At 42.7% G+C, this 223,864-nt stretch overlaps 1 protein-coding gene and 1 pseudogene across 2 annotated transcripts; both read right to left on the bottom strand.

Annotated features, from left to right (window-relative positions):
- Positions 1–21,954: 21,954 nt before the first annotated feature.
- LOC143962221 (small nuclear ribonucleoprotein F pseudogene) lies at positions 21,955–23,942 on the bottom strand (annotated as a pseudogene).
- Positions 23,943–50,937: 26,995 nt separating this feature from the next.
- On the bottom strand, positions 50,938–206,135 carry SYNPO (synaptopodin). Of its 2 annotated transcripts, none has more exons than XM_077468306.1 (4): positions 206,086–206,135; positions 151,328–152,222; positions 81,651–83,509; positions 50,938–56,864 (listed from the first exon to the last, which is right to left on the bottom strand). In XM_077468306.1, exons 2-4 carry the CDS (start codon positions 151,734–151,736, stop codon positions 56,331–56,333), a joined length of 2,802 nt encoding a protein of 933 aa, XP_077324432.1. In that variant the 5' UTR covers positions 151,737–152,222; positions 206,086–206,135; the 3' UTR covers positions 50,938–56,330. The 2 variants fall into 2 exon arrangements, with proteins under 2 accessions (XP_077324432.1, XP_077324431.1); XM_077468305.1 differs by lacking the exon at positions 206,086–206,135 and adding an exon at positions 200,852–201,016.
- Between the last annotated feature and the right edge of the window lie 17,729 nt (positions 206,136–223,864).

Genomic DNA, 223,864 nt, shown 5'->3' with positions numbered 1-223,864 from the left:
AGAAATGTTCTTCCAACATATCAGCGGAGGAGGAAGAGGATAGACAATCAACATAACAGGACAGTCACTCAGCATCAGCATAGGCAGTCTTGAAGGGATGTGATATTTAAAAAAAAATTATTTGGTTACATCAGCTTCAGGTGCTTGGTAGCTGTGGGTGATCCAAGACTGATTCATCTTGATGAAGGTCAGTCGATCAACTGATTCGGAGGACAGGCGCACCCTGTGGTCGGTAACAAAGCCACCAGCAGCACTGAAGGTGCGTTCCGAAAGAACGCTGGATGCAGGACAGGCCAGTAGCTCAATTGCATACTGTGCAAGCTCTGGCCAGTGATCCATCCTCAAGACCCAGTAAGCCAGAGGATTTTCGGTGGGAAAGGTGTCCAAGTCTGACCTTGCCCCTAGGTATTCCTGCACCATGTAAATCAGACGCTGGCGATGGTTGCTGGAACCGATCATACCTTGGGGCTGCGGACTAAAAAATTGTCTGAAAGCATCAGTCAGACGGCCACCTTCTCCACCGCTCCTTCTGACCGATGCCTCAGCAACACGTTGTCCAGGACCAGGAGTTTGTAACCTCCCAGTCTCTGGGAACGCGTTGCACAGACCTTTCTGCAAGGCCTCCCGGAGATGTCTCATCCTCTGCTCCCTCTGCGATGGCAAGATAAGGTCGGCAACCTTACCCTTGTACCGTGGATCAAGGAGAGTGACCAGCCAGTAATGGTCCCTCTCCTTGATCCGAAGAATACGAGGATCCTTCCGCAGGCTTTGCAGGATCAGGGAGGCCATGCAGCGTAGGTTAGCTGAGGCATTCGGTCCGGAGTCCTCTGGGTCACTAAGGACAACATGATCCGCAGCTACCTCCTCCCAGCCACGTACAAGTCCACGTGTTTCTTGGGACTGTAAATCATCCCTACAAGACTGCTGCTGCTGCTGCTGATGCTGAGTGCCAGCCTCCACCTCCATGCTGACACAATCATCCTCCTCCTCCTCTTCCTCCTCCTCCTCCTCTTCCTGTGTGATGGGTGGCACAGCAGGAACACTGTCTGGATAAAGGGGGCCTTGAGAGGCAAGGAAGTCCTCCTCTTCCTGCCTCTGTTCTGCCTCAAGTGCCCTGTCCATTATTCCACGCAGCGTATGCTCCAAGAGGTGGACAAGAGGTACAGTGTCACTGATGCATGCACTGTCACTGCTCACCATCTTTGTGGCCTCCTCAAACGGTGACAGGACAGTGCATGCATCCCTGATCATGCCCCACTGGCGTGGTGAGAAAAAACTGAGCTCCCCTGACCCTGTCCTGGTGCCGTAGTCACACAGGTACTCATTGATGGCCCTCTGCTGTGTGTGCAGCCGCTGCAGCATGGCCAACGTTGAGTTCCACCTGGTGGGCATGTCACATATAAGGCGGTTCTTGGGCAGGTTCAACTCCTTTTGGAGCTCAGCCAGCCGAGCACAGGCATTAAATGATCGGCGGAAATGCACACAGACTTTCCTGGCCTGCTTCAGGACATCCTGTAAGCCCGGGTACCTGCCCAAGAACCGCTGCACCACCAGGTTAAGGACGTGAGCTACACAGGGCACATGGGTCAGTTGTCCCTGTCGGAGGGCGGAGAGGAGGTTGGTGCCATTGTTGCAAACCACCATTCCTGGCTTAAGCTGGCGTGGCGTCAACCACCTCTCGGCCTGCCCCTGCAGAGCTGACAAAACATCCGCCCCAGTGTGCCTCCTGTCCCCCAAACAAACCAGCGCAAGCACGGCATGGCATCGTTTTGCCTGCGTACTTGCGTAGCCCCTGGAACGCCTACGGAGCACCGCTGGTTCTGAGGACAGAGCACTGGAAGAGGCCATGGAGGAAGACGAAGAGGAGGTGGTGGAGGAGAGAGGTGTGTCACAACCAATAGTAGCATTTTGGAGGCGTGGTGGCGGAACAACCTCCAACACTACTGCACCTTGTCCTGCATCCTTCCCAGCTGCCAGAAGAGTGACCCAATGGGCCGTGAAAGACAGGTAACGTCCCTGTCCATGCCTGCTGGACCATGAGTCAGCGGTAATATGCACCTTACCGCTGACCACCCTGTCCAGCGAGGCAAGGACATTGCCTTCCACATGCCGGTAGAGAGCCGGAATCGCCTTCCGTGAGAAAAAGTGGCAATTGGGGACCTGCCACTGAGGAACCGCACATTGTATAAACTCACGGAAGGGGGCCGAGTCTACCAACTGAAAAGGCAGCAGTTGAAGTGCTAGAAATTTAGCCAAGCTAGCATTCAACCGCTGGGCATGTGGATGGCTGGGAGTGAACTTCTTTCTCCGGTCCAGCAGCTGGGGCAGGGACATTTGTCCACCTTGACGTGGGTGTACTGCTAGCAGAGTGCCCGGAAGCACTTGGCTGTGACACACCTAATTCTACACCTTCATTCCTCTCAGAGCAGGTTTCAGAGAGTACTGAAGGTCTAGTGGGGTTGGAGATGCCAGCTGATGAGGAGCAAGGAGAGATCCGCTTTGTTCTTTGGTGTGGGTCTTTGAGGTACGCTTGCCAACGAGCTGCATGGCAGGTCAACATATGTCTGGTCAAGCATGTGGTGCCCAAGCGGCTGATGTTTTGGCCACGCGAGATACGCTTGAGACATATGTTGCAAATAGCAGCGGTGCGATCTGATGCACTCGTCTCAAAAAAGGCCCACACCAAAGAACTTTTAGAATAACGCGCAGAGGCAGTGCCCTGCACAGGCGGAGCTCTGCGGTGTGATTCAGTCGGTGTGCTGTCCCTAAGCTGGCCCCCGGAGGGCATCCTGCCTCGTTGGACATGTGCCTCCTCCTCCTCCTCTCTCCTACCAGGCACCCACGTGGAGTCAGTGCCCTCATCATCCCCTCCCTCTTCATCGCTGTAGCAAACCTGGCAATATGCTGCAGCTTGTGGAACATGACTGCCAGATTGCTGTCCTTCTTGAGCATCCCCTCTCTCTGCATTCACGCTACTGCCTTCCTCTAGCTGAGTGTCATCATCAGAGGCTACAAAACACTGGGCATCCTCCTGGAGCATGTACCCAACACTGTGCTCAAAGAGTTCAGGAGACTCCTCAGGAGGACATGGTGGGTCTAGGGAAGGAGTCACTGATGATGACATTGAGACGAGGGAAGACGATGCGTTGGCAGCTGCTTTGCTAGTACCCTGAGACTGTGTGAGAGAGGATGAGGAGGATGAAGAGGGCTTGGTCATCCACTCTACCAAGTCATTGGCATGTTGCGGTTCAACATGTCCAGCTGCCGAAAAGAAGGACAAGCGTGTCCCATGGCCACGTGCTGATGGCAATGCACCGCGTCCACGACCAGCACTGTTGTCTCTAGACACAGAGCCTGCTTGCCCTCTTTTATCGGCTCGCGCCTGTCTGCCTCTCCTTGCTGGCCTTCCAGACATGGTAATGGCCTGAAGGGAGTTGGGTAAAACAGCAGTTGGGTAGTGTATATTGTGCTGGAGGCACACAACACCCACTAACTCCTGCAGATGCCTTTATTATAGAACACCAGAGATAAAGGGGTATACTGTAATGGAGTCACACAACACCCACTAAGCCCTGCAGATGGCTCTATTAGAGAACAACAATAAAGGGTAGATACAGGTGTATATTGTGCTGGAGGCACAAAACACCCACTAACTCCTTCAGATGCCTTTTTTATAGAACACCAGAGATAAAGGGGTATATACAGATGTATACTGTGCTGTGCTGGAGGCACACACAACTTCCAATAACTCCTGCAGATGGCAAGTGGGCTCAAATAGAGAAGAGCTATGTAGGTGGATATAGCGGTGTGTACTGGGTACAGAGCACGCAGACAGCACGCACAAGCTCCTAACACTACTGACTACAAGCTCTATTATAAAAGATAGATCACTAGCTATATAGGTGAGGTGAATATAGCGGTGTATACTGCGGTCAGGGCAAGCAGACAACAACCACTACAGAAGAGCAAGATCGAAAATCGACCGATAACGATCGGTGTGTACTGTGTTGAAGGTACACAGAACACCCACTAACTGCTTCAGACGCCAACACACTACACAAGGCCGTAGTGTGGGGCGTGTACTACACAGCCTGAGCTATGATTGGCCACAGGCATCCTGCCTGTGGCCAATCATGACTCTCCTCGCTGCTGGCGCTGTGATTGGCCAAGCATGCGGGGTCACAGTGCATGCTTGGCCAATCATGAGCCAGCAATGCACTGCGATGACGCAGTGCATTGTGGGGCGTGAGCTCCACACGAATTTGGCCCATAATGTTCGGAATTCGCCGAACGGGCGAACAGCCGATGTTCGAGTCGAACGTATATTTGACTCGAACACGAAGCTCATCCCTAATACTGACACATTTGGAAGACCCAGCTGTGCTAATACTGCATTGCATATGGTCATGTAACTACATGGCTACCAATACATTACTTATCCTCACCTTGGAACAATTCTGTACTCTAAAAATTGACATATGTGTTTTTAGTTGTCTTTTGGTGCCTGGATGGGACAGAGAGTGCAAGGAAAATGTAGATTACAGCATAAACTGGCCAGGAAAAAAGCATTAAAAGTAATTCAAGCCAGCCTCTCCATTCATGACATCACCAAGAACGACCTTAGATTTTATGTTACCTAATAATTGTTCTATACATTTCCTTCTTTTGTAGCGCATAGGCAAGCATCATTTGAAAAATTTGCCTCTAGCTAGCTACATATATAAGCGTTGAACTACTGTATATGATACAGGATTCCATATCAAAACATTGTAGGTTCATCTAAAATTGATATTCCAGCTATAAGTGAACTTGGCTTGAAATCCTTGCTGGTTTATTGTATTTCTTGTGGAGTCCAGCAGTAAAAGATTCCATCTATGATGTTTTGGGCTTCCCACTGCTTTCTCCTTACTGAATACTAAACGAAACACTCCACAGGGTCTTGGAGAAGGCAACAGACAGAGTAGGATATCATCTGCGAATATCGGCACAGAGGTCTTCGCAAAGTCCTTGAGAGATTTAAGAGATCAAGCAGGTAATACAACCCACCAGCATCTGGTTTGACTGACATTTTAGGGGCCCTCTAATATCAGTGACCAATGTCACTTTGTTTCCATGGAGAACTAGGATTTAGCTCCACATTTTTTTAACTGCGAAGAATGTAAATGTAACTCATCCACTTTTAGCTAGTGTCGTTAAAGACCATCTCTCTAAAAGCAACAGAGCACTTCATAGTTTCTTATGGTAGAAACACTTTTGTTAGAGCTTGTGCAACTTTTTGAAGCACCTGAACACCTTGACCAGCACGGTCACACTAATCAAGTGCCCTTTCTCCTCATTCAAGTATTACTTAAGCAACCAAAGAGAGAAGATGCGGTTGCAGTGTGGAAGAATACAGAATAAAATAAAAGATTGCATAGCCTGATAACTGCTTTTAACCCAATGCTAAACAGCAAATATTTCAGGTTTTCACACATATAGTGCCCCAAATTAAAGGTTGATTGGATTTTCACTTTAAATCAGCTAAATACATTCCAGGTACATCAAATGAAAGCAGGACTTAACTGTATCAGAGCACCACAAAATGAACATGCTATTTAATTCATTTTAAATTTTCAAAGCAAACTCAGCCATTCCTGTCACCATATTTGGGGGTGGTAGCTCCAAATTATCCACAATGGCTCAAAAGTGATATGGTCCAGAAATATTTAGACAGAATAAAGGTGGATAAAGCACCTGGCCCTGATGGCATTCACCCATGGATCCTAAAAGAATTGAGCTCTGTCATTTCAGAGCCATTGTATCTAATTTTTAGGGACTCGTTAATGACGGGAATAGTACCACTGGATTGGCGCAGGGCGAACGTGGTGCCTATATTTAAAAAGGGATCAAAGTCTTTACCAAGTAACTATAGACTTTTTTATTTTTTTTAAATAACAAACATGTTATACTTACCTCCACTGTGCAGCTCGTTTTGCACAGAGTGGCCCCGAACCTGCTCTTCTGGGGTCCCTCGGCGGCTGTCTCGGCTCCCTCCCGCAGGTGCTTCTCACGTTCATGCGAGCTCCCTCGCATGGTGAGAAGCATCTGCGGGCGCGCTCCCGTGATACAGCCGGCGGCTATAGCCGATCGCTTTACCACACGGCCCAGCCCCCCGGCGCTCCGCGTCAGTGGATGTGATTGACAGCAGCGCGAGCCAATGGCTACGCTGCTTTCCATCCATCCACTCCAGCCAATCAGCGGCCAGGCTGAACGGTGGAAAGGACGTCGGGGGACGAGCACGGGACTTTCGAGGGGTGAGGTAAGTAAAACGGGGGGGGGCTGGGGGCACAGGCAGTATCAGATGTTTTTTCACCTTAATGCATTCTATTAAGCACCGCTGGTTCTGAGGACAGAGCACTGGAAGAGGCCATGGAGGAAGACGAAGAGGAGGTGGTGGAGGAGAGAGGTGTGTCACAACCAATAGTAGCATTTTGGAGGCGTGGTGGCGGAACAACCTCCAACACTACTGCACCTTGTCCTGCATCCTTCCCAGCTGCCAGAAGAGTGACCCAATGGGCCGTGAAAGACAGGTAACGTCCCTGTCCATGCCTGCTGGACCATGAGTCAGCGGTAATATGCACCTTACCGCTGACCACCCTGTCCAGCGAGGCAAGGACATTGCCTTCCACATGCCGGTAGAGAGCCGGAATCGCCTTCCGTGAGAAAAAGTGGCAATTGGGGACCTGCCACTGAGGAACCGCACATTGTATAAACTCACGGAAGGGGGCCGAGTCTACCAACTGAAAAGGCAGCAGTTGAAGTGCTAGAAATTTAGCCAAGCTAGCATTCAACCGCTGGGCATGTGGATGGCTGGGAGTGAACTTCTTTCTCCGGTCCAGCAGCTGGGGCAGGGACATTTGTCCACCTTGACGTGGGTGTACTGCTAGCAGAGTGCCCGGAAGCACTTGGCTGTGACACACCTAATTCTACACCTTCATTCCTCTCAGAGCAGGTTTCAGAGAGTACTGAAGGTCTAGTGGGGTTGGAGATGCCAGCTGATGAGGAGCAAGGAGAGATCCGCTTTGTTCTTTGGTGTGGGTCTTTGAGGTACGCTTGCCAACGAGCTGCATGGCAGGTCAACATATGTCTGGTCAAGCATGTGGTGCCCAAGCGGCTGATGTTTTGGCCACGCGAGATACGCTTGAGACATATGTTGCAAATAGCAGCGGTGCGATCTGATGCACTCGTCTCAAAAAAGGCCCCCACCAAAGAACTTTTAGAATAACGCGCAGAGGCAGTGCCCTGCACAGGCGGAGCTCTGCGGTGTGATTCAGTCGGTGTGCTGTCCCTAAGCTGGCCCCCGGAGGGCATCCTGCCTCGTTGGACATGTGCCTCCTCCTCCTCCTCTCTCCTACCAGGCACCCACGTGGAGTCAGTGCCCTCATCATCCCCTCCCTCTTCATCGCTGTAGCAAACCTGGCAATATGCTGCAGCTTGTGGAACATGACTGCCAGATTGCTGTCCTTCTTGAGCATCCCCTCTCTCTGCATTCACGCTACTGCCTTCCTCTAGCTGAGTGTCATCATCAGAGGCTACAAAACACTGGGCATCCTCCTGGAGCATGTACCCAACACTGTGCTCAAAGAGTTCAGGAGACTCCTCAGGAGGACATGGTGGGTCTAGGGAAGGAGTCACTGATGATGACATTGAGACGAGGGAAGACGATGCGTTGGCAGATGCTTTGCTAGTACCCTGAGACTGTGTGAGAGAGGATGAGGAGGATGAAGAGGGCTTGGTCATCCACTCTACCAAGTCATTGGCATGTTGCGGTTCAACATGTCCAGCTGCCGAAAAGAAGGACAAGCGTGTCCCATGGCCACGTGCTGATGGCAATGCACCGCGTCCACGACCAGCACTGTTGTCTCTAGACACAGAGCCTGCTTGCCCTCTTTTATCGGCTCGCGCCTGTCTGCCTCTCCTTGCTGGCCTTCCAGACATGGTAATGGCCTGAAGGGAGTTGGGTAAAACAGCAGTTGGGTAGTGTATATTGTGCTGGAGGCACACAACACCCACTAACTCCTGCAGATGCCTTTATTATAGAACACCAGAGATAAAGGGGTATACTGTAATGGAGTCACACAACACCCACTAAGCCCTGCAGATGGCTCTATTAGAGAACAACAATAAAGGGTAGATACAGGTGTATATTGTGCTGGAGGCACAAAACACCCACTAACTCCTTCAGATGCCTTTTTTATAGAACACCAGAGATAAAGGGGTATATACAGATGTATACTGTGCTGTGCTGGAGGCACACACAACTTCCAATAACTCCTGCAGATGGCAAGTGGGCTCAAATAGAGAAGAGCTATGTAGGTGGATATAGCGGTGTGTACTGGGTACAGAGCACGCAGACAGCACGCACAAGCTCCTAACACTACTGACTACAAGCTCTATTATAAAAGATAGATCACTAGCTATATAGGTGAGGTGAATATAGCGGTGTATACTGCGGTCAGGGCAAGCAGACAACAACCACTACAGAAGAGCAAGATCGAAAATCGACCGATAACGATCGGTGTGTACTGTGTTGAAGGTACACAGAACACCCACTAACTGCTTCAGACGCCAACACACTACACAAGGCCGTAGTGTGGGGCGTGTACTACACAGCCTGAGCTATGATTGGCCACAGGCATCCTGCCTGTGGCCAATCATGACTCTCCTCGCTGCTGGCGCTGTGATTGGCCAAGCATGCGGGGTCACAGTGCATGCTTGGCCAATCATGAGCCAGCAATGCACTGCGATGACGCAGTGCATTGTGGGGCGTGAGCTCCACACGAATTTGGCCCATAATGTTCGGAATTCGCCGAACGGGCGAACAGCCGATGTTCGAGTCGAACGTATGTTTGACTCGAACACGAAGCTCATCCCTAATACTGACACATTTGGAAGACCCAGCTGTGCTAATACTGCATTGCATATGGTCATGTAACTACATGGCTACCAATACATTACTTATCCTCACCTTGGAACAATTCTGTACTCTAAAAATTGACATATGTGTTTTTAGTTGTCTTTTGGTGCCTGGATGGGACAGAGAGTGCAAGGAAAATGTAGATTACAGCATAAACTGGCCAGGAAAAAAGCATTAAAAGTAATTCAAGCCAGCCTCTCCATTCATGACATCACCAAGAACGACCTTAGATTTTATGTTACCTAATAATTGTTCTATACATTTCCTTCTTTTGTAGCGCATAGGCAAGCATCATTTGAAAAATTTGCCTCTAGCTAGCTACATATATAAGCGTTGAACTACTGTATATGATACAGGATTCCATATCAAAACATTGTAGGTTCATCTAAAATTGATATTCCAGCTATAAGTGAACTTGGCTTGAAATCCTTGCTGGTTTATTGTATTTCTTGTGGAGTCCAGCAGTAAAAGATTCCATCTATGATGTTTTGGGCTTCCCACTGCTTTCTCCTTACTGAATACTAAACGAAACACTCCACAGGGTCTTGGAGAAGGCAACAGACAGAGTAGGATATCATCTGCGAATATCGGCACAGAGGTCTTCGCAAAGTCCTTGAGAGATTTAAGAGATCAAGCAGGTAATACAACCCACCAGCATCTGGTTTGACTGACATTTTAGGGGCCCTCTAATATCAGTGACCAATGTCACTTTGTTTCCATGGAGAACTAGGATTTAGCTCCACATTTTTTTAACTGCGAAGAATGTAAATGTAACTCATCCACTTTTAGCTAGTGTCGTTAAAGACCATCTCTCTAAAAGCAACAGAGCACTTCATAGTTTCTTATGGTAGAAACACTTTTGTTAGAGCTTGTGCAACTTTTTGAAGCACCTGAACACCTTGACCAGCACGGTCACACTAATCAAGTGCCCTTTCTCCTCATTCAAGTATTACTTAAGCAACCAAAGAGAGAAGATGCGGTTGCAGTGTGGAAGAATACAGAATAAAATAAAAGATTGCATAGCCTGATAACTGCTTTTAACCCAATGCTAAACAGCAAATATTTCAGGTTTTCACACATATAGTGCCCCAAATTAAAGGTTGATTGGATTTTCACTTTAAATCAGCTAAATACATTCCAGGTACATCAAATGAAAGCAGGACTTAACTGTATCAGAGCACCACAAAATGAACATGCTATTTAATTCATTTTAAATTTTCAAAGCAAACTCAGCCATTCCTGTCACCATATTTGGGGGTGGTAGCTCCAAATTATCCACAATGGCTCAAAAGTGATATGGTCCAGAAATATTTAGACAGAATAAAGGTGGATAAAGCACCTGGCCCTGATGGCATTCACCCATGGATCCTAAAAGAATTGAGCTCTGTCATTTCAGAGCCATTGTATCTAATTTTTAGGGACTCGTTAATGACGGGAATAGTACCACTGGATTGGCGCAGGGCGAACGTGGTGCCTATATTTAAAAAGGGATCAAAGTCTTTACCAAGTAACTATAGACTTTTTTATTTTTTTTAAATAACAAACATGTTATACTTACCTCCACTGTGCAGCTCGTTTTGCACAGAGTGGCCCCGAACCTGCTCTTCTGGGGTCCCTCGGCGGCTGTCTCGGCTCCCTCCCGCAGGTGCTTCTCACGTTCATGCGAGCTCCCTCGCATGGTGAGAAGCATCTGCGGGCGCGCTCCCGTGATACAGCCGGCGGCTATAGCCGATCGCTTTACCACACGGCCCAGCCCCCCGGCGCTCCGCGTCAGTGGATGTGATTGACAGCAGCGCGAGCCAATGGCTACGCTGCTTTCCATCCATCCACTCCAGCCAATCAGCGGCCAGGCTGAACGGTGGAAAGGACGTCGGGGGACGAGCACGGGACTTTCGAGGGGTGAGGTAAGTAAAACGGGGGGGGGCTGGGGGCACAGGCAGTATCAGATGTTTTTTCACCTTAATGCATAGAATGCATTAAGGTGAAAAAACATTTACCTTTACAACCCCTTTAATAAAAGACCACAAAGACAAGTTCTTGCTGGAAAAAAACATTTTAAGCAACAGACAGCATGGATTCATGAAAGACAGAAGTTGTCAGACAAACCTGATTTCTTTTTACGAAGAGGTAAGTAAAACCTTTGACAGAGGGGTGGCTGTGGACGTGGTATACTTGGATTTTGCAAAATGGTTATATACAGTTGTAAGGTAAAGTCTACAGGCCTGGAAATATCAGTTTGTAAATGGATAGAAAACTGGCTAAAAGACAGAATTCAGAGAGTAGTGGTTAATGATTCATACTCTGAATGGTCTAAGGTTATCAGTGGTTTACCCTAAGTTTCAGTGCTGGCTGCTGGGACCCTTAATTTTTAATATCTTTATAAATAATATTGGGTCTGAGATCAAAAGTAACATTTCTGTCTTTGCAGATGACACTAAGCTATGCAGTGGAATAACGTCCTTACAGGATGTCTCCAATTTACAAGCCGACCTCAATACACTGTCTAATTGGGCGACTATGTGGCAGATGAGGTTTAATGTTGATAAATGTAAAGTTATGCACTTGGGGCCTAAGAATATGCATGCATCATACTTGCTAGGGGGAGTACAACTGGGGGGATCCATAGTGGAGAAGGATCTGGGGGTTTTGGTAGATCATAAGCTCAATAATAGCATGCAATGCCAAGCTGCTGTTTCCAAAGCGAGCAAAGTCCTTTCTTGTATCAAGAGAGGTATGGACTCCAGAGAAATGGATATCATTTTGCCACTGTTCAAATCATTAGTAAGACCTCACCTGGAATATGCAGTTCAGTTTTTGGCACCAGTTCTCAAATATGATATTGGGGAACTGGAGAAAGTGCAGAGAAGGGCAACCAAACTGATAAGAGGCATGGAGGAGCTCAGCTATGAGGAAAGATTAGAGGAACTGAATTTATTCTCTCTTAAGAAGAGGAGAAAGAGGGGGCATATGATCAACATGTTCAAATATATAAGGGGTCCATATAGTGAACTTTTTGTTGAGTTATTTTCTTTACGGTCAACCCAGAGGACACAGAGGCACTCTTTACATCTAGAGGAAAAGAGATTTCATCTTCAAATACGGAAAGGTTTCTTCACAGTAAGAGCTGTGAAAATGGGGAATAGACTCCCGCCAGAGGTGGTTATGTCCTCCTCAGTAGATTGCTTTAATAAAGGCCTGGATACTATCCTGAATGTACATAATATAACTGGGTACTAACATTTTATAGGTAAAGTTGATAAAGGGAAAATCAGATTGCCTCTTGGGGGCTCAGGAAGGAATTTTTTTACCCTGCTGTAGCAAATTGGAGCATGCTCTGCTGGGGTTTTTTGCCTTCCTCTGGATCAACTGTGGGTATAAAACTGGGTATATTGGATTGTACAATATTTTTTATTTGATTTATTTATTGTTTTTAAGGTTGAACTGGATGGACTTGTGTCTTTTTTCAACCTGACTAACTATGTAACTATGTAACTATATTTTATTCTGATGAGAAATCATTTTGAAAAACACCCTCTAGCATTTCCAGCCATTTTGAGTAAGGGCAGATTATTCATATAGCATTTACTTTCTGAAATCCCTCTGCCCTGAGCTCAGGCTTGCAGGCAGGAGGGTGTGCTTAGTTAAGAAAGCCCCTCCTCCCTTGCTCCAGATGAAAGAAAAATGCCCATGAAGACTTTTGGGATGTATGGCATCATTATGGCCTAGGGCAGAAATCAGGAAGCAACAGAAGAAATTTAAAAAAGTCTAAAACAAATAATTATAATATACCTTCCTATCTATTTACCAAGGCATCAGCATGCAGATTAAAAAAAATCCTTACAGTTACTGTATTTGCTGGCGTATAAGACTACCTTTTACACTTAAAAAAAATGCCCAAAAATCGGGGGTCGTCTTATACGCCGGGTATACAGGTATACAATGCTGCCCGATGGATGTCAGCCCCCAAATGTCTGCTAATACTGTATGTGGCTTCAGCTACAAACTGTATACGCCGTTGAGCCTGGCTTTTAGGAAAAAACTCAAGACCTTCCTCTTTTAGCAGATGATCAAAGCTCGCCACAGCGCCTAGAGGCGATTCAGTTCGCATTGTGCACTATACAAATATTTCATTCATTCATTCATTCATTCAATCCCGGCGAGCAATGTATTCTATTAATGAATACAGAGCCTGCTTGGATTGGAGTAACAACCTCTGCCAATCCGAGCAGGCTACATAGAGTAGCCTGCTCGGATTGGCTTTGAGAGAGAGAGAGGCAAGGGCTGATGATGCTACAGCCTCTGCCAATCCAAGCAGGTGTTGTATTCATTAAAATAATACACTGCTCACCATACTTCCCTGGGTAAATCCATTCACTGATCTCCTACTACTATACATCCTGCTATTTGCCTTTGAGGTCCCAGGCACCCAAGAGGGACAGGTAAATCTGGGACATATGACAGGGGGGTTATTAAATGCATTTTGGTGGACAATTCCCATAGAATGTAACCCAAAAGTGGTATAGGTTTGGTTAGTGAAAAATTCTACTTTCCAGAGTTGTGGCATTCAATAGATCTCTGTTTGTGTTATTATTGTTTGATTTACTTTATGACATAACACAGCATGGCGGATGAGTAGTTGGCATTCTTGCTTTGTTTTTTTTAAATGGTGTTGCCTCAGAAGGGGGGTAGTCTTATACCGTGAGTATTGCCCAAAACCTATGTTTTCACTTTGTATCCAAAAACTGTCAATGACAATCAATACTGCGCTATCCCCAAAAACTATAAACAGAAAAAGCTGCTAACACGATCACAAGGATATAAAACAGTGAACAAAATTCCAAATGTTAAGTTATAGTGTAGCGCTATAAAAAAAAAAAGAAAAGTAACCTATTTATAACTACTTAGTGATATAACAATATTATATAAGTGTCAAAATTAAATGACATTCAATGATGCTTCTCAAACTGCACCACACTTGCATAGATTCGTGAAAAAAATATATAGTGAATGTGAAAAAGTCCAAGAAAATCAATAAATGATATACAGAAAAAGTCTATTATTCGATTTGAATTAAATCCAATCCACACGTGAGAGGGAAAGAACCATCCACCTTCTTCTTATGAAGACCACATGCAGGCACCCTGTGGCATTTCCATCACCAAATAGGATGTAAGCTTACCAAATTGAATGGATCCAAACGAATACACATTCGAAGGATCAATCAGGCTTTTGAACACTCTTGTATAGAGCTATCCAACATAAAAAGACTCTCCAGGGAATTTTCAACCAGGTACTCAAACGATGGAAAAATCTTCCGCTTTAAACTCCAACCCACATTGTAGAACTCATACAAAGAGAAAATGAGGGCCACAATAGTGTAAATCCGTTTAAAAGATTTTTAATAAAATAAGTAATGAACTTACATGTATCCAATGAATTAAGCGCTTATATCATATAAAAATAGAGCTGCAGTAGGAGTCCCGACGCGTTTCGTCCTCAAAAGACGTCATCTGGGGTACTACTCCACTGCAAACCACTTACTTATATACTAGACATACCAATCTGGGCGAAAATTCGATCTGCCTGTGTCACCGCATGTTACTTCCGGTTTGACATGGCGTCCGGCGTGCGTTCCACGCCTCATTGCCGTGTTATTACATAAACAACCCCATAATCATATGTCCCGAAATATTGAGAATAAGACCTTCCATAATCAGTATCACAGCTGACTTTACGAACGTTCTATGACCCAGAAAAATGAGTATTTAAAAACCGTGACGCCATGTACAACACGTCACTTCCGGGTCATGGGCAACAGTGAACTAATCAGCCAATCAGAGGGACGACCCAAAGCCATTCAGACATCACGTCCGGTCTACGCTGGGCTACAGCCAAACAAAAGCTGAGACGCACCACACATATAAAGTTCCCACGTGGGGATGCGTCAGACCCCGGAAGTGATGTCAATAGAAACGCCCCAATGCCAATTATTGATGGAACGCAAATAGACGTGCGCCGGAGCGCACACCTTATAAACTAAAACTTTAATGTGGGGATACATCAGACACCAAAAATGACGTCAAATAGACACGCCCCACTACAGGTTGCCGGTGGAGCGCAAATGGACGTGCGCCGAAGCGCACCCATTCGAACAGGACCTATAACAATTCCGGGTCTCAGAAACCAGTAAAAGGAAAAAGAAAAGAAAAAAAGGAGAGTCGAAACAATAAAATTATTTAAAGATAGATACACTACCCTCATATCAGGAAAGCAAAAACAGATGTGAAAAATAAAAAAATAACAAATATATTACATGCCAGATTTAAATTTGGCAAAAATTTGGCAAAAATATTAAATGCCAGATTATGCTTATCAAAAATGTCAGATTATACAAAGTAAAAAGATTTGTATCACAAACTCAGTATAGTGGAACCTCAATCACAGAAATTACCAGGAATAAATATATACATGGTAATACATATATGTGCACATAAGACACACCATAATTTCCTATATGCCAATAAGCACATAAGAACAAAACCAATGCGTTGACACAAGAGGCAGATAGAATTCTATCCCAAGAACATAAATAGCAGCTACACAAAAAATAAAATATACAGAAAAATCCATGTTCACATAAAGTGAACAACAAAAATTCAAACAGCTGGAAGCTAGAACCATCAGGACATTGCCATTTTTTTAGACCTACCCATCATTAATGAACGCATTAATGTCCCATTCTATATTTAAACCAAACGGGAAATGGGATCGGATCGTGTATATCCAATAGGTCTCTAACTGGGAAACACCACGAATCATGGCTCCACCCCTCCAAGGGGGTGTATATTTATCGATAGCCAAAAACTGTGTGCCCGTAGGGTCGCTATTATGACATTCCCTATAATGTTTCGGGACAGTATGTTTAGAAATCCTACTTTTTATCAGGGATATATGCTCTCCTACTCTAGTTGCAAATGTTCTCGTGGTCCTCCCCACATATTGTTTCCCACATGGGCAGGTTATTAGATATACTACGTATCTGGTGTTACAGGTACAAAATAACTTCATAGTATGTGTTCTATTGGTTGTTGTCGATGTGAACTCAGTTGTTTTATGCCTACCAGCGGTGTTAAATTGGCACACAATACATTTCTTACAAGGATAGTAGCCCGTTAGATTATGAAAGAATGATGGGCGCCTAGGTGGATTGATAACATTAGGGGCAATCAAACTCCGTAAAGAGGGTGCTCCCCTAAAGAGAACCTTAGCCCGTTCTGGCAACTTAGAGCTTAGAACTGGATCACTCCTCAACACATCCCAGTGTCTGTTTATAATGGTCTTAATTTGTCTGTGCTGTATCGAAAAAGATGTCAGCATAGACCATCTATAAGTGTCATCAGACTCCCTATATATTTTTTCCGCAACGAGAGTTTCCCTGTTGGTGTTAATAACTTTCTGTATTTCTCCATCCAGGATCCTAGCATCATACCCCTTAACCTCAAATTTTCGCTTGAGGATTTCTGCCTGAGTCTTGAACGTATCAAGGTCGGTGCAGTTCCTCCGCAGACGTAAAAATTGGCTGCGTGGAACCGAACTCAACCATGATTTATGGTGACAGCTGTCAAGGGAAATGAAGCTATTTCGGTCTGTTGGTTTGAAATGTGTCTTAAACACAAATTTACTATCCACAATCTCTATCTCTAAATCCAAGAAAATAATCTTGGAGGAACTCATTTCAACGGAAAGTGAAATACCCCTGTCATTGCGATTCAAATCATCAAAAAATTCAACCAAAGACTCTGGAGAGCCATTCCATAGGAGGAGGAGGATGACGACATCCTCCTCCTATGGAATGGCTCTCCAGAGTCTTTGGTTGAATTTTTTGGATTTAGAGATAGAGATTGTGGATAGTAAATTTGTGTTTAAGACACATTTCAAACCAACAGACCGAAATAGCTTCATTTCCCTTGACAGCTGTCACCATAAATCATGGTTGAGTTCGGTTCCACGCAGCCAATTTTTACGTCTACGGAGGAACTGCACCGACCTTGATACGTTCAAGACTCAGGCAGAAATCCTCAAGCAAAAATTTGAGGTTAAGGGGTATGATGCTAGGATCCTGGATGGAGAAATACAGAAAGTTATTAACACCAACAGGGAAACTCTCGTTGCGGAAAAAATATATAGGGAGTCTGATGACACTTATAGATGGTCTATGCTGACATCTTTTTCGATACAGCACAGACAAATTAAGACCATTATAAACAGACACTGGGATGTGTTGAGGAGTGATCCAGTTCTAAGCTCTAAGTTGCCAGAACGGGCTAAGGTTCTCTTTAGGGGAGCACCCTCTTTACGGAGTTTGATTGCCCCTAATGTTATCAATCCACCTAGGCGCCCATCATTCTTTCATAATCTAACGGGCTACTATCCTTGTAAGAAATGTATTGTGTGCCAATTTAACACCGCTGGTAGGCATAAAACAACTGAGTTCACATCGACAACAACCAATAGAACACATACTATTAAGTCATTTTGTACCTGTAACACCAGATACGTAGTATATCTAATAACCTGCCCATGTGGGAAACAATATGTGGGGAGGACCACGAGAACATTTGCAACTAGAGTAGGAGAGCATATATCCCTGATAAAAAGTAGGATTTCTAAACATACTGTCCCGAAACATTATAGGGAATGTCATAATAGCGACCCTACGGGCACACAGTTTTTGGCTATCGATAAATATACACCCCCTTGGAGGGGTGGAGCCATGATTCGTGGTGTTTCCCAGTTAGAGACCTATTGGATATACACGATCCGATCCCATTTCCCGTTTGGTTTAAATATAGAATGGGACATTAATGCGTTCATTAATGATGGGTAGGTCTAAAAAAATGGCAATGTCCTGATGGTTCTAGCTTCCAGCTGTTTGAATTTTTGTTGTTCACTTTATGTGAACATGGATTTTTCTGTATATTTTATTTTTTGTGTAGCTGCTATTTATGTTCTTGGGATAGAATTCTATCTGCCTCTTGTGTCAACGCATTGGTTTTGTTCTTATGTGCTTATTGGCATATAGGAAATTATGGTGTGTCTTATGTGCACATATGTGTATTACCATGTATATATTTATTCCTGGTAATTTCTGTGATTGAGGTTCCACTATACTGAGTTTGTGATACAAATCTTTTTACTTTGTATAATCTGACATTTTTGATAAGCATAATCTGGCATTTAATATTTTTGCCAAATTTTTGCCAAATTTAAATCTGGCATGTAATATATTTGTTATTTTTTTATTTTTCACATCTGTTTTTGCTTTCCTGATATGAGGGTAGTGTATCTATCTTTAAATAATTTTATTGTTTCGCCTCTCCTTTTTTTCTTTTCTTTTTCCTTTTACTGGTTTCTGAGACCCGGAATTGTTATAGGTCCTGTTCGAATGGGTGCGCTTCGGCGCACGTCCATTTGCGCTCCACCGGCAACCTGTAGTGGGGCGTGTCTATTTGACGTCATTTTTGGTGTCTGATGTATCCCCACATTAAAGTTTTAGTTTATAAGGTGTGCGCTCCGGCGCACGTCTATTTGCATTCCATCAATAATTGGCATTGGGGCGTTTCTATTGACATCACTTCCGGGGTCTGACGCATCCCCACGTGGGAACTTTATATGTGTGGTGCGTCTCAGCTTTTGTTTGGCTGTAGCCCAGCGTAGACCGGACGTGATGTCTGAATGGCTTTGGGTCGTCCCTCTGATTGGCTGATTAGTTCACTGTTGCCCATGACCCGGAAGTGACGTGTTGTACATGGCGTCACGGTTTTTAAATACTCATTTTTCTGGGTCATAGAACGTTCGTAAAGTCAGCTGTGATACTGATTATGGAAGGTCTTATTCTCAATATTTCGGGACATATGATTATGGGGTTGTTTATGTAATAACACGGCAATGAGGCGTGGAACGCACGCCGGACGCCATGTCAAACCGGAAGTAACATGCGGTGACACAGGCAGATCGAATTTTCGCCCAGATTGGTATGTCTAGTATATAAGTAAGTGGTTTGCAGTGGAGTAGTACCCCAGATGACGTATTTTGAGGACGAAACGCGTCGGGACTCCTACTGCAGCTCTATTTTTATATGATATAAGCGCTTAATTCATTGGATACATGTACAGTGGTGTGAAAAAGTGTTTGCCCCCTTCCTCATTTCCTGTTCCTTTGCATGTTTGTCACACTTAAGTGTTTCGAAACATCAAACCAATTTAAACAATAGTCAAGGACAACACAAGTAAACACAAAATGCAATTTGTAAATGAAGGTGTTTATTATTAAAGGTGAAAAAAAATCCAAACCATCATGGCCCTGTGTGAAAAAGTGATTGCCCCCCTTGTTAAAACATACTATAACTGTGGTTGTCCACACCTGAGTTCAATTTCTCTAGCCACACCCAGGCCTGATTATTGCCACACCTGTTCACAATCAAGGCATCACTTAAATAGGAGCTGCTTGACACAGTAAGGTCCACCAGAAGATCCTTAAAAGCTACACATCATGCCGAGACCCAAAGAAATTCAGGAACAATTGAGAAAGAAAGTAATTGAGATCTATCAGTCTGGAAAGGGTTATAAAGCCATTTCCAAAGCTTTGGGAATCCAGCGAACCACAGTGAGAGCCATTATCCACAAATGGCGAAGACATGGAACAGTGGTGAACCTTCCCAGGAGTGGCAGGCCGCCCAAAATTACCCCAAGAGCGCAGCGACGACTCATCCAAGAGGTCACAAAAGACCCCACAACAACGTCCAAGGAACTGCAGGCCTCACTTGCCTCAGTTAAGGTCAGCGTTCATGCCTCCACCATCAGGAAAAGACTGGGCAAAAATGGCCTGCATGGCAGAGTTCCAAGGAGAAAACCACTGCTGAGCAAAAAGAACATCAAAGCTCGTCTCAATTTCTTCACAACACATCTTGATGATCCCCAAGACTTTTGGGACAACATTCTGTGGACCGATGAGACAAAAGTGGAACTCTTTGGAAGGTGTGTGTCCAAGTATATCTGGCGTAGAAGGAACACTGCATTTCATAAAAAGAACATTATACCAACAGTAAAATATGGTGGTGGTAGTGTGATGGTCTGGGGCTGTTTTGCTGCTTCAGGACCTGGAAGACTTGCCGTGATAAAAGGAACTATGAATTCTGCTGTCTACCAAGAGATCCTGAAGGAGAATGTCCGACCATCTGTTCGTGTACTCAAGCTGAAACGAACTTGGGTTCTGCAGCAGGACAATGATCCTAAACACACCAGCAAGTCCACCACCGAATGGCTGAAGAAAAACAAAATGAAGACTTTGGAGTGGCCTAGCCAAAGTCCTGACCTGAATCCTATTGAGATGTTGTGGTATGACCTTAAAAAGGCCGTTCATGCTCGAAAACCCTCTAATGTAACTGAATTAGGACAATTCTGCAAAGATGAGTGGGCCAAAATTCCTCCAGGACTCTGTAAAAGCCTCATTGCACGTTATCGCAAACGCTTGGTTGCAGTTGTTGCTGCTAAGGGTGGCCCAACCAGTTATTAGGTTTAGGGGGCAATCACTTTTTCACACAGGGCCATGATGGTTTGGATTTTTTTTCACCTTTAATAATAAACACCTTCATTTACAAATTGCATTTTGTGTTTACTTGTGTTGTCCTTGACTATTGTTTAAATTGGTTTGATGTTCCGAAACACTTAAGTGTGACAAACATGCAAAGGAACAGGAAATGAGGAAGGGGGCAAACACTTTTTCACACCACTGTAAGTTCATTACTTATTTTATTAAAAATCTTTTAAACGGATTTACACTATTGTGGCCCTCATTTTCTCTTTGTATGAGTTCTACAATGTGGGTTGGAGTTTAAAGCGGAAGATTTTTCCATCGTTTGAGTACCTGGTTGAAAATTCCCTGGAGAGTCTTTTTATGTTGGATAGCTCTATACAAGAGTGTTCAAAAGCCTGATTGATCCTTCGAATGTGTATTCGTTTGGATCCATTCAATTTGGTAAGCTTACATCCTATTTGGTGATGGAAATGCCACAGGGTGCCTGCATGTGGTCTTCATAAGAAGAAGGTGGATGGTTCTTTCCCTCTCACGTGTGGATTGGATTTAATTCAAAACGAATAATAGACTTTTTCTGTATATCATTTATTGATTTTCTTGGACTTTTTCACATTCACTATATATTTTTTTCACGAATCTATGCAAGTGTGGTGCAGTTTGAGAAGCATCATTGAATGTCATTTAATTTTGACACTTATATAATATTGTTATATCACTAAGTAGTTATAAATAGGTTACTTTTCTTTTTTTTTTATAGCGCTACACTATGTTTTCACTTGAAAAATAGGGGGTCGTCTTATACGCCCAGTCGTCTTATACGCCGGCAAATACGGGTATTTGAGAGAGTTTAGTTATACTTTAAGAAGTGCTAAATATATTACAGTTCATTTTATTTCTAGAGCAGCTACAGCCTAAGTACAAAAGCCCATCCCTGCCGGCAGCTGCAAATTGGGACCCTTGCTTTCTGTGGGATAGAGGTCCAACTCACTTCCTACTGAATCAGACCAATAGCTCTGCAACCAGCAAAGCTAATTTACCCTGCTAGAGTTGGGCCAAACACCCCTTGTGTTCAGTTTGCACCAGAAATCTTGAACATCGCAAAAAAGCGGACCCGAACCCCGATTCCTAGTAAAGCCCATGGGACCTGAACTTAATAAAACAAAAGTGCTTATTTTGACTTTGGCTGGAAATAACTAATTTTTGCACTGCAGTGAGCAGCCTTATGTGAAAAAGCCAAATTATAGTACACTCTGAACAAGATTAACAATTTTGTAACCCTATAGAGGTACTCTTGAAAAAAAATATGTTTATTTTTCTTAACAAAACATAGAAAAACAATGTCCAACAATAACCTCAAAAGCGAAGTTTCAAAATAAATTTACAAAGCTAATTTGGAAATTGCTTTATTCTCTCACCTCGCCATCTTCTTCCTCCTCTTCTACTCTTTGTATATACAATACATTATTACACCTTATAAGAACTGCTCCAAGATGTCCAGACAATGCCCCATCAATATACTCTTCTGTATTGGCGAGCTGCATGCTCATGTAGCCATCCACAGAGACCAGGTATCCCTTGTATTCCATACCCCACTTCAGTTTCACCATTACTGGCTTACCAGTAAGGCCATTAAGGAACGGTTTTGGTTTTAGTGGCAAACTTTCTGCCACTGAAGCCACCGCTAATCTACAGAGCAGTGAAAGGAAGAAAAATGTCTCAGTGGAATGCTCCAAGACCACACCGCCGGAGAGAGCAGGAAATGGCTAGAGGTACTCTTCATAAAAGCAACAATTGGCCTTTCTGTAAAAAAATTTAAAGTATATGCACCTGTCAAACAGGTGCGGAAAAATTGGGCTTTGGGTGTTGATGGTGCCTTCACACCATAACCCTATAAAGGTACTCTTGATGAAAGCAAGAATTGGCCTTGCTATAAAAAATTTAAATGATATGCACCTGTCAAACCTGTGCCCATAAAACCTACACCAAAACATTTCTTCCAGATAAAATCAACACACACAAAGCTAGGCAGCCTAGACAGTCTTGCAGAGATTCCAGATCCCAAAAACATTTAATAAGCTACATTGGCATCAGGGGTTTGATAACTGCTGCTAATCCAGAATGGATTCATTTTGACAAATGTCAGCCAGTCAATGGAATCTGTGGACAGACACGCTCTTTCATCTGTCAAAAAACCTCTGGCAGCACTGAATGCCCGTTCGGAAAGCATGCTGGATACAGTGCATCCCAGAAGCTCAATTGCATACTGGCCAAGTTCTGGCCAGTGGTATTTTCTTATGACACTGTAACCCAGTGGATTGTCTACTGCGGAAGATGACAGCACTTGGCAAGGAGGACTACATTTTTTTTTAAATGCTTAATCACTTAGGGGGCCCCTTCTCTACTGCTCCTCCTTTGACCAACAGAAGCCTCAAAACTACCTTTTCTATGAGACTGTAACCTACTAAAGTCTGGAAAGGTATTGCATAAACTTTTTAAGGTGTCCTCAAGATATTTCATCCCGTGCTCCCTCTGCGAGGGCAGAATGAGTTCCGAGATTGTGGTTGGCAAGTAGGGTTGCCGACCAGTTATGATCCTTCTCCTTGATGGCACAAATTCTCGGGTCCTTTTGTAGGCTTTAAAGAATAAGTGAGCCCATGCACTGCAAGTTTGTGGAGGCATGAGAAGCAGAGTCCTCGGGGGTACTGAGGATTACACTATCTGGTACTGCCTCCCCCCAGCTATGTACTATTCCCAAGGTTTCTGGGGATTAAAAACCATCTCTTAAGGTTTGACATACAGTATGTATTCCTCTGCTTCAATGCCTCCAAAACTGCCAGAATCGTCCTCCTTCTTCTCCTTCTTCTCCTCTTGTGTGTTCTGTGGCATCGCAAGAATTGTGTTTGCATACAGTGGGCAAAGGAAGTCCTCCTCTTCCTCCCACTGATGTCCCTTGAGTGCCCTGTCCATAATGCCACGCAGAGTATGCTACTGCAGGAACACTAGAGGGATAGTGTCACTGATGCATGCATTGTCACGGCTCACCATTCTTGTCGCTTTCTCAAATTTTGACAGTACAGTGCATGCATCCTTTATCAGCAGCCATTGGCATGGGGAAAAAGCCCGGGGCTCCTCTGAGCCTGTCCTTCTGCCGTACTCATGGTTGCCACCAGCTGTATGGAGATGTGGTGGCAAAACAAGCTTCAGTACTGAGCCCTGTCCTGCATCCTTCCTAGATGTAAGCAGAGTTATCCAGTGTGCGGTGACCAAAATATATTGTCCCTGACCATGCTTGCTGGACCATATGTCAGCAGTAAGGTGGACCTTGCTGCTGACTGCCTGGCCCAATGATGCCAAAACATTGCCTTTTAGGTGATGGTACAGAACCTGCCATTGTGGTACCACACATTCTGCAAATTCGCAGAAGGGGGCAGAAGCCACCAGACGGAAGGCCAGGAGTTGTAAAGCCAGCAGTTTTGACAAGTTGGAATTTAGACACTGGGCATGTGGGGGGCAGGGAGTGTTTTTTTTTTTTGATGTAGCAGCTGGGGCAGAGAAATTTGCCTGCTATACTCTACAGCTGGTGGTGTGCTGTGGACCTGGAAGTGTTGCAAGGACCTGTGACACCCTTTGCTATACTATCTTCCCTGTCAGAGGTCATGAGACATAGCCAGGGGTAGATATGAAAGGTGAGAAGTTAGGAGGAGAAGGATTGTGTCCCTATTGTGTGGCTTTCAGGTGCTCTTGCCAATGGGCTGAGTGGTGGAGGTTAAATGCTTTTGCAAGCATGTGGTACCCAAATTGCTGGTGTTTTTGCCACACTTGATCTGCTTGCGGCAGAGATTGCAAATTGCAACAGTGTAATCGGCTGCACATGTGCTAAAAAAGGCTCACACAGCTGAGCTGTGGGAAAGGGTCCAGGAGATAACAGCGCCATAATCTTATGGAATAGGGTGGCTGCTCTCTACTATTCAATGATGGCTGCCTCTGGTGGACATCCTGCCTTGTTGGGGTTGAACCTTCCCCTCACTTTCCTCCTTTGCTCTTTCTGGCACCCAAGTCACATCAGTGACCTCATCATCATCATCCCCACCATCCTCATCATCACTGGAGCCAACTTGGCAATAGGTTGTGGCTCAGGGAACATGACTTCCAATAAAAAAGGGGTCAGGCACAGGGGCGTAACTAGAAATTACAGGGCCCCACAGCAAAATGTTGTATGCCCCCCCCCCCGCAAACAGCCCCCCCACAAAAAAATGAACTAATGCCATTGAACAACAGATTACCACACTCATGTGGCACAGTACCCAGGCAACAGCTTATATTAATTTCGAACAACAAAACAAAAATTTGCCAATAAAATCTACAAGTTACATTCAGTACATTAAAGTGTAAGTAAAGTAAAAAAAGTTTTTTCCAAGTTTTGCACCCCCACAACTAACGCCCCAGTGCAAAACAGGTGCAAAACAGATGACAGTCTGTCTCCCACTCCCTTTCTACCTCCTGTCCAGACTTCAGAGCCTCCTCATGTGCCGAAAATGATGTTCCTTCTCAGGTGTGCTTAAGCATTCTGCCCTGCCCACTCTGCTCCCGACTACTCTGCTATCTGTTCCTGCCTCCTGCTATATGCGGCTGCGTGTGTCGGGACACACCTGGACTCACGGGGCCGGGAGGCTTAACAGTAAACTTACATTCCTCACCTGGCATAGTTGCCAACATTGTAAAAAAACTTTATAGGGACACTTTTTTGTCTGTGGGCGGAGTCTTATTCCGTGCTTCCTTACATCTCAGGTGTCCCCAGGGGAGTGCTTCCTTACATCTCAGATGTCCCCAGCAGAGTGCTTCCTTACATCTCAGGTGTCACTGTCCCCAGCCAGTGGAGTGCTTCCTTACATCTCAGTTGTTATTGTCCCCAGCCAGCGAAGTGCTTCCTTACATCTCAAGTGTCACTGTCCCCAGCCAGCGGAGTGCTTCCTTACATCTCAGGTGTCACTGTCCCCAGCCAGCGGAGTGCTTCCTTACATCTCAGGTGTCAATGTCCCCAGCCAGCAGAATGCTTCCTTACATCTCAGGTGTCACTGTCCCCAGCCAGCGGAGTGCTTCCTTACATCTCAGGTGTCACTGTCCCCAGCCAGCGGAGTGCTTCTTTGCATCTCAAGTGTCCCCCCCCATTGGAGCCCTTCTATATCCCAGTCGGCCGGCTACAATAGAAATTGAGTTGCTGCACCACCCACCCCCCACCCCTTTTCACAGCAGTCCACAGATGACAGACAGACCAGGGGCGGGGGGTGGGCGGTGCTGCAGCCCTATCTCTTTCTAACTTGTCTGGTCTTCTGGAAAATGGCAGCCATCGGAGACATTATCTCCACTGCCCATGGACCTCTAGCGGCAGTGGGCGGTGAAAAATTGTGAAAAAAGGTGATATCTATTGGAAACTATGACTTGGTCCCACTTGGCTGTTGGCCCCATAGCACCCATGTGGATCGCTATGGTGCTAGTTCCGCCACTGGTCAGGCACGGGACAAAAAAATGCAGTAACCAAAAAAAAAAAAAAAAAGAAGGGGGGTTTACAGCACTGTATACAGCATTAATGTTATGTAATGCTGTGCTAAACACTGCACTACACTAACACTACACTGACACTACACTATACTCACACTACACTAACACTGCACTGACACACTACACTGACACTACACTATACTCACACTTTACGCACACTACACTGACACACTACACTCTACTAACACTATACTTAGACTACACTAATATTACACTGACACTCTACACTCAGAATCACAATAACACACTAACTTGCTAATAGCAAACAGAGCCCTGCTCTGGCTGGGAGGAGAATCAGAAAGACAATAGTGAATATTAATTCGCTATTGTCACACAAATGGGTGTACTCAGGGCGCAGAGCCCACCCTTTTCTGAAGCCTATTAGAGCCTCTGGCTCTAATCACATGCTTCTAAAAATAAACAAGAAAAAAAACATTGGCATACATGTGTCCGTTGCCTCGCATGTAGATTAGGGGACCGGACGCATGGATAGGGAGGCGGCACCCCTGCGCCCTGTATTACGGGCCGCCACTGTTTAGCTGGCTGAAACTGAATTTGTGCTGAACAAAAAGAACTTGTAACTAAATTGTACAATGTAATGAAAATGGAAAAACAAGTCAGTAGCATTTAAATCTCTTTTGCTTATAGCTTTCTTCGGAATCTGTGGTAGCTTTCCTTAGAATTTGAATTAAAGAAGGGTAAAAAATTGTCAAAGTGATACCTTTCAGTGGCTAACCCAAAATATAAAAAAAAATGTAAAAAAATTGTATTGAAGTAATGTAACGATAGTTCACAACAACCCAGAGGGACCCGTGCCAAACCGGGTACACTCACAGTTCCAACTATTAAAGACGATAGGTATCAGCCAGGTTGACAGTGTCTGTTAAGAGAGTGGAATGCGGTCTGGCCATCTGGTGCCTAAGTGGGGCGATGTACAAGGAGTTGCAACGCTTTATCTCCTTGTCAGGAACCTTTCCCTAATGTTAGTGCTTTCCTTAACAGGCGGGGTACCTGTCCCAACCCTACCAACTCACAAAAATTGCACCAAGCCTGGGAGCTAGGGCCTTAAGTAGGCTCTACGTGATCCAAGATGGCTTCTGGAGTCACATGGGGTAATAGCATCCAATTTGGGTGTTTGCCCAATGAACCCAGGAAACCATAGAGGAACTGTGTTCCTCTGGACTTCCTCTCCAGCTTCAGGGTCTTGGCACCTTCCAAAGAATATAAGGGGTCACAGTTAAAGTAATAAACAGTTAATTAAATAAATTGTTAACAAAGAAGTTGAGTCAAGACCTGATTCAATTGATGTCATTTTTAGACACAAATTTGTATCTTTATTGAAAGACAACAGCAGCTTTTCTCCAATGTTCTGGTATCTAGTGTGTGCCAGCCTAAGGCCGCGTACACACGCGGGGACTGTTCGCCCAACTTTGTCCGCTGAACAGTGTTTCGGCGAACAGTCCGCTGAACAAGGTTTTTCGGAAATTCCGAAAAACTGTCCGCTGAAACTTTGAACACACGATCAGAATTCTCATCGGAAAAAGCTGCAATGGTTTTCCCGTCGGAATTCCAAAGGAATTCCTCTGAAACTGTCTTGCCTACACATGGTCACACCAAATTCCGACCGCCAAGAACGCGGTGACATACAACACGTAGGATGGGACTAGAAAACGGAAGTTACCTAGTAGCCAATAGCCATCTCGTAGTTGAATCTGAGCATGCGTGAGTTCTTGCGCGTCGGAATTGCATACACATGATCGGAATTTCCGATAGAAAGTTTTTCCATCGGGAAAATTGAGAACATGCTATCAAATTTTTGCTGCCAGGAATTCAGCCAGCTAAATTCCGATGGAGCATACACACGGTCGCATTTTCCGATGAAAAGCTCTTATCGGTCTTTTGCTGGCCGAAATTCCGATCGTGTGTACATGGCATTAGACGGCAGCTTCATTGTGTGTAAAGAATAGGAAGGTTTAGTTCCGCTTTAAGAAAGAGCAGAGAATAAACCAGGGAACACACTAGACTATCTTTTTGCAAACTTATGAACCGATCAGCTTTATAACAATTTAAAAAGCAGCCAATTCAACCAGGCGTAGAAGATAAATGGATAAAATATTGAGCCATTTGGCAGATATGACTGACATGTTCCTTTAAGTGAATCACATTCAGTTAAGTATATATCTAGTATAACAAACAAAACAAAAACAGCTTTAGATTCTGTTTTCCTTTTAGACACTGCCCTGCTATTGTTTTCCCAGTAAACGCTATGCAATCTATGTGTTCGGGCTGAATTTAATAATGATCTTATCAGCTTGCATGGCATGAGAAGAGCTTTGTTGATAATCATTTTAGTTGATTGCACTTTATCCAGATTCTTGCAATTGCTAACATTTTATCGCTAAAAGAATAGTATTATACAATGTTGAGTCTCAGGCGTTTCCTTTTTGTATTTCAAACACAAAGAAGCACACCTGTGCATACTTCATACATTCTTACATGTAATAGTATACAGATCCTGAAATACCATTCACATGGCATCATAGATGTGTACTGAACATATCCGATAACTAAAATACTTTTAGATTGTTAAAGGGATCTGACATATCAATGAATAATTATGTAAAGTGCATGTAAACCCTAAAGCCCCATACACACGATCAGAAATTCTGCCAGCAAAAGTTGGATGTGAGCTTTTGGTCAGAAATTCTGACCGTGTGTATGCTCCATCGGACTTTTGCTGGCAGAATTCCAGCCAGCAAAAGATTGAGAGCTGGTTCTCTATTTTTCGGTCAGAAAAAGTTCCGAACGGAAATTCCGATTGTCTGTACAAATTCCGACGCGCAAAATTCCTACACATGCTCGGAAACAATTTGGCACATGCTCTTAAGCATAGAACTTAATTTTCTCGGGTCGTCGTAGTCTTGTACATCACCGCATTCTTGACAGTCGAAAGTTCAGAGAACTTTTGTGTGACTGTGTGTATGCAAGCCAGGCTTCAGCGGAATTCCATCGGAAAAACCATCTAATGCCGCGTACACACGATCGGAATTCTCGTCGGAAAAATCTCTGATGGTTTTCCAGACGGAATTCTGACGGAATTCGGCTCAAGCTGTCTTGCCTACGCACGGTCACATCAAATTCCGATCATTTGTAACGCAGTGACGTACAACACGTACGACGGGATTAGAAAAAGGAAGTTCAATAGTCAGTAGCCAATAGCTTCTGTCTCGTAGTTAAATCTGAGCATGCGTGATTTTTGGCGTGTCTGAATTGCATACACACGATCAGAATTACCGATAGAAAGTTTTTCCGTTAGGAAAATTGAGAACATGCTATCAATTTTTTGGCTGGCGGAAATTCGGACAGCTAAATTCCGATGGAGCATACACACGGTCACATTTTCCAATGAAAAGCTCTCATCTGTCTTTTTCTGCCTGGAATTCCGATCGTGTGTACGCGGCATAAGTTTTTTCCGATGGAAAATACGCTCGTGTGTACGGGGCATAACAATAAGCTTCTTGAATTTGCCTACTTTTACTTTTACTGTTAAATATACAATTGAAAGCTTGTTGGAAACCAAGGGATTAATTTACTAAAGGCAAATAGACTGTACACACTTTATAAAGTGTAGTTGTACTCTGCAAGTGCAGTTACTCCCGAGCTTAGTAAATGAGGTAAATCTTCACTTTGTAAAGAGTACCCAATCATGTGTAATGCCGCGTACACACGACCGGACTTTTCAACATCAAAAGTCCGACGGAATGATTCCGGCAGACTATTCGATCGTGTGTGGGCTGCAGCGGACTTTTGATTTGCAAAAGTCTGACAGACTTTAGAAATGGAACATGTTTCAAATTTTTCTGACAGAACGCCGCCGGACCCAGTTCCTACCGAGAAATCCGCTCGTGTGTATGCTAGTCCGACGGACAAAAACCGACGCGAGGGCAACTATTGGCTACTGGCTATGAACTTCCTTATTCTAGTCCAGTCGTACGTCATCACGTTCGAATCCGTCGGACTTTGGTGTGATTGTGTGTGGCCAAGTCCGTTCATTCGGAAAGTCCGTCAGAACTCTGTCAGAACTCCGTCAGAACTCCGTCGAAAGTCTGTCGGACCTAGTCCCTCGAAAAGTCCGGTCGTGTGTACGCGGCATAAGGAAAATAAAAAAAGCTTGCACACGATTGGATGATGGAAGTTAACAGAGCTTCTGCTCATTTACTAAGCTTTGGAGCAGCTGCTCTTGTAGACTTATAAGGGGGCAAAAGGGGCTATTGACCCAGTACCCCCTGCCAGAGGGGACCCCAGACTTCCTTTGTAAAAAAAAAAAAAATTGCTATAAAATTGGTTTTAGTATTTTAAAAAATGTGTATGAATATAGAACAAGTTTAATAGTTTTGCGCTATGAGTACCCTTCTTCCTCTCTTAATAACCGGGTTGGATGGCTGAGCAATCGCTGTAGGACGATCGCTTAGCATGGTTCTGAGGAAAGATCCCCTGTGACAGTCACATTCGTATGCATTTGAGCATCTGCTGGTTTTGAAACTACCAACCATTACTTGTGGTGAGTTATTTAGTCGATTCTGGTGGTGGTTTGCACACTTGGAGCATGTGTCCTTCATTGGAGATGGGACCCATTTTCATCATAATGGTGGAAGTCAGAAGATTATTTGTTTGCACGGGACCCTTATATAAAAAAATTGGAGCAATATATGGATTGTTTTTTAAAATAAATAAGCACAGGGCACTTCTTATTTATGAACTGTTTTTGATTTTTACTTTTATGATAAAAAAAAGCACAGGACACTTAAAGCACAGGACATACTATATGGATTTTCGACATACTATATGGATTTTCGATTTTCGAAGAATTGATGACCTCACAATAACATTTTAGCTGATTGTACTGACATCATACAGATAGCTGCTACACCTAGAATATTTTGATACTTAATATTTCCTCTACAGAACAGTTAAACCTGACTTGAAAGAAAGGGATGAGGGCTTCCGGCAGATGTTTTACATTTCAACTTCTCATATTATTTTACAATTCGAGATGTTTGTTTTAAAATGACTGTGTCGCAGAATTTATTGCGTTCTTTACAAGAGACAAGTGGGTGGGACAAGGGAAAAGTTTGAAAATGTTGTAACGTGCCAGGCAACAGCCCCCACCCCATTGTGTGGGAGTTAACCACTTAAGGGCTGCCTGCCATAGATGTACTGTGGCAGGGCGGCTTTATTGCATGAAACGACATACCCTACGCTGTTTCGTGTAATAAATACTGAGCGGGTGCCAATGCGTGGTTCCAGCGCCTGCGATGTCTGCGGGCCACACGCGATTGCTCCACAGAGAGGCAGAATAGGGATCTGCCTATGTAAACCAGGCAGATCCCTGTTCTGACAGTAATCAGGAATAGCGATCTCTGTGTACCCCCTGTCAGTCCATCCCCCACACAGTTAGAAAGCACCACCCTAGGACATACTTAACCCTTTGATCGCCCCGGTGGTAACCCCTTCCCTGCCATTGTGATTTATACAGTGAAAAGTGTATTTTTTTTTTTTTTAGCACTGATCACTGTATTGGTGTCACTGGTCCCTAAAAATTGTCACTTAGGGTCAGATATGTCCACTGAAATTTTGCTGAAAATCGCTGATCGCTGCCATTACCAATAAAAACAATAAAAAAAAATGAAAAGTCCTAAATCTATCCCCTATTTTGTAGACACTATAACTTTTGCCAAACCAATCAATTTATGTTTATTGGGATTTTTTAACCCAAAATATATAGCAGAATACATATTGGCCTAAACTGATGAACAAATTCTTTTTTTTAGTTTATTTTTTGAATATGTATTATAGCAAAAAGTAAAAAATATAGTTTTTTTTCTTCAAAATTGTTGGTCTTTTTTTTTTTTTTTTTTGATCAAATACCACCAAAAGAAAGCTCTATTTGTGGGGAAAAAAAGGATGTCAATTTTATTTGGGTACAGCGCAGCACACCTGTGCAATTGTCGATTAAAGTAACACAGTGCAGTGCTGTATCGCAAAAAATGGCCTGATCATTAAGGTGATAAAACCTTCCATTCCTTAAGTACTTAATGACCAGCATCAATTTAATATTGTATTATATTATCGATTAATATTGTAGTGTGATGTATAACTGTGAGGTATGACTTGCCAAATAAAATTACCTGTGTAATGTGTATTCTTACAGTTAATAACATTAAGGAGAAAAAAATCTGTGTCTTCTTCGGAACCTAAAATGCCATTTATCATTTATTTCAATAACATTTTTTGTTGAGGGACCTCCAAACTTGAAGTGCGCTGGGCCCCCAAAGGGCTAAATCCGGCACTGCCCATAGGGGTGGCTGTTCTGTAGTTATGCCCTAGAGTGACAACACTACTCCTTTATGGTAAGTTTTGTCACTCCGGGAGTGTGATACTGCGGGTAGAAATAAATGGGAACCTTGAAAAAAAAGAAAACTGATGGAGCCACCTGGTAAGCTGCAGTACATTACATTTTTTCTTGGGTTTAGATATTTAACCCTAAATAAACATTTCAAATAAAGCAAGTGTAACCCCAGTACGCAGTACTCCCAAAGGCACGGACTGGGCTGTGACAACTTACACAGCCACCCACAAATCTGCTGCTCTCTTTTTTTCCCCTTTTCTCAGCCGTAAGTGAAGTGTGTGGATTGGCTTCATAGGGAGAGATAGAGAGCTGGCCAGAGGACTCACGCACTTGACAGGGCTGCATTTGTACCCACAGCCATACCTGAAAAAGAGACAGCCCACTGCCCAGGATACAGGTGGGGGGGATTTGCTGTCCTCTACTGCTTGTATTTGTGAATAACCTAGCTATCACAGAATTGTATATCATTATGTATCAGTATTTCCTGTCTCTGGGATGCTGGCATGGAAACCCCAGAATGAGGAAGTGGAGAAAGAAAGTGTAGCTGAGATCCATGTCCCATTGGAAGAACTGTTGCTATTCCAGACCAGAAGCAGGGGTGATTAGGCAAATGTTCCTATGGTAATAGTGTACTATTGTTGCCATAGCTTCTGGGTGTATATATGTATATATTTAACAACTGGTAACCAAAGTATATCTGTTCCCTCGTTGTTATCTCACATGCACTATACCAGATATTTTGGTCTGTAACAGAGTGTTTGTATGTCGTGGTCACCTTGGCTGAAGTTAGTAGGTGAACCTGTTTATTGCAATAGAGTTTATATTCAGCTCTTTTTAGCTTCTTCTGGTCTAAGATTCTATAGCTAGTGTTAACTTAGGGTTCAGTAACCACAATAGGCTAGACGCAGGTTAGGCATCCAAAGGCCACTTCTGGTTGTTGGAATCTGGTTGCATGACAGATTAGACACTACTAGGGACTAAGCGCTTAGTAGATAGGCTGACACCATTGCCACACAACAGTTTCTGCTGATGAAAAGCTGTGACACCAAGACAAACACTGCATTCTGATCAACCTCAGGGGTCACTGCAACTGGATTTTGCTGCAACATTCATCTGGAGTTCTCTATTAATAACTGTAAATACTTGGGTATATTATCACAATTTCATCATGACTCTTGTTGGGCTGATAATACCTGTATGTTCATTGGATGTTTGTACTATTATTAACCTCCCTGGCGGTACGATTATTTCGGATTTTAGGTGCTAAAAGCGGTACCATTATTTTGCATGAAAATTTGGCGTTTTATATTGTAGTCCTGCAATTCTTAGGAATAACTCTCTTAAATCTGTCCAAACCAGAGTCTAGCAGACATCCCGGATATGATAAAGTTTGAAAAATTAAATCATAAATTATAATATAATAAATAATTATAAATAATTGTACCAAATAATAATATAACAATAATAAAAATTATTCAATAATGTAATCAAATCAAAAACACTGAAATTTGCTCAGTTGCAGAATTGTCACTGTCATTACTTTTCAGTATTTGATGACGGATCTCCCCACAAATCGCTATCGCTCAATTCTGCGAGTGATTCTAATTTATTATCGCTGTTTTCTAGCTGGTCTAAAATCATTTTTGATGTACAGTGACAGTTTTGGTTGCTATGGGCAATCTCCAGTTTCCTGGCATAAAGAACAGTTTCTATTATATAAAACTGCATGCAGGACACTGGACAGACCACTAGGGACAACGGGGATGTGAAATATTTACATACAGCAATGTAATCTGTAAGATTACATTATACTGTATGTTTACTGTTTGTTTCACTTTTTGAATTTGGCGCCGATCTCCGTGCCCGTGCGTCGCAACGCTCGCAGGGCACGGAGATCGGCGATGTAATGCATCGAGCGAGACACGGCTCGCTCGTACAGCGGGGAGACAACGCTGGATCCGAGGGAGAAGGTAAGTAAACCTCCTCCTGGATCCAGCGATGCAGTCCCGAGTCTGACTCGGGGATACCGCTCTTGGTATAAAAAATCCACCCCGAGTCAGACTCGGGAATACCGTCAGGGGGGTTAATCTTTTCTCAACCACTTGCCCACCAGGAGATTAACCCTTCTTCATGACCAGGCCATTTTTTTTTCTGTTTAGCAGTGCATTACTTTAACTGACAATTGTGTGGTCATGCAATGCTGTACACAAATTAAATTTATATCAATTTATGTCAACAAATAGAGCATTCATTTGGTTGTATTTTGATCACCACTAAGTTTTTTTATTTTTTGTGCTATAAATGAAAAAAGACCAACATTTATGAAAAGAAAACCCCAATATTTTTTACTTTCTGCTATAAAACATATCTAATAAAAAATGTAATTTCTTCATATATTCTGCTACATATTTTTGGTAAAAAAAATCCAAATAAGCGTATATTGATTCGTTTACGGGAACGTTATAGAGTCTACAAACTATGGTACAAATATTGGATATTTTTTTGTAATTTTTTATACTAGTAATGGGGGTGATCAGAGACTTATAGTGGGACTGCGATAGGAGGGCAGGCAGTCTGACACTAACTGACACTTTGTGGGAACCAGTGACACTAATACAGTGATCAGGGAAACAAAAATCAGCACATCCCCAACAACAGGACAGAGCTCTGTCCTGTCTTCCTCCTCGCTGATCAGTGGGTGCCGGCAGTCATCCATTGGCAGGCACCCGCTGATCGGCTTGTGCTGTGACTAATCACAGTACAGCGGGCACATATGTCTGTCCCCTACCCGGACGTGCTGTAACACATACTAGCTAAGTAGCTAAGTGATCCGGGACAGGAGAGCCACTCTGCCAGCAAACTCATACATGAGGTGGTTGGCAAGTGGTTATATAAAGTTTGTAATATTTCCATGCTGGTGTGCATCTATATACTTATGGTTAATGTTATATGCTGGTTGCAGTAATCCTTCTGCGCCCATTTGCTCTGATTAGATTACTGGTTAATTTCCCAGGAAGGGAATCTCCTCTGTTCACAGAGACACTGCAGATTTTATTATCAAACCCACTCTTCCACTTTGCGAAGGTTCTGGTTCTCTTATTTAACTTCAGGTTTAGCACAATATCCTGTTGGAGAAGGCCATTTCTCATACTATCCACAAAAGATGGCTACACTTTGTATTCCTGCAACCAATCACTTAATGCTTACTGGTTGAGCCACATTTCTGTATGTTAGTGACAAATGCTTAAGCATGGAATGTGACCTGAAACCTAAACAAAAAGACAATAGTTTGGAAAGCATGAAATAATGTTTATTTTGGAGACAACTATACAAAGTAAAACATATTGATAAATTGTGCAGTAAATACAGCAAGCAATACTGTAATTTCACACTTTCAGTTTTCAACTGGACAGATGGTCCATAATGCACTGCAAAAAATTATGTCCAGTGTGTATATATATATATACAGTGCCTTGAAAAAAGTATTCATACCTGTTGATATTTTCCACATTTTGTCATGTTACAAACAAAAACGGAAATGTATTTAATTGAGATTTTATGTGATAAACCAACATAAAGTGGCACATAAATGTGAAGTGGAAGAAAAATGATAAATGGTTTTCAAAATGTTTTACAAATAAATATGTGAAAAGTGTGGCGTGCATTTGTGTTCAGCCCCCCTGAGTCAATACTTTGTAGAACTCTCTTTCGTTGCAATTACAGCTGTAAGCCCCTGTACACACGGTCTGAGATTTTGCCAACCAAATCCGTCGGATTTTGTCCGTCGGATTTAGTCCAATGGATTGTGTCCGAAACTGTTGCATACACATGGTCAGGCCAAGTTGGCGAAAAATCCGATCTTTCAGAACGTGATGATGTAATTTCGTTACGATGGGACTACATTCAGGCTAGTAGCCAATAGCTTTGATGTAGGAATTTGATCTGAGCATGCGTGGCACTTGGTCCGATCAAAATGCTATACACATGATCGGATTAGGTCCGTCCAGCCCAGTTGGTCGGGAAATATTTCCAACATGTTGGAAAATTGGGTTGGATGGAGATTCGGATGGAATCAGTCCGATGCATACCACACACAGTCGGATTATCTGACGACACGGTCCGATAGGACACATTCCGACAGATTCTCCGACCGTGTGTACAGGGCTTTAGTCTTCTTGGGGATGTCTCAATTAGATTTAGGTCTGGACTTTGACTGGGCCATTCTAACACATGAATATGCTTTGATCTAAACCATTCCAATCTAGCTCTGGCTGTATGTTTAGGGCCGTTGCCCTGCTACAAGGTGAACCTCTGTACTAGTATCAAGTCTTGCAGACTCTTATGCTGTATACACACGAGCGGAATGTCTGACAGAAAAAGTCAGACGGGAGCTTTTCATCGTATATTCCGATCGTGTATATGCCCCATGGGACTTTTTACGTAGAAAATTCTGACGGACATAGAAATAGAACGAACATGTGCTAAATATTTCCCAGGGAACCAATGCCTATCGGGAAAACCGCCCATCTGTATGCTGTTCCGACGGACCAAAAACAACGCATGCTCTGAAGCAAGTACGAGACGGAAGCTATTGGCTACTGGCTATTGAACTTCTGTTTTCTAGTCCCGTCATACAATACCGCGTTCTTGATGGTCGGACTTTGGTGGGATCGATTGGTGTGATCCCCTGATGAAGTCACGTGATGTGATGTCACGCGTAGGGACGGGAAGGAAGCTGACTGTGGATGCACTTTCTGCTGATTACTAGAAAAAGGCTTTTTTCTATCTATTAATGTGTGAGTACCCTGTGTATGAAATTTTTTAATAAATGCTATTTGTAAAATACTACACTATGGTATCCCCTTAATCTATTGGGTCCTCTGGAGCAATAAGAATACAATTTAAAGGAGAAGGCGACCGAATTTACCAGGAGAGAAGACATATAAAGAAATCTATATACCTCTTTGCAAATCCCTCCTTGCTATAGGTAAGGGGCCACTGCCCACTAAAGTGTGATCACAGCGGGATTAAGCACTGGGAGATCCACACCTCAGATGAATATACACAAGTTTGCACAAAGCACTTGCACTTAAAGGAGACTGTTGTTTATTTATGGACTTGAATATTTATATCTTTTTCTTTTTTTCTTTTTGATGGATTTCAATATGTATATTTAATCTATAGAGGCCGGATTCATTCTGATATAACGTATGTTACAGCCGACTCTGTAGTGCGTTTACTACTATATATATATTTTTTGTTTAATTCTAAAGTTTATTTCCATGTGATCAGGAGAGGGTACCCTCTTTTTGGTCTAGGTATACTCTTTCTTATTTTCTTGTATATCATTTATATGTTTATTATTAGGGTGGTTCACTTATACCACCTCTGGAGAGTGTTTACTTATTTGCACATTTATAAGGCGCACTTGGCACTTTATGATCAATTCACTGTATTTTGGCTTTGCACTCAATTGAAGCAGTTGTGTTTCCGTGGAGGTTTTCAATTGACTCTGTAGTGCGTTTACTTTTTTTTTTTTTTTTTTGCATTTTCTCTGCACTTTATCAAAATAGTAATTTTTTAAGAGACTGTTTTTAGTTACTTACCTTTGTTCACTTGATTTTCATTTATTTGGATTCTATCACCTCTGTGGTGTGTTTATTTTATTTTATTTAATGTAGCACTTTGCACTTTTTGATATTATTCAGTAGACATTTATATATATATTTTTATATTACACTATTGATTTATGTAACTAGGCATTATACTTATCACCCTCGGAGGGTTATTTAATATAGGGGCAGCGCAATACCAACATATCTTAACTTTTAACCACTTGGGTACCGCGCTATTGCCGAATGACGGCATTAGCGCGGACCTAGATTTCCAGGACTACGTCTATTGACGTCGTCCTGGTTACGAGCGGCCTGCGCGCCCCCTGAGGGGCGCGCGCGGCGCGCTCTGTGATCGGCGAGTCCGTGAGACTCGCCTGATCACCGATCCGTGTAAGGGGTCGATCCCGACCCCTTATCACGTGATCAGCTGTCAGCCAATGACAGCTGATCATGTGACAGAACGGAGCCGGTAATCGGCTATTATTCCTCCTCGCGCTGACAGCGCGAGGAGAAAAAAAAAAAGCCGATCACCGGCGGCCGTGATCGGGACATCAGTCCCGATCACGGCCAGCAATGAAAGGCACCACATGCCACCTGCCAGTGCCCACCTGCCTCCCGCAGTGCCATCCTGAAAAATAACAAAGTAAAAGTAAGTGCCCCCCGTCTGTGCCCATAATGCCCACAGTGCCACCCCACAGTGCCACCCACAGTGCCACCCCACAGTGCCACCCCACAGTGCCACCCACAGTGCCACCCACAGTGCCACCCACAGTGCCACCCAATCTGCCTCAAAGGTGCTGCACCCCAGTGCCGCCCATCAGTGCCCAGCAGTGCCGCCCATCAGTGCCCAGCAGTGCCGCCCATCAGTGCCCAGCAGTGCCACCTATCAGAGCCACCTATCAGTGCCACCTATCAGTGCCCATCAGTCCCATCTATCTGTGGTACCTATCAGTGCCCATCCGTGCCACCCATCCGTGCCACTTATCCGTGCCACCCATCCGTGCCATCTTATCTGTGCCCATCTTTGCCCATCAGTGCCGCCTTATCTGTGCCCATCGGTGCCGCCTTATCTGTGCCTATTAGTGCCGCCTTAACTATGCCTATCAGTGCCCACAAGTGCAGCCTATCAGTGCCCACCAATGCAGCCTATCAGTGCCCACCAATGCAGCCCATCAGTGCCCACCAATGCAGCCTATCAGTGCCGCCTTATCAGCGCACTTCAATGAAGGAGAAAAATGACCCGTTTGCAAAATTTTATAACAAACTATTAAAACATGATTTTTTTTTTTTTTTTTTTGCATCTTTTTTTGTTTGTTTAGCAAAAAATAAAACTCCGAGCTGTAACTAAATACCACCAAAAGAAAGCTCTGTTTGTGGGAAAAAAATGATAGAAATTTCATTTGGGTACAGTGTTGTATGCCCGCGCAATTGTCATTCAAAGTGCATCAGCGCTGAAAGCTGAAAATTGGTCTGGGACTGAGGGGGGTTTAAGTGCCCAGTAAGCAAGTGGTTAAAGATCGATGCAAGACAGCCTGTGCGGAATTCCGTTGGAACGCCGTCAGAAAAACCTTCAGAGTTTATTCCGACAGGAAAACTGGTTGTGTGTACAGTTTTATTCTAAGATTGGCCTGTATTTGGCTCCATCCATCTTCCCATCAACTCTGACCAGCTTCCCTGTCCCTGCTGAAGAAAAGCATCCCCACAACATGATGCTGCCACCACCATGTTTCACGGTGGGAATGGTGTGTTTAGAGTAGTGTTTCTCAACTCCAGTCCTCAAGGCACACCAACAGGTCATGTTTTCAGGATTTCCACTATTTTTCACAGGTGATTTGATCAGTTTTAACTGCCTTAGTAATTACCACAGCCATTTCATCTTAAGGGAAATCCTGAAAACATGACCTGTTGGTGCGCCTTGAGGACTGGAGTTGAGAAACACTGGTTTAGAGTAATGTGCAGTATAAGTTTTCCACCACACATAGCGTTTTGCTTTTAGGCCAAAAATGTCATTCACATGTTTCCTGTGTCCCCCACATAGCTTCTCGCAAACTGCAAATGGGACTTCCTATGGCTTTCTTTCAACAATGGCTTTCTTCTTGCCACTCTTCCATAAAGACCAGATTTGTGGAGTACATGACTAATATTTGACCTGTGGACAGATTCTCCCACCTGAGCTGCGGATCTCTGCAGCTCCTCCAGACTTACCATGGGCCTCTTGGCTGATTCTCTGTTTAATGCTCTCCTTGCCCAGACTGTCAGTTTAGGTGAACGGCCATGTCTTGTTAGGTTTGCAGTTGTGCCATACTCTTTCCATTTTTGGATGATGGATTGAACAGTGCTCCGTGAGATGTTCAAAGCTTGGGATATTTTTTTATAACCTAACGTATAACCTAACCCTGCTTTAATCTTATACACAACTTTATCCTTGACCTGTCTGTTGTGTTCCCTGGCCTTCGTGATGCTGTTTGTTCACTAAAGTCCCCTAACAAACCACTGAGGACTTCACAGAACAGCTGTATTTATACAGAGATTAAATTACACACAGGTGGAATCTGTTTACTAATTAGGTGTCTTCTGAAGGCAATTGATTCCACTAGATTTTAGTTAGAGGTATCAGAGTAAAGGGGGTTGAATACAAATGCACGCTCCACTTTTCAGATATTTATTTGTAAAAAAAATTGAAAACCATTTATCATTTTCCTTCCACTTCTCAATTATGTGCCACTTTGTGTTAGTCAAATAAAACGTGGTTATAACTTGTCAAAATGTGGATAATTGCAAGGGGTATGAATACTTCAACACACTGTGTATATATATATATATATATATATATATATATATATATATAGACATTGTTTACCGTTTACATATAAGTATTATCCTTTTATTAAGGATGGTAACACTTTTGGAAAAAGTAAAAAAATGTTTGACAAAGCTCTGATTTATTATTGACACCATAACATCACACTTGTATTCTTTCCTATGCCTGCATTTGTCCAGCAGGGGGCACTGTATCCTGTTGCTTTTTTTCCCTATAGTGTCCTTGTACATGAAGCATGCCATGGTGAAGTACAGTAACAGCACACCAATGAGGATTAAAATGTGTAAAATCAGTTAGTAATGCATCAACAGCATATAGGTGATTCTAAATACCGGTAATTGAAAAAAGTGCTTAGATATTATTTAATTGGTGTTTAAAGAGACCTTTCAATGACAGGTATAGCTGTCTCTTTCACAGACCCATGTACAAGTACAGGCCTGTGCTGAGACCAGCGACTGACCTGCCTATGATCTCAACAGGAAACTGATTCATATTTATATACTATTGATTTGCAGAACTGGTTTGTTATTAAACTTTGCATTCAGATACCCCAGTGGTTGCAATGGCTTCATAATTTGTAGCATATGTTAAGCCAAAACAGTTTTTCTTATGCTTTAGATTGAATGGAGAAAGACTAGAACCTCTGTTGGTGCTTTCTACTATCCAGAGCTTTAATAGAGAGATTCCCCCAAAATACGGTGCGAGGAACAATGGTATTGGTATACAGGAAGTGAAGGAAAATCTGCAACATGGGCAAACATTAGTGAGATGACTGAAATAATGTATTTTATTTGGGTAGGAAAGGATAGAACCCGTGTCAGCACCCCTGTCACCCCTGAGCAAGAAATCCACCCAGTGATTGGATGGTGGTAGCCCACAGAGCTGAATAGGTCCTAAGTATGTTCCCCTTAAACCTAAACAGGTTCTAAACAATTTTTTTTATTTTTATTATTATATTATAATTATTATAATACACGATTTATATAGTGCCAACAGCGCTTTACAATGTAGAGGGGGGGCAGCACAATTACAGTACAGTTCAATACAGAAGGGACAGGAGGGCCCTGCTTGTAGAGCTTACATTCTAAAGGGAGGTGAGGCAGTACAAAAGGTAATAAATGCGGGGAATGATTTGATGGGGGTGGTTATAACGGTATGTTCTTGCCTCCAATTTGCATAAAGAACCTATTTGTGTATTGAAGTAATATTCATGAAAAATACACCCAGCCATTATATTAGTAACACTGGTCAAGCATGAAAGAACTGATTTTTTCAAATGACTGCTGGTCATTCTAGTGAATGAATAGAGATTAGGCAGGTTAGTGTAGTCTATATAATACAGTGTAGAGTATATATAATACAGTTCAGAGTATATAGTGCAGTCCGTGTAGTATTTTATTTTATTTCAGGTACTTATTTAGCCCCGTCAATTTACGCAACGCTTTACATATACATTGTACATTCACATCAGTCCCTACCCTCAAGGAGCTTACAATCTAAGGTCCCTAACTCATATTCATACTAGGGCCAATATAGACAGGATCTAATTAACCTACCAACATGTCTTTGGATTATGGGAGGAAACCCATGCAGGCACATGCAAACTCCAGGCAGGTAGTGTCATTGTTGGGATTCAAACCAGAGACCCTTTTGCTGCTAAACAATCGTGCTACCCACTACACCACTGTGCCACCCTGGTTGATATAAAACAGTTCAGAGTATATAGTGTAGTCTGTGTAGTATATATAGTGCAGTGCAGAGTATATAGTGCAGTCCTTGTAGTATATATAATACAGTGCAGAGTATATAGTGCAGTCTGTGTAGTATATATAATACAGTTCAGAGTATATAGTGCAGTCTGTGTAGTATATATAATGCAGTGCAGAGTACATAGTGCAGTCCTTGTAGTATATAGAATACAGTGCAGAGTATATAGTGCAGTCTGTGTAGTATATATAATACAGTTCAGAGTATATAGTGAAGTCAGTGTAGTGCATATTATACAGTGCAGAGTATATAGTGTGATCAGTATAGTATAAATAATACATTGCAGAGTATATAGTGCAGTCATTGTAGTATATATAATACAGTGGAGGATATATAGTGCAGTCAGTGTAGTATATAATACATAATATAATATAATACAGTGCAGGGTATATAGTGCAGTGCAGAGTATATAATACAGTGTATTGAAGTGGTTAAGGGAAACCCTATGACAGATTTAAGGAAAAAAAACCTGTGTGTTCCCCCTCAAAACCCATACTAGTCCCTTTGGGTCTGGCACAGATTTTAAGGGGAACTCCACGGCAATTTTTTTTTTTTTTAAATGCCGTGCGGTCCCCCCAAAATTCATTCCAGACCCTTATCTGAGCATGCAGCCTGGCAGGCCAGAAAAGGAATGGGACGAACGATTGCCCCCCCCCCCCCCCCCGAACCATACCAGGCCACTTGCCTTCAGGTTGCTTTGGGGTGCCTCTTCCCGAGAACCCTGACCAGTGTCCCGCGATGTACATCCATCTTCAATCACACCACCTGAGGGGCCCGAAAAATAGAAAGAATTTAGAATGCTCTGCCTCGATGGGAGGCCTCCCAGCGTCTGCTGTCTCTTGGCTTTGACATCTGTTATATAGGCCAGAGCGGAGCCACTCAGTGATGTAACCAAGTGGCCATGCCCCCTTCTAATGCCATGTGATGTCAAAGGGGGCTGGGCCATCCAGTTACGTCAGCGGGTGGCCCTGCCCTTGCCTATATAAGAGTTGTCAAAGAAAAAAGACAGCAGTCTCCGGGAGGCCTCCCACGGAGGCAGAGTTTTTTCAGTTTTTCTATTTTTCGGATCTGTCGAGTGGCATGATTGATGATGGATGTACATCAAGGGACCTTTTTTTTTTTAAATAAAGGAATTGTCAAAAACTGTCTTGTGGGTTTTAATTTTTGACACTTTTTGTTGGTGAATGGGTAGGCGTACGATACCCATTCACATGGGGGGGTGGGATCTGGAGGACCCTTGTTAAAGGGGGCTTCCAGATTCCAATAAGCCCCCCGCCCACAGATCCCAACAACCACCGGCCAGGGATGTCAGGAAGAGGCCCTTATCCCCATCAACATGGGGACAAAGTACTTTGGCTCACCTGTCCCCCCTATCCTGACCTGCCAGGCTGCATGCTCGGATAAGGGTCTAGTATGGATTTTGGGTGGGGACCCCACTCCAATTTTTCTTTAAGTTTTAAAGTGGAGTTTCCCTTAAAACCAGGGGGGGGGCCTCACTCATTTTTCTTCATTAACTTTTCATCTATATTACAGCCGCGAGCCGCAGCATGTTCTATATATATTGCACATATGCGCCACTTTACAGGCAGACTAAGGGGGCCCCCCAGGCATGCTATTTAAAGGAATATTTAATTTTTATTGTTTCACTTTAAACATCATTAAAATCACTGCTCCTGAAAAAGCAATCATTTTAAAAACGTTTTTTTTTTTTTTTTGCATTGATACGTGTTCCCTAGGGCAGTGGAAGAGAGAAAGGTAACAGGGCTCTCTGCAGGGACAACCCAATCCATACACCAGATCCTCTCACAGGTACCTAGGCTCGATGTGTCCTATCATACGACATGTTTTACCAAATGGGAAGTTCTTTTGCTTTCTGTCCTGCTGGCAATGGTCACGAGAACAAATAGAGAGAAATATCCCCTTGGGGGGGCAGGAAAAACCCTTCACACTCCATCCAAAACCCAAAAAAAAGTGTATGGGCTTTATCTCCCCTTTACTGAACTCCAGTCTTCATCTCTTTTCCCAAAAGAGATAACGTTGGCCTTTATACAGTCATAGCAATTATAATGCACCCAATTGCAGCTTGTAAGTAGTTTAGCTATGTGCTGACCTACACAGGACGTGAATTATACAAAGTGGTCTCATTTCCTTTGTTTGACAGTTCAAGTCCCCAACCCCTTCTAGCTGTTTACTCAGACTAACACACGCAGACCAAATATCTGTGACACAAGTGCTTAGGATGCTTGGCCCACCCTTTAAAGGTTACCTCGCTAAAAAAAGAATATAGACATTTCATCACTGCTAAATATCAGCACCTGTAACTGTCCAACAGCTAGGGACCAATCAGAGCACAGCTAGGCCAGTGCGCACATGCTGGGGAAATGGAGTGTCTGGCAGCCGATAGACACAGTGAAACCTTTTCCTGTCTGTTACGTTTACTGTGCACACACTTCCCCTCTGTTTCATCCAATCTATGCTTAGACGACAGATTATAATAACATTATTTAATATTATGACAACCATCACTGTATCATCCGATCTAGCCAACATTACAGAGGATGTAATTTATTGACAGACAATTCTGGGATTGCTGACTATGTACTTTCTATTGACTGCCCCACTTTTAAAGAAACACTGTCAACTGGCCCATGCAGGGCCAACTCCCTGACCACTTCCTCCATTGCATCCAGCTGCACTACCCAAGTGCTTCCTGGTATGGGGAGTATGTACCTGCTCCCCTGTGACAGTGCCCAAGCCCATGCAAGGTCTCCCTTCTGTGATCCACTTCCTTCTCTGGATCCATCTACACTGCCCAGTGCTTCCTGGTAACCTGCTCCCTGTGACAGTGCTCTGACCAATGCAAGGCCACCCCTCTGCGAACCACTTCCTTCTCTGCATCCATCTACACTACCCAGTGCTTCCTGGTATGGGGAGCATGTACCTGCTCCTCTGTGACAGTGCCCCAGGCCAATGAAAGACCAACCCTCTGTGAACCACTTCCTTCTCTGCCTCCATCTACACTGCCCATTGCTTCCTGGTATGGGGAGTATGTACCTGCTCCCCTGTGACAGTGCTCCAGGCCAATGCTCTGCAAACCACTTCCTCCTCTGCATCCATCTACACCAGGGGCCCCCAACCCTGGGGCGGCAAAACCGGTCTGGGTCCTGTTTGCAGCTGCACTGAAAGGGGTGACATCATCTCTCCCCACTTGCCTCGCATCACAGCTGTTCTACCTTCTGACTGTCATAGGACAGCAGTATAGCTACTGCACATGTGCCAGTTTCCCCGCTCTTGAATGCGGAATGCTCCCGATGTTGTACAGCTGGGGAGAGGCTGCAAGAGAATACATGTAGGTGTTTTCACTGCAGTGCACTTACTAATTGCCCATAAAGTGACAAGCTGCATCTAGTGTTTGTGCTGTCAGGCTACAGTAGAAAGCTACATCTAGTGGCAGGATAGTGACAAGGGGCAACCATGGCAAGTGACAAGCTGCATCTGGTTGCAAGCAATGTTGGCAAGTGACATGCTGCATCTGGTGACAAGCATCACGCTGTGTCCGGTGGCAAGCGACGGTGACAAGCTGCTTCTGGTGGCAAGTAATGTGTTGCCTCTGGTGGCTGGCGACAGTAGCAAGTGACAAGCTGCATCTGGTGGCAGGTGATGGTGGCAAATGACAAGCTACATCTTGTGGCAGACAAGGGTGGCAACTGACAAGCTGCATCTGGTGGCCAGCCACGATGGCAAGTGACACACTTCATCTGGTGGCGAGCAACGGTGGCAACTGACATGGTGCATCGCATGGCTAGCAACAGTGGCAAGTGACATGCTGGATCTGATGGCAGGTGATAGTGGCAAGTGACACGCTGCATCTGATGGCAGGTGATAGTGGCAAGTGACACGCTGCATCTGGTGGCAGGTGACGGTGGCAAGTGACACACTGCATCTGGTGGCAGGCGACAGTGGCAAATGACATGCTGTATCTGGTGGCAGACGACGGTGGCAAGTGACACACTGCATCTGGTGGCAAGCAACGAGGGCAAGCGATGGTGGCAAGTGACATTTTACATCTGGTGGCAAGCAACGAGAGCAAGTGACATGCTGCATCTGAAGGCAGGCGATGGAAGCAAGTGACATTTTACATCTAGTGGCAAGCAACGAGGGAAAGTGACATGCTGTATCTGAAGGCAGGTGATGGAAGCAAATGACATTTTACATCTGGTGGTAGACAATGGTGGCAAGTGACACACTGCATCTGGTGGCAAGCAATGGTGGCACCCAATGTCTAAAGGTAGGCATAGATGACAAGTGACAAGTTGCATCTGGTGGCATGTGATGGTGGCAAGTGCCACACTTGGGGCGCCAACTGATTCTGCATTATGGTGAGTCAAACTATTTAATTGTATATTACAAAGTAATTTTAGAAATAATGCACTTCAATCATCCTGACACCCTAACAACCATGGTGCTGTGATGATTGAAGTGCTAACACCAGCCATTGCCCCGACAAATCGAGTGACATCACAGCTGATTTCAGCACCGGCTGCAATGGAAGGAATGGCAATAAACCTGTTAAGGTGAGTATATAGCCGGGGGCCAGGTGGGGAGGTGGGAGAATGGAACCTTTGCAGATACACTGTCACTTTAGCCTACATTGACTAGGTGTCATTGTCAAGTTAAGGCATGTTCCTGACGTGTGCCTTGCTGCTGAGCTCACAAAAATTCTATGCAGGTACTGACCATATCCCAATGGTTAGTATATGTAAGCAAGGTTAGACCCTTTCAAGTTTTTATTGCTGTCCGTGTCCTTGCTGTGGAAATTCTTGCTCTCTTTAGTTTCTGGTTACAGTTGTCACTGAGATTAAAAGTTAGGGGAGTTGTCATAAGAGTAAGAGGTGAGGGAAATAAGGAAATAAGAGGTGAGGTTCTATGCTGATGGGGGGGGGGGGTCTGCACTGGGGGTTGTCTATGCTGATGGAGGAGGGTCTATGCTGATTGGGGGTCTACACTGGGGGGCGTCTATGCCGATGGGGAGTCTGCACTGAGGAGGGTCTATGCTGATGGGGGGTGCACTAAGGGGGTTATATGCTGATGGAGAGAGGGTGTCTGCACTTAGGGGGGTCTATGCTGATGGGGGGTCTGCAATTAGGGGGGTCTATGCTGATGGGGAGGTCTGCACTGAGGGGGTCTATACTGATGGAGGGGGTGTCTATGCTGATGTGGGGTCTATGCTGATGAAGGGAGGGTTCTGCACTGAGGGGAGTCTATGCTAATGGGGGGTCTGCACTGGGGGTTGTCTATGCTGACGGAGGGGGATCTGCACTGAGAGGGGTCTATGCTGATGGGGGGGTCTGCACTGAGGGGGGAGGTCTATACTGATGGAGCGGGGTCTGTATTTAATGGGGGGTTTATACTGAGGAAAGGGGGTCTGTACTGAATGAGAGGGGTCTGTACTTAGTGGTGTGGTCTGTACTTAATGGAGGGGGGTCTGTAGTTAGTGGATGGGGGTCTGTACTGAAGGGGGACTATAGTTGGTAGGGGGGTGACACCAATTTTTTGCGCACTAGGTGACATCAACCTTAGTGACGCCACTGTATGTAACTGTGTAAACACACAGATCCAAGTCCTGCAAATACCACCAAAAGAAAGCTCTATTTGTGGGAAAAAAAATTAAGTCAATTTTGTTTGGGTGCAACGTCGCACGACCGCGCAATTGCCAGTTAAAGCGACGCAGTGCCGAATCGTAAAAATTGCTCTGGTAAGCAAGGGGGTAAAATCTTCCGGGGTGATGTGGTTAATGTACAATGTGGCATATTCAGAAACTGATGTAGAAATTGACTAGGGCAGTGATGCACAGCAATCAGAATCCACATTCTTTAAGCCAGATCAGTAGGAAATGGATTCTCATTTAGTTCTATGTGTTATACACTTTAAATTGAGTGTTTTGCCATTATTGCCCTGCAATTAATGATCCTGATGCTGTTGGTCTATATATGCAGACAACCACACAATCTAAACAGATGAACAGTTGCACCAATAAAACGGTTATTGAGGTGGTAATGCTGCAAAATATGCACCACTGCTATCTTAATAAAACAACTTTTAATAGCAGGTGTGGTCTTAAAGCAGACTTTCAGATATTTTTTCAATTTTCCATCTATTAAATCTTCTGCCCTTGTTGTTTTAACTTTGGATAGCAAAACATTTTTTTTTCTGCCAGTAAATACCTTATACAGCCCACTTCCTGTTTCTTCTTGGGTCATTAGCCTAGGCTTATGACATCATGCACAGCTTTCTCTCTCACTCTCGTGAAAGTTTGCCAGGAAGGGAGGGGGGTGTCATAAGAGGGCCAATGAGAGCTGCAGGGCAGCAGAGCTGGAGGTGTGCCTCTTTGTGTCTGTGTAAATCCAGGAAGTGAACAGGCAGCAGCTTCAGCTGCCTACAGTTAAAATGGTTGCAGCTGGACTCATTGGAGGGAGATTTCTGAAGCATATTTGACAAGTACAGAATCACAGTATTTATAAAATAACATGTAACGTGGTTGGAGGAAAGCTTCAGAATGGCAAAGATGTTTTTATTACAAATTATGTGAGCAGACTGCAATTCCTCTTTAATGAGTTTCAGGGGATCCCTGTCTTTACCTGTTTGCTCACCTTTGCAGAGACACCAAAGGTGCAAAACCCTGACAGACAAACTTCTAAATAAATTACGGGTCGTGTATGCAGGGTTTCTGCATGAAGTTTGCATGTTCTCCCTGTGTTCATGTGGGTTTCCTCCAGATACTTCGGTTTCCTCCTACACTCCAAAGATATATTGGTAGGTTAGTTGGCTCCTGCCTAAATTGACCTTAGTATGTGTGTACAAATTGTCTCTCTCCATGTATTATCACAATTTGCATGTCAGTCCTAAGCCAGGCAATTGAGGAGGGCCGAAGACCTGTCACACCCACCTCATAAAAAATAAATAAAAAAAATCACCAAAAATATCTATGGAAAGGGTTTTCGGGTGTATCAGACATGGTGCCTAAAGACCTGTGCCACTGCATCACCAAAAGTTAGATACAATTGAATGGATATATACATACGCACATGCATAGTTTTAAAATACCTATGCTCAGAGAAATACATAGGTGGCCTCTGCTGACTTATCTTTTTGCAAGTACTAGTTGCATGGTTGTCGTCTTCAATACATTCACTGCCTTGAGATAAGTATGCAGATAAGAATTTTTGTTTTCACTTTGATGTTACTTGTTTATTCCAGGTTCAAAGTATGGAAGCCACTTTATCAGCATGACAGCATGCAGAGTGAGCATGAAGTCAGTATGGGGGAGATTTACTAAGACCGATGCATGGAATCTGGTGCATCTATGCATGGTAACCAATAAGCTTCTAACTTCAGCTTGTTCAATTAAGCTTGGACAATAAAACCTGGAAGCTGATTGGTTTCTATGCACAGCTGCACCAGATTTTGCACACTCCAGTTTTAGTAAATCAACCCCTATATGTCTTTCTGTACCTTTTTCAGCTCTGTTCATTCCTATATTTTGTCATGGATCTGTGCACATTACCCTAAGGCAGTGATGGCGAACCTTGGCACCCCAGTTGTTTTGGAACTACATTGTCCATGATGCTCATGCAATCTGAAGTGTAGTTGAGCATCATGGGAAATGTAGTTCCAAAACATCTGGAGTGCCAAGGTTTTCCATTACTGCCCTAAGGTAATAGTGACTTATACAATACGCCTGCATTATTATAAGAGACCCACCCAGCAAGGCATAGCGATTTAACATGTGTGTTGCAGTGAACTGATGGGCAGGTGCATTGGTTTACATTGTACATGAGCATTGGTGTGCCATGCAGAATTAATGGGAACACAATGCATATGTATTTCCCAAATGCATATACATAGGTGTGATGGGAGCCTTAAATGTTTGTATAGTGTATGTGCAATAGAATAAAGTAACTTGTTTGCAAGAGCAGGACAACCATTGTAGGTAGAGGTAGCAGCTTATGCAAACAAAATAATCTATATATGCTTCTAATAAGCCAAGGTAATAAAAAAAATGCACAGAACAACATTTTTCATATGTTTACTGTATTGTATATTGTATTGATTCTAAAATAAAATAAAAACTAAATATCATTTAAATCTACCTCACTCATTCTGGCTTTGGTCTTGCGGTAAAATGACATTTAATTTCACTTTACTTCAGTCAAAATCAGCTGTAAAACTTTATTAACAAGCACATTCCTTATGATACAGCATGGAGCAGTATATCAAACTGCTTCTCAGTGCATAAACACAATCCTTTTGCGCAATCAAAGTAATCTTTTTACACTTGCCTATCATATCCATTTAACATACAGCATTAGCCTTCAGTCATCAGCCGGTGTAAAATAAAACAAGGTTACAAAGCTACAAACTAAAGTGCATTTTTTCTTATATTTGTATGTTATTGGTAATATTCACAAATATAAAGTCCTGTAAATGGCTGTAAAAATGACATTTAAATTTGCAAGATTTGTGACTAAAAACATTATGTACAGTCTTGTGTATAATAATTAGAGATGATGTGCAGTTAGGTAAAAACAACATGAAAATGGTCTTCCCACAAGAGATTTAGTGTAGAATTCACATACTTAGGTATAAGAGTTGTGTTGTGTTCTTCTATGTTCACTTTAGTGTTGTAGAAGTGAATATTACACGTCTTACCGTTAACATGGAGCCAGTCTATGGATATTCAAGTATATACATATTGTTGACAAGCAGAAAATAACCTTTATTACAAGACCTCAATAACCTTTAACTGTAAACACTGTGGAACAATTCATGCATATAATTCAATGTCTAAGAACTTAAATAATTCAGACAGTTCAGCTCACCCTGCTCCTCCACCCACAGTGCCTGCAGCTATAATGGTTAGTAAGGGCATTGTTAAGCGTATTTACTGCTTGCTAGAATAGATAAATATTGTCTATGGCTTGGCTAAAAGCTCACTTTAAAGAAAACCTGTGCAAAGCACATACATAGGTCATGGACTTTTTCTGAAAAAGATGACAAGCATTTTAAGATGCAGGTTGGCAATGATGGCATATGTCTCTCGCTAAAGGTTTACTTGGCTTATATATATACATATATATAGCCCTCTGTACCTAGGTAGGTGCTAGAAGTGATGATTTTTGTAGTACAGGTAAACTTAGGCAGGCCTAGCTATAAACTAGGCCTGTTTGTTTTGATCTGTTTGGGTTGGGAGTGGCTCAGAGCAGCAGATGTGACAGCATCCCTCCACTGTCATCTCCCTCTTCCTTCAGGAGGATTCTAGAAGAAGAGGTGGGGAAGAGAGTTGGAGCTGTCTGGGGTGTCTCAGGGAGCCCTAACCAGTCCCCAACTCGGATTGGAAGGGGGCAGGCCTCCTTGAAATACCCAGGGTCAGCTCAGATGGGGAGGAGTTGTTGGGTGGAAGAACTATAGATGAGGTACTAGGCTGTCGGGACCTTTGAGGGAGCTCCCCAGTCTGGAGGGGGGGGGGGTGACCTTGAGCCTGGGGCTTGGGTGCAGGATGGAGCCCTTCAAGAAAGCATGAAGGATCTGGACAGGAGGAGTCAGAGAGGACAGCAGGAGCTAGTACTGCTGGGCAAGTCTTCAGGAGGGAACCACCGGTCACAGCCAGGAGGGCTGGGGAGTGACTTGTGCAGTCTGAAGGATTGGAGAGGCGTGTCAGAGAGGACTAAGAGGAAACAGGCAGAGCTGGGTGTGGAGCCAGTAGAGAGCATTGCAATTTCAAGGGCAGTGAAGTCGGGCAGTTGCAGCCGGGGGGGGGGGGGGGCTGGCAGGGCTTGAAGAGGACTAACTGGGAGCAGTAGTAGCAGTAGTAGAAGGACAGCTGGCACTAACATAACCTACATATTTTCTACTACACTATAGAGACCCGCGGTCTATGCCTGCAAATGGCAATTCCCAAGGCCTAGCTGAACCGGTGTCAGGCCTAACTATGTGCTAGCTGCTCCTAGAGAGAGAGAGAGAGCAATAGTCTGCAAGCAAGAGTTGTGCAGGAGGAGTCTGAAGGAGTGTACAATAGTTGTCCCCAGCAATTTTGCTGGTTTTCTACTGGGTATCCCGTTTTTCCCATACCCCATCCAAGTTAAATTCCCTCAATAAAAAAACAAAAAAAAACCCAAAGCAACAGACTGTTCATTGTCTTGGAGTGTCTGAGAAGTGAATGCCGGGTCGGGCAGGGTGACAGGTGGGCCACATCACTTAGCAGCCCCTAGGGGGGTACCACTACATATATATATATATATATATATATATATATATATATATACATGGCAGCCATCAGACATTTTGGGGACCCTTACATAGTTTTATGCCTGGGCATAAAGGACATGGCTATCAACATTCCTCAGGGCCCGTCCACTGGCCGTCCCACCAATCCCTATCCCATGTCCTCCTCCTTCCCCATCCCATGTTGTCCTCTTCCAGTCTGATCTCCTACATCCCATGTCCTCCTCCTCCAGTTCCATCTCCTCCATCCCATGTCCTGCTCCTCCAGTTCCATTTCCTCCATCCCATGTCCTCCTCCTCCAGTCTTATCTTCTCCATCCCATGTCCTCCTGCCCCAATCCCAGCTCCTTCATCCTATGTCCTCCTTCTCCTCCAGTATCATCTCCTCCATCCCATGTCCTCCTTCTCCAATCCCATGTCCTCCTCCTCCAATCTCATCTTCTCCATCCCATGTCTGCCCCCTCCACCCCATGCCCTCCTCTTCCTCCATTCCCATCTCCTACATCCCCATTCCCTCCTCCTTCTCCGGTTCCATCTCCTTCATTCCATGTCCTCCTCCTCCAGTCTCATTTCCTCCATCCTATGTTCTTATCCTCCTCCAGTCCCATCTCCTCCATCCCATGTCCTCCCCTCCAGTCTCATCTCCTCCATTCCATGTCTTCCTTCTCCAGTCACATATCCTCCATCCTGTGTCCTCCTCCAGTCCCATATCCTTCTCCATCCCATGTTGTTTTCCTCCTACAGTCCCATCTCCTCCTTCCTCCCCCTACATCCCATATCTTTGTCCTCCTCCTCTTGTCCCACCCTCCCCATCCCATGTCCTCTTCCTCCTCCAGTCCCATTCACCCATCCCATGTCCTCCTCTTCCAGAAGAATAATTCTGTACAGACATAATGAACAGACACAATCAGCAGTTTATGAACACAGAGTTATATCCCAGGATCACATTATAGACCTTCAGAAAACCATCATTTTAAAGTAAAACTATATCAACATTTTTATCTTAGTTTTGGATGGAGTAGTGAAGGGTTAGAACCCCCCCCCCTCCTCCTTTTGGTCACCAGGACAAAGAGCTCCTTTTCCCAGTGACACCATATGGAAAATCCAAAACTTTGCGTTGTCCCCAGAGCAGGAACAGAGAGGATACCCTCCAACTGGGACACCGGTTCTGGTGACAACTGTCTCCGAGGGCATTTCCCCATCAGTACCTGTTGTGTCTATGAGACCTCACAATGGGACACAGATAGGGCAAAAAAAAGAATGGGGTTTTAACTTTTACATAATTTAGCCAAAATAGAAAAAAAAGTGCTGGCTTTATATATACTTTAGTTTTATACATAACTAGAACATCTAAGAGGGTTATATCATTTCATATTTCCTCTCACTTTCTGTCTTGGTGTCCCCAGGACATTATTGCCTTATAATGTCCGTATTATATTTAATATATATATATATATATATATATATATATATATATATATATATATATAAGGTAGGTAACAATTGACAGAAAGTGAGATCCTGCAATGAACTGTACATACTCTTCTAGCAGTTTCAAATTCTCTACTACTGAGGAAAAACACTCTTTATTCAGAAGCAGCATCTCCTTCTGAACACCTGCAATCCATTGCTCTGCCGCTTATCTGCAGTGGATCACTTTTCAGAAGGACAGTAAACTTGCTGCAGGTGTGAATGAGGCCTAACTGAAACATGTACATTTATCGGTCCCAACCTTCATTTATCTTGACATTTAAACTGGTTTGTGTCTTTCTTACATTCTGCATAAAAGAAAAAATATTTGCGCAACTGAATGTCACATATCAAGCACCCAATTTACTGATATATTTGTGAATATTACAAGATGCATTTCACTACTGCATAAATCAATAAGATGTGTATAGCAGTCATTTAAGCAACCTGTTTCTCTCTGGCTCTTTTTAAATCCTTCACAAGCTAGCCATGTTGCTACTGGCTACAGACAAGTGGGCCCTTTTATTTAAAACACCATTAAATATAAAGTACCTTCCATTTCCTAAAACTGTCTATCTTTCTTTGGCATGTTGCTTCCTTTTCTTAGCTGAAGAAATAGTATTTTATTTCATTCATAGTGTCCCCAGGTCTTGTGTGCACCTTCTCCGCAGTGGACAGTTAAAAGCAATTATAGTGCATTGATAAATGTGCAGTGACAAAAGCCTATGCATAGAATACTGAGAGGTTTTTATCAGTGCAAAGGCAGATGTGGAAATGCCTCCACAGTTAAGCCCATTACATCCACCCTCTGGATTGTCTTGATATCTAATTACGGATAATGCTGACCACGAACAAACAGATTTTTGTCTAAGAAGAAAACTGATTGGTTATCCTAGATGGTCAGCAAGCATCACTGGTCATCACGTATTCCTCCCAGTTAAAATAATGTTTGTATTCATGGATTTCCAGTCATTTTTGTAGTCTTTTCTAATATTTTGTTGTCAATCACCAAAACAGAGGAACCAATTCACCTGAATGCTGTTTATGACAACGATTTAGTTTCCTTGGGCTCTCAAATGTTAAAGCTTTTCCGGCATGTTGAAAGATTACTTTAAGATCTTCATTACTTGGAATGAGCCACACTTAGCCCTTTGCATTTGAAGATTGTTATCAGCAGAGGTTAAATCTTTGCTAGGTAGTCAGAAGCAATTGTCTCGTATAAGCCTAACAAAAGTTCTCCACATTACAAAAGTAAATTCTTGCAAAACCTGTCCATCATATTTTGTAGGTAAGTGAAGCCGTCTGCTGATTAATTTTCCACAAAGCTGTACATATATGACAATAAAGGTCATCAGTCAGTTGGAAAAAAATACCTTCAATATTACAATTGTTCCTTATTTTTCCAGTAATAATTCTTTATTTGAAAACTCATAATGTTGCCTCCAAAATGCGATTAATAATACAGTTGTTCCATTTAGTTTTTTTAATGCGTGTCTTAAAAAATAAAATGCTGGGATTAAAATATTAATAAAAAATGGAGGTTTATTTGACTTTATACAATTTACAGTGTTCATGAGAAACTACTTTGAAATATATTGCTCAGCAGTTACGGGAATTATTCATTGTTTATTTAAGTTTAATGTCAGTGATTACTTAGACTTCCGTTGAGTTTTACCCTGTGAAGTCAGAACTGATCCACTTAAATTTAGATTAGATTAGACTAGATTTACATTTTTAATTCCCAAATGTTTGTAGTTTAAATCTAAAAGCCTGTTTGGCAGTATAGGACATGGAAAGTTGTTTGTGCTCCAGAAGGTTGATTTTGTATCTAATGGTACTGGAGCTGGACAGAATTATTTATGGGGTGTAAGCAAAGGGTGAGCTTGTGGGTAGACTATCTCGCTTTCCCCGCATGCTACCATACCACCCCTTTGGTGAGAATGGAAAGCTCCGAAATCCTGGAGATTTTGCTCCAGAATCCTCTGATTCCATTGAGATATCTGAACCAGTTGGTGACCGTCTGGCTCTAGGTGTAGCAGGCAGCGAAGATCCATTGCCAACTGGTAGACTCCAGGGTGATGTAATATGAAGAGGAGACTGCGGACTAGTAACCCCCCATGGTGAAGCATTCTTGCGCTTTGCTGCATTGATGATATTTCTGGCAATAAGAGCTTTCATCTGATTTCCCGCTCTAAGGTCATTCTCCATTCGTACAGGTGATGGAGATGGTGAACGGTCACTCCAAGCAGGTGACATGGACCGGGGTGGAGGACTCTGTATAACTGAACTCTCATCATAGCTCTGCAAGGAAGATGTACCCCATCCATCCAATGATCCTTGATGCTGAAGAACTCTGTTGCTCGTGGTCCCCGGTACAAATTCTCTAAATTTCTGTGGGAAAAAAATGAATTCATTTAAATGAAACAGTAGAACACGAATAGCATTTTACAAAAAAGTATGTCCATATGATAGCTTATGACTTAAATCCCAGGCCACACTGTAATCCACCCTTACTAGGAACCCCCATTACTCAACATTAATCAAAGTTTGGTTGGGTATTCATATAAAGGCATCAAGTGACAATCCTGCTAAAGTCTGAATGCTCAGAAGTCGCTTTAAATCATATACATGGCAAAGTGAAATGTAATTAAAGTATCATAAAATACTGTATATGGTGGATAATATTGAAAATACCCCATATTTTCCTGGGGGTTATGTGCAATTGTTATTGTGTCTCAACTAATGACAATGTTCTGGGGTCTATATATAGCAGGGTTTTTCAACCAGGGGTCTATGGAACCCTATGGTTCCTCCAAAGGCTGCTAGCGGTTCCTTGACCAATAAGCAAGCAACTTCTGCCTCTCAGATAAGTTCCCTCTAACACCATTGACCATTTTAGCTATCTGTAAGGGGGTAATCCTTCCCAATGCCTGAGACCGGAATGTTTTTCAAGGGTTCCTCTTTGTTGAAAAAAAGGTTGAGAGTGGCTGGTATATAGGGACTTCTTACCTTCCAACTGTTGGGGGGGGGGGGGCTACCATCTAAATAAATGTAAGCATAATTAAAAAAAAATACCTAATAACGGCCAGTTCACACCATGTTGTTGGTTAAAGTACTATTCCAAATGCACATCTTCTGAGTGTATCTGCCCTACAGTGCACCACAGCACTCTATAGCACACATTGGGGGTTATTTACTAAAGGCAAATCTACTTTGCACTGCAAGTGCACTGAAAGAGCAGTTGGGAGTATAGTCACTCTAAATCTAAGGGGTAGATCTGAAATGAGTGGAAACTCTGCTGATTTTATCATCCTATCATGTGCAAGCTAAAATGCTGTTTTTTATTTTCCTTGCATGTCCCCCTCGGATCTACAGCAACTTTAGTTCCAAGTGCACTTTCATTGCAAAGTGGATTTTCCTTTCGTAAATAACCCCCAATGTCTGTTGCGATGGGCTGCTGCAACACAGCCTTCTGCATGGCGTAATACATTATATTTTGGTGAGTACGTTATTGCAGCACATGAATGGGCCCTGTCACTGGTTTACAACAGAATAGTCCAAATTTTCTGAAGCCTTATGAAATATAGTGTCATACTTTCTACAGTAAACTTTATGAAGAAATGTCTTTGAAGAAAGTAAACTGCAATTTATGTAGAAAAAACAAAGTCTCTTATAAAGTACTGTGTGTTTATATATATATATATATTTCCTATTCCAAATGTGCAGTTACTACAAAACATTAAAAGCTTTCCTTTTCCCAACTTACTCCTGCTTTGCATGTGTACCAAATTGAACACTGATAACTTTTCCTAATCTATAATTCCTGTAAAAAAGCTTATACTTTAGGCCTTTATAAAGTGCCATGTCAATTTGTTAATTCTGTACTCCTGTACCTGTGACTGACCCTATGTCTCCAGGCATTATTAGGAATTGCTCCCTACACCCTGTTTTCAATTGTGTTTTTAGTTTGGGGAGTGTTACGTCATGAAACTAGATATTTGTATACTTAAGATGTAATTTACAGCCCTGCCCTTTCACAAGATTGAAGCATAATGTTTTTCTATTTTGATGTCTGCTGGTTTAACACAATATAGCAGTGCATGTAAATCCTCACTCCGCAAACAAAGTACTGATGCGTGATTATAAAACTTGTGACTTAATGATATTGAAAATAGTTAGAAACATGTGTAGCACCCTGATGTTTAGGCAGGGTTGCTAGTAAATTTCGTTTAGTTTAGTTTGCCCTGGTTAATGCTTAGTAGAGCCACTGATTCCTCTCTAGTTCTGGGCTTGCTGCACCTTCACTCTTCTGTCGCTTGGTGGCTTTATGCTGGTAACATTAAATAGACAAGGGCTTAGCAAGGTCAGGTTATGAATGAATGGGGTGTCTCAACCAATTGGCGAAGGTTTCTTTAGCCCCTTGGCCTGCTGGAAGAGACTATTTATTTGGGTGGAGTCAGGGGATCGGGGGTTCTGTGGACGGCTGTCTTTGTGGATGTGTGTTATGCTGCCTCGGGCTGCTAGGCTGAAAGCCTGAGGCCTATTCCAGGGACATCTGGCTGCTAAGCTGTCTGAGGGCCTATCCAAAAGCAGGAGAAGCAGCACCGGGTTGGGACTGCAGGATTGGAGTCTCACTGAGAGTAACAGTTCAGCCGGATAGGGAACCAGTTGTAGTCGGAGGTACAGGGGAAGCAGTTGCTACTAAGGGGCCATCCACCTTGTTACTGGAGACCACTGGGAGTAAGCTGGAGCCAGTACCAGAGCAGTCTTCTCACCAGCCAAGGATGGTGAAGAAGTGGGAAAACTTCAGCAAGTGCCAAGCCAGGGACCCAGCAGGACAGCAGAGGTGATGCTTGTGGAGCATCAGTGAGTGCCAAGCCAGGGACCTAGCGTGTCAGTGGGGGTGACGCTTGTGGAGTATGTGTGACTGCTAAGTCAGGGCCCCAGGAGGGAATTGGGGGTGACGCTTGAGGAAGATAGCAAGTTATGAAAGTGGAGGAGCTCCAGTGGGGATCCAGAGGAGATTGGGTTTGAGAGTCTAGTGAGAGACTGGGAGCTTGGTGAGTGAAAACCTAGAGTGAGAGACTGTAGGGTGCGAGGAGAACTATCTATGTTACCAATAATTAAATACAACTACAGTTAGTGAATATTACAAGATTTGTTGCCATAGGAAACAGTGGTCCTACCTATACATACGTGGTATCTGGCTGGAGGCCTTCCCTTGTAAAGCTGTCTACCTATAGAAGTCTCAGAGTCTGTCAATTAACATTGCATCTACTTAAGGGTTTCCTGGCCCGAAACCCTCTCTCCCACAGTCCTGCCAAGAGACATTAAATCTCTTTTGCATTCAAGAAATGTCTGGCACCCATCACTCCATCTTGCATCACACCCACCATGCCTTGTAGCCCACTCTACAAAGGATGTCAGTTCTCCCTAACTCTGAAGGTCACCATTAGGCCTTTGGAGGTCTAGGACCTTGCTACACATGTATCCATTATTTAAAGATATACTCTATATTGTCTTTCATCCTTTAAGAGGAGACAACAGACTAACTGCTGTATTGTGTATCCTATTTGTCCTGTGGGTCCCCAATTCTGGTCTAATAATTCTGAACCCATCAGCTGTTATACTCCCACATAATACAAAGACATATAGATTTAGAGTTAGCTCAACTAGCACAATATGAGTGGAAAGAGACTGTAGCTTCCGACAGAAATATTTTTTTTCCAGTTGTGTGAAATGTTATTAGATTTTTGGTTTACTGGTAATGCTTTCTGGGTAATATTTTACTTTTTACATGGAGTGGATCTTAAAAGTGAACCTATGCACTGTCCATGTAGGGCAAATCAACATCTTTAATGTCCCCCTTCCCAGCAACACAGCAACACAGTTTGCCTTTTTTCTGCTACCCTGCTACTCTGTTTAGCCACCAGAAAAGGAAACCTTGTGGAAGCTCCAAATCACTCTAGGTAGGCGGTTGGCCGGGACCTGAGCCAAGGCAGAAGAACATGCGAGCGGTGCTGAATGGGCATGCCACTGAAACTGAAGAAATATTCCCTCCGCTCCGACCAGCACATGATCATCAAAAAGGGGCACAGATAATGGAAAAAATACACTTCCCTAAGCTAGTAGGAGCGGCAGAGCAGGGGGGGGGGGGGGTGTAATTCAGATTTTTTTTATTTTTTATTCTGCACTGACTGTCTTTGATAGTGCCCAAGCCCCTGTTCAAATCCAATCCGGGGACAAAACCAGGGACAGACTTGGTCCGGGGACAGTGTCCTCAATCCGGGGACTGTCCCCGGAAACCGGGGATGTCTTGGCACCCTAGTCTAAAGGCATAACTTCAATGTTGTTTCCGACATTTTGATGTATCTACTGCTCATCATGCTGCTACCAAACACAGTTATATTATCACCTCCAATACTATCTTTTAGTCCAGTTTTGTTAAACGCCATCAGAAAGAAGTGAGAAAGTCAAATATGGTCCAAAAGTTGCCAATCTACACACATGACTGCCAGTTTGACATTTCTACTAACCTTCCCGTCTACACAAATGATAATATTATAGTTTTAGGCTTTTTGTGATTGAAATCATGCTGGAGTTTTGAATTTGCTGCTTTTATTTTGTATACCTAAGTAAGCAGAAAGCAAGCATTTTCTTTACACTATTAGTTTATCTTTATTCAGCTGTCATTTTTTCAAAGGGTAACTCCATCTCATTTTTTCAAAAGGTAACTCCATCCAAAGTGTATTTGTCACTTTATGTGGGTATGGGCAAGTGAAATTACATACTGTCTTGTTATATATCTAAGAGACTTCACTGGTAAAATCCCCCACCAGAAATCCCCATTCTGCCTAACTGTCATAAATAAAATAAAGTCAGCAAGTAGATGCATACTCCTTAACTAGCGTCCATCATGTTTGATGTGTCAAAACAATTCCATGTATGAAGGTGAAAATTGTGGACAGTCATTGCACCATAAGCTGGATCATAAACACTGGCACAGTTATGTGTGAAAGCAAATAATACATTCTGTGCAAGCATTGCTTACATTCCAAAGACATGCCTTTGTAATGTATGTATATCCAATCTCTATGTTTTTTTACCTGAATTTAATGCAGAGTTACAAAATTAATTATATAGCCAGCCATTCTGAAAATGCCTTGTACTTTTCAAAAATAAATACAAGGCTTTATCTGAGAACCTTAGTGAACAAACAGCATCATAAAGGCCAAGGAACACACCAGACAGGTCTGGGATAAAGTTGTGGAGAAGTATAAAGCAGGGTTAGGTTATAATAAAATATCCCAAGCTTTGAACATCTCATGGAGCACTGTTCAATTCATCATCCAAAAATGGAAAGAGTATGGCCCAACTGCAAACCTACCAAGACATGGCCGTTCACCTAAACTGACAGGTTGGGCAAGAAGAGCATTAATCAGAGAAGCAGCCAAGAGGCCCATGGTAATTCTGGAGGAGCAGCAGAGATCCACAGCTCAGGTGGGAGAATCTGTCCAGAGGACGACTATTAGTCGTGCACTCCACAAATCTGTCTTTTATGAAAGTGTGGCAAGAAGAAAGCAATAAGAAGTCCCTTTTGCAGTTTGTGAGAAACCATGTGGGGGGCACAGCAAACATGTGGAAGAAGGTGCTCTGGTCACATGAGACCAAAATTGAACTTTTTGGCCTAAAAACAAAACGCTATGTGTGGCGGAAAACTGATACTGCACATCACCCTGAACACACCATCCCCACCGTGAAACATGGTGGTGGCAGCATCATGTTGTGGGGATGCTTTTCTTGAGCAGGGACAGGGAAGCTGGTCAGAGTTGATTGGAAGATGGATGGAACCAAATACAGAATAATCTTAAAAGAAAACCTGTTAGAGTCTGCAAAAAACTTGAGACAGCTGTTATATAGGCAAGGGTGGAGCCACCTGGTGACGTAACCGGATGACCCGCCCCCCTCTGATGTCATCCGGTTACGTCAGTGGGTATCCACGCTTTTTTTTGGGGGGTCCGTCGGGCGGCATGATTGGCGATAAATGTACATCGCAAGACACTTTTTTATCCTGACCTGCTAGGCTGCATGCTCAGATAAGGGTCTGGTATGAATTTTGGGGGGACCCGACGCCGTTTTTTTATTTCACTTTTTTTCATCCATATTGCCGGGATCTGGCAATACATTACAGCCGCAAGCAAGTTTAAATGACATTTTTTCCTTTAGAAATGTCATTATTGCTGCGGCATGTTTTATACATTGCACATATGTGCCACTTTACAGGCAGACTAAGGGAACCCCCAAGGCACTAAATTTAAAGGAATATTTAATTTTTATTGTTTCACTTTTTGCATCATTAAAATCACTGCTCCTGAAAAAACAATAGTTTTAAAAACTTTTTTTTGCATTGATATATGTCCCCTAGGGCAGTACTTGGGTCCTCATATACTTTTTATGGCAATAACTTGCATATAAGTCTTTAAAAGGAGGACTTTTGATTTTTCATGTTCGTGTCCCTTAGATTTTAATAGGGTTCGCTAGAACTTTTTGCCTGTTCGAGGTGTTCTAGTGCGAACCGAACCAGGGGGTGTTCGCCCATCCCTATTTGCCACTTTGTGTTCGTCTATCACATAAAATCCCAATAAAATACATTTACGTTTTTGGTTGTAACATGAGAAAATGTGGAAAATTTCAAGGGGTATGAATAGTTTTTCAATGCACTGCACCTCAAACCAAGTTGAACCAATGTAAGTTTGCAAAAAAGATAACTCCTAGATTTCCTCTTTCATTCTCCTGTACACTTCCTGCTTTTTTCTGAAATACGTACTCCAGAGTACTTTGAAAGTTACCCCAAAGTAGCAACCACATCCTAATTATCCTGACGTGGTCTCAATCATTGCTTTCTTATTAACCTCCCTGGCGGTATGATTCAGTCTGGAATAAGGTGCTGAAAGCGGTACAATTATTTTGCATGGAAATCTGGCTTTTATTTTGTAGTCCTGTAATTCTTAGGAATAACGCTCTGAAATCTCTTCAAACCAGAGTCTAGCGGACATCCCGGGTATGATAAAGTTTATAATATAATAAAGAATAATAACAATTATTCAATAATGTAATCAAATCCCCAAAAAAATGAAAAAGGGACATGTTTTGGTTGCTATGGACAATCTCCAAATTCCAAGCAGTAAAAAACAGTATTTATAATATAAAAGTGCATGCAGGGCATTGCACAAACCACTAGGGACAAAGGGGGTGTGTATTTTTTACTACAGCACTGTAATCTGTAAGATTACAGTGCTGTGTGTGTTTTGTGTCTTTTTACATTTTTGAATTTGCCGCCGTTCTCCGCTCCCGTGCGTCGTAACGTCGCAGGGAACGCAGCTCGGCGGCATTCGGCACTGTGAATCGAGCGCAGGACGGCTCGATCACACAGCGGGGCGGACATCGCTGGATCCAGGGGACAAGGTAAGTAACGTTACCTGTGTCCTCCCCTGCATCGAGCGGTGCAAGCCTGAGTCTGGCTCGGGGTTACCGCTATTGTAATTAAAATTCCAACCCGAGCCAGACTCGGGATTACCGCTAAGGAGGTTAAAGTTGTGGTCTCTGCAGAGGTCTGACATGCCCAATGCTGAGCCAGAACCACAGCTCAGGAAAGAGCTATAGATCTGGCTCAGAAGGAGATGTGTTGCACCCCCTGAAACCCCCTGAAAATCCCACAGAAAGCAAGGGTCTTTATCTGCAGCATGCTGGCAGGAGACAGACTTTTCTACTGTGGCTGTTTAACCGCTTCAGCCCCAGAAGATTTTACCCCCTTCCTGACCAGAGCACTTTTTGTGATTCGGCACTGCATTGCTTTAACTGACAATTGCGCGGTCATGCGACGTTGCACCCAAACAAAATTGATGTCCTTTTTTCGCCACAAATAGAGCTTTCTTTTGGTGGTATTTGATCACCGCTGCGTTTTTTATTTTTTGCACTATAAACAAAAAAAAGCAACAATTTTGAAAAAAAAGCAATATTTTTTACTTTTTGCTTAATGTGATTGTAGCCGTATTAGTGCAATTGTGACAGAGAAAATTGAGTACTGTCCCTGATACTTTTTTTATTTGCACTAACATACAATTTTTCAGAACAAGCTTTCGGGGTATGTCCCCTTCTTCAGGCTAGGTTCACACTATAGCGATGCGGGAACGCCGCGAATCCGCAGCGTTCTCCCGCATCGCATACCTCCCGCCGGCAGTTCACACTGCCCTATGCGGACGGCTGGGAGTGTCAATGATATGTTAATGACACCCCCAGATCCGTCCGCATATCGCAGTGCGATCTGCACACTCGCACAGGAATCGGATCGCATGGTGTGAACACCCATGCGATCCAATTCTGCTGCGGACCAAAAAAAGGGTCCCGTGCGAGTTTGCTGCGGGAGCGATGCAAATTCAGCCATACTATCTGTATGGCTGAACTCGCATCGCTACGGAGATCGGATGTGATTTGCACTGCAGTGCGGTGCGAATCACATCCGGATCTCTCACCCGCAGCAGTGTGAACCCAGCCTAAAGGTCCAATAATATATATCCCCCAAAAATATATAAAAAAACAAATTTTTTTCCTCAGTTTAGGCTGGTATGTATTCTTCTACATATTTTTGTTAAAATTTTTTTTGCAATAAGTGTATATTGATTGGTTTGCACAAAAGTTATAGCGTCTACAAAATAGGGGATCATTTTATCACATTTTTATTATTTTTTTTATTAGTAATTGTGGTGATCTGATTATATCGTGACTGCGACATTATGGCAGACACATTGAACACTTTTGACACTATTTGGGGACCATTGTCATTTATACAGCGATCAGTGCTATAAAAATGCACTGATTACTGTGTAAATGACACTGGCAGGGAAGGGGTTAAACACTAGGGGGCGATCAAGGGGTTAAGTGTGTCTTAGGGAGTGATTCTAACTGTGGGGGGATGGGGCTTCCACTCACATGACAGCGATCACTGCTCCCGATGACAGAGAGCAGTGATCTCTGTCATGACACAAGGCAGGACGGGAAAATGCTTTGTTTACATAGGGACTTCCCCGTTCTGTGGCTTCATGACATTGAGTCTGCTGGTCCTGTGGGCACGGACATGCTGTACACGGTGCGCACGCCCCGCCAATTAAAGGGGACATACAGGTACGCCCATTTGCCCACCACTGCCATTGTGCCGACGTATATCGGCGTTCGGCATTCAGCAAGTGGTTAAGAAAGAAAACAAACTGTAGGGCTTTGAATACCTTTGGTTTTGATGTGCTGGGAGTATTTTTAGCAGATTTAAACTAAGGCTCCATGTACACTAGCATTTTTTAAGCTCCTAAAAAGCTACTATGAGCATTTTTTTTCTGTTCCTGGAGCCTAACAATGCCATCCTATGTGTCCATGCACACGATTTTTTGCTAGAAGCATTTTTCAAGCTTCAGCATTTAGCAGCAGAATTATTTTTTTTTTTTTATAGTTTTGGGAGTGTTTTCCCGGCAGAAAAAAAAATCCAAATTGCTTCTAAACGCTTTTTTCAAGCGTTTTTTCTTCTTCATGTACTGTAAAGACATTAATAAAATGCTAACGGTCCTAAATGCTCCTAAAAACTACTAAAACGTTACTACTAGCACAAAAACACTATTATGACAGCGTCTTTCATCCAGGTTTTTTTTTTGAGCTTAGAAAAAAACGCTAGTGTGCATGGAGCCTAAAAGTTCTCCTAAAGCCCCGTACACGATCAGAAATTCCGCCAGCAAAAGTCCGATAAGAGATTTTCGTCGGAAAATGCGATCGTGTGTATGCTCCATCAGACTTGTGCTGGCGGAAATTTCGGCCAGCAAAAGATTGAGAGCATGGTCTCAATTTTTCAGTCGGAAAAATTTCTGATCGGAAATTCCGATCGTCTGTACAATTTCCGACATGCAAAATTCCTACGCATACTCGGAAACAATTTGACGCCTGCTCGGAAGCATTGAATCTCATTTTCTCGGCTCATCTTAGTGTTGTACATCACCGCGTTCTTGACGGTCGAAAGTTCCGAGAACTTTTGTATGACTGTGTGTATGCAAGACAGATTGAGCGAAATCCCGTCGGAATTCCGTCGGAAAAACCATCAGAGCTTTTTCCGACCTAAAGTCTGATCATGTGTACGCGGCATAACTACCTGTGGTACATAGCGCACACAGAGCCTTCACTGCCCTGAAATCCTAAGCAGTTTTGTCAACCTTACCTTGTCTTCCCACCAGACTACAAAACACGACACCCCTCTGCTCATCTCCATAACATAAGGGGATGTGTTCTATAGTCAAGCTGAGGAGGACTCAGGATGGACTGAAATTACTGCTTGGGATTTCAGTTTGGCATGGCAGCATTTTCAGCTCACTACAGTCATATTGCTGTGACTGTCACACTTTTACTTGCTTATTCTTCAATAATTTTGATTATTGTTTTTCATGGACAGATGTGTGACCTCTAGTGGTGATCTGTATATGAAGAACTATACATGTTGAGAGGACCATGTGCAACCTGACAACTTTCTAAATGTTGTGCCCGCATTCTCTCAACAGCAAACTTCTTAATATAATTCAACACCTAAAAGGCAACCTGTCATTAGAAACACACATAGACTGCCATTGCTGACAGCCACTTTCTGAGTCATTAACCTGAAACAAGCATGCAGAGTAGAAAGCCAGACTGATTTCTGAACTCCTGATATGTATATGTTTCAGGTCAGTGACCCTGAAAGCCTCAAAGCCATTGGATTAACAATAGCTGCTGGCAACTAGCATTTTTAGAGGGATCAGTCAGCAGCGTTATCCTCCAAAGTCTCTCAAAACAGGTCCGATTTAGAGAATACAGATACCTATTGCAGATCTCATTTTGACAATGTCAGCTGCCTGGCTGTTATGCTGACCCACTGTTTTTAATACTGTCAAAACAAGCAGACAAATCAATAGAGTCACGTCAGAGATCCTTATGTGCATACATATTCTCAGTCGCTGACTCAAGTTATGAGAGTCAGAATGACAGCCGCACAACTAGCATTTTCAGAAGTCAGCGTTGGCAGCTTACATATTCTTTCTGTACAAGTTGACTGTGATGACTGTTATGATTAATTCATTTAGATCTTCAATCTGTTAAAGTGTTACTAAACCTAGGACCCTGTATTTACTCTATCTGGTCTCCCACAGTACACAAAACATAGAAACATAGAAATGCATTTGTTTTAGTAAATATCATCTGCTAAATACCTTTTCTCATCAGCAGTTAGAGCAGTCTTGTGACTTCTATCAGTGTCTGGTTAAAGCTTGTAGGAGGAGTTTTCATTGATTGTCCTATGAGGCTGCAGGACCCCTGACCCTCTGTTTGGACAGTGCTGATTGATCCTGTTGATCACATGCACCCTCCCAAGAAAAAAAAAAACTATCTAGCAATACACACCAAACTGAGCATGTGCAGCTTGTCCCCAAGGTTCTGTTCTATCAGCAGATAGATTAGGGACCATGGAAGAATGGTAAGATTAGAGAAGACAGGGTCAAACAGCCTTTTTACACAATGCAGAGGATTAACCCCTTCCAGAGTGAGTATAACAAGCATGCTTTACTGCATATACAGACTGATTTTACTGTTGTGGGTTTTACACTTTAACTACAGTGAGGACAGCCCTGCCTCATAGATAAAAAAAAAAAAGAAAAATCACATTAAAGCAACCCTGTTGCCAAAGTCAAATACATTTAAAAAAAAGTTACCTAGATAACAGACTGTATATACTTTTAGAACCTATCTTGCTACCACCAGATTTGCTGAGGAACATTCTCCTGAAGTCAGCTGCAAAACCATCACTTCCTAGAGTGTCAAACTCATGTGTCTTCTAGATCCTTCTGCCGACCTCTACATTGCTACTGTGATGGAACCAGTGAGCACTGCAGAGGAAACACAGGCAATCAACTCTCCTGGATGTAGGGGTTTCTCTAAACACTTCGGGGTGACAGTTCCTCAGCAACAGAGCCGGTTTCAGCAGTGAGGGCTGCAGAAGAGGTAAGTGTTTATAATCTTCTTTTCAGCTATCAGTTGTTTCAATTTGACATTATCAACGGGTAACTTTAAGCTAATCACATTTACATTTATATAGCTAAAAAAAACAAGCTGTCTATTTCACTGCCACTGACCTATTGCATATAAGGCTGGCAGCATAGACTTATAAACAGATCCCCGGATTGGGTATGCCTATGTTCGAAAAAGATAATTGCGTCACACATACCATGCATATCAGAGTTATAAAAATATTTCTAGGACCATCATTTAGTGGTAAATCTAAATTGATGACCTGTAAGGGCTTTTAAAGCTTCATTTATGAACAATTTTTGTTCTGCAAGATCTCTGCTTTCTGAAAATATATAATGTTTGGGGGGTTTAAGTAATCTTCAATCCTAAAATGTGCATTATAACACTTTATAACATTTTTTCAAAAAAAATAAAAATAAAAAAGAAAGTAAAAGAAAAAGAATTGCAGGACTACAATATAAAATGCCAAATTTTCATGCAAAATAATTGTACCGCTTTCAGCACCTAAAATCTGAAATAATCGTACCGCCAGGGAGGTTAAAACAGTGTTTGCCAACCTTTCGACTATCATCGACTACTAGACTCACAATTTTGAATCCCGCGGACCACTGACATAAATTTTCCATGCCTTATACACACAATACTCCGGCTCTTTGACCCCCCCCCCCCCCCCCACACACACACACACACACACTTTGCATCACACTGCTGCCTTAATTTAAGAACCGAGCCTCTTTCTGAGATTTGTTGCTTACAAGTTAAAAACTGTTTTTTTTTTCTAGAAAATTACTTAGAACCCCAAACATTATATATTTTTTTCTTTCTAACACCCTAGAGAATAAAATGGCGGTCATTGCAATACTTTCTGTCACACCATATTTGCACAGCGGTCTTACAAGCGCACTTTTTTTGGAAAAAATACTGTAATAATGTTACGCTGAGTAAATTGATACCCAGCATGTCATGCTTCAAAATTGCACCCTCTCTTGGAATGGCAACAAATTTTTACCCTTAAAAATCTCCATAGGTGACCATCTTCCTCTCACTTGTCTCCATGCCCAGCAAGGGTGAAGATTCGATTGCCTCTGCCGCTGTCGACGGCTCCGGTAAGCGGCGGAGGGCACCAGAGCGTGGCGGAAAGGGGGGCCCTCTCCCGCCACTGATAAAAGTGATCTTGCAGAGAACGCACCGCAGAGACCACTTTTATCTGAAACTGGACCACTCACTGAAGAAGAGGATACTATTCCTCTTCAAACAGCCGACGTATAACGACGGTGGGCAGTCCAGAAGTGGTTAAACAAACTCATCATTGGATCTCCCCTCTTTATCCAGCAATGTGCTTGAGCTCCATGCTCCTGCTCACAATCTTCCAATGGCGTTGCCATAGGAAGTCCCCTCCTTCTTCACCTTCCGCTCTCTGCACTGCTTCTGGTGCCTCCCTCTGAGTTAACAGGAACCAGATCTACAGACGAGGCATTGGGTATCAATGAACACTGACAGTATTGAAAACAACACTGGGCACTATACATCTTCCACAATGTTGATTTGTGTCAGAACCCCTGGGGACCACCAAAATTGTTTCGGGGACCATCAACGGTCAACGGACCACTGGTTGGTGACCGCTGGTTTAAGAAGTCCATATCGCCTCTGCGTTAAAAATGGGCCCCTGCAAAATGCTATAGATTGTCCTTAATAGGTTACTGATAAATAGTAGTTTGTGGCTATTCCCAAGCATTACTCTGTGTAAAATGTTTAACAAATGCTGGCTCAGTAATAAAAACTTTCTAGAAAATATTTTTAAAATTATTGGCAACTATAGTTCTAGGTAGGTTGGTTAGTTGGCCCCTGATTAGTAGGGAGAGTAACATTGCTGAATTCCAAGACCAACAAATCTCACAGCTTTATCTAAAAATATAACATATAATGATCCTGTTCTTCCTACACACTAAGTCTGTCCAATTTGTGTTTTCTGTTCCTTTACAGGAAAATATATTCTAGTTGCCATTAGGGATTATTTCCATTCCAAGAAATGGCAAAAAGACAGTAACAAATAACAAATGTTACTTCCTGTGAGTCTACTACCTGAAGCCTGCACTTTTTCCATTTCTGTTTTTGTCATTGCAGTGTATATTAGGAAAGGCAGAACATCACATGATTGTGTAAGAAACAAATGAAAAATAAGACCAAGATATTCCTTCAGCACAGGCATTAGTGACAAAATGAAGACAAAATGTAAACAAAATTTATATTCATGGTATTATCAGATAGAACTTGTGACCATTTAATTTCGCTATAAATCTGCACAAACTAGTGAATTTAGTTAGTCAAGCAGCAATGTTCAGATGCAGCAACATAGAGCAACCAATCAGTGTTTAAATTTTGTTACCGAAGAAGGAAGAGCAAAAGATATTCTGAAATCAAGCGCAGACAACTACACAAATCAACTATGAGGGCTCGTTCACACCATACATGCATGAAAACTGATGGGAAAACCAACATCAGTTTCCATCAGTTTTCATGCGCGTCAGTTATGTGCCCTATTTACACCAATGTTGATGTCATGCCCAGTTTTTTTCCCCATGCAGAAAAAATCTGCATGAGATACCAGTGTTGTGATTTGAAAAGGGCACATAGAGAACAATTGTTTTTTTGTGCCCTTGCAGGACACGTGCAGAAAAACTGAGGTCTGGTGCGAATGAGGCCTTAAAGTATATTTAGTAGATTTAGTAGTGGAGAAAGAAAGAGAAGTGCAGTCTTCTCATAGTGTAAAATTTACATTTATTGTACAAAACCTGCGTAGTATGTTAGCACACATAAAAGTTTCAAACGTAGGCATTCACACTGTGTTATAAAAGCAGGGAACCGCTGGGCTTCAGCATGCATTCCACCTGCACTAAGCTTTACGTGACGCGTTTCGTCACTATACAATTATTGTCAATAGCAGCCTGTGCACAAAATATGTGAGAGTTGGTTCTTGGGATGCTGGCTAGGAATCTGTGCTCTAACTCATGAAACTGTAAGGGTAGACTATCAAAATAAAATGAAAAATGAAAATACCCCTATGTAGGTATCTTACCAAATTAATGGCCCTGTTCCCGGCCTCTACGTTTCTACCATAAAATGCTATGTGCAATATATGGACCAAGATACTGGCCCCAAAGATAACATGAAACATAAAAAATGGCTATATACTCCGTTATGGGTTATACTCCTGTGTGCCATATAGTTTGTACAGTCCACTAATAATTTGATATAAAAGTGTTTATATCTATGTCGATATTCAAACCCTGGGGGCTCATAGTGCATAACTCATATATCAAACGTGTTTAATTTTGTGACAATGCTTTGCGCATGTCAGTGCCCCTCCATTGTCTCTGATGTAGCCTAAAGTGGATTTACCATCACATTTCAATCCAATGTTACTCATAACATATAACATAACAATACCCGATTAAAAAACTCATCACCTGTCAGAGTACACATGTCATCTATTTATTTTCCTGTCCGTGTGGCCAACAATATGTTGGCCACACAACATGAAAGTTGGCACTATGATTGGAGGTACATCATAGAAATGTAGAGGCCGGGATCAGAGCCATTCATTTGGTATGATACCTACATAGGGGCCTTTTAATTTTAATTTTATTTTTATAGTTTAACCTCACAGTTTCATGAGTTAGAGCATAGATTTCTAGCCAGCACCCTAAGAAACAACTCCCATATATTTTTGTGCACAGGCTGCTATTGGCAATAATTGTATCGTGGCAACCATTTCATATGTAATACTCTCCACAACCAAAATACGTCCGCCACAAATTGGGCTAGTATTAAGGGGAGGCAAGGGATATGTATATGCGCATCGCATAGTTTTGTGAACCTTGGTATCACTTCCCTATTTGTTGGATAGGAACTCTAGGATTGCCATTTAATATGTACATTAAGTTTTTTGCGCACAGGGGAATTGGTGGGATTCTGGATAGCGGGGACTGGGGCACACAACGTGACCTCCAGCTTCTGAAGACGTCATGTGGTGACAAAACACATCAAGTTGGAATGTATGGTGCATAACCCTTAGTGCAGATGGCATGCACGGTGATGCCCAGTGGTTCCCTGCTTTCATAAGACAGTGTGGATGCCTATGTTTGAATTCTTTGTTGCACTAACCTACTACCAAGTTTTGAACAATAAATATGAAACAATTTTATGCTATGAGAAGACTGTTCTTCTCTTTCTTTCTCCACTACTGAATACTGCTACTTAAATTATTGGGCACAATACCATGAGAAAAAGACACCAGAGAGCGGCTGGGGGATACTCCTTGGTCACGGGTGACCACCTAAGCGATATTTGGCTCCTTTTGTTATACCACTCCATCCAGTGAGTGGAGATCTTTACTTCACATGTAGTGATTTGGTTACACTGAGTGATTGCTATTGTTCCATATACAGCAAGGCACAGTTTTGTATGCCGAGAAGATCTTTCATATTGGATGTCATTACACTTTGTTGGGACTGAGCACTTACATTATTATTTGGACTTTCATTTCTTTCCTTTTGTTCAGCTTAGAATTGTATGTTGTATTACAGTGTATTTTTTTTTCACAGGCATTCGCTGTTTACACACAGACCACACCACTTTGATTACTTCCTGTTATACAATAGTGTGACAACATTCTGTCTCCAACATTTGCTCCCCCATTGTCAACCTATGACAAGCTTATGATGGAGACTACGAGAGGCTATTTCAGCTCACATTGACAAAGTATGGTCAACAATTGTCACCATGATGAGTCCCGCCCTGAGAAATGACATGTAGTCATCACTGGAGAAAGTGGCTGCAGGAGATCGAGGCACTGGGATGCTTAGGATTTATAATATGTAGTATTTTAGCAAACTAAATGTAATTCAGTAAAGGTTTATAGCTACTTTAACGTTCAAGGATAATCCGTTGTAATTAATGGGTGGTTGCTCCCTGATCAAGCATATACATAATTAAAGATGAAGAGAACATCAGAGCACTCCTAAATCCTAACATTCAACTTTTTACATTTGATAGTTCACACCATCTAATTGCAGCTTCATGCATTATTTTTTGATAGCGTGCTGCAACATACTATATGTGCATCAGAAGGTGTGTTGGGCTGCCATTTAGAATAAATGGCAACACGTTTACCACTTTAGCCCCAGAAGGTTTTACCCCCTTCCTGACCAGAGCACTTTTTACAATTTGGCACTGTGTCACTTTAACTGGTAATTGGTCATGCAATGCTGTACTCAAACAAAATTTGTGTCCTTTTTTCCCCCCAAAAATAGAGCTTTCTTTTAGTGCTATTTGATCACCTCTGCGGTTTTTATTTTTTAGCACTTTACACAAAAAAAGCGTAAATTTTGAAAAAAAAAACTATATTTTTTAGTTTTTGCAATAATTAATATCCCCATTTTTTTTTTAAACTAATTTCTGTATCAGTTTAGGCCAATATATATTCTTCTACATATTTTTGGTAAAAAAAAAAAAAATCCAATGAGTGTATATTGTTGCTTTGTGCAAAAGTTATAGCGTCTACATTTATTTATTTATGGCACCTTCATTTTTTTATTTATTTGTTTACTAGTAATGATCTTTGATTTTTTTGCGGTATTGCGACATTGCGGCGGACAGATCAGACACTTTTGACACATGTTTGGGACCATTGACATTTATACAGCGATCAGTGCTTTAAAAATGTACTGATTACTGTGTAAATGACACTGGTAGGAAAAGGGTTAACACTAGGGAATGATCAAGGGGTTAAATGTGTGTTCCCTAGGTGTGTTCTAACTGTAGGAGAGGAGACATTGCGCTGTTCCTACTTACTAGGAAGAAACAACATAACTCTCCTCTGACAGCACAGGGATTTTTGTGTTTACACACACAAATCCCCATGCTGGCCCTCGTGCATGCGACCGCATAACATGAGCTGCTACACATAATGCTGCTACACATTATGGCTACACTCGTTCTAACACAAACTTTACCACTTTACCGCAACAAGGAGCTGTGAAGTGGCCCTTAAAGTATATCTATAAACATGCTTTTGTATGGCATATGAAAGGATTAGGGTTGCTGCCTGCTAAAGGGCACATTTGGCCTTTAAATATACATTTAAACATTTATTTGTGAACCCAGAAGCATGAGGGGGCTAGCAATAGTGTTTAGTTAACATATTTGGATAAAATAAATTTATATATAGTCTTGGAACCACTAATATCATTGTTATGAAAGCAATTTGTTTTATTTTTTTACTTTAGGAATTACATTTTAGATAATTATAAGAGGGCCTTTTGATGGTTTTGTTATGGGACCCTATTACACATTCATATAACAGCAATGGATATAAAAGGCACTACAAAGAGAGCGACTAGGACGTTTTGCTGACTTCATTGCCCTGGTTGTTGCAGATATTTGGGAGGTGTGCCAAGCTCTCGCTGTGGGGTCACAGCTATGAAGACCTTGTGGTAATCAGTGTTCATTTCTGAAGGGATTGGGTTGCTGCAAGTTACTGCACTTCGCACATCATAACTGCTCTTTGTGCTGCCCAGTTCTTCAGAAGTAAGTTACCGTATACCCCTTACAGCTGGCTGTTATTTTGGTATACTATTTTTCTGACCATGTAGCAGCTCAAATAGTAGTTGTTACCTTTTTTTTTTGGTTCTATATTTAGCAAAGATACTGAGTCCAATTTGTAGATGCCAGAATTGTAATATGCTACCCAAGTAGCCCTTAAAGTTTAACTGTCATGCAATACTGAAAGTTTTTCAGCATTGAATAACAGATACACATTAAAGGTCATGTTAAACATAAAAGTTACTGCATATTAAATGTCTACCATACAAAAATTCCCCTGTACAAAGCATTAGTACAACCTAATCTAAAATATGCAGTTCAGTTTTGGGCACTATTTCACATAAAGGATATTGAGGAACTGGAGAAAGTGCAGAGAAGGGGGAACCAAACTGATAAGGGGCATGAAGGAGCTCACCTATAAAGAACGAATAGCTGAGCTTAATTAATTCAGAGGCAAAGGAGTGCAGTTCATTCTGCAGTCCTTTGATCTGTTTTCGGCTTGATGCCACAGAGCTCATCCAGGCTCTGAAAAGATCCTGACCATATAGTCGGTATCTTCCCAGAAGCCTGGTTCGGCACCTGGCTCAGCCTCTCAGTGATCTGCCGAGAGCCTGAGCCAGCCCCTCCCACCCCTCCACAGCCCAGAGTTACAGTGAACACTGGAGGGGAAAGCAGAGAGCCATGACTAAAGGTCATGGCTCGCTGCTGAGGGCGGAGGGTGTTTGATCGCTCACTTCTCACTGCAGAGCCGGCGAGGAAAAGATGCAGCATCTGATCGATGATACATCCACCTAGGTGAGTATAAATAAATATATTTTTTTAAATCGTGGAATTCTATCTTGGGGGGGGGGGGGGGGGGTTGTGATCACCATATATTAATAAATAAGTCATCTTTATAGTGACCAAGGTATAGAGGTATTCACTTTCAAGTCATTACAGAGGACATGGAGCACTCAATACATCTGGAGGAAAACAAATGTAACCTTCACATATGGAGATGCTTCTTCACAGTAAGAGCTGTGGAAATGTCAAATAGAACTAGTTCTGGCCAGCTCAGTGGGTTGTTTTATAAAAATGGTTGGATGCTTTCTGAAATGCACAAAACATAACTGGATATTACTATTTATAGGTAATAACACCAGGGGTTGTTGATCCAGGGAATATCCGATTGACTTACGGGTTTTTTTCTATTTATTTACTATATTTATGTGTTTTTCTATTAGTTGAACTGGATATCGTTTTCAACCTATATAACAATATTGTTTTTGGAAATCTATCAGCAAAATCAGTCTTTGAACATATATGCTTTGGCCTCCTTCCAACTCTGCTTTATAAAATTATTCCAAAAGATGCAAGGAAAGCACTTGCAATCCACACCATACAATCCTAGGCCTTTTTTCAAACCAAAAGAAATTAGTTTCATATTTGTTATGGCTAAACAAATGATAGCCAAAGCCTGGAAGAAGTCCATAGTCCATTTTCAATAAATCATAGACCGCATGACCACGATGCTGGTAATGAGAAATTATCCAGTATTCTAAATAATGCACAATCTAAATTTTGCAAAACATAGGGAACTAAAATATAGGAACCATGCCTTATTTATACCTTTCCTTCTTTTCACTATTTTAGCCCAAGTTACCTATATTCCACTTGTTAGGCTCCTGGACCTGAATCCGAGAGGGATATATTCTTATGTATACTTGCCAGTAATCCAACCACCCCCACCAGTCCTCGAGCATTTCTCCCAATTCTGGCTCCCCAATCTCCTTTCTTAATCTCTCTCATCCCCTGAGGTTTCTTTAGCCATACCAGTTTTTCCTATAACCTTCCCTTTCCCACCACCTCCCTTTCCCCCTGCTTTCTGTTTGGACCTACAGGCCCACACAATGGTTTGGATCAGTGACCTATTATTTTAAGTCCATGAGAGGCCCTTAAATAGCATGTTACCTGTAAGTTTAAAACTGAAAAAGGCTGACAATAAACCAATATTACAAATTATTGGAACAGTCTCTTCGGCTGTCATGTTCATCATTGGTTCAACAATGAGTCACTGACTTAAATATAACTAAAGCCAAAATGTTTTCTTTAGAGTGGAGTGGGATGATAACACCAGCCATTTTTATTACTGTCTGTACCCCATTAGGGAGATTTATCCTCTCCGTTTTCTCATGTTTACTGTTATCACAGAAAGTGAAAGAAAATCCTAAATTTTGGGTTGTCACCAGAACAGTGATATAGGTGAAATATTCAAATGGGGACACTTGTTCTATTAAACCTGGTGACAACCAGGGATTTCTTCACAATGGAGGGCTGTCCCATAGCCAAAACAGGAAGTGAAGATAAATCTCCCCAATGGAAAAAAACCTGTACGGCTCATTTACTCTATCCAAAAAAAAAACACAGTTTTTACCTTTGTTCTAATTTAAATGATGCATGCAGCAATCACAGCTGCTTAATCCAGATGTACTGTATATCTGTTCTGGGTCAGTGACTCTCTAGGTCAGCCGTCATTAAATGACAGCCCGTGGTCTGAACACGGACCGAGCAACGCTCCTGTCTGGACCGTCAGGTGGCAGTGTAAAGTGCTCCTTGCCAACCGCGAGGTATAATGTGATATATTATATATATGCACACCCCGCTCCCTTCGTCAAGACTCCCAGTGCAGTTCCCACCCCCTGCAGCTTGCTACCTCTGCTGGCTCCCACTCCCTGCCTGCTTCAAGGTATGTGGGGTGTGATATTTACAGGGGCATGCTGATGGGTAAACTTTCCTTTAAGGGGCACAATGATGGGCACATTTTATGTTAAGGAGCACTCTGATGGAAACAACAAAATGTGTCCATCAGCGTGCCCTTTAACATAAAATAAGGGGCATTCTGATGGGCACATATTATGTTAAGGGGTACACTGATGGGCATATTTTATGTTAAGCGGCACACTGATGGGCATATTTTATGTTAAGGTTCACTCTGGTGGGTATATTTTATGTTAAGGGGCATGTTGATGGGCACATTTTATGTTAAGGGACACGCTGATGGGCACATTTTGTTGTGCCCATCAGAGTGCTGCTTAACATAAAATGTGCCCATCAGTGTGTCCCTTTAACATAAAATGTGCCCCTCAGCATGCCCCTTATTTTATGTTAAGGTTCACTCTGATTGGGCATATTTTATGTTAAGGGGCATGCTGATGGGCACATTTTGTTGTGCCCATTAGAGTGGCCCTTAACATAAAATTTGCCCACCAGAGTGCCCCTAAGCATTGTACTAGTAATGTACTGTGTGCCTGATTAATTGGGGGCATTTGGGTTAACAGATACTGTAACATAAAATGGGCCCTTCAGCATGCTCCTTAACATAAAATATGCTCTTTACAGTGAACCTTAACATAAAATATGCCCATCAGAGTGAACCTTAACATAAAATGTGACCATCAGTGTGAACCACAACCACTTCCCGCCTTCCATATAGCAGAATGATGGCTGGAAAGTGGTTGCATTATCCTGACTGGCCGTCATATGACCACATCGATCGGTGGTTTGGTGTGTCAGTCTGACACACCACATCTCCAATCCCCATAAAGAGCCTGACGTAGGCTCTTTACCATGTGATAAGCTGTGTCCAATCACAGCTCATCACATGGTAACTAGGAAGTGCCGTTGATCTGGTTTTCCTCTACTCGAGCTGACAAGGCATGAGTAGAGGAGAGCCGATTGGCTGCTCTCCTGACAGGGAGGGTCTGCACTGATAATCAGCACAGACTCATTGAGGGTGCCCACTAGAGCCCACCAGGGATGCCCACTAGAGATCACCAGGGATACCCATTAGAGCCCCCAGGGATGCCAATCAGTGCCCATTGGAATGCCAATCTGTGCCCATCAGTGATAGTCAGTACCTCCTAATCAGTGCTGCCTATCATGCCATCTATCAGTGCCACCCATCAATGCCTCCTATCAGTGCTCATCAGTGCTACCTATAAATGTCCACCAGTGCCACCCATCAGTGCCCACCAGGCACATTTTATGTTAAGGGCTCACGCTGATGGGCACATGATTTGTTAAGGGGGCACAGTGATAGGGACACCTGATGTAAAGGAGCACTCTGATTGGTAAACCTGATGTGATGGGGAGACCTGATGTAAGGGGGCACTCTGATGGGAATAGCTGATGTAAGGTGGCACTCTTATAGGGACACCTGATGTAAGGTGGCACTGTTATGGGGACACCTGATGTAAGGTGGTCCTGTGATGGGGACACCTGATGTAAAGGGACACTCTGATTGGACACCTGATGTAAAGGGGCACTCTGATGGGCACACCTAACATAAAGGAGCACTCTGATGGGCACACCTGATGTGATGGGGACACCTGGTGTAAAGGGACATTCTGATGATGGCACCTTATGTAATTCTGAAGGGGACAAATGCTGTAAGGGGCACAGTGATGGGAGACACCATATGTAAGGGGGCCTTCTGATGAAGAAACCTAATGCAAGTGGGCACTCTGCTGGGAATACCTGAGGTAATGGGGCACTCTGATGGGGACACCTGATATGAAGGGTTAACCTGATGTGGCAACTGATTTATGGGGGTAGTCTGATGGGAGCACCCAATGTAATGAATTACTCTGGTTGGGGCACCTGATGGAAGGGGAAACACTATTGGAGACATTTACAGTTACAGAGTATTACCAGAGTGTGTGAAGGAAACAATAAGAAAATCACCAGAGAGCGTGGCTTGTGCCAAAAAGGGAAAGTAGATGTGTACAATCTTTTATGGCACAGACTTGTGATTTGGACCTCAGCTGGAAGAAAATTTTAGTGACTGTACCGCCTTGAATTTGAATTCACTACCCCTGCTCTAGGTATTGAAGAAAGGTCTATATGACAGCTCTAATTTGCCATTACAAAAACTAACACATTTAAAACGTTTTTATTTCCTAATAAAAATCCTTGTTGCATGACTGTTTGTCTGACTCGCTGGCTGATTGAAATCAGAAGTCCTTATCCCAGTACATAGCTATTCCATATCAACAATTTAAAGTATTAAAGCCAGAGGGTCATCTTGACAGGCCCAGAAGTGGCATTTCAAGTTTGGAATAGCAGTCTCCATGTTTTTCTTGTAACATTTTTCTTTAACAAACTCATAGACATTATCAGGGGCACGCAGATGGAACAAAAGTTGCGTATAGACCCCGCCATATCTCGCACAAAAATGAAAATACACTTTGCTATTCAGATAATGAGGTTACTATGTGCTATGCTGACTTATTCCTTAAAGTATGTATCGTGAGCACACAGCAAATAAATGATTAAAGGGAAGAACAGTCTTAGTTAGGTCCCCTGACATTATAGGTCTGAGAGTGGGGTCTTCTTCCCACCTCCACTATTCGTGCCTAGGATATTTTATAATTGTTAAAACATACATTTTAGCCATTTTGGAAAATGACTTGCATGTCTATGAGGAACAAACATCCACAGAAACGTCTCAAGAGTAAAGATTATTGATTGGGTTGGAAATCTTCACCTTTGCTTATCCTTGCCCCAAAATAGGAGTGGTGTTTGAGGACTTTGCTGTTCAAATAAACTTTCATACTTATAATAGCAAAATAAACATTATTGGGAGACTTTTATCTGTAATTTGCTTTAGAGACAGAAATTGTATAGCGTAGTCTTATTCACTGGACTCTTACTTTGACATTAAACTATATCCTGGGGAAATCAACACGGTCTATCTCTATTAGGGCTTCATCTCTCAAACTACGGTACCTGAAAGATGTGCCTTTACTGACAATCGATTTCTTCTTTTCATTCTGCACTGAGAAAAAAATATGACTGGACTGTTGTAAACAACAGACAGTTCTTCTTTTAGGCACTTTAATAGGGCAACCCAGTGAAAATGACAAGAGTAAAAAAAAAAAATACGTCAGCTTTAAACAAAGTAAAGTAGGTAGACTAATCGGTAATTACTTAGTATTACTTCCTGACATTGAAATCCTAAATGTATCTAAGCCTGCCTAAAAGGAAAATCATGACACAAAGAAGAAGCAGAGACATATGCAGAAGGCACCATCATACATAAAGTTTTTTTTGTATCTATAGCACATTATGTAAAATTCAATCAGGAAAGATCAAGCAAAAGTATCAAAGGCAAAAGAACTTGTCCAGAAAATTGCATAGAGGAAGTGAAAGATGAAGGCTTGAGTTGCAGAACTTCAGAAATCCAAGCAGAGAAAAGAAGGTAGAGAGTCAATAGAAATATTAATTTCAGTGATCTGATCTACTTTTCCTGATCAAAGTTCTAATTGAATGACATATTAATAATTCACAGTTTAAAAGTCTAGCTGGATTTTTAAGAAATTATTTTTGCTAAGGCTATAGTAAAATATGACCTGATCTTAGTTCCTGTATTATTATCTGTCATAACCATAAACTATATATTAGAAATATTGGAAGTTACTATTTGTAATATGGAGAGGGTTTCCACACCTGTGATTCCAATCCTGCGTTTTTAGCAGAAAATGCTGGCCGAGGAGCTTGTACAACAGTTTTGTTTCGTGGAGATGACACTCTGGTGTTTAAAAAAGGAACTGGTGAAAACGGGGAGGCCGAGTTGGTTGGAGTAATTCTTCCAAAGTTGGTGGAAGTGTCAGCAACAGGAGGTGGTGACATTGCAGAAGAAGGTGATCGGACTGACTGGACGTATGGTGGAGAATAGACTGTGGGAGAAGGAACCAAAGAAGAGGATGGGCAGGAAGACTGTCTGGTTATCCGATGAGATTCAAACACCATGGGTTTGGGAGGAGGTGCTCCTTTGGGAAGTGAGCTCACAGGATCTTTTGTTGGTGAGAGGATGAACAGAGAAGGCTGAAGTTGGTATGGCTGACGTTTAGATATTTCAAGTTCCTTTTGAGACTGCATACTCTCTGAGGCAGAATTGGGGGTTTGTGTAGTGGAGAGAGGCATAGGTGATCTTTGGTTGTTTTTAGGCAGATGACTGAGTGGAGAAGGTGGAGTCCTGGCATTCATAGCATACTTCCAAGAAGGTGGCAGTGACATAGTAGGAGAAGGTGATCGGACAGTATCAGGAGACTCAATCACAAAACGTTCCATTCTGGATTGCCTCCGGGCAAACAATTCTGCACCTTTCCCTTTATCTTCAGTTAGAGCTTGCTGTATTGTTACAGATGGTGGCTTTGTTCTGACGCCAGGAGACTTAAGACTAGATGCCCAGTCTACAACTGTGTCAGAGCTTTCTGTATTGTGTGTTGTATTAGGTGACTTAATATTTTGGAAATTGGAAGCTTCAGCTCCAAGAGCAAATGACTCATCCTCAGTAGTTACACTTCCATGCTCCCTGTGCTTTCGACGTTCATCTGAATTCTGCACCATAGACATAAGTTCAGGATTAGGGGCCACCTTTGGCTTTTCAATGAAGGTGAACATGGACTTTCTAGGCCCCCGACGTGCTGAAATGGATTCTAAAACGCCAATTTTTGGTTGAGGTGTCAATCTTATCTCTCCATGGTTTATTACTTGTTGGACAGGGATTACATGCTGAGGTTCAGAGGGATATAGTGCTGAATAAGAAGGAGGAGAACGAACACGGGTGACTGGAGGGGGGCTTGATAGGGTTTCTGCATATGTAGGTGGGGGAGGGAGCTCAATTGTAGGACTTTTTTCTGATGAGGATACATTTCTTTTAACAGGTGACTGACCTCCAAAGGGCTTAGCTGTTCTATTAGCCACAGATACTGGTTTGGACAGAGTAAGATGTACTTCACAGTATTGTGTGTTTGGAGTGCTGTTTTGCTCTTTGCTCTTTGCTGTTTCTGTCTCTTGGCTGTTGTCAGTATTCAGACCATTTATGCTAGAATTGGTTACCACCAAAGTTTCCTTCAGGCATACACTTAAAGGTTCTTGATGGTCTTCCACTGAAGCACTAGGAGAAGGAGCTCGTTTATCTATAGGTAGATAATCAGCTTCTTTAACCTCATCTACCCAAACATCATCTGTTTCCCCAGTGCTCCCATGGTCAGCAGAGGTCTCCTCCATATTGCTGAAGGGTTTTGGTTTTCCAAAGCCAGAAAGAGATTCCTCTCTCATAGATTGTGAAAGTCTTGCACCATACTGAACTCGTTTAAGCTGTGGGTCGTTGGTGGCCTGTAACTGAGCTTGTCTGGCAAGCTTCTGTTCCTCAAAAGCTTTAATTTTTTGACGTCGGCGGTGAAAAAGTTGAGCTCCCCTAGAACAACTTCCTGTTGGATTCAACTGGGAGGAATTGTTATCACTAAGAGATTGTGCTTCCCTCAGCTCTTTCTCTGTAAGGCTGATGCTTCTTGGGATATCTATGGAAAACAAAAATAATGCTATTTACTCATTTAAAACAATTTTCTTGCAACATATGAAATAATAAAAAAATCTAGGATTACCAATATTGTGTTTTTCCCTCAATAGATAACTATGTTGCCCAGTCTTCACAAACAGGTCAAAATAATAAGGTTATATTGTGGTATGTTTTGCTACAATAACTAATCAGATTTTCTACATAATATCATTGCTCATGGTAATACCTATAAAATAAGCTGTATTTTTTTGACTATGTTCAAATTGCAGCAAATTAAATAGTGAATCCTATATCTGACTATAGTAAACTGAGGTGGAATTGGAAGCTATTGGCTTCCTATTCCATTTTGCATCATTGAACTGTAGACTATTTTATAAAAAAAGCAATTTAGTTTACCAAAAGTATAAACAGATATTGCACAATCCTTTCAGCTTTTTCCAATATTACTTACTTGATAAAAGGACAGGTGTATAATAATCAATTCTGTATTTTGCTGATCAAAAAAACACTACTTTCCCTACTGAACAAGTGGTGCTCTGTGGGCCAGCTTGACAAACTGCAAAGAACAGGGTTCCCCCTTATGGGATTTGTATGGCCCCTGTGGTGATATAACAAGCACAGCCAAAATATGTATTATATATAAAAATAGAAAGGTATTATACTATAAATGATTACAAAAAATACATGACATACGGATACTTGCTGCAAAAAGAAGTGGCTAATATAATTACATGACAAAATGATGTAATGACTGGATGTTATGAGGGTCCTGAGACAGTGCAATATAGAATGCAGGCTTCATACTCAACGTGTTTCAGAAATTACTTCCTACTTCCTTCCTGCATTTTTAACTCTTATGCCTTGTACACACAGTCGGAAATTCCGACGGAAAAGGTCCGATCAGATTATATTGTCGGAAAATCTGTGTGTGGGCTCTATCGGACTTTTTCCGTTGGAAATTCAGACAGAAAAAATTTGAGAGCAGGATCTCAAATTTTCCGACAAAAAAATCTGATCGGACTTTTTCCGATCGTTTGTAGAGAATTCTAATCGGACAAAGTGCCACGCATGCTCAGATCAAATTACGAGACCAAAGCTATTGGCTACTAGCCTCAACATAGATCAGTCGTAACAAACGAACTTCATCACATTCCGAACAATTGGATTTTCCGACAACTTTGTCCAACTGTGTGTGCAACACCAGTTTAGGACAAAATCCGTCTGAAAAAATTCAACGGATTTTCTGGTCGGAATGTCCGACCATGTGTACAAGGCATTATATTTAAGCTTGCTTAAAGCAGCAGCATCTCAATCTCATTCTTTTTAACTTGAATTTGCAGGCTTAAAGACATGAACTGAACAGTGGAAGTATAAGCCACAACAAATTTAAAGGCTATAGGAAAGGTTGCACTGAAAAAATAAATAAAGCTAAAGCGAACAACTTTGTACAAATTGGCAATTGGCACAATAGTTTAATAGTATAGTTTGTGAGCTTCTTTTTTCACACAACAACGCTGCCTTGCCTTAAAGGTTTAATAAAATGTAAAAATAGAAGGTGCAAAAACACTTCAAAACCACAATCCCACATTCCACACACCCTATTCCATTTACTCTCAAATGCAAAAAAAAAAAATTGTGTATTATCTGAGAGACAAGAGCCACAAATATTCTTCAGTGGCTGGACAGAATGTAAGCAGCTTGGTTGGGCTGCAAAATAAGAGGGAGAAAAGAGACAGCTTTTATCTTGAAAAATACGTTTATTTGAGAGATAATAGCCACAATTATTGCACAGTAGCTAGATAGCTCCTAATGGCAGCTAATGCCTACTGCAAGAAAAGCTCAATCTGAACCCCACTGTCCAAATTGTGTGCACTGTAACCCCTCCCCTATATAATCCAGTGTTGATTTCCTGGCCTGGGGTGCCTTTAGAGTGGCAAAATCATATCCACTATTTCTTTCTTTCTTTTTTTAACATCTGAAATTCCTCTACTCCGCCAGCATTAACTTTCTCCTTCCAGGCACTCAGCAGCCAGCTAGAGTTTTCATTAATATTTATTTTATTACTGGAGACATAGCTATAGAAGAAAAACCTATGGCGATAGGCTGCCTGCTTCTTCCCCCCTCCTCCATCTCCTCTGCTTCTTTCACTTATTTCTCCTACTGCCCCCCTCCTCCATCTAATACTCCTCCCCTTCCTTCTTCACCTATTCTTCCAATAAGATTATGGCACAAGAAGAGGCTCTAAGGAGCTGGGGTTTTGTTTTACCCCACTATTGGCTCATTGCATATAAATTAATGAAGTGGCTACAGAGCCTCTTCTTACTGCTCCCAGGTACAAATCAGTCAGTTGTGTTGAAGTGATCCATTGGAGTGAATTTCATGTGATCTTATCACTGGAATTAAGTGTGATCGTGAGGAGGGAGCGTGAGGACCGGTTGGCTGTTTTTCCTTTTCCCGGTCACAGAGACCATTAATCTTGATTTGACTCCTCTTGCTAAAAGGCAAAGAGGGTCAACAACATCCGGTGAGTAGGAATTTCTCCATTACCCATTTTGGTGTCCCATTGGAATACATCGCGAATGCTGTCTACGCCAATAGTAGTTGCTGTTGGCTATATGTACTAGGGCGACCTTACACACCTGAAAGAACTTCTTTTGTTGGATTTTCCATTTTCTGATCATGGAAATCATGCTTGTATTGCCTGGATTTTTCGTGGACTATTTTTTGTCTTGCTGCCTTTTTTTGTCACATGAAATGTACATGTTAATTTATGCACTTGCCACTTTACTATTTATTTACTGTTAATCAATCAGTTCATCTTGATAATACACTAGCAAGCGCTGTTTTTTCACACAGAGTTCGCTCCAGTGGATAACTTCAACACATTTTTAACTTATTTGGTTTGCAACAGCAACTGCATCACATTTTATAAAATATTTTTTAACATATTTTTATTTTGTTGGTGCGAGTGTATACACACATAGTATAATTAGTATTCACACAAATCAGCCAGTTGCCTCTGCTAATCTCACTTTAGCACCAAAAACTGCTATCTCCAGGGTTAGTCCACAGAGTTCAGCAGTGTGGGTTTTTTGTAATGTATCTTGTTGGAGCAGAAATAAAAATGTTCCCAAATCACCCCTTGCCTAGTGTCTTATTACCAGCTTGGCAAAATAGCTGACTTTGCAGCTGCTCCCATTCCAGCTGGTGGAATCACCCCTTTACACAGGTTTTTGGCCTGTGGTACACCACATTGGCAGGTAACCATTATTTTGCCAAAAAGGCCACTCCTGCCCTCCGCCCTTATGGCATGAAAAGAAAAAAGTGGTGCAGTGATATAGATGATCAATACATGCAAAAAATATCATACATTACCGAAAACATTTTAGTAAATATATTTAAATAAAGTGACTTTAGTGCTCAATATATGAGCCCACATATTATGCAGTCCCTTAACAGTATATTCTTAAAAAAAAAATTCAGTGCATCAAAGGACACATGCTCCACCAACAAAATTGCAAAATTCACAAAATGTGAAAAGTCACAAAAATGCATGTACTGTTTTTCAGTAATGTATGATATATTATTGTATTATTGCAGGTATTGATAGTCCATGGCGCTGCATAATAATTTTATTTTATTTATTATATATTTTATTTATTTTATTTATTATATATTATATATTTACACAGTATATATACACTATATTGTCAAATGTATTGGGACACCTGCCTTTACATGCACATGAACTTTAAAGCGGGAGTCCGCCGGGACTCCGCATTTTTTTTTTTTTTTAAAGTCAGCAGCTACAAATACTGCAGCTGCTGACTTTTAAAATAGTGACACTTACCTGTCCAGCGCGCCCGCGATGTCGGCACCCGAAGCCGATCTCTAGATCGACACTCGAGTGCTGCCGCCGCCATCTTGGGTATGGGAATCAGGAAATGGAGCCTTTCGGCTTCATTTCCTGGTTCCCTACTGCGCATGCGCGAGCCGCGCTGCGCAATGAGGATGATCCCGCTGCCTCTGGGATCTGTGTGTTTCCCAGCAGGCAGCGGGGCACTTGCGGAAGGGGGCGGGCACTTGCGGAAAGGGGCGTAATGTACGCCCCTTTCCGCAGAGAGCTAGCCCGGAAGTGGGTGCAGTTACCTGGATTATCCAGGTAACTGCACCCCCTCCCCCCTGAAAGGTGCCAATTATGGCGCCGGAGGGGGAGAGGAATCCGATGAGCGGAAGGTCCATTTTAGGGTGGACCTCCGCTTTAATGACATCCTAGTCTTAGTCCGTAAGGTTTAATATTGAGTTGGCCAACCGTTTGCAGCTATAACAGTTTCAACTCTTCTGGGAAGGTTTAGGAGTGTGTCTATAAGGATGTTTGACCATTCTTCCAGAAGCGCATTTGCAAGGTCAGTCACTGATGTTGGACAAGAAGATCTGGCTCGCAGTTTCTGCTCTAATTGATCCCAAAGGTGTTCTATCGGGTTGAGGTCAGGCAAGTTCCTCCACCCCAAACTCGCTCATCCATGTCTTTATGGACCAGACAGTGCATTATGTTTACTATGGTGAATTTTGGCATTAGTTTTCCCAGTCCACAAATTGTGAGCACAAGTTTGCCTTGAACCCATAGTAGCACCAATCTCGATCCTCATCACCAAAAATAATCCAATCAATCAGATTGCTATAAAATCGAACTGCCTTTGCACCTAAAAATATAAGGGATAACAGGGATACATACTTCCAAAACACTATATATAAAGACAAGGGTCAAAACTGAGAATCGCACATTATGTCAGACAATACTGTATTTATAGATGAAGAATGGCAGGAATGACAGGTCAGACATAACACGCATTATCTTACATAATATTTTTGTTTTTCTTTATCTGTTGTGAGTCTTGAAAAGACCAAAGAGCTCTTATCTGACAGCCATGGGCTTGTTTACCTGGGCTGTCTATTAAGTTGTTTCTGGCCAGTTTCTATTACGTTGCATTCCCTAAATGCAGGGAATCCCTTCATGACAGGAATGTATGACATACCAGACAGTTAAAAGACAAAAAAAGTAAAACATTGTAACAAAGATGCTTTAAAGAAAAAAATACCTTTAATGGAAAAAATAAAGTTATTTACTACCACAGAGCTCTATGTGCCTGATGCGGTAAGACTGCATTCCTACGCAGCGGCAAAGCTGTTGGGATCTTCTACACTCAATTGCCTGACACTGAGGGAACTCTTGGCATTTTCCAGGTGAATGTGAAACCTTTTAAACCATCTACAAAGACCCCAAACTGGCCAATGATATCAATTTGGACACAGTGATACATAGTTTTTTTGGACACAGTGATACATAGTTACATAGTAGGTGAGGTTGAAAAACGACACAAGTCCATCAAGTCCAACCTATGTATGTGATGATATACAGTATAATGATAAAAGCAAAACTTAAAAGTTTTGTGCAGTGGCATGAAAAATTTAAGTCTCAAAGTTCTGCAACTGCAAGGTTAAAAGAGCATGGCACCCCATGGTATCACTATAGTCCATAGCCAAGCAGCTAAAGTTTACATCTATGCAGATCTGTTTAAACTGGTCAAAGGCTGGGAAAAGGCTATAGGTAAAGTTGTTCTAAAGTCAAAACATTGTTTAACCTAATGCATTCCCTAAAGGCATGAGTTTTTTTTTTACCTTACTTCTATGCATTAACCACTTCAATACCAGGCACTTTCCACCCCTTCCTGCCCAGGCTAATTTTCATTCTACATCTACAGCTTTCTACAGCGTTTTTATAACGTCCAGTGTGAATGAGGCCTAATACGATTAAAGTGGCATTTTAGTCAAAAGATTATGACTAAAACGAAATTTGACATCAAAATTAACACTGATGTGAATGGGTGACAAGGTGACAACCCAGGAGCGCACGTCATGCCAGGAATAGGAGCGCAAGTTGTCATGCCATAACAGGAATTGCCTTAACAAGTTACCTTTATGCAGAATCACTAGGTATTATTTTAATGATTTTGCTCCACTTTGGTTAAGGCCCCTTTCACACTGGGGCGGGAGCGGCAGTATTCGGTCTCTAGTGGGGCGGTTTTAACCCCCGCCAGCGGCCGAAAAAGGGTTAAAACTGTCCGCAAAGCGCCGCCGCAGCGGCGCTTTGCCGGCAGTATAGCCGCGCTGCCCCATTGATTTCAATGGGTAGGAGTGGTTTAGGAGCGGTGAATACACCGCTCCTTCGCCGCTCCAAAGATGCGGCTAGCAGGACTTTTTTCACTGTCCTGCTAGCGCACCGCTCCAGTGTGAAAGCCCTCTGGCTTTCACACGGGAGTGAAAGGGGCTGGATTTTTTCAGGCGCTGAGAAACGCCCCAGTGTGAAAGGGGCCTAACTGACCATGTTGAACTGGCAGAGAAGGAATACAATGCCTCAAGAATGAAACCCGTATACAGATAAAGGTGTGTGTGTGTGTGTGTGTGTGTGTGTGTGTGTGTGCGTGGGGGGGGGGGTTGGGGGCCTCTTTCATCAATCCAAGTTGTAAACTATGGGTATAGCAGGTTGTGGGTCCTTTCCTATGATGTACAATACTATCATAATCGAAGAGAAGCTAGGAAGGCGGTGGTAATGGCACTCATGCAACTTGTTTAAGGATGGGCCGTATCTTTTTTGCTTGTGTTTCTTGCGTCATACTGCATCTGCTCATCTATTGCTAACTTAGTTGTCAAATAAACTGAATCCAGCAGCTACCCTTTTTCAAATATTCTATCTTTTAATGTTGTTAGTATTTCAATAACACCGCCATACCATAAAGTTTAATCATGTGGGAAGCACATGGAGTATTTTCAAGCCAAAAAGCGTGTAACAGCATTTCTATATCAAATGTGATTTTTTTATGCATCTTTTTCCTGTACGCTGTTTATCTGTAAGCGTTTAAAGATATCATGACTGATTACCCAGAATTGAAGTTATTATATCCTTTAATGGACAAAATGTGAAATGTGACCTTTAGTCTGAATGAAAGAATGCATGTTCATAAAAACATTAAATGCAATAAAACAGCAGTTTCGCTGAAGTTTATGGTACAGTTAGGATAATTTTCATTGCTGACAGAGTATTGTTGCTCATTTAGCTTGGTATATTGTCCTCATATCTCAGCTTATCTTTATAAGAGGTTGTGCTTCCTTCATATAGTAAAGACTTTGTGCTTTGAAACAATTTCATATTGTAGCTCTAAAAATAACTTATCAGCAGATTTAAATATTACTACTTTCACTTTAAAGTGCTGCGCAAATTGCTGGCGCTATATAAATCTTGTATAATAATAATAATTTAATTTTGATGATTTTATGTAGAATATATACCCCATTTATCAGCATATAACACACGCAGGTGTATAACACGCACCTTCATTTTAGGAGGGAAGTTTCAGAAAAAAAACATACATTTTAAATAAAGAACTTTGAAGCAAAATAAGGGTCAGTGCTCATCAATGCAGCCTCACCATTGCCCGTCTGCAGCCTCACCATTGCCTATCTGCTGCCTGATCAATGCCAATATGCAGCCTCACAATTGCCCATCAATGCAGCTTGATCAATGTAAATCTGCAGCTTCACAATTGCCCATCAATGCAGCTTGATCAATGCCCATCTGCAGCCTCACAATTGCCCATCAATGCAGCTTGAACAATGCCCATCTGCAGCCTCACAATTGCCCATCAATGCAGCTTGATCAATGTCCATCTGCAGTATCTCAATTGCCCATCAATAAAACCTGATCAATGCCCAACTACAGCCTCACAATTGCCCATCAATGAAGCCTGATCAATGCCCATCTGCAGCCTCACCATTGCCTATCTGCAGCCTGATCAATGCCAATATGCAGCCTTGCAATTGCCCATCAATGCAGCTTGATCAATATCCATCTGCAGCCTCACAATTGCCCATCAATGCAGCTTGATCAATGCCCATCTGCAGCCTCACAATTGCCCATCAATGCAGCTTGATTAATGCCCATCTGCAGCCTCACAATTGCCCATCAATGCAGCTTGATCAATGCCCATCTGCAGCCTCACAATTATCCGTCAATGCAGCTTGATCAATGCACATCTGCAGCCTCTCAATTGCCCATCAATAAAACCTGATCAATGTCCAACTACAGCCTCACAATTGCCCATCAAAGAAGCCTGAACAACGCCCATCTACAGCCACACAATTGCCCATCAATGCAGCTTGATCAGTGCCCATCTGCAGCCTCACCATTGCCATCAATGCAGCCTGATCAATGCCCATATGCAGCCTCACCTTTGCCATGAGTGCAGCCTGATCAGTGCCCATCTGCAGCCTGACCTCAGGTTACTGATGCCTCGGAGGGGACAGATTTCATACAGCGAGAATCTCCTGTTCACTCGGCGGCCTCTTTAATACAAAGTTCCGCCTCCTGGACCGGCCACTATGATAGACAGAGTACTGGTCCAATGCTACCCCAGGAGATGGAACTTCCTATTACAGAGGCCACTGAGTAAACAGGAGATTCTCGCTGTATGTAATCTGACGGCTCTCGTCCCGCCCCACTCTCCATACCCTCCTAGGCAACCCAAAGTGCAGTATTGAAGTATATAGTATATAGTTATATGCCAATAAATACAGTATTTTATATAAATGTGTTCTACACAGAGTGATATATTTCAAGCAATTCTTTCTTTTGATTTTGATGATTAAGGCTTACAGCTGGTGAAGGCCCAAAATTCAGTATCTCAGAAAATTTGAATATTACAAAAGACCAATAAAAAAAATAATTTTTAATACAAAAAATTTGGCTTACTGAAAAGTATGTCCACGTACTGTATAGTAAGAACTCAGTACTTGGTCTGGGCTCCTTTTGCATGAATTATGACATCAGTGATGCATGGCATGGAGGCGATTAGCCTGTGGCACTGCTGAGTTGTTATGAAAGCTCAGGTTGCTTTGATAGCAGCCTTCAGCTCGTCTGCATTGTTGGGTCTGGTGTTTCTCATCTTCCACTTGACAATACCTCACAGATTCTCTATGGAGCTTAGGTCAGGTGAGTTTGCTGGCCAATTAACCACCTGCCACCCTCCATATAGCAAAATGACAGCGGCAAAGTAGTTTCAATATCCTGACCGGGCGTCATATGATGTCTAGCAGGATAACATGCGCTGCGCACCCATGGGGGCTCGCATAGCAGCGATTGGAGGTGTAGTGTGTCAGTCTGGAACACTGCTACACCAATCTCGGAAAAGAGTCTCTGACAGAGACTCTTTACCACGTGATCAGCTGTGTCCAATCACGGCTGATCACAGTGTAACCAGGAAGAGTCATTGATTGGCTGTTCCTCACTCGCGTCTGTCAGACGTGAGTAGAGGATAGCTGATCGGTTGATCCTCTCACAGGGGGGGTCTGTGCTGATTGATTATCAGTGCTGCCCCCCCCCCGGATGCCCACACTGGACCACCAGGGACGTCACTAGGACCACCATGGACGCCACTAGAACACCAGGTATGCCACCCTAGACCACTAGGGTTGCAATCAGTGCCCACAATGGATGCCAATCAGTGCCCACAATGAATGCCAACCAGTGCCCACAATGGGCATCACTGATTGGCAAGCATTGTTTGGCACTGATTGGAATCCATCCATACCATCAATTACTGTACATCAGTGCCCATCCATTCCAATCCGTGCCACTTATCAGTGTCCATCTGTGCTGCCTATCAGTGTCTAACTGTGCCACCTATCAGTGCCCCTCAGTGCCACCTATGTGTATCCATCAGTGCTGCATATCAGTGCCACCTATCAGTGCCCATCACTGAAGGAGAAAACATACATATTTACAAAGTTTTGTAACAGAAACAAAAAAAAACTCTTTTTTTTTTAAATGTTTGGTCTTTTTTTATTTGTTTAGCAGAAAATAAAAATCCCAGGGGTGATCAAATACAACCAAAAGTAAGCTCTATTTGTGTTAATAAAATTATAAAAATTTAGTTTTGGTACAGTGTAGCATGACCGCGCAATTGTCGTTCAAAGTGCGACAGCGCTAAAAGCTGAAAATTGGTCTGGGCAGGAAGGTGTATAAGTGCCCTGTATTGAAGTGGTTAAGCACAGTGATACCATGATCATTAAACCAGCTATTGGTACTTTTGGCAGTGCAAGAGGTCCAAGCATTAGATAACTGAGAAGGAAAGCAGGACAGACGGATTTGGTTGCCAAAGAAGGACAGTTTCTCCAAATGAAGGGCAGTTGGAAGTTATGCTTACCCTGCTACACTGGCCACACACTGCCCCCCTGGCTTCACCTTACTTGCTTGCACAGGCTACGCTAATATTCTGGCCAAAGACAGAGCTTTTCTGCTGCGTAGACTGTGGGATATAGGTTTGTACCTCTTTCATGTTCATTTTTGGTTTGGAAGGGAATAACCATTGCAAACTCTGCTATTTACTTAGCTGATTAATTTGAGCAAACGATAAGGAATGTATATCTCACAGGGATTAAATTAAAACAAGGAAGTAATATTAAAGCTATCTATATTGACTTTATGTCGTTTATTCATTTACTGAATGTGTAGAAAAAACATGTACTGAAAAAAGGTGAAAGTGTCTAAACCAACAAGCAAAAATGTAATATATTGCAGCTTAAAGTGGTTCTAGAGGCTTGGACATTTTTAACCTTAATGTATTCCCTGCATCAAGGCAAAAAATGGTCCAGTATTTGTATCCCCCCTAACCCCCTGTATACTTGTCTGAGCCTGATCTCAATCCAGTACTGTGCCCCTCTTAAGCAGCTCTCTCCTCTCTTTCTACTCACAATCACCTAAACATTTCTGAAATGTGGAGGCTGCATTCGTTCCTTTTTTCCGACTTTTTTCCCTTTATTTTCATCTAGTGATCCTTCCAGTAGGTCTGTTATTTTTTAATTTCCTTTAACAGACCACATTATCCAGGAAGTGTCAGAAGGTTGAGACAAACAATTTAATACTGACATGGGTACTTACAATAGTCAGCTTTTATTGATTTATGTAAAAAGGTTATCCCAAAAGGAAAAAGAAAAACTGTTTGCTGTAGTTGCGTGCCCTAAAAAGTGTTAAGCCTCATACACACGATCGGACTTTATACAAACTTTCTTGTGGACTTTTGTACAAAGGGTGTCGGCCATGAACTTGTATTGCATACACACACGATCTGACTTTTTCAGCCAACTTTCACCAAATCACATGGTTTTTTCTGCTCTTTACCGCCACCTTTGGTCAACTTCTGTATTGTTGTCTGATCTGAGCATGTGTGTTTGTACTTTGTACAAAAGTCCTATGGTTTTCTGTACACATGATCGGACTTTGCTCCATCGGACTTTTGTTGCCGGAAAGTTTGTCCGTTCACACAGCCAACAAAAGTCCGATGAAAACTAAAAAAATTTGTCCGATGGAGCGTACACACGGTCGGATGTTGCCTTAAAAGTATGGGCCTTTAGCTAGAGTTTGGCTTTAGTTTGTTAGTTAAGTCCATCAAAATCTGCTAGTCCTTCTTAAGGCCCGTACACATGATCTGACTTTTTGACAACAAACATGCAAATTAGCTGTTTTAAGCTGTTTTAAGGCAACATGTACGCTCCATCGGACAAACTTTTTCGGTTTTCATCAGACTTTTGTTGGCTGTGCGAACGGACAAACTTTTTGACAAAATAAGTCCGATGGAGCAAAGTCCGATCGTGTGTACAGAAAACCATCAGACTTTTGTACAAAGTACAAACACGCATGCTCAGAACCAATGCAAAAGATCAGACGACAATACAGAAGTTGACCAAAGGGTGGTGCCGGAGTAATTCTTTTTTTTTTTTAAGTGCCGTCAGTACGTTGAAACGTCACTACGTTCGTGTTTGTTGCCTAAAAAGTCAGATCGTGTGTATGCAATACAAATTTACGGCCAACTCCCTTTGTACAAAAGTCCACGGGAAAGTTTGTACAAAGTCCGATTGTGTGTAAGAGGCTTAACACTACCCTCTCCCCAGTTAGACAATGTTGCTGTCCAAAGGTGTCTCTGTTGCTCCACCATAGAGACAGGATGTGTGTTACTGGCCAGATCGCCAAGTAGAAATAAAGGAAAAAGTAACTAAATTAAAAGGATTGGTGAGCTGCAGTATATTACATTTTTGTTTTTAGGTTTAATATCACTTTAACAGCCAGCTGTCATGAGTTACCCACATGAAACATACAATGCAGTGTTTCAAAGCCCAACTCCTTAAAAAAATGTAATTAGCGTTTAATAGTAAAGAGCTTGATTTTTTGTCAGATATCAATCGATGTCCATGTTGGGGATATCCACTTTTTGAACCAGTGACCATATCGGTAAAATTAGAATCTCCCAAAATCCTAACCCTTTCCCATTTATCCCAAAACTAAAAAAAAAAAAAAATTTAATTTTGTTTTTTTGTTTTGTTTGTTCTTTTTGTTAACTTTATTGACTATTGATCTCTGCCTGTCCCATGCATGTTCAAAACCATTTACTGTTGACTGTCTCACTACCTCTGCTGGTAGTTTATTCCAAGCATCAACTACCCTTTCAGTAAAATAATACTTTCTAAGATCTTTCTAAGATTAATCCTCTTGTATTTAATTGTATTGTAACTGTATTGTCTCCCTTTTATATTGTAAAGCGCTGCGTAAATTGCTGGTGCTATATAAATCCTGAATAATAATAATAATAATAATAATAAAAAGATCTGGAATCATGGGCAGAATTGTGCAATTCTGACTGCGATTTCGATACACTAATTTGTGAACGGAGCCTTAATGTACCTCTAATCAGATGGATATTACACTTTATGGAAATAGTCCTACAAAGGCTAAAATTCTAATACCTAATATTTTTGCATTTGATGGAAAATATTTCAAAGCCGCAGTCACAATACAAAATCACAGATCGCCGCCATTACTAATAAAAAATAAAAATAAAAATGCCATAAAACTATCCCCTATTTTGTAAACGCTATAAATTTTGCACAAACCAATCAATATACGCTTATTGCAATTTTTTTTACCAAAAATATGTAAAAGAATACATATCAGCCTAAACTGAGGAAAAAAATTGTTTTTTTATATATATTTCTGTGGGATATTTATTATAACAAAAAGTTAAAAATATTGCTTTTTGTTTTTCAATATTGTCGCTCTCTTTTTGTTTATAGTGCAAAAAATTAAAACCACAGAGGTGATCAAATTCCACCGAAAGAAAGCTCTATTTGTGGGGAAAAAAAGGACATCAATTTTGTTTGGGTACAACGTCGCACGACCGCGCAATTGTCAGTTAAAGCGACTCAGTGCCGAATCGCAAAATGTGCTCTGGTCGGGAAGGGGGTAAATCCTTCCGAGGCTGAAGTGGTTAAACTAGAGGCTAAGGAAAGAAACACATTGAATCCTCTGTAGTAAGAGAGTTGAATACAGTGGGATGAATCTGACTACCCAGGTTAGCCTAAAGCTGAACTAAATACTAGTAACAGTAAAAGGGAATAGGCCTGTTAACTCCAGCAAGAAGATATTGGTTCTAGAATACCAGTGGAATGTGGTGTAGCACAGGTATGTCAACCCAGCAATCATAAAAGCAGTTATTTTTGGATTCATGGGCCAGTCGAGATTGCACCGTCATCTTAGGAATTCAGAGGCATAATCATAAGAGCTCAGAAAACTCTCCGAAATTTTTTGTTATGGTTATGTTGTCAGTTTGTTTAACCACTTGCACTGATGCAATGCCTTTGAAGCTTATTATATAAAATTATACAAACCAACTGTGGTCTACACACAACTGCTACCACCCACAGGCTTCCCAGCAATCTATACACTGACACTGATATACTAAATAATTCAGACACAAAGTTATAGCAGAACTTACAAAAAGTACATATTTTCAAAATATCACTGATGCGTTTAAAAAAAATGTTTGCTTATCTCTAGACAGTAATGGCTTTTGGAAAAATCCAAGCTCAAATAGATCTATCCTACGAAAACATTGTATATACATGTGTTTGGGGAAAATACATTTTAGGTCCATTAACTTGGGTGCCTGATTCTTTTTCCCCCATGATTGGTCAGCCAAGGTCTGCATGATTAACAGACATGTAGATTTTTTGATCTCCCCATTATAAAATGGGATGATTACTCACTGTATAAAGTACATACAGTGTTTATTTGTGCTGCCAATCCTTGGATGTATCACTTCCCCTATACTGCCAGGTCCATGTCAGTAGATTGTACAGACAAGACCCTACTATCCTGAGGGCATGCAGTTGACAAAGTTCTCTAGGATCAAGTAAGCTTGGAAATCTATTCTGGTCACAGTCCAGCAAGCTCACCACCCACCCTTCCATTTTTTGTTGATTTGTACTAAAGCTTCAAATTGAACGTGCAAAAGTAAGCCCCTCAGGAAGATAGCGTGCAGAATGGCCTTGGCTTCCTCAGACAAGCAGGAGAAGTGGACTAGTTCAGTGCTAGTAATTTCACCCTCTTCCTGCATGCATTTCACTCATACAGCAGCACAATGCCATGCCACGCAATGCCCAACACACTAGAACTGAACCAAGGGCCATTCATGGCACTCTAGAGTCAGTGAACGTAGAACAAACAGAATATAGAATAAGTAATCGGTTGACTGATCAGACAGGGATTAAAAGTAACTTGCAATTTACTAAACATGTGTAATAATGTAAAGCAGGGTCATAATGGCAAACAGCATGCATACATTGCAGAATAATACAAAGCAGATTATGAAAGCTGCACAAACATTGATTCTTCACAGCAATGTCTCTGTGACTCAATCAGTATACGTGGCTGCTTAGCATAGTTGCTATAAAACTATATAATAGAGAGTCTACCTGGGAATTACTAACACTAGAAAATAATGACCTACTTCTAATTATTCTCATAAACAGAGTCCCTCAAAGTCAAGTCCAGGGTAGTTCTGATAACCCAAGTGAAGAGCTGAAATCCTAGGCCCAGAGCCACCCCACTGGAATTAGAGTACTCTGGTAGCAATGTATAAGGTGCTCTCCATGGTGGCTGGGTTTTCTGGAGAAGTTGTGTGCCATTAGGCTGTGGTCTGGCTGCCCACTCTCTGATTCTGACAGAGGAGGGCCTCTAACCTGGCTGCAGAACACTTGCCTAGCTACCTCTACCTCATCAGGTGTGGTCTCTCTGAGCTGCTGAAGAAGGAATGTTATGGGAAAGGCGTTAAAGGAGCCTGCTTCCGCATTTGAGAATGGTGAGAAAATGGGCACTCTACACTAGTGCTGCACCTCATTTAGTAAAAGATTGTCCTCTACGCTAGTGCTGCACCTCATTTAGTACAAGATTGTCCTCTACGCTAGTGCTGCACCTCATTTAGTACAAGACTGTCCTCTACGCTAGTGCTGCACCTCATTTAGTACAAGATTGTCCTCTACGCTAGTTCTCCACCTCACTTAGTACAAGATTGTGTGTGTCTGTGTATAAAATTGTGTTTCTAGGTTTCTGTGTGTTATCTTATGCCTGCCTGTTATTAGGATGAAATGTGAATCAATTTTTTTTGTAGTAATAAATATTTTATACTTGGCTGTTCTGACTTGCCTGCTCTGTGCAATGGAAGTGGCCCCGGTCCTCCTCTTCTGGGGTCCCCCACAGGCGCTCTTGGTTCCTCCCCTTCCCTGTGTGCTCCCATAGGAAGCTGATTGCTATGGGGGCACACATGCAGGCTCAAACCTGACATAGACATACACAGCGTATAATGGCATTGCCCCCCCCCCACTCCCTTGTCACAGGATTGGACTGACAGCAGTGGTAGCCAATGGCTCTGGCTGCCTCAGCTAAGCCTGTGAGAGTAGAGAGAGGGAGGAAAGAGCTGCTACAGATGGGCACAATACTGGATCCAGTGAGGACTCCAGTGAGGAATAAGATAAGTGGGGGAGGGGGCAATATTGCTAATGGAACATTTTTTACCCTAACGCAAGGAATGCATTAAGGAAAAACATGTTTAGGCTTTAGAACCACTTTGACTAGCATTATTATATAATAGAATCATGGCATTCAAAAAGTATATATTTTGATGTGGGGAGTGTATATAAAATGTTTTAGCCTCAGGTGCCAAATAGTATAGGTACTACTAAAAACAATGTGCTCTGCTGCAACCCAAATACCAACATGACGCTTAGCAAAATAGGTGTGTAATGAGCCAAACTTTCTAACCTGGTGTTGAGATGGGAGGCTCACAGTGGGAAAAAAGCACTAAGCACCTTCTTTCAAAGTCATTAATAAAGACCTAACAATCATCATAACCTGGCTTACTTTTTCTACCTATGGTGTAGGGGTTAATGCTTGAGCTGCCTATCTGCCATAATGGAAGAAAAAAAAAACACTGGAATTATCTCGTAATTATCAAGATATTCAAACAGGGATTGGATACATTGACAAAAATAAAATTTCTTTAAAAAAAATTTAAAGTGGAACTTTACACTGTTATTTAACATTATTTTAAATCCTTATGCTGCTAACCTTAGTAAATAGATAGGAAGTTATATTACAGTCACTAGTTTTAAACGTTTTATTCACATTTCCTCAGTTGCTTCCCGATTTCTGGCCTAGGCCCAAATGTTGTCATACATCCCAAGAGCCTTCACTGACATTTTTTTTCTTTCATCTGGAGAGGGACTTTCGCAGTTAAGCACACCCTCTAGCCTGCATGGCATGTTCTTGCGAAAGTGTACCGGAAACTCACATACTGTATATTACAGTATACTGCTCACGTACAGGATTTTCAAGGGTGTAAACACAGTGAGGGTGGTAGTAAATGCTACATGACATTACCCAAGATGATAAATAAAAGAATCCAAAGAGTGCTGTGAATATTGGAAGAAGACTGTATGATTTGTCTGAAGATATCCACCACCTTGTGGAATAAGGCTTACCAGAAGCGATGAACCCAACTAGGCGTATGCCCACTGAGTCGCAAAGGCTAAATGGTGTAATTACACCTGGGGATGTAACACCTCCGAACTTCCATATACATCAAAAATTAAGCTGGGTTCTTCCATATATTGATTATGTAGGAATCCAAGGTATAGCGGCAAGGTATACACTGTGATTCTTTCCAAGGTTACATGTACCAGGGAGAAAAGAAATGGAGCCACATAGTGTGATACCGTTACATAAAAATTATTTATATAATCAAAAATGGGTACTCACATGTGAGAAGGCATAAAAGGCATATATGTTAAAAATCTGGCAACACAGTGGCATCAGCAAAACTCTCCAGACGCGTTTTGCCTTAAGGCATCATCTGGGGATAGAGGCAACACACGATCGGATTTTCCGACAATATAATCCGATCGGATCTTTTCTGTCTGAATTTCCGGCCGTGTGTACAAGGCATAATTGTTTTTTATTATACAGATTTTCTGTTGTGCAGGCAGCTAATATTGCCATTATATTTTAGACAGCACAGTTTTCTTTCTTCTTTTTTTCTTCTTACTCAAGATGGCCACGGCTAAAATTCCTAGCAATGTGTTTTTCAAAGTGGCTTCTCAACAAACAAATTCATTTTTGAATTCATTTGAATTCAAAGCTAACCCACCCACACATATGCTGTATGTCTCCATGCTTCAAATAACTTTCGGGTTTGTGTTGGTCAAACACAGTTTTATTTTAAACAATCTAGGGTATTTTAAACATTCACTGGCATTCTGATGCTCAATCCCTGCACAAAAGTACCCCCCCCCCCCCCAATCATTTTCAGACAGACTAGTTTGCTTTTGTTGACATAGCAATGCCAGCATTTCAACCCCAATAGCTGTCCATCACAACCCAGGAAACCTCAATCCTGCTCTGTCTACATTCAATAAAAGTACTACATATGGCTTTTATGCACAGTCCACTTGACGTCTATACATTTTGAATAGAAAAGCAAAGCTGGGTAATTATCCAGGAAGCTCCTACCAGACAGAAAAAGTATGATAATAAACTAACTACTGATGTAATGGTTAAAAAAGAAGTACATATAATTATTTAAACAGTTGCATTTGAAAGAATGTCTGTATAGTAGCTCAAGTGGTGTCATTTAGTTCTTATACATCTTTGTAGGTGGGCAATCCTATTTACATTGGGATGCAGGACCTGCCTTAAAGGTTTACATTTTTCCTCTGAGGTATAAAACTTCTACCTCACAAATATTTACTAACTGGGAAGAAAGCATGACATCAATCAAATCCCCTATGAGATTGTCCATTCAGTTCCAAGAACAAAGGGCCCTTTTGGATATCAGTTTTATAAAAATAAATAAATAAATAAAGCTTTAGCTAAAGCGTTTTCAACACAAATATGACACAGCATACCTTCCAACTCTTCCTCTATTTGCAGTATTCTATGTTTTGCACTAAAGGTATATATAAACTTTAATACTCGAATATGGACGTCTTATTTGCTCTTCTAAGTCTGTTAGATATAAATTTGCAAGGGTTTTGTTATATTCGGTTGATAACTGCCAAATATACCTGTTGCTCCCTTTAGATATTGTGTCAACCGACACCTTCCAGTGCTTTCTGTCTTCTACAGAACCCCTCCCCTCTATTTTATTTTTTTATAGAGAAAAGGAGAGGAAAATGTTATTGTAGTCCCATCCTATGATGACAATGATTTTTTTTCCCCAGAGATACAGCACAATGAATGATTGCTGTCACGATAGGTAGGAAAGTGTGCTACTGGCAGGATCGCCAGGTGAAAATAAAAGGGAAAAAAATCCTGAATAACAGAAAAGAAATGCAGTCACCACATCTAAGGACTGCTAAACAGAAATATATTACATTTTTATTCTTGAATTTAAATCTTCCTAATCCCGTTGATCCTTGTCCCACAATTGCAGGTATCTAATTCATAGTCAATCTTGCTGTTATGGCAGGAGCTCCAACCCTTCCTTGCTCTGCTAAATAAATGTACTTTTGTTACTGTCTCTTTCCCCATCAGATACACATCCATTCACTTCCTGTCCTTGTGACATTTTACTGGAGGGCATGTGTTTTATCAGCATGTGATATATGTGGTAGAGAGACAGTCCTGGAACAGGGTCATCCAGTGCTAAGGGCTAAAATGCAGAACTGCGCCCTCCTCTCCTGCTGTTAATGCATGTCATAGATGAGTGAACCACCCTGCTTGCACTGACATATCCATTCTCTGCCCCCTTGAGGACCAGTTGCCGATGACTGTCATGAAGTGTACACTGTTCATGTGCAGTCATTTGCTTGCCCTCTAGCAGCTGGGGGTGGGTGGGCAGTTTGTCATGCATGATATGGTTTTCATATGGGCTGTTTGTGCAGAGAAAGGGCATATTGGAGCACAGTTTGTAATCTGTGGTTGTTAGCGCAGACAGAAAGCCATGACTCAGTAGGAGAAAGGCCATGGTCTACTAGTTGCCCACCACTGATCTATAGCATAAATACAGTGGGGTGTCCAACAAACAGAATCCCCTTACCCCTTGTTGCCCAAGGTAGATGCCCCTCTTGTCCCCCCCCCCCACCCCTCCATCTCTTGATCCAGCCCTGTATGGAGATCCCCACCTCTAATTTCCATCCTCAGCAACCCAATAGCACCTAATGCCTAGAGTAGCATTGGGAAGAGTTACAGTGCTGTATCCCAATTGGAGGGGAATAAATGTGCCTTTGTTAGAGTTTTTTTCTCTATTAGAAAAATATCCCATCACTTCCTTTCCTTGTGACACCCTGTCACGTGAACAGGAAGCTTCCTGTTTCAGTGACAGGATATCACAAGGACAGGCAGTGATCAGATATGTTTCTGATAGGTATAGAACCAGCAAACAAATTAATTTGGTAGAGCAAGCTGGGGATAAAACATATCCATTGTTTATTACTCTCTTGTCTTGCTGTCCCATTGACACCTGTACCCCACATTTGTTGTCCTGGTTTCACTGGGACAGGAAATGAGGGGGATCTTCTCAATGAGGGCACCAATACTGCTCAACAGTCCTGGATTCTGTGAGACTGTTTTAGGACTTTGCTCCTTTGCTGCCCTGTGCAGTGTTTTCCCGCCCAACATGAACACTATAGATTACTTTGTCCTGAATGGGCGTGGTGACAGAGTTTCTGCTATCATTATAATTTTTGATGTAAAGTTCTGTCGTCCTATGGGATAAAGTACATGTAGTCCTTTGTTCCATATTCCAAAGTGCTTTCTAACCCTAGTTTTGAGGTCCGACCTTCTGCAGCCTATCCAACAACAACTATGAAGGAGTTGTTGCAGCTATTAGCTGTGAGCACTTTCCTAAGACAGGCAAAGGCAAGAGGAATGCAGAGGGGGATGCCAGCCTATGGCTTTCTCTTGCCATTGCTTGTCTTGAGAAAGTGCACTGCTCACAGTCAGGACATGCTGCAGCTATGAATCACCCACCTCATTCTTAATATCTGTTGTATTGACTGCGGCAGGAGGGGACAGGGATAGGTCAAACCTCATAACTAGGGTTAGAAAGCACTTGGAAACATAGGACAAAGAACTATATAAAGGACAGAACTGTAAAATAAAAATTGTAATAATAGATCTCTAGGACTGTATATTCAAATTCTTGTGGAAACAGTGGAAACCCAATCATGATTTGTGGAAACCCAATCACGACTGGTTCTTTTTAAGAACAAGGCCTGGTGCTTCTTTTAATGCATGTATCCATTGCACGCTAAAATAAAAAAATAAAAACTTTTATAGTTATGGAATTTGTTTTTGTGATAGAACGTTATTGTTGAGGCGTAACAAAACAAATACAATAATAAAATTGATTGGTAGCTAAAGAGCACAATATTAACGTACATAATTCTTACACATAAAAATTGTTGTTCGATATTAAAATCATCTCTCCATGGGCCTCTCAATTTTACATAAACTTTATGTTGTTTGTATAATCCAGCCAAATTCTGAACTGAGGGAAATAAATGAAGCTTCCTTTTTCAACTCAGCCCTGTGATTTAGGGAAACCGAGGACTATGGAATATCAGAGGAAAACACGCTTCGTTACAGAGCATAATTTTACCTCAGAAGCGCTAGCTGAAAATCAAGCAATACCACAAGGAATGTAAAATACTGTATTTTTATGTTTCTTTTGAGATGAACAATTTTCAGTTGACATTTTTTCTTTTCCTTTTCACCTCAGCCAAGACTGCTGTATTTTTATTGGCTGCTCGTCTTCGTACACAGCAAAGACAGACATAACTGTTAGCCTTGGCTGCTTCAAATATGGCCGGCCTCTTAATCCAAATCCTGCAATTTGCTGTATGATAAAAAGGCTGGATGGAGACGTCGGTAATCACAAAGGCTTAAAAATAATAAAATGGGTGTTAGGGGGGCTTTGGCACCGACAATTTTCACTTAAAAATGCATAAATCATTAGGGATGTAAAGCTTTAGCTGCACCCTATGTGTGTTTGTTTTCCAACAGACGCAGTGCAGTGTTGCTTTGAAAGGAGAGTCTAAGTTTGTTTTTCTCAACATAAAAATCAGTTTCAGCAGCCAAGGAGTTACACACCACTCCCTGCTCCGCATTCCACGAATTTTATTGGTTTCATTGTTTGTGTAAATGTGCAATTACAGTAGGAAATGGGTTAAAATACGAATTTATTCAGAAGTCATTAAATTGGTTATTCCCACTCTTGCTCAAACAAGACTGGTCTATTTGAGGTTTGATAAAAAGAAATATGTGATTGCTGGTAAATGACTCAATGAGTTGGCTGTCAACCTTTCAGTATACATTGGAATAGTCTACAATATTTGTCTGACTAGTCATATTCATGAAAATCCCCTAATTTACCCTTTTGACAAAAATCCTCCTTTAGGAATGAAACAAAATGCCTGTCACTGGGGGAATATTTATAAAAAAACAGGAAGGTATTCTGGCTGTGCTGTACATAGCAAAACACTCAAGCCAGCTGTCACTTTCTGGACAGGTTGGATACATTTTGGACTGCCACCATCTTCCACTTTGCTGCACCCCACTTGCTGGGTACCCCCAGCAACACCTTAATAACTACTATGTGCTTATGCGAATGATCTGATGCCACATGATCAAATGCGAGGGAAACTTAGAGTAGCATTACTGTGTCACCCCTTTAACTCCTCTGCACAGCTCTGCAGTAGGGAATCCAGCACATCTCATTGCTACGAGACATTTTTTCTCTCGAACTGTCCTGTTGGTACCCTCATTTATGGTTCTCATATATGCAGATTTGATACAATTAAGCTGGCCATTGACAGCTTACAGGAAAGAAAATTGCTAGATTCTTCCGTCAACAGTGTCGATGGGGGAAACACTCCATTGTGTTCTCCAGACAGGGGGGAGTGGAAGCCAACTTGGGTACATTTAGCCTGCCCATACATGGTTTGAATCGTCTATGGCTGGCTCTAATAGTAATCACATTCAGCTAGACTTGTTCTGTAATGCACTTGTACAATCGAAATCTGCCTTGACACATTCCATTGTGACTGGATTAAGGTGACTGGATTACTGATTATAGTTGTCTATGTTTCTAAGGAATTGTATTTTTTTCTTTTTAACTTGTGCTGTCTGTTATGCTGTATATTGGAAATATATTCGTTCACTTCCTGTCTCCAATCAAAGCAGGAAGTGAAAAGAGATCTTTCCAAAATAAATAAAAACCCTCTTCTACACATTTGTTATCGAAACACATGTTCCTGTTGGAAGATTTCCCTTCTTATCAAGTTCTATAGACATCTCAAATTCTAGATTTTTCTTCACCTTCAGTCCCTATGATAAAAGTCATCAAGACAAATATGGGTGAATATCCCCAGAAGGGGCAAAGAAAGTGATAAAAACAAGGTGGAGGATCTATCAAAAAAAAAAAAAAAAAGCTTTGACTTTAGATACACTTCACGTTTCCTGCATCCACCCAAAAAAAAAAAATCAGCTTTAGGTGAATGAACCCTTATATTTATGAAATTACAGGAAAAAGAAAGTTGAAATTTCAAGAAGCACTGTGTGATTCACCCTGACACACCATGTGGTTCTTCTTAATTTGACAACTATTTGCAGGAAAGGCCATTCTTTTGTGGAATGATACAGTTGCGCGTTACTCAGATTCTCAGAATCCAGAAAACCTTGGCTTTAATTAGATTTGAGGCCTGGATAATATCTACCAAATCTTAAATGATAGGTAGGAAAAAATGCCTCTTTTCTTGTGATGGAAGAGGGTTAACTGAACTCAAGTCTGGAGTTTGACTCCCTCCCAAAGACTTGTGGCTTTCTTAAAATATGCACCAGGCTTGGCTCTTCCTCTGTAATCTGGCAGTCAGGCTGAAAGCAGAGGGAAAGGCGTCACAATGCAGCTTATTTTTACTTCGAATAGACTGTTTAATGATTTTTCTGCAGTACCTTTCACCCACGTATAGCATGAGATTGAACAGGCTCCATACTGACCACTTAATAACCTTGAAGTGATAATGTCAGGGCCACAAAAAGACGTAGCCCCATGAGATTGTTACTACCCACTCCAATCTCACCCCATTTCTTTCTTTAACAACTTTATTTTAACTTGTTTTATAGTATATGAGAATGAAGAAAATTTGGGCTGGTCTTCTGGCATTCTTATTTTTCTTTTAGCCTAGGTTCACATTGGAGCAGTATTGAAATTGTGTAAGTTCAACTGAACTCGCACAATTTCATACCCGTATGTCAGTCTGACTTCGAAGGCGATTTCAGAGACATCTGTGCAGGTTCCTGCACAGATGTCTATGGATATCACATCCGAAGTTGCCAAGAGTAGTACAGAAAATACTTTTGGGAATCGGTGCTGCACTGCAAAGTCGGCATCGCACCGATTTGGACAGCGTCATTGCCGGTAATAGCCGCTTATTTGGCATGGGATTTAACATATTTTGAACCTAGGCTCAAGGTGAAGTTTGCCTGAAGTTGCTCTGGAGAAACTGAGAGGGCACGTAGCTGGGCTAAGCAGAGTGAGTCGCAGCTGATCACTTGATTGTTGACTGACATTTTGTCAGGAAAATTCGGCACACAATAATTAAGTACCTTTACTTGATTATCAGTGCAGCCCCATGAGTTCAGAATATCAGTTTCGCCTGTCAGTGCCCATCAGTGCCTCTTCATTAGTGCAGCTTATCAGTGCCCATCAGTGCTGCCTTATCATTGCTTATCAATGCAGCTTATTAGTGCCCATCAGTTCTGCTTCATCATTGCTCATCAATGCAGCTTATCAGTGCCCATCAGTGCTGTCTCATCATTGCTCATCAATGCAGCTTATCAGTGCCCATCAGTTCTGCCTCATCATTGCTCATCAATGCAGCTTATCAGTGTCCATCAGTGCTGTCTCATCATTGCTCATCGGTGCAACCTCAACAGTGTCCATCAATGCAGCCTATCAATGCCCATCAATGCAGCCTCATTAGTGCACATCAGTGAAGAAGAAAAATTACTTACTTGCAAACTTTTATAACAAAAACTAAGACAAGTTTTCAAAATTTTTGGGCTTTTTCATTTGTATAGCATGACCGCAAAATTGTCATTCAAAGAGTGACAGTGCTAAAAGCTGAAAATTTGCCTGGCCAGGAAAAAGAGTCAAAGTGGCAAGTATTTAAGTAGTTAAACTGGTATGTGTTTAGTTCTTCTCAACATTGTACTGCTGAAAAAAATGAAAGCAACACAACAGTTTGGTAGCAGGCTTGCTTTTAACTTGACAATGCCTCCTTGCCAGCCTGATTCACTGCCTCAGTCCCAGATCTGGTATTTCTGGGTATAAGGCACATATGTCAGTTCTCCCTGGGCTCACATTTGGTATCTCCATCACCACAAGGTAGCGCCCAGGCTTGGTGGGGATGTCTTGGTTAGCGATGTGTATGTTTCAGCTTTTAGTAAGTAATGAATTGTGAGAGATGTGTCCCATATTTGGAAGCACGGGGTTGATATGGAGCAGCAGGGAAGCACTGACAAGGTTGGGTTATGATCTTATGTTACTCTCATCCTAACCTCTAATACCAATTATAACCCTTAACCATAACCTTACAATAACCAAATTCCTAACGACAATATTAGTTTTATGGAAAACCTATTCTTTAATATGTCTAACAGAAAAATATAGGCATCAACACAATACCAAAAACCTTAAATCAGTGTTGCCAACCTCCCGAAGCATTTTTTAATTGAAAATTGAATTGAATTCCTATTAAAAAGGAAGACAACTGATATTTAAACAGTATAAACACAATATGGAAACACTGACAATATTCCTAACAGGTATTTTCACACTAAAAAAGTCAAGACAACATGACAAATTATCAGCCCCTGATATTTACAAACAGTTGTAAAAAAGCTGTCAGTTAATTTACTCATAGTTGGCAATGCTGCCTTCAATGGACCCTTTGTTTTTGTCCTTGTTGCTGCCAAGAAACCTTTTTTGTACAAGTATTAGCCTGACAACATAATATAGAGCATTGCATGCTAAATATTTTGACATTATAGTTTTACACCAAGCACCAGCTTTCCACTTGTACTGCAGCCTATACCACTGTTGCATACAAGCAAGCAACATAGGATTGTTTAAAGTCTGTGAAGGCTCTCAACATTGTCAGATCATACAGGTGCTCTTAGGTTGCAGAGATAAAGAGACTATCTATATATGATCATGGAGCAAAAATGATTTTGGTCTTCTTCCTGAAGGTCCAATGACATTAAACTGTTTATAGTATAAGCCATGTAGAGATTGTAATATATACAGTATCTCACAAAAGTGAGTACACCCCTTATATTTTTGTAAATATTTTATTATATCTTTTTATGTGACAACATTGAAGAAATTACACTTTGCTACAACGTAGTGAGTGTACAGCTTGTATAACAGTGTATATTTGTTGCCCCCTCAAAATAACTCAACACACAGCCATTAATGTCTAAACCACAGGCAAAAAAAGTGAGTACACCCCTAAAAGAAAATGTCCAAATTGGGCCCAATTAGCTATTTCCTCTCCCCGTTGTCATGTAACACATCAGTGTTACAAGGTCTCAGGTGTGAATGGGGAGCAGCTGTGTTCAATTTGGTGTTATCGCTCTCACACTCTCATACTGGTCACTGGAATTTTCAACATGGTACCTCATGGCAAAGAACTCTCTGAACCTTGGCACCCTAGATGTTTTGGAACTACATTTTCCATGATGCTCATGCACTCTGCAGTGTACTTGAACATCATGGGAAATGTAGACCCTGAAACCGAGCAGCAGCACGGTGGCCAACTGGCCAAGACCATACAGCGGTATAACAGGACAGTTTTCACTCAGAACAGGCCTCGTCATGGTCGACCAAAGAAGTTGAATGCACATGCTCAGCGTCATAGCCAGAGGTTGTCTTTGCGAAGGTGGAGGATCTCTAGGTCTCCACCAGCTCCGTGATGTCCTCATGGAGTAATGGAAGGGGACTCCAGTGGCAACCTGTGCACCTCTGGTGAGCTCCATGCCCAAGAGGGTTAAGGCAGTGCTGGAAAATAATGTTGGCCACACAAAAAATTGACACTTTGGGCCCAATTTGGACATTTTCACTTAGAGGTGTACTGCCTTTTGTTGCCAGTGGTTTAGACATTAATGGCAATGCTTTGAGTTATTTTGAGGTGGCAGCAAATTTAGACTACTATACAAGATGTGCACTCTCTACTTTACATTGTAGCAAAGTGTCATTTCCTCAGTGTTGTCACATGAAAAGGTATAATAAAATATTTACAAAAATGTGAGGGGTGTATTCACTTTTATGAGATACTGTGTATATATATGCGGTGAATATATCTAATATCTAATACCTTAAATTAGACAGAATTCTTCTTTAGCCATGTATTTCATGCAACACTAACTACTCCCAATTTTAGAAGCTGAAGCAAAGATACATCTATTCAGGTTAGATGCCGACAGTATATTTTTCAGAACAATATAATCATTGATAGCTTCACATAGTTGATAGGAAAAAATTAGATTGATTTGCAGGGTCTAGGACTGTCTTCTTTTGAAATAGGATGTAAAATATGACTCAGTAAATCAAGGGGCAGAGGACTCAACTCTAGCCTATTCAATGCACAGTGTAAAAATTCCATGTGCATGTGAAAAATCACAAGCATGAGCTGTCACTTCTCTTCTTTATTGCAGGAAAATGACCAGTCAGTGGCTAGCAGACTCTCTGTCGCTAAGCTGGCTGACCGTAAACCCTTTATAATTTTGCCCATTCTGCATTGTGTGTGCCAGGTGGTGACAGGGGGATCATTGCGTGCTGAATGAGCAGAATGCTAGATGTCCCTTATAAGCTTGCCCCCCTTTGGCCCATCTGCAGTCTCAGAGGTCAGCTGTTAGGTGACTGCACAGTGACTGGAGGTAATATTATACTGTGCAGCATCTGTAGGATAGTGACTTTACAGTGTTTGTATGACTGAATCCAGAAACAGGCAAATGGGGCTCTTCTTAGCAGAAAAGTCTATTCAAAGCTAGCATTTCAATTATGGTGGATTATGGTAAACTGAATCGTACACTGGCCCTTTTTACTTTTGTGTAAGAAATGTAAGTTAGTGGGCTAGTAGGGTCTGGAGTTGTCTAAGTGCTGCAATATTTGAGTTTGCACACTGTAAATAGATAGATAGATATTCTGCAAACAAAAAAATTGCTCTAAGCCATCTTGCTCAGTAAATTTTTTTTTTGGCCTGATAATAAAGGGATCCTTTAGTTAGGAGTTTGAAATGCGTCCTGCGCACCGTGCCTCTTTCAATGCCTGTCTCAATGCACCCTAAGATAAGGATCTGGAAGCTTAGCCTGGATTATGGTGATGGGATCCACTGGAGTCTCTGAGACATGTAAGAAACTCTCAGTGATTCTGATCTTCAAATTGCACCCAAAATAAATGATCAGATCTAGGCAAATTAACCATTTAAATTAGGGACTGTATGTATGTGTATATATATATATATATATATATATATATATATATATATATATATATATATATATATATATATATATATATATATATATATATATATATATTATATACATATATATATATATATATATATATTTAATCATATCAGACTCTCTGAAACTCTCCGGTCAGCTCTCTGGGCACCATGTTTGATATGCTTGGGAGCCCTTTTCCATAGAATTTTTGGGAAAGAATTTTTAGGAGGTAGGTCACAGGCACTTTTTTCAACCCCCCCCCCCCCCCCCTACTTGCTCAGGCTTGGTATGCAGACTGTGTTAGTGCGTGTGCATAACCAGTTTATACACGCATACTAGTGCCAGGAGCCAGTTAACCTACCAGCATGTCATTGGATGTGGGAGTACACTGGAGAGCTCAGAAGAAACCCACGCAAACACAGAGAGAACATGCAACTCCATGAAGATAGTGTGCTTGCTGAGATTCTAAGCAAGGGCTCCAATACTGCAAAGCACACTGTAAGTGCTAACCACAAAGCCATTGTGCTGCCCAAATTGAGGCATAGAGCTATCAAACTAAATCTCATCCATCCAGACCACTCATCTCTTTTATATATGTAGCACTGACCCCCGAAGGAGCGGCTGAATTTTTCTGGGCTTACCAATTACCTCCTCCAACTCGTACTCGTTGTCCTTGTCTAGGGGTTCCCAGGGTTAATAACCCAGTAACTGTAGAGACCAACACTTGAATTCCTTGTTAGAATTTTTATTTTTGCAAAAAACGATTGAACAATACTCAGTCTCTAAGTTGGGAATAGAGGGTATCAGGGTAGAGTTTAGCTCAGGTGCTTGGAACTGTTGACTTCAATAAAAGTCCGTCTCTATGTACACAGTCCAGGGAACAGCCATTTGCAACTGGACTCTTTAACTGTTGGATAAATCCTTACGTTTTGGTTTTAGCAGCCAACAGGTAATTTTAGCCTTTCAAAGTCTCTCACGTAGACTTGGTTGAAAACATGGAAACTTGGTTACAACTGGAAGGATAGAAGTAGGAACTTTTCTTACTGTACCAGAATCTTTCAGCCTGTTCGGCGATATTGTAAGAACTGTGGATTCAATCAATGTCCATGGCAGCTCTGCTTCCAGGCTCTTACTGAGCAGCCAGCCTTGTGCGTGGCTCTCTTACCGAAGAGTTCTCCCCTGGTCGCATGTAGAGTTGCTGGGCCTCTCCAAAACCCAAGACGGCACCGGAACACCTTAGAATCCTCCTTCCAGTTACTGCGCCTCAAACTAGCCAGTTCTGAGGCTCGGAAACGGATGGATCCGCACCCCAGGCCATGAGGGCCCCTGGGGGCTGGTCAGGAGGACCAGGACTACAGAGTCAGCAACAACTTCTGGACCGAAACCCCGAACCACGTAAGTACCCCTTCCCAGATTAAGCAGTGAGACAAACTCCCACTGATTGGTTCCGAGATAGAGATTGGTACTCAATGCGTCCAACCAGACTGTGTTCTATAGCCTCTCACAGGTGTACAACCCCACCTATGACCAGGCAGAACTTCTATACCAGAACTTCCAGCGAAACTGATGCCAAAGCACAATTTAGCACAATTAGCCCCAAAACTCATTACAGTTTTGGGCAAAAACTAAATTTAACACATAGCGCATACTCGTTAGGAGTACCGGCGCTGCATATAAAATATATTCAATATCTAACTATCATTAATAAAACTCCCAGAGTGGAAAGGTATATACCCAAATGTCTAGCTGTTCTACACGCTTAGGTGCTTAGGGAAGTTGTAATTCATGCAACCAACGAATTAGCTATTAAGCTTTAACTCTATTCTTCCATTGCAGCTGGAATTATTTAATAAATGCCTAGACATTTAAGCTGGGCATCAATGGACCCTTTTTTTATCAGCCAGATCGCTGAACAAAAAAAAAGAAGATAAATGGACAGATTCCTCCATCCACATAATGGTTAGAGGAATCCCTCCAAGTGAAACATTGTATTCTGACTGCGAGGACTCTCTGCTATCAGAATACACTGATCAGAAGCTTCAGCCCATTGGTACAAACCCTTGTTTACAATTTATTTTTGGAGGTAGGAAAGGTGTTCAAATCAACACATTGATGATTTCTAGGTTCAAACAGGATTACAAAAAGATCTTCATAATTTGTACAGGTCAGGGGCGGACTGACAACTCATAGGGCCCCCGGGCAATAGGAGATTATGGGGCCCCCCACACAATCAGAGATTATGGGGCCACACAGTATACACAAACACACAAACACACAGTATACAATCACACAGTATACACAGACATGTTTCTATTGGCTGAGAAGGTACTGGAGAGGTGAGACAGCTATAATCTCTGGATTTTTAGACCAAAAGGATGTCGGTAAGGGACATTTCAGAGACAGATGTAAAAAAAAAAAACATTTTTACATACTGTCCCTGGTTTTACTGAGGCTGGCAACCCTGATGGGGCTCCCTAGTGGCATGGGGCCCTCGGGCAGTGCCCGAGTAGCCCAATGGTCAGTCCGCCCCTGGTACAGGTCCAAGGATACGTACAACTTTAGCAGTCTAAACACTTATTTTGCAGATTGTGTGCTTAGAAGCTCAGCAAGCCATCCACAGATTTCAGATGTGGTTGAACATACATACACAATCCAACAGTTTTTAGGTTAGTCTGTGGTTAGCTTCAAAAAACATGTTTGCTTAAAAACAGAAACAATTCCTCAAACTTTATGAGATGCGAAAGAGAGACACCATTCAGCAATGCAAAGGACATACCCATACTACAACCCCAGTTTCATTGACAAGTTAATACGCAAGAAATTATTGGATGAACCCCATAAGTGCTTTTTTTTCACCACTGATTTTTCTTTATGTTGGTTTTCTAAAATAATAGATGCGATAGTTCAGAGCTTAGATTAAAGATTTGGGTGGTTTAATAATACACTAATGTCACCCCCAAAAGATGAACAGCTGAGGATTGATTAGGTTCCAGTCATTCCACATGAGGGACAGTTAAAAGCTTATGGCAACCAATCAGTTTAGTGTAGCAAGATCACTGAAAGATGATTGTTAATTGGTTGCTTAGTTTATCTTAAAAGAGCCGTATTTTATGTCTGTGTTTGAAGAGGCGATCGAGTTGCAAACACCAAGATCAGCCTGCATAAGCTATTCAGACAAAAGTCACCTCAAGTAATCCTATATCAATGCAACAGGCATAAGCAGATATGTCAGCAGGCGGCTTATAATCAGGAATGAAACACATGATACATTCACATTAACTATCACTTCTGTCACAGGGGACATGTCATAACAAGCATAACTTCACTATGGATGTAGGGTGACTTTAATGTTGGCCATAGAGTGGCAATTGCTGCTGCTTACTCTGTGAGTAGTGCTAAATTACTACACACATAAAAGGAATGTTATCGCCTTCATGCAACCCAAATTATCATTACTTTGGCATCAAGTCAATGTAAACCCCCTTTTAACTACAAACACACACTGGTTATGTTTGTGCAGGGTACTGACTGACATGTCCTCTCTGACTGTCAATCACTGACTGAAGATGGTCTGTTCATCTGCTGTGCAGTCACATAATACCTATTAGCATGAAACTGGCACAAGGACAAGGGATGGCAGATAGAAGCCTCAACTACTGTGCTGCTATCTGCTGTAATGATCCCCTTTACCATCAGAGTGGAAATTCACCCATGCATGATTGCAGGTCATGTCCACCAACATGTCACATGGAAGTAATCAGTGACACTAGCTAAAGGTCCACAACACACCAGTGTGAATGAAGCCTAAGCCTAGGTGCACACTAGTGCTGCTACATAATCATTGCATTTTTGTAGTGCATTTTATATGCACTGATGCATTTTCATGCTTTGACATACAATGGAAATAAAAAACAGCATTTTAGCTTGCACATGATTGGATGATAAAATCAGCAGAGCTTCCACTCATTTCAGATCTACCCCTTAGATTTAGAGCGACTGCACTTCCAAGTGCAGTTGCAGTGCAAAGTGGATTTGCCTTTCGTAAATAACTCCCTTAAAGTGGTTGTAAAGGCTCAAGGTTTTTTACCTTCATGCAAAGTAAAAAACCTTTTGTGTGCAGCAGCATCCCAGCCCCCACTTATACTTACCTAAGCCCCATATTGATCAAGTGATGTGCACAAGAGCAGTGGCTCTCCTGGGTCTCTTCTTCCTCACTGGTTGGGACAGCAGCAGGAGCCATTTGCTCCCACTACTGTCAATTACCGTCAGTGACCCAATCAGGAGAGAGTGGGGATGTGGCTGAACCACACTCTGTGTGTGAATGGACGCACAGAACAGCTGCTCCAGAGTAAGCTTGCTCGGGTGCCCCCATAGCAAGCAGCTTGCTCTGAGGGAACTCATCAGGAGGAAGGGGCCAGGAATGCAAGCAGGGGACCCGAGAACAGGAGGATCAGGGGTTGCTTTGTGCAAAACCATTGCACAGAGCAGGTAAGTGTATATATATATATATATATATATATATATATATATAGCATTTAAAGCCCAAATCCAGCCAAAACGTTTTACAATTTTGCACAGAGTGAGGTTGAGATAGCACTCCTGTCAAGTTTTCAGTGCTGTCTGTGATCCCACTGGATACATTTTCTTTCACTTCCTGCCCTCTCCAGCAGAGACACAGATTACATGTAATGGCATACAGCTGACATGTCCAAAGTCCGGCCACAAAAGATATATACCATTTTTATCGGCGCTGCCTCAGAGGGGACAGTGAGGGGGTGGGGCGAGTGCCACCAGATTACATACAGGAGAATCCCCTGTTTACTCAGAGTCATCTGTAATAGAAAGTCCTGTCTCCTGGGCTGCCATTGGAGGACTGTTCTGTCTATAATAGAAGGCTGGACTTTGTATTAAAGAGGATGCCGAGTAAACAGGAGATTCTCCTATATGTAATCTGTCGCCACTTATCCTGCCTACCTCCCTGTCCCCTTTGAGGCTGCAGATGGGCATAGATCAGGCTGCACTGATGGCAATGGCGAGGTTGCATTCATGGCACATGTGAGGCTGCATTGATTGCAATGGTAAGGATGGATTCATGGCAATGGTGAGGCTGCATTCCAGGCAATGGTAAGGCTGCATTGATTGCAGTGGTAAAGGTTGCATTGATTGCAATGGTGAGGCGGCATTCATGGCAATGATAAGGCTGCATTGATGGCAATGGTAAGGCTGCATTGATTTCCATGCTAAGGCTGCATTCATGGCAATGGTGAGGCTGCATTCATGGCAATGGTGGGGTTGCAAATGGGCACTGATTAGGTTGCATTGATGGGCACTGACCTTTATTTTGCTTCACAGTTCTTTATTTAAAATGTAAGCTTTTTTCCTGAAACTTCCCTCTTAAAGTGACAGTGCGTTTTATACGCCTGCATGTGTTATACGCCAATAAATACAGTATATCCAAATAACATGCCCAAACTCATCCTTAGTCCTGAGCGGTGCTCAGGGATTCGTTGGGGCCACAAAAGATATATATATCCACATAACATGCCCGAGCTCATCTCTTCACCACACACAGCCGCAAAGGCAAGATAATTCTTGTTGGGCAGTGTATTAGTGCTCGGATGAACACACTTTGACTGAATTTTATTGGTTCAAAGAATGTCAGGCAAAATGGTCGGCCCTCACGCATGGCAATCTTTGAAAAAAGTTTGGACACCCCTGATGTCATACAGTCATTGCATTTCTTAGTAAAGCTGGTCACTTACAGACAGCTCTTATTCTTTATTAGCCAGACATTGATTATGAATCCCTGCCTGATCAATGCATTTCAATTTCATCCAGACAGGCTTACCCTGGTAATATGTTGTGCATACACAGTTGTGCATACATTTTAATCATTGGACATAAAGTCTAAAATACAATTTGACTGTATGTCCTGCCAGCACAAGATTGCATGTATGTTTTTCATAAGAATACATTTTACATTGAATGTGTTCTAGGTATTCATCTGACATCTGAGAACAAGAAGGGGCAATTTCAAGCAGGCATGTACTGGCCATAGGGACTATAGGGAGTTTCCCGGTGGGCCGATGGCTCAGTGGGCCGGTTTCAGTGACAGCCAGTGCCATCGCTGGGGGGGACTTTTGGGGCTATAGCCCCGAATCTGGGGCCCATAGCCCCGAGTCAGTGCAGGAGTCCCCAACCACAAGGTCCCGGCCCACTACCTGCCCTCTTTCTGGTGACCCTGTTATTAGGAGGGGCTCGCTTTGGACCCGGATGTAAGGGGGGGGGCTCTGTGGGGACCCAGATGTAAGGGGTTGGCTCTCTAGGGACCCTGATGTAAGGCAGATGATCTCTGGGGACTCTGATGTAAGAGGGGCTCTCTGGGGACCCTGATGTAAGGGGAAGGCTATATGGGGATCCTGATGTAAGGGGAGGCTCTCTGGGGACCCTGGTGTAAGTGGGGTGCTCTCTGGGAACCCAGATGTAAGGAGAGGCTCTCTGGGGACCCTGATGTAAGGAGGGGCTCTCTAGGGGCTTTTTTGCGCAATTGCGTACAGTTTATATACTATTTATTGCGTGTTTGCAAAATTAAAGTGGGCCGGTCTGGATGAAGTCCAGGGCCAAATTTTTGTCCCAGTCCAGCCCTGATTTCAAGTACAAGTGAAGGCTTCCTTATGGCAATCTAAAAAGGTACCAAATCCAGTTACTTTGAGTAGCACAAGCTTTATAAAGTGAACATAAAGGGTTCTTAGCCTTCCCTGAACCATATCCTCCTTTGCATGTATCTCACACACTGAAGATCACAGTTGGAGGATTTCAGCAGAAGCAGTGCTATCAATCTAGAAAGTAGTGGGCAGGACTAGGTATGGCAGGTGCTTTTTGACAGGCTACAGGATTGTGAATTAGCAGTGAAAATGCCGATAGCCATGCCCCCTGCAAAACAAAATTTCACCCAACTGTAGTGCAAGCAGGCACAGCCCATTTGGAGTAGAGCAGTGCAGTATTGTTGCCACCCCGTCACAGGAAGCTGCTTTAGGTCTAAGTGAAAACCATAATTAAAAATTAACCTATAATTAAGTTGTGAAAGAATGTTGTTGCTGCTATTGCCGTCATGTAAAAAGTCATCCCCTGAAGACTCTAGCACTGGGAAATGCAACTTATGGATCCCTTGATTATACATGGATTCTACCTTTGCAGGTATGCCGGGGCAGCATATAGACCGAGTTAGGATTAGGGATGTAGGAAGGAATATTGTTCTTACATTAGGACTTTGTAATATGCTGCACTTTTCTGTTACTCAAGGAGAGTAATGCAAGTAACCAGCACCTTTCTACAGTTCACATTACTAAGGTACTTTGAGGTATGAAGACACCAGTACAAGGAGTTATTACAATGTGAAGTGGTTACCTAGGGTAATAGAAGGCTACCAAACAGCCTGTCATTAAGTGTGTACCTAAAACAGATGGAATAGCCTCTCGCAGAAGAGATTTGTTGAATGCACCGCAGTCCAAAACCCGTACACAGGTATGGAAGCGTTAAGTGAAGTTAAGTGCACATATGGAATCCGCACTGGATGCACGTCGGAACCCAATACTGTTACTGGGAATAAGGTCGTGGTGATACGCTGAATGGGTGGATGTGGACCAGGCTCAGGGTGTCCCTCTTAAATGCAAATTATGGCGAAGGTGTACATTGTCACGGGGACCAGAGAATTAACGAGAGGACAGTTATGGTGCAAGTGGACAAGGTGAATATTCATTTATAAGAGCAGAGGCCCACCTTAAGTTTAAATATTTCCCAAACAGCAGCCTCAGCTTTGTCCCAAGGCATTGATGAAGACGGAACAGAAGGATATGTACTCCATGTATAGTAAAAGCGATCCAGTTACAGGTGCCTAGCGTAGTCCAGAAGAACCCACCCCGGAGGTAGTTCACTCATGTGACCCAGACTTGGCGCTCAACGAGCTAATGGTAAAACATGGAGGAAAGGTCTATCATCACCCACCTACCCCTCTGCCCCTCTTACACACGTAACATGTATATGCAGTGGCAGGAAAATTAGGCTTTATCATCCAGTCACTGAACACACTGTATGTGTTAATGGTGCTCCCAACACCCTGAGTTGTCTCTGATAGCTCTCGGTTACAGCATCTGATCGAGAGCTGGCAGGATAGCCTAGAGAAGCCATGCCACCTCCTGGCACTAAAGCCAATCTAAAGGATGTGAGGGGGTTAACAAAGTATGCTTGCTTCGAAGAAATCCATGGGACTGGCAAGATACCCCGCCTCCTTCAGATCCTGGTGTTTCGTCCAGCACAACCCCAACAGCTGCTTTTATATTGAGCCATGCCCAATTTCCATTGCCTGAGATGCGGACACACAGCCATGCACAAACTGATATCATCTTACCAAAGGCATCAACAGGCACAAAAAAGCTGAATTCGTGTCAACATTAACAAAGCAGAAACACATGGAAAAACAGACGCCCACGCAGAAAAACCGACAATAGCTTGGCACTGAGATACCGCTCACAATGAGGACTCCAAGGACAAAAAAAAAGGGAGATACATAGCTCAGTGTAATAATACACAGATCAGAGGCAACAAGGCACAGCTGGGCTGCACTTGCAATTTAAAAGTAATCTATCACTAAGCCTAAGTTTAAATTAGAGCGATTTAGCATGCAATCTGACATGTCAAATCGCACGCCAAATCGACAACTATTGTCAGCAATAGCACCTTCCGAAACGGTGCGGCGCTGACTGTAGAGCCGCACGGATTCCCAAAAGTAGTTCCTATACTACTTTTGGCAACTTCGGGGGGAAATTTGTATGGACATCTTTGCAGGAACCCGCACAGATGTCTGTCAAATCGCTGCTGAAGTCGGTCTGCATAGCCGGGTTGAAATTGTGTGAATTCAGCTGAACTTGCACAATTTGAATCCCGCAGCAGTGTGAACCTAGGCTAAAAAAGAGCCACTGAAAACACAACAGTTCATTAAATAGACAAGATACCTCTAGCAGTTGTTTTGGGAACCAAATTCTTGGTGCTGCATGATTTTTATGTGGGATATGCAAACCTTTGGCAATGTAGCTCCCAGTAGAAGCCAAGATGAGGTGAGGATAAGAGTTAAAGCATTTGTTACCCAAAAACTGACCACACTAAGCAGGAGAACACAATGTGGTCAGTTCTCTAGGTGTGCTGGGAACTCTCCTCCAATGATCACACACCGCTGCACAGCCATTCACTGGGAAGCTCAGTGTGTTGCTGCTCCTCCTCCCCCAGCTCTTAAAAAAGGTAAGGGAAAAAAGGTATTCATAATGTTTTTTATATCTATACAAATTGTTTACAATCACTTAAAGTGGTTGTAAACCCTTTTTTGTTACTTCTACCTATAGGTAGGCCTAGCATAAGACTTACCTATAGGTAGTGGAAATATCTCCTAAACGTGCGCCGTTCAAGAGATATTTCACTTGTAGTCCGCCGAAAATGTTATTGACGCATGTGCTGGGAAGAAACTAAACTCCGTGCCGTTTCTTCCCTAGCGTGTGCCGTTATCACGTGCATGTGCGGGAGGGACGTCACGCAGTTCCCGGCAAATCACAGAGCCGGAGTCCGTGGCCCGGAAGGAAGAGGGGCGAGAAGATGGATGCTGCCTACACAGAGGACAGTGCTGGATTCTTTTGCAGGTAAGTGTCACATAATGGGATAACAGTGCTGGATTATTTTGCAGGTAAGTGTCACATTATGGGCTAATATGCAATGCAATCTGCCTTAACAATTCTGGTGATTGGATTAAGATGTCTGTGCTAGCTGTGTAGATATAAATGCTGAGATATGTTGCTAACACTCGATAGCTGCCAAGGTGGAACCTGGGCACACGTGCTCCTGAACCCGAGCTGTGTGTGGCCATAGCCACACACAACATCACTCAGACACGCCCCCTCCCCCCATTCTCTCCTAACAGGATTTGACTGACAGCAGCAGGAACATCTGCCTCCAGCTCCTGCTACTGTCTGCGTCTCCTGTGAGACCAGGAGGAAGAGAAGAAGCAGATGGGATAAAGCTGGATAGGTGAGAGGAGTCTGGTAAGTGTTTAGGGATGGGATGGGGAACTGATAATGGAGCGTTTTTACCTTAATAATGCATTAAGGTAAAAAAAAGTTTATACTTTAGAATCACTTTAAATGGAATTCACCAAAGGTGTTTATTTTCCACTGCTGATAATCGGACAGCGCCTTTTGTTTAATATAAAATTAAACTCCCTACGACAATTTGATCTTTTTCTTACAAACTTAATTTTAAGTGAAGCTGTCGGCATTTACAAATCAAATTATTATTCTGAGCAAAAATTTTTTAAAAAATACGTCTATCTTTTGATGAATACACAATTTTGCTCTTAAGATTCCTGTGCTGCAAGCCTAGTTGGCAAAATATCACAAGCCTCTGGAACCTTTGTGGGTGTTTATAGAGACTCTGCTACTTCCCAAATAAATACCATTGACTGGTCCCTGCAACAAAAAATACTTACTTCTCTGGCAAGTTCAAACATTGCTATCATCAATCGATACAACTTCACAACAAAGTCTTCAACATGACTGATTCCCTGCTGAGCTCAAGGGTTGCTGGTCCGTACACCATTACTTTGATCTGTATTGATTTAGGAGCCAGCGGGAGGAACCACAGTCTAAGGCAGGGGACCAGACATCCAACACACCTGAAAGTTTCAAATACTTTAGCCTTTGCCACAGGCTGTATTGCTTGTACACTGCAGAGTTCAGACTCAAAGGCTCCCTGAAAGGTACGTATCAAGAGTCTTTTATTGCAGGGACAATTCTTTATTTCCTATCTGGGGATGTAACAGAGTGGTTTGAACATCAGAGATTATACGTCCCCACTTTCTAAATCTAAGAAAGAAGGAAACCTTTTTAGCAGAATGGACGTAGGTACAGAACACACCCTGATGATGTGAGCCATAAACCAAATATGATTGGTTAAAGTGGAAGTAAACGACAATGAATAATTTGTACCTATAGGTAAACCTATAACAAAGCTTACCTATAGGTACTGTAAATATCTCCTAAACGTGCACCGGTGATGTCATCTGTGCATGTGCTCTGAACCACCCGGGCCGTTTCTTCAGAGTCCTGTGTGGTTCCCATGATATCATCGTGGCTCCGGCCACTCACACAGCCGGAGTCAGCGAGTCTAGAAGGAAGAGCGGGGGAAGATGGAAGCCTTGTCAGTGGTGACAGCGTGCTGCTGGAAGGCTTAATTTTAAAGTAAGTTTTACATAATGTGCTAGTATGCAATGCATACTAGCATGTTATGGCTTTACCTTGCAGGTTGCATGTCTGCCCCCATGTTGTAATTCGCTTCGCAAACTGTTGGCGCTATATAAATCCTGTATAATAATAATAATTACTACAGAGGCAGCAGGCACCCAATAACTGATGGAAAATCAAGTCTTAAAATCTTGTCCAACCACTATTAGTTCCCCAGAGATATGCCAGCACTACTTCTCTTCATCCTCTCATCCTTTTCTTCTCTCTATTTAGTTAAATATGCAGACGGGGCCAGCCAGCCTAAAAGGGGGTCCATAACAAGCACAAGGCAGTTAGACAGTGTCTGCAAGACTTATCATCATTATAAAGTTGGCCAAACACTGACTGAAATTCAGCCAGTTCAGCAGGGTCCAGCCAAATTTCAATCAGTGTGGGTGTGTTCCTGCTCAGCAGAAGTCGATAGTTTTAAGTGACTGTCGAAGGGAGGTGCTGGATGACGTATCTTGATCAGCCATGGGTCCAGCTGCCAGAATACAATGCATAGAGGGGATTCCTTCATCTACCTTGCTTGTGTGGCTGGAGCAGCTATTCTCAAATAGGGACCGTGGAACCCTATGGTCCCTTCAGAGGTGACTAGTGGTTCCTTGGGCTGTGCCTAGCTGACCACTCATTTAATGGTCCCTTAAAGCGGGAGTAAACCCAGTTAAAAAAACCCTTACATTCCCGGCATGCCGGAAATGCTAACGTTCACATTGGTTGTGCTCTCAACCAAACTTTCAAACCATCCCATGGCTGGTGTCATAACTGATCACATGTGAAACATTATGGCAGTTGAAGAATTATTAGAGGCCAAGTTGGCTGCTTCCTTGACTGAAAACGATAGAAGGGTTTACTTCCACTTTAATAGTTCCAGATCCAATGCCATGACCATCACCAATGTAAGGAGCATTTTCCCAATGGGCTCCTGATGGACTAATCTTAGCAGAGGTTGTCTGAGACCTAAAAATTAGTTTAGGGCTTCCTTTGGGGGTCAAAAGATTGAGAAAGGCTGGGCTAGAGGAATACCTTTGATTTTCTTTTTTTTGCATCAGGACAATCAAGTGCTGCACTAAGGAGAAAAGTGACATTGTCCAGGGTAGGGGTGAAGAGGAGACATGTATATGAAGCAGAGGAACATTAGGACCCCTCTCTTGCTCAAAAGGACTGCGCTGTGTGATGGAGTGGTGTAAATCTCAGAAATGAATGAACAATAATACCGTACATATCCTTTGGCAAGTATCAGCTCCCATATATGCATGTCATTTGTGTTCTGTTGTTTACCTGGAGTTCAGCTTTAATTCTAGGTCTCCTTTAACACATAGAGAAAGTTCAGGAAAACTCGGGCAGGTCATGTGGGAGGTTTTGCTATCATACAAAACTGTCAACATATAAACTAATGATTGAGACCCAATCAGGTAAAAAAATCAATTATGGACAACAATTTGGTCATTCACAAACATCAATTATGTGGGAGATGTTGGAATCCTGTTTAATACAAGCATACCCCACTTTTAAGTACACAATGGGGTTTATTTCCTAAAGCAGGAAAGTGCAAAATCAGGCTCACTTCTGCATAGAAACCAATGAGCTTCTAACCCCAGCTTGTTCAATTAAGCTTTGGTAATAAAACCTGGAAGCTCATTGGTTTCTATGCAGAAGTGAGCCTGATTTTGCACTTTCCAGCTTTAGTAAATAAACCCCATTGTGTACTTTACAGTGGAGTATGCCTGTAAGAAGATGCAAAGTCAATAAAGCCCGGTCCCTACATCACTATTGTGTGCCCATGATGTAGGTTTTGGTGGATCAAGCCCCAAAACACAGGTGGGGCCCCGACACCTGACATGGCTAAAGATCCTTCAGCAATCTTTAGCTCTTCACCGGAATTAAGGATGGGAAGCTGGACAGGTAAATGTAAGTCTTTTCTTTAGGGAGCCCTTATTTTTAAGTTTTCAATAGGACGGCTGACCATATCAACCAACGTTTATGAATTTTCAATTTATCCATTCCTGTATTTTCTGAACGCCATGGTAAAAAAATGACAAATCTGATTGGTTGCTACAATAACTTAATCATATGCTTGTCTTTGGTGAGCCTCATTATGTCTGTTATAACTTGTTACATGTGTATATGTAATCAAGATAAAGAGCTTTACCTAAATCAGATTAAATTATTGTCAAGGGACGGTATTAGACATTGCGGAGGAACAACAACATCATAGACAAGACAGCGTACAATCAGTTATAATAATAAACGTACAGCCTGTAACACATTGAAGCATACACAATCGCTTGATATTCCATTACCACCCGTTACTAATGATAGGATCAGGCAACCTTGTAATCCTTTGTTAGATAAATGGAGATATCTAAACTTCAAAGCCAAGGCTTTCTGCAAGAAAACTTTGAAGATTTAAGATCTCTATCTATGCAGAAGGAATAAACGGTACATGAAAAATGTGGGGGATAAAAGCGATGGGTTTTATCCCATGTAGTCATACGCACAAGAACTATTTAGCGTTCATTGCAAGCATGAAAGAAATACGAAAAAATAACCAGGTAACCCTTATAATTTAATGCAGACTCTCTGGAGCCCCTGACTTCCAAAACTTTTGAATTTTCTGGGTGGCGTTTCCAGTCAAGAAAGAGCAATTGGTGGAATTTTCAGCATTAAAATGCCAGCTTCTCTTTAACCGCATACAGGCCACATGCTATATTTAACTGTCATATGGTTTGTATTATAATCGCAGTTCAATTATTTTTAACTTGTTAATGTATCGCATTCAATACCCAGTGGTGATTCCGGTTATAGGTGACAAATGAACTGGTCTTGTTAGCTAGTAAAAGACCCCTCAACCCCAATTTAAACCAGTGGACTCTCTCTGCCCTTACTGGGGCGACTTATTCTGCATTGCCGGTCGTCTATTCTAAGAAGGAACTACAAGTCACAGCCAGTCCTTGAATACAGGATATGTTTTTGGAGTTTAGGAGATACCTTCATTGGCTAATAAAGATACACACTTTCGGGATAACTTCGATCTTTTCTTCGGGGGTTTTTACATTGGCTCGGAGTGGTACAACGCGTGACAAAAGAATCTAAGTTATGCCACAAGCTTGCATCTTAAATTATCCAATAAAGGGTATCTCTTAAACTTCAAACTTTTTGCATTAATCGATGGCCAACACAGTATAGTTCTCTTTTACTAGCTAGCAGTTTAACAACATCTATAGAGACTAGGTTGTAAAAACTGACCTAACCTCTAACACTATTAAAGCTTCATGGACTATTAGCGGCAGATCTCCTGGGTTCCACCTGTACACACCACACCTGTTGCATCTGCACACAGCAGTCGTCTCACCTCTTGCAGCGTCTCCGGGATCCCAGGCTGTCTCGCTGTCAGACTGTGTGCTTGCACAGCCAGAGTTGGTTCATTTAACAGCACTCCCTCCTCTGCCTAGAGCAGACGGATTGGATGTCTCATAGCTGCTCTGCAACTGGCTGTGTCTGTCAAAATAGCTCTTCTCACCACATTGACCAAGGCTTGCTGACGCAGTCTCCCTGCCTCTTTCTGGCTCTGTCAGCCTCTCTGCACTCTTTCTCTTTCAGTATAATGCATTCCTGCAAAGCGTTCCTTCAAAACTTGGCGCTTTTTATTTCCTGCTTATATTGTATCTCTTTATATTTTAAAGCATATGCCAAGCCCAGAACTTCTTTTTTTTTTTATATGGACAGAGTTGGGAAGGATCTTCTTCTTATCAGATCCATGCTGCTACTTGTAGCTCCGTTAGCCCTTGTACACGGGGTCGGACATTCCAACGGAAAATGTCCGATCGGACCGTGTTGTCGGACAATCCGAGCGTGTGTGGGCTCCATCGGACTGTTTCCGTTATCCGACCAACAAAGTTTTAGAGCTGGGCTATAAAATTTTCCGACAACATGATCCGATCGGACTTTGTCCGATCGTTTGTAGAGAATTCCGATCAGACAAAGTGCCACGCATGCTCAGATCAAATTACGAGACCAAAGCTATTGGCTACTAGCCTGAACATAGTTCTGTCGTAACAAAATAACGTCATCACGTTACTAACGATCGGATTTTCCGACAACTTTGTCCAATCGTGTGTATGCAACACCAGTTTCGGACAAAATCCGAGGGATTTTGTTGTCGGAATGTCCGACCGTGTGTACAAGGGCTTAGAGAGACTTTCCCTCACTTCCTGTCCTAATGATAGGAAGACAGGGAAAAACTGCAATCGGGACACAGACAGAAATAACTAAATATATGACACATGTTCTAGCCTTCTCATAGGGCTCATTCACAAGTTCGAAAGGCGCTACCACTCTCCTTAAAAGTGATCCATGCTCAGGTTGCTTTGAAAGGGAGCGACAAGGTGATATGTCGCCCCCCCCCCACCTGATTTAACTATATATTTACTTTAATATTTGCTTTAAATAGGATTTTGGCTAGGACATACACCTTAACCACTTGCCTACTGAGCATTTTTACCCCCTTCCTGCCCTGGCCAATTTTCTGCTTTCATCACTGTCGCACTTTGAATGACAATTGCGCAACGCTGTAACCAAACACAATTTTTAGCATTTGTTTCACACGAATAGAGCTTTCTTTTTGTGGTATTTAGTCACCACTGGGATTTAAATTTTTTGCAAAAAATTTTTTTTTCATAGTTTGTTTTAAAATTTTGCATGTTCACTGATAAGGCTGCACTGATGAGTTGCCACTGATGGGCAGTGATGGGCACTGATAGGCTGCAATGATGAGCACTGATGAGGCGGCACTGGTGGGTACTGATGATACTGCACTGATAGGAGGCAATGATAGGCGGCACTGATGGGCACTGGTAGGTGGCACTGATAGGTGACACTGATTGGCTGCACTGGTGGGGAGACCTCCCAGCTGTTTGAGATGTGAATGAGGGACACCTATCAGCAGAAGTATACAGGCATAGGATACACCCCTTGCCACGACACCCCTTAAAGGAGAAGTGTACAAAAAAACAAGATTGGTTGAACCCACAAGAGCTTTTTTTACCACTACTATTCCTTTATGTTGGCTTTTGGAATTTATAATTGCAACAATTTAGAAATCAGATGAAAGGTTTAGCACTGGAAAACACTTTTTGATAGATAAAAAGTGCATTTTATATACAAATATATAGATCAGACATGAGGGACAAATGAGGGACATTGCTCCAAATCAGGGACAGTCCCTCAAAATCAGGGACAGTTGGGAGCTATGTTGGTGGGCACTTGTTGGCAGCACTGGTGGGAACTGTACTGATTATCAGTGTACATGTCGCTTTTTCACAAGCCAATTGGCTCTCTTCTCCTCTCCTCACGCTGTCAGCATGAGGAAAGGAGTGCAGATAACTGGCTTCTGTTTACATCTGTGATCAGCTGTGATTGGACACAGCTGATCACAAGGTAAAGAGACGCTGATTGGCTGTTTACCTCAATCTGTGATCAGCAGTGTCTGGAGAACACTGATCAGAGAGCGCGCTAACTGCGTCCCACAGCGGCGCGGTCAAGGGAAGCTGTCATATGAAGCCGTCATCCAGCTGCGCTCTGGCTGTCGTTCGGCTATAGTGTGGTCAGCAAGTGGTTAAAGCAGTATTAAACCCAAAGCAATCACTTATTATATTGCAGATTACCCATTCTCAAATGTGATAACTGCATTAGTTTTCTTTTTTAGGCTTTCTGCTATTTACATCTGTTAATCCAGCCAGTAAGCCTGTTGTTTTTCAGAAGAAAAGCTCTCTTGCAGTTACAGGGATGAGACAGACCATCTACCACAGACAGGGGTGCTTACAATGATCAGCTTTTATTTATTTATGTAAAAACTTTATCTCAAAATGAAAAAAACTGTTTGCTGGAACTGACTATAAAGTAATAGCCAGAGTTCGGCATCAATTTGTTGTGTATTTAAATCTTATAGTCCATCTAACACTGACAATACTGCTGTCCAAAAATGCCCCGTGCTCATTCAGCCAGAATGGAGGCACTCTAATACAGAAGGTGAGTTACTGGCCAAATCACCAGGTAAAAACAGAGGGAAAAAAGCCTAAAAAGAAGAAAACAAATGCAGCCACCACATCTAATGGTTGGTAAGCTGCAATATATTACATCTTTGGTTTTTAATACCGCTTTAAAGCATAATTCCATGTTAAGGGTTAAATGCTTGTCAAAGTGGAATTAAAGTCTTTTTTTTTTTAACTTGTACCAACAGGTTAGCCTATAATAAGGCTTACTTGAAGGTACAGTGAATATCTCCTCAACTTGCACAGTTTAGGAGAGATTCACACTGCATGCAGCCGGTGACGTCACCAGCACATGCGCTCTGAAGCCAACGCATACCCGTGCCATCCCTTTAGGGCTATGTGCCCTGGCCGTGACTCCAGTGCACTTGCATGGGAGTGACATCATCGCGGCTCAGATGGCCAGAGCACATGAACCCGGAAGTAAACCTGTGTGCATTACTGGCTGGCAGGATTGAGGATGGTGTATACTCTATACTGCATATCATGTACAGCTCTTACTTACAACATGGTGAGGGGCTCCAGGGTTTATCGCTGATGTGGAAAAAACAAACATATTGTTTTCTCAGAATCCTATTAAGTCCTATTTTGTGTCCTGGAGCCTAAAGGATTTCTAGAGCTTTGGGCGGGATATTTTTCTATTCCTATGTCCACATCTTAAAGTGGTTGTAAAGGCACAAGGTTTTTTAGCTTCATGCATTCTATAAAGGACTGCCTGTACACTGATTTAGGTTATTTTTAAGAAATGTAGCAGAATACCTTTTGGCCTAAATTTATGAATAAAAATGATTTATTTGCAAAATTGTATAACCGAAGCTATGAAAAACCTATTTTTTGGAGGCCTGCCACCACCGACGACCCAGGAATGAAAAAAAAAAAGTCAGTTTGTGCCGAAGGGCGCATGGGGGCCTGGGATCTTGGGGGCCCACTTGTTAATGGGAGCTTCCAGATTCCTATAAGCCCTGCGACCACAGACCCCCTCACCTATCGGCCAGGGTTGTGGGGAAGAGACCCTTGTCCCCATCAACATGGAAACAAGGTGCTTTAGGGGGCATATGGTTCAGGAGGGGAGGGCACTCACTTGTCTCCACTCTTTCTGGATCTGCCAGGCTGCATGCACGGATAAGGCCTTATAGGCTGAAATGCGTCAACCTTTCTTATTTGCGTTTGGTCACTGTGGCTTGTTAATAAATACTACATTTTTTAAGAGCAATCACCCGAGTGCGGATCATCTTTTCCTCATGCCCGGATAAGGGTCTGGTATGAATTTTGGCGGGTGGCCAAGGCTGCTTTTTTGTTTTCCTAAATGTGCCAATGAAAGTATTCTTATGGATTGGCGTTGCCGTCTATTTTTCTATTTTGTCTACCTATTTGGGTGTTGTCTGGAGGACACCACAGCCTGAGCACTCACCTGTGGACTCCACCCTGCCTGTTGGTATTCCCCTGTTTAGAGCACTGCACCTTTCTGTATGAATTCTGGGAGGGGGCCACGGCAATAAAATAAAAAAAGAAATTGGTGTGGGGGTTCTCTTTAAAATCCATACCAGACCCGAAGGTCCTGCATAGAGCAGCCTTTTTCAACCAGGGTGCCCAGGCACCCTGGGGTGCCTATGGGTTTCTTTAGGGGTGCCTTGACAAATTGCCAAAACATTGTATACAGGTCAGCAGGTTGATGAAGCCTGTCTTTTAGTTACACACAGCACACACACAAGTTTTCATTGTGCACCATTACAACCTTCTAGCTGCTGGCGTCCTAACAACCAATGACATCATCAGTTGATAAGGAGAACATTTGGTGCCTGTACAGCATCCTTGTTTACCCCTAATCTTCTCCTTTCCATTAGCGCTGGGGTCGCATTAGCTGAGTGAGGGAGAAGAGAAACATTGGAATACTAGCCAGTACGGTATGCAAAGGTATCTGCTTTGGAAGAATAAGTCATCTCCACAATTGAGTGTCCTATGGGTGTGGATGTTGCCACATTATGTTTGAGGTGACTGTAGCCATATAAGTGCACTTGGTATGAAAACAATTGGGTACTGTCCATGATACTTTTTTTATTTGCACTAACACCCAAATCTTCAGGACAGGCTTTTGCGGTGTATCCCCTTCTGCAAGGTCCGAACAGTACTGCCTGTAGATGTTAGTGCAAATAAAGTCATCACAGGACAGTACTCATTTGTTTTTGCTGCATTTTTAAAACTTAGTTGTGATGTGAGACCCTTTAGCACCAGTTGTCGCTTAAAACTGGTAATAGTCTATCCCCCACTGGAACAGAGCTATTCCCTCTGCCTTTACTGTACATTACTCATCTTCCCTCATTTCAATGGTCTTTGTGGTGGTGACACACCCCGCGCACACCTCAACTTCCTCCCATCTCTCAAACACAAAAACCTCTTAGATTCAAATCTCAGGCAAACATGATACAACGGCATGTTACATGTGTCACACTGCCAGAATCAGCTTATTACAGATAGAAAAGATTAACTGATAAGGTAAATTTAAGGGCATTATGTTTTTTTTTTCCTGTCCGCTCTGGAAATTCCCTCGCCGAATGCTGTGTATCATCATTATTTCTCAACTAGCTCATTACACACCAGTGCGGTACAATTATCTCTGTGGGATTTAAAGGGAATGTACTGTGGGTTTGTATATCTTTTTTATTTATTTATTATCGTCCAATCTTTTTTACCAGGTAAACATGAAATATTGTATATTGATTTTTGACATTCCCATTTTTAACCAGCAGGTGAAGGACACAACTTAAATTTTCCCAGTTTTTCTTTAATGACTGTTGAATGAAGTCTGTTGTTTATAGAGCTTAGTAGCTCAAGCTACAAAATATTTCTTTTGTTCAGCCTGTGGCTAACAGATTCCTCCACACACACACGGGGCTGGACTGGGACAAAAATTTGCATAGAGCCTCAGCCTTGCATCAGGGTCCCCAGAGAGCCCCCCCACTTGCATCAGGGTCCCCAGAGAGCCCCCCTTACATCAGGGTCCCCAGAGAGCCCCCATTTTCATCAGGGTCCCCAGAGAGCACCCCCTTACATTAGAGTGCCCAAAGAGCCCCACCTTACATCAGAGCCCCTAGAGAGCCTCAGCCTTGCATCAGAGTCCCCAGAGAGCCCCCCATTTGCATCAGGGTCCCAAGAGAGCCTCCCTCTTACATCAGGGTCCCAGAGAGCCCCCCCTTACATCAGAGTCCCCAGAGAGCCTCTGCCTCACATCAGGGTCTCCAAGACAGCCCCCCTTACATCAGGGTCCCTAGAGAACATTCCCTTTACACCAGGGTCCCCAGAGAGCCCCCCTCCCTTACATCAGAGTCCCCAGAGAGCCTCCGCCTTAAATCAGGGCCCCAGAGAGCAGCTCCTTAAATTAGGGTCACCAGAAAGAGGGCGGGCAGTGAGAGATGATGTATTCTCTCTGCTGCCCGTGGCTGCACAGTTAGGGCAGAACAGTGGTGATGCAGGGTGGGTGGTGAGAGATGGCATCATCTCTCTGCTCTCTCGCCCGCTTGGCTCTCCCGTGCTGCTTGCCGCTCCCTGGCTCTTCTGTGCTGCTCCTCAGCAGATCGCACATTGCCCATCATTAATCTAAAAGGCAATCTTTAGGTGGGTGACTTTTAGATCTATCTATATTCTGTAATCTCATCTAGATTCTCATTCAAGCTGCAACAGAATAAAATAATAAAATAATAAAAGCAGAACTCCAGCCAAAAAAACAAAACAAAACAAAATAAATAGCCCATGAAAGGTAGCTTTTTCTGCAATATTAAAGCGATTGTAAAGTCTTGTTTTTTTTTTTTTTTTTTTTTAATAACAAACATGTTATACTTACCTGCTCTGTGTAGTGGTTTTGCACAGGGCAGCCTGGATCCTCCTCTTCTCAGGTCCCTCCTCACTGCTCCTGGTCCTGTTGAGTGCCCCCACAGCAAGCAGCTTGGTGTGGGGGGCACCCGAGCCAAGCTGCAGGTCCATGTGTTCATTCAGACAGACACACAGAGCTGCAGTTCAGCCCCACCCCCTCTCTCTCCTGATTGGCTTACTGACTTTGACAGCCACGGAGCCAATGGCGCCACTGTTATGTCTCAGCCAATCAGGAGGGAGAGGCCTTAGGTAGGTAATAGGGGTGCTGGGGAGGCTTCTACACACAGAAGGCTTTTTATCTTAATGCACAGAATGCATTGAGGTAAAAAAAGCTTCTGCCTGTGTAACTTTCAAACTGCCAATCCCCCCTCCAATATAACAGTGTTCTAGGTTAAATGACAGCCAGCATAATTCGGTCCCAGCTTGTCACAGGACGGCCCCCAGCCTATGATTGAACAGGGAAGCAGAAGCAGAGCCATGATGAGCTCATCATATACTGTGGCAAAACAAGCAGATTTGCAAAAAATACCTTTGATCTTTTTCCTTTAGCTTGGTTTGTGAGACTGCACTGGGATCATTAGAAGACCCGGGGCTTTCATTATATACTGATATCTGAAAAAAGGAATTCCTAGCCTCCTCCTAGATGTGCACGTGCCTTAGCTGTACAAAGGCCTACAGGAAGCGTGTACATCTAAAGGGATGCCAAGGGTGGCTTCTTTCAGATGCCAGACACATGACAAAAGGAAAATATTTCAAGTGAGTGCCTTTTAGCACATTTCTTCTTTGTACATGTTATTCGTTTGTTGTACTCTCTACTGTGCTACTTTGATTATAAACGTATTCAGCGCAAGTAAATGAGACTGGATTTATTTATGTATGAATGCTCTTCAAATTCTTTTACACAAATAAACTTGTAAATTTTGCTCAATGGTTTCAACATGCTAGTGAGGATCTACTCGCAATGGTAAACTGGACAAGAACTGAAACAGTTCTTTAACACTCTCCAGCATGGATGGTGGAAACAGTTATAGACATGTGAAAGTCCTGCAAAATGAATGCAAACTGATGCTACCAACCACTCTCATTTCGATGTAAAGCAGTATAAGGTGAAATGACTGCCCTTCTAAGTCCCCATCTGACTATATGGTCACATTGGTGGATTCTTCTTCTAGTGACAACTGTTCATTTATGGATTTCCCTTTCTCATTAACAATGATCACTAGAGGAAAAAGAGAAATCAGATCTCACCGACAGTAATAAAAACCCAACCAAGTTGCCTTCTGTACTACAGCTTGGGGCTCTCTAAAAAAATGTACCCTAGCCATCAAGGGCAAAGTGACAAGGACTGTATAAAACCCACATCCTGACCAGCTTATACTCATTTATCCAGTTCTTTCCCAGTTCTTACTTTTTGTCTCAGCCATCGCCAAAATGGCTCATATCACAGTTTAGAGAGGAGCGGCGGTGATGTCACCCCCTCTGACCTGGGATAGTGCTTGGACCTTGCGACCGGCCATGCATCATAGGAGGAGGCCACATGCTCATCTTTCATCTACACCTGGAAAAACATGGATGAAGGAGCAGTAAGGGAGTGCTGGATATGTGACTAATAAATTAGTCTGGGGAAAGCCTTTATACAGGATCACTTTGTCCTGGTCAAGAAAACCGGTTCTCTTTAATTACCTTGAGATTCAGACAGGTATTAGATGAATATACAGGTAAAGTAGATGCCCACAAGCTGGCATGGATTATTTTTTTAAGTAAAAGAAACTAAACAAGCTTGCTAATAAGGGGTTATTGGCAGCCTATACCAGGCCTTGGACAGCAGACATTCTATATAAAGGCACTATCATGTGCTCACCATCATAAGTATTTTCACCAACGTAAGTATTGTAATCTTAGTTTGAGCTTTGTCCCCTTCCTTCATCTGTGGTTTAAAGCCCCAGCATGTCTTTAAATAATACATGTTTATTCAGTACACCTGACTGCTAGGCCACCTGAGCTGTGAAATGTCAATGCACTCAGATCAGCCTCCCATTTCTCACATTACTAACTTGTGTACATATTACTGACTGACATACAGACAACGAGAGAAGGCACAACATGACAGCGGGGGAATGATGTTAGGAATATGATGTGACAGCGGAGACCATCTGTATGCATGACATATGCTCACAGAAAGTCTTGTTAAATTTTAAAATCACAGAAGCCGATGGAGTGGTGGCAGTTTTAGTTGCTCTGTCATTGCTTCTTACGCACAAGCACACACTAAGCAAGTTGTTCCCTCGTGAGTATTAAAACATGAATTTGGAAAAACTGCAACAGGTCTGATCTAAGCTATACTTGCGTAAAAGGGAAAAGGTCTGATCTGAGGTCTGCTTTCATTACAGATGAAGGGTCTAAACTTATTGGAGGGTCTAATCTGAGATCTACTTGAATTGCAGAGGAGGGGGTCTGTTCTTGGGTCTCTTTGCATTACAGAGGAGAGGTCTGAACCTATGCTGCTTGCATTGCAGAGGAAGGGTCAATTCTAAGGCCTGCTTACATTGCAGAGGAGGGGTCTAATCCTAGGTCTAAGTCTAAGGGTCTAACTACTTGATTTTCAGAGATGGAGTCTGTTTCTTTGCTATGCAGAGGGGAAAGTCTGATCCTATGTATTCTTACATAGCAAAGATTGGGGGGTTCTGATTCTAGGTTTTCTTACATAACAGAGAAGGGAAGGGTCTGATCCTAGGTTGACTGGCATTGTAAATAAAATATCTGATGTTCTGCCTGTTTTCATTACAGACAGAGGAGTCTGATCGGAGGTCTGCTTGCATTAAAGAAAGAGGAGGGGGTCTGGTCCTAACGTTGCTTGTATTATATGTCTGCTTGCATTAGAGAGGAGGCATCTAATCCTAGGTCTGCTTGCATAAAAGAGGAGGGGTCCCATCTTAGGTCTGCTGGCATTACAGAGGAGAGATGTGATCTTGGTATGCTTGCATTACAAAGGAGGGGTTAAATCCTAGGTCTGCTTGCATTACTGAGGTGGGATTTCATCCTAGGTCCGCTTGCATTACAGAAAATGTGTCTAATCCTAGGTCTGCTTGTATTATAGAGGAAGAGTCTGATCATATGTCTGCTTGTATTACAGAAAATGCATCTAATCTTACATTTGCTTGTGTAGCGCCGACTCCTGAAGAGCATGCGCTATGTGTTGTAAATTCAGTTTTCTCCTAAGACCATAGTTGGGTGTTAGGGTTCATTTCACAAAATTGTGGTCTTGGCATCAGTTTGGCTGGGCTGTACTATGTTCTGCCTGGTCATAGGTGTAGGTATCACCTTTGACAGGCATTGGAATGCAGTCTGGTTGGACGCATTGGGTACCAATCTCTCTCTCGGAGCCAATCAGTGGGTGCGTTGTCTCGCTGTGTATTCCGGGAGAGGGTACTTAAGGTGCGGAGGTCATGTGGTTCTGGGTTTAGGTCGAGAAGCATGTTCTGACTCTGTGGTCCTGGTCCTCCTGACCAACCCCCAGAGGCCCTCATGGCCTGGGGTGTGGATCCATCAGTTTCTGAGTCTCGGGACTGGCTAGTCCGAGGCACAGTAACTGGAAGGAGGTTTTCAAGGTGGTCCGGTGCCGTCTCGAGTTTGGAGAGGCCCAGCAACTCAAAACGCAACCAGGGGAGGACTCTTCAGAAGAGGGCCACGCACGAGGCTGGCTGCTCGGTAAGAGCCTGGAAGCTAAGCTAAAAGGACACCAAGTAAATCCACATTCTTGTGGTATCGCTGGACCGGCTGCAAGATACTGGTACTGTAAGAAAGTTCCTAATTTCATCTTTCAGTTACATCTAAGTTCTGTGCTCATTTAAAGCTCTACAATAAAGTCTGTGGGAGAGACTTTGCTTATTTAAAGTTCTACAACCAAGTCTGTGGCAGAGACTTTGTTAAGCTTAAATCACCTGTTGGCTGCTAAATCCACAAACAGGGATTTATACAGTAGTTGAAGTATCCAGTTGGGAATGGCTATTCCCTGGATCATGTCTGATTGCATTACAGAAGAGGCATCTAATCCTAGGTCTGCTTGCTTAAAAGAGAAGGGGTCTCATCCAGAGCCAGTGCTACCTTTAGGCAAACTTAGGGCGCACTGCTGCCTAGGGTGCCCGGCCACTCGTGTTCCTACTCTCTTCTCTCTGCAGCAAGTCTCAGCAGGCTGCCACTGCTCCGTTCGCACATAGTGTCAGAGGCGCAGCAGCGGTGGAGGCCTGTGTCTGTGTACCCACTAAAACATTCATTGATGGGCACTGGTAGGCTGCATTGATGGGTGCTGGTAGGTGTCATTGATGGATGTTGGTAGGCTGCATAGATGGGTGCTGGTAGGCTGCATTTGATGGGCGCTGGTGGGCTGCATTTGATGGGCACTTCATTAAAAAGGTGAGGTATACATGGGCAGGGCAAAAAGGGTGGAGTGAAGGGTGGAGCCAATGGGGGGGTGGCAAAATTACGTTTTGCCTAGGGTGTCAAAAATCCTTGCACCAGCCCTGGTCTCATCTTAGGTCTGCTTGCATTACAGAGGAGGGGTCAGATCCTAGGTCTGCTTGCATTACTGAGAATTAATTTGATCCTAGGTCTGCTTGCATTACAGAGGGTGGATCTAATGCTAGGTCTGCTTGCATTACAGGGAGAGGAAGAATCTGATCAAATGTCTGCTTGCATTACAAAGTGTGGATAGTTCTGATCCTAGGTCTGCTTGCATTACAGAAAATGCATCTAATCCTAGCCTCTTGCCTACTGACTATGGGCCCTGCCATTTGAGGGTGTTACAAGAATTCAGGAAGATGTCCTGTTATATAATGCAAAATTACATTACCACATTTAACAGTCAAGAAAGCCAGTAAGGAGATGTATGTGAAAAGAAAGCTGGTTAATGATATTTGGAGAGCCCTGGGTCTTCCTGAATACTGGTGGTGAACTGTCTGGATGGGCACTGACACCTAGGTTGGTCTAGGTGACTAGTTACATAGTTGCTTACTGTTTATGTTTATGGTAGCTGTTCATTAGATGTACAGGCATTACATTTTACAGTTTGCATTGTTTAGGATAATGTGATCAAGCTCTTACCTGATCTTGTATGGTATATATTCTGTGTGAATTTACAATAAAGTCAGTTCCAGTTTGCACCTAAGCTAGTGTTGTCTAGATTTTGAGTGCAATGATCATTACTGCTTGCATTACTGAGGAGGGGTCTGATCCTAGGTCTACTTGTATTACTGAGGAGGGGACTAATCCTACGTTTGCTTGTACTATAGAGGAAGGGTCTGATCCTAGGTGTGTTTGCATTACAGAAAATGCATCTAATCCTAGAAATGCTTGCATTACAGGGGGAGGGGTCTGATCCTAGGTCTGCTTGCATTACAGAGGAAGGGTCTGATCCTAGGTCTGCTTGTATTACCGAGGAGGGGACTGATCCTAGGTCTGCTTGTATTATAGAGGAAGGGTCTGATCCTAGGTCTGCTTGCATTACAGAGGAAGGGTCTGATCCTAGGTCTGCTTGTATTACTGAGGAGGGGACTGATCCTAGCTTTGCTTGTATTATAGAGGAAGGGTCTGATCCTAGGTGTGTTTGCATTACAGAAAATGCATCTAATCCTAGAAATGCTTGCATTACAGGGGGAGGGGTCTGATTCTAGGTCTGCTTGCATTACAGAGAAGGGTCTGATCCTAGGTCCGCTTGCATTACTGAGGAGGGGACTGATTCTAGGTCTGCTTGTATTATAGAGGAAGGGTCTGATCCTAGGTCTGCTTGCATTACAGAGGAAGGGTCTGATCCTAGGTCTGCTTGTATTACTGAGGAGGGGACTGATTCTAGGTCTGCTTGCATTACAGAGGAAGGGTCTGATCCTAGGTCTGCTTGTATTACTGAGGAGGGGACTGATCCTAGCTTTGCTTGTATTATAGAGGAAGGGTCTGATCCTAGGTGTGTTTGCATTACAGAAAATGCATCTAATCCTAGAAATGCTTGCATTACAGGGGGAGGGGTCTGATCCTAGGTCTGCTTGCATTACAGAGGAAGGGTCTGATCCTAGGTCTGCTTGTATTACTGAGGATGGGACTGATCCTAGCTTTGCTTGTATTATAGAGGAAGGGTCTGATCCTAGGTGTGTTTGCATTGCAGAAAATTCATCTAATCCTAGAAAAGCTTGCATTACAGGGGGAGGGGTCTGATCCTAGGTCTGCTTGCATTACAGTGGAGGGGTCTGATCCTAGATCTGCTTGCATTACAGAGGCAGGTTCATCTGATCCTACAGTTTTTTTGTTTAGCCTGCAAGCTTCCTTCATTCACACTATAAACTATATCAAATGCATGACAATTTTTAGTTCAATCTTATTTTATTGGAAAAGACCAAAAATAACATACTCAGATATAAAAAGAAATATTTATAGCATTTACATGAAATACAGAAATAACAGTTATATCAGGATACTGTAGGTCTCATTTTGGTTTTCACCAAAATAACGTGCCGTAAAAATTGTAAAATAACATACAACATATGCAGACCGAAAGTATCACCCTGAATGAGACCAGGGTGGTTTGGAAACAAAATAATTACACATAAGAGTCTAAAAAAAAAAAAAAAAAAAAAAAAGATTATGGAAGGATCACCATAAATAAGGGGGGCACTGTACATACAAGGAAGTGGGGTAGCAAAACAGAGAGTTAGTATCCAGGTGTGAGAGAAAGGAAAGGAGACACTCCATCACAACTATGGGTTGGAGGTAGTTGGTCTGCCTTCAGCTCATGGTACAAACTCAGAGGAATACTGAAACATGGGCCAGGAGGTCCATGTTATGGAGAATTGTTCCTCTTTATTATTTTCCTGGGCTATCAGATGTTCAAAGTCTTGTATGCCGTCTACTTTAATAGCCCACTCCCCAAGGGAGGGCGAATCAGTTGATTTCCAGTGTCGGGGGGATGCATGACATATTTTATTCGAGGGATGTCAGCCAGGAGACGCCCCACAAGGCCAGCTCCTCAGGTCTGCTTTCATTAGGTGACCTAAAGGTATCAGACAAATGATTCTGTTTAGGTAATAGAAAAAGCTGAGGAAGGGGAAGAGAAGCATAAAGAGATGTGGCAGGTATGGGTTAGCACAGGGAGAAAAAAAAGCAACTGGGAAAGATTATGTAAGCTGTCCGATTGATTGTTTCTCCAGAGGTCATCTAGCTGGTAGACATGTCCATGACTGATAGAAAGAAACTGCAGCTCAGTCCACCTGAAAACAGAGTCTGTCCTGTCATCTCATGACCACGCTTAGCTTTGTTATTTATGTCTATGTTTGAAGCAATGTGCTGAGCTTCCAACAGTCCATACATCACCTCACCTCAAGTTACATAAATATATCATATATCCAAAACCGTACCCTTGACAGCTATATACGAGAGAATCACTACTGGCAAAGAGCACAATGGACTTTTGAATTCATAAATTATTTTGCCAAACTGTGTTTTTGTATTTAGCTTCATCTTTACTAACACCCTCATAATAATATGTTGTAAATCAAGTGACAACTGCTGGCCCTTGCATAAAAACCTCATCCCGGTTGACCCTTGTGCCCATGTGCCCTGACCTTAGACAAAAAGTACTACTGTTTGAAACTGGGACTTCAAGTGTAGTGATCAATCTTCATGGCAGGAGGTCCACAGGGAGGGGAGACTTGTAAAAAGGCCTATGATACAAGCCTATGCTGGTGTGTAACTGTCTCCATTGGTGCTGGGGGCCATACTGGGATCTCACACACCCCTTTGGCACTAAAACCATAGAAAAGAATCGCTAGGAACTCTTGCCAAACCATTACAAACCTGCAGTTAAGTCTGGAAGAAAACTCACTCTAACTGTTAAGTAATTACATAGATAATTACCAAGAAAATCCCCCTGATGTCTAGTCATGTGAATTGGTGCAGTTCCATGAGGCAATCACAACAGAACAAAACACAGCTTACAGGGTCCTTCTCCAAGAAACTCAACACCCTATGAACTTGTAATACACAGGAGGGCAGAGGAGGGGCAAGAACACTGCTCCAGCTGTGCTGTAAAGCTCTCTCTAAAATGAAATGTTCCGTTCTCTTTGATACATATGAGTTGTTATGCTTGACTTGTAACAATTTGCTCACAATACATATGTTGTATAGGAGGACGTGACATATGCTAGTTCACAGAAGGGTAAAGTTACATCAGAAATAAATTACTGAAATTGGGACAGTGCTAAAAGGGAACTCCGAACAAAGCAAAAACACAGTTTAATCTATTCATGTATTTATTTAAACAGCAGAAGACCGATCAGTAATGGGTGTTTGGAAGAATATGAATTTATACTGCTGAGTTGTATTAACGCAGTGTTCCCCAAATTGCAGCCCTCTGCTTGCCTTTATGTGGCCATTCTGGCATTATTCCTTGTAGACACAATAGGGAACTTTTCCTCCCATTAGCACCAAGGATGGGGCACTATTCCTTTCACTGACACAAATAATGGAGCATAATCGCCCCCACTAATACTAATAATGGAGCACTATTCCACCTACTGACCCCAATGATGCAGCAATATTCCGCCTACTGACCCCAATGATGGAGCAATATTCCGCCTACTGACCCCAATGTTGGAGCAATATTCTGCCTACTGACCCCAATGATGCAGCAATATTTCGCCTACTGACCCCAATGATGGAGCAATTTTCCGCCTACTGACCCCCAATGATGGAGCAATATTCCGCCTACTGACCCCAATGATGGAGCAATATTCCGCCTACTGACCCCAATGATGGAGCAATATTCCGCCTACTGACCCCAATGATGGAGCAATATTCCGCCTACTGACCCCAATGTTGGAGCAATATTCTGCCTACTGACCCCAATGATGGAGCAATATTCCGCTTACTGACCCCAATGATGGAGCAATATTCCGCCTACTGACCCCAATGATGGAGCAATATTCCGCCTACTGACCCCAATGTTGGAGCAATATTCTGCCTACTGACCCCAATGATGCAGCAATATTCCACCTACTGACCCCAATGATGCAGCAATATTCCGCCTACTGACCCCAATGATGGAGCAATATTCCGCCTACTGACCCCAATGATGGAGCAATATTCCGCCTACTGACCCCAATGATGGAGCAATATTCCGCCTACTGACCCCAATGATGGGGCAATATTCCGCCTACTGACCCCAATGTTGGAGCAATATTCTGCCTACTGACCCCAATGATGGAGCAATATTCCGCCTACTGACCCCAATGATGGAGCAATATTCCGCCTACTGACCCCAATGATGGAGCAATATTCCGCCTACTGACCCCAATGTTGGAGCAATATTCTGCCTACTGACCCCAATGATGCAGCAATATTCCGCCTACTGACCCCAATGATGCAGCAATATTCCGCCTACTGACCCCAATGATGGAGCAATATTCCGCCTACTGACCCCAATGATAGAGCAATATTCCGCCTACTGACCCCAATGATGGAGCAATATTCCGCCTACTGACCCCAATGATGGAGCAATATTCGCCTACTGACCCCAATGATGGAGCAATATTCCGCCTACTAACCCCAATGATGGAGCAATATTCCGCCTACTGACCCCAATGATGGAGCAATATTCCGCCTACTGACCCCAATGATGGAGCAATATTCCGCCTACTGACCCCAATGTTGGAGCAATATTTCGCCTACTGACCCCAATGATGGAACATTGTTTCTCCTCCCACTAACCACAGGTGCTACTCGCAATGGCCACAGTCTCGCCCACTAAACACTGTATTATAGTAAACTGGCAGTTTGTTTAGAAAGTTTGGGGACCCCTGTTATAACGCGTGACCTTACTTCTCAGGAAGAAGTGTGTGTGCTGTTATGGCAGTTGCAGATCAAACAGAAGCAGCTTCCTTGGCTGTATAGGATAGCAGGGATTAATTCCGCTTTAAGGCTGTCAGCAGACTGGCCGGAGCCCCATGACGTCACTCCTGCACATGCGCATGGGAGCTGTCATTAACGGCACACGATGGGGCAGAAACAGCAGGGAAGTCCGTTTCTTCTTATTACATCCTCAGCGCACTACAAGTTAAATATCTCCTAAACTACGCACGTTTAGGAGATATTTCCACTACCTATAGGTAAGCCTTATTCTAGGCTTACCTATAGTTAAAAGTCAGGAGGGAGGGTTTACAACCACTTTAAAGTGATTGTAGGGGTTAGTTTGTTTTTTGTTATTATACTTACCACTGTGCAGCTCGTTTTGCACAGAGTGGCCCCGAATCTCATCTTCTGGAGTCCCCTGGTGGCTCCCCACATCAGATAACCCCCTGGGAGAAGCGTTCTCCGGGAGGAATTATTGAGTCTAGCATTCGACGTCCGTAGAGACCAAATGCAGGACTCGGCCCCGCCCCCCTGGCACTTGCGTCATTGGATTTATTTGACAGCAGCAGGAGCCAATGGCTGCGCTGCTATCAATATATCCAATCAACAGCCGAGAACCCCGGGCAGAGAGACCGTGCGTCCACGTGGGGCCAGTTCCAGAGCTCAGGTAAGTAAAACGGGGGGGGGGGGCAGGGGGTCGTTCAATGCCAGGTGTTTTTTCACCTGCTTTGTGGAGGAGACCATACTGAGACCACACAAGCTCTTTTTGACCTCTCTTGTTGTATGACATTGATGGTCAACTACATTTTGTGAGTACGTATTTTCATTTTATTTAAATGAGTCGTTTTGGGAGCAATTTCAATTGTTAATCACCACTGTGGGGGGATTTCAATGGAGCGCATGCACTTTTCTTCTGGCAAAAGGAGTTACATATTCATTACTGCATGTGAACTTATGTATTACTGTATACACTTGTTTAATATTAATTTATAATAATTTATATATTGTGTTTGCACATTTAACAAAGTTTGGTTTCACTTGTTAACAGCAAGCACAGTTTGCTCATGGGAATTTAGATTTCTGTGACATCACTATACATCATTAATCACACGTTTTGCAAGAGCTGCAGCACTTTACACATTTTAGTTTATACTCTAGGCGTGGGTGTTTATTTATCACTGCTTTAAAGAGAACCTGTACCGTGGACGCTGTGCCAAAAAAAAAAAGGCTGGCAAAAAATGAGTCACTTTCCCGATTTCTAACTTAGCTCACCTTGTTCTGCATTGCGTCTCTGTGTGGAGGTGGCCATCTTGGTAGAGACAGGACTTTGCTTCCTCGTTTCAGATCTGCCCCCCTGATGGTGATCTGATTACTGTGGCACCATTGGCTCCCGCAGATGTCAAAGTCAGCCAGCCAATCAGGGGAGAGGGGGGCGGATCGGGACTCTGTGTCTAAATGGACACACGGAGCTGTGACTCTGCTCCAGTGCCCCATAGGAAGCTGCTCACTGTGGGGGCACTTGATAGGAGGGAGGGGCCAGGAGCAGCAAAGAAGAACCCAAGAAGAGAAGGATCTGGGCTGCTCTGTGCAGGACAGGTAGGGGATTCACAGATCAACAAAGTGAAGCTCCAGCAGGGAAATGCATGGAGTACTGATCTTCAAGAATTCATTCCTCCCAGGAAACAGCGCAGTACTTACATTACCAATTCTCACACCAAACCCAATGAGACTAGCAATCACAGGTAGTAGTGGCTCTCACACTGCAGATACACAGCTGTAGACACAGGAACAGCACTGTATCTTTTAGAAAAAATCCAAAAGGATTTTTTTTTAAGAGTGCGGCATAGGTATAGTTAGCATTTCTAGATGTTCACTTTAAAATAGCATAGCTTTACTTTTTTGATTTTAAAGCGGCTTTGAGTTCTTGTAAACATATTTCGCACACCTGGAGTGCACATGGTTTCAAATGTAACCATTCATTGTGTATGGAAACTTTAGAATGTGTATGATATATTTATGCTAAGCTCTGTCTGCCCGCCAGATGATTTCACATGACAAAAGCTTTTTATACCTCTGCACCCAAATAGATCATGGAATACTTCCCTTGGTTTTAATCATGTCAGTTTTTATATCCATCTGGATGTAAACGTCACCTTTAAGATCTTAATAAAACCATCCAAAGGCGAGATCCTGTAAGACAATCTCATTGTGTATAGTATCAGTTACACCTAACAAATGAACCAAAAATAAACCCGTACTGTGGAAAATGTTAAAGTAACCACTGATGCCTGGCTGTCTTGGACTTCTGCACTCTTAGGGGAGCAGGTACCTAGTTTTGACAGGTACCCGCTCCCACTTCCGACTAATCTCAATGCAGCGAGATCAGCCGGAAGTCTGGCCCCCTCCTCCTTCCCCTGTTGCCAGGCAATTTGCAAAGTGGCAGTTTCCCTTAGTGGAGATGGCAGCGGCAGCACCCAACAGCCAATTGAAAGATCAACTGTGGTGGAGACACCGCTGGATTTGTGGACAGGTAAGTCCTAACATTAAAATTCAGCAGCTACAGTACAGTAAAGTAGAGTATTTGTAGCTGCTGACTTCTAATCTTTTCTAAAAGAGCCTAAAGTGCCACTTTAAAGGGGAAAAATAAATAAATGAATAAACCCAAAAGTGCCTTTTTACCATTACTATTCCTTTATACTGGCTTTTGGAATTTATAAATGCAGCAATTAAAAAATTTGGATGAAAGGTTTAGCACTGGGAAACACTTTTTGATAGATAAGTAGTGCATTTAGTCCCTTGAAATCAGGGACATTTGGGAGATATGGAGGTAAGTCTGTCGTAATGTGAAAGTATGCATAGTATACTTACACATTATTCTGAGAGCTGCCTATCCTTGGCCAGTCTGTAATTCTGCTTTAAAGAGATGTATAGTGATGTCACAGAAATCCAAATTCCATGTGAGGCACAAGCCTCATAAAGTAAACACATTCCTTTTACCTTTAGTGACGGAGCCAATTCCTCCTACATTTGTGTCCCACGCTCCTTGTCTCAGGCACTGCAGCTCACAGTGGGAGGAATTCATCAACAAAGGCTGTGCTAAACAGTCCAGTAAGCAGAGAGCAGGACTAGGTGTGACCAGGTACTGACTGACAAGGTACGGGCATGGGAATCAGCAATAACCATGCGGATAGCCACACCCCCTGCAGAATTTTTATCCTACTGTTTTGCAAGCAGACACTGCCTACTTGAGAGTGGCAACCCTGCTCTGAATTCAGAAGCAATGCAGCATTGTTGCTACGCCATCACAAACGAAACTGGATTAGGTGGACTTCACTGACAAGCTTGTGGGTGGGTGCAGTGTGGTTCGGTGGCAATAACTCTCATAAGTGCACTTAGTAGAATTTGTATTGTAGAAACAGCTAAACAGTTCACAAACCCAGAGGAAGAAGGCCCAATCAGGAACACTTACAAATGCCAACAGCGTATAGTGGAGCAGGTATCAGCTGAACTGACAGCGTCTGTCTGGAGGGGCAAAATATGGCCCCTCCAGACCCAAAGAAGATGTCCAAAGAGATTGCAAGCCCTAAGATTTCTCTTCTCATCTGAATCCATTCCCTGCCTGCTAAAACTGTCCATGAAAGATGGGTGACCTGTCCCTACACTACCCACACATGAAATAAATGCCAAACCTGGGAGCCAGGGCCTTAAATATGCTCTGCCTGCCCTAAGATGGTTGCTAGAGTCACATGGGGCGGCAGCATCCAATCGGATAACTTCCCCAGTGGCCCTGGAAACCATAGAGCAGCCATGTTCCTCTTGACGTCCTCTCCCATTGTGGTTCAGCACCACCTGCAGTGGAGAAAGTTAACTGCACCAGCCTATGGGCTCAACAGGATTTTGAGGGACTTTGTGGAGGACTAAGATAAAATTGTGAGTGCTGCAGCACATATATTTTTTAATGTTGAGGAGGGCATTGTTCTATTTATCACAAGATTAAATGTATCATTTTCAATGCAAGCAGTGTGAGTACCTGAGTTTGGCATCAGCCTTTTGAAATCCCTTGTACAGCAGAGCTCAGACCAGGAGAGGGTGGAGTAAGACAAAAAGCCAGTCAGTTGTGCTGCAGAGCACAAGCAACCTGCTAGTAAGAGGAGAGAGAACAGAGTAACAGGGAGATGAGCTCACCAGTCTGCTGCTTATTTTTTTTTACTGTCCAGTTACAGGCTGGAGGAGGGTCACAACCTGTAAGTGTTACTTTGCTGTAGGAAATAAAAATCAGGACTGTCAGACTGGGGCTGTGCTGGTTGACCAAGCTGTGTAAATTTCAGAACTGTATGGACAGAAAGAGAATCCATTGTCAGGCAATACAGCTATCTTTTTTCTTTTTATCTGTGCATTTAGCTGTTTGCTCGAAGAAAAACAAAACAAAAAAAGGCTTTGCTTAGCATTCCCCAATAACTAAAGCTATCATTTTTATTTTCGATGACTGGCCCTCTGACCCTTTAAGTAAAAAAAATTTAAAAAAAAAGTTGATTTTCTTTTTTTTTAAACAGTAATAAATGTGAGATTGCTGACTGCAACTTATAATCAACACACCCAAATATAATTTATCTGCTGTGACCACTGCACATACAATAAAAATACCACATTTTCTATAGGAGTTGTACAAAGGAGGTCCTCGTTAAACTGCAAACACTTCATGATTTATGCTGCTCATGTTCCACAAATACTGCCACTGGAACATATGTCCAATGCACATTATAATACACGTGTGACGTAAAATACTGTTCAAAGAAAACTACAGGTATGCTACTTATTAATTGTACTATCATAGGAATCTCCCTCTGTTTGCTGTGTAAATTGTAGGTGCCATGACAAACTTAGCTTATTTTGAGGAGTGTGTTTGTGAAAAATGGTTAAAGGTTAAAGGAAATCTATGGTTGCAGCATACATGTTCATTTTATAACATCAGTATTGTAATAGCAATACACACAATAGTTATGTTTGACAATCTAATATAAGTTTACTTGAAAAAACTCTTTTCATTTTGAGAGCTCAACCTGTCTGCTGGTCATCTTATTACACAACTTCTCAGATTCCCTGAAGGCTTTGCAACTTCTGTTTACATTCCACATCTAAGGACTACATATCCCATGGTAAACTGCTGCCTGCAAGCAGTGATTCTTGTACTGACTCCACCTCCTGAAACTCCTCCCTCAATCACCTCTGTAGTTCAGAAGGCAGGCTCTGTGAAATGTGTGACACAGCAGTGCCTACTCACAGAGCATAATGAATATGTGTCAGAATTCAAGAAAGTAAATGTCTGGTCGATCTTCACAAAGTAAGTTTACAAAAGTTAAGATCGTTCAGAGTAATAGACTAAGAGTCCATTCACACAGGGGCAACACGACTTCCAGCGAGACTTTGGGAAGCAACTTGGACACGACTTGAGTATGAATCACAGCATGAATTGAGGCAACTTACAAGACAACTTGAAGTTGCCTCCAGGACAGGGGACTTTGCCAGCGGCCAATCACATAATAATCAGCTCTGTGGGGGGGAAGGGGTTTGCCTAGAAAACTATTTTTACTTCCTGGAAAGTTGCTTCAGTTACGACAGGGGATTTGACTTGGAGACAACTTCCATTGAAATCAATGGATACAAGTTGCCTAGAAGTCGGATTGAAGTAGTACAGGAACCTTTCTATAGTCGGAGTGACCTCAGTAGTGTACATTAAGACGGATCCATTCACTTACATTGATTTTATCATGTTGCGTGACTTGAGGCAACTTGGGACGACTTCAAGTCAGATCCAAAGTTGCCCCTGTGTGAATGGACTCTAATAGTAATAGGCTAGAGATTATTTACATACATTATGAATATATTATTTTACATTTTGACTGCTTTAAAGTGGAAGTAAACCCTCCTATCGTTTTCAGTCAAGGAAGCTGCCATCTTGGCCTCTAATAATTCTTCAACTTCCACAATGCTGCACATGTGATCAGTTATCACACCAGCCATTGGATGGTTTGAAAGTTTGGTTGAGACCACAACCATTGTGAAAGTTAGCATTTCTGGCATGCCGGGAATGTAAGTGTTTTTTGAAACTCGATCTACTCCCACTTTAAGTATAGATTTTCTTAACACCTTCCTGTCCGGTCTATAGCAAATTAATGGCTTGGTGGGACTTTCCTCCTTCTGAGTGGATGTTATAGGACACACTCTTGGAAGGCTCTGCTCGTGGGGCTGCGCAGCAGAGCAATCTGTCATTGGCCGTGTCCAGTGCCCTGTATTGGCAGCACCATGGAGAGCTGGCCTGCTGCTTAGCACAAAATGCTGTAGTCCAGGTCCCCAATGGTCTAACACCTCCTCAGCAGGTTTCCAATCAAGCACTCATGGTTTCTAAGCAGCACTGTTGATTGGAGCACTGTGTAGGGAGTGTGTCGGACCACTGGAGACAAAGGCCGCTGTGCTCTGTTTTGGTAGAGTTTCGCATCTCTAGCATGCTGCTAGCACAGGGCATTTTAACCCTAACTGTGGCTTGCTAGTACAGTAAAAATAAAAAAATAAAAAAATTGAAAATGCCTACATCTAGAACTGTTAATTAAGTCTGACTGCATTACAGTAACAAAAAGGGATGTTTCCATTGGGCTTTCAAAACAAAGGAGAATTTTTGCATTGGTTTTGTACATAAAATGGGCAGCAAAAATGTAAATAATGTGATAAAATGTAATACATTAGATGATATAAAATGAATGTACAAAAACTAAAAATCACATATCCGTGTAAATCTGTTACATACAGCCCACATAATTTTGTTTTCTCATTATGTTTGACGATTAGATCTCTATTCCCAAAAGAGCAATTAGTAAAACAGGGAGCTGATGAAGTTTCCATCATGTAAACACTATGGCAACACATAGAGAGCCATTATGCTATTTCTGGTAAAGGATGTTTACATATCATTAGGAAACCATGCTACTTGACTAATCAGAGCCTTATTAACTCCAGTAGTATCCAGAAAATGTGCTTCCTTTCTGTGCTACAAGATATAGAAACACAGTAAACCTACCCACAGACTTTAGAGGACATTCAATTATGAAAGTATTATTTGACCTCTATTGTAAAAGTGTCACAAAGTGCTTAGCTGACCAAGTAACTTCTATTGAGAAGGGAGGGAATGGGGAGAAGTAATGGTTGGGACAGGTTCTCCAGTTGCTAGTACAAATGACTTTAGGGGCCACGCAAAGACATATACTTTGAACTACTCACAGCTCCTGTGGATGATGACATGGAGACCAGTCCTGAGCAGGCTATAGCATTTGAGAAGGTGGTCTGAGGTCTGATATTTTGATCACGTAAGGTGCCCATAGTCATTACATAACAATCTCCTGATCTCACTGTTTCCAGCTGGATTGGGAAATAATCTATTTGCAGGCACCTGTAGCCAAGCCTAGCCAAGACTCACACATTCCCCCCCTCCTCTAAACCAGCACTGTTGGTGTCTGCTGCACGTTTCCTCCTCCACTCTCCATAGACAAAAACAAGAATGTTTTTTCTGGTGCAATCATTGGTGCTCAAGGATTTGTTGGACAATGCAGATACCAAAGTGGCTGTGCATTCAAGCATCTTCGGGTGTCCTTGGTCCATATAAAATGTATTTATAACTAAAACTTTATTTTTTATTTTGACCCCCTCTCCCATAAGTTTATGCTGTGTGAGCCCCAATGGGAAGGTTTCCTTTAATTTCCTTCCTGAGACACAACAGGAAGTAAGAGGAAATATTTACAAAGGAAGGGGAGTTCCTTTATTGACTCTACCAGAACATGTGTCCCTACTTGAGAATCTTTCCCTGCCTCTTGTTCTTGGATAATTTATGTTTTGGTTACAATGATCACCAGGAAAAGTACAAAAGGTGAACCTACTATACATATACATGGCTATGCATACATTTTAATTTCTAGAGAAGAGTGTGTAAGTGTGAATGTGTGTTGCGTGTTTGGGAAGATGAAGGGGAGGGAGTTATGGAGGTTTATGTTGTGCTAATGTACTTATCCCAGACCTCAACTTGGCTATGATCAAGACTGAACATAAGGAAAGGCTGGCCTCTCTAGTGGAAGGCCTGTGTAGCGCTGAATAGGTCGAAGTTTAGGCGTGCCAAACATAAAAGGTCTGCAGACAGGATGTACAGAGCTTTTATTTACTTAAATTGTCAAAACAAGTTGCCATGTGTTTTTTTTTTAAGGTTTGTTTAAACAAAACAATGAAAACTCTATGCATCCAGTCTTTAGACTTTTCATGTTCAGCGCTCCTATATTTCAACTTAATAAAGTTGCAGTCTTTGCAGTCTCTCTACGTTTACCTGGGCGACAATGCTTTATATTAGACTTCTAAGTGCCTGACATTCTCAGGCAGAGAGACAGCTAAGGAAGAAACATCTGAAATTGCTTATTCTGGACTTCAAAGTAGTGGACCTGCATTGCTGACGCACGGAAAAATGAATGAAAATTACCTAAACTGGATCTCTTTTGACTTAACTTCACCCACTGAGAATAACTTAGATGAAGTAACAATTTACTGCATTAACTTGAACATTTTTTTTAAGTCTATATACATTTTGGTCAATCTTTGGCTTCTTAAAATCACTTATTTCTAAACCTAAATAATTCCAGTCAAACAAAAGGAAGCTATCTTTTTACATATAATGTAAAGGTTGTATGCATGTAACAATGACTTACGTATCTTTCTTGAATGCTGAACAGTAGACACCACCGTGGTACTGGGCACAATTTTCCACTCAAGGTCATTTTGCTCAGTCTTGGTTGGAATCGGATTGATTCTTAAGGTAGCTTCAGTCACTTTGGCTCCTCCATCCCCTGCGTTTTCTCTTTTTTCAGTGAAACCATTTGTTGACTCCTCAGGTTCTTCTTCAACTACAGCCCAATGAGCTGTTCTTATCTCTACAATTTCATCACCGTCACCCTCCTTTGCCTTGTCATTGCTGATATTTTCTTCTCTCATGCCGTCACCTGGTGCCGCATTCCAGGTTCCATTTTCCACATCTACATTCTGATCAATGAAACCACAAGAAGGTCCATGTCCAACTATAGATCCATTCTGTGGAATTGTGCTGGACTTCAACATCATGGCTTCTTGGTAAGAACAGGCTGTCACTTACAACAACAGCTGATGAATTTTAAACTAAAAGCTAGGCATCCTCTAGAAGGTTTAATAAGAAATACTGATAATACAGCTTTCCCTCATGGAACTACAGCTGGTGTGTTCTATGATATTCTTTGTATGATCATAACATCCCCATTAAGCAAAGTTTTTTTAATACCTCTGTTTGCCACCTGACAGGTTACTTCATACTTTCCGTAGAAAAAGAAGTTCACTTTTTTAATATCACTGATAGCAACTTATAATAGAATCCAATGTTTTTCTTTCTGCAGGGAAGGCAGATGGAGTGTGATCTAATAGGCACTTCTCCAAAAGTAACATGGAACAAAAAACAGCACCGTGTACAGTAGATGCAGGAATTGTCCCTAATGTACAGAGGTTCCTGTGGGTTCAATGATGATGTTCTCTTGGCTTATTCCTCTTGAATTGTCACAGCTTTTCCTTTCCTGTCTCCTAAAATGACACAAAAAAAATACAAAAAAAAAGGTCATCAGATTTGTTGCTACAAGCAACTATGAAATATTTACTATTATATTTTATACTCTCTCTCTCTCTCTCTCTCTCTCTCTCTCTCTCTCTCTCTCTCTCTATATATATATATATATATATATATATATATATATATATATATATATATATATATATATATATATATATATATATATATATATATATATATATATATATATATATGTAGTAATTCAAATAGGAAAAATTGAAGTGTATCCTGTAATTGGCACAAAAAGGTATTTTTATGGGCTGAATCAATAAAAAGTATTCTGTTTGTTTGAAACTAGTACTCAACTGAGGCATGAGACACAAAATAATAGAAGATGTTTATTCTAAAGCACACCATTCAGCCCATTTAATAGCTTAAAGAGAACCACAGGATGCAAGTTATCACCTTTGTTGGCCAGAAAAGCCTCTCTGAAACGGGTTTCACTTGGGTAATAGGGGTTTGACTTCTCTGACATCAGGTCTATGCTTTATTAATAGATCACCTCAAATGAGAATGTCCTTACTAGTTATTGAGATAAATACTTTGGACAGGACTTTGACGAGGCTTAGCCTTGACACCAGGGAAGTCAAACCCTAAGTAACATTGTGAAACAAGGTTTAGAGAGTCACACAGACTAGGGTTTTCTTGCCAAAAGAAATAAAGAGGCATTACGGTGTCTGAAATTAGGCTTGGTTTTATGGATAAAACAAAAGCAGGTGCTAGATCATGCAGAAATGTGCAAGAACCCAAAACTCCCAGGACAGAAATAGTGTTTGGGTTGGGAGATCTAAATGTTGAAATATCTTGGATATTCCAACATTGTGATCTCCCAACCCAAACACTATTCCTGTCCTGGGAGTTTTGGGTTCTTGCACATCATTTTAGAGGCAGTGTTAAAGGGGCATTTCCACCTAAATGTATAGTTTAATTATAGATGGAGCCTGGTGGGATGAGTTAACCTCTGGTTTCTTAGCTCTTGTACACACGGACGGACATTCCAATGGACAATGTCCGATGGAACCATGTTGTCGGATAATCCGACAGTGTGTGGGCTCCATCGGACTGTTTCCGTCTGAATATCCGACGGACAAAGTTTTCCAGCTGGGCTATAAAATTTTCCAACAACATGATCCGATCGGACTTTGTCCGATCATGTGTAGAGAATTCTGATCAGACAAAGTGCCATGCATGCTCAGATCAAATTCCTAGACCAAAGCTATTGGCTACTAGCCTGAACGTAGTCCCGTCCTAACGAAATAACGTCATCACGTTAAGTATGATCAGATTTTCTGACAACTTTGTCCGACTGTGTGTATGCAACAGTATTGGACAAAATCCGACGGATTTGGTTGTCGGAATGTCCGACCGTGTGTACAAGGGCTAATACTATTAGATGAAACCAGGGGTTAACTTCTCCCACCAGGCTCCATCCATAATTAAACTACACATTTTGGGGGAAATGCCCCTTTAACACTTCCTCTAAAATGTATGCAATCCAACAGTAGTTAGATCCTTGTAGTAATGGGCTCTGGTCTGCTACAGTTGTTAAAGCTGCATGGCTGCCATAACTATGGGCTGAGTTCATAGGCTGATAATTACAAATTGTGTGCCAACATCATTGTGATAATAAATATAAGCTTTAAATTTTTATAAAGCTAAAAATATGATTGCAGCTAAGATAACAATGGTCTCAAACGGAATATGGGGTTGATTTTCTAAAGGCAAATACCATTTGGTTCCATTTGCAAGAGCAATTGCCCCAGAGCTTAGTGAATGTGATGAAATTTTAGTTTGCAAAGAATCTTCTCCTGATGATGTGTGGTATGAAAAAATGCGTTGAATGGAGCCAGGCACTATAATGCAGGAGTTTGGATGAACTGGATTTGTTATACAGGAGTTTTTGCAGTGGCGCCGCACTTGAGAGAAATTTGCATTAAGCACTTGCTTTGTGAGTGCAATTAGTATTTAATTTACTGTTTTAATAAAGTTACATTGTTGAGCTAGAAGCCTTTTTTCTTTGTGCTTTACTTAATGGACCCATGAGGGAATAATAAAGGAACCAAGAAGTCCACCTCTCTGCCTACCTGGCATTACTACACAGCCCTGTTTACCTATCTTGATAAGAGGTCAAACAAATCTTTTGAGTGATCCTGAACTACTGGGAATTTACTTTTAAAAGTGTGAAGCATCAGCACTTTATACACATTCCTGCTTCAAATGGTCATTAATATTGCTATAGACTTGTTTGATTCATATGAATTGTATTAACCACCAGCACTGCATATCATTGACAGAGGTTCTACACATATCAATGTGTGCTATTTGTTTTAATGGCCACTGAAATAAAGTTATTCTAAAGGTAATATGTTTTAAAAAAAATAACAAACATATTATAAGTACCTGCTCTGTGCAATGGTTTTGCACAGAGCAGCCCCAATACGCTTCTTTTTTTCCGCCCCCGGGGGTCCAAGCTCATCTCCCTGCCGAATGACCCCAGTAGCAAGTCTTGCAATAGGGGCACTTGAGTAGGCTTGATCCCCAACTGCACTCCTGTGAATGGACATTATCCATTCACACACAGAGTCTGGCTCAGACCCACCCCCGCTCTCTCCTCATTTGCTCACTGGCTTTGATTGACAGCACCAGTAGCCAATGGCTCCCGCTGTTGTGTGAGCCGATGAGGAAAGGGAGACCCGGGATAGCCGCTGCTCTTATGCACATTGCTGGATCGAGATGGGACTCAGGTAAGTATAAGAGGGAGTGTGGGGCGAACTGCACCCAAAGGGTTTTTTACCATATTGCATAGAATGCATTAAAGTGGATGTAAACCCTCACATACTGTATACCCAGTAAAGTGAACAGCCTCAGATGATACACAGAGATGAAACAAATCTCCCTATATACGTTTTACTTGCATATCTGCTGTCTTCAGCTTGCTATATTCTTTAGAAGTTCAGATCATGTTAGAGATTCTCTCTTTCTGTTCAGCACTGGACGTGAAGTCTGGGCATACAACCAAGACAGCTGATTGGAGGAATGGCACACACTCCCTCCTCACATAGGTAGAGACTCTCAGAGCTGTTCTGTGAATAGTTTAGCTCTCTGCAAATATATTTATAGCAACCTGACACAAAATTCAGCCTGGTTTTATCTCCTATGACGGAGAACTTGCAGAAGTTATCATGCTGATAGAAGAAGAATGGAGCAGGGGAAAGCCAAGGGGTGCTTTAAAGAGAGATAAGAAAACACTGCAGATATATGTGCCCAGCTTAAATTTCTTGATTCCGGTTTACATCACTTTAGGGAAAAAAATCTTCTGCCTTTAGAACCACTTTAACTTATGCTTTTATTTACTATGGTATATTTATTGTTTTATTGACATGTCATGTAATTTATTGTGTTAACTGAATATTGCTGTAAGTGCAGTTTTCTTTTGTGTTATATACATTGCAAGAAATACCCAATAACGTTCAACGAAAATATGAGACAACATGTTTTCTTGCACATGATTGGATTAATGGAAGTCAGCAGAGCTAAAGTGCAACTGCCTTAGTGAGGAGCATCACCCAGAGCCCATAGGACAAAAACCAAGTCCTGCCCTTTAAGTGGTTGTAAATCCTTCCATATACCTAGAGATGTGACTGGCCTCAGGTGATACACAGAGAAGAAACAAAGCCCCCTACATAAGTTGTATCTATTTATCTGCAGTCTTCTTTTCTCTACATCTATTCAAAGTGCAGAATGCATAAAACATGTCTGAGCTGTCAGAAAAAAACACTGACAGTGCGAGGAGAGAAAAAGAGAGCCGATAACCGGCTTGTGTTAAAAGGACATTGGCGCTGATAATCAGGGCACTGATTATCAGTGTCCAAATTATCAGTACAGTCCCAACAGTGCCCACAAGTGCTGCCAATCAGTGCCCATTAGTGCTGCCAATTAGTGCCTATCAGTGCCTCCTATCAGTGCTTATCAGTGCCACCTACCAGTGCCCACCAGTGCTGCCTATCAGTTCCCATCAGTCCCACCTATCAATGCCCATCAGTACCCATCAGTGCTGCCTATCAATGCTGCCCAACAGTGCCATCAAACAGTGCCCTTCAGTGTCGCCTATAAGAGCTGACTATTAGTGCCACTTATCAGTGCCCATCAGAGGTGCCTATAGGTTCCCATCAGTACCCATCAGTGCTGCCTATCAGTGTCCATCAGTGCCCACCAGTGCCGTCTCATCAGTGCCACCTCATCAGTCCCACCTCATCAGTACCCATCAGGACAGCCTATCAGTGCCCATCAGTGTACATCAGTGAGGGAGAAAAATTACCTGTTTGCAAAATTTTACAACAAACTGTGAAAAATGCTTGTTTTTTTTTCAAAATTGTTTGTACATTTTTATTTGTTTAGCAAAGAATAAAAAAACTAGTGGTGATTAAATACCAACAAAAGAAAGCTCTATTTGTGTGAAACTAATTGACAAAACGTTCATATGGGTACAGTGCTGCATGACCGCGCAATTGTCATTCAAAGTGTGACAGCACTTGTGCCCAGTAGACACGTGGGCAATTCACACTATTGTGCTGCTGTAAGGCATGCTATGTGCATTGGTAGTCTGTTGTGCAATAGATTCTGTGATATGCATGTGCGATTTTTGGCCCATTGTGTTGCATAAGGCAGCAAATCCTTTGCCCTTTACACAGCAAATTAATCAAACAGAAGAAAGTGATGTAATGGGCTTCGGTGTTGTATTCAAAACGTTGCCATCTGGCTTCACTTTACCCTGACACATCCCGCCAAATCAGGTTCTTAAAATTAGACTGGCAGTTCTGGAGACATATGCAGTATAAAAGTCTCTTTCAGCATGAAGACTGATTATATGGCTCCTGTTCAACATACAGTGAAGTCATTTCTTCACCTGTGAGAGTAGAATTATATTCTCCACACACGCTCGGAAAATGTGGATTGGCTTTCTGTAAATTTCACTGAACCGGTTTAAAGGAAAATCAGCTTTCTGCTAAATTAAAATTACTGTAAATATGTAGCCTAGGCATTAGATAAATCTGACACAGCTGTGCTATGAGTATTTCAATGTGCGCTATTGTTACTGTAAACCTGTCATCTACATTAGTAAAATGCATTAAACAAGCAACAGGAACATACTGCATGCACGCAGAGGTCCCTGCCCATAACTTCAACCATCTTTCTGATATTCAAAACTTTCAATTTCCAAATTTGCCTCTCAAAGTCAAAAGCTGGCTCACTGGATGATCACTAGGATGGATATCCTAAATCAGTGGTTCTCAACCGCAGTCCTCAAGTACCCCCAACAGGCCATGCTTTGGTATCTTCCCTTAGATAAAATAGCTCTTATCAATACCATGTCATTGACTTAAAGCAGCTGTGCAAAGTAAAAGAAAACCTGAAAACATGGACCGTTGGGGGTACTTGAGGACTGAGGTTAAGAACCACTGTCCTAAATGACCTATAATGAGGGGAGGAAGATGTGGGAGGGAGAGGGCCAGCTTTTGAGTTGAGAAACAAAAGTCAGAATTTGAATAGTAGAGTTCCTGGGGTGTTCATTAAAATGGTTAAACATTATAGGTACCTTCAAGGTGCTAGTTTATTGAGTAGTCCTTCCAAAGGCCTATCTGCCTATTTCTATCTATCTATCTATCTATCTATCTATCTATCTATCTATCTATCTATCTATCTATCTATCTATCTATCTATCTATCTATTTATCTATATACATCTACCCACCTACATGTCTACCCTATATATACCATCCAACCATTAAAGTGGTTGTAAACCCTTGCATATATCCAGTGAAGTGAACAGCTTCAGGTGATACACATAGATAAAACACATCCTTTATTTTTTTGATCTGCATTCTTCTCTTTCATACACCCCTTCAAAAGGGCAGAAAAGTGTTAAAACCTGTCTTCATCTACCAGGAGCATGGGGGGGGGGGGGGGGGCTGCAGTTATAGTGTGTGAGAGCTGATTGAAGGAAAGGCACACACCCCTTTACATAGCAGAAGAATTGCGTCCTGAATAGACAAGCTCCGTGCTGCTGAGCTCCCTCCCCAACACAAATGTATCTCATGTGTCAGGAAAACTTCTCAGAAGTGATTCATGCTGATACCAGAGGAACAAAGCATCAGAGAGAAATGACAGACGAGAGATATGTAAACACTAAGCCCTTGTACACACGGTCGGAGATTCCGACGGAATATGTCCGATCGGACCGCTTTGTCGGATAGTCCGACTGTGTATGGTCTACATCGGACTGTTTCCGTCGGAGTATCCGACGGACCAAGTTTTCCAACTTGCTGGTAAAATTTTCAGACAAAGTGCCACGCATGCTCAGATCAAATTCTTACACCAAAGCTATTGGCTACTAGCCTGAACGTAGTCCCGTTGTAACGAAATAACGTCATCACGTCGGATTTTCCGACAACTTTGTCCGACCGTGTGTATGCAACAGTTTCGGACAAAATCTGTACGGATTTGGTTGTCGGAATCTCCGACCGTGTGTACAAGGGCTAAAGCTATACAGTATGTGCTTTGCTCAGATTCCATGATTGAGGTTTACAACCACTTTTTGAGTACAAAGAAACCCTTGAAATAATTTTCATTACTCGGGAAACCCCTGCTATTGTGTCTCTAGTTGCATGGTCAGTAAGTTGTAGATACAACACATGAAAAAATGAATGAGGAAAATAAAATGTTTCTGTAACAATAGTGAAAAAAATAACAATAATGGATCAAATAATAATGTTTGCCAGAAAAGAAACACCAAGGTGAACATTTTAGTGCCTCTTACATTGGAAAACTACCTTCTTATATTGGTAGTCAGTGATGTGGTCACATACGTTGGTGGCCAATGGGGAAAATACCCCTTATATTAATGGCCAATGAGAGAAAGACACCCCTACATTGTTGACTATTGCGCTCCTTACGCACAGCTAGAAAGAACATTATTATGAGTGGTTACTGTGAGTTAGAAACGTTTCATTGCTCTAGGAACCCCTAGCAACCTCTGGAGGAACTCAAGGGTTTCACAGAATCCTGTTTAAGGAACTCTAATCTATACTATATTTATGTGCACTAAATAGATCTACCTATATATATTTTCTACCTATACCATTATATATGTACATTATTCTATCTTTCATCTACCTTCTTATAAATTAAAATATGTTCGTTATTCCTATTCCTATTTTTCAGTATTTTGTAACGCACAATTCTGCCTGCCTCTTTTCTGTTGATGAGATGCCACCGATTTAGTCATTCACTTCAGTCCTGTCAAAACACGGCTCAACATGTGCTGGTCTTTGACCTGGGAAATGATAATTGGTACAGGTCAAGATATTTACATTCTGTTACACATATTCCACTTTATTTGCCTGACTTGAAAGAAGTTATTTGTGAATGTGTATATTTAAACAGATGGCAAATTGCACTGATTATACACGTGGGATACCTCTGTTGGATTACTCTATTTCCTTTTTAACTGTCCCAGAGGAATGCAAAATATGAGTCTGTTTTTCCTTGTTAGTGAGAGTTATTTTCACCCAGTTTCAGCTGTAACCCTTTAATAATCAGAGATGTAATAGTACAGTTTCTGTTATTCAAAGAGTACTAAATATGGAAGAGCAAGCATGTAAAACATTAAAAAGACACACCAAATATTATTTTAAAGTAAAAACTGCAATAATAACTCAGAATATGTGCTCATTAAAAAATACAGTGAACTATGCCTTTAACAATTGCTATTTCAGAGTTAAAAATATTTACTGAATAAGTATGTTGGTACGAAATGTGTGGTCTCAGGAAAGCTTGGAAATTGATTTATGAGTGAAGGAAGTATGGTCACCTTCTTGCTGTAAATCCATCTTAGTTGTCTCCTAGCAGGAAACCATGACTAAAACTTTGGATCATGCAAAATGTATTCAGTTATTCATAAGGCAGAACATTTAGCGGTGCACAAAGTGATATTAAGCAGAGGCTTGCTATTGTATGTATATATCTCGGTCAGTCATATCTTACTCACTGGGATTTTACGAGCCTGTTGTCTGGGCACCCTGTCTGATAGGCTTGAATGGGAGCATGGAAACCAGAGTACCCAAAGAAAACCCAGAGAAAGCCCATGCAAACATAGGGAGAACATGCAAACTCCACACAGATAGCATCCTGGCCAAGATTTACCCAAGGAACCCATTAGTATAAAACATACAGTGCCTTAAAAAAGTATTCACACCCCCTGAAATTTTCCACATTTTGTCATGTTACAACCAAAAACGTAAATGTATTTTATTGGGATTTTATGTACCAACACAAAGTGGCACATAATTGTGAAATGGAAGAAAAATTATAAATTGTTTTCAACATTTTGTACAAATAAATATGTGAAAAGCGTGGCAGGCATTTGTATTCAGCCCCCTTTACTCTGATATCCCTAACTAAAATCTTCTTCAGAAGTCACCTAATTAGAAAATAGGGTCCACCTGTGTGTAGTTTAATCTCAGTATAAATAAAACTGTTCTGTGAAGCCCTCAGATGTTTGTTAGAGAAACTTAGTGAACAAACAGCATCATGAAAGCCAAGGAACAAACAAGACAGGTCAGGGATAAACTGCAAACCTACCAAGACATGGCTGTCAACCTAAACTGACAAGCTGGGCAAGGAGAGAATCAGCCAAGAGGCCCATGGTAACTCTGGTGGAGCTGCAGACATCCACAGCTCAGGTGGGAGAATCTGTCCACATGACAACTATTAGTCATACACTACACAAATTTGGCCTATATTGAAGAGTGGCAAGAAGAAGCCATTGTTGAAAGAAAGCTATAAGGGGTCTCTTTGCAGTTTGTGAGAAGCCATGTGGGGGATACAGCAAACATATGGAAGAAGGTGCTCTGTTCAGATGAGAGCAAAATTCAACTTTTTGGCCTAAAATCAAAATGTTATGTGTGGCAGAAAACTGATGCCCCGTACACGATCGAAAATTCCACCAGTAAAAGTCCGATGTGATCTTTTGGTCGGAAATTCCGACCCTGTGTATGCTTCATCGGACCTTTGCTGGTGGAATTCCCACCAGCAAAAGATTGAGAGCAGGGTCTCAATTTTTCGGTCGGAAAAAGTTCAGATCGGAAATTCCGATCGTCTATACCAATTCCGATGTGCAAAATTCCTACACATGCTCGGAAACAATTTGGCGCATGCTCTGAAGCATTGAACTTCATTTTCACGGCTTGTCATAGTGTTGTACATCACCGCGTTCTTGACGGTCGAAAGTTCAGAGAACTTTTGTGTGACCGTGTGTATGCATGCCAAGCTTGAGCAGAATTCCATCGGAAAAAACATCCAAGTTTTTTCAGATGGGAAAACATATAGTGTGTGCGTGGCATAACACTGCACATCACCCTGAACACACCATCCCCACCGGAAAACATGGTGGTGGCAGCATCATGTTGTGGGGATGCTTTTCTTCAGCAGGGACAGGGAAGTTGGTCAGAGCTGATGGGAAGATGGTTGATGTCAAATACAAGGCAATCTTACAAGAAAACCTGTTAGATTCTGTTCTGTTCTTTCCAGCAGGACAATGACCATAAATATACAGCCAGAGCTACAATGGAATGGTATATATAATAGCATATTCATGTGTTAGTATGGCCCAGTCAAAGCCCAGACATAAATACAATTGAGAATCTGTGGCAGTACTTGAAAATTGCTGTTCAAAGACACTCTCCATCCAATCTGACAGAGCTTGAGCTATTTTGCAAAGAAGAATAGGCTAAAATGTCATTCTCTAGACGTGCAAAGCTGGTAGAGACATCCCAAAAAAGACTTGCAGCTGTAATTGCAGCGAAAGGCAGTTCTCGAAAGTATTAACTCAGGGGGGCTGAATACAAATGCACCCCACACTTTTCAGATAATTATTTGTAAAAAATGTTGAAAACCATTTATCATGTTCCTTCCACTCCACAATTATGTAACAATTTGTGTTGGTCTATCACATAAAATCCCACTAAAATACATTTACGTTTTTGCTTGCAACATGACAAAATTTGTAAAATTTGTGCCAACCACTATTTTAGCATAAAAAAGCATCAAAAGCAAATTGTTTTTAGTCAACTTGTTGCAAAGGTTTTTATCTCAGAGATTGTGCTGGCAATAGCTCTTCCTGTTGCAGCCTGACAACTAAGCCACTGCTTCGCAAAAAGCAGCAGAGTTGTCAGCCTGCCATGCGTCCTTTTTTAGTTGGATGTTGGGTGGCCTATCAGGTGTATCAGATAGGCTGAACAACATCTAACTGAAGGAGCACAAAAAAAAGTATGGCATTTGGTCTGTCCGTTCGGTCAGCTTGCGTCAGACGTGCATGCTGGAAAACCAGCAGCCAACCGACTCCCAATCAGCGCTCTCAGCCAATGTGGCAATGTTCTGGCGGGAGGGCCACCCCACTGTCAGAATACAACAGCTCAGCAGGGGAGAATTCTCAACTAACCTTGCATGGTTAGTACGGCGGTTCCGACCGGAGCTGACAATGTGTGTGGGGAACTGTTAAGCCTTGAACACGCGATTGGATTTTCCAACGGGAAATGTGTAATGACAGGCTGTTGGCGGAAAATCCGACCATGTGTATGCTTCATCGGAGAATTGTCGGATTTTCCACGGACAAATGTTGGATGGCAGGTTTTAAAATGATGTTCAAAACTCTCCATTCTAGTCATGGGCTCAGCCCTGGGTTAAATGCTAGCTTACTCCCTGCCTCTGGAGGTTTCACCCTGCCTTTAGAAGACCCAGGGGTGCTACAGGGTGTAGAGACAAGGTTGTTGGAAGCACTTCATAGTTAAAGTGAATCTAATGCTAAAACATTTAGATAGAGAGGTGAGGGATTTGACCACCTGTCCGTTTTTTATTGCTCTCTGTCCTATGTCACAGGACAGAAAGTGAGGGAAAATCCAAATATTGATTGTCACCTAAACAGGACATCTTCCAATGTGGACACTTGCATTAGTGACAACTGTCTAAAAGGGGACTTCCCTTACTTTGGAAAGATTTCCTTTCACCTTCTGTTGTGTCTACAGGTCAGGAAGTGAAGGGATTTCTCCAGAATGGGACACATATAGCACACAAATATTAAATATTGACATGGGTTTTACCACTCTCTACTAGAATTTAAAAAAAATGGACTTTAGAAACTATTAAAGGTAAATTCGGCAATTTTCATAATTAGCAGCAGAGGGGGATAGGAAAATGGAATACCATCTATACTACATCTATCAAGCACTGCTGTTTTAGAAGAGTCTTCTTGTCTTCTCCCTGATCCCTTTCCTGTTTTGCAGCACTGGTGACACAGCCCCAGGCATAAATAAAAAGGCTGAGTAAGAGTTCACCAATTCAAGGCATGCGTCTGCTTGCAATGAGCTGCAGGATTTGGCGTAGACACTCATGGAAAGGGATCACACAGGGGATGTGCAAACTCATCACACTTGTAACTGTGTTTGGCTTCCATAATCTGTGGAAGAACAGAAGCTTTGATTCAATTTAATGTTTACTCTTCAGCAGTAAGAATACAAAGAGCATACCATTTAGGACTATTATTATTACTACTACATGTCAGGAAACAGTTGCTTATTAAACACTGTTCTCTGGAGCTTGTCAGGTGGTTTAACTCTACAGTACCAAGCAAAAATTGAAAAATCTATTTTGGATGGACCATCCCTTTAAATACAATTAGTACAATTATACTAGCAACTTGTATTTCTCTAGACCAGCCTTTCTCAACCTTTTCAACACAGAGGAACCCTTGAAATAGTTCTCCGGTCTGGAGGAACCCCTGCTAAAAATGAGAACTCTACAACTCATGATACATTAGTGTGATGGTCAGTGGGAAGAATGGTCCTTACACTTGTGGTCATTGGGAAGAATTATTCCCTTACAGATAGCTAAAAAGATCAATGGTGTCAGTGGGAACATATCTGAGAGGCAGAAATTGCCCAATGCTGAAGGAACCCCTAGCAACCTCTGGAGGAACCCTGGTTGAGAATCACTGCTCTAGACAGTTCTGTCTAACACTGGGAACTTGATAATAGTAGGTAAAAGCAAAATTAGATCATTGATAACCTTATTGTGTAGCTGCTCCTTTATTGCCCAGGCAGCAGGCTGGGAATGGGTTCATGACCAAGCTGCATTGCTTAACTGCAGAAGAGAAATGTGAGGTCAACAATCCAGCTATGCTGTGTGGCAGGGGATTGGGCCGCAGAAAATTACATCAGTGGCTCAGTTCCCTCCTCCTTGCCCCTCCGCCAGGGCCAGTAGCATGTGCAGTAGTGACTCGGTGTGAAGCCTTAATGCTGTACTGCCGGGTTCCCTTACCGGCAATGGCGAAGGCAGCACCCGGCATCTGATGGAAACATCAGCTGCGGTGCCGACATCTCTTGACTCCTGGACAGGTAAGTGTCCTATTATTATAAGTCAGCAGCTCCAGTATGTGTAGCTGGTGGCTTTTATTTTTTGCAGGGTGGGTGGACCTCCTCTAACACAGAATAAAAAATGACTGAAACATGTGTTCTGAATTTGGTTTGAAGTTTAAATTTTGGAACCCATGGAATAATTTACAATCATTTCTTTCTATAAGGAAAGACTGTCAACAGTTTATAAATTTAGTTTTGTCACGTGCTATATCTGCAGATAATAAACATGTCTAGACCTAGGTGTTAAAGAAGAGCAGCAGTTAAATTATAAAAAAACTTTATTACAAGATCACCATGAATATGTCAAGTCTAGCATAGATTCATGGAGTTAAAGGGCTCTCTGACCCCCTAATGTAATTCCTTGGATTACTATGAGAAGATTTAAAACAAGGGATAAAATCCTGATATGCATAGAGGATGCTAAAAAGCCATAATAAAGGTGACTTCACTGTTTGTAAGAAACCAGAAGGCCCTGTGTACTTTTTATAAAGCTTTTAAGTCCAATCTCTATTCGCAGTGAAGGCAAATTCTGACAATCAAACCTCTTTTAAATATAATAAAGTTCCCTCCACTCTTGCAAACACCCTGCCAAGCTTCAAAGCCTGGAGGACTCAAAGTCAATGCCAGTTAGACTACCTTGTCCGCTCCAAACCTTGGCAAGCCTAAAGTAGATGTCAACCATTTATTAAAAACTTTTGTTTTAGTTTTTTTTTTTTTTTATATTTGGTTTCACCTTAATTTATCTTTTTTTGCATCTCAGTGCTGCTGATCTATTTCTAGTTCATTGCAACAAATTTCTGTTTACATACACTCCAGCAATGGCTGCGTCATATTTCTTATGCTATATACACACAATAGTATTTTCCGACAACAAAACCGTGGATTTTTTTCCGAAAGGATCTTGGCTCAAACTTGTCTTGCATACACACGGTCACACAAATGTTGTCGGAAATTCCGAATGTCAAGAGCACGGTGAACACGTATGAGGAGCCATGAAAAATGAAGTTCAATAGCCAGTGCGGCTCTTCTGCTTGATTCCGAGCATGGGTGGACTTTTGTGCGTCGGAACTGTGTAAACACGCTCGGAATTTCCGACAACAAGTCTTGATGTTGGAAAATTTGAGAACCTGCTTTCAAACATTTGTTGGCGGAAATTCTGACAACAAATGTTCTATGGAGCATACACACGGTCGGACTTTCTTACAATAAGCTCACATCCAACATTTGTTGTCGGAAAATCCTATCGTGTGTACGGCCCATGTGTGGGTTTTCAGTGGACCATGTGTGTTGAACCTGCCACTTGTAGTCTTCACTGAAATCTCATGTGTCAGGGGAACAAGGCAAAGGCACAGGGAAAAAATGTTGTAACCCTATAATGGAAAATGCCTGAACAGGGACTTTTATGGCAGAATCCTCATGTATTATTTTATTGAGAAAATTTAAAATACTGAAAATGACTTTTGAAAAGTACATTCATGCATTCTAGCTCATAATAGATTTTAGTGACTGGGTTTACATCTACCTTAAAGCGGAGTTCCACCCAAAAGTGGAACTTCCACTCGTTGTACTCCTCACCCTCTCCGGTGCCACATTTGACACGTTTCGGGGGGGGGGGGGGGGGGACAGGATACCGCTCTTTCACAGGTATCCTGTTCCCACTTGCGGGAGCCTAAGCCGCGGGTATTGACGTCACTGCCCAGGCTCCCTCCTCCTCCCTCCTCCTTCCCCGGCCACCGGGCCAGTAAGAGGAAGGAGCGGAGCCTTGTGCATGCGCAGAAGGGTTGCTGGCGTGAAGCCATAAGGCTTCACTGCCAGGTTCCGTTACTCGGAATGGAGGCGGCATGCACCCGACAGCTGATGGTAACATCAGCTGCAGTGCTGACATTGCTGGAATCCAGGACAGGTAAGTGTCCAATTATTAAAAGTCAGCAACTGCAGTATGTGCAGCTGCTGTCTTTTAATTTTTGCAGTGGTGGGCGGACCTCCGCTTTACAGTCCATGCCAATTTATGACACTTGGTGGCATCAGTGTAGAAAGTTTACACTGATTTTAGCTACAGCATCTATGTAGGAGGAGGGAGGGTAGTACAAGAAGATATGAACGTACAATACACCTCCTCACACTTTGTAACTGAAGGGTCCTTTTACCCAAAACTGTGCAAGCACCGTGAAAAAGATCTCAGTAGGATTATTGAGATGTTTGCACTGAACTTGATAAAGAGGCTGATCCCTGTTCATAGGGTTCAGTAAATCCTATTCCTAACCAGGTTTCCATGGAACCTTAAGGTTTCTCTAGAGGTTGCTAGGGGATTCTTGTGCAATGATCAGTAGCAAGTGAATCTCCTACTTGATACTGCTTGCATAGTCCAAAGACATTATTAACTACCAATGACCTCCGGTATACGGGGGCTCTTCCCCCAATAACTGCCAGTATAAGTGAGCCCTTCTCCACTGACCCCCGATATGGGGAAGGGATTTGCTTTTCTACCCATAATTAGTAATACTGAATATTACTTTGTTGTATAGAGCTGAAGGATGGAAAAAAGTATTATGATGTCGATAAAATAACTTTTTGCGGGGTTCCCTGAGCCTTGGAAATTACTTCAAGGGTTCCTCTGGTGTAAAAGGTTGGGGAAGGCTGTTATACGCAGTGGACACAGGGAAACCCTCAATTTGCCAGGAACCTGATAAAGTCAGGTTATGGAAACCTTCTTAGCAACTGTCTACATCATCTCTATATCCGCTGGATACTTTGGGGGTGAAGTCACTGCTTCTGATTTTATTCTAAATTTTCTAAATAATATAAATCTCAATGCTTGTTCTCGACTAGTCACACATAAATTGCTGAAGCTATAGGGTCAGTATAAAAGCCAAACACTTAACATCTTCAGAATGAAGTTAGCCTTTGTATTTCTCTAATGACAGGTTTACTTAAGTTCACACCATTTGTTTTTAAGACATTCTATTCATCCTTATGCAACATGATTGTCTGATCAGCATGTAATCAAAGACAGGAAGTTATTCAGTTCTGTTAAACATCAACTTTCAACACACTTCAAAATGTCTACTTGCATTCATCTCCCCTTTGCATTCATTCACCCCTTCCCTTCTGCTCTGTTAAGAGGGGTGTATGGAAGTGCTGGTCAACTTACTAGATAAAGGGGACCTCAAGTGTGGCCCCTGATGTCACCATGTGGACAAATGTAATATTCAGCACATGTAATACTTTTAGAAAGCCGACTGGGGACATGCTACAGGAGATGAGCAAAGACTGCAAACATGAAGCCGGAGTGGCTGGAGACTATGGACATGTTACAGGAGATAATCAAGTAGACTACCCCCTCGCTGTCTCTAGTACTTCTTGCTTCCCTAAGGGCCCACAGTAATACAGGACTATCCAGCGGCCACCTTCTCTGTACTAGAAACCACTCCAAAACTTATGCAGACCCATTCTGTCTGCTCACCTTGTGTACAGATGGTGGGTTTAAAACCCCACCATGATATCCCCCTGGTCCACCTCAGCCAGCACTGACCCATCCATATGATCAGGAGTTTATCTCTTCACATGGCCTTGTATTCTGGGGATGCAGGCCCTTCTCCTAGCACTCAATGCTGCCTACTCAGTCTTTCTCCAGACACCACTCCTCTAAGCTGCACCCATTCTTTAAAAGTAAAATCTGTCAAAGAGAGCAGAATTGAGACATCGTTTACTGGAAGCAATAATGAGAAGCCCCTACCAAAGACATGCAACAGGAGTGGTTGGAGACTACAGACATGCTTCAGGGGATGATCAGAGATTGCAGACATACAGCAGGCGTGGATGAACACTGGGGACATTCTGCAGGTGATGATCAGAGACTAGAGGCATATTACACAAGACTGTTAGGGATCAATGCCATTATGCCATTATACAATACTACTACATTTGTGTTCCCCTAAAAAAATACTGTTGCCTAATTGGATTTTATCAACTGATACATACAATATAAACATACTTAACAAGAGAAAAAAAGGAATTGCAACACAGACAAAAATAAGGCAATGAAAAAGAAATAGGACAAACATCATAACTAGCAGATGCTAGTCTAAGGAATATTATTTTCTTGTTCAGTATTGGCCTGATCCAAGGTTCTGACAGAGTTAGTAGTGTAGAAGTTTGCAGATATGATACTATGGAGAGTCCTCAGTAATAAAGACCCCATCGTAGAGTAAGGGAAGGGGTTCTAAACCTTGCTTACATCATAGCTAACTTGACACAGAGCAAAAGAAGTCCAGAAAGGCCTTTCTTTATATAGACTCAGGTTACATGCTGATCGCAGGCCTAAGTCAGCCCATAGATGGTACAAATTTATTTTCTGCAACCACAAGTTGCAGGAAAGAAATTTGCGCGATTCCCCATCAACACAGATGTGGATAATCAGAAGCGAATCCAGCAGGCTGATTGTACCCAAGTTGATCGGTTGATCTATTACTATTAGTCCTCAGTAATAAAGACCCCATCGTAGAGTAAGGGAAGGGGTTTCTAAGCCTTGCTTACATCACAGCTAACTTGACACAGAGCAAAAGAAGTCCAGAAAGGCCTTTCTTTATATAGACTCAGGTTACATGCTGATCGCAGGCCTAAGTCAGCCCATAGATGGTGCAAATTTATTTTCTGCAACCACAAGTTGCAGGAAAGTAATTTGCACGATTCCCCATCAACACAGATGTGGATAATCAGAAGTGAATCTAGCAGGCTGATTGTACCCAAGTTGATCGGTTGATCAACTTGGAACATCCAGCCTGCCCATTATTGGTTTGAAAGTCAGCCAAACCGGCCTAGATTCAAACAATGTGTGGCCAGCCTAAGCAAGCACTTAGAAAGTAAGCATAGCTTCTGGATTATGGAACCCTCAAACCACATTAGGTGCAAAGAACATAAGGAGTTTTAATGAGTATTGGCAAAAAAATACAGAATTTATATATACAGTAAAACCTTGGTTTGAGAGTAACTTGGTTTGAGAGTGTTTTGCAAGACAGGCAAAATGTTTTAATAAATTGTGACTTGTATATCAAGACATGAGAGAAGAGAGACACCTCTTAGTGTAGCAATACAGTTACATTTAATGAAGTTACAACATTTAGAAACTTACATGGTTGATGATTAAAACAGGCACATCTAAGTATGCAGGCATCTGGGGTAAAGATATCCACATAGACCATCCTACTGTCTGCCACTGATGTTGTCCCTTCCACACTGCACTCCACAAGCGGTTCAAGCCTCGCTTTCAGACCTCTCTACTGCAGGGTAGTATTCCTGGTCACAATTGCTGACAGCTTTACCCCACATGCCTGTATACTTAGATGTGCCTCATTTAATCATCAACCATGTGAGTTGCTAAATGTTGTACCTTCATTAAATGTAACCATATTGCTACACTTATAGGTGCCTCTCTTCTCTTTTATACTCTGTAGCTCCTGCTGGATTTCGCTTCTAATCCTCTTGTGGAGGCTTTCATTTGTAGATGGACATTTTTTTGGTTACACAACCTATCACATTGCTATAATCTTTTTATATGGACTGTAAACTAAAGGACCTATGAATAAATGGTTGTGGAACGAATAATTTGAGTTTCCATTATTTCTTATGGGGAAATTCACTTTGAACTACAAGTGCTTTGGATTACAAGCATGCTTCCGGAACAAATTCTGCTTGCAATACAAGGTTTTACTTTATAGTAAAAAGGCATGTGCAACATGTTTAAAAAAAAACAAAAAAAAACCCTGAAACCATGAAAATAGAATAAAGCCAACCCTAAACTGTTATAGGTTCCAGTTAATATGAAATAGCAAGATATTGTGTAAACACCAGGGGTAGTGCTAGCATTTCCTGTGTTGCATGAAATTACCATAAAAAAGTCTGCAGCCCTGATAATGACTATTCTTGAGTGCTGAGTTGCCTTCCTTGCTTCGTTTTTATGCTTTTCTGTTCTTTTCACAAGTCTTAACTATCTGATTTATCTTCCTACACTTGATAAGTCAAGTAATATCTTGCATTGCACTTAAATCTTGATGATGGCCTGTTTCTTCAAGTCCCTTACACTTAGCACATCAGTTGTACACTTTATTAAGGATTGCCCTTAGCAAACTAGGCTGCCTACATTTTTGTACATCCATCATTTATGGCCATACCGTTCCTATGGACTCCACATTGACTCTGTAAAGAAACGTCCCACACTCTGCTTGAGTGATTTCGTCATATACCGATTTCTCCCAGTCTGAATATTGATATCAGATATTCCAACCACTAACAACCACAATCAAGACAATACTCATTTGGTTGTTGAACATGGACTGTTTATTAGAACATAATACAGCCTTATATACAGTTGAAGAGGAGCCCCCCCCTGCTCATATTACTCTAAAGATACACCTGTAACCAGAAACATAAATTAACATGAGCTAGTTATCTAAACATTTACCCAGACCAGGTGACTCAGAGATGTGACCTTTCAGGGTAGACTTGCCATCTTCTCACTTACAACTTACAATACACATAAGTATAAACACATCCCCTAATAGTTTTCTATGAGACAAAAATGTGTTAATGAGCACAATAAACTATTGGGTGAAAGACCCGGGCTTTCCAGATCTCATTAATCAGCATTCCTTTCACTGACATCTGTCCACTGAGTCACAAGCTGGCAGAGACCATCATGGCCTCCTTAATAATGTCCTTTTGCATTACATAAAATAATATATTCCTAAATGCTTGTAGCTCCCTCAAATGACAGGGCCCATAGTCGGTAGGCATTCAGTCCCCTCCAAAGCCTCTGTCCCGGGTGAGTCTGTCACAGACTCCCTCCTATGGATGGATTTTGTAATGGATTGAATTGATCTGGAAGATGTATCCTTTGGCTGTAAACCTTCTTACAATGTCATGCAAATTGTATTTCTCTTTATTCTTTGAAAAACAATACACATCTTTAGGTTTGAATAATAATAATAATAACACCCTTCAAACTTCAAACTCTACTGAGTGTAGAGTGTCATGAACCTGCTCCTGAAGGAGCATCACCACAGCCCCCTGTTTTCAACTGACATGCTCTTAAATATCCCTGAGGAGCACCTAATTCTGATGAAGTGGCAAAAAAGGAAGACAATTCAGGCCATCACTTAATCAGCCTTAAGACATCCAGAAAAGGTAAGTATAAAAAAGAAAAAGCAAAAAATACTGCTAAGGAAGGTCTCTAGGGGGTGGGGGTGGGGGCTACTGGTTGGGGTGGTTCAGAGCCCAGAGTTGAGCTTTAAAGAAGAACCTTCATTTGATAAAATCTAACATTTCAACATTTCTTGCTTAGCCCGATTGGTTGATATTAACAATACAGACAATTTTTCCTCTCAGTAATTCTTTAAACAGTATATTTTACTATTTTGAAATGCTGTCTAATGCACGGGCCAGATTGTTTCTAAGAGAATAAAAATAATGCCTTACAATGGTTTCCACCTCCACAAATATTTCCAGGACTTCCTTGCCAAATGGAAACTGGAAACTCATCTTATGTCCAGCTTCACTTAACCCCTCACATGCCTGGGGAATAAAACATATCTATTTATTTCTGGTTTCAGGGAAATAAATCCTTTTTACACTCACAGTGGCCACTAAATAAAAATGATTCATCTTTATGTCATGACCTGAAGCCCTAGAGTGACATAAAAAGGAATTTTTGACTTCGTAAAGTGAACTTGATACCAAGAATCATTATTTTGAGATCTAACCATAGCTCAGAAACTACCTATATATCATTTATATTATTATACTCTTATTTATTTTTGGACATCCTAGACCTGATTGTAAATGAATAAGCCTAAAAGGATGTGCCGCAAATGGGGAGGGTTTTGGTGAGTGTAGGAACTACATATATACATTTTATGCCAGAACCATAACAAGGGGCATTGCTTATATCTACTAGAACAACCTTCCACTATCCCACTTAAAAATGTAAAAAATAATTCCTCTTACACATGTAAACTTCTAAATCATGAATGCATAATGTCTAAGCATTATTACAGGTCTTTCTTTCATTCCCTCTGCTTTCTGTATTTGTCTGTAACTTACATTACAAGCAGCACAATTTTCTAGTTTTTAAAGTAGTAGGAGTAGAGAATGGTTAGGTTTTCATTGCTGTCTATTTCCCTGTTGGGAAGATTGACATTATTTTTCCCGGTGACCATTGTCACCACAAGAGAAATATGTTTCTCCAGAAAAGGAATAGCGAGCGAAGCTTCCAATGGGAATGCCTGTTCTTGGTGACAACTGTTGCGTCTATGGGGGACAGAAACTGAGGGGAAATTTTGATGATGGGTACACAGAAAAAATGGAAAAAATATTAAGGTTTTTAAAGCATTCATTTTAGTTCAATAAAATGGGATATGGCCATAAAGGGATATGTAAGAAAAGCAAGCATTGCTTTATTCTGCACAAAATATTAGCATATACACAAAGGGGAGTAGTAGCTATAATTGTTCCCCTCTTACCTTATGGTTACCGGGGCATCCCTTATATCTGCAACCCAAACTCCACCCATCTGTTGTGAAGGAACCCCCCTCCAATTAGAATTGCCAGCTTTGTCACATTGAGATTACTTTTTCATTTTAAGAAAGTAGGAAGCCCCTATGTTGTTGAGAATGATATTAATATCATGCTTTACCCCCTCATTTGCAACAGTTAGATCCTTTAAAGCAGCTCTAATGGAGCCATAAAAGATTGATCTTCTAGGATGTTTTTTCATTAGGAAGATGCAGCTTAAGAGAACTATAGGTGGAAAAGGCAATAAGGAGTCATTGAAAGGGCATGAATAAGGGTTTAAAAAAATGGGTATGAATATGAGTGTAATTTCTACATTAAACCAGACCCTCCAATATGACCTAATCCAGAAAGTGAATATTCCTGCTCCCTCTACCTTTCTGCTTTTACCCTACAAGGGAAGACAGAGATGCTGCTGCACACAATTGTGGCAACATGTGGACACCACACTTGTAATCATGACAACATGTGAACAATACACTGTCAGTTGTCGCACTACGTGGTCAACTCATGGGCAATCAAGGCATTAAATGGCCAATATTTGGTAGCAATACACAAGAAACAAACAGATCATTATGGCAAATACATCAACAACAAATGTGCAACAATGGCAATTCATAGGAAATAAAATACAGGGACAAGCATTGCACCTCTTTACATCTCACCCTATTCTGGTTACTACTACTACTACTACTACTGTGGGCACTCCAGGTCCAGGCTGGGCAACTTCTCTCACTGGCTACAAAAGCTTTTGTGGCGGCTACAGGCAGTTGAAGGAGAGGTCACAGTTTTTTCTTCACCCAACCCTGTACTCCTCTATCGTATTAGTTCTTTGCTCCAGCTTTCGGTTTGATTGAGAACAGTGATATTTCTGTTCTATACCAATAGGCAAATGGACACAGAAGTAAAACATGGAAACCTGGGGACCTGTTAATCACATTGATGACTGCCTTCTTCAAGTTATTGAGATGCTACATGGTTATCTGTTTGATAGACCTGCTCATACTTCTTGCTTTTTTACAGCTGGAAATGGGAGAATGTAAGATAATTACGGTTTAATACTGATTTTACTGATGTCAGTACTCATTTAAGTAAACATAATTTATGGTGATAGCTGTGTTATGATTACATCCACTTCTCATGTTACTAAAGTGCATAACAACTTATGTGACATACAGGACAATAGACAAAAAAGTATAAACTAGAACTCCAGCAGTTTTATTGCTGTCTCTATTCCCACTGTGGTGCTTTTCCCTCACTGGAAATATGGTCTTTGGGACAGGAAGTGAGGAGGAATCTTCCCAACAGGGATACAGGAAGCAATAAAAACCTGACATAGGTTGTATCGCTGCCCAAAACTAGCCAGGAGCATTAGACAATTCCCATCATAAAGGGGATGTTTACAAACTTCTATGAAGTTATATAAAGTTAATGTGCTAACAGATAACTAGCAGGGAGTGCACTGGGTGCCCTTAAACCAGGGAGTTTTGCTATGGAAAAGCCATCACTTTTCACAGCCAACAATGAATAGCAGGAGGCAGGCCAAGTGCTATCTTTCTAGATGACAATGGTATGGTTTGAGGAATCCCAGAGCAATCTGCCAACTATCTAAGAGCAACAGGAACTACTACATGCACTCATGTCACATGTACCACTATTAAGTAAAGTTCCTGACGACAGGTTTATTTTGCAAAACTTCTTTATATGGGAAATTATGTGTTACAGGTATATAAAGAAAAGAGTTAAACTTAATTCCAGCAGTACATGTTCACCACTCTTTGGGCTGCTGAGAGTGGGAACAGCTGCCCTGCGTAAGGTGCAAGTTGCTGAATTTGTAGCTTAAACAAGACTGTGGAATCTCCCCATTTAACAATGGTGGTGATAACCCCCCTGCTTTCACATCAAATGATGAAATGCTCCTACTTAGGAAGTTATGAGTTTATTCTTTGGGATCGGCCACTGAACAGAGCAGTTGACGGGAATGAAAAGGTGAGTATATGCTCCTTGGAAGTGGGAAAATAAGCAAACCTAATATTTGGCCCTGCATTGTTAAAATGCACTCCAAAGTGAAGGGAGATAAAAAAAATTGTGATACCGATCAGGAAAAAATGGGCAAAAAACATAAACAAGTCAAAATTAAAAAGAAAAAAGAAAATCCACCCGTTTTGAAGAAGGCTGAGGTAGAATATTAGCGGAATTGAAAAAGTGAAGATAACAAATGAAAGTCTTTATGAATTCAAGTTCTCAGAAATATAGATTTTGCTGCATTTTTTTTTTTTACTTAATTTAAACTGTAGAGTAATTATCCTGACTAGCTTCAGAAATTGTGGGATTTTTTTAAAATTGATTCCTGTTAATCATTTTTGATTTTGTAATCTGGACCTTTTAATAGGCACCTTTGTTTAATGATCTGCCCTACCCGCAATACAAGTTGTGGGATAGATTACCATTATGTCAATAGATGACATCAGTATTAATGAGGTTTATATTACCTAGGCCACAACTATTTCTGTTTACCTATGTATGGTTTCATTCTATTGTAATTGATTTTCTCACACATATAATGACCCAGATAAGTGTACTCTTAGTTAATTGATGTAAGAGTTTATTACTACAATCAAAATTCTAACCTAATAAAAATGGTTAAATACACACATATACGTGTTCAACCATGGAAAATAAATATGTCTGGGATTCTAATAAACTAAGCTTGTATAATGTAAAATAACAGATTTGCTGGTTGGGAGGCACGGTAATAAGATTATACTTATTTTTTATGCTCTCCCACAACAATGCTTCAGAAAAAGTACGTATGGTTACATCCAATACAGTAATTATTGAAACAGTGCCTGAGCAGCCAATCACCAGGCCTGCTAAATGCTGTATCATAGAGTGCCCTATGCAAGCTTCAGCTCTATGGTCAGGGGAATCTCAAAAATGTGGCATTGTCCTTTCTATGGGATGTGCAGAGATGAGAAGGACTGCACAGGGACAGGAGCGGGCAGGAAGGTGCTTTACTAGGTGGGCTACGGGGAAGTGGGGGTCTTTTAATGAAGACTATAATGATTGACATTACCCTGGCCACTAGTGTTTGGGTTCCTACTAAACCATTTTCATATAAAAAAAGTTTATAGTTACAAAACAGATCTTTTCAGTCTATACCATACCACAAAATATTTGTCATTAAAAGAAGAGTCATGTCTTCCATGAATCAGGAAACAAACAATGAATTGTGGTCAGTTTCCTTCATCAGTTGGGATTGGCAGTGAGTACAATGAAGGTGTTTCACTCATGCAATTTGGGGCATTGGTAGCCAGTATTCCCAGACTACACCCTCCACCAGCTCACATGCTCAGACTATTTCCTGTATGACAGAAAAGTTCTCAGACTAGGGTGGCAGAGCTGAAGCTGTAGTTGAAGGTATTACATAGAAAACAAAATCTTATTCATTCACAAATATAGGGTGCTCTAGAAATTATGTCTCCAGCAGACAGTACCAGCCCATCTGTTACACAAGGAAGAGTCAACCCAGCCCTGAGTAATTCTATAGCCAGACACACAGATACTCCAAGCCATATTTATGATATACAATTATGTAATTTTTACCTGGAAAGTAAAACGCTATACCTTTCTACAGAAATAAGCCATATGGTTGAATTAAGCCCACTAAGTCTCATTCATTTCTGAATCAGTGGCCTGTTGATAATTCTATGATGAACATAGACTTCAGAGGACAGATGCATGAACCAAACATCAGCAACATACTGTCCCAGCATCTATATATTCATAATCATCCCATCCATTATGCAGGCAGCAAACAGTCAAGTTTTCTGATCACATCATTTGATTTCCTCCCCCAAGATCAGTTGTTCATGGTTTTCTGCTGGTTTTTGCGGACATGAGATTTTTCTGACTTTGACCAAAATCAGCTGAATTAGGTGGCTATCAGCGCATACCTATGGATAGCTTTAGCTTGCTAAAGATTTGTTTTCTTGGCATTCCCCAAGGTTAATTGGTGCATAACGACAGTATGAGCAGTAGTAGGGATGAGATCAACACACATATGATACTGTATTATTAGTTATTACCCATAGTTGCTAACCATATCATAGTCTTACAAGAGTGAGGTCACAGCTGCCATACTGAAAATGTGCTTTAAAAAAACAAAAATGGAAAACACTGTGCGCCCAAAACACACATCCTCACCCCATCTGCACAGTAACCCCCCTGCCATATTTCTATATACTTAAAAAGTTGTTTTGTCTTTTCTTAGATAATCATGTATAAAATAATTGTTTTGATTTTATCAGTGACATCTGCAGATCAAGGATAAAAAAACACTCTAATGTGTTTTAGTGTAACTTTTTTTCAGCTCCAGATGGCAACTGATGTATGCTCCCATCTGACACCACACTTTACTGCCACTGTACAATATACTTTAGTATTACTTTAGCACTTTAATCTCTATTTTAAGATGAAACATGTATTGTCTCTCCCTCCTAAATTGTGGCCTAAACAAGCTGCTTATATACTGCCCAACCTCCGTATAACATTTGTGGCTATTATCACACAAATAAAACACTCAGGATTAAACCTGTTAATAGTGATGGACGAACTTCCGACGGGACGTTTCGCGAACGCGAAACGCGAACGGACACAAACGTTCGCGAAAACGACCGTTCGCCGCGGGCTCCATTGACTTCAATGGGAGGCGAATTTCGCAAACCTTTAGGTCGAATTTGCGGCCACGGGGTAATTATTAGGGGGTAGCACGTAGTCCCACCACCTGGACAATAGCATAATACATGTATGAGGTGAATTTGGGATCGATAACTACAAGCATTTTTTTTTTATTTGGGAAATTGTTCTGACAATTCAGGACTATGGAGCTAATGAAGGCAATGGAGGAGAGGGAAGGTCAGGGACCAGGGTAGGCAAACAAGAGGGTGCAGGAGATACAGAGCACTGACAGCAGCACCGTAATACAGAGCACTGACATCAGCACCGTGACATACAGCGCTGACAGCAGCTCCGTGACATACAGCGCTGACAGCAGCTCCGTGACATACAGCGCTGACAGCAGCTCCGTGACATACAGCGCTGACAGCAGCTCCGTGACATACAGCGCTGACAGCAGCTCCGTGACATACAGCGCTGACAGCAGCACCGTGACATACAGCGCTGACAGCAGCTCCGTGACATACAGCGCTGACAGCAGCTCCGTGACATACAGCGCTGACAGCAGCTCCGTGACATACAGCACTGACAGCAGCTCCGTGACATACAGCGCTGACAGCAGCTCCGTGACATACAGCGCTGACAGCAGCACCGTGACATACAGCGCTGACAGCAGCTCCGTGACATACAGCGCTGACAGCAGCTCCGTGACATACAGCGCTGACAGCAGCTCCGTGACATACAGCGCTGACAGCAGCTCCGTGACATACAGCGCTGACAGCAGCTCCGTGACATACAGCGCTGACAGCAGCTCCGTGACATACAGCGCTGACAGCAGCTCCGTGACATACAGCGCTGACAGCAGCTCCGTGACATACAGCGCTGACAGCAGCTCCGTGACATACAGCGCTGACAGCAGCTCCGTGACATACAGCGCTGACAGCAGCACCGTAAGCAGCCCCAGGAGGAAGTCAGCACAGCACAGGGATGGTGTGATCCCCTCATAATAAGAACCCCCAGGAGGAAGTCAGCACAGCACAGGGATGGTGGGAGCCCCTCATAATAAGAACACCCAGGAGGAAGTCAGCACAGCACAGGGATGGTGGGAACCCCTCATAATAAGCAGCCCCAGTAGAAATATGACACCGCTCAACCTCTTCAAAGAGGAGGGTAGGGGCATATAGTACGGTGTGCTTTTTTGGGTCAGGGAAGTGAGCCAAATGAATTAAGAAGGTCTGTGTGCTTGATTCCAAAAATTGTTTATAGACATATACATGGTCTACTGATCACATGTGTTGAATTCCTCCGAGATCCATGCCTCATTCATTTTTAGAAATGTGAGGTAGTTAACACTGTGGTGAGCTAGGCGAGTACGCTTATCGGTCACAATCCCCCCTGCTGCGCTGAACGTCCTTTCGGACAGGACACTGGATGAGGGGCAAGCCAACAGTTCGATTGCAAATTGGGCAAGCTCTGGCCAGAGGTCAAGCCTGCCCACCCAGTAGTCTAGGGGTTCATCACTCCTCAGAGCGTCCACATCGGCCGTTAACCCAATGTAGTCGGACACCTGACGGTCTAGGCGTTCCCTGATGCTGGATCCGGATGACACCTGTCGATGGGTCGGCTGAAAGAATGACCTCATATCCGAAGTCACCAACACATCTTCAAACCGGCCTCTTCTTGCAGGCGCTGTTGGATTGGTACCCGCAAATCCTTCTCTGGGAGTGGGAATTGCTCCTCTGCCAGCGCACGCAAAAGCAGAATGCAGCATTTCTCGAAGCAAGGCCTGGAAGTGCTGCATTCTGACAGCCCTCTGCGACGGCGGTAACATTTCCGCCATTTTGTGTTTGTACCGGGGGTCTAAGTACGTTGCCACCCAGTACTGGTCCTTGACCCTCATGCTTTTTATACGGGGGTCCCTATTAAAACACTGGAGCATGAAGGCCCCCATTTGCACTAAAGTGGAAGCGGTGTGGTGGCCTGGCTCCTGCTCATCATCCAGGATAATGTCGTCCTCTTCATTCTCCTCTCCCCATCCTCGCACAACAGGGATCCCAGAAAGGTTTAAAGCATGCTCTTCTTGCTCCTGCTCATCCGCCCCGGCACCATCCTCCTCTGACTCCTCATCAGACTCCTGTTGTTGACTTGTCTCAGATAGAGTAGCCCCCCCTGGGAATTCATCCAGCATTGCGACTTCCTCATCTTCCCGCTCCTGCTCCTCCACAGCCTGATCAATGACACGACGCAATGCACGCTCCAGAAAGAAGGCATAAGGTACCATGTCACTGATGGCGCCATGGCTGCGACTGACCAGTTTGGTGATCTCCTCAAATGGCCGCAGAAGTCTGCATGTGTCGCGCATGAGCAGCCACTGGCGCGGTGAAAAAAAACCCAGCTCCCCAGAACCGTTTCTTTCGCAGAGTTCATACAGGTAGACGTTAACTGCACGTTTCTGCTGGAGCAGCCTATCAAGCATATAGAAGGTTGAGTTCCATCGCGTCGGGCAATCGCAAATAAGACGTCTGACCGGCAGATGGTGTCGCCGCTGAATGTCAGCAAGGCGAGCCATGGCCGTGTAAGATCTTCTGAAATGGGCCGAGATTTTCCTTGCCTGCCGCAAGATGTCCTGGACCCCAGGGTATTTGACAAGGAATCGCTGCACGACCAAGTTTAAGACGTGTGCCATGCACGGCACGTGCGTGATTTTGCCCTGTTTCAATGCGCTAAGCAGATTGGCACCGTTGTCACACACCACTTTACCAACTGTCAAATTGAGCGGTGTTAGCCACTCATCTGCCTGTGAACGCAAAGCTGAAAGGAGTGCCGGGCCAGTGTGGCTCTTTGCTTCCAGGCACAACAGACGCAGCACGGCATGGCAACGTCTCACCTGGCATGTGGAATAGGTTCTGGGGAGCTTGGGCGGTGCAGTGGAAGAGACGCTAGCAGCGGAAAAGGAGGAGGCAGCTGAGGAGGAGAGGGAGGAGGATGGAGTAGGAGGAGGAGAAGAAGAGTCAGGCCTGCATGCAATCCGTGGCGGTAAAACCAAATCTACACGGGTGCCACGGGTTACATGCTTGACGGCCGTCAGAAGGTTCACCCAGTGGGCAGTAAAACTGATATACCTTCCCTGCCCGTGTTTGCTAGACCACGTGTCTGTGGTCAGATGTATCTTGGCACCGACACTGTGTGCCAGAGATACATTCACTTGCCGCTGAACATGGCCATATAGCTCTGGGATGCCCTTCTCTGAGAAATACTTCCTTCCTGGGACCTTCCATTGTGGTGTTCCAATGGCCACAAATTTGCGAAAGGCCTCCGAGTCCACCAGTTTATATGGCAGTAGTTGGCGGGCTATGAGTTCTGACAAGCCAGCCGCCAACCGTTGGGCAAGAGGGTTATCCGGCGTCATCATTTTTTTACGCTCAAACATTAGGCCCACGGAAGCCTGCCTTTTTGCAGAAAAATGTGAGCTTGGCGTGATGGAAGGTGGAGTGGAGGACAATTGTGAGGAGAGAGGAGAAGGAGAAGTAGAAGACGAGGCTGGACGGTGAGAGCCTGCAGTGTGGCTTTGTGTGTTCCGTTGCTCCCACTGGGCTCGGTGATGGCTGCTCATGTGCCTTCTTAAGGCGGTCGTCCCTAGGTGAGTATTGGGCTTACCGCGACTAACGCGTTGACTGCAAAGATTGCAGATGGCAACGCTATTGTCAGCAGCGGACACGTTAAAAAAAGCCCACACTGCGGAGCCATGTGCCGGTGTCCTGGGAGCGCCAGATGTGACCGTACATGGTCGATGACTCGCTCCTGATACATTTGCAGTCTGCTTTGTCCCTGCTGTGCAATGTAAGTCATTGCTGCTTCTCCTCCCTATCTGCTGGTCCATATCTCCCTCTGAACTCCCCTCCTCTTCCTCTCTTGTGGGCACCCACGTGACATCACTAGACACGTCATCATCAACGTCACCTTCCCCACCGCTATAAGTAGAGTAGGCAGCAACACCGGGGACCAACCTCCTCCTTGGGCTGATCTGGGTACTGGCGTCAGACTGCTGAGTAGCGCTTGTTGCTACCTCCTCTTCCTGATCCAATACCAAGAGTGGCTGCGCATCAGAAATGTCCTCTTGATATGGATCGGAAAATAATTCCAGTGACTCAAGCGGAAGGTATGTGGTGGTGGTGGTGGTGGTCGTGTTGTTGGTGGTAGTGTCTTTGGGGGTGCACATAGCAGAGAGTGAAGAAGAGGGTGCAGATCGAGAGGATGAGGAGGGTGCAGAAGAGTAAGGCTGAGCGAGCCACTCAACCAAGTCTGGTGCATCCTTTAAAGTAATTGAACGCACCTTCTGCAACTTCCCACTTTGGCTCAAGCCTGTTGCTCCTGCCCTACCCCTACCACCCCTGCGGAAGGGCCTGCCTCTTCCTCTGCATGTCATTTTTTAAATGACCCTGTGACAAAACTCTTAGTCCCTATACCGCTGAAGGACTGCTGCAGTATAGGTGAGCGGTCAGCAGTGGTGCACGTCAACCCTATCTATTGTGGACCTATAGCGGTCCTTACAGAACAGCAGACTGTACCGCACTCAAGCCTATGTACCGTAGCACCCTATACCAAGTTACCAGTCCTTATAAGAACTTTTGTGGACCAAGCAGGTTGTGTATTAGTGTTTAGCAGACTGTACGTCAGTCCCTATACCGCTGAAGGACTGCTGCAGTATAGGGCAGCGGTCAGCAGTGGTGCACGTCAACCCTATCTATTGTGGACCGATAGCGGTCCTTACAGAACAGCAGACTGTACCGCACTCAAGCCTATGTACCGTAGCACCCTATACCAAGTTACCAGTCCTTATAAGAACTTTTGTGGACCAAGCAGGTTGTGTGTTAGTGTTTAGCAGACTGTGCGTCAGTCCCTATACCGCTGAAGGACTGCTGCAGTATAGGGCAGCGGTCAGCAGTAGTGCACGGCAACCCTATGTATTGTGGACCGATAGCGGTCCTTACAGAACAGCAGACTGTAACGCACTCAGGCCTATGTACCGTAGCACCCTATACCAAGTTACCAGTCCTTATAAGAACTTTTGTGGACCAAGCAGGTTGTGTGTTAGTGATTAGCAGACTGTACGTCAGTCCCTATACCAATGAAGGACTGCTGCAGTATAGGGCAGCGGTCAGCAGTAGTGCACGGCAACCCTATGTATTGTGGACCGATAGCGGTCCTTACAGAACAGCAGACTGTAACGCACTCAGGCCTATGTACCGTAGCACCCTATACCAAGTTACCAGTCCTTATAAAAACTTTTGTGGACCAAGCAGGTTGTGTGTTAGTGTTTAGCAGACTGTGCGTCAGTCCCTATACCGCTGAAGGACTGCTGCAGTATAGGGCAGCGGTCAGCAGTGGTGCACGTCAACCCTATCTATTGTGGACCGATAGCGGTCCTTACAGAACAGCAGACTGTACCGCACTCAAGCCTATGTACCGTAGCACCCTATACCAAGTTACCAGTCCTTATAAGAACTTTTGTGGACCAAGCAGGTTGTGTATTAGTGTTTAGCAGACTGTACGTCAGTCCCTATACCGCTGAAGGACTGCTGCAGTATAGGGCAGCGGTCAGCAGTGGTGCACGTCAACCCTATCTATTGTGGACCGATAGCGGTCCTTACAGAACAGCAGACTGTACCGCACTCAAGCCTATGTACCGTAGCACCCTATACCAAGTTACCAGTCCTTATAAGAACTTTTGTGGAACAAGCAGGTTGTGTGTTAGTGATTAGCAGACTGTACGTCAGTCCCTATACCAATGAAGGACTGCTGCAGTATAGGGCAGCGGTCAGCAGTAGTGCACGGCAACCCTATGTATTGTGGACCGATAGCGGTCCTTACAGAACAGCAGACTGTACTGCACTCAGGCCTATGTACCGTAGCACCCTATACCAAGTTACCAGTCCTTATAAAAACTTTTGTGGACCAAGCAGGTTGTGTGTTAGTGTTTAGCAGACTGTGCGTCAGTCCCTATACCGCTGAAGGACTGCTGCAGTATAGGGCAGCGGTCAGCAGTAGTGCACGGCAACCCTATGTATTGTGGACCGATAGCGGTCCTTACAGAACAGCAGACTGTAACGCACTCAGGCCTATGTACCGTAGCACCCTATACCAAGTTACCAGTCCTTATAAGAACTTTTGTGGACCAAGCAGGTTGTGTGTTAGTGATTAGCAGACTGTACGTCAGTCCCTATACCAATGAAGGACTGCTGCAGTATAGGGCAGCGGTCAGCAGTAGTGCACGGCAACCCTATGTATTGTGGACCGATAGCGGTCCTTACAGAACAGCAGACTGTAACGCACTCAGGCCTATGTACCGTAGCACCCTATACCAAGTTACCAGTCCTTATAAAAACTTTTGTGGACCAAGCAGGTTGTGTGTTAGTGTTTAGCAGACTGTGCGTCAGTCCCTATACCGCTGAAGGACTGCTGCAGTATAGGGCAGCGGTCAGCAGTGGTGCACGTCAACCCTATCTATTGTGGACCGATAGCGGTCCTTACAGAACAGCAGACTGTACCGCACTCAAGCCTATGTACCGTAGCACCCTATACCAAGTTACCAGTCCTTATAAGAACTTTTGTGGACCAAGCAGGTTGTGTATTAGTGTTTAGCAGACTGTACGTCAGTCCCTATACCGCTGAAGGACTGCTGCAGTATAGGGCAGCGGTCAGCAGTGGTGCACGTCAACCCTATCTATTGTGGACCGATAGCGGTCCTTACAGAACAGCAGACTGTACCGCACTCAAGCCTATGTACCGTAGCACCCTATACCAAGTTACCAGTCCTTATAAGAACTTTTGTGGAACAAGCAGGTTGTGTGTTAGTGATTAGCAGACTGTACGTCAGTCCCTATACCAATGAAGGACTGCTGCAGTATAGGGCAGCGGTCAGCAGTAGTGCACGGCAACCCTATGTATTGTGGACCGATAGCGGTCCTTACAGAACAGCAGACTGTAACGCACTCAGGCCTATGTACCGTAGCACCCTATACCAAGTTACCAGTCCTTATAAGAACTTTTGTGGAACAAGCAGGTTGTGTGTTAGTGATTAGCAGACTGTACGTCAGTCCCTATACCAATGAAGGACTGCTGCAGTATAGGGCAGCGGTCAGCAGTAGTGCACGGCAACCCTATGTATTGTGGACCGATAGCGGTCCTTACAGAACAGCAGACTGTAACGCACTCAGGCCTATGTACCGTAGCACCCTATACCAAGTTACCAGTCCTTATAAAAACTTTTGTGGACCAAGCAGGTTGTGTGTTAGTGTTTAGCAGACTGTGCGTCAGTCCCTATACCGCTGAAGGACTGCTGCAGTATAGGGCAGCGGTCAGCAGTAGTGCACGGCAACCCTATGTATTGTGGACCGATAGCGGTCCTTACAGAACAGCAGACTGTAACGCACTCAGGCCTATGTACCGTAGCACCCTATACCAAGTTACCAGTCCTTATAAGAACTTTTGTGGACCAAGCAGGTTGTGTGTTAGTGATTAGCAGACTGTACGTCAGTCCCTATACCAATGAAGGACTGCTGCAGTATAGGGCAGCGGTCAGCAGTAGTGCACGGCAACCCTATGTATTGTGGACCGATAGCGGTCCTTACAGAACAGCAGACTGTAACGCACTCAGGCCTATGTACCGTAGCACCCTATACCAAGTTACCAGTCCTTATAAGAACTTTTGTGGAACAAGCAGGTTGTGTGTTAGTGATTAGCAGACTGTACGTCAGTCCCTATACCAATGAAGGACTGCTGCAGTATAGGGCAGCGGTCAGCAGTAGTGCACGGCAACCCTATGTATTGTGGACCGATAGCGGTCCTTACAGAACAGCAGACTGTAACGCACTCAGGCCTATGTACCGTAGCACCCTATACCAAGTTACCAGTCCTTATAAGAACTTTTGTGGACCAAGCAGGTTGTGTGTTAGTGATTAGCAGACTGTACGTCAGTCCCTATACCAATGAAGGACTGCTGCAGTATAGGGCAGCGGTCAGCAGTAGTGCACGGCAACCCTATGTATTGTGGACCGATAGCGGTCCTTACAGAACAGCAGACTGTACTGCACTCAGGCCTATGTACCGTAGCACCCTATACCAAGTTACCAGTCCTTATAAAAACTTTTGTGGACCAAGCAGGTTGTGTGTTAGTGTTTAGCAGACTGTGCGTCAGTCCCTATACCGCTGAAGGACTGCTGCAGTATAGGGCAGCGGTCAGCAGTAGTGCACGGCAACCCTATGTATTGTGGACCGATAGCGGTCCTTACAGAACAGCAGACTGTAACGCACTCAGGCCTATGTACCGTAGCACCCTATACCAAGTTACCAGTCCTTATAAGAACTTTTGTGGACCAAGCAGGTTGTGTGTTAGTGATTAGCAGACTGTACGTCAGTCCCTATACCAATGAAGGACTGCTGCAGTATAGGGCAGCGGTCAGCAGTAGTGCACGGCAACCCTATGTATTGTGGACCGATAGCGGTCCTTACAGAACAGCAGACTGTACCGCACCCAAGCCTATGTACCGTAGCACCCTAGACAGACCAAGTTACCAGTCCTGATAAAGAGCTTTGTGGAACAAGTGAGTTGTGAATGATTAGCAGACTGCAGCAGAAGGGCAGCAGTCAAGTATAATATTCTTTCTATATTTGGAAGAAAGAATATTATACGTGTACAAGCCTATTACCGTACCACTGATACCAGTCCTGAAAAGAACCTTTGTGGAACTAATAGTAACAGCAAGTCTTTAAAATTATCCTCACTGCCTGACACACTGCTTCCTGCCTGTCCCTATACAAATTGGCAAAAAAGAGTAGGCTGGAACGATTAGCTGGAACAGCTCTTTTGTGGACCTGATAGTAACAGCTAATGATGATGATGATGATGATGATGAAGAAAGACTAATCTGGCTGAGCTGTCCCTAAAATAGCAGCATACAGCGCTCTGTCCCTTTATCTAAACTGACAAAAGAAACTCAGGCTGCTGACCTAACACCTATACCAGTCCTGAAAAGAACTTTTGTGTACCAAATAGCTAGCGTTTTCTCTGTCCCTACTCCACACAGGATCCTTTCCCTACAGTGACAGAAGAAAGAATGTAAAATGGCCACCGGATCGGGTGTATTTATAGGTTAGGGGGAATGTCCAAGTGTCCATGAGCTGTCATGTCTCAATTGGTTGTCCTGTAACACATGATAAACGTGTCACGAAAGGTTAAAGTTCTTGTATACATTAAACACGTAAGTCCGCCGGGGCGAACGACGGAAAAAGGCGTTCGAACCCGCGGACGGCGAAAGTCGGAAATTCGCCGCGAAACGACCGCCGGGCGAACCGTTCGGCCATCACTACCTGTTAATTATTTTGCACTGAACCAAGCTATTTATACACTGTGCAGCCACTGAACAATATGTTTGGATGCTGTCTCTCAGCTAATGCACTCCATTATCTATTTGCTGCCTATTCAAATGCTCATGTACGGTCCTGATGCAAGTCTGTTTCTATCACAAACATGAGGGGGAAAATGTTTGGTATCGGCACCCACAATACAAAAAACTATTTGTTGGTTATATACCAATGCTGCACCTTAAATTAGTGAAAAACGAATAACAATGCAAAATATATAAAAAAAAGGGCGCAAAGGAAACAATTAAAAAATCTAATATAGAATATACAATGTGTATCTGATAAATGAAGTGAAAAATAAAATAAACCATCAAAAATGTCCATGATAATCATATGTGAACAAATCTTCTTGTGTATGCTCCAACACCGTAAAAAATAAAATGCACACATGCTTCAGTAAACTTACTTAAAGTGCTTCACCCGAAGTGATAACAAAATGCACTCGCCAGATCGCTTTGGCCACAGAATAATCTCAAAGCATGACTAATGGGAAGGACTCCTTAATTCAATGCTGTAGCTCCTTTATGCATCCAATTCCAATCAAGCAATCATATATGGAGGACGCTGGACCCCAATCCACTTTGCAGGCATACAAATGTAGGTGTCTTCACCTTATAACATCACTACACTGCATATGTCAACTTGCATCAAGTAAGTCTGTAAAATAGCTTCCCAACAAAGAGCCACACAAGGCAGGATATAGTGTAATATCACTTAAATTCTGCTTAAAAAGAGCACTTACATAGTCCAGCATGAAATCGCAAACAATCTGCTCAGGGGGAAGCAGAATCAAATCCGACGCTGGTATAAAAATCACAATGTTTGTGGTGCATCTCAGCTGTGCAAGCAATAGTATGGGGCTCCTATGGTTGAAGCATCAGGCCTCACCTCTATGCATTTCTGATGATGCACGCTCTAATGTGAAATGCATAGAGGTGAAGCCTGATGCTACAACCATAGGAGCCATACAGGGGCAGACTGAGAACTCATGTGGCCTCCCAGGCAATAGGAGATTATGGGCCCCCTTAGGCAATCAGAGATTATGGGGCCACACAGTATACACAAACACACACACACACAGTATACAATGACACAGTATACACAGACATGTTCTATTGGCTGAGAATGTACTGGAGAGGTGGGGCAGCTATAATCTCTGTTTTTTTAGACCAAAATGATGTTGGTAAGGGACATTTCAGAGACATGTAAAAAAAAACACAATTTTTTTACATACTGTCCCTGGTTTTACTGAGGCTGGCAACCCTGATGGAGCCCCCAAGTGGCATGGGGCCCTCGGGCAGTGCCCGAGTGGCCCAATGGCCAGTCCGCCCCTGGAGCCATATACTATTGCTTGCACAGCTGAGATGCACCAAGCACATTGCGATTTTTAGACCGGCATCGGATCGGTTTCTGCTTCCCTCGAGTGGATTCTTTGTGATTACATGCTGGACTATTGTAAGTGCTCTTTTTAAAGAATAAAATGTAAGCAGTATTACACTATATCCTGCCTTGTGTGGCTCTTTGTTGGGGAGCCATTTCACAGGCTTACTTGATGCAAGTTGACATATGCAATGGAGTGATGTTATAAGGTGAAGACACCTACATTTGTACACCTGCAAAGTGGATTGGGATCCAGCTTCCTCCATATATGACTGCTTGATTGGAGTGGGATGCATAAAGGAGCTACAGCATTGAATTAAGGAGTCCTTCCCATTAGTCTTGCTTTGAGGTCATTCTGTGGCCAAAGCGATCTGGTGAGCACATTTTGTTATCACTTCGGGTGAAGCATATATACATATATATATATATATATATATATATATATATATATATATATACATATATATATATATATATATTTTTTTTTTTTTTTTTTTTTTTTTCTATCACAAACATAACTGAAGTCTATATTAAAAATATTTTGACATTAATTGTGAGATATGAGGATGGGCTGAGGTTTAGGGAATGTGGGGTTGTGGTTTGGAAGTGTTTTTGTGCACTCTGTTTTGACATTTAACTTTTAAGACATTGACGTATGGTACAGCAAAAAAAAATAAGCTCACAAACTATACTAATGAACTGGTATGCCACTGCCCAATTTGTACAAAGCTGAGGGCTTTAGTTTTATATTTATAAGAGTAATCTTTACTATATCATTAAAATCTGTTGTGGCTGCTACTTCCACTGTTCAATTTACGCCTGCTGTCATTTAATAAAAAAACAGCTGTTGCAGTTAAAACTACATAAATAGCCTTTTTTATGTAATTTAAATAAATCAGATTGGGGTACTGGTGGTGTGTTAAAGCCAAGTTAAATGTAAAAATTAAAAAAATCAATTACACACTCAAAATATGTGGTGCCAGGATATGTTTTCTCCTAAGCATGTCATTTAAGGTATTGCGTGTTTTTTTCCATGTCACCCTCCAAGTGACATTAACCCACTGTGCTATTTTAAATGTTTTTTCTGGTTTGTTAAATTACCCCTTTTTTCAGAATTTTGTATTGAGATTTGTCTCCTATAGTCTTCAACCAGGTTGGCAACCTGGTTGAATGGATTTCAAGCCAGATTTAATTACATGAGTCGAACCCAAGCAGATTCACTTATCCCTACTGGGAGAACTAAAGGACATAATTCTCATCTCCTGAGTTCCTTAGATACATAAGAAAACATGAATAAAAATGTATATACTAATATTCTAAGTCAATTGTATGAGACTTTTTGACTGGGGGAGGAGATATGAGTAGTATATGAAAACTGTACAATCAGCAGCTTTTCTGATAAAGCTTGCCATCTGCTGGACACATTTTAACATGGAATTTAATATACATTATATTAATTTTGTTTGCATATGCAAATAATTTTAAAAAAAAAGGACGTGCCAAAATGAGTACGGTAATTCTTTTAGAGTAAATTTCTTTGAAAAGATTTTTGGTTTAGACTTTTCTCCCATGCTTTTTTTGGATAGTAATGTCATGGTTCATGTAAGAATTAATCTGAAACATAAACATTATATTGTGTAGCAATCTGTCCTTGATTTTGGAAACTGCCCCGCCAACAGAAACATGACATTTTCAGGAGAACCATTTTGAAAAAGAACCTGCCAGTTCATGGAATTATACCCATCCTGTTTAAGATTCTGTACAAGAGATTGATCCTGGCTTATTTTTATTGAAAGGAATTGTCAGGTCACCTTGAGGCCAGGTGACAGATGCACACCGTAGGGATTAGGAGTGCACCGCAAGGTTGTGGACCCTACGGCTGACTGTTGCGGACGGGGGTCAAGGTGATAGGAAGGCAGGGCCGCCAGAACACCAAGATGGATCCCACCGGGGTTAGAGCGTAAGATTCCCTGGGGCGCGGAGTCTAAGAGCCAGCAGGTGTTCACCAGAGCCTCCAGTGGTGAGGATGGACTTGGCTGCAACTGGCTCCAGGCCCTTTGGGTCTGGTATGAATATTAAGGGGAACTCTGAACCAAAATTTAAAAAATAAATTGCACGGGGGTCCCCCTAATTCCATACCAGGCCCTTAAAGTGTGGCATTGATTTTAAGGGGAACCCCATGCCAACATTTTTAAAAAAATGGCGTGGGGGTCCCCCCAAAAATCCATACCAGACCCTTATCTGAGCACACAATTTGGCAGCCCGTAGGAAAAGTGGGGGGTTAGAGAGCGGCCCCCCTCCTGAACCATACAAGGCCACATGCCCCCAACATGGGGAGGGTGCTTTGGGGTAGCCAAAGCACCGCGTCCGCATGTTGATGGGGACAAAGGCCTCATCCCCACAACCCTTGCCTGGTGGTTGTGGGGGTCTGTGGGCAGGGGGATTATCTGGAAGCCCCCTTTAACAAGGGGACCCCCAGATCCCAGCCTCCCCCCGAGTGAAAAAGTGTGAAAATGGTAAAAATGACATGACACAGCTTGGGGACAAGACCTTTATAAAAAAATAAATAAAAAAAAAATGTCCCACGAAGTCTTCTTCTTTTTCTCTTGGTTCTCCCAAGGACAAAAAAGAAAAAAAAATGCAACCGACCCACCTCCATGGGAGGCTCCCCGCCGTATGACGTGTTTTCACTTTGACAGTTCTTTTGTAACTGAGGGCGGGGCCACACGGTGATGTCGCTGGTTGACCCCGCCCCCTCCGACGCACTGGTACATCCCTATGGCGTCCCCGTAGCCTCAGAGGGGGGCGGGCCACCCGGTTACGTTTGTACCCCGTTACCATTTCACAGGGGGGGAGGCCGGGATCTGGGGGGTCCCCTTGTTAAAGGGGCTTCCAGATTACGATAAGCCCCCGTCCGCAGAACCTGACACCCACTGGGCAAGGGTTGTGGGGATGAGGCCCTTGTGCCCATCAACATGGGGACACGGTGCTTTAGCTACCCCAAAGCACCCTCCCCATGTTGAGGGCATGTGGCCTGGTACAGTTCAGAAGGGGGGCCGCTCTCTTTGCCCTTCTCTTTTCCTGTGGCCTGCCAGGTTGTGTGCTTGGATAAGGGTCTGTTATGGATTTTTGGGGGGACCCCCACACAATTTTTTTTTTTAATTTTGGTTCGGGTTCCAAAGGGCCTGGTAATGGACTGTGGGGGAATCCCATGCCATTTTTTTTTCAATGACTTTTATGTGTATTGTTGGGACTGACAATTCATTATAGCCGCCTACTCGCGGCTATAATGAATTGTCAGTCCCAGCAATACACATAAAAGTCATTGAAAAAAAATTACTTTTTTCCTTTAGAAATGTAATTTTGTGCAGGAACTATTGTAAACACAAGAAACATGCGCCACTTTACACTTTACACCCAACAGGTACAAAATTTAAAGGAATATTTCACTTTTATTGTTTCATTTTAAGCATTATTAAAATCACTGCTCCCAGAAAAAGCGTCAGTTTTTAAAACTTTTTTTGCATTGATACATGCCCCTGGGGCAGGACCCAGGTCTCCAAACTCTTTTTTATGACAATATCATGCATATAATCCTTTAAAATTAGCCCTTTTGATTTCTCCCATAGACTTTTAATGGGTGTTCCACGGCTTTCGAATTTGCCGCGGACACCCCAAATTGTTTGCTATTCAGCGAACAGGTGAACGCCGATGTTCGAGTCGAACTTATATTCGACTCAAACATCGGGCTCATCCCTAGTGACCATACATAGCAGTACCACTATTCTGATTGCTTGTAAAAAGTAATTTGTTATGCACATCTTGACTATGCTGTATGTTTTAATGTTTAGTCTTGTATATTGGTAGCCATGGTTTTAGATAATGTGGGAGTAGGTATATGATTTTTTCTTGGCTGCTTTCAATTATCTACATTACTATATATCACTATGTCAGTATTCTCTGACACAGCTGATAAGGAGGCATTAACCATGTCATATGCATATGACAATCCTATGTATACAATGTATACGCCTTATAATAAAAGTCTTTCGATAGGGACAAGGGCTAGAGTTTGAGGTTGAGGTTAAAGCCATTTAAAGGGACTCTTTAGCAAAAATTGAATTCGGTCAAATGATTCTGAATTCCTCCATGTAGTAACAACGGGTTCAATGTATAAAGTGTATATGCATTTGTCCTTTAGTTTATAGTGGCAATGCAATGGTTTGTGCCAGCAGTGACAAGATGAGGCAGAGACAGGAAAGAGGTTTGGCTTTAAATTGCAGGGTCCCTACACATGTATTAAATGTACTGCAAGCAGGAAGGTGCCTTCATGACAGTTACAGTAAGTGTTGTTGTAGTAGTGAAAGTTAAGAGTCTTAAAGTGGAACTATAGGCAAAACTTTTTTTTTTTTTTACATTTTGGATAGAGCAAGCGTGGGTTATAACCCCTGTCACATTTTTTTTCGCTATCTGTGTCCCATTGCAGAGATTTCCCTTCACTTTCTGGCCTACAGCCAGGTCCGGGGCTCCCACTAGGCGAACTAGGCAGCCGCCTCGGGCGCACTGCTGCCTAGGGGGTGCACCCATGACCTGCTGACTTCTCCATTAGCCTGGTGAATGAGGAACATGAGGCGGAGCAGGTGGGCATGAGGTCGCGGAGGAGGCACCGGGCATGAGGTCAGCGGAGGAGGCGGCATGCATAACTGGGGAGGTGGAGACGTAGCTGCAGTCCGGTGAGTCTGCTCTCTGATCCTGTCACCTGCCCGGCCTTTAGCAAGACTAACGGCACCCCGGGGGGAGAGTGTTAGTCTTGCCTAGGGGGCAAAATAATTAAGCACAGATCTTACCCACAGCCAAACAGGAAGTAAGAGGAAATCACTGCAAATAACGGGACCCCCAGTTTTATTTTAAGATCTTATGTATTTACAAGTCTGCCTACAGAGAAAACTTCTCTATAGCTATCAAGCCCTTGTCCTATTATTGAGGCATTAACGTCAAGTTGATGTGTGTATCGCATGGATTGCTAAAGTGGTTCTAAAGGCAGAAGGCTTTTTACTTCAAAGGGTAACTCCACTTTCGCCAGAAAAAAATAGCAAATAAAAAAATAAATAATATAGTGTATATGTTACTTATTTTCCCAGAAGTCTGCACTAAAATACAGAGTCAGATTTTTGGAACCACCTGCAACAAAAATTTAATTTTTGGTGAGATAATCCCAACAGGAAATCATGTCTAAAGGGATGCAGACCCTGCAATTTTCCTTATTAGAGCTCTGCAGGTGCAGCAGCTGATTAATAATTATGAAACCACTCCCATTAGATTTACTTACCACAAGGACACAGACAAACACAGTGATTACTTCAGAACAACAAAAGGTAGGACTCTGCAACAAAGTTTGTTAAAGTACCTGTATTGTACATAGATCAACCAGAGGGGAATGTGTTTTTCTGAACAAAAGTAGAGCTACTCTTTTATGCATTCTTATACTTACCTGAGCCCCATCTTGATCCAGTGATGTGCATGAGAGCAGCGGCTCTCCTGGGTCTCTCTCTCCTAATTGGCTCACACAGCAGCTGGAGCCATTGGCTGCCAGGGTACTGTACATACACTATATTACCAAAAGTATTAGGACAACTGCACATGAACTTTAATGGCATCCCAGTCTTAGTCCGTAGGCTTCAATATTGAGTTGGCCCACCCTTTTGCAGCTATAACAGCTTCAACTCTTCCAGGAAAGCTGTCCACAAGGTTTAGGAGTGTGTCTATGGGAATCTTTGACCATTCTTCCAGGGGCACATTTGTGAGGTCAGAAACTGATGTTGGACAAGACGGTCTGGCTCACAGTCTCCGTTCGAATTCATCCCAAAGGTGTTCTATCAGGAAAAGGCCAGGTCAGTCAAGTTCCTCCATCCCCAAACTCGCTCATCCATGTCTTTATGTACCTTGCTTTGTGCACGGGCCCAAATCATTTGGTGAAGGGGGGATTATGGTGTAGGGTTGATTTTCAGGGGCTGGGCTTGGCCCCTTCGTTCCCGTGAAAACTCTTAAGATGATTACGGGGGCGGGCCGAGTCCAGCATTCTATGTCCATGGACGCGAATGCTGGACTCAAGAGTGTGCCCGCACGGTAACCCCCAGGGAGAGAGCTTCTCCTAGGGCGTTTATCGATATGGGGAGGAGCCGCAAGTGCCATTGGGGGACCCCACAAGATGATGAGGGCCACTCGGTATAAAACTGCATAGTGGAGGTAAGTATGATATGTTTATTATTTAAAAAAAATAAAACCAAAAATGAGAGTTTACAACCCCTTTAAGTGGGGATGGAGGGGGTTGGGCAGAGCAGGGTACAATTGCCTCCTATTTTTGACTGAAAAACTCTGAAAAGCAATGCGTTTCTAAATGACTAGTTTTCAAGCAACTGAAGGGGAGTTAAAGACTGGGTACTCCAGGTATTTACAGAGCTCCATGCAGACCAAATGCAACATCTTCAAACAGTAACATGATTGTATGTTTTTTCTGTACCAGTCACCGAGCTCCTCATATGAATGCAGCCTATGAAGTCACTAGGAATCCAAATAATCTAAGCCCCTAGTTTATTTTGTGTGTTAAATGTAATGTCAGCCTTGCAACAGTAATCTGTAGGACCTGATACAAGATATAATACAAGTACTTTATGGCACAGAATGAGCATTTCACATTGTAAATAACAAAAAAAGCTAATATCTCAGTTTTATTACAATTGCCTTGACAACAACAAAACAAATGCAAATTGTCACTGTCCTGCAGTAAGTGGGATCTGCTCAGAAGATCCAATCTGTGGGAGTCACTGGGAGACAAGCTATCACTTGTAAACACAGAAGCTGGACTTCTATGTGTACAAGTGATAGTAATGAGCAGGGAGCAGAGGCCAGAGCCAGAGGTGGCAGAACTAAGTTGCACCAAATTCCAGCTAAAAAAAAAAAAAGCCCTACCTTTTTAGCTATAGGCACTGTGGAGAAATTCATCCTCAAAGTTTACAACAGAAGCACTGAAGTTGTTCAAGTTGGCTTGCTCAGCAGTTCAGCTCATCTTGCTCTCTATTTCTAGATCTCTGTGTTAGCTTAAAATAAAAGGGTGGGGATTGCTGAGCTACAACTAGGCTTGGGGAGCAGGTGAGCTAAGGCTGGCTTCGGTTAGGACTTCAGTGTCTCTGCTGTGACATTTAAGGATGAATTGCCCCACAGCGCCAACAGCTACATAATTCAATAAGGGTTTGCTTTAATGCTCATTTACTGCTTATTACTAATCAATAAATACTTTAATGTCCATAGCCTGGCTACAAGTTCACTTAGTTTACAACTGTTCTTGCAAGCTCCCCAAATGTTCTATGCATGCAGCAACTTACCCCAAAATACATTTTCAGGAGCCTGGGCATTGCCAAGTGGTTAGAAGATGGGGGTTATTCTCAGACTTAGGAAAAATAAGTATATGCATAGTAAGCGCTAAAGATGTCCACAGACTTCCAAGGGTGGCTATCTGAGTATGACACATCTCGTGTCTATGGGTAGACTTACTCTGTTTCCCCGAAAATAAGACCTCGCGTGATTGTCGGTAATGGCTACAATATAAGCCCTACCCCCCAAATAAGCCCTACCCTGTTTCCCCAAAAATGAGCCCTACCCTGAAAATAAGACCTTATTTGGCTTATTTGGGGGGTAGGGTTTATATTGTAGCCATCACAGACAATCACGCTAGGTCTTATTTTAGGGGGAAACAGGGTAAGTATGTACTATCAACCGAAAGCTGATGAAACCTAAATCTACATTTAAGAAACTCAAACTACTGTAAAAAAAAATTATGAAACAAGGTGACAGGTACATTTTAGGTTTAGTGTTTCTTAACAATCAATCACACTGGGTGGCACAGTGGTGTAGTGGTTAGCACTCTCACCTAGCAGTAAGAAGGTCACTGGTTCAAATCCCAACCATGACACTACCTGCTTGGAGTTTGCATGTTCTCCCTGTGCCTGCATGGGTTTCCTCTGGGTACTCCAGTTTCCTCCCACAATCCAAAGACATGCAGGTAGGTTAATTGGCTTCTGTCCAAAATTGGCCTTAGTATATGAATGGGGACCTTGGATTGTTGGCTCATTGAGGGTAGGGACTGATGTGAGTGTCCAATGTACAGGGATAAGGACAATTGTAGCCACTCACTCAGGTTGAACTGGATGGACTGGTGTCTTTATTCAACCTTGCTAACTATGAAACTATGAAGAAGAGCAAGCAATATGTCATTGATCTAAATACAATATATTAGATTCTGATTGATTGCTGCTAGGTTACTGTACTTTGCACATCATTAGTACTCTTTACAGTGCCCTACTGAATAAAGTCCATGGACACTTAGAGGTTCATGAGCTCCAGTCAGCAAAACACAGATTTTTATGGTATACTGAAAGCACGCTTGGCATATAAAACTCAAAATGGTCATTCTAATGCTAACCTGCCACTTCAAGCTGCCTGGAAGCACCTCTAGTTGACACAATATTTTACCCGTGCTATTATGGATCCCCAGAACCCTGAATACACACATTCTGGCACCCATAACATTATATCTGAAGCTCGCACACCTTTTCATTAATTCTACGATCCAACGAGGGGCACCAATATCTAATAAGCAGGCACTTGTATTGGAGTATGAAATAGTGGGATGGGGGTCTGTCAATGTTCTGAGAGCTACAATACAGGCTTAAATAAAGTATTCACCTGAGGTTAGGGGTTTCCCAAATACTCAGAGTATGACTAACAAGCAACTGATACTTCCAGACACTTTGTGGTGTGAAATCCAAACACAAACATGTAATATGTTGCAGATCACCAATTCTTAGCTTCCTTTATTTTCACCTGGTGATCCTTGCCACTAAAGCTGGCCATACACCTATAGATTATCTGCAGATTTTCTATGGTTAGATGGAAAAAGTGTGAGATTCCTCCATCCACACAGTTTAGCGAATATGGAGAAATCTGTTGCACTTTTTCAATCTAACCATAGAAAATCTGCAGATAATCTATAGGTGTATGGCCAGCTTAAGCTTGATCTTTTTCAACTTCCTTCAACAGACCAAGCTATCCAGCAAAAATGGCAGTTAGAGGGTTGAGACAAACCATTTAACACTGACAGTTGTGCTTACAATGGTCAGCTTATATTTAACCTTTATCCCCAAAAACTGTTGCTGTAGTTGCTTAGCCGCTTGCCTACCCTATACAGTACATGTACGCCGACAAGGTGGCTTCCCTGTGCAGAATCACATACCTGTATGTGATTCTGCACTTTTGGGTCTGGGGTGCACACGGCGATCCCTTCTCGCTGCAATTTGACACAGCAGGGGGCCAATCAGTGGGTCAAATCACATTATGCCTTCACTTTTGAAGGTGAGAAAAAGTAAAAAAAAAAAAAAATGGGACTTTGCTTCCTCTTAAAACTTGCATAAACATACAATTATACGCATCAAAAGGTGCAAGTGACATGTATTTACACCTGCTGGTACTCAAATTACCCAATTTATTACCCAAATGCAAATTTAAATGTACAAATGTAAATTGATTAACCAAATCAGCAGTACAATAGAGTTATTGGTAAAGTTGTACACTGGCTGCAAAGGTGGCACTCTTGCCACGCTCATGCCAACTCCACCCCCCCTTCCTTCCTTCCTTTTCCCCACTGCTTACAAGTTGCTGTGGGTCCAAAATGTTACATCTCAGCTCAGAAATGTATCAAACAACATTTTATTGTGAAACATTTTGAACCACCTTTAGTTAACATTTTGAACCACACAGTCCACATACACAATGAATGGATAAAAGCACATTTTTAGCACAATACACCACCTATGTACACAAAGGAATCTATTTCTGTTTCTGCGTACTGTGACATCACACACCGATGAATGAATTCTGAATGTTTATCAAACCTGAGTGTACCTTGAATTCCCTGTACATTCTATGTACATTGCAAACAGTTGTCATAAGATAGCAAACTTGAGATACATTTATCAGTATATACATGCACACCTACATGTTATCAACTTCCACGGACTGTGTAACTCTATACAAATTATATAAGTACTTAATATTACCTTGCTACATTCAATTCGATTTAATATATGGGAAGCAGAATACTTTTTACATTTGTGCTTTAATGTGTGTACTGTATGTGTGTTATACATTGTGCATACATAGGGGGTTATTTACGAAAGGCAAATCCACTTTGCACTGCAAGTGCACTTAGAAGTGCAATCGCTCTAATTTTAAGGGATAGATCTGAAATGAGGGGAAGCTCTGCTGGTTTTATCATCCAATCATGTGCAAGCTAAAATGCTGTTTTTTATTTTCCTTGAATGTCCCCCTCGGATCTACAGCAACTTTACTTCCAAGTGCAGTTGCAGTGAAAAGTGGAGTTTCCTTTAGTAAATAACCCCCATAGACTTCTGTGTTTGTCCTGTGTGTAGTGTGTGCAGATATACAGTACATGCACTTTAAGCTTCTTTTCTTTGTGGTTATGTCTGTTTTTCTTGTATATGGTGAAACACACAAATACGCCCTTTTCACGACCTTAAAAATAAGCAAGCGTACAAGCCTACAAATCACAACTACCATAATAATAGTAATTATAAGGCCTTGTGGATGAAAGTGAACTGTCTGCATTGCCCAACAGTAAGCACTTACTGTAAATTCAATGCTGAACGTGACAGCTGGAGAATGCAATACGAAACATCTTAGACAGTTTTCATTTCAGGCACTATGGGGTCCATAATTTATTTATGACTAGCAATGGTATAACTATTGCCCTACACATATGTGCAGCTGTTCCATTGTCATTCTTGCTGTACATGAACAAAATTGACATTATAGAGAATACCATCAACACCAGAACACAAGCACACCTGAGTCCCCCTGCTGTCACTCAAACCTGCTCTGTGAATAATAATAATAGTAGTAATAATCATAATAATAATAATAATAATAGTACTATAAATAATAATAATAATAATAATAGAAGTAATAATCATAATAATAATAATAATAATAATAATAATAATACTAATAATAATAATAATAATCATCATAATAATAATAATAGTAATAATCATAATAATAATAGTACTAATAATAATCATAATTATAATCATAATAATAATAATAGTACTACTACTACTAATACTACTACTACTAATAATAATAATAATAATAATAATATTATTATTATTATTATTATATATAATAATGATATGATAGTAATGATAATAATAATGATATGAAGAAGAAAGTTTGGGCTTATATAATAACACAGTACAGTAATTATCAGGGTGCAGCAAACCACAGACACCAATCACGAATAGGCTGTCTAATGAAAGTTGATTTGTCTTTGCAGCATAATCAATTTTTAAAGTCTCAAAAATTAAATAACCCCTTGAAGTAAAAATCTTTATTCAATTACAATAAAAAAACAAAACAAAAAAAAAACATATAGCTCAGTGGCCAAGCAATTTATCAGCAATATCCAAGTAATAAACCGCCAACTACCTGTAAATGCCCTCGCCTGCCAGGTGACAATACAGGTGCCCCAATGCACAGAAGGAGAATAATTAAAGCCGGTAACATCATTTGCTTTTTAAAACAAAATCACTTCTCATTTCATCTTTTTTTTTTTTTTTTATCAAACAATCATGCAAATGATCACAGAGCTTTTAATTACAAATCGTCATTATGACTACACTCTCCATTTCTTAATCACAGGTCCATCAAATATGTAAAATGAAGCTTCCTTTTATTTGTTTTCCTATTATTATATCAGCTAAAATCTTTTGCATGTCACTGATAATTGAAATTCCACTGAAAACGGCTGCGAGAAAAGCCACTAGGTATGTGGCCACCACAATTTGTGGTCCTCCAGCAACCCCCTGTTGTAGTTCTGTATCTCTTTAAGAACTTTTTGGAACTTTTGCTCATCTCTATGCATCACACACACACATCTACTACTGCAAAGGCCAGTCGTCCCCCTTCCCTAGGATGGTCCACTGTGCAGGGACTTACCTTGTCTGGGGACTGGTGCACCAAGCAGCCACTGTCACATCCACCTTGGCAGAGTGATCTGCACACCCAGATGCAGGCAGAGCTCAGAGCTTGTACTGCACTCTCCCTATGTCATTCAGCAGCCCCAGGCTCAGGAAGAAGGCAGGGAGAAGGAGCACTAAGGAGGAGAGAAGGGGGGTGTGGAGAGGAGAGGAGAGGGGAGTTCTATAAAACAGAGCACCTATTGTCTGCAAACCCCAGCATATGGTATATTTCATACATATTGAAGGCATTAGGCGGCTATATTTAAAGATAAGTAAGTAACTAGACTTGGATGCAGAAGCAGAGCATGGAGTGGAGTTAGTGAAAGTCTGCTAAAGTGAAGGCTTATTACTTCTGAGTCCACAGATCACAGAGCTGCCAGCTGAGCCAGGTTATGCTGGCCATACACATGGGCAGTTTTATTGCAACTGCAAAAGCGATCAAACAGCTTATGAAGCTCTCCGCCATATAAATATACAGGGGTAGGTTTGCTAAAGGAGTGGAGAATGTGCACATTCAAAAAAATAAAAAATAAAATAAGGTCTTGTTAACACCAGTGGCCATATTTTACCGCATCTGCCTGTGTAAGCTATGAAAAGAGCAGTGCGGATGTGCTGTAAATGATGCAGCTTATGGTTAACATTTAATTTAGCTTAATGCCCCGCAGTGCGTTGAAATGCAATGTAGTGCATCACAACAAATGCGCACCATTGCAGCGCAGCCATGTGAACTGAAATCAGAAGGCTCACGGCAAATTGCCGTGTCAATGCACTGATGCACTCCCAACACATATGGGGGTTGTTTACTAAAGGAAAATCCACTTTACAATGAAAGTGCACTTGGAAGTAAAGTCGCTGTGGATCTGAGGGGGACTTGCAAGGAAAATAAAAAACAGCATTTTAGCTTGCACATGATTGGATGATCAAATCAGCAGAGCTTCCCCTCATTTCAGATCTACCCCTTAGATTTAGAGCGACTGCACTTCCAAGTGCACTTGCAGTGCAAAGTGGATTTGCCTTTCGTAAACAACCCCCATGGTGTGAATAAGCCCTTAGCGCTGGTGCCTCCCAGCCTTTGAAGCCCTTGTACACACGGTCGGACATACCGATGGAAAATGTCCGATCGGACCGTGTTGTCGGATAATCCGACTGTGTGTGGGCTCCATTGGACTGTTTCCGTCGGAATGTCCGACGGACAAAGTTTTAGAGCTGGGCTATAAAACTTTACGACAACATGATCCGATCTGACTTTGTCTGATTGTGTGTAGAGAATTCCGATTGGACAAAGTGCCACGCATGCTCAGATCAAATTCCTAGACCAAAGCTATTGGCTACTAGCCTGAACGTAGTCCTGTCGTAATGAAATAACGTCATCACTTTCTGAACGATCGGATTTTCCGACAACTTTGTCTGACCGTGTGTATGCAACACAAGTTTCGGACAAAATCCGACAGATTTTGTTGTCGGAATGTCTGACCGTGTGTACAAGGGCTAAGAGGTTTCAGACACTGGGAGGCGGAGGCGGCCTTAGCTGTCACCGCGGTCATATGATCGGCAAGCTCCCAATCACAAGTAGCAATCAGGAGTTTTCCGTCACCCACCTGTAACAGCATTGTTTACATTTTGGTAATAAGTGGTATTTTTGGTATATGCGTAGGGTTGCCACCTGTCTAGGATTCACCCAAACAGTCCAGGGTTTTAAATCATGTGTCCGGGTTTCAGTCTACCTGACACATTATTCAGACAGGAATGTGGCTTGAGAACAGTGCTTGACAGGAGGGTGAGGGGGCACTATGTGCACCATATTACTATTCTCTCTGTAGTGCCCAAATGCATCCCAGGTCTGTTACAATCCTATAGTGCAGGCTTTCTCAACCTTTTAACCCTAGAGAAACCCCAAAAATAACTTTCAGGTCTCGAGGAACCCTTACTTAAACCAATTCCTCAGGGGTCAATAGAACAATGCCCCTTATACTGGTGGTCAATAGAAAGAATGTTCCCCTTAAAATGGTGCTCATGGTACGTACATACGATCCGAATATTGCACGACCAATCGTACGACTGTTTCCGCTTAATAGTCGCAAGTAGAAATTGAATAGCTAAATAAAGTCACGAAAATTCTCATATGACAGAAAAAAAAATCGGAAGTGATGTCATGTGTTGTAATGTATTTGTATTGAGTTTTCGGATGACAACTATACTGACTAATGGAAAATCGTACAATCTGGAATCATACGAGTAAAATTATCGTGCATGCCCGATCGAATAAGATCAGATGTATGATCCTGATCGGCTGTCAAAAGTAGTGTACACACGATCCGAAAATCATACGATCCTTCCTCGGACGACCGTTTACGTACGATATTCGGATTGTGTGTACGGGCCATCAGAATGCCACCCTTAAAGACAGATAAAAATATATTTTGTGTCATGCTGCTGGCTTTGCCAAGTGATGCTGAACCTTGATTTCTGTAGGCATCATCAAAAAGGTGGTTCATAAGCCACAGCTCAAGGAACCCCTAGCAAACTCTGGAGGAACCCCAAGGTTACACGGGACCCTGGTTGAGAATGGCTGCTATAGTGTATACTAAAAAAAAAAAATTACTGTGCCTCTAAAATGTTCTGGTTTGGCTTGAAGAAAAAGTGGCAACTCTATATATGGGGCCTCTCAGCATTAAGGCCAACCCGTCGAAAGGCCGCATATATGTATGCGACCAACATGAAGAGGTTAAACTGCATTCACTTTGAATACCCAATCATGTGTAAGGGAAATGAAAAACACAGCATGCTTAAAGAGGAAGTAAACCCTGATGGGTTTACTTCCTCTTTCATTCCCTGCAAAGGCAAAGCATAATGAACTACTATGCATCGCATAGTAGTCCATTATGTGTCACTTACCTGACACAGGAGCCAGCGAAGTCACCGCTGTCCCCTGTAGTCCAGCGCATCCATCTTCTTGGTGGGGTCTCGCAGCTCCGCCGCTGTCATTCGGCAAAGCCGCAATGACGTCACTCCCGCACATGCGCACGGGAGCTGACACGCGCGGCAGCTCCGTTGTTGGAAATGCCGCGCTCAGTGCGCCTGCGCACCGCTGTCTACGGCGCATGTGCCGTAGACAGCGGTGCCTGTCTTCGGGCAAATATCTCCTAAACCGTATAGGTTTAGGAGATATTTCTTGGACTTGGGTCAAAGTGGTTTGTAAGGGTTTACAACCACTTTAATGGCATATTATTGGCTGAGCACACCTTATTCTCTAAAGTTTGGCCTCATTCACACTTGCGGCTGAGGGTTGCAAAAATAGTCAGGGTGGTACACGTGAAGCGACTGTAATGCCGTGTAGCAAAAATTATACCCCATGTTACATTTGGCGGCAGTGTCACCAGCAAACATGACCTGTTCTAGCGCAATACACATAGTTGCGACACGGTTTTGCAGGTTTTTCTGCATTAAATCAGATGGTGAGGAGGCAGCATATTACCTCCCAGCTACCTAAAAAAAAATGATCAACGAGGGATCACTTTTCAGAGGGGTGGCAAGGGTTGGCGCAAGTGTGAATGAGCCCTAACAGCCCGTTCACACCTGAACGTTTTGTAGCCCTACGCCTAAAGCTACAAAACGCTGGAGGGGAAAAAATCCATTATTCTCAATGGAGATGGTTCACATCTCCACTCCATGTCGCCTGAAGCCCTACGCCTGAAGCTCAAACAAGTTCCGGACCCTTTTTTGTCGCGCGAATTGGGCTGATTTGGGCGTTTTCATTCCCATAGAAACTAATGGAAACGCTCGATTCGAGCATTTAGCGCGACAACGAGCGTTTCTACGCGCTGTATCTGCTCAAGAAAAAATAAGCAGATGAAAAATATTTTTCCTATTGGCTGAAAAAAAACGCCGAAGTTAAAAAACGCTCGTTGTCGCGCGTTGTAGTGTGACAAAACGCTCGTTGTCACGCGTTGTAGTGTGACAAAACGCTCGTTGTCGCGGGTTGTAGTGTGACAAAACGCTCGTTGTCGCGCGACAAAACGCTGGTAAAAACGTTCAAACACGCTACGCTCAGGTGTGAATGCAGCCTAAGTGAACATTTAGTTTGTACAGTGTCCTGACTTTGAACCAAGGACTCCAGTGCTGCAAGGAAGAAAGGCTAACTTCTGTACCACCCCATTGTCCTGACCCTGTTTGTTGAATAAGCCTGAAAATATAAAAAAAAATTCTGAATATTACATTAAAATTGAAGCCCCTGCTAGGCTAAGTCCTGCCAAAAAAGTGATCCACAATTACCGGTAATTCGTTTTCGGAGGCATTTGACAGGTAGTGAGGACAACTTTTTGAGATGGGAATGAGGGACACCTATCAGCAAAAGTATGCAGGCATAGGACACACCCCTGCCACACCCCCTTAAAGGAGAATTGTACAAAAAAACAAGATTGGTTGAACCCACAAGTGCTTTTTTTTACCACTACTATTCCTTTATATTGGCTTTTGGAATTTACAAATGCAGCAATTTAGAAATCAGATGAAAGGTTTAGCGCTGGAAAACACTTTTTGATAGATAAAAAGTGCATTTTATATACATCTATATAGCTCAGACCAAAATGAGGGACAAATGAGGAGGAATGATGGACAGAGGGACATTGCTCCAAATCCGGGACAGTTGGGAGGTATGAGTGAGGAGGTGCTATGCCATCTCCGCACTGCCTGTTTTAACCCTGTAAAATCGGCATGTGAGTGCAGTGCAGGCAGTTGGAGGCGGTTGCAGCATGACCTCATTCACTTGTATGGCTCGTGGTAGGTGGCAATACTGTCCACCACATGCAACAGGGGGTATAATGTTTGCTGCGCCATGTGTAAGATCTAGTCTGGCTGCTTTGGCAGCTTAAGGAGTGGGCAACTGGGAGCTCATCTGCCTATTTTTACCATCCTCTGACTGCAACTGTAAACAAGCCCTAGTGTTCCCTGGTCTTTTTGAACCAACATTCATATAAAAAGAAAAAAGAAACATATAAAATGCATGTAATGTATCCGTCGGACTATTTTATAAACACATCATAGAAGAGGAGACTGTGACTGAAATGTAAAAAAAGAAAACTACATAATGAGATAAGGTCTACCATCTGAGTCACCAAGTGGCCTTCACAGATACTATAAAATGTCGGCAGTGTTATATACTTCTCTATAAAAAGGTGCAGACAATCCCAAAGAAATATCCCTTTTACTTACTGCTCGCAGTCCAGAAGAGAAAGTAGTTGCTTAGTCAAGGATTACACACACCCACATGCTGGTAAACGGCTCTGAAAATGTAATCACAGCTGTAAGGGAGGACTATGTACTCAGTTATTACTGTAGGTCAGAGGGCAGCACAGACAGACACCATCAGATCTGACAAAAACAACATAAAGGCACTGATGGAAGGTAGATAGAGATAACTGCTGTTATCTGTCATACCATGTTCTGTACAGCCATACATACCTGGAGTTATCATTCTTTGTAGATGGCAAACTTCTAGGAACAGGGCCTCTCACCTTATAAACATCTGACCTTTGCATTGAACATAATTATTTATGTTAGAACTTCTAAGGCTATGTATGTAAAACCCTATGTTTGGAGGGGGGTTAATGCCAAATGGCCCTTCGCAAACAGGATAGCGCGCTAAACCTGAAGGTAAATAAGAGAACCAGAACCTTCGCTAAGTGGAAGAGTGGGTTTGATAATAAAATCGGCAGTGCCTCCACCCAGGACAGAGCCTCTGTGAACAGAGGAGATTTCCTTCCCTGGGAAATTAACCAGTAATTTAATCAGAGTAGCTGGGCGCAGTGGAAGTGGAACTACTGCAACCAGCATATAACATAAAGTATATAGATGCACACCAGTATGGAAATAATACAAGGTTTATATAAGAAAGGATTAATAAAAGCATACCTATACCCAACTTTTTGAGATGAAACAAGCGACACCTATTAGCAAAAATCACAGCTCCCAACTGTCCCTGATTTTTAGGGACTGTCCCTGATTTGGAGCAATGTCTCTCTGTCCCTCATTCTTCCTCATTTGTCCCTCATTTTGGTCAGATTTATATAGATGTATATAAAATGCATTTTTTATCTATCAAAAAGTGATTCCCAGTGCTAAACCTTTCATGTGATTTCCAAATTGCTGTATTTGTAAATTCCAAAAGCCAATATAAAGGTAGTAGTGGTTAAAAAAACAGCACTTGTGGGTTTAACGAATCTTGTTTTTTTGTACAATTCTCCTTTAAGGGGGCGTGACCAGGGGTGTGTCCTATGCCTGCATACTTTTGCTGATAGGTGTCCCTCATTCCCATGTCAAAAAGTTGGGTGGTATGAAAAATATGTAGGCATAGGACACACACCCTGCCACGCCCCCCTTAACCATTTGCTTTCCACACTATAGCCGAATGATGGCTACAGCTCGGTCAGTTAGTTCTGGGACGCCATCATGTGACAGCATGCCGTGATCGCACTTACTGTGGGGCGCAGGCGGCACTCTCTGTGACTGCAGTGTCTAGAGGACACTGCTGATCACATATTGAGGTAAAGAGACAATTAGCAGTTCTTTACCACGTAATCAGCTGTGTCCAATCACAGTTGATCACAGATGTCAACAGAAGCCGGTTATTGGCACTCCTTCCCTCATGCATGAGGAGGGGAGAAGAGAGCGATTACTGGCTTCTCTAAAAGGGACATGTACACTGAAAATCAGTGCCCATCAATGCCCATTAGTGCCGCCTCATCAGTGCCTCTCAGTGCAGCCTCATCAGCGCACATCAGTGAAGGAGAAAGATTACCTGTTTGCAAAATTTTATAACAAACTATGAAAACGCTTTTTTTCTTTTTTTTTCAACATTTTTAGTCTTTATTCATTTATTTTGCAAAAAATAAAAAATCCAGCGGTGATTAAATACCACCAACAGAAAGCTCTATTTGTGTAAACAAAATGATAAAAATGTCATATGGGTACATTGTTGCATGACCACGCAATTATCATTCAAAATGCGACAGCGCTAAAAGCTGAAAATTGGCCTGGGCAGGAAGGGGGTAAAAGTGCCCAGTAGGCAAGCGATTAAAGAAGAGTTTTGGAAAAAAATGATTAGTTAAGCCCTTAATATTCCTTTATATTGGCTTTTGAAATGTACAAATGCAGGAGTTTAGAAATTGGATTAAAGGTTTAGCACTGTAAAACACTTTTTGAAATATAAAATGTGCATTTTATATACAACTATATAGATCAGACCAAAATGAGGGACAAATGAGTAGGAAAGAGTGACAGAAGAGCTTTGTTCCAAATCAAGGACAGTGCCTTGATTTCAGGGACAGTTGGGAGCTATGATGATAGTACATATACCCAATATACAAACAGGTATTATCAGTGTAGCGCCCTGGGGTTTAGTCAGGGAGCTCCTCACTAAATTCCTTGTCAGGAGTAACTACTGTAGTGAATTACTAGGGATCCATTGACTTCTCCATAAGTTTGGCCTGGTTGTACTTTCCTCTTCTACCACCAGGTGGCCGGGCACTTGGGGGTATTCGATTGAGAAGGACAACTCAAGGTCAGGTTGTGGGTATATGGGGTATCTCAGCCAATGGGCAGGGATTTTGTTGAATCCCTTGGCCTGCTGGGAGAGCCTATATATTTGGGTGATGACAGGTGATCCAGGTTCTTGTTTGCCACTCGGACCGCTGCCTGGGTGGATGTGTGTCGTACGTTCCGTACTGCTGGGCCTATCCCGGGGGCATCAGGCTGCCAGGCTGTGTGAGGGCCTATCCAGAAGTAAGTGGGCAGCACAGGGTTGGGACTGCGACTTGCAGTGCAACCAAAAATGATAGTTCTGCTGGCTGGAGAATCTGTCAGTGGTCAGAGGTAGAAGGGAAGCTGTCGCCACGAAGTGACCAATCATCTTTACCAGGGACCACAGTGAGTAACTGAAGCAAGTACCGGAGCAGTATTCTCACCGAATTGGCACGGTGGAGAATCGGGAAACTTCAGAGGGTAATCAAGTCAGGGACCCAACCAGTGGTGGTGACGCTTGCAGAGTAGCCTTGTGTATCAAGCTAGGCACCAAGCCGGCCAGCAGGGGTGAAGCTTGAAGGTATCCAAAGTGCCAAGCTAGGGACCCAGCAGGGAAGCGTGGGTGACGCTTGAGGGAAATAACAACGCAGAAGCATTGAGGAGCTCACGGGATTCAGAGTTAATAAATCAGAAGGTTCAGTGAGAGACCAGGAGTTCAAGGGGCTGAAGAACTACAATGTGAAGTTGTAGCACAGCTGAGAGAACTGTTACTTTGAGTTAGGAACTGTTTAAGTACTGTTACCATAGGAGACGACAATCCTGCACGTGTAGAAGTGGCACCTTGTTGGGGCCTTTCCCTGTACGGGTGCTCTCCTATTGAAGTCCTGGAGTCTGCCATTTGAAATTGCAACTACTTAAGGGTGACCTGGCCCTAACCCTCTTTCCCCTACAAAATATAAAAAGGACTGTCAAAGAAATAAAACCTCTTTTACATCCAAGAAGTATCTGGCTCCCAATGACTTTTACTACCTTTGCACCCACTATGCCTCACAACCCACCACTTAAAGAAGGATGTCAGTTATCTTCTGCCTTGAAGATTTCCATTAGACTGGAAGAGGTCAGAGATTCTGCTACATCAGCAAAGGGCGCAACAGGAGTCCTGGTGGAATTGTGCACAAACTGTATTAATAAATATACCTCCACATGAATGTTGCAGCAAAGTTCAGTTGCAGGGACTCTTGAAGATGATTGGGATCATGTCTGTCCTGGTGGTGGAGACATGAAGACAAAATCTGCAGTGATTAGGAGACCCTCTACCATTATCCAACCAGCCTGGAAAGCAGCTATCAGCCAATCTGCTCTGCACTTTAGTTCCTCCCTAGTTGTCTCTAATGTGTCATGCAATTGGACCTCCAACTACCAGAAGCAGATTTCTGACCTGGCTCTCTAAATGTGTATGATCCCCTGCGCTGCTATGTGTATGTGCAGTACCAAACCTATTAGACATGTGCCTTTGTTTTCGTCCAAATGCATTTTCGTCCGAATTTCAGGTATTTTCGTTATCGTTTTAACAAACGACAACGAACGTGCAGAATCCGAAAACCAAAAGATAGGAGATTTGACATGACGCTGACAATAACGATCTCTGTCCATCGAACCTGTGGTCAAATGTACCTAATCTTAGCTCTATTAGTTCAAGATTATTCTACCTAGAGAGAAAAGATTCAACATTATAGAGACAATAGCAAAAAAGATCAAATGTGCCTAACCTAACTCTATTATTCCAAAATTATTCGACATAGAAGATACAACGAAGCAGTCACCGCGAGTGGACATTTATGGTCAACTGCTCTGCCCATAGGCTATAGAAGAATTCTAATGTTGGTTGACTAGTAATAACATTTAATAAATGTAGCACTGACCCCCAAAGGAGCTGCTGGTTTTATTGGGCTTACCGTTACCTTCTTGTCTACTTCTCTGTCTTGGGGTTCCCGTGTTAGATGGCCCAATCTTCTTTTGGGTTATTTATTTGTAACAGAAACAGAGTCTTTGATTAAAGGGTAGAGGGTTAGGAATGATTTCAGGTACTTAGATTGCAGAATTTATGGAAGTCCTTAGAGGAATCCAGAGAATAAAGACCATTTCACAGCTGGATTTAACAACCCTGGGATAGACCTCCTCTCACTAGGCCTAGCAGCCGGTAGGGTGCTCGACAAAGTCTCTGCAACAGACTTGTGATGTACACTTGAGTGTTACTGAGGGACATAGATAAATTTAAAGAGCTAACATACGGTACCAGGTTCTCTCAGCCGGTCCAGCGATACCGTATGCGTGTTGATCCAGGTTGCGTCCTTCAACTAAGCCTCCAGGCTCCTTCAGATGAGATTTCACCAGACCACCCTTGTGGTGTGTGTCAGTAGGCCCAAAATCCAGTCGGGCCTGTCCCTGCAGTTGCGTCGCCTCGGGCCAGCCGGCCCCCGAGACTCAGGATGCATGGTTCCGCACCGCAGGCCAGGAGGGCCATGGGGCTTGGTCATGGGGCTTGGTCAGGAGGACCATCGGAACCGAACAGACAGAAAATAAAAGATGGAACCCTGAACCACGTGGTGTTGGTACCTTAAATACCACTTCCCAGAATGCACAGCAGGAAAACACTCCCACTGGGCTGGTTCCGAGAGAACTAGTGGCATTCAATACACCCAGCTAGACTGCATTTCTACTCTTGCCGGCGGTGACAGCAACACCTGTGGTCAAGGAGAATCCAGTGCAACCCAGCTGAACTGGTACTGAAACCAGAAATTTTGAGAAATAGTCCTGAAACCCAACTGTGGTTTCAGGCAAATTAACTTTAGAAAAAAACCATAGCGCCTGCTCGTCAGGAGTCAGCGCTACATAAATATAATTATTATTAGTGTCATACAACATTAGAATTCTACTATAGCTTGTATGCGGAACACTCGACCGGAAATGTATGATTGCGACGTACTACAGTTTAGCTGCTCTGGCGAATCTTCTTAGTACATTCGACAGACACCATAAGCCTTCAATGACAGATTTGACCTTAATAATTTCAGATTTTCGGACTAATGCATCTTTCTTACGAAATAAACGAATTTCGGGAGTAACTAAATAAATGTATTTTTTGGACGAAAAACAAAATTCCGAAACAAAATATTTCAGTGTGCACATGTCTACCTATTATTATTATATTATTATACACAATATATATAGTGCCAACAGTTTATGCAGCGCTTTACAATGTAGAGGGGGGACAGCACAATTACAGTACAGTTCAATACAGAAGGGACAGGGGGGCCCTGTTTGTAGAGCTTACATTCTAAAGGGAGGGGGTGGTGGTACACAAGGTAATAGATGCGAGGAGTGATTTGATGGGGGTGGCTCGGGGACAGTTGTTGGGTGGGTATGGGATAAACGTATAAATATGCATGGGCTTACACCTATATGTGTTCCCACATATACTAACAGTAAATGAAAAATAAGGAAAAACAGTGAAGAGCCAACCCTCTCATACGTAAAAGTCTTCTAATGAAAGCAGATGAATTCAGACAATTATTGTTGATAATGGCCGTTATCCAAAGTGCAAAATTAAATCCGCAATTCCTTAATTGAATAATAAATAAGTGTCAAATCAAGTAAAAAATTATAACACTTCACAAAGATATCAATAAAAACAAAACATTCAAATTAATAGTGAATAGTGCAACAAAGTCTAAATCAGGTGGAAAATCTGTGAAAATCCTAAAACAGGTACTCTTGCTTGGATTCTGTGTGCTCAATAAGCAAGACACCTTATGCACCTCCACCGGTCTGTGTGTGCACTCACCTCACTTATAGACCTGACCCAGGTCTATATAAGCCTTCCCCTTGGAGTTATCCCTTGGCTGGCAGCTCCCCTCCTGTGGTGGGGCATCTTGCTTCAGGTGTGCAGCAACCCTCAGATTGGTAATGCTCAAAGAGTATAGAGGACCAACATGGTGTTGAACTGTATAAGTAAATTTTTATTAAAATATTAAAATTCTAACTCACATGTATATGTGTACATCCTCCAGTGCACTTGGGTAAACTGCTCAGAACACTCAGGGGTGTATTTCCCTTTAAAACAATAATCTAAGTGTCCACAATGGCTCAGTCCCTAAGATACCATGCAATCTTCCTGTTGCGGTGTGTTGTCATCACTAACTCCAACCCAATACATTTTGTCACTTATCACATGACTTCCTCATGGAAGTTTGAATGATATCTCCTAAATCTGAGCCGATGTGGACACCTAGATGAATTTTTAAGGGGATATACTCCCCAAATTACATAAAAATCTGGATCATAAGTACAGATTAAAGTGGTTATAAAGGCAGAAGGCTTTTCATCATAATGCATTCTATGCATTAAGATTAAAAACCTTCTGTGTGCAGCTGCCCCTCTCAGCCCCCATAATACTTGATCCAGCGATGTTGCATTAGAGACTCGGCTGTCCCGGACTCTCCCTCCTAATTGGCTGAGACACAGCGATGGGCACCATTGGCACCCGCTGCTGTCAAAGTCATTAGGCCAATGAGGAGAGAAAGGGGGTGGGGCTGAGCCGCGGCTCCGTGTCTGAATGGACACACAGAGCAGCAGCTGCTTGCTGTGGGGGCATGCAGCAGGAAGGAGAGACTAGGCGCACCGATGAGGAACCCGAGGAGAGGAAGATCTGGGGAGTGGTTTTGCACAGAGCAGGTAAGTATAACATGCTTGCTATTTTTAAATAAAAAAAAACAAGAGTTTAGTATCATTTTAACTAGAGATGGGCCGAATGGACCCCTGTTCAGTTTACACCAGAACTTTCGAAAACTGTAAAAGTTTGGACCCGAATATCGAACCCAGTTAAAGTCAATGGTACTTGAACGTCAAAAATCAAAAGTGTTAATTTTGAAGGCTTATGTGCAAGTAATTGTGCATACAATGGTTCTAGGGATCCGGGTCCTGCCCTGGGGCACATGTATCAATAAAAAGAAAGTTTGTGAAAAACATCATTTTTAAATGAGCAGTCATTTTTAGATTTTTAATGTAAAAGCATAAACATGTAAAATTCCTTCCAATATAGTGCCTGGGGCCCCCTTTAGTCTACCCATAAACTGTACCATGTCTAGAATCTGCTGCAGCAATAGTTGCATTTACAAAGCCCAAAAAATGACATTTTCCCTGTAAGCTGACTTTATTTTGCTCAGTAACAGCTGGGAAGCCAGTGTGTATGATAAGGCCATGTAGTGCAATGTAGTGAACTGGGAACAAGATTATAGATTTTTTGGATACATTCTGGTGTCACTTTGACTTGGATAGAAGTAACGGGTACGTAAAAATTGGTCCTTAGGTGTCGGTGGCACCTTCCCATCGTAACCCTATAGAGGACCTCTTGATGAAAGCAAGAATTGGCTTTGCTGTAAAAAATTGCAATGATATGCACCTGTCAAACAGGTGCAGAAAAATTACTTTTTAGGTGTTGGGGGCGCCTTCCCACCGTAACTCTATAGAAGTGCTCTTGAAGGCCAAAATAATTGCAATAATATGCACCTGTCAAAAAAAAAAAAATGGCCTTTGTATGTTAATTGTACCCATGAAATCTATACCAAAAACATTCTTCCAGATGAAATAATTGAACATCCTCAAAGTCCTGCAGAGATTCCACATCCCAAGAAGTCTTAATCAGTGACATCGGCATCAGGGCTTCATAGCTGGTAATCCAGGACTGATTTTTTTTTATAAAACTCAAACGGTCCACGGAGTCTGTGGACAGACGCGTTCTATGATCAGTAACAAAACCTCCTGCAGCACTGAATGCCCATTCTGAAAACACGCTGGATGCAAGGCAGCCCAACAACTCAATAGCATACTGGGAAAGTTCTGGCGAGTGGTCATTTCTCATGACCCAGTAAGTCAGTGGATCGTCAGCTGGAAAACTCTCCATCTCTGTTTTGGCCCCCGAGGTAATCCTCCACCATGTGATGCAGACACTGCCAATGGGATGTGGAAGCTGACAGCCCTGTGAGGCGAGGACTAAAAAATTCCGAAATGCCTCACTTAAGCGGAGGCCTTCTCCAACGCTCCTCTCTTGACCAACAGAAGACGCAAAACAAAGTTTTCCATGACACTGTCACCTACTGAAGTCAGGAAAAACATTCAATAAAATCCTCTTTAACATGTCCTCAAGAGATTTTATTTTCTGCACTCTCTGTGGGGACAGGATGATTTCTGACACTTTCCCCTTATAACAGTTCTCAAGGAGGGTTGCCATCCATTAATCATCCTTCTCCTTTATGCCATGTATTCTTGGGTCCTTTCGCAGTCTTTGAAGCATGAGGTTGCCCATGCGCCTCAAATTTGCAGAGGCTTGAGAAGCAGATTCCTCAGGGTCACTCAGGATGACAGCATCTGGAACTTCCTCCCAGCCAAGTATTACTCCCAAGGGTCTTGGGGTTGGAAGGCCATCGCTAACAGATTGATGCATGTCTTAGGCCGCGTACACACGCGGGGACTGTTCGCCCAAATTTGTCCGTCAAACAGTTTCGGCAAACAGTCCGCTCAAACTTAGCATGGACGGACATGGCCACACACGACGGACGAACAGTTTGCTGAAACCGTGCGCGATGACGTGAACGGCACGTACGACGGGACGAAAAATACGACGTCCTATACACTGCATTATAACTTTCGGCGTGAAAATCCTTTCTGAGCATGCGCGCAACTTTGTTTGACGAACAAGCCTACACACGAGCGGACTGTTCGCTGAAACAAGGTTTCAGCGGACAGTTTTACGGAATTTCCGAAAAACCTTGTTCGTCAAACTGTCCGCTGAAACTGTCCGCTGAAAGCCCACACACGAGCGGACTGTCCGCCCAAACACTGTTCAGCGGACAAAGTTGGGCGAACAGTCCGCCCGTGTGTACGCGGCCTTACTCTTCTTCGAAGCCGATGAAAGTGCCAGCCTATATGACACACATCATTGCAAATGCACATACTGTGGACTTCCAGTCAGGTTGATAACAATCCAGGACACAAGGGAGACATCAATCTGCATCACTATTAGCTTTTCAACCAGGAGAACCGGCCTGATGGTAGCAAAGGCACTGGGGAAGTAAAAAAACATGACCCTCACAGTGCTCGCCAGTATATGATAATCTTTCCATGTTTGTTATTCATAGAAAGCACTATACATGTAATAACCTATACATTTTGATGTATGTGATTGATCCTTTAAATGTATATATTAGTATTGTAAATTATTGTGTGTTATTTGTTGTGGAGTGGATTCCCCTCAACATTCCTCCTGAAGAAATGCTTTGAGATGTTTTTTGCCACAATAAAGGTCCACATGTTGTAACTATGTTGTTTGGAATTCTATAATCATTACAGAACAGGTGCTCCTGACCATATTTAGAGGTGGTATCCTTTAGAGGTGGTATCCTTGTTAGTGGAGGTGATATCCTGTTCTTAGTTTTACAATTACATAGGTATAGTGCGCTATATTATGTGCTTTTTTTATAACTAAAAAAAAACTTTTACTTGTACTGAATAAAAAGTTTGGATTGTAATATTTCAAATGGCTGCTATTGTCTGTGTACCTAAAAAGGCCTATTGATTGGATCCTTTTTTCTTTTGTGTCTGATCTACTTACTGTATCATCTCTGAGCCAGCAGCTCAGTCCAAGAATGAAGTGGTGACCCTACCAAGATGATGCCTGAACAAAAAATGGAACCATCATTCTGGAGAGAAAACCAGATTAAAAAAGAAGTATGACCAAAGCTTTTTTGTCTATAATACTACTGTGGGTCACAGTTCGTACACTCCTGTTAACCGGTTTTCAGTAGGCAGCAGGGTAAAGCCTGCTGTTGGCTGATGTCACAGACCTGGTCCAGGCTCTAAAAAGTTCCAGAACACACAGTCGGGATCTGCCCAGAAGCCAGGACCAACAGCTGGTTCAGCCTCTAAGCAAACCGCTGAGAGTCTGAGCAAGCAGCTCACACTCCCTCCACAGCCTAGTTCTCCAGTGAGCGTGGGATGAGCAGAGGAGAGAGACGGTAACTGACAGTCACCAACTCTCTGCAGGCTTTAGACCTTGGAGGCAGAAGGGGAAAGCTTCAGCTGGGATTGATGCTGGAGCCATGAGCCATCTATGTGAGTATGATTTTTTTTTCATTTTTTGTGATTCCCATACTTACCTTTTAAGGCATTGTCAGAGGGGGTACTGTGTCTGTGTGTGCACTGTACATCCTGCCTGTAACATATTTCTATTGGCCAGTGGGGCAGCCATTCATATTGATGAGCCATTAAAAATGTACAGAAAAGGGGTGAAGGGGCCAAGCTGTCTCACTGCCTAAAGGGCCCAAATATCAGGCAGACCACAGGCACTGAAAGCTGCTAATGATATTGTGTATGGGCCTGTAGGTGCCTCCTCTTTACACCTGCCAGAAGCTTATCTTTTAATAAAAGGATTGCATCACAAGCAGATTGTAGTGTGTGTGGAAAACATGGCAAGTCTGATAAAGGATTCCTTATATTACAAATTCTTTGCAAATGACACTGCACATTTACTTCAAGTTACATCATACCAGTGTTTTTTTTCTACCTCATAGAGGCCACAGCAAGCTATGCTTGATTTTTCTGAGATTTATGGGAGGGGAAAAAATCACTACTGCTTATCCCATCTATATTTAATTGGTGACATTGATTTTCTAACCCAAGTTTAATTAATTTCAGATGTTTAAATTCTGATATTTTGATTATTATTATACAGAGCACAGTCTCTGTTCAGTGCTTAATATCAGCTTGTGTAGTTTATTGATTTTAGGATTAATTTAGAGGAGCCATTTAATCTTAATGGGGCAATCAGATTTATTTTCTTTTCTATAGCTAAAGCTAAAATAATATTATGATATGAACTGAATGAAGTAGAGTGTGTAGAATGTATTGCTTCTCTCTATATAGACTATAGAGATTGTACGCTTACTAAAGTTTACTAAAATCCAATCCTCCAGTGCAGAATGTTGTCACATGAGCTGCTTCCTCACTGAATGCTACAGCTCGTAAAACAAAGCTTTCAATATTTCAGGATGTATATCATGTTGCTGTCCATAGTAGCAGTGCTAAGTAGTAGTACTGCCTGGTAAGGGCTTGGTAATGTTTCCATTAAGAGGTATTTTCTGTTGTGCCTAGAGACTCATTTAGTCCTCTAAAGAATATTTTGGCAATGAAAATAACAGTCCTGCAGAACATTTATTTCCTTACTTTACTCCCATGATTTACTTACAGTTATGATACAACATAATTATTTGCTGCAATTGTCACCATCAATCTGAAACTGTTCCCCGCAATAATTATATTTTTCTACCAATAGATGTCCAGTCTTCCAGGTCTTCACATAGTCTTCCTTCCAGGCTCTGACCATTTGAATGGTCAAGGCTGCGATGACATTCCTCCTGCACATGTTTATGGGAGTCACTGTCACAGCACACTCTTAAAGCACAACACTTGAGTATGCCGTCTATTAAAAGCACAGTGCACATACATGAACTCACGGCTACAAAAAATATGAAAATCTCCTAAAAAGTGCATGTTCAGGAGTTATTACATTTACCTACAGGTAAGCTTTATTATAAGCTTACCTGTAGGTAAGAATCACAAAGAAGAGTTTACTACCACTTTAATATCTGGCCGCAAACCGGATGTGATGAACCGGAAGTAGAGCGGAGGACCGGAAGTAGATCGGAGGATGCCGAATTTCATTGGTTTCCTCTGTTGTTGTTGTTGTGGGAGTGACCTGTCAGTGGCTGGATATGGTGCCCCGGAAACACAGCGGAATACACAGTGTTTCATTGGTCCCTGTGTGAGGTTGCTGATCCAATGGCAGCCTCACTTGTATCAAGCACACCGGTAATTGGGTGGTTTCCATATGGGGTTAGAATGAGGCTTGGCTAGCTCTAGTCCCTGAGTGGTTCATTGATCTCATTGGTGGGATTAATGACTGGGGTAGGGCCTGGCGAATCAGAATTTGACACGGGAATGAGGCTTGGTTTTGGCGGGAACAGCCAGGTGCCCAGAGTGAGGCCTGGAGGGTTAGGGACAGTATAAATGGAGGTGATGCAGCATGCCGCTCGTGCCCCTGGATGACGCAATTTTGTTGCGAAATGCGTAGGGATGAGCGATACGCTAATGTCACCTCGTGTTTGGAACAGTTCCAGGAGAACGGGTCTGTCTGCATGCGTCCGGCCGGCGCAACGGACTCAAGGCTGATGATTTTTTTATACACTGTAAGTGCAATTTTACTTTTTAGTTTTTAGTAATAAAGGGTTTTACACTATTTGGAGTTCTATTTCTCTTCCATGGTCTTGGTATACCTATCCTGAGTCCCTCTGAATTTATGAGAAAGATTTTTGGGAGCGCTTCTCTACAATCCTTATATTGGAGTGGTGGCGCAAGGAGAATATCGAGGACCCCTCTGGATTGGGAGACGATTATATATTCATATGCCTTTTGTGACCCTCTGTAGTGGGGGGTCATGTTTTTCTGGTAAGCGGCAAATTTAATTTCCTTTGGTGGCGGATCAAGCACTACTTAATCGCACACAGCAGTGGATCGTTTATGGTTCATTTGTGGAGGACTCCATTTTCACTCTTGAGAGAACTTTCTTTTGATTTACACATACAGACTTGTAATTCATACACTGGGTGTATTTAGAGTGTGTATTGCTACACATAGGGGCATGCGACTTGGTCTTATACTGCAAGGAATGAGCGGTTTGCATGGCCTGAGTTTATAATATTTATATGCATGTATTATTTATGGTTTGATTTCATATCAATTTATGTTTAGAGGCTGGGAACAGTCCATAATTCACTATTACTTTATTTATGTATACACAATTTGATGTTTGTGTGATTTAGCGCAGCTTATTTTTTTATTTTTTGTTTTTCTGTAGGTTATGTGACACAGTTAAGCCGCAGCCAAATCTGATCCGTCCAGGATCAATCTATGTGATTGTTTTTTGTGTCTCACCTTAGCGCAGTTTTTTTCCTTTTTTCTCCACTTTAATATCTGTCTTCTGTGTATTCCTGTATTTCAGATTTGAACCCCTATTCCAGTGCTGACATTTTTCATACATGTTATGGCAGCTCTAGAAGATCAGCTTGGCTTATGTGTTTAATATGGAGAATTTAGTAGCAGAAACAATTAATTTATTAATGCATTTGTCCCATTCTCCATCAGTTAATTGCTATTGGTCATCAGAGATTGACTTTAGTTGGTTGAACTCTAGCCAGTTATAAAATGTAATTGATTTATTAAAGTGATTGAAAAGTCTTGTTTTTTTTTTGTAAAAAATAACAAACATGTTATACATGTGGTTTTGTGGTTTTGCACAGGGCAGCCTGGATCCTCCTCTTACTGGGTCTCCCTTCGGTGCTCCTGGCCCCTCCCTCCTGTTGAGTGCCCCCACGGCAAGCAGCTTGCTATGGGGGAACCCAAACCAAGCTGCAGCTCCATTCAGACATAGAACCATGGCCTGGCCCTGCACCCTCTCTCTCCCCATTGGCACACTGACTTTGATTGACAGCAGCGTGAACCAATGATGCTCACGCTGTTGTTTCAGTCAATGAGGAGGGAGAGTTTTGGGCAGCTGAGACAATCCTGCAACATCAGAAAAAAGGGGAAAAAACTGCACTAAGGAAAACGTAAAAATGAATCATATATGAAGCTCTTAAATAAGAGAAGTTTTGCTGCAGCTTAAGAGTCCATTCACACAGGGGCAACTCCTGATCCGACTTCAGGTCGCCCCTAGTCGCCTCAGGTCGGACAACATTTAAAAAGCAATGTATGTGAATGAGAGCCGTCTTAATGCACGCTACTGAAGTCGCTTCGACTTCAGAAAAGGTTCCTGTACTACTTCTATCCGACTTGTAGGCGACCGGTACCCATTGATTTCAATGGAGATCGCCTCCAAGTCGGATCTCCGTCTATACGGAGGCGACTCTGACAGAATTATCAGCTCTCAAGAGGGAACTCCACGCCAAATTTCTGAAAAAAATTTGGCGTGGGTTCCCCCTCCGAGAGCATACCAGGCCCTTAGGTCTGGTATGGATTCCAAGGGGAACCCCCTACGCCGAAAAAACGGCGTGGGGGTCCCCCCCAGATCCACACCAGACCCTTATCCGAGCACGCTACCCGGCCGGCCAGGAAGGGGGGTGGGGACGAGCGGGCGGCCCCCCCTCCTGAGCCGTACCAGGCCGCGTGCCCTCAACATGGGGGGGGGTGCCTTGGGGGAGGGGGGGCGTGCGCCCCCCCACCCCAAAGCACCTTGTCCCCATGTTGATGAGGACAAGGGCCTCTTCCCGACAACCCTGGCCGTTGGTTGTCGGGGTCTGCGGGCGGGGGGCTTATCGGAATCCGCGAGCCCCCTTTAATAAGGGGGCCCCCGGATACCGGCCCCCCACCCTATGTGAATGAGTATGGGGTACAATGTACCCCTACCCATTCACCTGTGAAATAAAGTACAAAAAAAAACACAACACAGGGTTAAAATATTTTATTGCACAGCTCCGGGGGTCTTCCGTCTTCGGGGGTCTTCTCGCCGGACTCCTCCGCTATCTTCTTGTAGCTCTTTTGCTAGCGGAGGAGTCCGGCTTTCTTCCTCGCCGCCGGCCTCTTCTTCCGACTTCGGGGGTCTTGTCCCCCTCTTCGGTTCTTCTGCCGGGCCACCGCGCCTTCTTATAGCTCTTTTACAGGCGGTGGCCCGGTCTTCTGTCGCCGCCGTCGCCCCCGCCTTCCGTTCTTCTCCTTCTTCTTCTCCTGGAGATGTTGACTCGATGAGCTCTCCGGCCACAATGCCAGGGACGCGCTCCGCTGCCACTTATATAGGGACAATGGGGCGGTGTCACATGGGTTGATGTCACATGGGTTGGTCACATGGGTTGATGTCACATGGTGACCCCGCCCCCTTACCATGTGACATCAACCCATGTGACACCGCCCCATTGTCCCTATATAAGTGGCAGCTCAGCGCGTCCCTGGCATTGCGGCCGGAGAGCTCGTCGAGTCAACATCTCCAGGAGAAGAAGAAGGAGAAGAACGGAAGGCGGCGGCGGCGACGGCGGCGACAGAAGACCGGGCCACCGCCTGTAAAAGAGCTATAAGAAGGCGCGGTGGCCCGGCAGAAGAACCGAAGAGGGGGACAAGACCCCCGAAGTCGGGAGAAGAGGCCGGCGGCGAGGAAGAAAGCCGGACTCCTCCGCTAGCAAAAGAGCTACAAGAAGATAGCGGAGGAGTCCGGCGAGAAGACCCCGAAGACGGAAGACCCCCGGAGCTGTGCAATAAAATATTTTTTCCCTGTGTTGTGTTTTTTTTTGTACTTTTTTTCACAGGTGAATGGGTAGGGGTACATTGTACCCCATACTCATTCACATAGGGTGGGGGGCCGGTATCCGGGGGCCCCCTTATTAAAGGGGGCTCCCAGATTCCGATAAGCCCCCCGCCCGCAGACCCCGACAACCAATGGCCAGGGTTGTCGGGAAGAGGCCCTTGTCCTCATCGACATGGGGACAAGGTGCTTTGGGGTGGGGGGGCCGCACGCCCCCCCTCCCCCAAGGCACCCCCCCATGTTGAGGGCACGCGGCCTGGTACGGCTCAGGAGGGGGGGGGCTGCCCGCTCGTCCCCACCCCCTTTCCTGGCCGGCCGGGTAGCGTGCTCGGATAAGGGTCTGGTGTGGATCTGGGGGGGACCCCCACGCCGTTTTTTCGGCGTAGGGGGTTCCCCTTGGAATCCATACCAGACCTAAGGGCCTGGTATGCTCTCGGAGGGGGAACCCACGCCAAATTTTTTTCAGAAATTTGCTGTGGAGTTCCCCCTTGAGCTCATTCTCTGCTTGGCCACGGCAAAAGTCGCCTGGCCTGGGGCGACTTGTAAGTCGTCCCAAGTCAGGTTGAAGTCATCACAAGTCGTGTTGAAGTCGTCCCAAGTTGCGCTGTGATCTCAAGTCGTGTACAAGTTGCCTCACTCAAGTCGCCTACAAGTCGTGTTGCCCCTGTGTGAATGGACTCTAACTGTGTCACATAACTACAGGAAAAACAAAACAAAAAATATACTAAGCCGCGCTAACTTATATAGACATCAAATAGTGAAACAATTGAAAAATCGTGAACAATTAATATCCTCTACACATAAAATAGTGTACCCTTGTGTATTAGATAGCAAAAACATATATAGGTTATAAATACAAAACACTCATTCCTTGCAGTATAGAATCACATAACATATACCTATATGAAAAAAACTCTGCACAAAACACACACCCAGTGTATGAACAGTGAGTCCAAGTGTATAAGTCACAGTAGACTACTTTTTATAGAAAACTGTGAACAAAAGTCCTCCACAAATGAAACATAAAGATTCAGAAAAGATCCATTACTGGGTCCATTGCAATAGTGCTTGAGCCACCACCGAAACACAATTAAATTTGCCGCTTACCAGAAGGGCATGACCCCCCACTACAGAGGGTCACAGAAGGCCTTTAGAAATGAGCACGTCTTCCAGCCTGGCGGGGTCCTTAATGCTCTCCCTGCATCACCACTCCAAATAAGGGTTGTAAAGTAAATACTCCCAAAAGTCTTTCTTATAGATCCAAAAGGACTCAGGGTGGAGACATCAAAGCCATAAAAGAGAGATAGAACTCCAAATAGTGTAAAACCCTTTATTACCAGAGATAAAAAAATAAAATTGCACTTACAGTGTATAAAAGATCAAAAAGCCTTAAGTCCGTTGCGCCGGCCGGACGCACACAGACAGACCCGTTCTCCTGGAACCGTTACAAACACGAGGTGACGTTTAGCGTATCGCTCAGCCCTACGCATTTCGCAACAAAATTGCGTCATCCAGGGGCACTGGATCCTGCAACATCACTGGAGCAAGATGCACACAGAAGGCTTTTTTTTCGTAATGCATAGAATGCATTAAGATAACAAAAAAAACCTTCTGACTTCACAACCACTTTAAATGCACGTAGTGCCATGCCCTAGGCTGGATACATTTAATTTTTTGCTCTGCTATATTCAGTGGAGTAGCAATTTATTTTTCAGGTCTGACCAGATCTATCTCTAAACCTGGGGGTTGATTGCTCCTGCCCACCTCTGGAAGAAACTTCCATAATTGGAGTAGGAGGATCAATTGCTGGACTATGAATATTTATCTGATCTCAGCCAATCCCTGGGATTGGATGCTCAGAAGGTGGCTGGGGAAAAGGTTCATATTTGGGAGGGCTTGTTCAGAGGTCTCTTCTCTTGGGGCCTCTGCTCCTTGGAGGCAGCCTGTGCTACTGAAGATCAGCTGCTAGACCTTAGCATGTGCCCGGCTGAGGGCTTGAAATCTGTTGGAGGACACTACCTTATGGAGCTGGGCTGGAGAAGGACCCCCTTTCATTGAAGAGTGTCCCAG

This window comes from Lithobates pipiens, unplaced genomic scaffold (assembly GCF_037356315.1).
Source record: "Lithobates pipiens isolate NorthernLeopardFrog02 unplaced genomic scaffold, aLitPip1_a1.2 Scaffold_8, whole genome shotgun sequence".
Classification (NCBI taxonomy): domain Eukaryota; kingdom Metazoa; phylum Chordata; class Amphibia; order Anura; family Ranidae; genus Lithobates; species Lithobates pipiens.
The sequence above is the reverse complement of the archived record's forward strand: the minus strand, read 5'-3'. Positions and strand labels throughout refer to the sequence as shown.

Bases quoted from the DNA above. Each gene is read 5' to 3' on its own strand.
- SYNPO (XM_077468306.1), bottom strand. From the start codon at position 151,736: ATGATGTTGAAGTCCAGCACAATTCCACAGAATGGATCTATAGTTGGA. The intron at 83,510-151,327 runs GTAAGTCATTGT...TGTTTTCCATAG, and splicing joins TCAGCATTCAAGAAAGATAC to ATATCCCAAGAAGCATCAGC. The intron at 56,865-81,650 runs GTGTGGAAACCC...TTTTTCCCACAG, and splicing joins ACGCAGGATTGGAATCACAG to AAATTTAGAGAATTTGTACC.